The sequence below is a fragment of the Rhopalosiphum padi genome, chromosome 3, assembly GCF_020882245.1.
Source record: "Rhopalosiphum padi isolate XX-2018 chromosome 3, ASM2088224v1, whole genome shotgun sequence".
NCBI lineage: Eukaryota > Metazoa > Arthropoda > Insecta > Hemiptera > Aphididae > Rhopalosiphum > Rhopalosiphum padi.
In genome coordinates, this window is record NC_083599.1 from 34,491,711 (window position 1) to 34,780,068 (window position 288,358).

The following is a 288,358-nucleotide window of genomic DNA, read 5'->3' on the forward strand; positions in this document are numbered from 1 at the left end:
CTAAATAGTTATAAAAATTCTTAAAATCAGTATTTTAAGCGGTAAGTTTTCAAACAGAAACTAGTGTGAAAACTGAAAATGTAATTGTTTTAAATCTATTGTATAACTTAGGTAATCGGTGATTATGATACAACTGTGCAAAAATAAATTACATTATATTTTAATCCTAGAACCATGATTTATTGTAGAGTATTAAAAAAATTACGCTCGTAGAATCATACATTAAAACATTATAACATGTACCAGCTATTACTACATCTATTTTAAATAAAACACTTTAAGTAAAATAGAAAAAGGTAATATTTAAAAAAAAAATGGATCTCTGTTTTTGTTTTTATGTTGTAGGTACTTAAGTATTTGTTTTTCATTGTTAAATACAATAAATATCTATTTATTTATTTGTATACATTTGTAAGTAGTTATAACTATTTTTAAGCAACATTTTGGAAACGTATAATTAATAATTATCTCCAAAATAATTTGTTTTCCTCTAAAACCCCTATGGAATGGTTAATCACTGTACACTCTACAGTCTATAATCTATATATATGTTTTGTATTTAAAATTTAGAATTACACTTTGTAATGGATAATTAATATTACACAATTATTGAGATTGTTCGTAACATAAAAACTACGTGAAATAAAAAATGTATTGTTTTATTGGTTAGATTATGTACACGTCGATAGGTGCGTTACCCTGATCCTGAAATTGATACAATGCTTAATCACTAATTCGTAACTTCTATTCATAACCACGTATTTGGAATTCGTAACCTATAACTCGTATATAAATAATAATATTATAATATATAATATATTACCTCCCAAAAAATTGTTTTTTTTTCCTACGGGATGTGGGTGTCCTGCTAGGTTAGATTACGAATTCAAAATGTGTGATTACGAATTAGTTAAGTACTAAAATAAAGTATCAATTTTGAATAAAAAATTTTGGTTTGTGATGCCAGGATAACACACCTGATATTGATCCTTAAACGGATTAAGTGATTGTTGTATTCAATATTATTATTCAAATAGTGACCCCACGGTGAAATAAATAATCAGATGTCAACTATATCGATTTCGTATAACATATAAGAAAGTATATATTCATATTATTATTACTATATTTTAATATTTGCATTATCATCATTAATAATAGCCACCATAGAAACATATTATTAGAAAATTGAGCGATAGAAAATATGTGGGAGAAAAACATAAGGAATTAATGGAGAAAGAATAAAAATTAGACAACGAAAATTTAAGAATAGAAAATGAGAATTGAGATATCACGTGCAAGGAGATATTGCAGAAGAAACCACTGCTTTTTGAGATGACGTAATTTCATATTGAACTTGTATCTATATTGTCACCCAGCTACGCACGTGCAGTTCTCTTCCCCGTTAGTTTGGAATTCTATTCCACGTAATAACACCCCGTCGTGAATCTCCAAATAATGAGGGCACAGTTGTAATTCTATATTATACACAATATAAAAAGTATGAGATCGCTTATTATCATGCATCCCACCCTTTAAAATAAATATTTATTAATTCAAATCCTTGAAATTATTATCCTTCCAAAATACTATTATATATTTATATACAAATCGATACGTTCATACACTAATATAAGTGCGTGTTGGTCAAGTGGCATAAATATAATTATTATAATCATTGTATAATAGGTGCATATAATATGTAGCTTGTATAATTATTTGCCAAAGAGGTAACTATGAAAATGAAGAGCTTGAATTATCAATACTTACTTTTTAAATTCCTCTCAAAATAAATGAGATATATACATTATTTTATTATTTTATTTTACTATAGATTAGACATAATACACACTAAATAGTACGTACATATAGTCAAACATTGATTTTATTTAAAATTTAAACTAGACCAGATTATATAAGACTAACGAAAAAATGTTTTTCCTTACTTTCGTACTGTTAATAAAACTATTAGAAATTATTCTTAAATCAACTTCTTCATCTCTGTGAACATAAAGAATTGAAATGAACTGAAATATGTCTTAAGTTTCTAAAGTGCAAAAAATGACCCATCTACAAGAAGATAGGTACTAATATTGTTAGCACAATAAAATTCTAAATAGTTTATTTAACTTTAATAATAATTAATAAGTCACATCACATAATACAATTTTTAAAAACAGTGATGACGCCATAAGTATTGTAAATTAAAGTACCCTTTTTTTGATATAGTATCTAAAAGCATAACTCCATGTAATTTTAATTTTACTTTGTAAAAATAAAATCCATAAATATTAGTTATTTCTATATTTGAATTTTTTCCAATAATATAACTTTCTCAACATAAAAAGTGTTCATGACATTTATTTGGAACCTTTCTCTTAGTTAAAATAAAGTTACATCTAAATTTTCATGGAATAATTTACATAATTTCATTTTTAATATAGTTAGAAAAGAGTATGTTTCATTACCTTCAGTACTTACAACATTTTGGGATTTTCTTTTCTTGATTATTTTGGTATTTTTAAGTTAAGTTCAATAGATTTTAAACCTGCTTCATAAATATCATCAAAACCTAAATTCCGTTGTTCTTGAATAAAGCCTATAACATTTCGGATCTAGAATTTTGCTTCTTAAAAACTCAATGACACGGTTTGTAGCTATAAAAATGTTTAAATAATTTAAATTCTTACATTAAAACATGTTATCACAATTTTCTGTCCATGTTTTTTTTATCGTCAAATTATGCTACAATGTAATTAATATTTTGTTATCGTTTACCTTTTACCGTTATCCAATTTTTTCAACGGTTTACAAAACGTAGGTAATAATTTATCAATAGATAAGTTATAAGTACCTGTTCTTCTTCATATGTTTGAATAATAACAACAAAAAAAGGGTGAAACGATGAATATATGCATTAGTTTTATAATAATGTTTATTTTTTTATGATTACATTTTTCTGTAAACACTCCTTCGGTTAAAAAAAATGTTTGTAACATTTGATATAGCACCTTTAAGGGGAGGAAATAACCAACAGTCCGGATAACGTACTCAGTTTTAGATTTTTTTTTTGTTTTTCCTAAGTCTGGGAAATAACATTATTATCATCGAAAAAGTGTCAACAAGCCATCAATGTATTATGTTGGTACCTTCCACCTACTAGTTTCACATCATAAAAAACTTCACGAATACGATGATTTATACATTATACATTTTTTAACGTTCTATCACAATTCACGATACATCATTATTTTGCGTTGAAGTGATAGAAACGAATGACGGCTCATGATGAACTAAGTTCCAAACAATTTAACTGTAGTATTCTTGCTAGGTTTAAATTTAGAGGTGTTTTAAATAATGTCGATAACTGCAGATAGATAGGACCTGTATTGTCATTCATCGGTATCTATTACAGTCTAAATAGTTTTGTAAATGTATAAAATTGGCTAATTAATGCATTGTTTACATTAATTTACATTTTATTATTTAATTGTCAAAACATTTTCTGAATCTTCTAATATATCTACATTTTTTAATTATATAAACATCTTGAATTAATATATTTAAATATATATATTAAATATTTATATAATATATGTTTAATATATTTAATTCAAATTTTAGTAAATTTCATTATTTTATCAAATTTACCTACTATTCATTAGACACTTCTTTAAACTTTATAAGCCCGTATTTTATTATATAGATACTTATTAAAAACCCAGAGAGGTAATTTGAATAACATTTTACTATACTCAAATAGTATAAGGTTCAGGTATGCAAATAATATAAATCATTGAATCATCTAAAATAAAGAAAAAATGCAGTACATTTATGATATTTTTTTAACTGTTGTATAATAATTTGATGTATTGTAAAAATTATCGCATCACCCAATTTATTATATTATTTCACGAATTATGATTACATGCTTATCATCACATTATTTTTTCAAACAAGTTTTAGTATCTTTTTTAATAAAATGTTGATATTATTTTATGATATTGGTAAATACGATTTGTATCTAAGCCATAAAATGTGATTTAAGACTTGAGTAGAAAAAAATTAGACTACTTTTTTGATTTTGGTGAATAAATTATTTTGCTGTTCCCTATAGTTTTTACCCAATTATGCAACTAATATGAGTAATTTTGGGTATCTAGTCATCGTAAATGAACGACAAAAAACCCAGTAGATTATTAGTGTTTCTGTTTATTAAAAAGAGTTAACACAATATCTAGGAATTTACTGAACTTAAAATTGTCTCTTATCGGTGATTTTGTATCCTACTCATAATTATTTTTATAAAAGTGTTTCTATGATTATAGTTATTTTGATTAACATAATTTACTTAATATATACGTATAAATAGAGAACTTTGCATCTAAATATATTTTAATATTATTACATTATAATACACCGTTGATCGATACAAATTGTATCATACAATACTAGTACTAACGTATTATGTATACCTATTAATATCAGAATTTGTAGTTTTAATAGTAGATACCTAAATATTACATAATAAATTCGTACTCAAAAAATAATTAGCAAAACAAATTGATTAAAATCTGTTAGCATAAAAACGTTTTCACGCATAATTATTTGGTATTAATTATTTTGACTTTAAGTATATACTTTTTAGTTGTTTTATAAGCTTAATATTTTCCTTTTGTTAAAATAACAAATTAAGTGAAATATATTCACCAATTTTGTTAAGTAAATGTCGACATTCACCATGTCAGTTGTTCTTAACCTTTTTCGAATGACGGAGCACTTAACATTTTATAGTTTTCGCGGAATACAGCCGTAAAATAAAACAGTAATTATAAATATTTTTAATATATTAAACAATGCATGTATAACATAAAACAGTTTGCACAATGAAGTCAGACAATGAAACTAAAAATTTTTTCTTACTGATTTTAAAATGTCGGTGGAACTCTTATAGCAAGTCCACGAAACAACTGTTTCCGCGGAACTCCGATTAAGAACCACTGCACTAGGTATAGTGAAAACAGTATAAATTTAATCAATAAATGTCACCAATGATTTTAGTATACGACGAAATTTACCGAGTGTTGTTAGCATTTACCAATATGTATTTATATAACTTAATTTACGTTAATTTTAACCCAGAGTTTATCGTTAAAATTTAAATTTAAGCGGAAATGTGGTAAACTATTGTACATATAATTTGCAAAATCAACAATTCGAACATCAATAAAAGTTAGTAAAAGCATAGATTAAATATACTAGTATATTTAATCTATGGTAAAAGTGGTTTCGACTACTGATTTATCAAATAAAAAAAAAAAATTATTATAGGTAAATCTATCAAAAATTATTATGATATAAAATGTTAATCATACACGCATAAACTTCCATGATATAATATTTATTTATTATTATTATAAGGTTTTTATCAACATGAATATTAAGCTATAGTTTTAAAAATAATAATAACTGTTACCTATACCAAAATACTTCTTTTAAATTCAAAGTTTGAATAGAATATTCAATATACCATCTTTAAGAACACAATATATACTAGGTATAGGAAAACATAAAAGTTCTTATAAAATTTAATATGCATTCATTTATATTATGTTTGTAATTTTGTATACTGTTGGTAATAATAAAATCACAATTTGAATAAAATCATGATTAAATGATAAAATGGCCGAATGGGGGTGAACATGTTAGGCAAGTCACTTTGTAAAATAAAGTACTCATTACGAAATCACGATAAAAAAAAGGTTATGTTGGGGGACTAAACCCCACGACGCGCGACGCCCACTTTAGGTATAATATAGATACGTCTTGCAGGACAGGTGATGACAGGATATTAATTCACCCGGCCAGGCAAGTGCGATTACCTATTATATATGTGCATGGAATCGAGCCAGTGATACATCATGAATCATGATTTACGATTTATTTATAATATAATAAATATAAACACAAATATGAATGTATCATACAGTTTTAGTATGGCGTTTGATAATCGGTGGGCGAGTTAGTAGTATAGGATAGTTATTGTATCGTATAGTTCGTATCTTTTCGTTTGAACTTTCAGCTTATTAGTTTTTATAACGTATGTATAGTACTGTGTACTATATTATATAGCAAGAGGTCCATACCCACCCTATTCACACAGGCTTTCAAAAGTGCCCGTCTCGCAATGTTGGAAACTAATGGAAAGTACTTGAGTAAAAAAAATACAAATACTTTTTAAATAAATACTTAAATAATTTCGAAAAAAAAATATTTGATCAATGTCTTAAATACTCTCACAAAAAAATTGTATTTAAAATCAAATACTGATTTTTTAAATACTATTTTTATTAGTTCATATATTTTATTTAAAATTTAATTACATCAAATAATTAAAAAAAGGTGGGCAAGTGGGTATTGCTCTGCTGTAAATCGTTTTAGGATATATTGTTATTTTGCACGATTTCGTAAAAAATTAAATTTTATACGCTCATAAAATTTTTTTTATATTGACGCTGGAGTTTTTTTTTACAGTTATTTGAAGGAAATGTTATGGAAAACCTTGTATTGGGTATAAACCACAAAAATTCAGTTTTGTAAAAGATTAAATATAGTATATGATAATAAAAATAAAAAAAATGGAGATATTTTAAAATTTTAAATACTGAATACTAATACAATAAGTGATAAGTAGTAACATAACATAACAATTATTAATGTATAAGCTAGGTATACAAAATAAAACAAAAAAGGTTATTTGAAACGGAGTTATGTATATATTAAGTGATAGTGATCAGTACTTATATAGTCTTTTCCTTTGTCATAAACAATTGCCATGATATCTGGTTGAAAATTGGTATTGATCTGCTATAGTTAATGTCAATTGAAACTACTAATATTTTATATTTTTTTTAAAAATCGAAACGCAACCAAATTTTTATTACAAAAATATAAAATATAAATAGGAAAAGTATTTTTCATTTTTAAGAATCAAAAATAAACCAAAACCTAAATTTAAAAACCAAAAAGGAACTAACCGAAACACTGGAATCATAAAAATCATTAAGGTTCCGGACCTAGCCTTATGAAGTTATCGATATAAACATTTTTAATACTATTTTTCTACTATACTAAATGTCGTATCTATTCGTGTCATTAAACTTAATATTTTTAGAACGATTGCTATTAGGATGCATAAAAATAAAATAATGCGTAGCCTAAACTGATAACTGCAACATAATGGCATAACTAAAAAATAATAATAAATAATACTCATCTTTTATAAGAACAGTCAAGATAAATTTTGTTTTATTTATGGTCATTTTTCTTCTATAAAATATATTATATAGAATAAATTTTAGTGACTTAAATAATTAAAAGCCAATTATTTTTAAGAGACATACCCAATACTCTGTTGTAAGTCATCTAGATCACACTTCAATTTTTTTAGTTCAGTTTTATATACGTCGTTATCAGAGCCACACGACTGCTTGGCATATTTTTGGATAATAGCTCTTGTGTTGTTAGATAAACCACATGCAAATTTCATGTCTGTCATGGAATTTGATAGTTTACAACAAGAATTTTCGCATTTTTTTGTTGGACAACAAGGGTTAGTTTCACATTTCTTTGTTGGACAACAAGGATTAGTTTCGCATTTATTTGTTGGACAACAAGGATCAGTTTCGCATTTCTTTTTTGGGCAACAACAAGGGTTAATTCCACATTTCTTTGTTGGACAACAAGGATCAGTTACGCATTTCTTTTTTGGGCAACAACAAGGGTTAGTTCCACATTTCTTTGTTGGACAACAAGGATCAGTTTCACATTTCTTTTTTGGGCAACAACAAGGATTGGTTCCGCATTTTTTGGGACAACAACAAGCTTCGACATTGCATTTAATTTGCTCAATTTTTTCTGATAATAAACACATTTGCTTTAGTTGGCATTCTCTTTCGTAAAGTTTATTTTTCAATGCACTTATTTCCAGACATTTACATTCATTTTCTTGCTGCAATTGCATAATTTTTTCCTTCAAACAACATACATCCTTGTTCTTTGCACAAATTTCTTCTTGTAATTTCTGAATCCGGTTTTTCATTTCTAAGTAATTTTTTACAGTCGCTTTGTTCACTTCTATTAATTTTAAAGCAAACTTTTTGGATTTACATTTTTCTTCGTTTAATTTACACATTGCTTCATCATATCGTATCTCTAAGTCGTTAAATTTTTTGCAGCTTATTTTCAACTCGTTTGATAAATGTTCCCGTTCTTGCCTGAACCTTTCCTCTATACGAGTAGCAGACAATCTTGTGTCATACAGACTTTTTTTTGTGCATTGCAAGTCTATAGTCAACATCTTGTTTGTCTCATTTAATTTATTGCATTCATTTTTGCACTCTTCAAGTTCTATGCGGACTTTACAGAGTTCCTTTTCATTACATTTTAAATTTGTCTTTAATTTATTAACCATGTGATTTTTTTCTTCCAATTCTGACTAAAAATGTAAATATAAGTATGTGAATTTACTTAGTTTAGATAGAAAAATATGGAAGCTTGGTTGTGAGACGGGATGGTCCTAAGGGCCCCATAAACCCACGAAGAAGAATAAGAAAAATGCCTTACCAATAACATAATATTATAAAATATAAAATTATAGTATTTCATATGTGAAATGTGACTTATAAGTCCGAGTGATTTGTTGCACGTACACAAAAAAAACAAAATTCAATGGGTTCATACTTATAAGTTATCATAATAAATTATTATGTGACTTCCTTAATCTAATGGCTAATCTAATATAAGGCAGTAATAGGTGACCAGTGAACCAGCCAAATGCCATCTTAAAAATTATTGTTTGGGCATACTCATACACGATGATCATTACAATTAAATATTCAAATGAAGTACACAGCAATACTAAATTTAGCAATATTAAATTAAATTAAATTAACCATGAAAACAAGGAAGGCAAATCACTCAGAACATTTAGTATTTACAACAAAATTAACCTACATACTGAAAAATGTTACTACCATCTGTAGATTAAAATTCATTATTCCTGCAAGAATAAATAGCTAAATAAGATATATGAGTATTTTTTATTATTAATTAGTATAATATATAATACTTTTTATAAATTTAGATTTATGTTAGTTAAAATGCTGTATTTAAATTATTTATTTTTATTGTATTTTATGCCAATTTTTATAATAATCGTATCATTTTATCATTAAGAAAAAATGTATTTACTTTGACTATACATAATTCCTTCTGGGTACATTTTAAAGTTGTATCGGTTTCTGTTAGCTGTGATTGAAGATTATTTTCATTACATTTAGCAGTTTTCAATTGACGATTTAAACAGTTATAAGCTTCTTCCAATTCCCCATATTTGCATTCCCATTTGTATTCCATATCTGCATTTTTTTTAAGCTTTTCTGATTGACTATCACACATAGCTAACAGTTCATTCAACGCTTTCTTATGGCCATTATAATTGTCTTCTTTACTTTGTTCAAATAGTTTGCATAATTTTTTTAAATCATCTCTTTCTGAAATAACTGCATCGAACTCTTCTAATTTTTTATTTAACTTGCATATTTGTTTGTTTTGATTAGATATAATTTCAGTTAAATCTTGTGTCGTGTCATTAGAACACATCTAAATAAATAAATATTTGATAAGTACCTATTTTATGTAAATTGTATCGTACATAATACTGTGAATAACTTACTTCGTATTTATATATTATTTGTAAGTATTTAGATAAAAAATTTAAAAGTAACAAAATGTGTTTTTTATTTATTGTATTTTGTATATTTATTTATAATCAAACAAAAGTTCTGTTGCTATACTTGTATATATACTGATGTATTTACATTATTGAAATTATATAGCCCATATAATAATATTAAATACACACTTTTCATTGAGTATTGCAATAATTTTCTACTTAAATTTTACACTTGATTTCATTTATATTAAAATCTAAACTCTTGATGTTCATAAAAAATTGAATATCTATTAATAAATATTTAAATTAAATTAAGTACATTATTACTGAAAATTCTAATGATTTTAGATATGAATAATATATAATAGAAATACATGAAATACATAAATTACAGTTTAGTTATTAATATTTTAGTTAGACATTTCATATTTCAGTACTTACTTTACATGTAAACTGTAAACCCATAGGTAAATAAGTTTATGGGAACTTTAAACTTTAACCACTTTAAAACAAAGATTTATAATACCTAAAATATTTTCTTAAACTACGACTAAATTTACCAACTTATCATAGGTATGGGACTCCGTATAATATCTTAAATATTCCTATACAAAAATACAATTTTTAATAAATTATCGAGTTAATTTGTTGTTAAGATTTTTTTCTTAAAATTAATTTACCCATATATTTTTATATATATTTTATAAAATACGGCTGACGATTACACGCAATAATAAAGTAAATATATAATGGCCAGAAGGATATACAATATACATTATGTACAAAGCCACAATGTTTGTATATTATATGGTATACGAGTATTTTTATAAATATTTTTATAAGTTATATAGTATATTTTATTAGTTAAAGAAATCATTTTATTAACAATACCCGACTAATACAACGTTCAACTTAGGCGTAAATAGTGTTTGAAATTTAGGGGGCTGTTGAACAGGTATACATATACTGAATATTTTTATAATGCTTTTAAATTATCACAAAACACCATTACGTTTAGGGAGGCTATAGAAATTCTAGTGGACTAAACCACCCTGCCCTCCTTTATTTGCCCCTATGATGATTGATGGTCAATAAAATACCTAATAGTTTATAATAATTATTATTTGAATAAACATTTAACATAATTAATTAGATACTAAAAAAAAAAAATTAAGATTAAAAATATTATTTAGATTATTTTTTAATTTTTTAATAAAAGCAACTAATAATAGCAAAAGCAAAAACATCTATACAATTAACTTTTTATTTTTTTTAAATTGAAGCTTTTATTTTAATTACTAGAGAATGCATTTTTACATGTTTTAATGAATTAACTATTTTATTTTATGTTAATTTTTTTTAAATGATAACTTTTTTTACCTAATACCTATACTTCTATCATTAAATTTTTGCAAAATTAAAAATGGAATTATCTAATATTTATCTAGATAAAATTCTAAAAAGTATTAATTTTTTATCTTTATCTACATAACATTTTGAATAACTATCATTATCTTTATCTATATAAAATTTAGTACAACCATCTTTATCTTTATCTAGATAAATTATTAGTTATATATCCCTTATATATTATATGGCTTATAGTTTTCCCTATACTTCCCTATTATAAACGTAGATAATTGAAACTTGCGAATGTTTTACTGTGATTTTAAACTGTTTGCATTTAAAGAGTGGACTTTTTGATTAAATATATTGTAAATTTATGATCTAACATATTTTATGATGTCTTATTTTATAGGATACTATAAAATTCGCCATAAATAACAATAATAATAGCGGTGGACTTAATAGATGCTAACATTATACCGTCTTAGTTTGCGGGCATACCAACAGTACGTCAGTACCCTATAACCAGCACGTGACGTCATAACAACTTTATTAATTCGTACATAACAAATCATATTTGATGTAAAAATAATAAAAAATGTATAAAAAAATTAATTTTAAGAAATTAAGTATTAACTTACCTCATCATTTTAATTTGTCTATATTTTATCTTGAGATAGTCTTATATATTATGTTATAGTAAATACATATCATACTAAATAAACTAGTACCTAGTCATAAGATGTGGTGATGAGAGGAAACCAAGACGCTCTCAACAGGTAGTTGGTAATTCATCACTGATTATCGTCAACACATTTTAGATTTTAGGCGCATTTATATATTTAATACAATATTTTAAACAATTAACTATAGAAAAATTTTTTGCTACATATTTATCAGATTCTCCTTTCAAACGAATCGATCTTTTTTCTATAACTAGGTATTAAATAAATGACATTTTTGAAAATATTAATATATCTAAATCAAAATTGGAACCTTTGGTTTTTGAGTTATGTTTTAAAATTAGTTTTGTATACTACATAATATAATAGGTACAATGGTACATAATGATAATAGATTCGGAAAATTTGGGTCATGCAGCCATGTGGGTTATGATAATTTACAAATTTGGATTTGGTATGTTTCCTCACGAAACAACAGGTAAACGGTTATATATTATGTAAGTCCCTACAAGAAAAAAAATCGCTGTACTGACTGACGACTGTACAGAATTTTCTACACAAGTAGGCATAATTATTAAACCAAACTATAAAATTAAAAAAAGTACTTTATATTTTATTATATTACAAACAAACGTAAACACTACTTATTAAATACTGTAGCTATATTATAGGTTTATAAATAATTTATGATACCTAGGTAAATCTATATGGAATATACATATACCTATAATAGTTTATGGTAAAAAAAGGAGAAAGCCGCTTTGCCCAGACTAATTTAGATCAATTTAAAATTAAGTTTGCAATGGTTCAGTTAAATATTGTTCTCCAAAGAGTTATATACCCTACATCGCGAGTTCGTAACGATATTCTAATAAATAATAAAAATAATTGTAATAATAATTAAAAATATATTTAATTGTTAATTTGTTAATGTATAATATACTATGTACTAAAAAATGTACCTATTTATTTTGTAAATAATATATTTGTACTATAAATTGTTAATTTTTGTAGGGAGTGCGACCGCACCATCGCACATATGCACGAACCGCCACTGATTGTCACCCTATCGTCAGTAGCGCATTATTTCGGAATTAAATCATCAACAAAACAGTCTTCTTTTTATAAACGATACCCTATCTTAATTACCTTTTCGGAATCAAAAACTTGTTTAGTTGTCTGTAAAGCGCATCACATCTATCAAATGATGTTGAAATATTATAAAAATAAGGTACCTACAACAATATTTGATTGAATCATTTCCAACAACTTAATTTTAAATTGTTCTAAACTATAGTCTAGACGAAACAAGAATCATATAATTTTAAAATTTTCGTGAAACGGGCTACGCCCGTAAAAAATTTATTATCTAATTTTCATTTACTATTTTTTAAGTATAATAATATCATATTTAATTATATATATTACAATTTTTTAGAAAATTAAAAATATAAGATAAAATTAAATTAAGTATACAAAATATTAATAGAAAATTATGTAAAACAGACTTATTAAATTATAAAAACAATATAAAATTTAAAAAACAATTTTTCAGTTTAAAGTTTCAACTTTTAATTACCATATTATTGGGGTAGGGTGAAAATATGTTTGCTCTCCTCCAGTATGTCTTAAAAAGGAGAAAAACTTCACCCACTGCCCCCCTTGTTATACTGTGTATAAGTAATACTTACGTATACTATACTTTTTCTATACTTGAGAACAAAATAAATAGATACCTAATATTTTCATTTAAACAAATAAATATGTAGGTAAATGTAAATACTTAATAAAAAGATAAATCGAAAAAGTCGTTCTGGGTCTTAAATGTTTTAATATAATATGTTCTTACAATAAGTTTGATAAATGTAAACATCATATATACTATATACATTATACTCATATAAATATTTATTGAGTTATTGTTATTATTTATTAGTTTATTACGCATAATGTTAGCATTCTGTGTTGATTTTATATATTGTGTATAACAATAGGTAGATATAAGAGTTTATAAATATAAAATAACAAAAATGAATAGGCTTTGTGTGCATATTTATTTTTGAGTATTTACCTAACAAAACAAAAAAAAATCAATCTATATAATCGAAAAATGGTATTGCGTAAATATACGGGTTTCTTTACTTTTTTTAGATTTTTCTGATTATATTAAAAAGAAAGGTTTATTTTTTTTCTTTATAGGGATATAGAGATATAGAGAGTACTGATTTTTGTCGGGTCATAGCATGTGTTCTCAAGTATAGATCCAATTGTCTACCAGGTATAATACTACATTTCAATTATGAATATTAAAGCCAAATAGTTAAAAGTACTTAATGTCAAAAGTGATTTAGAATGACTAAAATAAATAAGGAAGTTTGACCAGTGCGTTCCAAATCACCTTTTTTTAATCTTTAGAGTACGTTTGAAATAAGGTATCATCCGGGTGCGTTCCAACAAAAAGGTCATATTTTTGACATTGCCCTTCAAAAAATTGAATTATATAATAACAACCAAATTAATAGGTATAATTTTATAAAAAGTTTGGCTTCATTTAATAATATATTTAAATTTATTTTAACTTACATTATAATGGTATTACATTTATTTTATAACCTATACATTTTATACCGGTAACAACGATTTTTGTTATAATATGCCATAATTATTATTATTTTTATTAGATAATTAGTTGCCTGTATTATTAATATTATTCATATTATTTTTATTTAACTTTGATAAAATTTATTGTATTTTGTATTTAAACAATAAAAAAATTATGTGCGGAGTTACAGTGTTAAAAACAAAACCTTGTATGCGGAGTTTAGGTTGGTATATTACAAAATGGCCACGATGCATGCGCAGTTACGGTGCATCGCCTTATACGTCCCCGTTCGTTTAAACTAAATTTTAGAGGTACTCAATTATTATCGTAGTTAAAATGAAATGTAATTTCCCCGCCATTTCCAGTGCTTCACAATTATAGGCCATAGCTGTAAAAATTAAGCACCTATAAATTATTATAGTTTTAGATTTAAATAGGCATTGACCAATTGCGCCTTAACAAAGTTTCAACATAAACGATGTAAACACTATAATGCTTGAAAATTAAAAACTTATTTATTGATCAATTGATTAGATACTGATTAAATTTACTGGTTATAATATATTTTATAACAGTATTGGAAATTTTATGAAACGTTATTATTATTAAGTAAAGTAACTTGTTGAATTTAAAGAAAAAATTTTTTTTTTTATTTATTTATATTATATTCAATATAATTTATTGATATGACTGCGAACGCACTCGATAGGTATATCCCCAAAATAAATACATATAACATGTTATAAGAAGGATAAACGATAAAAAAAATTTAATTAAAAAAAAACTTTATTAATTTACTTAAGTTAATACTTCCGCATAATTTTGATTGTTTAGTGTTTACAATGTTTACATAATAATATTAATATTATCCATTTATAATATATTACATAATATAAATATACTTACAAAAAATATTTATTAACGTTTTATGTGACTAATTCAGTGGCGTCATTTTAGTTTTTGTTTGACTAGGGCAACTATATATACTCACTGATTTGCCGACTCAAAATTATTTCTACGCAGACTCGCATAAGATAGTGCCATAGTATTTGGTGGGGGGGTAAATTTTCAGATATATGAACGTCACACACAGGATTTTGAAGTATTATATATAAACAATTTTGTCAAATATTTATTAGCATTAGAAAGTCAAATAGAATAATTGAGTAATACGTAAATAAATAATAAATAAGTAATAGGTATCTTTGAATACTGATTTACAAGAAGTTGGCAGTACTTATAGTCACATAATGTAAATACTAAACATCTTGATTAATAATATAATACACTACAACTACTTTAAAATATAAGAAAAAAATTAACAATAAATCTTTATTTATCAATGTTCAATATTATGATTTATGACAATGGCCTTAGTAGTTAAAAATAATACTTCTTTTATAATTTTTAAATGTGCCGACTTAAGGTTGATGTAAATGTTGAACTAGGGCAAATGCCCAAGTTGCCCCCCACCCCCAAAATGACACCACTGGACTAATTATGCGGCAGTCTATTCATTTTATTTGAATAACAAATGGGTGTTTAAAATAAATTATGTTTTCAAAATATAGTACTTTTAGAGAATATAAGCAATAATCATTATTGGTTTATATTAGTTTCATTAGTTATGGAACTTAAAAAAAAAAATTACTTCATATTTTAAGCTAGGTTTACAACAACTCCCTTCGTTCGTGTAATCGTGTCGTGTTCCTTGTATCGTATTAACCGTTTTCATAATAATATCATTCACTTACCATAGTCCATAATCTATACGGTGAATTGGGCCGAGCACCAATTTTGTAAACAACAAGAAAGACGATGTAGCTGTGGTCTGTGGACTCGGCTTTAGGCAATAATAAATTAAAACGTCTGTTACAGTGTTACGTGGTATACGGTAACAATTAAAACGTTGTGATATCTGGCATGGTGTCTAATCAATAACTACAGATTAATACAAATGGAGAAACATGAGAGGATTTTGATGTTAATTATATTTGACGAAACACTTACTAATTCCGAGTACAAAACTAAATTCGACTTTAATCAACTTTAAAGTAAATATTTTAGAGTTCTACATATTGTACGTCGGTAAAAACTGTAAAGTAAAAAAATTTAAGAGGAGAATTTTGTCCAGCTCAATTGTATATATCTTTTTTAAATTGTTAAATATTTCATATTGAATTTTATGTTGTTTTTTTTTACTTTTTATTGTTCTAATTATCTGAATAATTAATAAAAAAATCGAAAATCGGACTTTATACGACTTTAAATAAAACTGTCTTTCTACAGTTTTCATAATAGGTGTTTTTCAGAAAAAAAAAGCCTTCAGTAAGCCGTATTATTGGAAGTACAAAGGCGTATTTTTACGGCATATTTTTCTGGAGTGACACATCCTCTTAATATATTTTAGTGTACGGTTGACCCGGTAGCAGTAGGCACACGCGTACCAAGCTATGCAACGAGACGCATTCGGAGCAGGCCAAAATATTATTATTCTACATATTGTTGTGAACAAAAAATAGTTTTGCCTTAAATGTGGCGTGGCTCGGTGATAATATAAAATAATGTAAGATAAACGATAATCGTCAAGGATTATAACGATAATATTTATATTATTATTATAAAATATAAATATTAAAATAGTGTGATACACCGTTACATGTCTTCATAAAAATATTATTTATTTACTAAATAATTAAAATATGATTTTTTTTTGCGTCGGGATAAGTTGGTGGTTGAAAAAATGTTTCTTTTATCAACTTTAGATGATTTGCATAGTAAATTGGATTTTATTTTTGTACTTTTAATAGGTAATATATTATATACACTGTTAATAGAAATACTTTCAGATACTATTTTTTATTATGATTAGATTAGGACATGAGTACATATGACGTATGTGTCTCTAAAACGCCCGGGAAATAGCAACGGAGCCGCTCGCTTAGCATCAATGCTGTTAAGCAACTAGTCCACTTCGCCGCATCATGCCCCGACAACAATTATTGGTATACGAGCGACGTGGAAACGTTAATTCAAGCTTAACATATTAAATTATATAAGTATTATAAATAATTAATTAATTAAATTGAATTATTATTTATTATTTTCATTAAAAACAAATTATAATATAATATATATGTACCAGGAACGTATGCAGCGCAATGACCGTTGAACAGCCGCTTTCGATATAACTGGCAATAAACCGCGGAAACTGAAGAACGAAAAACCACAACGCCATGCGCCCCTGGTACTCGGGACTCAATTTCGTCGGGAAATTTATATAAATAATAGGTTATATAATAATAATATTAAATAATATTAAAATAAATATTAAATTAAATTATAATTATAATAAAAAATAAACATTGCTATCATTATTATTTTTTTAATAGGTATGATATAAAAATTTAGTTTAAAAAAATATAATATACTAAACAATAACAATTTAAGAAAAATTAAAATAAAACTGTTTATGTGATTTTTGAGGTAAAAAAAATCAATGTATATTGTCTATATTTGTCTAAGGGATGAGAGTACTTACGGCATATTTTTTTTTTGTCTGGATTTATTTTCCCGCCAAAAAATGTATAATCGCCGAATTATGAGATAAATGAATTGGCTAATGCGTAAAAGTTAAAATGTATTATGAAAACTATAATGCGTATAATATAAATATATAATACATAATAATATGGAGTATTGGAGTTAATGTATGTTATAGATATAATATATTATATACTTATAGATATTGTATATTAACAGTAGGTATGTATTGTAATATTTTAAATTCGTTAAAGTATTAAATAAATAAAGCATCAACCATCAACTCCATACACGCGTTAATCGGGTGTGATAGATAAAATATATGCAATATGCATTTACCGTTTACTATAAAAAATACAAATTAACCTGAAGATGAAAAATTTTGATTTAAGAGAACGCTATACCTGCATGTATTGTCTCTGTCTTATACACGCGTAACATAGTTAAAAACTGTTTAGCGAGGGACAACTTTACTCCCTCAATATTTATATTAAAATTACCAAAATTTTAAATCGCATTGAGAAGACTTTACCTGTGTTGTAGCGTTTTAATTTTTTTGATAGTGGTAACCAAAACTTTTTAATAATTAAATGAAAAAAACCTAAAGTTCTCAAACCGATAACTTTAATTGCATTCATGTTATCAAAAAAATTAAAACGCTACGACACAAGTTCTTCGCAATGGGATTTATAATCTTATAAAATTATACACTATATCTGTTTACACCTGAATAGTGTAATGATATATAAATTATTATATATCATTATTTAAATTTTCTTAAAATATCAGTACAGCTGCACAAACATGTCAAGCAAATACATATTATTGTGAACTAAATTAATCAACTATAAGATAAAATTACAATTAATTCAATTACCCTTAGACTTAGTAATAATCACAATCATTGCAGCTGTACAAATATGGGCTATTTAGTAAATAAGATACTGATGATGAGCAACGCCGCAATCTCCAAATTCTATCACAAAGGCGGCATATCATGTCTATAAAAGGGCAAAGAACAACCGATTCCGCGCTCAGTCGCTTACACAACACTGTATCGATAAATGTATGATCTTTTTCTGTGTCAAATTCTTATAAGTTTAAATAAATTTAATTCACTTTAATATCTTTCGAGTTGTTGAATATAATATTCTTGCACACCTCTCTCCACCGACCACCACGGTCATCCAGCATTCATTACATCAAGTCGCATCAAATATCGTAACCTCACATCTCGAGTCATCCGAAAGGTAAGTGAAAATTCATATAATAGATATTTTAAATATATTAGTTTATTCAAAAGGAAAAACTCTCTTACCCAACCCCGTAATTTATCTTACAAAGTGATGAGTTAAAGACAAACATTAAAAATAAATAACATTTAAAATATTATCTCTTAATAATAATTATATACCATATTTTTAACTCATTACAATAGACTTAATATGCTTGATAAATTATGGTACGCCGATCGCTAACATTATATTGTGTTTTTATAAATACATTGAAATCTGACTTAACGGACAAAATGACCCGGTTCCAACAAAAAGGTATATATTCCAATGTATTTCGGCCTGTCTATAACGGACTCTTTGTATTACGGACACGGGCACTAAAATTTTACCCCGGTGATTTCATATCGGACAAAAATTCTAGCTCAAATCCAAATGTAATATATGTATGTATGCATGTATGTATGTATGTATACAAACTACAAAACAGCATCAATACCGAACGCAATTATTAGGTACTTACACGTAAAACACCGATTACGACTGAATATATTATCGCCGATTACGATAGCATTAATTGCGAGTACTTATCGAATTTATGAAGTTGAGATATAATTTAACAAATAAATTGCTACCTATCAATTTTTAAGAAAAATTAAAATTAAATTTATAATATATAATATATACCTATATATAATATAATAATATAATAATAATGATTAAAATTATAATACGTACAACATTTTCATTTTTCATTAAACAGATATATTTCTAATTTTACTTTTAAAACATTGAAATCTGTCTACAACGAAACCTGTTTATAAATTTATAACGGATAATTATTTTGGTCCTGTAACTGTCCATTAAATACAGGATTCACTGTACATATTTACTTACAATATAAAACATACATAAAATATATAAAGTGACTTTATTATCAAACAATACTCACTATATCAACATTTTTTCAGAATATAGAATTAAAAATGTATATGTTGTCATTCAAAAAAGTAAAAAACTTAAAAAATATATTATTTTTTTTAATTTAATTTTATTTCGACTACAATTGTATAAAAAAATATTTTTAATACTGTTTATACATTTTAAAATTGTTAGTGTTTTAATAAAATAATCACTCTGTATATATCTATACCTATATATACAAATATGCATACAGAAAATCACAACTAATATTTGTAGATAAGCCTGACACCCCAAATTAATTTTTTTAATTGGTTATCAGTTCTTAATAGGACAACACACCACAAAATTAGAATTTGTAACCAAAGTCTTAACCATCAAAAAATAAGTGTTTTCTTGTAAAGAGTTTTCAGCTAGCACTCAAATGTCAAAATGTCAACTTCAGACCAAACTAAAAAATATAGTATGTATATAATTCATAATTTATTTTTTTACTTACTGTCAAATTTTAATTTGAATTCTTGAATCAATAATTTTCTTGGTATAAAAAATAGTCAACATTTATCATTTACTCAATTAGAAGATACTTACTTTACTACTTTAGGTTATTTTAAATTTAAATTTTGTTTTATAACTTATTATTATCTTAGGTAACAAATTTAAAACCAACTTTCTCATGATTAACATACACTCATATTTTATAAATTACTGTGGTTATTTTTACATTCTTACATCTATGTGTCTTCTATAATATAATTAATAGATAAATAGACATTTATTAGCCAATTTGTAAGTATAAATATGTATGTTACTGTATTTGCTATTTTTTTTGTGTACTGTAACAATCTCAACAATTTAATAAATGAAATATTACAGGTTTTTATGTGCATAATTGCATCAATTTGCATCTTCTATTAATCTTTTAAAGAACATCCAAGTATGGAAATGTTAATTTGTAATAGTATTTAACCTCTATAAATTAACAAATGTTTTTTTTCTCAATGGAAATAATGTTTTTAACAGGTTAAAAAACTAATTAATAATAATATTATACACTTATTGATTTTGTTATTATTTTTAGGGCCATTTTATCAATCTCCAGTTAAAAACATTTAATCTTCAGTTAACAGTTAAACTAAAAATGTGATTTTATCATCACTCGATTAATATTTTAACCGCACTTTAATCGCAAATTAATTAATCTGAGATATTTGACCAGTTAAAGAGTTTAACTAGAGATCAGGTACAATATTATCAGATTATATCATTGACTCGTAGAAATCTTTATAATTGATATTATTTCAATGTAAGCACCATTTCATTTAAAAAATACCTAACTTGTCTTATTCCAGTACTTTAAGTACTTACCTACCTATTTGATATTGTCTTGTTACTTGTGGTCTATTAATATTTAATATGCTATATCTAGGTAATATTATTTTCTCTCCTTCTCTCCTTCTCTTTTTACTTCTCAATCTCATTAGTCTTGAGTGTTTTGTGTGTATATATTACCTATGTAAGATATTTATATTAATTATTTATAATTAATGAAAATAAAAAATAATTTTATTATTTCCTATACATATTATATTTTTTATATATAAATTAATTATACTTTGCTACTAAAGGTATTATCAATATACATTCAACTATATTTTAATTTAGATAATAATATAATATAAATTATATATGTTACTGATATTTATACTAAAGTTAAATTTATTTTTCTATAGATATGGGCACACAACTACTCCATGCCCGATGTAAGTTGCATTAATTAAAACCCGTGTGATTTTATCCAATTATCTATTTTATTTCACAATTAACATTTATATACACCTTAAAACCATTATAACAATCGCCACACTATTGTATAAAATAAACTGAAGAATAAAATGTATTATAAACTTGTATTTATTGATAAAAAATAATACTATAACATATATCAATAATAATTAAAGTTTAGTACAGTTTATTACATACTAATAATAGTATAGTTGGGCAGTCAAAATACAAAATAATAAACAAATTAAATCCGACAGATTTATTATTATTATTATCAATTAGAACAGAATGTTTCACATTTAAAAGAAAATTATAACTAGAAATATTAAAATTATCAATACACATTTAAATTTATGCCACAAATGTAACCATATATTATGTACGTCAATTTTAACAACTTAAATATATTAAATGTACTTTATAACAAACAAATAATATGTAATATTATACACAAATTCACAGACAGAAAAAATTGACATATACAGACATGATATTTCGCTAAGAATAGTACAGAGAACGATTTATCAAGCATGCTAAGTAATTACACCCCTTTTTATTCATAAGAAAATATTGTGCCTATATTTTTGATAATTTATTTTAAATTTATAAATGAAAAACTCATGATGAGTCAATTACTATGAAATACCCAAAAACAAAAAATTATCATATTATATACATTTTTATTTGATATAATATATATAATATACTATGTATATTGAAGATTATTCCCAATAATTTTGGTAGTGCTGCTAATTTTAATTATTTAGCACAGAAAGTACCAACTAGATACAAGTTTTAACCAAAAACCACTCTCAAAGTTGAAAATCAAATTATCAATATAAAATCAATAGAACAGTAAAAATAACACACATATTGATAAATCAATTTATTCACCAACTAAAAGAAGAAGAAAAAAGTGAACATGCTTGATAAATCATCTTATATAAGATTGAAGTTCAAATTATCATTTTTATTATAAATCAATAAAAATATAGTATTGTATAAAACCATGAATTTTAAATTATTTTTCTAAAATAAAACTTAAAATTATTGAATGAACAGGTTAACACTCAATGTATATAAAAAATATTTAACTTAATAATTCAAAAAAAAAAAATTACAAAAGAAACAAAAAATTATCTGTAGTAGCTTAAAGATACTCTTGAGCGAACTAAAATTTTTATCAATTAATAATTTTATTTTGTACTCATATTATGCAATTTTTTTAACATATCAAAAATTGTAAGAATTATATTTTAATAACATAACAATTTAACAATTTAACAATTCATATTATTTAGTATTGAAAACTAAGTTTTAATTCATAATGAAAAACATAATATGAATACTGGGTATTTCTTTTATCAAACCACTAATTATTTCAAATTCTATGAAGATTTTTGAAAATATTTATTTTACATAATTCTCAGTCGAAATAACACAACATTTTTTAAAAATATAAAATTTTAGGTATTTTTTATTGTTTTAATTTTCAGTTTTTAGTTTTTTGAATGACAACATACATTTTTGATTTACTATTCTGAAGTAATATTTTGTAATATTTTGCAAGATATCTCCGCACTACTCCATTCCACTCACTTGTATTTTAAATAATTATAATTCATAAATTATCCCGAATTTCAAATTTAGATTCTGAGCGGAGCGAGGATAATATATTTTGATTTTACAATGATGAGTCCTTTTTTTGTGTCTGAGGATTCCTTTCGATTTTCATCTTCAGTAATTTTTCTGGTAAAAAAGTTAATCTAATTGGTACTTTGAGGAATCATAAGTAAAAAATGTACAGTATTATTTTTAACAATCGGAATGAACAAACAAAAGATAAAAGGGAATTTTCGAAAAAATCGATTTTGTTTTAGATTTAATTCTAAAAATAATAACCAAAGATTCATAACATTTCACCGAATGTTTAAATTTACATTATCTATAAACGGTAAAAATTTAAAAATATTTTGATTTGTTTTGTACTACCTATTTATAGGCATAAGAAAATTATTGTCATTTAAAAAAGTAAAACACTTAAAAATTATAACAGTAAATAATATTGAAATATATTTTTTCTAATAAAAATGTTGTTTTATTTCAACTGTAAACTTTATAAGGAAAAGTATTTTCAAAACCCTTAATAGATTTAAATAATAAGTGATGAAAAGAATCACCCTGTATATACTAAGTGGAAAATATCAAATAATAATATAGGTAAGTATATAAATTAGAAAAACAGTTTTATTACATTGTGGTTAAATCCAAAAAAATATTTTTCCTGTTTACCACATAGACTTCCAATAATTTACAAACAAACATTGCATTATATTATAATTTACAATAATAATAATAATTTAAAATATTTTAATTCACAAGACAAACATAAAAACATGATTTTATTATTTACAAATAATTAACTAAATAGGTACGACATCACTTCTACTTTTAAACGATTTATTATCATTAATAAAATATTTAACTAGAAATTTATAATTAATTCAATTTATTTAAAATACATCTCCCAGAGAAAATTTTAGATGTTTAATCTCAGAAAAAAAACATGAATAACTAGAGCAAAAGATTCAATAGCTAATATTGTTTGGGAAAAAATAGGAAATATATATTTATATTTATATATATATATTTATATTGTGGGGTATGCTAACAATAATTTTTTACGAGTTCTGTAATACTATTTTATGTGATGAATGATGAGCAATGTTGATATGAAATAAAAATAAAACAGTATAAATACTTTTTTCAAGATATACAATAATTGTTATTTTAAATATTATTGTATTTATTTTTAAATTTATAACTAAAATTGATAGCATATTACTGAAACTCACTATGATAACGCATGTGGAAGTCCACTAAGTCCAGGGTTGTATACAATCCATAAAATACTTAAATATATTTAATTATTTATTATAATAACAATTATAGATGAAATCAATAATAATAAATTTCAAATTGTATTTAATTAACTGTTATAATATAAACATATTGTTATTTAACAACATATTTTTAATAGTCAATATATTTAAAATTTAGTTTTTATTAAATTTTTAAATAAATCTTCTGTTATCCGCAAAACCAAAAATTAATTATATTTAATTTATAATTGTTCAAATATTATTATCTTGCGTATATTTTAGATATATGATATATCATATTTGAGTAGTGTGTTTTATTTTATTTTATTTTATTAATCTAGAATACACTTTATTTTTAAGTTAAACATCCTTACTTAATAAAAAATTGTTAAAATCTTGCCATTAATATTAAAATAAATGAAATACTACAGTGAAGTAACATTGCATGACATTAATAAATAACAAATATTAAAATACATACTAAATTAATATTATTTAAAAAAATCTTAAACATTATTAGGAAGCATACAAAATACTTGTATGATTTTATAAAAATCATAAGAGTGAAATAGTTATGTTATTTGAATTGGTGTTAGCGGAGTCTAAACTGTTAATTATTAAATTATGAATATATATTAAATCTACCATACTTAATATAATGCAATGCACTATTCAGTAAAATTTATTTTTATATTTGAATAAAAGACATTTTTATTGATCCAATTAATGTAAGTTATAGATTTAATACCTGTAAATTATGCAGTGTAATGAATTCACATCAAATTTTCGTGTTCTATTATAATGGTCTAATTTGGTCAATTTGTCTGGTTATTTGTTGATGTTTGATTTTTCTAGAATAGTAATAATATTGTATTTAATAAAATTATTGTAAAATGGCATAGTAGCAATAACTGCTACTATATAATGTAATTTAATAAATATATTTCATAAACATTACTTTCTATTAAAATCATTACCTTTCTGATGTCAGTTGTAATCTTTACATCATTATTGAGATTATTAATAAGCTCATGAGGATTGTATAAATTGATTCCATTCACATTTTGTAGTTTTCTAACTGAAACCTTTTCTACACATTTTAATTGAAATGATTGTGTTACTTGTGTTCCAGTTGTGATTTTAAAAACATCCATTGAAGGTGAAAGATGCTTATCATTGTAACATATTTTCATAGAGTATTTTAAATGCTCAATTTTTGGTAATACATTTACCACGTTTGGCCCATATATGAATGTAGTACATCTGAGTATGTTACGAGCATTAAATATATTAAACTGCAGTTCATAATCAATTCTTGGTTGTACATATAATGACATGATATTACGAGGTATACAAGAAACTAGCATAAAATCGGTTGGTATCGATGATATTGCTGTAATAGTTCTCGGAAATTCATAATAAAGAAGATTTTGTGTAGTCTGTACATCAATCATAGAATATGCCACTGATGATAAAATTCCAGTAACTGGAGTTGAAATTGATAGCATATCTGATATTTTTTCATGAACTGGATTACCATTTACAGAAACTTTAAATGTTGAACTAGTTAATGATTTATCTGTCTTTGTAGTTGTTGAACATTCTTTGGATGAAACCACTTCCTGGTCTAAAATAATGTCTTTTGGTTCGGTATGAATTTTTAATACAGCATTATCTTGGTCTATCATATTCATACATAGAATTCCTAAAATATTAAACATAATTAATTTCTACTGTCTATAGTCTACACTAACTAAAATTAAAATATAAAAAAATATGTTATTTAAAATGACCTAAATGAGTAATCAATCACATGCAGTTATAATTAATATAATGTTAACATTAATTCAAAATTTCAAAAACTAATAATTTAAGGTATATTATTAAATAGTTAGGAATTAACTCAATGCATTTTTTTATTATATGGAATTCAAATATAATAAAACTACTAAAAATCTTATTTTTTTCTACATGAAAACATTTTTCTTTGAATAAAATTTAACATAAACATTAGACAACTACCACAATATAAATATTTGCTGTATTATACACAATTATATGATATGCCTTAAATAGATATTTTTGAAAAATCAATATTATATTAATATAATATATAATTTATATATTATTACGTACATTCTATTTAATATTAGGTATATATTATACTACTTATTACAAAGCAAATAAAATATATAACATAATCTTCTGAAAATTTATTTATCATACTAATGTTATAAAACTTCAAAAATAAATCCCAAAACAATTTACAACATTTATAAACCAATATACTTATATTAATTATAGTAATTGATTGTAAATATAATTTTTAATCTTTAATTATTTCATTATACATATCTTCTACAGGTCTAACTAACATTTAATATTGTTTTTTATAAACTTACCTGAATTCATACTTGGAATAGTTGATGAATTTACTGTTGTGATTTTATGACCCTAAAAAATTAATATATTTAAAAAATCATATTATTTATAAGACAATTATTAAGTAAAAAATTAAAAGCTATAATTCATAACATAACACAATGAATATTTAAACATGAAATCTATTACAGAAAGGAATTAATCATATTCGGATAAATATGTTGCTTTTTGCACCGCTGTAACATGTTTCCACACAGTTCTTTTGTAAAGATATCCCATCATTTGGACTTCTTAACAATCACAACAAATTTGTAATATGTATTATTTTATTTTATTATTTTTTTTTTGGAATGGATAAAAACTGTTATGGAGATATAATAGTGTGAGTGTCAATTATAATGTTTCACTACCCATAAATTATGATAAGGATATTGCTACATTTTACAGGTTTGATGTATTGTCTTTACAGTTTCAGTTTCCTAGGTGTGTGATTTTGACTAAGGCACTCAAGACACGGAGCTATTCATTAGAAACTAATTACTGATGCAAATCACTAACTATGTTGTTCAATGGAACACAACAGACAACGCTACTAGTTACTAATTATTTACTAAGGCGTGAATGATCAGTTACAAGTGATTTGACTGTCGAGTCACTTCCAAGTTGCGTCACGTCAATTTTTGTGATTTTATTAGTGTCTTATTTTTTCTTATTTAATTTTCCTTAATAAATTAAAAAATAAACAAACAAAAACTTAACATCAAGTTTGTAGAAGATTAGAGAATTGGGATTTTGGACTGGAGAGGGAAAATTAATATTTAATAACCCACTATCAAGAGAGTATTCAGTATTTTCGGTATAAAAACAGAATTAAAATACATGTAATCATTCAAAAAAGCAAAAAATTTAAAAATATATAATCCATTAAAAATAGTTTTAAAAAAGTGATTATGTGGGTACCGCTCTGCTTTACAGTAAATAATAAGTGGGTTACTGTAATGGTATTAAATTTGAATTTAATGATCTAATATCATTGTATACGAAAAACAATTCTGAACAAGGACGGTTTGTCACTTTGCAGTCTACCTTATTTAATGCTAATGAAAAAAAAATCGTGCGTATCTTTAATATTTTTTTTCAATGTCTTCGATTTGTCTGCATAGCAAATATATAAAAATTTAATGGAAGTAAGGTAATAATCTAATGAATTAAATCGTTTTTTTCCACAATAATAGTCATTTATAAACAGTTATTTTCTATTAGCAATGTCCTCTGCTATTACCTGTCCCGTGGAGAGTACTCAAGGCCCTCTTCTCAAGGTCAATTTTTATATTTAAGTAAAAATTAGGTAATATATAGAATCTGGTTACTTTGATTAGTCCTGGTCGCTCTTTTTCTCAAAAGGTATCCCCAGATATCCAAAAAAAGAATAACACACATCATTGTAAAATCAATACATTAAAAAAACGTTTAAATTAAATTTCAATACATTAAAAATAACTTAAAAACACTTTCAAAAATGTTAATAATTTATTTAATGAGTATCTTAAGTTAAATGGGTCAACCAATACACAATAAAAAAAATTATGAATGCATCCTGCATAATAGTAAGCAAAATGTATATTGTATTCATCATGATATTAAATAACGTTTAAAATTAAATTAAAGTATTAAAATATAAGTCCTCTCTGGTTGTCTACCTGAACTACTATTACAATATTTAGTGTTTTAATAAAAATTACCCAGCTTACTTGTTTATACTTTTATCTTAATTAAATAAAGATTAGTAAAATAATCAACTTGAATTAAGAATAGTTATCTATTATAATTAAAAATAGTTTAAATAAAAAATATTGTTAATTTTTACTTAGTTTACAAAAATCTGTTTTTATGAAAAAGTAATTGTAATTCACTCATAAAAGAATTTGAAGAACATTAAGTACTAGCAAGTTTTATGTATTTATTATAAATAGTTTATAGTAACAAATTTATATTTAGTAATTTTATTATTAAATCTGTATTTATGTAATACATTATTTTACAATAATAGTGAATAATAAATTAATATAAAATGGTTAAACCTATTTTAAAAATCTACTTATTATTTTTGTTAATCCTTATAAGTTATAACCTTCACATTATAGATTGAATATGCTGTTTTCAATCTTGTAAAGTATTCGAATACAAATATCTAAACATTTACATTTAAATACTTTTTGAAGTATTTTTATGGTTTTCTAAAAACAATGTTTTTAAGTACTTTAAATAGTTTTTAAAAGTATTTTTAACAAAATTTAAATACCATAAAGTTTGTTTTATTAATTATTTTCCACAAAAATTTGACGAAAATGTTTAAAATGAAAAAAAATGCCACATCCTATTTTATAAAGGGACCTAATTGGAATTTTTTAAGAAAAATGAAAATCTAATAATTTTATCAATATTAGTTGAAATATATTTGATTAAAATATGCAAACAAGTATTTACCTCTAAATAGTCAGACATCTTAAAGTATTTGAGAAAATTTTAAAATCTAAAGTAAGTAGTAACATAATAAGTACCTATCCTGATATACTATATATACATATATAGGTACCTGTATACTGGTACCTGGTGGCTCATACTAGTATTTGAAGTACTAACAAGTAACACACAATGGTTTCACAATATTATACTATTAGTTCTATACTCTCATACCTATTACTATACCTCATACCATAGTGAGGACACCTCACTATACCTACTTCTTCTTAACTGCTCAACACATTAAAAAAAAAATGTACTCAAATAGTAAGTTAATAGCTCAAGACAGGAGCGGCTATTGCTTATATATCTAATTTAATACATCAAAAATATACTTAAAAAAACTAGCAATACCAGTAAGTCACTATTAAAACTATAATAATTTTACAATCTTACTATACTCTGTATAGCAAGAAAACACACAAATCCTGTGTATCATCAATAAACACCCTGCCATTAAGACCAGTTCCACTATAAGTCACATGGAGATTCACAGAATAATCAATTTTTCAGGCATCAGTGTGCTCCCTTGCTAGACAGAGTGTAAATACAAATAAAAGATACCTTACCTGCTGCAATTTTTCATCACCTAAAACCAAATTAATATTATTATTAGAAATATACACTAATACTATATAACAATAATACTATATTACAAAACTTAACAAAACTATAATTCATTTGATGTTAAGTATATGTTAAGTGTAATTATTTATTAATGAGAACTTAATTAATTTTGAAATGTTTTATTAGTTATTTCTTCTTACTAAGTATAGAACTATTATTAATAACAGTCTATGTAAAGAATTAAATATCCTGCATGTGTCGACTGGGTCAATTTAGTATCATTATACTAGATTAATAATAGTTGAGGTTCTTTTTAGGCGAAAATAGTTTTAATGAAAGAATATCTATTTTTATCGGATAAATAATTATATACTTAAAATGTATTTGAATAATTATTTGTATATAAATTTAAATATTTTTTTTTCACATTGCTTTGTCCTCGTTGGCCATATTATTTTTTTATTTTATCACCACAGTTTTAAATAGTATTAAATATTTAATTTTTTTAACTTTCTAATATTTCTTTGTCAGAAATATTTTTTACTGTTAATGCAGACTTCCATTGATTTATCCAGGAATATCCAAAGCGTATTGACTGATTATTTATTGTAATTTTTCAAATATTTATTAACATAGAGAATTGAAATACATTTAAAACCTTTACTGTAATGAACATTAAATAAAATAAAATTATATGACAATTCTATAACTAATTCCATAGATCATTCATTCCAAGAACTCTCGTGTAAGTAATTTAGAGTGACTCGTGGTGTTTATAATACATTGATTATTGATTTAGTACCATTTTATAAATTACGAATCTCGTGCAAATAAAATAAAATAATCTACGAACTAATAATAATAATTTAGTTAAACCTTGTTACAGTTCACGCTGTTACTGTGTAGTTTGATAATCTTGTTTACTGAAATTATAAATTTACTGTTAATTTTGTATATATTTTTTTTCGTATACTGTTACTGTTAAGACTTATTATTAAATTTGTATCTAAATAAATGAAATATGAAGTATCAACTTTTATTATATTATAATTAGTATTTTTATAGATATATAAATAGTTAGAAAATGTATTTTCCTGCGAACATAGCAAGTGGCTTTGTAAAAATTATTTTATTAACTTCTTATCGTGTATAATGGGATATATAAAAAACAAATTATGTGGTAGACAAATAAACAAAGAATTTAATTTTTATACTATTTTACTATCAACTAAGATTTAGTTAAATGTAACTATATTTTCTTATTAGTTATTTATTGCTATTCTATATAAAAAAAAAAAAAAAAAACTATGCATTATTTATTATTATGAAAAACATGTAGGTATATAAAATATATTTAATTTTATGTCTTTTGATACTATTGTTTTAAAACATAAATTATAAATAAATATAGGTAATTAGTAATAAACTAATTTTTGTTAATTTTTAGTTATTATTTGTTGCTACATGTTATTGTTTGGTGGCATTTGCTGGAACATTTAACATTTTTTTTAAAACAAAAACGCTGACCGGTCTACCTATAGTAATTACCAATACTTATTTATATTTTTAAATAATACATAGTTTTTTTTTATATAGAATAGCAAAAAATAATTAATAAGAAAATATAATTCAATTTTTAAAATAATACATATTGTTCATTTTTATTATTTCACTGACTTAAAACATAAATTTAACTTAATGTCTAGGCCGATAGTAAAATTGTATAAAAATTAAATTCTTTGATTATTTGTCTAGGCATTTAGTAAAATGCCTGATTTGATCGTATTCCCACGATATATACATATGTATTAGATGTATTAAAATTAAACAAAAATATTAAATAAGTACTAAAAACAAAATATTGGTAATTAAATTTACTATACGTTAATGAATTTATAAATATTATTATCCAATCTATTAATTGTTATTTAGGCATCACCTCTAAACATAATTTTAGATTTCGATGTACATGGGATGATTCAATAAGTATGCTCATTTTTTTATTTAATGATGAATTTATTCAAATTATGAACTTTGAAATATTTAAATATACTTAAAGACAATATTTTCCAATTATTGAGATTTTTATACTACTAAGTGTCTCGTGGTGATATTAAATTCTTAATTAAAATATTATTCCCCCTTATTTATAATAAAAATTATTTAGTGGATAATTGTTTTGAAAATATTTTGTGAATCACTGTGAAACATGTTGTTCAAAATAAAATCTTAATAAATATTGCATTTATGTTTTTGTTGATCCGTAGAAGGTTTAATCATATTTTTGATTTTAAATAAATACATTATGTTGTACCTTTTAGCTTCTTAAAATAATGAAGCTATAATATGAATTTTAATTATTTTAATTTTGACAATTTTTATGAATTTTATAGCTTAATAAATGGAAAATACCTTTAAATATAAAAAATGGAATTGTTCCTTTAATAATTACTCTAAAATACTGAAAAAAAATAATAATTGCAAATTTACTAGTACATATTTGATATCAGATAAGATAGATTCATGTAATATTGTAAGGAGACAATGCTGTAATTGAAGCTTTATGAGAACGTTCAGTTAATAATGATAATTAGTTGTACCTACATTTTGGTAGTTTTCACAATAGGTAATGAAAATGAGGAAAAAAACAGGGTACATATTTAAAAAAAAGTAATTTACTTATGTATAAGCTTATATTGATTATCCCTATATCATTAATATTAACTATTAATGTACATTTATAACAGTTTTGATTTGTATTTAGAACCTACAATTAAGAAAATTACTATATAACAAAAACCAATATATTATTTTTACTAGTTACTATCTAGCTATACAGTACAAATGTACAATGAAACTTTTCTATTACTGTTACCAAATGAACTAAAGAATATTACCCACACATAAACATGACTATGAACCAAAGTTAACTGTAATAACTAATTACACATAATAACTAATAAAACAAGTAATAACAGTAATGTTCAATATTTGTTCATAATGAGTAATGACCAATACCTAACATATTCTGATGACTAATATAGGTAATGGGTAACACAATGTCATCTGTCAACAAAAATGTATTAGTCTGCCTGGAACATAAGGATAATGTATTGTATTATAATAATTAATAAATAAATGTTGTATTAAAACTACTGCGGCTACTAGGAATTGCACTAAACCAGTAATCCTAATTTTAAACATGTGCTTCTCACACCAAAAACAGCGTATTACACACATTATAGTCTCTGTTGACGAATAGTTGTACGTAGCATTTAATACTAACATATGTGATCGAATAACAATTATTAACGCACAATCTTGACTTACGCAGCGCAACCGATGTCGATGAAATTTGAATTTATTTATTTATTTATTTTATTAATAAAAAGCTGCGAGTTGATAGAATATAATATCATTTTGTTCCAGACAGACCTTTACAGAAGTCACAGATTTTTACCCAATGGGTACTAGATATTGTTCATAACAATACAATATGTTAAGTATTTTATTTCGTTTAAATAGGTAGGTACTGTAGCACTTACTCATTGCAACAGCACTTATTGACTCGCCTTAGCAATTGGAGTTGCAAACGGTGCGTACGACCAGCGAGTGGATACTGTGGAAAAAATGTATCTAACTAAGCACTAAACGGATACCACAAAGACTTAACAGCGAACAGGTGAACACTAAGCGACGGGTATGTAACAAGCGGGTGTTTTTATTGAATATCGAAGTTAGTATGACACTTCTGGGCTCTGGCAATCCGGCCGGCCGATGGTCCGCTAGGAGCTAACCGAGCGCTGGTGCCTGGTAAGTCACAAAATAATTACCATCAAAAACGTGACTGGCGCCGTTTGATTTTTTTTTTTGTTTATGGTAGAAAAGATAAATCTATCCAACCAAATAGCATGCCCTTACCCGATATAATATTATTATTCCGTCTGGTGTCAATTCGGATTCCGAGCCTCGGCCCACCGACTGCCAAGATCTTATGACTTTCCAATCATAGATGATAATAATATTATTAAAAAAACTGTATATTATTATATTGCACCATAGACCAATATGTTACTGTTTTTTAGCCTCCGAAGTTGGTTGGATCCTTATCACGATTAAAGATAATATCTTTAACTGACAGACAAGGTGGATATATATCCACCTTGCTGACAGACTATAACCGTATTCGTTATCAACGTTTTCCCGCCATTGAGCTATCTTGGTAGTACCCGTACAACAATAACACACGACGTAGATTTAAAAATTCAATCAATGTATCCGACAATTTAATGAGCTCGCCACAGTACTTTGGCGACATATATTTATAATAACACAAAAACTAACTACACACTTTTTAGTTCATGTAGGTATTAAACAGATTTAAACCCCCCCCCCACCCGAGAATTGATCCTGGATACGTGCTTGCTACCATATATTTTAAAGTAGGTGGCAAGAGGCAACAGGTGGAATATATCGATTAGAGGTGTAGGTAACAGTTGGGTATTGCCGAGTTGGTATAATTTGTATAATTATTATATTAATATATTATAATATGAATATTAAGAGAGAAATACTTTAAATTTAAATGTCACATATTGTATTTATTATTTATAAATAAAAACATAACAATAATTATATAATACATTTGCTTAAACTAAGAACTTTCTTGAAACTATAAACAATTACAATTCAAAATAAATATCTAATGATACTAGATTCTTATGTTAGAGGGTGTTGAAAGTGAAGGGAATCGCCAACTAAAAAGAGATATATAATATAAATATATTTTCTTAGTTCATGACATTAATGCATTAAAGTGAAAAGTATCTGTTTATTATAATATTATAGAAATTAATAAAAAAAACCTAACCTGTCCTAGGTAGGCAATAGATACTAGGTACTATTCTGCTGTATATTAGGTATTTAGGTGCCACCAGTGTCAAGCGTAGGTCAATTTTTACTTTCGACGTCTTAAAAATACCAACTAGATCCAACTTTCTATCAAACACCACCTTCAAATATGAAAACCAAATTATTTTTTTTACTTCTTATCGTGTATTAGACTATAAAAAAATTCTGAGAAACAGGAACCCTATATGTATACCTGTAAATTTTTTATACCTACTGAAATTAGTGAGATTAAATAAAATTGTCATTAGACGAACGTTGACCCCTTGGCTATTAAAAAAAATAATGTCATTATTACGTTGATATTTTATAATAAAACTTATACCGATTCTCTGCGATGGGCCAAAAGATGGGGTTTGAGAGTTCTACCCAACCTCAAACTGTGTTAGTTATAAAAATGATAATATGAACATTATTATTGACGTAAAATTTAGACTATGAATAATATCTTTTTGTGTATCAAAAATAATAAATATATTGTTTTCTTAAAACAAATTACAATAATTACATACTTATTACTGTAAAATATGGACGTATTTTATTTGTTAATATGATAATAGTTTTATTTTGTAAGTATTAACCATTATTATTATTTACTTACAAACACATATAATTAATATAATTGCATATATAGATTGCAAATTTCCTAAATACTTGTGTTGGGCATATTAATAAGTTATTAGATAGTATCTTATATTTTTAATAAAACATATTTTTTTTTATTTATGAGAAATATGGAAATACTAAAAAAAAATTATTTACCAATTGTTATTATTTATAATTATAACAAACCTGATTTTTAAAATGAAATAAAAAATTACGTTAGACATTAATATATTGCATGTACTGTATGCAACAATAACAAAATACATTTAAAACATTATTTAAATATTAGGCTTACAATATAATGTTTAAAATGTTTACAGCAAGTACCTAAATAATAAATATTTTTTATTCTTACGTCTACAAAATATTATTTTCAACGTTTAAATCCTAATATTTTATTACTAATGTTTTATGATTTCAATTATAATATTTTCAAGTCTGATGTTAATAGTATAACTTATAACTATAATGTAATGTGCGATGATGAATTATATTATAAATTATAAGTGTATACTATATCTAATTTTCAGAATTTTTCCATCAAATATTAACTATAATATACAGCGTGAGTCTTTTATCATTATATAGTCATTATTTCGTCAAGTATTGATTTTGTTTCATTTTGTTTTCAAAATATTTTGTTACATGCTTTTCTCAAACTGTAAAAGATTTTTATTTTTTTCACCCTTTTAGATAATAGTGAAACCACTGCCAACTTTTTATTTTAAAATGGCAACCTACATAATGTACTGAATTAATAGGACTATTTTTTAATGAATTTTAACTTCAAATTATTATTTTTCGTTCATTTTTTAGCGAGTTATAGCTTTTCAATGTTGGGTGGTTTTTGGTTTTTATAATACTTCTTGTTTCTGAAGACCAGTAGTCACATGGGTAATAGCTAGATAATAAGAGGTACCAGGTACATATTAAATATTTTTATAAGTAATAAACTCGTTATCAACTATCGACGCAGTGATGAACTTTGTAGTTTGTACTTGTAATTATGTAATTATACCAACGCCTCACAGCCGTAATAACCTGTAGGACGAACACCTAAAAACCTTAAACCATCCCACTTTAAGCAGCTATAACTCACTAACGGTTAAATTAAAAATAATTATTTTAACGTTAAAATTCATAAAAAAAAATAACCCTACTATTTTATGTAATTTTAAATATAGGTTACTATTTGAAAATCAAAAGTTGCAGATTATGGTTTTACTATAAAAGGGTGAAAAAAATAAAAATTGTAATTAAAAATATAATATTCAGCATTTTTTAAATTAGATTTTCATTTTTCAACATAATATGATAGAAATGAGAAAATGTAGGTACCTTTGAAATATTATGTTTAGATTTTTAAAACAGTTTTACAGGAGAACAACATTCAAACCGAAAATGTTTATTATCAAACTATCAAAGCAAAATTTATAATGTTATATAATATTTTCTATATTTACATATATTCATGTATAATTTAAAAAAATGTATATCAATTTATATCCCTCCCTCGTGTGCTAATTTAATCAGTAGATAATAGATATATAACAATTAACAAGTTAGTTAATTAATTTTTGATTTACCTATATTATAAAATCTATATTTATAATTAAAGACCGGATTCCCGTGCAATTTTCATCTTTTTATTGCGTGTTCTTAATTCTATAGAAACAAGCTACAAATCCAAATCAAGAGATATAGATTAATTTAAAGAAAGATTTATGTTGCACAAAATTGCACGTTTTGGGGTTTTGCACAGAATTGCACGTTTTGGATTTTTTTTTATAAAAATGTACTTTTGTATGCAAATATTTTTTGTATTATTTTTATTTTTGATATATTATGTTGTGATATGAAGTATTGGACTTTTATATCTAATATCGAATATCGATATAATACGATGTACTCGTAATTAAGATAATAACTACTACGGTAGTCAATAGATTATCGATTACATACACTCATACAGTACTATCCGCAGCAGCCGTAGTCAACTCATATTTGATTATTTGATTATGATGCCCAATCTGTTAAAAAAGTAAAATCCATTTTAAATAGTACATTTATTTTATCTGATTTATCATTTATTCGATCACATTTGTCCCAGTTGCCAAATTCAATTACAAAACTTGAATAACAAAATTCTACTTTAAATTATCAAATAGATGTAGTAGAGATGGACTTAAGACAATTGAGTATGAAAAGGGAGAAATAATCTATGAAAAATTTAAATCAGTATTTGATAAAAATTCCAGATACAATATTTTAAAACTATACAACGATTCAATAAATGGAAATGACGTAGATTTAAAAGAAAAATCATAAGCTGCTACAAACAATGCCCGATAACAAGTGTCGACGTAAAACGTGCGTTTTCACAGTTAAAACATATATTAAGTGACAAAAGACATAATTTTACCGAAAAAAACTTAGAAATGTACATGATTATAAATTTTAATCAAATATTGTAAAGTCAGTTTATATATATATTGTCATTTGTCAGTTTATTATTATTTTATTTAAATAATTTTTTTTTTTTTAATTTTTATATTTTTATATGATAGTTAATGCTAATACTAATAAATAATAATATTATAAAAAAAAAAGTAAAAAATAAAATTTGAAGTACTCAAGTACCTATAATAAAATTTTGTTTTTGCACGATTTTGCACATTTTAACATTTTTATTGCACGTTTTTTAGATGTTAGCTGCACAAAAATTCGGTCTTTATTTATAATATTTATGTAAGTAATTTATTTTCAATCTAAAAGTAATTGTATTAAGTTCATTATACAATAACTAATTATGATTTATGACTGTACTAATATAGCTGTATAATGAAAATTGGTAAAACAAACAAAAATAGTAAAATAGAAAATTACAAAATACTTTAGATAGTGTACAGTGTACCTACTGTACCTACCTAATATATTTATTTCACACAGTTTTTGGAAATTCTTGACATTTTTCAAAATTAACTTAAAATTACACGCATTGCCTATTGTGCGCAATCTATTGATTTTTTATAATGTTTATGATTTTGCAAGTTTAAAACCATGGGTAAAATTTTCTAGGCAAGTCCCTGAGTGGTTTAATATATACATCATATATTGTCTACAATATAAGTTTGAAAGTTTCCGTTGTTGATGTATATTATACGTACATGAATATGAACCCAGTTATAATATTTTTATTTCAGCAGTGTGTAACTATACGTCTATACCCGTCTCAAAACTACATAACATAATATAATAATACCCTTTCTATTTACCCTTATTTAGTTTTGAAAGTTCAAAACATATGTTATGATGTATATGAATACATATACCGTGGATGTTTAATCAAAAAGCAAAAGTGACATTTTTCTGAAAGAGAAAATATTAACATATGTCAAATGTTCTGTTTACAGCAGAATAATTTATACAACTACATATTATACACGTTTATTTAATGAAAATAGTTATCTTCAAAGGAAGTGAAAGGACTCAGTATCTAATATAGTTCTATGAAAAGGTTCAGCGAAATTAAATTTCGTTTTTGCTTTCTCGTTGAGTTTCGAAAACTAAACTTTCGATGCCGTTTAAATCATTGCATATTAAAATACTCTCCAACTCCGATATAAAATATTTTTTTTATTTTTTTTATGTATAAAAATTGAACAGCGAATATATTATAATAAGTATTTATAAACATAGAAAATCACAAGGAGCTATTTTTCTTCAGAGTGGGAAATAAAATAGATAAATTAAAAACCATTCATTTATTGATAAAATAACCACCTTTTATATGCATATACCGCATTATAATATGCATATAAATCATCACGAACGTGTTAAGAAGGCGGTGGTTAGTATTGAATATATTTTTGAAATAAAAATTATATAATAAATATACCCACTCAACGACTATATTACAATAACATAAAATGTTTCTATATGTAAATACATGGTTCCCAATGTTCCCATGATTAATGGGGTTTTATTGTTGAAGTGTTGAATTAACATTCACAATAGGTACTATGAAAAAAAAACTACATCGATGAAATAATAATATGTGTTGATAGTGTTTTTACTATTGCAGTATACAGAGTTCAGATTGAAAAGACCACTCTTAGCACAGCTAGGGATGAGTGGTCATAAATATAACAATAACAAAATTATAATCATATGTCAATATAGGTAAGCACCTTTCTTCTATAATATTATTAAATAAATATATATATATCGATTTTATGGGGTGATGAGAATATTCTATATAATAACTATAATAGAGTATGTTTATGAACGGTGTTTCAATACTCAAGACACCAAATATAGATACCAACTACTAAGGTACCCTCACGAAAAAAGAACATGAATTATACGTGGACATTGGACTAGAATTTATAGTACTTTATTCATAGTACTTACCTACCTATTGTGATAATATAGGTACGTTAAATAAATATAAATTAATATTTATAACAAAATAGCTAACAATGTAGGACTACATTGTAGGAACAATTACTGATTTTTCAATGTGTATATTTTATTTTATTTTAATATTTATACTACCTACTGCAGGCTACTATTGATTGATATTTTCAATATTTTGCGATTCTACAAATCTCGAGGACTGCTGTATTATAATGTTTACGTGTATTATACATACATTTATTATTGACAAATTATTTGAGGGGAATAAATTATTATATCATCTCTACTTTAATAGATACAAAAAAAAATAGTAATAGTTATAGAAAGTAGTAGGCAGTAGCATGCTACTAGAACTAGATAATATTTTTCCTATGCAAAGGAAATTGAAAAACCGTAGATATGTTTTTGGATATAAACACTATAAACTGTATGAATTTTTATCCACCAGTATATTTTTAAACAATGTTTAAACTTTAAATCACCGACAAGAATAATGGATATTCTGACACTAAAGTAACAAATTTAAATAAATAGCGTTACGCAAAAACGGTTACGGTCAGAAAAAAATATACCCATCTTATAAAATATAAATCATATCCATGTTAAAAATATTAATTAGGTATATGTTTAACTCTCTACCTTTGCCTTCTCCCTACACACATACATAAAAGATTCCAAATTGCACTTCCGAGTATTAATTATAATATTGACCAATAAAACTAAACATTATATAGTTAGAATAATTAGATTAATTAATACAAACCATCGGACAATCCTCAATGTTTATAACTACTATTATATACATTTTTATACCTTCCTTCATACACATAAAAAACACACACACACACACTTTGTAAAATCAGTACATTCATCAGCTCCACTAAGAATCCAAGTAGGTATATGTTGTAGTAAATTAAATTCGCAAGTAAAATTTGAAGAAGAAAAAAACAATAATTTTTTTCAATAATAATGTTATGCAAATTTTTAATAACTTAAAATTGTGTAAGAAGAAAGAATAATATTTTATAAGATACAATGAGAACTGTTAAAATAATCACCATCATGTATACTACATGACAATATAATAATATAATATATAATATTATTTTATTTTTAACAATTCGTTTATTTCAGCTGTGATTCGGATAATGTGTCGCCCTTCGTTGGCGGCTACATGATTTTGCCTTGTGCAATTCTTCTACGCAGTATAAATAAGAAATAACGTTTCAATCGATAGAAGAATCTCGAGATTAATAGATCTATTAATACGTGTGCAGGTACTTTTATCTGAAATGTGTGTACGCGCGAGCGCTTGTTTTGTTTACACACTCGTCACTCTCCAAATATTTCCAATCCAATTTACGTCATTCAATTCTATGCCCTATATACACATATGTATTACTTCTAAATTCTTAATTCCCTATATACATATGTACATAAGTATACCTATAATATAGAATTACCCTAAAGTTTATACGCAAAAACCTGATGACTAAAAGCGTTGGTTGTCAGATCCTATACTTGGCATAGGTACTTACTCATAATAATATTATTATATTGTTGCTTGCAAAATCGGAAAATGAATTGGAACATTGCGTGGACGAAGTGACTGATAGCATTGATTAAATAAATAACTAATAGTAGATATATTTAATCAATGCTGATAGTTTGATATTTTTAGTTTTTTTAGTTTGATTAAACAATATCGCCAATAACTCCCACCAAACGTTTTCTAATTTTCATGTCTACGATTATTGATAGAATTAAAAGTAAATTTATGCACACGACCGAATCGCAATTATATTAATTACTGTTACCTAATTGTTTAATAATTTGAATTATATTACTTATAAAACTGAAAAACTGTATACCCAAAACCATAACAAAAAATTCATTTACGTATTAGCCATTACCTACACAAGAACACAACTGGTTCCGCCAAATCTATTGAAATAACCACAGATATATATAAATATATTATATATAACGCATGTTGAATATTTGATTGACAATTAAATCAAAATCAATTAAAAAATTTAAATAGATCAGAACAGAGAAGTAATATGTACTTAAGTGACTCTAAATTGTATTAATTGACGCAATTTTAATACAATATATTATACATTTCTATGAATATCCATTTTAAATTTTGAGCGAAGCGATAAATGTATTGATTTTACAAAGATGTATTTTCTTGTGTATGTATAAGTACACTATACACGATAAATAATTGAAAAATACTTTGATTTTCCACTAAGAAGGTGGTTTTTGGATAGAAAATTGGATCTAGTTTGTACTTCAAAAAGATCTAAGTTAAAAAAATACTTGTATATTGTATAATAAATAAACAAAAATTAAGAAAAACCGTGAGTTTTCTCAAAACTAATTTTTGATATATTTTTTTTTTAAAGTAATTTTTAGTGGAATTAGAATTGACTTACCTACACAAAGGGCAATTGTTATTATATTGTGCTACAGTCCAAAATTGAATTTATCAGTTTGGCCAAATAGTGTAGGTATGTCCGGACAAATGTAATATGTTACATAATGTAAAATAAGCACCAATGTTAATATATCTATTTAAAATAATTTAAGTAACTTTTGTGCATTCAAAAATATGATCAGCTCATAAAATACTAAAATTCCAAATATTATTACGTAAAAATAACGCGATTTTAATAATTTTGGACTTGATATTTGGCAGAATTATAAAGAGCATATAGTTTTCTTGGTTGGACATATAAAACCAATTTTTGAAAAAGTGGACATTATACTTGGCCTTTTAGCCATTGAATGTAGTACTTTATAATAATTATTCTAAATATCTATAAAATGTCATTGTGCTTATAAAATATTAAAATTATAGTAATCACAATTGTGCAGTTTTAACTTTTGAGTTCTTATTGTCATTAATATTTTTTGATTAAGGCAGATGCAATAAATTTTCTTTAGATATATCAGATTTCATAAAATTTGAAATTCAAATGTATATAACAACAATTCTGCATATTATTATGTATTAATATTCTATTTATAAACTTCCAAATATCAAACTTCAATTTAATGAAATTTTCTGTTTAATTATTTTTGAGAACCACGACCTTCATTGTTAATCATGCGTAAATTTATCTCCGTAAAAAGAATAAACTATTTGATAACAAACCCGTTTTTGTAAATGGAATCGAAAAATGTACGAAAAAAGTATAATTATAAAAATATTAAACCAATGAAACTCACTAGTTATTTTTCAATAATAAATTATATAGATGAATATGTAATAAGTTAATAAGATTTATCATTTATGTATTTGGTGTTAATTTTTAAATATAATTTTTTTTTTATGTATACAATTTAGAATTGGTATGAAATATGTAATTATGTAAAAAAAAAGAAATATGTAATTCTATTTAAGAATTCCTCTGTATTACGAATGTTTTTGTTCCTTATACAACTTCGTTGTATGGAAGTTTCACTGTATAATAATAACCTACATTACATAATATTATATCAGTTTTTAAAGGTGTAAAATAAGCTCCATATTCAGCCTCTAAAATATCAAATTGTAATGTTTTTTACTGTAGCAAGTCTAAATGCATTTGTAAGTAAGTTGGAAAAATTTTATTTTCCCCAAGTACAAGCTTGATTAATGATTTGTATACTTACTTAAATTATTTTACTCTTCCAAGGGCGAACTCAATCTCTACGGACTCTAGTGTGACACACAATATTTTATTTTTTCTAAACACAATTTAAATTGCTATATATTTCCATGTTCAGACTCATTTATTAATTTTAGTATATTTTTTCATCATACAATTATGGGAACTCAATTTTTTTGTACTGATGGATTCTTACCGCTCATTAAAATAACAGTTATTTTACTATATATCATTGGATAATGATGTAGAATTTCAATCAAAATTAGAAAAAAAATATGTCAGAATAAATATTCTACTTAAAATAATTAATTTCAACTCCAATTTATTCTATATTTATAAACTAAAATAATATAAGTACTAAAGATATATTTTGGTTATTAAATTAATTGTTGTATAATTTTTTTAGCATAATCTAAAAAGTTAAAAGGTACATAGAAATTTAAGACTAATAAGGTATATTTTAGAAACACATATGAATTATATATAAATTAATGAAAAAAAAAGTTATAATTAAAATGTATGGGAATAAAAAGACAATTATTTTAATATGTGTAACATATATCTTATGAAAACAAGATTCATAATCTATTGTTGAAAAAGTAATCCTTATTTATTTAAATTACAATAAATATCCTTCTTGGGTTCTAAAATGTTATCTTAAATTATAAAATTTATTCGACAGTTATAAAAATGATGTGCATCAAAACAATTACAATGAGTCTATAATTATTATGAGTTCAGTAAAAATAATATGGAGGTAATTTTAGTTATATTAATACAGATATATATCTTAATCACAAAATCAACTTAAATAAGGTTTTTTTTAATATAAATATGTATAATTCAACTATTTATTTCAAAGAAAAAATAAATTAAAGTTTATAATTAATTTATAAGTTATGTATTATAATTATTATGATGAAGGCAATTCGTCCTTATCTTTTTTGTCATCATTCTCAACACATGAAGTTGAAGGTCCAAGATCCAAAAGGCCTAGTTTCTCCTATAACAAATATTTAAAACAGAATTTTTGTGAATCACAGTGCTTCTGTAACCTTATACTTTAAAAATATTATTTATATTTTCTACTACATAGAGTTGCTAGTAAATTTATTGTTCCCTAATAATCAGGATAAAAAAAATAAACATAATTTATAACTTTATATGTAGGTCAGGTGACTGTTTAAAAGGGTAAAGTTACATTTTAGTACTAACTTATGTCACTTTGATTTGGTGCAACTATAATTATTATACTCGAGTATATTATATTGTTACACTTTTTTTCTTTAATAATAATAATCTTTGTATTATATAAATCAAAATAAATTATCATTATAATTTTAATATTATGACACCAAAATACGATCTAAAAAAACAACAATGATAAAAAAATTAATTATTTAAATAATTAATTTTTGTTTTTACTAAAGGTTTATAAGATTAATATTTTGTTCAGTTTGATCTAATATATTCTATATAATTTATAACAGTAATTAATTTCATTGTATTAAGATTTATATTTTTTAATATAATAATTAATAAGTATGAGTTTTAAAACAAATTATTGATTTAAATTATTTATGTATATAACATGTCAAAAATAAAAATATTAGGGTAAAAATGTACTCCATACACAGAGTATAAAATCTAACTACTTTAACTTTATAATCTAAAAAATTTTAAATTATATTAAACTTGACTAAATGTTAAGTTAAAGAAACTGAACTTTTAAAAATATATTAATGTATATATTTAATACTAGGATTAAATCTTACCAATTCTGCAAATTCACGGTAATTTCTAAATCTGGCTTCAGGGTTTTCGGCATAATTAGCTCTCGCCAATTCATCGCAAACCTTCATTATATTTAATGCATCTTTAGTTGTAAGCATGTTATTCTTTTCCAAGTCATGATATTTTGAACAAATATGTTTCATATAAGAAGTCAGACCCATTTGTAATATTTCCCTACATAAATTTAACAAATTAAGTCAATTATTTTGTATAATATTGCAAATTATGATATTAATATATACGTTCTAATAGCACCACGTCCTCCATAATAGTCATGAGATACTATAGAACAAATATCACATGAATCAATGCATTCCATTTTTCCATCTCCAAAATAATCAGATATTAATCTGTGTCTACACCTGTTTTGATAGAAAAAATATTAAAATAAATGAAATTATGTACAATTTTAGGTACCAATTATTTATCATACTTTAAGCCTTCACAATAATCTTTCATATAACGAGAATGAAGAAACACAAGGAAACTTTTTGCTGTTTTTTGTATTGATTCAAGAGTATCGGCTGGAATCATTGCGTCAGCCAACATAGCTTCATTTTCTGGATTGTAATATAATGTTGATTGCTTTGTTAAGTAAACTCGACACCGTGCTGGATGGCCATCTTTTCCAGCTTGACCTGATTCATGATAATATGCCGAAATACTAGACGGCATGCCCCAATGTATGACCAATCTTATATTTGGTTTATTAATTTCCATTCCAGAAGTACTAGTTACGGCAAGAATTTGATAATATCCATTCATAAAAGAGTCTTTAACAGCATTACGATCAGTTTCCTCTAGTCCTATTTAAAATAAAAACTGTGTTGAATATTTAATTTAAATTTAATATATTTAATATATTTACCAGCATGATAAGCAGCAATCAAAATACCATAAGATTTCAGTTCTTTAACTAATTGTTCAGTAACCTGTCGCGTCTTACAAAATATTAATCCAGAAGGTTTACCTGAGTTTGGCTAAAAGATAACATGTTAATATAAATACATGTATTTTTTATAATGAATAAAATACTCACAGCACGGTATACATCTTTTCCATTTAAATATCTGTCAAGAAATTTTGTTAAATGAGGAACTGAAATTCCAATGATATCATCCAAAGCTACGTCATAAAAAATATTCCGTCTGTAGGATGGTATTGAAAACCTGAAGCTACTCGTAGGATCATCTTTAATATATAAAACCCTCCTCAAGAAATCAATAACCTAGTTATGATATAATTTATATTATTTAAAAAAATTTTAACAGGTTCCATTAATAATTAATATTTTATTATCTACGTCAACACCAGCTGTAGCTGTAACCACAATCCATGGAATGTCCATGCATTCTTTTCTAAGTTTGCCAAGTGCATAATACTCATTATTTTTTTGACCATAAATCCATTGGTTTTCACAATGTGTTTCGTCGACTACAATATATGATAGTTTCTTAAATCGTATCAAATAAGACAAAAATAGCTGAAAAAAGAATTCAATCAATAACATAAATGATTCAATATGATATTATAATGACCGACTTTGAAGTCCAACGTAGATACTTGATCAGGTGTTACATAAAGAAAGTTACAATGTATGGCGTTTACAGATTGTAATTCCACATAAATACGTGTTTTTTCATTGGGAGTAGTTAACGTAGAAATAACTTCAGCTTGAATCTTTAAACGCCTTAACTTGTTAACGTGATCCTAAGAAAAAATAAAATGTATTACCTACTTGTATACATATATTATTATAACACGGATCATTTTCAAATAATCGACACTCACCATAATCCTGGTAACGTGAGGAATTATCACTACAGTCATTTTATTCCAATAAATTAGAGATGGTAGTTGGTAGCACATTGTCCTACCATAACCACTCGGAAACGACACGAAAACATCAGCGTTCCCTTTGAAACACAACACGCGAACGTGAAAATACCACAGTGCCACATTCGCGAATAAATACAAAAAAGCAAATCGTAAAATTCATTCGGGCGTAAGTAGGTTGGAGGTAGGTACTCACTTCTCAATATTGTCAGGATAGCGTTCTTCTGCGTATCGTTCTTAAAGTCGGAGTGATCGAAATAATGACGCAAGAATTTTAACAGCGCATTGTTGTCCATGTCAACGGAGTTCCAAAGCTCGGGCGATGCGCAACGATCTGTCGGTCTTTATAATTATAATAATATATCGACGACGTCGGTGTGTATCGCACTGTCGACCGTAAAAGCTCTACAGGACCGCGTCAACAGTAAGCACTATTGCGTCAAAGGTCGGCAATAAAACGATCGATATCAAGATGGAACACACTCGCGGCCGATACCCGGGCAATGCTTTTAACTGTTGATCGAAGCGCTCGCGCGGCGATGGCAAAGGGGTGTGTGGGAGTGTGGGACGACGAGTGGTGATAACGCGGAACCCGGGCAAACGCGGCTATAGCAAGCTGCGGAGTCGTCAGCCAATGGCGTGGACGGCGAGGTCTGTAGGGCGCGAGCCGGGCCCGGGCAGAATATCATCGTGTCACAATAATAGTAATAATAATAATATGTCATGGTAACGCATTGACGTCACGGGCCACCACTCGTGTCTCACGACAGCATGTCGATTTGGCATCCGGCGCGCGCGCACCACGTCGGCCTCGAACTACGGGGACATTGTCCATCTGTGCACGGAACGCTCGTCGACGTCCGCCGCCACTAGATGGCACCGCAAGTAACGTCACCGGTCACCCTAACGCGGTCCCGGTGGCCTCGCAGAATATTATTCATCGAAACCACTATCGAATATTGTCCGTCGTCCATGATATATAACAATAATATTAACGCAATTTATTATATCACGGAATGTTTACGCACATTATCGTGTCGTACTCTTTTAGTCTCATAATGAGTAAAAGAATCGCACTAGACATCCATACTGGCCGCGGGACAGGCTTCGCTGTCGTCACCATGGTCACCGCCTCCTATTATCCACGCGAATTCGGCGACAATAATATTGCAATTTATTGTGATCGTAATTTTAGGATTTTGAATATTAAGTTTTCACGTTTAACTCTATCCAATCGTTTATTACTGTTAACCCGATTGTTCCGCACATTCACTATTGTAAATACGGTCACACACGCATTATTACGCATATTATACGTTTACTCGACGCGCGCACGAAATCACTTATAAAATTGCCTATATTGAACACCTTAAAAACGGTCGGTACGATTCAATTTTTAATATAGCCGGATTCTGGACGTATCGGAAATATCGAACGGCCGGATTACTGAGATTCTACTGTATATATTTTTTTTTATCTGATAATTTTTCGATCGACTTCAATGAACCGATGTTCCCTGAGATTATTTTATACGTATATAATATTATTTATCACGGGGTAACCTTTAATATTGTCGTTGACTTGTTTTCTTAGTAGGTTTAAATATTAATTTCTGTTTGAGTTTATATTACAAATGTTTACTTTCTCTAGGATTGGAATTTGTCAGTTACTTATATTTAAATTGTATAGGTATTGGATTCTGAGTGGTGAATGAGATGATTTTATAATATTATAATATATTATTTATATTTTTTCTTGTCTTGGTTTTCTTTTGTCTATCGTAATTTTTTGAAGCAATATAAATTATTTGATTTTAAACTTTTATATCATTTTTATCATTTTCTATACATGATAATATTTTCAAAATAGTTTAACTGTTTTTAAGCCATTTAAAGGCATTTTAATTTTTCTGTTTTTAATCATTTTTTTCCGTAAATGTTAAAAAATGTTCGTTATCAAAAGCTTGAAAATTTATTACAAGCTTTCTCATTAATTTTTGTATATCAATTATAAAATATACAAATTACATGGTCGTAATATCTTTTTATAAGCGTTTAAATTTAGAATTTTTACAAAATAACGAATATTTGCAAATTATTTTATCATAACAATTTTATTTTTATATTTTAATTAATACAATATACCCCATAAAGTTTTTCCACCTAAAATAAAAATAATTTAACGGAAAGTCACATTTTTACGAGAGTTTCAAAGTAAACCAAAGTGAACCAAAGTAAACCATTATCTGAGGTTTTTAAAATGTATATTGTGTGCAAATAATGTCCACTATATTATATACATATTCACACCCTCCTACGCCTATTAAATACTAAGTAAGCCATAATTATACCACTATCTTCGTGATAGTAAAGTATTAATATATATTATTATTATTATTTGTTTATTTATATGATATTGGATTGGAGAGCTCTGAGTTTTAATGATAGATACATTGATAAAGATAAGTAGTGTGTTAAAATAATTTTTAAACAGCACCTTTTACGAGATTGTGTGAAGTGAAAAACGGAGAGAGTATATTATGCGCTTTCAGTTTCATATACGTATATGTGTATCGTTCGAGTATTGATTTTTTCTCCCTTTTAGAAAACAAAAACGAGTCATCTAATTTATTATTTCAGATGCACAACAGGATACAATAAAATTTACACCGTATTGCTTGAAATTATATTGGTTTTCGTTAGACATAATAATAATATGTTACACTACATTATTATAGAGGTTCGTGTATTTATAAATAACATGAAACTTTTAAAGCGGTATTTAGAGTGCAGACTATTCGCTAACAGGTGGAAGAGGTTCTATCCCAGATTTTATTATCAAACATTTTAATAATCATTAATCACTATAGTTCAAATATTATTATTGTATTATCTTTATTTTAGCTAAATGTTCGAATATATAAAATAAAAATATTTTTTTTTCAGGTAGGTTACAATAATTTAGAGTGAGAGGGTATAAGAAAAGAGAGAATGAGAAAGAAATCAGATATAGGGGAGATATTCGTATTCTTTCATGCCCAGACTGACTATACTGACGCCCTCGCCAGTGTATAATTTGTCATATTCATTTATTACGTTTTGACGTTTTGGTACAACAATAACACACAATGGTCACTATGTACATACGGTAGGTATACCTACTTGAAATGAAAGAACATAATACAAACATACAATGCAGCTGATACACGTGTATAATCTAACTTATAAGTAAGTACTAACTGCATGTGTTCAAACTTAATATTATACAGGTAGTATAATAATTAATATTTACAATGTATTTATTGTTATGATAATCGTTCGGTTATACATAGATCATGAATATTGTGATCTACGTATCAATGCATCATTGAGGCGAAACGCAGACACATAGTACTAGCAGTACTATAAGTAATAATAATTGGACAGTGAGTAATGTTGCACTATGTCTATACACTATATGTATGTATACGGGCTCAGAAATCTTCGTGATTTCATGTGTCAGATATCGCATCAATTGTTATACGAGAATTATTTCGGAGTGAAGAAAAAAAATGAATATAAAAACTTAAATCGTCATATTATTCGAATAATTTATTAATTTTTTTGGAGTATTATACATTTTTGTAAACATGCTAATAGTAGTAAGTAAATAGGCACTGGTCATATTGGAATTTTTAATAATTGTGATATCGAAGACTACAATTTTATTTTTTATGATAAATATTAATAATTACTTCTAATATTTATTTGTATATTAACAATTAATTATTAAATATTATTTATCAATAGATACTAGTGTTTTGCTATTATATATATATATATATATATATTTATATGTATATGTATCAGCTGATGTCTGACAATATATCTTGTTAATTTAATAAAAAAATATTGTTCGCTGAGTAGCAATATAATTATTATCAAGCTGACATAGTACCCATTTTATTTTTCTGTGTGCGTTTTATGTACCTATTTACTAGTTATCCATTAAAATATTAACTTGAATACTTAGTTTATTTAAGTTAACGTTCATAACTTCTATACGTCGAGTTATTACTTAATAATTATTTTTAAATGATTAACCTTTTACTACAATACATCAAATTATTCTTTTTTATTACGTCATACAGTATAATAGTATAGGCGATAATAAATTTATAATTGATAAAATACAACAATTCCAAGTTTTTTCAATAAAAATTGAACATTTTGTAAATTTTTAAATACAAAATAATTTACAAATTATCATTATTTTAAACTATAATTAATGTTATACAAAATAAATAAAATCTTTGATATTTTTAAATAACTAGGTATATAATAACAACAAGGTAGATACTTTATTTTATTATAATAATATACAATTTTTAATTTTTTTGACCGATTAAAAAAATTAAAAATGTATATTATAATTATCTGAAAAAGAGTCAAGATATTTTAAAAATCATAATTTATTATTATGTATGGACAATTCAAAATGCTTATAATATTATAATATTTTATAAAAATTCTGTATTACAATTTATAACAATGCAAAAAAAAAAAATCGATTTTGACGAAAACTAGTTTTTTTTGTTTTTCCCGATTATTTAGTAAAGTGATTGGTATTTTTAAATTTAAACTTCCAAAAATACCAACTAAATTCACTTTCCTATTAAAACTTTTTTGAACTTAACATGTATGTAGAATAATTTTTGATTTTTTCAAATTAACCGGAAAAATCTAAACAAAAATTAAATGATACATTTTTTGTATTTATTTTTTTATGTGTGTACAATATACTATACTTACCTATAAAATACCTAAGTGGCTATGTACAGCATAAATAAATATATTACAAATGCAATTTTATTTAGTTAGGTTTTATTAGTTATACCTATAGATAGGTACACTGTCACCGCGTCACTGTATTCTTTAAATTATTTTCTAAAACAAAAAAATGGTTTTTGTTTATTTTTTATTTCGAATGATTTGGAATATATTTTGATCACTGCAGCTGTTTTTTGTCAAAGTAAACATAAAGTTATGAGTCATTAAGTTCAACCATTTAAATAATTATTTTTTATATATTTTTCTGAGATACAATAAACGATCCCTTAGCCGGCAAACGCATTGTATACTCGATTATCATAGTAATTATTTTAATCGATGTAATATAAACAATTATCAGTGATCGTTTGCATTTTTCTGTTAAAGTCAATCATAAATTTTTAAAATAAATAATATTGATCATTAATTTTTTTAATTAGGTATGTATTTTGTCTGTCATGGACGAAATTGCCGAACTCACAATTTCAAATGTCGAGTTCATAATTCACATTATATATTGTATTACAAGATATTAATAGCTATCATAATAATATATCCATCACATATAGACTATAATATTATAGTGGTATTTTGGTACATCAAGAATTCGCATTGTTCTTTCCGTATCAATATATACCATAATTTATTATTATAATGTTATAATATTTTGTTCGTCTATATAGTCTATACTATATAAATAACATATAATATAAAGATATAATATTTCAAGTGTGTTTAAACGTTAAACTTTCGACAAGGACAACCATCACATCATTTTTACATGTAATTGCATGCATTGTTTTAGATCTCAAACTAACCGAACCTTGTTCGTCTGCACTAATAAGTTAATACATTATGCCTTTGTAGCACATAGACAAATTAAACATCGTCTATAAGTTAAATAAATTACAAAAATACAAAATAATTATCGAAAAACGAACGTAAATCGAAAATTCTTGTGTGTTATATTTTGATTATTTCCTTTTATTATTATTTTTATTTTTTATCCACTAAATAAGAATCTTGAAGACGGAGTCCTTGTCATACGGACAGACTTAACAGTCATTACATGTTTTAATATCTAAAAACTCAAGAAACTACATCACATTATCAAAATCTATATAGAATTTACTATATATATGGATCTTGGGTCGACATACTTTATCCATTAGCTACATAGATACGACATAATGGTAAACAACTATGGACGAGTTTGTAATATCCAGCCTACCGAACAATATATTATACATTTTTACACTTTTACAATAATGTAATATGATCATATGATATGACTACTTTTTAGGATAATGCACTAGTTGACGTCATTTAAAAAACAACAAAGTTCCAAATAACAAAAGGTATACATACTACATTGCCCGTATCTTATTAAAATCTACAACAACTACAACTCTAGTTTACCTATACGTATGTATAATATGTAAATATCAAATATGGAAATTAAATTGCCTGAGTGATATAATATGAAAGTCAACGACTTTTCCGTAAGCGCTATTATTGAGTTGTACGTTTTTTAAAACTTATAAGAACTGGTAAATATATTTGGATGAGCTGTGTAAAACATAGAATTAAAATGTAAATGAAACGACACGAAGGAATTTGCGGTTCTCATTATCGATGTATTAAATTCTGACCAAATTATAGGTGAAAACCTTGATTGTTCATTGTTCATTAACATAATTAATAATATTATCAAAAACATAACCCGTGAATTTTCAAATTCAATCGTCGTTCGGTTAAATACTCATTAAATATTCGTTGAAACAATCGCCCACCTCTTCTGGGTGTATAAATGGTAATAAACCGGATATTTACTAATTTTAGAGTCACTTTTATATACATTTGTTAATCCTAAATTTTAAACTTTTCATCACTAGCGTAGTGCTAAATAAAATGCACATCCTTTTTTTCGATAATCATTGGGCACTGACATATTTCATAGAGGAAAATACTGAAAAAAAAAACAGTAATAATAGTTAATAGCGGATCATGAGAATCTAGAAAAATGACAAGTCCGTCAATATTAACATTTTTAATATTTTTTGTTTGTATTGTATACGAGTATTTACTTTATAATTCTGGACCCAACTAGTGTACTAGCAGTGTAGTACATACAAAAAAACGGGATTCAACTAGAGTAGTATCTACGTTTAGATCCTAATATTTAGGACCCAACTCGGATGTGCCGAAATTTACAACAAAGTTTCCAACAATATTGTGAAAAATACAATATTACCTATGAAGAATAACAAACAATAATACCTACTTTACGATAACCGTATTGATATCATTATCTTATATACGATATAGTATATACCTAACCTATCTAAGAAATTGACGCGCAGTGTCAGTGGCGTGCTTAGCTTTTTTGAAAGGAGGGATATTCATTTTTGACTTGTCACAGACCCTAATTTTTTTTTATATAGATAATAAATCATTTCAAAAAACTCAAAAGGGAGATATGACACTCTGATCCTCCCCTGTGAGCACACCACTGCGCGGTGGAGGTATGCATATTTTATACAAAAGGTATCATTAACTTTATTATAATAATAAATATAGGTGTATCACACTATACTAATATTTAATCGATCTCTATAAAGCCGCATCCAAGCCAAAGAAACATATTATGTTTTCGACAATAATTAATGTTTTTGTGGTTTAGACCTGGCTTAATAAATAAATAAAACTTTTTATTTCTTTTGAAGACATCAAAATTCCTACATACTTTTACATACATTTCATCGGTCATCGTCGATTTAATATGTTACGATAATTATTTTGTCATTAGCCTTATCGTATCGCCGTCTGGTTTTCATATATATAGGCTATTATTATCGTTTGTATACTGCGTTTTATAAATGTTTTATAAAAGTAAAAGTAAAATATATTATTTATTATGTCGTTTTCTCAAATTAATAATTTTAATATATTTTCAATAGTACAATCATATAACCGATTATATTAAATTATTAAAGCCCTTATAAGCCCAGCGTATTAACTTTTGTGCAAAAAGTTAAATATCTAACTATCTATCTAATATCAGGAACTCGAAAATAAAAACATTGAAGTTTGAAGATGTAGGCAGTGGCGCAATTAAGATTTGTTCAAGGAAGGTGTTGCTATAATGACACATATTATGTACTGTACGTAGTAGTTGGAGCCGTCGGGGTTGTCCTAATTTATTTGCACTGTTTATTGACTAAAATTTGAAATTTCCATAAATTCGGTTCAAGACTCAAGAAATGTGTCTATACTCCATACACTCATAAAACACCTCTCCCTTCGGTCTAACACAATATGTCTATAATTATATTATTATAACATATAACGCCTGTAAAAAAAAAAGTCCGAATAAGTGAATAATTCTTAAATACTTTTGTCTACCAAAAACACTATAAAATATTATTAAGATATGATTAGGTGGAATATAAACTATGAAGATTCACTATATTATTAGCATTATGTTTTTAAATTACTAATAATCATTTTTAGTATATTTTATTGAACAAATTTATGTTAAAACTAAACTATAATTAATTTAAATAAAATTAATTAAGTACTATTAAGATTAAAATAGTACATTCCATTCTTTGTTCTGAACTAAATTTATAACCTTATACCTAGTTTTTTACAAATTACAGTATTAAAACAATAACATTTAACAATTTTATAAATTTTAAAATAACAGTTACATTTTTAACATTTTTTCGACCTTTTGTGATATTAGTTTCATAAAAATACAAATATTTTACTAATATTATTATAGACTTATTAACACGAAAAAACAAAATGTCAATCTTTAAGTTAATTAATCTACGAATATTCAGCTCCAAAGTTGAAAAATAGTTCTAGACTCTAGAGCATTCGATTTTACATTTATACGATATTCTTATACCATATTAAATTCTATATAATATATACCTACCTAATATAATATTTATATATATGTCTAAAATTAGTACAATTATTTATACTTTATACCTATTTAAAATCGATAATAATTATTTTTATATATTTAATTTTTCTTGTAAACAATGCCTGGTATTTAAAGTTAAGTAGGAATGTACATTATTATAAGTTATTTTATAGTTATTACTTATTACAGTTCTTATAGTAATGATTTATAATCTAAAATAATACATTTTTTTTTATTCAGGTACTATAAATATATTTATTCCTACAAAAAAACTTGCAATTATTATTAAACGTTGTAAGACTTAATGGTAGACGGTAGTTCTAGTTCTAGTTCTAGTTTCTAGAACTATGATGTCACAGCCCACAGGTCACGATAATAATTTTAAAAAATCTTAATTTATTGTAAAAGTGCAATAAAATAATATGTCATCCTCTACGTCTCTGTTATTTGTCATTATATTTATAATTTTCTTAGATTATTGTATAGTTCTAAGCCCTCACATTGATCACGCTATATCTCTACAAATAGACAATTATCACTGTAATAATAATTATTGTTAATATTATAATATTCTACAGGAACATAATCATATCTATTTCAACAATCATTGTTATAAAGATTTATTATAAAATATTAAATTAGCCATTAGGTATTATATATATTATATTGTATACCCATCAATTGGAATTAAGCACCTAAACATGGCAGAGAAAAATATTTTCATAAGTTTAAACTAATTCAATTGTGTATCTTTTTATGGGTTAGTTTTTCAGTATTAACTCTTTGGTATTATAGGATCTACCTATTATTTACAAGTTTAGCCCACTAAATTACATATCAGCTCAATAGTCAGCAATCTTATAAAATGATAATGATGACTAGACGTATTAGAAACCAACCCATCCGTTAAATTAGTTCATAAAGAATTTGTTAAGATATGGCCGTGTAGGTAATAAACAATTTACCTAAATGAGTATCAATTCATATAAATCTAACATTTTAAATTCAATATTATGTGTGTTGTATGTGTAGTGTAATGCGTACATCATTATATAAAATTACTTTTTTTTATTTTTATTTTATTAGATAAACCAAAAAATTCAAAATAAAAAATAAATGAATCTATTTAAAACATTTTTAAAATTATTTAGTATTCAATCATTTAAATTTGATCCAGTTATCGATTATTCTACGATAAACTATAATATGGATTATTCCGGATCGAACATTTCTTAATGTTTGCCAGTGCCAAATGTCAAATAATTAACAATAAAAATGATTTAGTATATTTTATATAATAGACCTCTATAATATTCAGTATAGGTACTTACTGGATTTTAAAAATTCAGTACAACTATATCTGTGTATATAATATAATAAGTACATAATGTTGTATATCATAAAGCCCTTGATATTATAACGAATTACGAAAAAAAAAAAATAATAAGGTATCCTTTTTGTGAAGATAAGTGCCACATGATTCCACGCCCATTACATTTCACACCCTTTAAATAATAATAATAATAATAATGTCAATATTTTATTGTATACAGCTGCAGGCTGTCGCCAGTAGATCCCTACTGCCTCAGTGACGGTCGCCCATAGGAACCACCGCCGCCGATTTTCACGCACGCGTAGTCAACCCACAAACACACGTAGTATTATATAGTTGGCCAACCCTCGGTCGTCCGTGTCCCATACAACGACGCAATAGAATGTTATTGTTAAACGATGGTAGATAATGTTTTATCGTTGTGTGGTATGTTCCTTTTCATCCATTATAAACGAGTCCTGTGTCCCACTGCGGGCAGAGTCATGAGGGAGGAAACAAAGTAAACGCCAAAACGAAAACCGTAACGTATATATTATAGTGTATAGATGCTAACAAGTGTCACGTTTTCAATAGGCATAAACATGGGTACAACACGATTCCGTTTGCTATTAAAGGCCGTACATTTTAAGGCACACAACTCCATACATGTTTTACTTAAGATGATTTTCGTACAATATTGCCAGATTTACGTATTTGACTTAATATTATAGCATTTAACATTGCATAAATCATCGTATATCTTAAAGTTAGACAAAAATTGTACACATTGTTTTGTCAAATATATTATGTATGAGATTAAGATATTGATTTGAGTTTCAATTTTAGTGTCCTTTATACAGTATATAGTACACTTAACTTATTACTCGGTTCGCATCGCTACGTATTACCTATAGGCTATAATAGCTAATAGTAACATTTATATAACATTCAACGGTGATTCAATTATTATATATAAGATAAGTATTTAGTATATTATACTAAGTATATCATATGAGTATCAATATGATATTTAATTATCGTTGTTAGGCTAGAAACGTATAATGCTCAGTTCCATTTGTTGGCCTATTTATTTAGTTATATCAGTTCTGAAGAACTATTTAGAAAAATCAAAAAGATTAATAAATGATAAAGTATATTATTATTAAAATGGCAAAATTGTACAGGAAATCGTACACAATTGTGTTGTTTTTATGGTCATTTTGACTACCCATTGTTTGTGTGTTCCCTAAAAGGTAAAACGTACAGAATCGTGTCTTACCGGTGAACATTCCTGCCTGCTTATGTACCTTATACTTTATTTGTGCAATTTTGCCCGGTGTTAATATTTGGTGATCAAAAAACACTTCTCGAGAATTTTTGAAATACGGTATAAATATAATAAAACAGTAATACAATAATACTACCAACAGGCAACAAAATTATATGTTTAAAATAAATATTTATTTTTTTATCTATATTGTTATAATAAGTAAAAATATTTTCAGTTAAATTTCTGTTTTTTAGATTATTGAAAATTTGTAATTTTCTACTTGTTATAGGAACTTCCCTTAATTTATATAAAATTAACTTAATGAACTCTATAATAGTTATTAATAACTATTATACTATTCTACAACATAGAACTATTTTAATCAAATTAGAAAATTATATATTTTAATGGAATTGTATTTAATATCAACAACTTTTTTATTATTCAATATCAACAAGAATAGTATTTAATAAAAATTGTATGCAAGATCTACAAATTCTAGAATATTATGGTAAAGAGTAAACGGTGTTATAAGTTATAACACATTGTCATATTCATAATCAATCGTCACTGATAAGCAATAAAAATAAAATATAATTAACAAAAATAATTTTTTTCTCCAAAATTGTTCGTCAAAATAATATTATTGTTATTAAATTGATTACTTATGTACGGTTGTGCAGCATGAGAAAAGGGAAAATATAAATTAAGTACACTTATTTAAACTACGACTAGAAATTTTTGTTAAATTCGTCGATAACTAAAACAAGTATTTGTCATTATTCTTATTTTTATCAAAATCATATTTGGTAATAAAAGATAAATTTATTTATCACTATTTAGAAAAAAAATTATATTTCACTAAATTTCCGCAGGGGTTATAAATATTTGCACCTGCTATCTGTTAAATAAATATAATTATTGAAGATGTAAAATGCACCCTTATAATATATCCCCGTAATTACACCAATAAATGATATAAAATGATTATATATATATATATATATGTGTGTGCACCAATGTCCAACTGAAATATATAAGTATACACAATATATTTTAATGTCGGGGAAGTAAAACGATTAAAATTAAATAATTTTATAACAGAACGCCATGGGTTGAGCATAAAAATGTAATAATTAATACGCGCGGCTACCAGACATAGGTAATACATTTCATATGGCAAATTTTGCGGAATCGTGTTGATTTTAATAGCCACTGATATACATACACGATTCCGCATAATTTTAAATGCAACGTTATTGCCATACAAATATACAATTAATTACTCTTGTTATATAAATTGTAATTTTTTTTAGCAATCAACATACTCAAAAAAGTTGTAAAAATAAAAGTTATAATAATATATAAAATATATGATGTATGTAAATAAAAATTTTAATATGTAAGTTAAAAATAATAATTTTAAAAATATATGTAATGTGAATTATAATGATTTACCTTGATAAGTGTGGCCAGTTAGTGATAAATAGTATAATAAATGATCTTGGGATTTACAAGATTTATACTTATCATATGCCCTAATAATAGTTTCAATGCTTTCTGTTTCTCTAAGAGTCATTTACTTTTTTCATTATTAGAAATAATTGAATATATTTTTATATCTGTTTCGGACTGTGTTTCTAATAAGACTGTTAGCACTGAATAAAATGGATGGATGTGAGTAGTAAAATTGGCCATTGTATGTTCGATGAAAACTTTCGGCTGCATTTGTTGTTTTGTGATAACATTATAACAATATTATAAAAATTATAAAAAAATTATACAGTTTAAATAATAATTATAGAACCTACCTTGGATTTTTTTATGGTTCTTCAGCCCAAATTAGTGGTGGAAAAGGACAGTCTTTGTCAATATAACTGTTTAAAACATAATCAGAAAATATAAAACCAGACTCATCAGGACATGTACTCATTAAATCTGCAAATGCATCTTCAACATCATTGCTTGATAGAAATGGTAAACCAAAAAAATGTTTTAACCACTTTCCAAGGTATCACCCGAGTACCACGCGTCATTTTAACGCGCGTACCGGGTGCCACCGTCGTATGCGTATACCGCGCGCCAAAATCACTCAAATGTGGCTCGGCCCTTACAATAATATAGATTTTGTTTTCGGAATGGCAACGTTGCATTTAAAATTATACGGAATCGTGTATATTTATATTAAATTTGCGGAGTCGTGTATATCAGTGGCTATTAAAATCAACACGATTCCGAAAAATTTGAGGAATCGTTCTCCACCGTTTCATATAATAATGGAATTACTGCAGAGTGAAATTTAACAAAAATAACTAGCATAGATTTAAGTATGATGCTATAACGATTAAAAACGTTAATAAAATAATTAGGTATTTTAAATTCACAAAACACAATTAGAATAATCATACATTCATATCACACATATAACACTATAATGACTACTAAATAATAAATAATATTGATAGATAATTATTTGTTACATATGATTAATACAGGAAAAATATTTTTTGATTATAGACATTTAAATATTCAATGATGATTTGATAACTAATCATAATAATATTATAAAAATATAGATATAGATGAATTATTAATTTATTATTTACTTATAAGAAAAAATAATTATTTGTTTAGTTTAATTTGGCGAGTTATCTACATACATTAAAAAATATATAAATGCTAAATAGCGGCTATATAGTAAGGCTAGTAAAATTAATTCTCAAATGAATATTAATATAATAAGTACTTCATATGGAATCGTTTTATAGATCAATAATATTTGCATAATTATATTTTAAAAGTAATGAAGTTTTTTTATTCTTACAAGTAAATTATGGTAATTTTTTATGTACAAATGTATAATTTGCTTTTGAGTTATGACAAAATTTTAACAATGCTTATGATGCAGAAATGTTAAGTGTGCTAAATCAACCCACAATAAAGCATTTACCTATGCTTAGATTCATATAAGTTCATAAATAAATTTGTAAAAATAAGAATTTAATATTTAGATTATTTAAACCATATAAAGAATTATTAAATAAGTATCGATAATAGTGATAATACTGAGATACGAATTACAATATTCTTATAACGTGCTCAGCGGTAACACGATGATGAAAATGTTTGAGTCTTACCAAATACACAATAAAGGTTAGCTACGGTACTGTTCCCAGTATACTGATTTTGTTTGAAGCACACCCGTGTATCTATATAATATGTTTAAGTATTATATCGTAAAGAAACACGATGACCAAGGGTTTGACCCTCTTTTTGTAACAAAAGGAAGGCACAATAGCCCAGTAACAAAATGTGTTACCAGGAAGCACATGGAATGTTTTCAATAGATACTTTTACTTATAAAAATAAATAAATCTAACTTAACCTACTAAATAATATTCTATGTATTTAATAAATAATAATGTAATTAGCGAGATATTATTTTTATATATAAGTAATAATAATCTAATAAGGGAGAGCCTTAACTTCCTCCCAAAGTATTCTTAGTATCGTTTATGTATGGGTTTGACTGTAAGTTACGTAGTTGTGGCGTCCCATTTTCATTTTTTGTCGTTAACTACGTATACATCCCATTATTATTTGTATGGAAGAATGAGAAGTAGTAATAAGATACACACAGTGTTGAATCCATGTATACTTCAAGAGAGTAGGGAAAATGCCCCCCTCCGAAATTGCAATCACCCCCTTTGAATTATAATATAACGTTCGAACAATGTATTTAATAAATGTACAATACTCGTCACGATTACCTAGAACTTATTTAGTCGTGTTAAATGAAATATAATTAATTTGTATCAATGTATTAAATGTTTTAATTACATAATAGGTACCTATTTAGTATTTACTGACATTACCACCAAAAGTTATTGAAGTTATAAGATAACGAAAATAATAATATAATTCATAATACCTTTCCCCTCCTAAAAAATATCTAAATTCAACACTGGTTACGCCCCAAGTATTTTTGTCAATAAAATATAATTAAAAAAATGTATGTCACAATTTAATATACGTAAAGAATAAAGCCGTAACTAAAATCATAATGGTATGGGCTGTGCTGTAGTATATACCTCGTAGTATGAATATATATTATATAATTTATAGTTTTGCGTACATAGTCTATATTAGTCTATACCACAATTTATATGTTAAGTTGGTTCTACGCGATTTAATTATGTAACTCTTGTCGGATAACTCAGTTAATCGTGTAAAACTTAATAACGTCTGATTAACAAATGTCGAAATAGTGCTCCTGCAAAACCATTATCAGAAACTTTCAACTTTGATGTGGTGCTGTTGAGAAATTGGCACCTCGTGAATTTAACTAGGTAGGTGCCTTTTTTTTCTACGTAAATCACTACATGGGAGCCGAACTGTTTTCATATTGCTTAGCCCCAAAGTAGGTACATACCTAACTCGTGTGTACCAAGTTCTCACTACCTAAATGGTTATACGCTTATACCTGTTAGAGACATTTAATATTTCAACTTCAAAGTAATATGATATGGTATTATGCTATGAGTGTAGTGCCAACTTCACGTACGCGGAGACAACACGTTCGGGGAAATTCGAACGAAGACGAGTGTTAATGAAATACCGGTTACACAGTTGCCCCTACTCTACTAATACTATACCGCTGGACGGCACAGTGGAGTGGGAAGACGATTGCCGTCAGCCATCATACCGCGATACTGCATTGGCTACACGGCACACAGTGATTCACGTACACACCCGGCCGATAGTCGTAACTCGTGATCCAGAGACTAAACCGTTACCGTTGTGTACGCTATAGGCACAATATATTATCATAATATATTGAAATTCACATATCCGCTGTTATCATCGTTATCGTTTGGTATTTGAATTTCAGTACGTTACACATACTATACGTTATCACCTATTAAAAACCGTTGTTTCATTGATCGTTTTTACAAATCGCGAATTTCTACTGTGTTTGGTATAATACATTTTGATTTTAAGATGGGAGATATTCTACAATTTTTCGACAATATCCCAATTGGTAGCCCGGAAGAGTCTGTGCTCAACTCCATGATGTACGAATTTTTTCGCTACAGGTGTTTCAAGAACACAATGCAGAGAGAAGCGATAATCGAAATTATGAAGAGTAAGTGCAACATATATCGTTAGATTTGGGTTGTATTTTTTAGTTTTAGGCATGTCGATTAATTCCCTTATGTTAATATTATTATGAACTATAGTTCTCTGCGATGACTTCATACACGAACAATAATAAATTAGTCTCCGAGACTATTTTCTATGTCATAAATACCAGTATATTATACATTTATATTACTAGGTACCTATTACAAAATATACTTAGATAATATTATTGTATATTTGTACCTTTATTTTGTCATTTTTCTTTAATATTACATTAAAGAAATTTAAATTAAGTTATCATTATCACTATGTGTTACTAATAAACAGTGTCTAAGCAGAGGTGTATTTTTTAATAGGTAATAATTTATAAATGATGAGTCTTACTCGTTATTTAATCTGAACCATGCATAGTCATGAAACCAATTTGGGTATTTGGTAGCTAAAAAAGTCGTTTGTACCTAGTATAAAACAAGGTGTTAAAAAATATCTCAATATATCTACCATTCAGGGTATATTATGTAAAAACTGTAACAAAATACCCAAAGTTGCAAATTGTAATTAATCAATTACTTAATTATGATAATTAAAAAGGGCCACTACTAATGGAAAGATTCATACTAAGTTTCATACTCAATAATTAATTAAATTTAAATGTAATAACAACAACAAAAAATGTTCAAAATGTATAAAAAGGAAAAAAAATTAACCCGGTAGCTACCAATATTATTATTAGTATCGTGGTTTTTCGCGAACAATCTTCTATGTTTACCGTTACCCACGATAACTGATAAGTACATAATTGTGTGTAATGTTAATGTATATATAATTTAAAACAACGTTATGTTTTAAAGGAGATTCCGACGTGATTGTGTCATTGCCGAAGGGATATGGAAGAACGATGTGTTTTCAACTCCCTGTAATTGTCTCCATACAGAAGGTATCCATCGTTTTTGTTGCCCTCACATCACGGATTAAAGTAATGCATTTTTTCTATTAAAAATAAATTTTACAAATATTTAATAAAATTGTATTCCCGTAGGTGCAAATCCAACGGTTGAAAAACAAAAATAATTATGTAGAAGTTTTGAGTTCGAAAACCACGGCAGATCAATGGTCACGTATATTTAATAATATACACAAATTTTGTAATATGTTAAGTTCAAAAAATACAGTGCTTTATATGACACTAGAATTGGCATCAAGCTTTTTTTTAATGGTTAGTCAATTTTATTGAATCATCCATGGTTTCTTCTAACATTTAATAATGAATTTATAAATGATTTTTTTACAGCATTTAATGCAGTATCTTGTTTTAAATAATGAATTGGGATTCATAGTGGTAGATGAGGCATATCATGAAAATTATTGGTCATTAGGTCAATCCAAGGAATATAATGGATTAAGAAAACTTAGAAAAACATTTCAAAGCGTTCCCTGGATTGTTACTACAGCAGACGGCAGTACTGAAGTAAATATTGAAGAATTTATATAGGTTTTAAGAATTTTAAATATTTGATGTTGTTTATTGATTAGGTTATTAATCGCATCAAGACCACATTGTGCCTTCATACTCATAGACCTGAATTGCCTAAAGATTCAATATCATGCTATGGCTTCTTTAAAGATGATGTATGCCTCGACCGTTGATCAACCATACATAAAATGTTAATTGAAATTGATAAAAAGTAATAATTAATAATCTTTACCACATATAAAGCTATTTCAATTTTTAAGTCAATATTTTTAATTTTTGTGGAGAAAACTTAATTAAATATATGGTTATATATTGTTTTTTAACATCTAAATAAAATCCATACATTTTAATCAAAATATCTTACATAAATATAACAAATGTACCATTTATTTGTATTATATTTACATTTATATTTTTTTTTATTTTGTGAATTTGTGTAAAATAATTTAAAGATTATTGTATTTGTAAATAGGCTGGTCTGTTTTATACCCAACAAAACTAAATATTATTGTATTTTTTTATTTAAGTGCTTATTACTTTTAAATGGAATAACAATTATTAATAAAATAAATACTGTTCAATTAAACCGTTTTTGGGTTTTATATAGAATCCAATCACACTTAAAATTGAATATTCTATTTGCTAATCTAATACTACATATAGAACTGCAATTAATGTATTATTATTAATTAATTTATTGATTACACATATAATAATACACTATGTATTATATTATGCACAATCAATGATAACTTATAAAATATAACACTTCTAATAGTATAGTACAGTGTATTTAATGTATATTATATAATATATTAATCAAAATTGTGTAATGATTTGTGCTTTATATTATTTAGTTTTGCTCCTTATGGATTATTAAAGTTTTTAGTTTACTTTATGATTAGCCTAGTCCACAGTTCTTCACAGTCAACAAAATTAAAACAAAAAAATATAACTAAGAAAATTTAACAAGCCGATCTATTTTACTGTTTTAAAATAATTTAGTTAAAGTACATGATAAAATATTAATTTCACTCATAAAATAGTATAAAGCACAATAATAATGTTTAATTATAAGTTATTTGAAATCCTGAATTTTAATAAATTATCAATAAAATAAAATACTCAGTTTATATTATAGTTATTTTACCTTTTTTTCATATAGAGATAAAAATACACTAGATATTAAATATTTTTACAGGGCAAATCATAATATTTTTCGCATTGCTCATGTAATAATGTAATAATGTATTATAATACAAGGAAACACTGTAGCCTGTATGATCAAATTATAAAGTACCTACAATATTTTATTATTTTTATTATTATAAATATACATTTATATATGCGTATGTATATTTATTTTTTCTACCCATTCTTCTACTTTTTATTTTCAATTAAGTTGCCTCTATTAGTTCATTACTATTTACATGGGTTATGTAAAAACCAAAACAAAAAGAAATTCTAATTTCATTACAGATATACATTATAACAAGTATAGGACTATGGTTAATACTCAGAATATATTAATAATTTAATCTATTTTAATGCTTACCTAACTTATGTACTTACATTAATTATTTCTATAATAATAATAAATTAAATAAACTAGCAATTATACTAGTATACTCGTTTCAATTCTAAAACGAAATTATGACAGCTGCCCGGTACCTATACTGATTTCATTTTGAATAGAGAAGTATTATAGCTACGTAGCTAATAACAGTAATAACTATCCTAAATAATATCACAATACTGATATTATTACAACTGAATAAACATTTTCACCGATAGACAGCGGTAAGTGTATCCATAGTGCGGGTGCTGCCGGAGATGATCCTGAGCGCGCCACTCTACGGTAATTGCAGATACAAGATATATAGATTGCGTAATGTCCTATTCAGAAACGTCAGCGACACTGCAACCATGGTTACCAAAATATTTACAAAATCCTACGGCGTAGATAACGTGTATTGATTTTTAGTTTCTAAAAAAGTTAAAGTAAAAGTTACACAATAATTGCTCTGGCGAGTCGGTCTCGGATTGGCATACCATACTGGTATCTACTTGGAAGTCTGTGACATAAAATATATGGTGAATATTATCTTATAAAAACTGATTATAGATTTTACGTGTATTTTGTCATATTATACAATCATGAATAGAAGTCTTTATTATCTTATCAATTATAAGCAAACTTTTGAAAAAATGTTTTTCATCTGAATATCTGATTGATATAATAATAATATGTATTTCACAAATCTATTCTCTATCAAAACTGTTTTTCATATTGTATTTCCAAAGTTCTGTACAATATTTTAATACGTTTATATAAGTTAATTAATAATATTATTCTGCAAATTGATGATTAACGGCTGTATGTAAGTATGTCAAAGTGGAGATAGGATTTTTTTTCAATGTCTGTTGATGGATGGATTCATTGCATTTTATGCAGTACCTGAGTAGGCCTATTGTCTTTATCTTGTAGTCATGGAACAAAATCATTTTGTTTGTAATTAGATTCTTAATTTTCTTCAGTTTTGGAGTTGGTAAGTTTTTTTAATTTGTTTATAATAAAAGTTAAATTTTCAAGATTAATTTAAATTTTAACATTCATAATTACATTAATCACTTTATTCTAAATTATATTTATTTATTCTGGGTTTCAAAAAATGATTTCGTATATAAGAGATTCATTTCATTTTATTGTTACATATTATTTACTTATTTTTAACGATTGCTAATTTAATAAATCTTTAACATTAATGCTTACATATCATTACTCATAAGAGCACTAATTAATCATAAACGGTTTTAAAAACTGTTTTGTCCGAAAAATAATCACTCAAGCTGAAATCATGGTTCAAAACCAAATTTATACATAATACACAAGAGTATTTTATGTTATATAGCGTTTATAATTTATTAATACTAAAAAAAATGTTTAAGTTAAGTTTATTGTTTTTAAATCCATAATTTTTATGTTTTTCTAACATAAATAACTTGTTTTGTGTGTAATGATATGAAAAAATTAAAACGCTAAGTATTGAAAATTTTATCTTCTGTATCCTATATAAATTTGGTTTCTAAACTATGAATATAGCAATACAATCAGTATACAGAGTGTCCCGTAAGAATTTAATAATTAGGAAATAAATTCTGAAATAAAGGAGATATCGTAATTTTGTTTTTTTTTTTTATGACACTCGTATTATGAATATAAGTGCCAGTGTTATCAAACATGTGGCACACAGGTTCGTGTCCTTATAATAATACAAAAATATTCTTAAAATTTAATAAAAATATTAAAAATTACATTGCTAACAGTGCCATATTTATACAAAACTAACAAAATATCAAATTAATTGTATTCTTTTTGATGATACTTTGAGAAAATAAAAAATAGATATAGATTTTACTTGGATATTTTGGTAGGTAATAAAGTATAATGGACTTTTTGAAAATGGCGGACTTTAAGCCGAAATCAAATTTGACTTAAACATTTAGTTTGATAAATAAGTGTAATAACTAATAATAAAAATACTAAATTTTATTGAAAAAAAATTTTGCTATATAATTTGTATACTTACTTGAATAAATATTAAACATTAATTAGACACATTTAAAGTGTAAAATGTTCTTGTATATTAAACAATCATATTTTTGACAATAAATGTTGTTCTATGATCTAACTACTCATTTATAAGCAGCTAATTTGACACATAACCACTTATAAGTTACTTTGAATTAGTATTTAAATATATGATACAATATTAATTATTTTTAATTTTTTTTTTTTTTCAATATTTCATTGACATTTTGTATAATAAACTCCTTAAAGAGAAGTGTATGTGGCGTTCATAAAGAATATTTTAAAACTATAATATTGAAAATTAAAAAACTATGACCATAAGTCTTCAAATTGTATATTATGATTTTATGGACTAAAACCTAGGTATTTAAATTCATCAAACATTTTAGTTTTATAATTTATAATATAAACTTTTTTCTTTCATTTTTACACCATGAATATATTTTAGGTTTATTATTTTATGTATTTTTAATAGTTTGTTAACTATTTGTATTATTTCATTATAAAAAAAAATAAACATATATAAATTATTTATTTACTCTATGCAGCAAACTGACTTGCCAATTATGTGCATCCTTACACAACACCCTATAATAGTGAAACCAGTATCGATGGCTTGGCGCTAGGGCAATAGGTGCTATATAAGGGAGTGCAGAAGAAACAATTTTTGTTGGACTGTTGTCCGTAATATTGTTGAAAAGAGTATTCACATTTACTTATTAACTTATAATTAGGGCCCAAATTTCAATGCAAAGTGCATTTATCTTGGTTAATCTTAAACAATGCTTTTTTTATGTACATAATTTGTTGTATTAACAGGTGCTTCAAAGCTAAAACTATTTTTCATATCTTTTTGCATTTTTTAGCATAATTGGGTCATTTTATTGGTTTTAATGCATATTTGTTCAATATACTATACAAATTTAGCCTATTCAAAATATTAGTTAGAAGTTATAACTATAGATCCTTGTTAAAAAATAAATTATAAAGCTACCAACATTTTTAGTATTAATATTATAATTTTAAACTAATAATAAAAGTTTAATATAATATATCTAAATATTTCTATGTCCAGGGATACTTAAAAATTATTAAATTTATTTCTAAAATTAATTATTATGTAAATATTTTATAGTTTTTTTTTAACTGTATTAAATCTTTATTATACTTTTAAAGTATTTCTCCAGGTATAAATTATTGACTATGTACATCCAGTTTATTTTAAAAAAAGTATTGAATGGTGCATTTTAAAATAAATTTCAACATATTAATCTAACATTAAACAACCAAATCAATAAGAATTTATTTAGAGCTATAATTTATGTTTGTTTTTTTAACTAACTAAAACATTTATCTTTCTTTCAGTATAAAAAATATCGTTCAATAATTTAATTAAAAATGAATATTATTTTTTTTTTATAATTTTATTGAGGAGAAATAAAGGTTTTATCAAATTGTTTACATATATAAATATTAGAATATGAGGATTTTATATAAAAAGTTATTCAAATAAAAATAAATATATATTTTTTTATTTTTTTAAAAGCTTATTTAACTTATTTTTTCATGACAATATATATTTGTATTTTTATAGTTTTGATATTTTATGTATACTAATTATAATCTTTTAACTAATATACATATTTTGGAATCTTGAGTGTACAAGCATGTGTATATATTATAGCTTTTTAGCATATTAATTTTTAGCCCTAGTTATATTTCAACTTTGATGATGCTTTGTTATATTCCATTAATATACAATGTATTTTAGTTAAATATTCACTAGTTTTATTATGAATAGTATTATTGTTACTGAAAATTTGGTTATATATGATAAGATTTTATTTTTCATAGAGTTGTAATAGTTTTCTGATTAAGCAGAAAAAAATGAATTATTTCTGCATTCAAATATTGGAAATCTTAGTATACATTCTTCATATTTTTATGCATATAATAATTAATAATACCTTGTTACCAACAATTGTTGTTTGATTCATAACATAAATATTAAACCCTATTTGCTATAGATTTTGTCAAAATTGTGAAGTTTATTAGAAAGACTAAAACTAAATAGGTACTTTTAATTAAATATTTGTTTGAAATACTCTTATGACTGGTATATATATATTTTTTTTATTGTATTACTGTAATACTTGTATTAAATTAACTTGAATTATAATTGTAATGTAATATTTCTAGGTTTACATAGTACTTCTGAATAATATCCATGTTTCAAGTATTATTATTATTTAGTTTTAGAAGAAACAAATTAATCAAAGCGTGTCAAGAGGAAGTCATATTAATATAGTATGGCTTATAATATTTGTATTTTCTATGTAGAATGTGACAATTTCATATACAGAGGGGGTTATACTGTTTTGTTTTTATAGTATAACTCCAATGTGTATGCATTTGCCATTTCTATAAAAGCTCAACTCTACAGACAGAACAACAAATCTGAGTTTTGATGAAGTATTTGATTAGTCCTATCAGATCCTATGTATCCTGTAGAAACATATTTATTTAATGTTTTATTTATCTACTGTAATTAATTTTAACTTTATAACACAATTTATTTACGCAAAATAGATAATTTATCTAAATATTTCCCATCAATCATATTTTTGCTGATAAAAATAAAAACCCCAAAAAAATATTATTGCTAAAAATTTATACAGTAGAACCTTGATTATCCAAACTAATTGAGACCACACCTAGTTCAAATATGCAAACATTTAGATATTGGAAATTAAAAAAAAAATTTTGAACAGTTAAATATTTTATAATATTATGTAGATACTTTAATATTATTATTAATATTTTAGTAGGATAACATATATTACATTATTAGAAATACATTATATACATAAGAACATATAATGTTTATTATATTTTTTTGACAAAATTATCGAAGTTAAGCACGAGGACGTCGTTTAGATAAGCCCATTGCATTTTGATAATCTACTAATGATTCACACACTTACATTCATATAAATATATAATATGTATGAACTAATAATAAACCAAAAGCGAGAGTTATGATAAATTCGATAAACCTGCCGCGGATATGAGTTATAACGTTCGGATAAACGAGGTTCTACTATATTGATAAAATTCTTATGACATTTTTTTTTCTGTGTTGCTATCTCTATTCAATTTAATTTGGGTCTGATAAGGTTAAAAGTTAAAACATTTTATTATAATGACAGTGTAAATTTAAATTATATTTTGTATTATGTGTAGGTATGCTCAAGTCAAAACATAATGCAACAATAAAAAAATTAATTTAGGTATTTAGATATATAGCATTGTTCTACATCTGAATTAATATAATAAACTAAAATTCAATAAATATTAAGCAAATGTAATAATAATTTTAACTGTAATTGTTGTTTAAAAAAATTTGTATTATATTAATTCCTTTTACTCTGTTTTAATAAAACATAAAAATATCCCATTAACATTTAACCTGCATGATGCAAATTTAGGTAATAGGTTTACTTATACAGTCTAATACTTTTAATATTTATTTATAATATTTTACTTGTCTATTTAATTATTTGTTTATATTCAGTGCCAACATCTAATTTCTTAGTTTTTGCAATAATTATACTTAGAAAGTTAGAATTAAATTATAAAAAATTTTTTAAAGTTAAACATTAAACTTTAAACATTAGATGTCAGATGATGCAATGTTTAAAATTTTGTATTAAAAATAATAAAGCTAAATGTTTGTTTGCAATACTTTTTATGGCTGTTATGTAATATTATTTATTTTTATTGTAATAATTATAATATTTATATTTTTACATAGTGCTTCTAAATAATGTTCATGTATAATTTGAAAATGGTTACTAGAAATGTTTTTATGTTATGTTTTATTATTATATATAATATATAAATATATATAGTTTAATAATAAAATAATGTATGAAAGTATGTCAAAAGGATATCATATTAATATAATATGGTTTATAATCTTGCTATTTAAAACATAACAAATTCATGTACACGGATGTCATACTTTTTTTTATATATAATATTAAGTATGATTTCCTTGTGTGTGCATTTGCGTGTTTTTTAAAAAAAAAAAAGCTTAGCTGCTCAACTCTACTGATGAAACAAGACAGACAATAACAACAAATCTTGTAATATTATATATTTCTATTGAGATTGTTAATAAAAAGTTAAAACACAATAGATCAGTTGTGAAAGTGTGTCAAAAGAATGTAAATCAATATAATATGGTTCATAATCGTGCTAATTAGAACATGACAAATACATGTGTATGGAAGCTATACTTTTTCTTATATATAATAAGTATGACCTCCTTGTATGTGTATTTGCATGTTTTATAAGAAAAGCTCAACTCTTCAACTCCGCTGACGAAGCAAGACAGACATACAGTCTGAGACAGTAATAACAATGATTGTAGTATTATAAATAAATCATATACAACAGGTTAGTGATAATATAAGTCTTGTAGTTTTTTTTTTTTTTATTGCTATTTTAATTTTATTAAAACTAATTAGTTATTTTACTATTTAACCATTTTGTTTTAAAAACACAGGATGGATATAATTAACATGTATTATTATTATTTGTATGTTTAAGATGCTTAATTTAAAGAATGTTGTAAAAATATTTTATCCTACATTCTTGTTAATATTGTTCTTAATCTAAATTCTAAACAAAAATCAAAATGCTGAATTATACAAATGTAATAATAATTAAGTTCTAATTACCTAAGACCTTACTTTACTAACCACTTACAAATTTTATGATTTATCACGTAGGTATTTTATAATTAAATACAAACTGCATAAAATTAATTATATTAAAGAATATATTATATTTATTGTTTAATAAAGCATCATCACTATTCATTTCATCATTAATACTTATTACTTATTAGTAAAGTAGTATGATGTTAATTTAGATTTACTTATATAGTTATATAACTAGTATTATCCTAATTCAGATTCAGTTCTAACTAAAGGGGACAATAATAAACTATTAAATTTATGTAATTAGCATTAAATAAAGGAAATAATAAATTTCAAATTTTTTAAATTCCCTATATTGGCTATATAATACATGTAGTTGTTAACAATTTTTTTTCTATATAAATATTTATTTATATTTATATTGTACATATTTTTAAATTTAAATTTACTTTTTATCATAACTTTTAAAAATATATTATTATTATATTATAATAATATTAGAAAACTTATTATTTTTACTTGTTATTATACTATATTTTTTAACATAGTAATAATTTACATTGTATATACTTACTACATATGTATATAACTTATATTTACAATATATACTAAATGTATATAATAGTACAGTGTCCTCGTTAAACACAATACATACAAAATATCATTTTTTAAATACAATATCATTAATGATGTTTAATTTTCTTGAGTCTGGCTTGTTCTATATATATTTTTTTTATTCTTGTAAACTTGGAAAGAGCTCTTTCGGTCGAACAATTGGCCACTGGGATAGTAAAATATAATCTAAGAGCAATTAAAATATTTGGGAATACTTCCTGCAATGATTTTTCATAAAATAATTTTATTATTATTTATGGATACCTACCTCATGCTAATAGATCAAGAATAGGTACCTAATATCAATAATTACTACTACGTACCTATACGCTATCAACTATTAGAATATCAATTTAATATTTATAATCGTTTAATAACTTTTCGTGATATAAAATTATGCTATTCCGATAAGGAAAAATGTTGCATTGCGAAAATTAGTTGTGTCGTACTGTCGTGTGAGCGAATATTTTTACCGAGTCTGCCAAGCAAGGACCGGGTAAAAATTTAGTATTACGAATTTACGACGGGTACCGGGTAGGAGCCGAGTCTTAAATATGATATCGAGTATTCGGCCATCGAGTAATTGCCGGGTACGTTTAATAACATTATGGCATATAGGTACATACATATTGTCATAATGTTATTAAACGTTTACCAATTATTTTTATGAGGAATTTTTTAATAAGAGAGATCATGAACACGCTCCAGATGCAGCCGGATTATAATCAAAAAAACTAATAAATCGAATAAAAAAAGGTAGAGATTACTGGTTCTACTCATACATCAAGAAATATTATTATCGAGGCATTTTTTCAGTCATCTATACCAATTGCAGCTAGGTTAATGATGTCAGTATCTAAATAAGTTAAAATACATTATTATATGTGTATCATTTGTAGTATTTTAGATAAAGTTTTTATTACTATTTTATTGTTTCCGCTTCGATGTCACCTATACTATATTAATAACTTTATATATTGTTAATATTCTGCCCAAGTTCTGATGAGTAAAAACTTGGATTTTTTCGGCAAAATGGGATTTTTATCAACCCATATATAACTGTTTTTTTTTTGTCGGCGAAATGGGACGAAAGGAATTATTTTGCCTTTTTTGGCACATTTAATGGTGGGTCCATACTGTCGCCTTCATTCTATGAGTGACCTTTCTCAAACAAATCTATGAATGATGGTAACTTTGTATATTAAAGCAGCATATTCCCATATAGAATATATATATCTATTCCTATTTTGTCCGCAACAGTTAGATATCAGAGTAGAAACTAGAAAGTTCAATAAATGTTAACAAGCATGTGTTCCTATTTCATTTGATCTTCTATTTTCTATTACATTCAGTTTTTGTCCACATGTAACAATAACCTTGCTTATTACCAATATTATAAATTGTGAAATTTTAAGTGGCATATTTTCTTTTGTAGTAAAAAAATACTTACTTCACTCTGTGGAGTGACTTCACCTTTTGTAGGTCAAAGACAACAACACAATATTTAGGATCGTTTAGTGCCCTTTCTTTATCAACATTTTTTTTTAGTCTTGTAATTATTTTATTAAACAATTGTTTATCATATGAAACTTGTAGTTTATTTTTTGCTTCTAAGCTATCAGATTAATATGCCTCACATACACTGCAAATATCTTTTTATGGTTTAAAAAAATGAAAAATTGGATTCATTATTGAATATGTCAGTGTACTGTCTAAGTGTTACATTTATAAATTTATCATAATTGATATTGATATAAAAGGTTTTTCTTTATTCCACTCGAAAGACAGTTTATGCATTTTAGAAATGAAGAGACCATTAAATCAACAATAGGAAAACTTTCAATGTGTTGTCATATGTAATTTTTATCATTGTCTTTAATAGTTTAATGGATAGTGGACGATTAGTATATTTGCCTCTTTGGTCTGCAAGTAAAACTGGTGAATTATTTAATTTTTGAAAATGTTTCTTATTACTTTATCTGAAATCGAAAATGTTTGTAAAACCAGTTTTTGGTACACATGAATTTTCTATTTTTGTAAAGGTATAAAATATTTTCTGGATATATTTCTATGTCCTATGTGACTGAGATGGTTAGGTTAGATTTTATAGCATTTGGCTTTCGTTTTTTTTAGGTATGCTATTTCCCTATTCAAAACCATAAAACAATTATGTAATTACTATGATTAAAATAAAAATATGTATATACCTATTGTATAACTTACAGTAAATGGTAAAATATTTGCTAAATTATCATGAGCTGGTGATAGAGAGTCATTAATTACATTTTCTAAGGGCTTATATACTCTGGATCTTTTTTGCTATCATAGTACTCTTCAGGATCATCTTCACTATTAGTATTTTCATATTTTTATAATAAGAACAAATAAAATACTATGTAAATTTGTGTGTTACTCTTATTACTAAATATACTATATTTTAATCTATTACAAAACTAAAATTAATCGTAAAAAACCTTTTAAAAAAGTAATGGTTCCAGTAAGGTTCAGGTTTTTAATTTAATTTAAATTAGGGTTTCGGTGAGGTTCCAATTCCCAATATTCATTGGGTTCTGGTTCCAAAACCGGTTCTTTTCCGTACGGTTCCAGCCCCAAACTGCCGCAGTTAGCTATCTACTGTTTTTATATATTATCTGTGGAATAAAAAAAAAATGATAAAAAGTGAGTTTACTTCTTTCTTCGTTTGAAACGTCGATATTTATTAAACAAATAATATGCTGTTAAAAAAAATTTAATGAGAAATCTGCACAGTCCATTCAATATAATGATTTAAAATACATTAAGGAGTATTTCGAAATTTCATCCAGGATGCAATATTTGGTTGCTATAGCACTGATTATATTGTGTAGTAATAATAATCTGTGTCTAAATTATCATAATAACCATAAAACATAATATTCATGATGTAATGCAGTCGAGGTAGTACCTGACCTGTAGAGGGGTTTTAAGGGTTCAACCTCCCACTCACCCAAAAAAAGTGTTCTAAGTACAGCCTCAATTACAGTTTTTGACAAACCAAATAAATGTTATAGGACACTCTTTTAATCCACATCAATACTCTTTAAATATTTTTTTGATTTTTTAACATTTTTTCCTCGAACATTTTTATAAATAAATCAAAACAAAACAAAAAGAGAGAACAGCGGCAAAATTATTAAGTCAGAGAATACCTAAAGCTTCTAAAAATAAAAGATGGAAAACACTTCAACAGGTAAATTAATGGATAAGAAGTCGTGGAAAGCATAACAGAAGCAATAATCAATCTACTATATAAGACCTGGAATAAGCTAAATAAATAAATATATTAGTATAATCCATAGATAATAAATAATGGATAAGCCATTTGTGCTTATCATACGGAAATGAATAAGAAAATATTTTGAGGTTTAATGGTCTTAACACCATAGATATAATAATAATCACAACATATAATTTATGATAAGACCGCAGTTAGAATGAGAGGCATTGATAAAATTTGTCTTTCTCTCTTCCCCATTCGGGCACACGCGCACACGTCCTTCTATTTGGTTAATATAGCAATGGTCTATCCATTCTTTATTATCTATGGTATAATTTAAGAAATTAAACAGATCATTTATCATTAAAAAAATAATATGCCATTGAAAAAAGTATAATAAGAAATCTGCACAGTGTATTCAATATACAATTTTTGGTTTTTATTTTAATGATAATCATAAATATTAAAAATTTAGAATTATGTGCTGATGAATGTATAACATCAACATAATGATTTTTTATTATCACTAATGACTAAATCTAATTCTTTATATGTTTAAACCTAAAAATGACCTACAACATGTTATATTATTACTTTCCGCCATTGTTGTTAATGTGTTTTTCAAATAAGTTGTGCACACTGTAACACGGCCAACTCATCGAACAATATCAAAACGCCTCCGCTTTGCTCTACTACACACAGTCCCATTACATCCTGCGACCTGGATCCACGCTTTTACTCGTATTACAGTAATATTGTGGTGAGCGTTTTTTCCATTTTTGTTTGTAAATATAATTCATAATTATTATTCTTATGAATAATCGAACACCTTATTAAGATTTATTAATTTAGTTGACTTATATTAACGCTATATTCTTTTTACTTTTACTGTTTTTGTTTGTATTACGAGATTTCTTATCAAACATGGGTGCTAAGGCTAACGTAAGTAAAGTTTACTAAATTGTTTTCAAAACAAAATAATTTACTCATACATATTTATATTTGTGCATAAAACATTAAATTTAAATCATTAATACAAATGATTTATACGGCAAACATAACCAAAGAATTTTTTACGATAGTGCGATGAACAAAACAGACAACTATTCATTGGTGGTTTAAACTTCCAGACAACAAATAAATCACTTAGAGACTTTTTTGAGCAATGGGGTGAAGTTGAAGCGGCTTTTGTCAAGAGAAACCTTCAAACAAAACAGTAACCAATCGTTTTTATTTTGCTAAATACCTATTTCAATAGGTAATACTTTATTTTCAAACTGTTATCATTTTTTAATGTTTTAATATCTAGATCTCGGGGTTTTGGATTTGTTTTTTATTCTCAATCCTATATGGTTCATCAAGCCATGTCACATACACCTCATACAATAGATGGTCGTGAAGTTGTAACCAAGCTTGCTATACCTCTTTCAGTATGAAATTCACAAATGATTTTTTTATTTTAATTGTTTATAATTTATTCATTTAATGAAAAATGTAACATTATATTTAAAGTTAATCTGTTAAGCATTGAAGTAAAATTAATTATCATAAGACTATTTATACATGATTTATTCTTTAATTAAATTAATTTTTTTTATCAATAGAAAAACCAAAACAATAAATTATTTGTTTGTGACTTAAACTTCGAGACAACAAATAAATCACTTAGAGACTTTTTTGAGCAATGGGGTGAAGTTGAAGAAGCTGTTGTCAAGAAATACCCTCAAACCAACCAGTAACCAAACGTTTTTATTATGTTAAATATTTCAATTAATATGATTTTTTTTTTAATGTTTTAATATCTAGATCTCGGGGATATGGATTTGTTACTTATTCTCAGTCATATATGGTTGATCAGGCAATGTCAAATACGCCTCATAGAATAGATGGTCGTGAAGTTGAAACCAAGATTGCTTTACCTCGTTCCGTATGAAATTTACATATTTTTCTTTGAAATATTTTAATTAAGTTAACAAAAAATTGATAAAAATAAAATAAAAACACAAATACAATAAAGTAGAATTTTAAAGATTGACATTTCAATGAAGTATGATTATTAGATATTAATAATACAATGTATGTTCATTTGTATTAATATACAATTGTCTTTATTTTAACACATCAAAGTAAAACTAAATAGGTTTGATTATTCTTAATATTTAAATTCTTTTTCATTTTCTCAGGTAATTAATGAACCAAATAATACAATTGATGTAAAAAAAGTGTTTGTTTCTGGCATAAGCGAGCAATCAGAACATGATATTTATGAATATTTTAGACAATTTGGTAATATCACTTTTTTAAAAATAGTGTATGATAGTTATAATGGTATAATTAAAGGATTTGGATTTATTAAGTATGATGTCAAAGCTTCAGCTGACCAAGTTCTTTGTAAGTAACATAAATACACATTCATAATTATTATAAATTAAATGGTAAATATATGTTGGTTTAATTAAAGCGATCAGACATCATCTAGTTGCTGGAGGAAAATTGAACGTAAAAAAGGCTTTTAGTCGTAGAACCCAAGGCAGTTATGGTTATGTTGGAGGATGCCACTATTTCGGTTATAGCAATAACTTATGTGTACCATGGGGAGGATATTATAACAACATCAATATATTTTATTAATTTTCTAACCCTCTTCAATTTAAGTTAATGGTTCAATGTTTCTTCATTTATTGTAAAAAATAATCATGTGTCAACAAATAAATATTATATTTAATTCTTAATGATTGCATTAATAAATTAAATTAAATTAATTTTCTTAATCATAAAGAATAAATTTAGCACTTTTCGTTATGCCCACAACTTAGGAATGTAACTAAAATGAATTATTTTTATTGTCACAAAAAAAACTGTACAAATTATATTTAAGCATGTAAATATATATATATCTAATATTGTAAAGTGTATAATTGTATTTATATTGGCTCTTTGTATACATAATTTAATCAATATTAATCATAACGAATTAAAAATAAATGTTTCTTTTTACTAAATACATAACATGTTACTTTTACTCTAAATATAACGACCAACTATACAAGACAAAATTTACCATGAAAAATAGTTACTAATTAATATTATTTTTCTAATATGTCTTAAATGCACTATTTCTGTATTTAAATCGGGATCACTGATCACTGATCAAAATATTTTAAATAGACATGACTTAATATAATATATAAATATTAAATATCTACAGAAATGAACAATCTGGTCTGTGTAAGCAAATATCCAAAGACTATTAGATAACTCAAATTTAATGTTAAAAATGTAAATGGACGTTGGTACTGTGATTTTTTAATAAATATCATATTAATATGTAATAATTTTACTATATATTTTTGTTAGTATATATAATGTATATTATAGAAACTTTTAATAAGTTTACTTATTAAGCTTTCAAAGCTTTGGATTGGAATGTAAATAAATGATTAAAAAAAAAATTCAAATTACATTTTTTCTATTCAACTTGTTACTCCTCTTATTATTACTATTACTACTCTTATTCTCCCAGCTTTGCCTATTTTAAGTATAAAAGGTATAATTGTAAATATATACAAATTTTTCATATCATTAAAAAAGTTAATTCTTTTAAATGTAGGAAAATAAATGTAATTTATCCAATCACTTTTTTTTTTAATCAAAATACTTAATAATGCTTTTATACATAACATAATCAGTTATAAGTAGCAACACTAATTTATATTTTTATACCCTATATAAAGAAAAAATACGATATTCATATTAACCAAAATCTGTTAATGTGCGTTATAATTTGTCAAAAAATTAATGGGTTAATCATAATGTTGACATTTATTTTCAAAGGATAATAAATAATTTCAATTAATTGCCATGCCAACAATTAATACTAAGAAAACCCATCTTTAATATTTCAATTTTAACTTTAGCAATAGATAAATGATACTAAGAACACAAAGAACTAAAATATACTAATTAGGAAGAAAATTCGTATAGATATTATTGAATAAAATTACATTTAAAATAATTTGGTATATAATAATTTAGTATAGTTATTTTTTTCTATAATTAATAGATAAATACTTAATTTTAGAGCCATTTTTTTATACTTTTAGATGTTAACTAACTTTATTATTAAAAAGATTAAATAAATTTTATCTTGGTTAGATGACACCAAATTATATTAATTAATTGTTTTATTGATTTAAGTTCAGTTTATAAAATACTTTAGAAAATATGTATACTTATAAGAGAACAGTAGTCCATACTCCATCTATTCCCCATTTTTCGTTTTTAATAATTTTAAATTGAAAAATATATGTTATGTTTTTATGGAAATACAATCTTGATTGATAATCTATTCAGTCCGTCCTGTTTAAATTCATTTGTATTAATTTATTAACTATGCTAACAATTAATTTTTAGAAAACTCATGTTTAATATTTCAATTTAATCTTTAGTAATATAAAAATGATGACTAAGAAACATTAATTAGAAAGAAAATTCTTATAGATTTATTTTATTGCATAAAATTACCTTTATCTGATCTTTATAGTTTAATAACAATTTATAGAAGATACAAATAGTTAATACCTCAGCCAATCCATGTTTTTTGTTTTTAATAATGTTAAATTAAAAAATATAATATGTTATGTATGAAGGGTTTGATTTAATATTCAAAAAGTCAAAAATATTTAAATATTTCAGTCCATCCTGTTTAAATACATTTTTAAACAAGGATTTTAATTTGTTTACTTAATTTATTGTATTTCAAACGGATTTAGAATTATCAATTTTATAACTTGATCATTATACAAACTTAACAATACAATTAGGACTGAGGATAAGAGAATTCAGTCTAAACTTCTCAAGCACAATTATAAGTAAAAACACTAAAAACTTAATCTTAATATCTGTCTATACTTTATAACCGTGGTCTCAACTCTCAAGCATGAATTGATATAATTTTTATATATATACCACGATTAAAGATAATATAATATAGTAAAATATAAAGATTTATTTATATCTTAAACCGAGATATAAACTATATATCCATGACAAAATAATGTCTTATATATCTTAGACCCATAGTCTCAAGTTTTTTATACTAACGAGTATCAAATTATGTCATTGAAGGTGGATATATATATCTCCTTGAACACAACATATAGTAGTGATAACAGTTAATTAACACATTGATTATTTTAATATACAAAATGATATAATTGTTCTTAAATTCAATACAATAATATTGTTATTTTAAGTGAATAATTATTATTTTTATTAATTAAACAACATTTTTATTGTTGCCTACTTTATGATAATAATTAAGATAAAAAAAAATAATATAATAGACACAATAAAATGTTAGATAGTCAAATCAATATCAAAATTATTATAAGAGTATACTTCAAAAGTTCAAAAACTAAATTATTATATTTAATTGAATAATAAAAATTATACTAATATTAATAAAACTTTAAACATTACATTAACCTAGAGTCTAGGTTTCTCAACTTCTTTTACTCGCGGAACCTTTGTAGGAGCTTGAACCTTTTGTGGAACCCCCATATAATTTTTGGAGCTATTCTATGTTAGAATTATAATTCAAATCGAAAATATTATTAATTAATTTATATTTTCCCAAATTTCTCACGAAACCCTTGGCACCGACTGACGGAATCCTTAGGTTCTGTGGAACACTAGTTAGGAAACACTGACCTAGACAACAAATATTGCTTTAAATAGTTATCAAGGCTAGACTGAGAGCTAACTTAAACCATTAGTGCTCAATACTCAGTTTCTGTATTAAAAATTAAAATTTTACATATCAATTTATTTATTAGTATTTTGTGTACATTTGTTATACAGTTGTTTGAGAGGCTCAGATATATTCACAGTTGTTCCAGAATTTCTAACATGTTTAATAGCAGTATTAGGCATCCTAACTAAGGTTTTTAGGTAATCATTAATATTATTAGTATATTTAGTTAATTTTTGGAATTTTTTTAACCAGAAACGTTGTAAATCTTTAACAACTGATGTATCGTTGTTCTTTTTACATATTGAGATTTAAAGCGAAAAATTTCTGTACCTTTCTTTATAGCTCTATCTTTTAAATCAAGTTGAGAAAGTTTAGTCAATCGTCTGGATTTTATCTAAAATCAAACATGTAAACAAATCAATTATACATTTATACATTCTCAACAAATGTTTTTTTATAAAATAAATTCTGACCAGTTACCAATAACACTAATGGCAATTGTTTGTTGTCTTTTGGTAGCTCCTTGTGCAATACTTTCTTGATGACGTTGCTGCTTTTTTATGTAAAATGTCATTGCCTTCAGAAAGAGATTTAACATTAATGATCTTACAAGTCGTATATGAGTTTACTTTCTAAGACGTCAAAACAATTTTGTAACTGTTGTTGTCAAGTTTGGTATACTTTATGTCATTTTGATCCTTCTCGACATTGTCCTTGATGATACAGCTCTGAGTGTCTCAATCGTCAATCACAATCTTATCATTGTCATTTTTGGTTTGAGTAAACACATTATAATTTTTCTTCTCATGTTTTTTCTTGAATTTTTTTACAGGACTTTTAAACATGCCCAGGTGATCCATAACAAAAATTGTATTTTAAGATTAGAAATTGAACAGAAATCATTCAACAATGAATGTAATTATACCATAATAATTAAGAATTTCATGATAAATATTATATTCACAAACTATTATGTAGTGTTTCTTACTACAAAATCGTGTTTATAATATTAATTATTAAATTACCATTTTTTTTTTGGTGAACCTCGCTTCCGCTGTGTAGAAGCCGCCTTCGAGGTTAAAATTGTTTCACCTGAAATTCGGTACGGAATGGTGATCGGGTGTCTGAAAATTTCTAAACCTTAAGGGGTTTGAATTAGAGATGTCGTTCGCGAACAAACTGTTTCAATTGAACTAGGTTCTAAAATGAACGATTCGGTCAATTCGGAACAATCGAAACTGAATCACTATAAAATTGATTGTAGTTCAACACTGAGTCTGTATGACCCACAGATATATAAAATACTACATTTTTATATACCTGTAGTATGACCATTTGTTGAATTTTTTTCATAAAATATTATCAAACACATATCATTAGGCTTATCAAAAGGCTTATGGACTATGGCATAGGTAAAAGACGAGCGGATCACTGGCGTCCAGTCTTATCAATACGATACGAATCACTGAATCAGTGAACGACTGAACGAAATTACGAGAACGAGTAGACAATTCGACTTATGACTCATTTTACCAAATGATTCACTGTCTCACTGAACTAATTCATTTAATCGAACGATAAATCAATGAATCAGTGAACTACCTACACATCCAACCATGAGAAATTGGTTACTAAAAATGTGATAGTCGATTACCGTATTTGTGGGTTATCAGTTATTCTATTATTTATCAGTTATCATTAGGTGTAAAAGTTTGTCAAATGCATTCTGGTTTTTTTTAATTTAAAAATAATAAAAACATGTCAAAAATTGTAATTGAAATTGAATGTCTAGCTATCAGTCATCAATCGGTGTAATACCGTGTCCCGTCGCGTGCTCGGTTTTATTTTTAATGAATAAAAAAATATATAAATATGAAAAATGGTAATTGGGGGTCTAGCTATCGGTCCTCAGCCGGTGCAAATCGATACCTGTGCTGAATCTATTGTAACCTTGTTATATCTCCTAACGTCAAAAGTCTAATGGTGTTTTATAGGAGAAAAAGAGAAAATCGAATTACGTGTTAAAACTTAAATTAAGATGTCAGATATCATCGGAGAAAATAAATTTAAGTAAAACTTAACCTCCCAGGTAGGCAACGGATTGTCGCAATCCGATCATGTCGGATCACGGACGATGTACGCGTTGCAAGGGAAATCAAAATTTGTATAAACTCGAACTTCGAATAGTATAAAGTTTTTATTCAAACGCCTGTTAGAGTATATGACATATCGTACATATCATAATATAATGATTAATGATATTTGATAGTGGAATTAATATGCATTTAGGTACAGTGATAATTTTTAATAATATAAAAAAAATTGAAAAAAATGTTTATTATTACATAATATGACCAATATAATATTATATACTATTTGAATGTATCAAATTCAAGTCCTGTTATCTTTGTCTTTTGCCGTCACCTGTGCTTGCCAGTTGCCGGTCACGAACCAGCTGCGGTTTTATTTACCTACTCGTTGTAGTGCCGTTTTTTTACGCCAACATGTATTGTTGTGGTCGACCTCTGCCAAACTATCGTTGTATAGAGTAGTTTTATTTGATGTTTGTATTTATCGCGTCAACGTCCGTCGTACAGCGTATGCGTGATCTGTCTCCGCATTATCACTCGCCACGGTCGTGTGATCCAATCGTTCTAAATCTGGACAAGTGGTTTTGTCGTCGGTAATTTACATTTTGTATTATTATATCCGCGTTTTATTATTGTAGCGAGTGTGTTGTACTCAGTGTGCGTCCTCGTGATTCGTGAAATCACCGACGGACGCGTCATGTATAATCCGCGTTGTTGCATTGCGCCCGTGAACGCCGCACGTCCAGTCGCCGTCGAAGCGAATGGTACTCGTATACGTATGTGTGTGTATATGTCGTAGCCACTTGATGAAATTGATCTTTTCATGAAAAGATGACCATTTCATGAAATGGAAACGGATTTTTTACACTTCGTGAAGTTCAAAAATATTTTACAATATGGTCACTTTTTCATGAAATGGTCACACTAATTTAACATCGTGTAATTTTTTTCACAATGTGGTCGTTCACTTTGTGTACTGAAAATTGAAATACAATATTTATTACACACGTAAATGTACAAGCTTTAATAAACATAAATGTAAGTTATTTTTATCTAAAGTTAACTGAAGTTATTATATAGGTATATATGTATTACATAATATATTTATATCTATTTTTATCATATTAATTATATAATATTTTTATTTATTAGAGCAGGAAAATGAATTGTGACAACGACTGTTACATTTTAAACCACCTTTAAAACATACATCTTTTGGTTTGACAAACACTTTTACATGAACAACTTAAGAACCCCTGACCTCCAGATACAACTTGGACGGTTTCACGCAATGTTAATTCTTTTTGTTTGTCAACCTGTTCAGGTAAAATGAAATTTGCAGTTGCAATTTTTGGTAAAACTCAGTTTTTTCACTAAAGTTATCCATTTTTAATATACTACGTAGAGATAGAATACAGTAGATAATTGTAATAGAATACGATCGAATGATCCACACAGAAATTACTAAAAACTTGAGCATCAAAGTATAACTAAAATACTGGTATGACATTATCCTATTATGACTTTTATCAAAACCAATAAAATATTATCTACACATTTCGGATAGTCCGGTAATTGCAGTATAATAGTCGTATAGAATATAGATAGTATTTGTTTTATTTTATATGGACACGTGTCACGTACCTACCTAGTTAACGGATATAATCAAACTTTACGTGTTCTTTAGATAAAAATAACTTACATTTATGTTTATTAAAGCTTGTACATTTACGTGTGTAATAAATATTGTATTTCAATTTTCAGTACACAAAGTGAACGACCACATTGTGAAAAAAATTACACGATGTTAAATTAGTGTGACCATTTCATGAAAAAGTGACCATATTGTAAAATATTTTTGAACTTCACAAAGTGTAAAAAATCCGTTTCCATTTTATGAAATGGTCATCTTTTCATGAAAAGATCAATTTCATCAAGTGGCTACGACATATATATATATATATCCAACCGACTCGAGTTCGCCGCCGTCGCTAGATTAAGCGATTGCCAATTGGGCCCAGTGATTTCCAGCTGTTACGAGCCAAAATATCGTTACGATTTTGTCGTGAGACCGTTTTCGCAGTTCCATTGAAGACATTGAAGACTTAAAGCAGATACGTCTCGCTGCAGCGTTGCTGACAGGTTATCTTTTTTATTATTCCAATTATAATATAATATCATTATAATTTGTATTATTTATTGAGTATTTGCCTTTGTATTTTATTATATTATTATCTTGGGCTTTACGAATTTGCTTATATATATATATATATATACAGGGGTGTGATTAGGGGGGAGGTGGTTGATCACCATTCTACGTCCTAGGCACGTCCCTACAATCTGTATATATAGTATTAGGTAAGCCGGGTATCCCTTACTTCCCCAATACCACATTATATTTTCGACTATTGACAAGCGAGTAGAATTAAAATACTCAATCAAATCGCTAGCTTCTTGTAGCATGATTGATTTTAAATAAACTAATCCTCTTAGGGCCGGTATTTCATATTCGACTTAAGCTATAACTTAACCATAAGCTAAGCTTAAATTAACGTTAGCTATATAGTTTTTGGCCGTATTAATATATCCTTCATCCAACCGTTATGTTTGTTTCTGTCTTGGTTTTATGTATTGCATTATAGGTATCCCATTATATTCGACCCAAATTTTGTCCATTTCTATACAATCCCCTATCTTAAATTTTAATGGTTTTTTTTTTCAAAATCAATAATTGATTGCGTATAAATTCTACCGATTGCGACTTTTTAGACCTTTTTTATTTAAATTCTACCGGTAATTTTTACTACCTGAAAAAAATGTAAATTCCGCCGGTACTGCATTTTTATTAATATTCGGGATTTGCCCTGTTACTTTTGAGATAAATTAATTAGTATTGCAGTATAGATATGATGTAAAATTATCAAACACACAATAACAATAAAACAAGTAAGCAATAAAAACAATAAGTTACAATAGGTAATAGGTACATAATTTATGTACAGATTTCTAATTTATACATTATACATATTATACTTAGATATTTTTATACATTTTACACAAATTTAAAAAATATATATAATAATTAATAATCATCACTAGTTGTAGTTAAAAAAAAATTAAAATAAAACACACACAGCTATTTGACAGTTGATGTGCTATACTAAAAATAGTTTTTATTTATGGATTTTACCATCGACGGAGTTAACATGTTTTCAGGTCAAAAATAGGAACCGGTGAATTTTTCATGTTTTAAATTTTACCCAAAAATCGATTACCTATAAATCGGTGGAATTTACAATCACCCCAATAATTATATCATATTTTAAACAGAAATTGTTAATCAATAGAAATTGACATGTTAAATCTTTAATTACGTAAGCGTTTATTTCATATTGGTGTCGTATTCGTACTAACGTTAAATGGATACTTTAAACAAACTCAAACAAATTGTAACTTAAAATATATATCTTTATTAAAAACACATATAAATTCGTCCTCTGATACTAAGTACTTCAAGTACCGCGACTTTTGGAAGGTCCCTTGTTGAACATTCCATATACATTTGTTCTCTCAATTAATTTGCTTCATTGATTTAAATTCTATGATTATTGTTTAGCATTTAAGTTGTTTATTGTTTACCCTAATATGTTTCCTATTGGCACACACGACACTCCATTACATTATTTTAAAATATGCCATCATATTTTTTTATTTTCTATAATTTAAAATTTAGTTTTTGAATAAAAGGATAATGTATGTTGTATGTACATGTTTTTTTATGTATATATGATTTATTTAGTAGTCACATTATCGTATTACATATCTTTTTGTTCTTGTGATCCAAATGATACATTTTATTCAATACGTTTAACAAGGTTTGTTTTTAATAATCATAGACCAGTCGTGATAATATATTAATATGTTTATGATGGTCTACAGGGTGTAACAAATAGACTTGACCAAAAAAAAAAAAAAAATTATACTACTTAAACGTATGACAAAAATTATAATATTATATGATAAGTAAATAATTTAAGAAATATACTCATGTCAGCAAATTCTCAAAAATCATATTTTTAAAAAAGTTATTACGTTCCAAATTAATTTAATAAAAAAATATCGATATTTTAAAAAAATTCTGAAAAATAAACTACTTGACTTAGATCAATCTTTTTACCATAAAAACTGTTCTTATAATTAGATCCACAAATTGGTTAATTTAATTTTTTTTATTTTCAGTAAGTACTAAAAAAATAAACATAGTCTCTTGATCAATAAAAAAAAAATTGAAAATATTAATTAGAACAAGTTATTTCAAAAGCCAGTTCAATCTATTACACCCCGTTTATTGGTTTTCTATATAGAAACTGTTTATTTATTTTTCATTTGTTTATTTTTTTTTATTATTTACATGATATGTGTAGGAAAAGAAATAAGATTAATGATAGGTTTTTTATATATATTTATATTTACATAAATATATATATGAGCGAGTAATACTATAATAGTATTACTCGCTCATAATAGTATTACTATTATTATATACATACATAAAAACGTATTCACAATATTATATACAAACTTAATTCTGATCCTAAATTATTAATTCGAATTTTTTTAAATTTTTCTATAATTCTTTTAAGTAAGTATTATCATGTAATGAAATCGCATGTAAAACTGTGTTTTTTAATCCTTTTAAAATATATGTGCAATAATCATCTTCATTTATATTTTTATTTAATTTTTTACATACATTTTCTATTTCTGTTACTAAACTCATTATAGATTATAATAACTATTATAATTATATCTGTATCTCTTTGTCCCCTTTTTTCTAATTTAGTTTTCAAAGTTGTATTGTAATCACTAATCGATTGGTTGAAACTCGTCAAAAATTTCTTATTGAATGTTTGTCCATATCCAATTGTTTTGTTCTCTAGATTTTCCAAAAATGTACTCGCTGTACCCTTTATAAAATACCAATAAAAATCTTACTTTATCTTCTTCGTTCCCCCATTCACCTCTACGAGCTACGGCTTTCCAAAATTCTTTAAAAATTTCATTATGTTCTCATTGCCTGATAAATGGTCTGGTTTAATCATTAGAATTTTTAATTCCTTTTTTTGTTCGTTTATTTAATGCAATTAAGTGTAGTACTAAATTTGGGTTATTTTTTATTTGATTACTGATTATTCCTATTATGTTATAGTCGTTGAATATTGTTTTTTCACTTGCGTTATTAGGCCTATTAAATTTAGTAAAATTATTAAGATTTATTAATATATTTTCATTGATTTCCGTATTTTCTGTTTAATTATTTATTATTTCTATTGTATCAATGAAAATTAATTTTTCTATATGTTATTATCAGTATCAATAGTTTTAACATTTATTAATATATTTTCATAGATATCCGAATATTTTGGTAGGTTATATTTAATTTTATTCTATCGAGTTTGTACTTGCATTCAGGTTATCTTATAATTTTAAGTTATTTTTTTAAATTTCTGAAAAACTATTTTTTGTTAATTTATCATTTATATGTGTCGAGACTTGAAATGATTGAATTGAATATTCCTGCGTCTTTTTCTAATTTATTAAGATTTAATCAGATTAAATTACGTTCTTCTTTGCTTAAGTCATCAATGTCGCTTAATGTTATAGTGCCTTTTAAATATCTACCAAATCTAGCTCTTAAATCACTAGTATTAACTGTTGCTTTTAAATTTTTATTAATACAATATTGTATTGTTTTTTTTTTTACATATCTGTATTAATTTTTATTGAAAAATCGAAGTTTAGATTTTTAAATCACTCATTCAAAAAAAATATTTAATAATTAATATTTAGTTTAAAAGTAAAAAAAAAATTTAATCGAGTAACTAAAAAACTAGTTAGTACTATCTAAAATATCTCCGTCCTTTTCCTGTCTGTTCTATCTTAATATTTATTCTTTTAATACTAGTTGAATTTCTTTTTTACTGGACCCAGACACTAATTCTTGATTCTTCTTCTTCTTCTTCTTCTTCTTCGGTTTCTTAAAGGCCATTAAGTCACATTGTCACAACACACACCTACTACCTGCACATCTATATCTATCCTATGCTACTGCATCTCCATCCTGAATTCCAATTCCCACTAGGTTCTTTTAAACTTTGTCTATCCACTTTTGTTTTGGTCTGCCTAGTGGTCTTTTTCATTTTCCTCTTTAGTATCGCTTTTTTCAGACTATTAGAACGCCATACATAACCCGCCCATATGCGATCCTTCTTTATCTGCTTCTATGTCATGCTCATTGTATAGTTGTCGTAATTCTGTATTGCTTCTTATCTCATATTATCTCATATTTTTGCTTCATCTCATTTAGTAGTTGGCCTAGTCTTGCACGTATATAGAATAACTGGTCTAATAACAAGCTTGTATTGTGTGGTTTTTTTATTTGAGTGACACTTTTTTGATTTGAAGATATTTGGGTTTTAATATTTTTGACCTGCACGGTCCCCCAGTTAAGAAATGGTCTACGATGATGAATTCAGACGTACACAAAAATAACGAACAAATATTAATTTAAAGACTTAATTAAAAGACCGCGTTCCGTAATGTCCGTGTCACACGATCATCACCTCTGATCCCATATTTTTTTTTACATGAACCTTAAATGATTTGATTTTAACTTAGTCATCGTTATTTGTAAAATCGTACCAAGTACTTACTGACTATAGGTAAATTTATACTAATTGTTATTATATTGTTATTATATTGCGTAAATGTTATCTTAACTTAACTTTGGACAAATCTAGCATTTTTATGTTGTTACTTAACTTAGTTATACAATAATATATTCATGTTTGTTTAATTATTACATAATTGTTTTCTTACTGTAGTTATTAAGTAATATTATTTTGTGTTGCTAATTTATTTTATCTATATATAATTTAAAGTTTAATACAACGGTATGTGCGTATGTGCATTGTGCGTGTAGCTACGGTATGGAAGGTACATTAGGAGATCCGGCGTATGGAAAACGAGCAGCGTTCCAATAAATGGGTGGATCTCGTAACGTTTTCTTCATATATTGATATTATAAGTGTCCTTGAACTATTTGAATTTCTAACGAAAAATAGCCGGATCTCACATACATTTTTATAAATGTTGTGTGTTTCTTATTATGTTGATTTGTATTTTGATGTAATTCTATGATAAATAATAACAAAAATATATATACAGAGTGACAAATTTATCATAAAACACTCATTATTTTAAAATATGTTGATTTTTATCAATTTTGTTTTTTAATTTTTAGTTTTATGCTTTTCTAAAACTATACAACATTTTTGTTTTGTTTAAACTTATATTTAATAGTAAAATCACTATCAACTTTTAATTTTAAAATGGCAACCCATATTTAAAATGTCATAATAAAGTAGGGATTTTTTAAAATAAATTTTAACGTTTAAATTATTATTATTCATTAAACCGTTAGTGAGTTATAGCTGTTCAAAGTTGGGTGGTTTGAGGTTTTTATGTATTCGTCCAACAGGTTATTACTGTGAGGAGTTTGTAACTACAGATAAAACTTCGTTATAGCGTTCAGTGGCGCAACTCCCAGGGGGTTGGGTGTGTCAAACACCGGGCCTCCACTGCCATAGACCCCAGCAAAACTAATAATATTCTATTTTGGAATTTGATAATAAATGTCAAAATCACATTATTTTAAATTTTAATATATGGATCAAATTTAACAAAATTCGGACTACTAACTACTAAGTATTAATACATTATAAATGTATAAAATACCTTAATATACATATATACATTAATATATTATGTTATTATTATAGTAACAATAAAATTTAATATAATAATTATTGAGCAATTATAATGTAATAAAATAAAATATATTGTATATTATTATCTAGGGATCAAAATTTCTGAAAAAAACTGGATTTTTTTCGGTTATATATGTATATTACCTCATTTTTTCTAATCAACAATTTTTCGACTACCCCAAATTTGTTCACAACTATAAGCGTAAGAAATTTAAATTAGGGCCGTTTCACTAAAAGTGATACTTGGGCCCTGGTTGACCTAGTTGCGCAACTGATTGCGTTGATAGATAATAACGAGTTTATTACATAATATTATTATATGAAATAAGAAGTATTATAAAAACTGAAAACCACCAAACTATGAAAAGCTATCTCACTAAAAAATTTACAAAAAATAATAATTTGAATGTTAAAATTCATATAAGAAAATAGCCTTATTAATTTTATATATTTTAAATGTAGGTTGCTATTTGAAAATCAAAAGTTGATAGCGACTTCACTATTAAATAAAAGGGTGAAAAAATATAAAAATTTCATACAGTATGAGATCAGCATGAAACAAAATATTTTGAAAAAAAAAATAAATAAAGTCAATACTTGACGAAATAATAAGACGTGTTTATTGATAAAAAAATCACCCTATATAAACTGTAGGTTCTTCGTACTTGTATTTACTTATATAAATTATAAATAGTATTATATTATACTTATAATTTTTATCTACATTTATATTTAAAAAAATTATTTGTTTCAATAGAATTAACAAACATTTACATAATTATAAAGAAAAAAACATTAATTATATTTAATTTATAAAATAATCAGTTTTGAGTTTTTTAAATAAATCAAAGAGTATTTTGAAATTTCAACTAGAGTGCAATATTTGGTTGCTACAGCAATGATTATGTTGTGTAGTAATAATAATCTGTGTCTAAATTATCTTATCATAATAACCATAAAACATAATATTCATGATGTATAAAGTGTAATACAGCCAAGGCAGTACCTATAGAGAGGTTTTAGGGGTTCAACCCCCCTCTCGCCCCAAAATAGTATTCCCAGTACAGCCTCAATTACAGTTTTTGACAAATCAAATAAATGTTATAGGACACTCTTTTAATCCACTTCAATACTCTTTAAATATTTTTTTGATTTTTAACATTTTTTCCTCGGACATTTTTATAAATAAATCAAAACAAAACAAAAAGTAAGAACAGCGGCAAAATTATTAAGTCAGAGAATACTTGAAGCTTTTAAAAATAAAAGATGGAGAACACTTCAACAGGTAAATTAATGGATAAGAAGTCGTGGAAAGCATAGCAGAAGCGATAATCAATCTACTAAATAATACTTGGAATAAGCTAAATAAATAAATATATTAGTATAATCTGAGAAGTTCAACAGATCATTTATCATTAAAAAAATAATATGCCGTTGAAAAAAATATGATAAGAAATCTGCACAGTGTATTCAATATACAATTTTTGGTTTTTATTTTAATGATAATCATAAATATCAAAAATTTAGAATTATGTGCTGATGAATGTATAACATCAACATAATGATTTTTTATTATCATTAATGATTAAATCTAATTCTTTATATGTTTAAACCTAAAAATGACCTACAAAATGTTATATTATTACTTTCCGCCATTGTTGTTAGTGCGTTTTTCAAATAAGTTGTGCACACTGTAACACGGCCAACTCATCGAACAATATCAAAACGCCTCCGCTTTGCTCTACTACACACAGTCCGGTCAGTCCCAGTACGTCCTGAAACCACGTTTTTACTTGTTTTACAGTAATCACTGTGGTGAGCATTTTTTCCATTTTTGTTTGTAAATTTAATTCATAATTATTATTCTTATAAATAATCGAACACTTTATTAAGATTTATTAATTTAGTTGACTTATATTAACGTTATATTCTTTTTACTTTTACTGTTTTTGTTTTTGTTTGTATTACGAGTTTCCTTATCAAACATGGGTACTAACGTAAGTAAAATGACTAAATTGTTTTTTTTTTTAATAGTTTATTCATACATACTAATATTTTGTGCATAAGACATTAAATTCAAATCATTTACCTACACGAATGATTTTTACGTGAAACATAACCAAAGAATTTTTTTACGATAGAGCGATGAACTTAAAAGACAATTATTCATTGGTGGCTTAAGCTTCAAGACAACAGATGAATCACTTGGAGACTTTTTTGGGCAATGGGGTGAAGTTGAAGCGGCTGTTGTCAAGAAATACCCTCATACCGATCTGTAACTATTCGATTTTATTTTGTTAAATATTTCAATTAATATTATTTATTAATGTTTAGATCTCGGGGATTTGGATTTGTTACTTATTCCCAATCCTATATGGTTGATCTGGCCATGTCAAATACACCTCATATAATAGATGCTCGTGAAGTTGAAGCCAAGCCTGCTTTACCTCATTCCGTATGAAAGTTACAAGTTCTCTTTTTATTTTAATTGTTTATAATTTATTTAATTAATTAATGAAAAAAAATGTAGCAATATATTTAAAGTTAATCTGTTAAGAGGACGCCAGACCCGCATGTGTTATCTCTGTCTTACTAACGTACATCATAACAAATTTTCGTTCAGCAGAATACATTTTGTGACGTTAATTTTAATATTAGAGTAAATTTACCTATTATCAAATTTAAAGGTAAGAATATTATCTAGACAATGACGATTTTATTGATACTATCATTTTAAAATGAGCTATGAACATTTTAAAGTTGTTACATTTTACATAGCTTTAACTCACTTCAAAATAATAATATCATTAAAAGCATATGTCACTTTTTAGATAATATTCTTACCTTTAAATTTGATAATAGGTAAATTTACTCTAATATTAAAGTTAACATCTCAAATTGTATTCTACTAAACGAAAATCCTCTTAAGCATTGGAGTAAATTAATTATCACGAGACAACTTATATATGATATATTCTTTAATTAAATTAATTTTTTGATAGAGAAAACATGTCAGACAATTATTCATTGGTAATTTACACTCGAAGACAACACATGGATCACTTAAAGAAGTTTTTGAGCAATGGGGTGAAGTTGAAGCAGCTGTTGTCAAGAGATGCTATCAATCCAATCGGTAACCAAACGTTTTTATTATGTTAAATATTTCAATTAATATGATTTTTTTTTTTTAATGTTTTAATATCTAGATCTCGGGGATATGGATTTGTTACTTATTCTCAGTCGTATATGGTTGATCAGGCAATGTCAAATACGCCTCATACAGTAGATGGTCATGAAGTTGAAACCAAGCTTGCGATACCTCATTCCGTATGAAATTTACATATTTTTCTTTGAAATATTTTAATTAAATAAACAAAAAATTTAATAAAAATAAATACAATCAAGTAGAATTTTAAAGATTGACATTTCAATGAAGTACAAGTATTAGATAACTATTAATCAATTTTCTTTATTTAAACACGTCAATAAAACTAAATAGGTTTGATTATTCTTAATATTTAAATTATTTTTTATTTTCTCAGGTAAATGAATTAAATATCAAAGTTGATGAAAATAAAGTGTTTGTTTCTGGCATAAACAAGCAATCAGAACATGATCTTTATTTATATTTCAGACGATTTGGCAATATCACTTCCATAAAAATAGTGAGAGATAAATATACTGGTAATATGAAAGGATTTGGGTTTATTAAGTATGATGACCAAACTTCAGTTGACAAAGCTCTTTGTAAGTAACATAAATAGTAAATACACATTCATATTAATTATAAATTAAATGGTAAATATATATTGGTTTAAATAAAGCGATCGAAAGTCATCTAGTAGCCGGAGGAAGATTGCGCATAATGAAAGCTCTATGTCGTAGAATTTATGCCCATGACATCTAAAGGAGTCATGGTTATGTCGGAGGGTTCAACCATTACAGTAATAGCAATAACTTGTGTTTTCCAAGCGGAGGATTTTATGACAACATCAATATATTTTATTAATTTTCCAACCCTCTTCAATTTAAATTTATGGTTCAATGTCTCTTCATTTATTGTAAAAAATAATCATGTGTCAACAAATAAATATTTTACTTAATTCTTAATGATTACATTAATAAATTAAACTTAAATTAATTTTCTTAATCATAAAGAATAAATTTAGCACTTTTCGTTATGCCCACAACTTAGGAATGTAACTAAAATGAATTATTTTAATTGTTACAAAAAAAAACTGTATAAATTATATTTAAGCATGTAAATATATATATCTAATATTGTAAAGTGTATAATTGTATTTATGTTGGCTCTTTGTATACATAATTTAATCAATATTAATCATAACGAATTAAAAATAAAAGTTTTATTTTACTAAATATATAACATGTTACTTTTATTCTAAATGTTATGTCCAATAACTTTACAAGAAAAAATGTACCATGAAAAATAGTTACTAATTAGTATTATTTTTCTAATATGTCTTAAATGCACTATTTCTGTATTTAAATCGTGATCACTGATCACTGATCAAAATATTATAAATATACATGACTTTATATAATATATAAATATTAAATATCTACAGAAATGAACAATCTGGTCTGTGTAAGCAAATATCCAAAGACTATTAGATAACTCAAATTTAATGTTAAAAGTGTAAATAGACGTTGGTACTGTGATTTTTTAATAAATTTACTTACCTAAAATTAACCTAAAAAATTAAGAACTGATGTTGGTAGAATGGTGTCTATATATATTAATTAATATTATATTAACAACATATTATATTAATTAACTATTACATAATTATATTAATATGTAATAATTTTACTATTTATTTTTGTTAGTATGTATAATGTATATTATAGAAACTTTTAATAACTTATTAAGCTTTGGATTTGAATGTAAATAAATGATTAAAAAAAAAAATTCAAATAACATTTTTTCTATTCAACTTGTTACTCCTCTTATTATTACTATTACTACTCTTATTCTCCCAGCTTTGCCTATTTTAAGTATAAAAGGTATAATTGTAAATATATACAAATTTTTCATATCATTAAAAAAGTTAATTCTTTTAAATGTAGGAAAATAAATGTAATTTATCCAATCACTTTTTTTTTTAATCAAAATACTTAATAATGCTTTTATACATAACATAATCAGTTATAAGTAGCAACACTAATTTATATTTTCATAACCTATACAAAGAAAAAATACGATATTCATATTAACCAGAATCTGTTAATGAGCGTTATAATTTGTCAAAAAATTAATGGGTTAATCATAATGTTGACATTTATTTTCAAAGGATAATAAATAATTTCAATTAATTACCATGCCAACAATTAATACTAAGAAAACTCATCTTTAATGATTTGATGAGTAATCTCATAATGATACTCTAAGTCTCTAATGAGTAATCAAATCGTGGGATGTGATATGTGAATGATTAACTAATTTAGAAAATCTGTGATTTCCGTCTTCTGTTTGGTTACAACTATGATTGTAGTTATTGTTCAACTTCTTGTTATTACCAACATTCCATACAAAAAAGTTCAGGAAGGATATTTCTAATCATGTTTTATATTTTATTATTTATTAGAATTCTTAATTTACTCCTTATATGTAAGTGGAATCAAAATAATTTATTCACTAGCTTCTTGTGACATAATTGTCTTAAAATAATATAACCCTCTTAGCGGATTCGGTAAATATTAGTAAAAATGTCAACACTTATGATCTAATAATTTTTATCATTTATATGTGCTTGATAATAAAAATAATAAAATTATGTTAGGTAGTAGTAATAATCTGCATCTAGATTATCTTATCATAGTAACCATATAATGTAATATTCATAATGTATAGGGTGTATTACAGACTACAGCCAAGGCAGTACCTGGGAAGAAGTTTTAGGGTTTCAACCCTCATTCTTCCAAAAAGTTAGTTTTGAGTATGAGCATGTACCGTTTCCGCCAAAATTTATTTTTGTGAAAAGACTTTTCCGCCAATTACTATTTGGGAACCATGTACAATTTTTACATATTCGTATCATTACAAATTGTAATACAAGTAGATAATAATATTGTATTAGTCAAATATAGGCACAATTATATTAGTTTTAAAAATATTACATAATTGCATATTATAATATGTCCATTCTATTTAACTATTTCAAAATATAAAACAAGTAATTTTTAAAATATTATATTATCAAAAATAAATAAAAATAATTATCATTCACTAAAAAAAATTCTTCACCATTATTCGTCAAAGTATTAACTGAACTTACAGCACTGTGAATATCAGCTATACATTTTGGATTCGTTAGGAAAAGCTGACGACGAGCACGGTATACACATTTTCGTAATGCAGAGATATCATTTGTTGTCATTATTGAGGAAACTCCAAAATCATTAATTTCTCCTGAAAAACAGTTATTTTAATAACATTTGGACTAATGTTATTTAAGTTTAATAATTGAATCTCACCTAGTATTATTTTTCTAGGTCTTTGACAAATATCTTCGACAGCTTTCCGCTTACATGTCGTTGCTAATTTTTACGATCTATATTTTTGACGGAACAATTGTCTCCATGATCACCTATAATAAAGAATAAATTAATTTAATTTTTCATAAATAAATAAATAATTAAATAAATATATTTATTATACTCGTAGATAAAAAAACGTACCTTTCGTTTCAAGTATTACTTTTTCTTTTTCAAAAATATTGGACCGACAATTTTTCATGAAACATCTCCACCGAGTTACATTTGTTTGTGACGTATAACCAAAAACATATTTAAAACCATCAAAAATCAACATCGTCTTACCTCTTTTGCTTACAACAAGTTCCATTTTAAAAAATGAGATTCCTTTTAAAACTTTAGTCTAGTGACAAACAGAACAAATACTGAATCGAAATATAAGAATTTAACATTTTTCAGATAATTATTGTGTGCGAATTATAAATAAACAATGATACAAGTGTATGCTTTTATTAACAATTATCGAAGATTATCGGTGTATAGTATATACATTACAAATATCGTCGTCTTTTATATATACTAAAAAATATATTCAATATTGCTTAAAAATTAAAACTAATGGTTTCCAAACTTTTTTTGACAGAAATGGCTTTTGGCGGAAACGGGAATCGTACCTTTTTCATTTTTGACGGAAAAGGGCTATGGTGAAAACGGCCAATATTATTTTGGCGGAAACGGGTAATTCCCTTGAGTTTAGCCTTGAATGCCCTTGATTACAGTGTTTGACAAACTAAATTAATTTATATAATTTAAGAAAATATATAATCATTAAACAAATTATATGCCACTAAAGAAGGTGGATTAAAGCTCTACGGCTTTGGATTCAAACAAAATCTTAACAAAATTAAAAATTAGCATGTAATTAATTATTTGTGTTGTACATTTATAAATTTAATAATAATAATATTTTATTGTAACCAACATAAATATATTGAAGTTGAACATATTCTTTTACATTTAAGGTTACTGCTAATGCTTGTTATGGGGTTTAGAATATTATTTATTTATTTAATTTATAGAATGTAAGATTTGCTACATAACAATTATAATAATTGTATTATAATCAGTAACTTGAATTGAATTGTTTAAGAAATTATATATTATAAAAAATAAACAGATAATAACTAACGTAAAAAACTCAGAGCTGTATCAATACAAGTAGGTATATAAATTAATAGAATTTAAAACTAAAATATGATTCATATAATCATATTATATTCATAATATTAATTTATTAATAAAGATTTTAAAAAATATAAAATTTTGGAAACTCAGTAAATTTATATTAAATTGAATGAATACATCAATCAATTCCAGCATATAATGGATTTATTTTACCAAAATTGGAGTTATTTATACTTGGTTAAATTAACATTTTTTTTTATATCTTATAAGATAGTCATGATTTGCTGGTATAAGACATAAGTAAATGTTTATATTAAAAAATTAATAATAATACTCTCTTTTTATAATTTTAATCTAAGTTTTGGATTTTCAAGATGTTATGGATGTTACTATAATTATTATTAGTTGATGGGTTGTTTAGTCTATATTTAATTAGTCTAGTAGTTATTCTTTTTAAATTGCTTATATGGCTAGAATAGGTAGTGCCAGATTTCAATACCAAAATTAAAAATTGATTGTACTAATGATAGATATATAATACTGTTAGTTTAGGTTGGGTACTCGTATATTTATATGGTGTACTACATAGGTACATATCTTATATCTTATAGAATATATAAGAATTTTCTAATAGTTTTTGTTAAAAAGCTTATATGAGTACACCATAACAATTTATTATCGTAATGTAACCCAGGATATTTAATGTTATCTACTTCTGCTAATAATAAACAGTTAATTTCATAGTTGGAGTATTTACAAGAAGATGAATAAACATCTATTAACATTTTTGTTATTAGTATTAATAATATTATTTTTGTATGACTTTTTTTTGCCAGTAATACCATTAATTAGGTACCCTGTTTCTTTAGGATTATTTAAATAAAAAAAAATTATCTGCATAGTATAATTCTTTGGCTGTTTCTATAAGTAATAATATTATTTTTTAAGTTATAGTTGAAAGGTTGGTTTTAAAGAAGCTTTGATAATTTTTCTTTCTTGTTTATTGCAATAATTATACAACTAGATATCCAATTTTTTAGTTTCTTATATTTATTTGAATTTTTCATATATTATTTTATGCAGTAGCAAAAAAAAAATACACATATATTAAACCCTTTCTTCTACTAAACTTCAAATAATCTATAGTCTAGAGTCTAGACTCATAGATAATAAAAGAATAGATAGGCCGGATAGTAGGCCATTTCTATAGTAACAACATAGGGGTTTGCGGGCCGGATTGTGGATGAGAGACAGACTGCTTTTAAATAGTGCTCTCATTCTAGTAAGGGGTTTTATAATTTATTTTATTATACATTTTGAAAATTGATAAACCCCTTGTAACCTCAAAGTAAAATAATATTCATGCCCGTGCGATAAGGCCTGATAGCCTATCCATTCTTTCATTATCTATGTCTAGAAAATATGGTCTAGATCCCAATGCTACAATCAATTAATTTAAATATATCAAAATATTCAATAACTACTACGTATGATAAGAAATCTGCACAGTCTATCCAATATACATATTTAAGATTATCATAAAAATTAAAAATCTAGAATTATGTGCTGATACATTAAAAAAAAAAATGATTTTTTAATATAATTATGACTAAATCTAATTCTTTATATGATAGACCTAAAAATTACCTTAAAACATTTTATTAGGTACTTAACTATAATATTTTTCATCATTGTTAAAGATACATGTTATTGCGTTATTTGTACACACTGTAACACGGCCAACTCATCAAACAATATCAACACGCCTCCGTTTTCCTCTACTACACACAGTCCCGTCAGTCCCATTACGTTCTGAAACCACGTTTTTACTCGTTTTACAGTAATCACTGTGGTGAGCATTTTTTCCATTTTTGTTTGTAAATTTAATTCATAATTATTATTCTTATAAATAATCGAACACTTTATTAAGATTTATTAATTTAGTTGACTTATATTAACGTTATATTCGCTTTACTTTTACTGTTTTTGTTTGTATTACGTGTTTCCTCATCAAACATGGGTGCTAACGTAAGTAAAGTTGACTTAATTGTTTTCAAAAGAAATTAGTTTATTCATATATAATTGTAATTTGTGCATAATACATTAAATTCAAATCATTTACCTACACGAATGATTTATACGTGAAACATAACCAAAGAATTTTTTTACGATAGAGCGATGATCTTAAAAGACAATTATTCATTGGTGGCTTAAGCTTTAAGACAACAAATAAATCACTTGGAGACTATTTTGGGCAATGGGGTGAAGTTGAAGCGGCTATTGTCAAGAGAAACCCTCAAACAAAACGGTAACTAATCTTTTTTATTTTGCTAAATACCTATTTCAATAATACATCATTTTCATATTTTTATCATTTTTTAATATTTTAATATTTAGATCTCGGAGATTTGGATTTGTTACTTATTCCCAATCCTATATGGTTGATCAGGCCATGTCAAATACGCCTCATAAAATAGATGGTCATGATGTGGAAATCAAACATTGCATAACTCGTAAAGTATGAAATCTAAATATTATATTTTTATCTTAATTGTTTATGATTTATTTAATTAATGAAAAAAAAATTCTTGCATTACCTACATTTAATGTGAGTTTTTTAAGCATGGACTGTTATCAAAGATTACTGATATGACATTTTCTTTAATTTAATATATCAAATAAGAATATAACAGTCAGAATAATATAATAGTCTTAATATTTAAATTATTTTTATATTATCTTAGGTAATTAATAAACCTGCTAAAGGAAAAAGTATTTTTATTTCTGGTATAAATGACCAATCAGAAAAAGACCTTCTTCTACATTTTGGACAATTTGGCAATATCAATTATGTCAAAATAATAAAAAATTCAGGTCAAAGCAAAGCTTATGGATTTGTTAATTATTATGAAACAGATTCAGTTTACATAGCTCTTAGTAAGTAACTCCAATACACATTTTTTCTTTAAATTAAACTACAAATACTTGTTTGTTTAAATTCAGAGAACAGAACACACCTTGTTGCTGGAAAGAAATTGAAAGTGAATGAAGCTTTTAATCGTAATTATGGTGCTGGTGGCTATCAAAGTGATAGTAATGGAAATATGCAGAGAGGAATTCCACAAAACAAAACAATGGAAAGATACTATGATAGTAATTATAAATCTATATAAATAAATAGTATATTTAATTACAATTTTATTATACATTTATTTTTTTAACTATATTATAATGTTTAAAGATTTATAATAACTAAAAATAACTAGTTGACATGAGGTCCATTCGTTTACAAACAAAATTTTTTAACTCTGGTTTATTTTAATAAATAGTATGATAACATGGTTTTTTTAAACACGTTTTTAGGCATCGATTGGTGTACTTGGTTTTAAAAACTGACTACTAGATGGCAATATTAGTGGTATTGATTGAAGGCATATTTTTATATGGATCCTGATGCATTAATTGATTTATATTTACATTGTTATCATTAATATATATAATCTATTTATACATATTTATTTACCTCTAAATAACTGACACACACAGTTGCTGATATTTTGTTTGCTATTCATAGGTGTCAGCTAACAAAGGGATCAGTTTGTAGAAATTTGTATTTTTTTTTCCAAAAAAACATCTGCTATTCATAAGTGTCCGATATTTAGAAGTAATTGTTAGGGACGATTTGACTGTATTTATGCTATGATTTATTTCATGATTGATAAACTATGAATGATATTTGGTTTTTTTAATGTCCATCTGTTTGGAAAAACTCATGTCAACTATAGTTGACATAACTTCAAAAACTTAAAAATGCACAATATGTAACATTAAACATTGCAAAAAAAATTGGTAACTAAAGAATTCACGTGAATGTGTTAATTATTATAATAATACATTTTAAAAATTAGTTAAATATTCTAGGTTTACTTTTATTTATTTTTGAGATGAAGAAGGAAACAGTTCTCTGTTAACACTATAATGATATTTTTTGCTAAAACTTCAATAAATATGAAATTGGGTTTTAATAAAATATTAAATAGATTATATGATAAATTGATAACTAATTTATATAAAATATAAGCAAAAAATATTTAAATACAACTTAGTTATTTTCTTTTTTTTTTATTATGCTTATTTTTTTCATTTTTAATATATATTTATATTACTATATTAGGGTGTAAATCGTCTATTTGACATTATTGCATTTTCACTATTATTGAATTTGTCAAATAGATGAGTTACACTCTGTATATTATATGCAATTTATAATATGTTTTTCTGTCAACTAGGATCAACTGGTGTCGATTTTAAAAATTATAGCTATGGTAAGTATGGAAGTAATTCAGATGCCTTAAAATATTATGGAACTCCTCAAACTTGGAGTAGCAATTATCCAGAATATGTCAACCAAGGAGGTGGATGTTATAGTTGGCACACTTTTCAACAACCTAGTAATTTATTAAATTTTTTTTAAATTAATGTATTTTTTAACATTCATTTTTGTCTAATTTCATTGAATGTTATAGATTACAACAATTACAGTTATAGCGGATATGGACAGAATAAATTATATTATACTTCTAACAATCGTGATGCATTTTACAGCAACTCAGGTAGTTTTAATTATTATATTTTTTAGCTATTACATATTTAATTACTAACATTAATTTGGCTAATTTACTTTATTTAGGTACTAGAAATAAAAATATTGGCTATTCTCTCCTGTATAATACTGGTCAACAATTTATTGATAAATATAATTCAAACTTTATCAACAAGCAAAAATTTAACCCAAATTAGCATATAATATTTTACAATTTTAATATATTTTTAGGATTCTAATTCAAAATATATTTTTTTTTAATTATTAGGTAAGATCCGAAGAGGTATCTAATCAGTACAGGTAAAAATAAGAAACTCATCTCAAACCAACCATGAATAAATAATTATGATACATGTAACAGTAATTTATAATAAGTTTTCATTTGTGTATACTTTACATTCAGATTATCAAATATTTAACTAATATGTACAGCAATGATGTATTTTTATTTTTTCCAAATATACTAACAAATATATTTTTTTTATTTTTTTGTTAAAGATAACCTAAGTGTTTGAGTTATTTTTATCAATTTTGTACAAGGGGAAATGGTATATCGAATTTTTTTTATAGTACAGTAAATTATTATAAAAGTTAATATTATTAATTAATTTAGAACTAATCTAGTTACATACATAGAATATTCTGAATAATTTTTTTTACTAAGAACTTTTTCTGAATTGTTTTTGTAATAACCAGATTTACAATAAAAACATAGAATTTAACCTCTTTAAAAATGATTTATTAATTAGACAAAAAACGACTAATTCACACTTCAAATAATATTAAAATTGTCAATAATTCAACAGTGAAATAACCATGATAAATCTTTAAATCCTGTTATGTTTGATATTACGGTTATATACTGTAATAAGTAATATCTGTGAATAAAAAGATATAAAAATTTTTTCAATATTAATAATATGTTTGTATTATTACTATAAATTATTTATTTAGATTAGATATTTATTACAATACTTTTAAAAGTATATTAAATGTTTTATGTAAAAATTATTAATCTATATAAATATTGTCATAATTCAACCAATTAGATGCTAATAGTAAGTCCTTACTCTTTAGTAGCAAAATATTAGAATGAGTGGGATATGTGTATATACAGAATGATTTTTTTAACTTAAGAAATATTAATCCTACATACAGATAATATAACACTAGCATGGCAGCCAATAGAAATCAGTGGGTAGGAATAAGAGGAGTGCAAAAGATCTCAAAGGTCTGTTTTATTAGATGATAGAGGAACTGAAGAACCTTTGTGCAATATATCAAATTATTCAGACACTGTTAGTCAAATAAAATAATTAGCTCTTTTTACTCTTCAAAAAGGTAACGTAGAGGGTTTTAATTTATTAAAATAGCAGAAATTAATTATGAAAAAATGTATTCATATAAGTAAATAACTTCAATGTTGTATTATATGTTATAAATACATTTTTTTTAGTATGTGTATATTATTGTGTAGTACGTTTTTTTTATGCACTCTATATAGTTAGTGATCATCTGGAAGTATTGCACATCTATTAACGGTCACCTCTATAGGACCTCTAAATAGCATTATTTCCGATCCTTTCGGTGACTGTAACATGGAAGTTTTACTGTACTTGATATTTAAAATATTTTTGTTTTTAAAATTTTGACAGATGAAAGTGGAACAAAATTAATGTTGATATTTTTTATACATTTGAGACACTTATTGTATTGAGAAAGATAGTTGTTGTGCAGGCAAAATAATTTAGTTTAGTCAATAGTGAATATTTTTTAAATATATATTTTATTAAAAATTTTAATTCGTATTAAACATATATGAATCATAATTATACATTTTCAGATTTTCTAATATGTAATTGACAATTGTATTTAAAAAATTACATTTAAATTAGGCAACAATAAAAAATGTTGGTTAATTAATAAAAATATTAATAATTATTTATTGTAAATAACATTATTGTATTGAATTTAATTACAATTATATATTTTTATATATTAAAATAATCAATGAGTTAATTACCTTTAACTGTTATCACTACCTACTATATTATGTTGTGTTTAAGGAGATATATATCCACCTTCAATAACATAATTTGATACTCGTTGATAGTATAAAAAACTTAAGACCACGGAACTATTTTGTCATGGATATATTATGTATGTATTTATCTTGGTTTAAGATATAAATATATCTTTATATTATACTCATAGACCTTATAAGGTCTATGATTATACTATCTTTAATCATGGTTTATATATATATAATTATTTCAGTCCATGCTTTGAGATTTAAGACCACGGGTTTAAAGTATAAACAGATATTAAGATTAAGTTTTTAGTATTTTTACTTTATATCTATGCTTAAGAAGTTTAGACTTTGAATTCTCTTATCTTAATTACCATTTGGTATCTACATGTGTTTCATGTATAAGTAAAACGTTTATAAGATGTTAGTTTAAACTTTAAAGCGTATATCATCTGAGACTTAACTTTCTACATGAATAATAAAAAAAAAGGTATAGCTATGAGTAAATTATATTATAAAAATTATCTACCAACTAAATTAGGATTTTTAATTAAAAATTAATATATAATTCATTATGCTTGTTCTTATACCATAGACTTAATATAATTATTAATACACACTAATTTAATCCATGCTAACAATTATTTTGGATCATATAATTCTGAATGCAAATTATTGGATATTTATGTTAATTTGCATTGTATTAATTTTTATTTATTTTACATTAAACGTAGACTGTGTTTAATAAACAATAAAAAATTACAATAACAGTTTTTTAATATTGATGATTTACCCGACATTCAGTTGTCACTTAGAAAAGTAGCTAGGCTGTTTTTCAACATAGGAAGACGAAGCTATAACGCCTATAACCACTACATTATGGTCAAAAAAGCGAAACAAGCAGATGCATGTGAAAAGCTGTTAGAATTATATGCATTTCCAAATGCAATAATGGCAATACATGTCAAAATAAATAAAAATTTTCCTATGTTAATCAAATAAGTGTAAAATAAAACAAGTATTACATTTAAACCTAATATTTTTATTATTATTAATTTTTTCCACTTGGCATAATTAGTCTGGCCATTGTATTCAATGTCTAGTCTATATAATTATTCACATGGCTTGAAAAACTCAGGCAATGTATATAATTTCTGGTCATTATTTACAATGATTTCAATATCCTCTTTAAAGAATTGTTTTTATGTGTAAATAATACATTGTACAAAAAAATACTTAGTTAACAAATAAAATGTATAATTGTGTTTAATATAAACAAATAAGGAGAGCACAATCTTATTGAATATCTACTTTAATATCTAAAATTATAATTTAAAGAATAATAATAATCATTATAGTTCATGTATTGATAATTATAAATATAAAAATTAAAGTAAATCAGTCAATCTTATAATTAAATACTTAAAAAATAATAAATAAATTAAAACACAACATGATTAGTAAATTAATTTCACAATAAAATTACATTATTAATTATACATCACATTATAGCTGTCTCTACTTACCACTGTTTTTAAATTAAAAATACAAACATAAATCTACCAGATAAAGAATTGAAATGGAATATGAAACTTCAGTCTTCAGAACTAAAAATATGATAATATTTATTTTTCTTTATTTAAAAGAACAGATAATCAGTTTTCATCTATAATATGACTTAATATTTAATGTATCATATTAATATGATCATAGGCATAACTAGGGGGCATGGGTAGGCTTCAGCTTCCCAAAATGTCTTAGTCCTTCCAGAATTTTTGGGTAAATGTATGTACATATAAACATATTAGTATTACCTTTATTATTGTATTATTATTAAAACCAAAAGAATTGCAAATAAAAAAAGATAGTGTTTTTTTTTAATTAGAATAGTTTATGAAATATAAATGATATTAATGAATATTTTACTATGTTATATTACTATAATTTCAAAAGTAATAAGGGGTGTTTACAGTAGACATGGCAGAAATATAATTAAATTTAATATTGTTTCATTTTTTTCAAAGAAATTTGAAGAAAAATATACATTATTAAGATTTTAAAACTTTTAAATAATGCAATTATAATATAAAATTGAATAATATCTAAGAAAATATTAAGTAATTATAAGCTAAAAATGAATTTAAAAAGAAAAATACAAAATACATCAAAACTGCATTTTAATTATAAAATTAAAATTAAACTTTGTACATGGTATTAATTATTTTTAACCAAAAATATATATTTAAATTTTTTATGACTAATTTTTACATAGTATAATACTATTTATGAATCAAAAATCAATTGCTCATTAAAAAAAGTATCTTCTTCTTTGTAGAGGTAGTGAATTTCTTTTAAAGGAATTTTCCAGACAGACTTAGTGGCGGATATTACTTCATCAACCAGAATAGATCTATATTTTGTTTTCTAAATACAAAAATTCATTAATAGTAACTTTAATAATCATGAAAAATCAGTTTACCTTCATGTCAGCTAAATTATTTTCATCACAACTGTCTTTACATTTTCTATTTTCAAAAACACGATCAATAAGACATTGAATTGTTTCCTGTTAAGAACAATATTTAAAATTTAATTTAATTTATAAATCAGTTGTAATAATTAGTATCTAAAGTATTTGTAATTGAAAACTTTACTTTAGCTAAAAACATAAGGATATCTTTAACTTGACTATTGAAAGTAATATCCCATGGGATAGCTTTCAGTACGTGAAACAATAACTTGTCTCCTAATCGACCATGAAAACTTTTTCTTCTACATATTTCAAAACCTTCATATGCTCTAACATCAATAAATATATTATATTAAAAAAATATTATACATCAAACAGTATAAACTATAATCATACCTTGCAGTTAGTAAAATTGATATATCATTAGCTCTCATCAGGCGTGATTCATTAGATTTTTTTATATCTTCTTCAGTTATATTAATTTTTAATTTCAATTCCACAATTGTGTTCCTAAGCTTATGAAAAATAGATTTAAAATATATTCTTTCAGGTGATACATCTTTTTTAGTAAAATCAATAGCGGCCAAGGCAGCAGCTGGGTCTAAAAATTATTTTATCAATTATCAGATAACAGAAATACAAATTTAAAAACCCTATTATGAAATATAAATCAAACAATACCTATTTGTAATGATTCGTCTTCTACATTTGTAATATTTTCAACCGTATCATCTTTATAAAAACCTAGAAGTTCTAGTTTTTTATTTCTTTTTCTTTTCTCTGATTTTTCAGTATTACCTAATTTATTGAGTTTTTTGATAGTATCTTTTAAATCTATAAAAATAACATAATATATATTAGAAAATTAGCAATACAACTCAAATAATTTTTGTACAACTTTGGTTTATTTATCAATAAATTTTTTTTTAGGTATATTTATAATATATTTATATTTGTACTTATAATTATTAATTCTTACAATAGTATGATAGAATTCGAATAAGTGTGACCTTATGATCTTTCAAAACATATAGTACATGTTTGACTGATATATACTGGTTATTATGTAAAATTGCAGCTTTTTGAAGTTGGTTAATTAACAATATCATTTGTTTTAATAATACAGACTGAATTAATTGGACTGTATCCTTGCGTGGTAATCTTTCACCCAAGCCATGAATAATCTCACAAAGTTCTAGAAAAAATTAAACTTTTATAACACATTGGCTTATGCAAGAAAATTAATTTCATACCTGTCATGCAATCATCCATTTTTATATTCCTAAAAAACAAACAAATAACTTTGAGTATATACGCAAAAATAATTTTTAAATAAATTAAGTAAAAAATAACACAAACAATGTAAGCACTTCAATAAATTAGATTTACAATAGGAAAAAATATAATACAGCTCAATCACATAAAACAAAAGATAAGCAGCATATTTAAGACTATTACATGTATGGTTTAATATTATTATAAAAATATATTGTCCAAACAAATAAAAAGCACTCAAAAACACAATTTATTGTTTTTAATGTTTGTAGTATGTTTCAAGTAATATTCAAATCGCTTGGTGAACCTTAACGGGCTTCATCTATATATATATATAAATTATTGTATTGCTACATGCTCTGATATCCTATAATAATAATAATATAATAAATAATAGGTATACTGCGATATAGGTATAAATATTAAGATAATGATCATTGATATATATATGTTAAGGTGGATGACCGCAGTAGGCGAATGTTGACAGTCACTGGTGTATGTCGACATTTACCAAAAATTGTAGTGAATGTTGACAAATGATCTTAACGCGTTCTTACACCGGTGATTGTTCAAATTTATAATTAATGTTGGCAAATGTTGACCAGTGACCACACATGAAGCACGATGTAAATCACTATACTAAAAGGTATTTTCTTATTATTTTATAGAATTAAGACGTTATTGTCCAGTCACAATATGCGTTGGAGACGTTTTAACGTTAGTATAATGTTATGGCATGATTGGCATGAGATAATTCGAATGATATTAAAGATAAGCTAATCGTCCCGTTGAAACTAAAACTATTCATTATGTAAAGAACGAAGAACTACTCAAAGTTCATATAAAAACATATGATCAACAAATTGCGGAACCAATTCAAAAATATATTGTGAAAAAATATAATACAAAAAAATGTAACTGTTTTAGAATGGGGGAATACTTTGTAACAGTAAATGCCACGATAGTTAACCGTGTTGTAATAAATATAACTTAAAAAATTAATACTACTTAATCGATAAGTTAAAAAATTAATTTGTTAAACTACGAGTATATTTATTTATTACCTATATATTTGATTATATATGTTGTCAGGCATGTCAATATTTAGTAAATAACTATTGCATTTATCAACAAACTCTGGTAAAAGTCTACATTCTAAGATATTTGTAAAAATTGATAACATTCACTAAAATGATCGGTAAATGTCAACATACACCGGTGACTGTCAACATTCACTGCCATGCGGTCATACACCTTAACATATATATATATATTATAATATAACACACAATAGGGAAATTACGATTTAGAAATAAACATTTGAATATATAATGGAAAGAAGATATCCACTGCACTGGGTCAGACGCTGGTAGTAATAAAACAATTAAACTAAAACCATTAATTCTTAAAGGGGTAATCATAACACCGCGGATGACGCTGGTAGTCATAAAAATAATAAACAATAGTAGCTAAGGAGTCATAACACCTGAACTGGGAAAGCAACCAGTATTACCCACATACATTGCAAGCCTATAATATTGGTAACGACAATAGTAAAGTATTCTAATGACTACTAATGACTCATGGAACTTTAGTAGCTTTAGTTTTCAATCAGTAAACAATATATAATGTTAATATAAAGATGTGCAAATTAAATATAATAATTGATATCAAGTTTTCGATTGTGTTCATTTAATATATATATGTATTTTACTGAAATTTAGCAATAACGAAGCATTGCTGGATTAGCCAATAAATAAATATATTATAAATTTACCTGTAGAATAGATCACGACAATGAAAATAAGTAATTTCTATGCAATGTCTTATGAAAATTAATAAACGTAAGCCAAAAATCTGATTTCAGTAATTCAGATATAGATGGAAATCAAACCATTGACGACGAGAAACTTGTAGACACGGTTCAATTTAACTCAAAATTAATTAAAATACCATAGATCTGTACTAAAAAGTAAAGGCATTATTAGGGTGTATTAACCATATTATTTATTTTTATTGTTTAATTCCAATATTATTACAGATATCGTCACTAACGCGGGATTATATTATATTCGGCCGATAGAAACGTTTTGCATACGTCCCGGAACGCTGAATAGAATGGTTCACTGATGAACCACAATTATGGAGGTATACCATCTATACCAGGGTGGCTCGTTAATCGCACCTCCATTAATTGTTTTGTTTAAGACGCTAAAATAAATTTTCAGGTGACACTACTGAGGGTCTTCCTATTCGAATATTTTATAATGTTATATAAACTTTGTCATCATACTTACTGATTATTGTAAAATAGATTGTAAATATATTTTTCTTAATAAAAAAAAAAAAAAAAAAAAAAAAAAAAATAAATTTACTGACTCGGAAAGTCAGAACTTATTTTGCGATGTTTGTTTGGTTTTATCCACAATGATAGATATATGTTAATGACTAAATTACATTATAAATAGTCATTACGTATTCATTACATAGGAACTCATTTAGACATAATTTTGTGATTAAATAAATTGTAGTATATTATAATATCAGTAATAGGAAGGTATATTGTGTTTGTGTACGGTGTACCTACTGTAGCTAAGCTACACAATATATACCTACAGGCTACATATTATTATATCTTTGTTTAAAATACGTTCAAAATGAACTTGAAGAATTTAAGGCGCACGGAGTTCAATTTATCGTTAGATAGTTTTCTTCTATCTCACCGACAACATTACGAAATAAAGATATAATTTAAGTAGAATAACTACTCAAATACTTTCATACATTGCACTCAATTGACCATGGACTTAGTGTTAAACTATTATGATAACTTTATCTATAGACCATTGGGCGTCTATAACAAGTATAACATATTTATGTACTTATTTCAAGTTTCAACCAACATTGAGAGATAGCCGATAGGTACCGAACCCAGACATTTCGCCGCCGGACTATTCGCCGCGAAGAGAATCTCCCCACGATATATCGTTGAAGATTGATAATATACAACAACGCTAAGAACTTTAGCGTTGGTAGTTGATACATATAAAAAAATAATCCAAGACATCCTACCTATATGTGGACAGATGGCAACAACCTCTCAACTAAATTCGAGAAAGAGTTTCCTCAGTTGCTAGTGTCTTAAAAAATAATCCCTCTCAGAATAGTATAATTTTTTTCAATATTTTATTTTTAAGTTAGATATGAGCATTTTCAATTTACAAATTTACAATATTATCAGTGGCGTCATTTTAGTTTTTGTTTGACTAGGGCAACTACTAACTGATTTGCTGACACGCAGTGTACATAGAATAGTGTCATAGGGCATAGTTGATGAAGAAGCTACATTTTCAGGTATATGAACGTCACACACACACAGGATTTTGAAATATTAAATACAAACAATTTTGTCAAATATTTATTAAAATTAGAAAGTCAAATATAGAATAATTGAGTAATGTGTAAATAAATAAGAAATAAGTAATAGGTACCTTTTAATACTAGCAATACTGCAGATTTTCAAGTAGTTAGCTTCCCAATGTACTAATATAACTAATAAAGGAAAGTTTGAGCTTAACATGATTGGTAATATATTTTAATTATTTGTATTTCATTCATTTCATTTTTAGTTTGTAAAAAATTAATTGATATGCAAATTCATTTAATTCACAGCTCTAATTATAACATTTATTTGAATATAAATTCTTAAATTATGTATGTTTAAATTTAATATCATAAAATTAAATAAATAAATAAGTTGAGAAATTATTAAAATATTACTATGTTAAATTGCAATGTAATGTCATTAAAGTTAATTAAGTTTACCTTTACACCTAAGTGCAATTTAATTTGTGGATAAAGCCAGTGGCACCGAGGTTCATTAAATTATACATTTTTATATAGACACCAGCTACCTAAATTTGTTTTATAAGCCCACATATACAACATCTTTTTATATTTACTAATTATAGCTAGGTGGACAGACTAAAGCTGTTAACCTTGGATTGCATGGTATTGCTTTAGATTTTAGAAAATTAAGCCATTTATATAAGTGTAATGTATTCATGTATTTATGATAGCTTGAATCCAACAAATACTGTATTTGTATACTGGGTATTATCTTTAATTAGTCCAACATTAAAAAAAGCTATGGGAATCATCACCCATCCAAAGCATGTGTTGCGGTTGTGACACTTGGACAGAGTTTGACGCCACTAGATAAAAAAATGAATACTCCAGCACATAGTTTACAATATTATCCCTAGTTAACCAACCTTTTGATTAATAATAATTCAAAAAATACAAAGGCCGGTGCTTAAGCAAGTAAGTCTAATGTAGTATTGAGTTTTGTAATATTTTCCATTTCTCATTTTAATTACACAAATTTTAAATGCACTACTAAGATTTAATAATTTGTATGTATCCATTAACAAAAAAATTACATACATTTGTATGTACATACTGTACATACTGTATGGTACATACTTGTATTATATTATTAGTTTACTGTTAAAATAATATTAATAAAAATATATCTTTATAATTTGAAGTTTAACAATATTATTAATAGTTATAAGCCTGATCAAGTCACCAAAAAGCTATCTTATTCATCCAATCATCCCTTTTCAAATCGTCTCTTGTAATTATTATTAGAATTAATCAAAAATAAATGCACATTTGTTAGTCACCAACAATGATTATTACTAATGCTCATCTCATTTAATCAAATTATCTAGAATGTTGGAAGTCATTATTACTAGACTCAGAGTCAAACAAAAAAAAACGAATAATTTTCTAATGACCAAAGAGAACATCAATATATATTGTATGCAGGATCTGTATTGATATCAAATTTATTTTTACCGAATGCCAACTATACAAACAGCAAACATAAGAATAAAAACTTCCAAAATGACTAGCTGCAACACTCAACCAGACCGCAATTCTATCGCCACCACAATCAAATTCATCACCATTACCAATCTAATCATCTCATCAAGATTTCCGTAATTAAGCAGCCTATACTAATGATTGTGTATTTTTGTACTTTATAATTTATATAACTACCATATGTAATTTAACTATATTATTAATACCCAATAGTCACTATCGTAGTATTGTCGAGAGTTTATCTTAATAAAAAAAAATAGTTGTAATTTGTAAACTACCTAAATGTAAAAGTATAGTTAAAATAGTTAATTAATACTTAATTAAAACAATACAAATAGTTATTATCAATATAAAATATAGGTACTCAAAATTATAAACCCTAAATGTATATATTCTGTAAAATAAAAATGTTAAAAGTGTACTATGTTTACCTGCAAATAATTTAGTATCATCAAGAATACACTAGCAAAACTATACTATAGAATTGTGTTAATTAATTTTTATATGATTTTAATTAAATGTATAAATTATTATAACATTAGGTACTAGGTAGGTATTTGACATTCCACTTTAAAATGTATTTAGTTTAAGATAAATATGATTGATTGATTCAAATATTGAATATTACATTTGGACTTGGAGTAGATAAGCTAAAATATTTAGAAACTACTTGTTTAAATTTTGATTTCAATACATTATATTTTAAAAAAAATATAGGTTTAATTAGTATAATTAGTATAAAAATAGTGATGTTTAGACGTTGTTATTTAAGAAATAAACGTTTCAATAGCTACAGGGGCAAATTATATACCATCCATACAAACCATAACGTACTTGAAAATATAATGTTGCAGAATACATAAAAGTTCCAAAAAATATAATAATAATATAATTCATAATTTGAGTTTTAAGAGGACGTAGTACCTACCCGCTGTATTGTCTCCTTCTTACATACATACGACATAGTAAATTTTTGTTCACCAGTTTCAATAGTGTGCTGATAGTTATGATATTAGAGATAATTTACCTATTATACAATTTAATGGTAAGATTGGTAAGTTTATTATCTAGGGCCCTACGTAGCCTTTAATGATATTATTATTTTTAAGTACCTAAGTTAAGATATTTTTGAAACTGCACATTTTAAAATGAAGGTGAACGAAAATTTGCTTTGTCGTACGTGTGTAAAACGTAGACAACACATACGGGGTCCTACGTTCTCTTAATAAGGATTTAAGATGAGACAACCAAAAATTATAAATTATTACAAATTACAATCAATTATCGTCTACCAAGTATCCATGTTAATAAAAATTAAAAATCATTTTGTAATTCACCTTATCACGGAGCACGTGTGCCGAACACACGCACGGCATTCTTTATCACGTATTCACGTTATCTGTCATTAAATTGTAGCATAGGCGTGGAAACCTCGATAGTAATAAATATCAAATAATCAACTATGTCCGTTCGCGAACCTTCTAGATCGTTTACTGGACACTTACTCTTCTATGGATCAGTACGATTCTGCTCCTTTTTCTTCAGCCATGTATGAATCGAATCCAATATTCCTATAATACGCCTATAAACATATGCCTGCAGTTGGTATCTTACTATCTTCGCTGTCTTTACATGCAATTTGCATTGTACAATCGTAAAACCATCCTAATCGTAAAACCACTATCCTGCTTGATGCAAATTCGGCCAAGTCTGATCCGTTTTCAATATTTTTTACTATTTGGCGATCTGATCAATCTCGTTTGACTGTGATTTGTTACCATGGTGGACTCGGTGCCTGCTATGTTTGGCTTGTTGGTTAGCGGTAGACTGGTGAGTAGTCTGGTTGTGTAATCTAACAGTTGTATACAATTTGTGGCCTACTTGACTGTGCCATTTAAGATTGTTATACAAAAACTATAATTTATATGTTGAATCAAGTTTTTTAGAGAGATGGTAAACTGTGACAAAATTACATTTTTTCTAAATGTTGATATATGAACTGCAGTAAAAAAAAAATTAACATTTTAAAATAAATTGCCGCAGTTTGTTTAATGTATTTTATCAGTTTGATCATAGATTATAAAATGTTAATTTTTTTTTGCCGCAGTTTACATATCAACTTTTAGAAAAGATGTAATTTTGTTGTGGTTTACATACATTTGTTTTCTATATCCATTTTTCATATTTTTTTATGAAAATAATGTTTATATTTAGGTACGGACAGATTTTGAACGTTTGGAAGAAACAAAATTTATGATAACTATCAACTCTGCTGAGTCTGTGAATTACATTTGTGTATTTTTGACCGGACTTGTGCCATTTCCTGAGGGAACAGCTGGTTCAGGTAACAATATGCCATAACTTATAAAAGTATAAATAGTATTAATTTAAAAATTATAATTTCATAGTTAAAAACTGAAATATAATGCAAAACATCTAAAAATGATGTAATATGATTATTTCAAAGAGTTTATATTTAAAATATTTGACATTTATAGTTAAACTCTATGTGAACAAATTTCATTTTACCTCTTCAATTGTTTAAACTTTATCAAAATCTATATTATTGGATAATTTTTATAAAAAGCTATGTTTGCAAATTTTGTCAATGAGTTTTAATAATTTAAAATTGACAATCAGTGTTTGCAATCCACCTAGTTTTTAAATAAATATCAAGTAAGTGTAAAAAAATACTTATCATATGAAATTGTAATAAATTGTTATATAGCACTCTACTTTATTGGGACATATTAGTTACATGTTATTTTGTTTCAATAATTTTAAATACAGTGGAACCTCGATAAGTCGAAAAAAATTCCGTCCCCTTGCGAAAACCTCGATTACTCGAAAAAAAAGACTATAGATAACTCGAACATTCTGTGCTCCGAATATGACGGATAATGACAGATAATTTTATAAACATTTGTCTAATCGGCTTGTCCGTTTTATTATAATAATTTTTATCTGGTCCGCAAACTGTTTTTAATTTGTGAATGTGGCCTGAGAGTTCATAAAGATTACCAACCATGCATTAATGATGAAATTGCTAAGAATAAAATAAAGTCGTTTAGTACATCTTAGATCTTGGACGTAGCAAAAAATGTTTAATGATTTTACAATTATGTAGTTTATTTTCTGTTTGTCATGAATTGTTGTAGCAAATATGATCTTTTTGGTACTTTGGGTGGTAAATAGTAAAATAAAACAAAACATTTCAGATCTTGCCATAATATCGGAAAAACAAAAAAACTGAAATAACGCTTATCCTTTGATAATTTCAACCCGGAGGATGATCATTTTTTTACATTGTATATACATACTACGTACATAATAATTAAAAACTTTAATACATACATTTTTAAAACTCTTTAAGTCAAATTTTTTTTTCTAAAATCTTGGTAACTCGAAAACCTTAATAAGTCGAAAACCTTGATAAGACGAAAAAATTACATTTCCCTTTAATTTCGACTTATCGAGGTTCCACTGTAATAAAATGACACAAAAAAATTTGTTGGTGATTAGTTACTGGTTTATTAGGTACTTATAAGGTAGTCTATGATAATAGGAAAGTTTGCAAATTGTGGTGCTTAAATAATGGAGTTAATCTTGGGTGGTAGTTGCAATATTAGCCGTAGTCTCATATAACAGGAAAGTACCATTTATTCATACACATATAGAAGAATGTTTTTATAACATAATAAATACATACATAATTTAAGTATAAAATAATTAGTTATTTAGTACTTAGTTTATTATTTTATATTAAGTACACTAATAGTCTAATTATTTAATTCTATAATTAATATTCTTGGATTATAAATTATAAGATTTATATAATATATTCAATAAAAATGTTTCGACTATCTTCTTTGAGTCCCAAATAAGTGGTACATATTTATACTATAATCATAAATTCATGAGTTTTTTTTGTAATTAAAGAACTGTCCCAATAAGCTGTTGTCTTAATAAATTGGTGTATATTAAACAAAGTATACTGTATAAAGCCACAGACTTCTATATAATACTAGATAAGGTACTCCATAATTTGATAACCATTGTAAACTAAATTGCCAACTAATTGAATGGACGTCATGTTTTCATTTAACAATACATTATATTCATTATATATAATGTATTAGGAATAACAGTTTTAAGTGATAAAATAAAATAATGATTACAGACAAATGTATGAAAAATAATTTGTATTATTTAAAAAGTTACAATATTAAACATCAAAATAATAGGTAAATTAATAGGTAACCTAATAAACTTACATATAATATATTTTTTATAAAGTGTACCTACATACAGATTATACTTTTTGGTGATTCTTAAGTCTTAATTTATAAATTATTAATGACAATAAAAGTTTCTACCATAAGTATTTAAAATACAATAAATACATAAAAACCTACTTTAGTATAGGTATATTATATTGTGACCTAAATTAAAACGATAGTAATATAATATATTGATTATTAAATAAAATTAACTTGGTTAACAAATGGTCTTCTACTTTTTTGTAATATTATATTCTATATTTACTGTATAGCTCATAATATATATAGCATTGTAATAATATTTTGCTAACTCAAAACATAGCAGCACCTGATGCAATGCTTCAACTGATGACAAAAATTTACTATTTAATATTATATAGAAGTTTGTGTATTATTATTATTTAATTTGTTTATTTATATTTTATTTTTTTATTTAAAAGAGTTTTTGTACATGTTTGTATCACTAATATCAAAAATATCTTATAGTTATGTAATGATTTTTAATTTATTCCTACTTATAATAAAATTGAATAATTATGATTACAAACTATTCATAGTATTATTTTTCAAATTATAGCACATATAAAGTATTTTTTGAAATCCATTTTTATAACTATTAAAATTAGTAGGTGAAAACCATGCTAAATGTTTGATTATTTTTTATAAACATTCAATAATGTATTCAACAACTTTATTCATTACTGTTGGTATTATATATTGCTACAGTTGATTTTTAAATGGATCAATTATATAATAAATGTATCATAATTGGTGTTAATTGATTGATTATTGAAATCAATGTAAGCACATAATTTGTAATTGTTTATATGTGTATTATTTTATAAAAATATTGATAAAGTGGCCCACACAAAGGATGGTGGAAGAATGTTTCCGCTTTCCCAATATACTAATATACACTTGATTATGTTGAACTTATCATTTTTTTAATTCTATAACTTACTTTAATGAATTTAATTTACTAAATTATGTTCAATAATATCAAGTTATTGAGTTTAAAAATTGATTTAAAATAAGGAGTGTCCCAAATCTATTTAGATTAAATATAGTATTAAAATAACAATAATAATTAATAAGTAATAGTTTAGTATGTAAAAAATTGCTTTATTATTGGTAACACTTCAACTGTATTTATTTATTTATTATGTTTTATTGTAGTGTATTTCAGTTGGCCAGATGAAAATGCAAAACCAAATTGGCAACTATTAGGTATTCTGTCTAATAACAAGCCATCCGCTATTTTTAAGCTTTCAAATCTTAAACAGCATTTTGATATAACAAACCAACCAATAAATGCATTTAGTCAATTCCCATCAATTTCTATAAATGCTCAAATTGGTATTTCCATTGAACCTTTATTAAATGCTGAAATGCAAACAACCAGCATAGAACCAACACAAAATTTATCAACATTTGTCGAGTTCACACAAAAAATGGTACAAAATTTATACAATTATGTATCTAGTTATGCAGTTGACGGTGGTCCACAGCAGACATCCATGGTACCGCTCTTATCAGTTCAAAAATGGTATGAAAACTTTGAGAGGAAATTAAATTTAAACCCAAATTTTTGGAAATCCTAGTATCCAATTTTTAATATATATCTAATTCTTCTTTATACTTAGTGTAATATGATTTATTTGATACTAAAATGATAAATTGGCATTATATAATATGTTATACAACTATTTGATAAGTAATATACAGAGACTGTCTAAATTGTTGTTAAGGATAGTCTTTAAGTTTAAGCTATGTGCCTTAAATTAATAATAAGACTTATATAAAATAATTTAAAATATGTATAATGTATATACTTTTAGATACTTAAATTGTGTTTAATGAAGGATTTATTTTCATTTTTTGCTTTTCCTCAAGTTACTATAATTTTAGTACCTGTTAAGAAACAAAAGACCTTTTTCCATAAAAAAAAGTGTTCATTATTAAAAATAAAATTATAATTCTCATTTTGTACAACTTGCTCTTGTTTATTTTTTAATTATTTGTGACAAATGTTTGTAATAATTTTAGTTTACTAAAAAGCATAAAAGTTTCATGACCTATTTAAAAACAAAAATGTATATTTTTGCAGAGATTAGGACCATTTGTTTTTAGTCACTTTTAAAATATATTGTAATATTTTATTTTATATTTAAATATTTTTTTTATCCATGGCTTCATTTATCAAAAACTTACCTATGTTTTAATAATATTATACAGTTAACAGAACATTTTTTGTTTGAGTGCTATGTGTTTTATACTAAATTTTTGCTTTGTACAAATGATACCTATAATTACATAATTTTTACTGTCATGTTAAAATTATTAAATTGGTTTTTATTCATTATTATAGTTATTTACATCATATATGTTTTTTGTAAAGTTTATATTGATTCTGATCAGTTTAAAAAAATATTATTTAATTTATTTGTCACAATAAAACATAACATCTAAAATGTCCATCCCAACCCCCTCCCCATAGGTAGCACATCAGTAACTGCATGGTTGGAACTGTAATTATTTAGCAAGCAAATTTCTTTAATATTTAAAAATAATGCGCTGTATGTATGGCAATTTTTGGTAGAAAGCAAAAATTAATAATAAATAATTTTGATTTTTAAAATCATGAATAGTAAAATAACTGCAGAAAATATTTAGTTCAATAACGAGTTAAATATACTGTATAATAATATTTTTTCGTTAGAATAAAGAATTTTTAAATTTCCTATACAATAAAATATTACCTATAGGTAATAATATAGGTGAGAATCTTAATCATTTGATAAAACAAATTTAGTAATTTGTTTTAATATCCATTAAATTTATCGTATTACCTACTTACTTTCATTTTCAGTAAATTATTTACTTTCTAGCAATCCAATGTATTTAGTAAATCTAATCATCGTGATTGTGCATCCAAACTGCATTTTTTCTATTATTTCGTCCTTGGTATATTATTTGTATAATTTTTACTTTTACACTTATTAATAATACAACGCCAATTTTGTAAGCCATTTTTTGTAGTATAATTTAATTTTTTTTTTTATTAAATCACTGTTACAAGCATTTTCTTATTTGACTGTACATGAATTCTATTGCGATTATTGGTTAAAAAAATTTTGTTACCGCCTGAAATGTAGGTATGACTATATAGTATATATGAGTGTTGACTTTACTGCACAACTCGGTGACACACTCAAAGCTTAACAGACCAAACTCAACTACTCAAGCAATATTTGACTAAACAATATAGATTATAGGTACTTACTTAACGCTTAACAGAGTTTACATTTAGTCATTGTAATTTTTTGATCCGGTCATTTTATTAATATTTTCACAAACATACTTTTTATAGATTTATACAAAATTCTTAGAACTTAAGTATTATTTTTCACATTATAAGGAATACTTCAACATCATAATATTGTAATTAGAAATAAAAAAAAAATATTTACCTATTCTATTTTATTAAGTTAGTTTATGCTAGTTAATGATTTGAAACACAAACACTGCGGGTTTAACATAGTACAAATAGTAATTATAGGTAAATAGATAGGTGCATGTTCAAGTCAGAATTATTTATGCTAGACAACAACAAAAAAAAAAAAACAGAAATAAATGATTATTGAAATTTAATATTATCCACCTCCTTATATTCATTTTATTATAAAAGATGTACATTGATTTGATGGTAAATATAACTTTTTCTTAAATTAAATTTTAATAGCTGTCATTTCTTCTAAAAATGTAGGTAACTCGAATCAGTAACTTTAAATTAATTTTTCGCCAAAAAAAAATGTATGTAATAGGCTTAACTACTCACAAGTCACAAGCGTTATGTGACAACGTGTGCTTTTTCAAACCTGTGCATTTGTTATTAAGCTCAAAAAACCAAATATGAAGCAAATAGTCAAAATCATTTGAAATCGCCTTGATTATAGGTAAGTACTTTACCGATTATTAAAACACAAAAAAAAATATTTTTAACGGTACCTACTTCATGATAAATAATATTTGTGTTATAACTTATAATTCTAAAAATTACCATCAGGGGTGGCGGACCTTTTTGTAGTTAAGTGCCAAATTTTCCAATCAAGGTTTTGAAAATTTTTCACGTGCCCAAAGGAAATTATATTTTTTAAGGATAAAATAAAGTTACAGATTTATTATATATTATTTTATTAAGTAGGCACACCTCTTTTTTATTATTATAATAATTTTTAAAATGTATTTAATTTGTTTTTTGAATTTCTTCTCAGTTATAACTAAAACTCTATAAATAGCAACATTTTTAATAATTTCAATTTTTTCACGTATCATTGGAATTTAATCAACAAACTTTTATTTTAAGCTAATAAAACGTCGTGAGTAGCTTTTGGTTATCGCGACTACGTATATTTATTATATCGATCTAGGACAAATGGACGTAGCCGTTTGGACGTAGGGCCAATTGGACGTCGAAAAAAAAATATAAATCAGTAAATAAAATTAATAAGCCATTTATATTTATTAACATACGTCAAAAATGAATATAAAATATTTAAATATACACATTTTTTATTAAGTATATAAAATATTAAAATTAAAAATATATCTAAAACAAATGTTTTTTTTATAATAGGCAGGTACGCCAAAAATTAAAATACAATATCAAAAAAAGTTATTTATAATAAATATATTTATTTTAGTAAGTACGTAAAAATGTATTTAAAATATCTAAAAAAAATGTATGAATGTCAAACATAGTTGGGTTATTTATATTAATTATATTACTTATGTTATGTAATAATATTAAAAAATGATCAACATTTTATTTTAATGCAGAGAAATATTTTGAGCGATTCCGCATAAAAATGATATTTTAGTTCTAATGTCTTACATAGTTACATTTGAGCAATTTTTAGGTTGGATTAATATATTTTGATGATGATCTATTATAACATTATTTATTTTCTTTATATAGTTTTTTTTACGTTCAATTGTCCCCTACGTCCAAACGGCTACGTCCATTTGTCCCTATTCGTTATTATTTATACGTTATTATGTAGGTCTTTCCGTAGAAATGGAATGTAACAAAAATAGAAATTCCATTTATACGGAAGTTGGAAAGAGCCACATAATAAAATATTCTATTATCACAATATACTTCACTGCCAAGTGCCAAATGTGTAAGTGTAGGGAATGTCAAAGAGTGTCAAAAATAAGACTGCATTTACACTATTACTTTATTTATATTGATTAATGATTATTATATTTTAATATTAGATATATTCTACTTTTATAAAAACGTAAATCTATGATTTACCAACAAATGAGTGTGTAGTTCGTCACGAAGTAAAACTATTTTAGAAAACAAATTTTTTGGAAATTTAATATTAAATTCTGCAAAAAAAGGTTAACTTTCATGTTAAGAATTGGTTTTTTGGCAGTCGTCATAAGCGCAATTTGAGAGAGGCTAAGCAACCCAAAATGGTTTGTATATATCCCCTTTCACCTATATCTCGAGGAGTATACCTACACACAGTACATAGGTACATGATACATGCAAATTATAATACCCCCCCCCAAAAAAAAAAAAAAAATTAAAACTCAAATTGCGCCGATGGCAGTCAGTCGTATTTCCTTTGTGTGTGCGTTGATACTGCAGTAGATTTCGATAGCTATTTGGTTGAGTTTATGTGGCATCAAGATCTTCAAATAGATGATCCTTTTGTCGAAATACTAATCAAAATATCGCAACATTTTCCACCTCGTGTAAATTATTAATTTTATCAGTTATAAAATTTTAATTTATTTTTAATTTAAACTAATATTTTATTATATTTTAACTATTATTGATAGGCACGATTTGTGATAACTAAAAAGTACCACGACTCTTTGCTTCTTTTCTGTTTTCTCTATTATTCAGTTTAATTAGTTTAAAATAAATATATACATACCTGTTGACGAATCGTTTGCTTAAAATTTCATAGACGTTCGGCCTTCGCAGTAGGTACCTAGATATTTTTTTGCACATCACCAACGATATCTTTGCCAGATTTATTTGTTTATTTTATTTTATTTTTTTTTTTTTTTGGCGTAGATACTGTAAACGTATTAAATTAAGACATTAGCGAAATAGTTGTCATCTCATACCATATAGAATAAATAAAAATCCTTGTTGAAAAAGTTTGAACTTTTAATAATTCATTTATGCATGAAAATATTAATTTATGATTGGACAAGTCGATTTAAATCAGATTAGGTTTGAATTTTTAACTAATAATTTACTTAAGTTGAATGACTCAGTTAATCAGTGAATATAATTTAACTTTTGACTTTCATTACTTAAGAAATCATTATTTTTGACTTTTTAACGTTAAATTAACTACCTAGTTCATTAACTCTACCAAAACGACTCAAATTAATCATTTTAATCATCAAGGTAATTTTTGCAGTCTGAGAATAAATATATTTTATTTTTTTTAATGATTACCCGTGTATAATTATAGTGAAATAAATTATATAACTTTTCTAAGTTAATTTTGTACGCACAGTAGTCAATGACCAAGTGGCATATTTACGATTTTTTTTTTTTTATGTGGTAGAGGTGTCGTTATAAGGAATAATTTAACTGTAATTATTTGATGTGTATATATTATTCACACATTTTAATTTATAGGTAAAATACATTAACATAGTACAAAAGTTATATCTAAATTGTTATTAACTCATACCCATTACACTTCATATAAAAAAATACATTTTTTACCATATATATAGATAATAATCTATAGATTTCAATATTTTTTTAGTCCTGTATTTCTGTCTAAGTTTGAAAAATAAATAAATAGGAATATATTAAATTCTCTGCAGGGGTGGATCTTTTAATTCCCAACTATCACTGTAGTAACTAACAATATACCATTATTGCTAATTCACATAGTATCAAAATATAAACCTTGTACCTTATATATGATGGTATCTGATCTGATAGTTTGAGATGTACCTTGCGGTATACATCAGGCGAGTTAGCCAGTTACCTATAAAATGTGGCATTACAAAATATGATGGATTATAAGAATAAGATGCGAAAGTTACAGTCAGATGATTTGGGAATATAAGTTCTAACAAGCATAATTTGCATGCCTGCGGGTAGACTAGGCACCTATAGTGACTAATTAGTAACTATATATATCAGTAATTTTCATGAAATATAAACGTAAGACTTTATATCAATAAATAAATCTAATCATATATTACTCTAAATCCGTGAACTAATTTTTTTTAATATTAGAAAAGGAAAATCCATGGAGAAGGTTTAAAGTTAACTGATATCTACTTTATAAATCATAAATTTTGAACTGAAACCTAATGGTAAGGGCTAACTAGTAATTCGTATACCTACTGTAGGATGGAAAATATCACCTAGAGTGGTAGAGTAATAAATTATTATAGGATAGATAGGTAGTAGATATTATTAGCATGGAAATAAAGGAATAAAAACATACATATTATACCTATTATACCTTATGTCCAATCAAATCAAAACAACGCGCGCGTGAAAAATAAGATATCATATGTGTTGTAAACGTAAACCAGCGAATAATGATGAAAATAATATAATAATAATTATATACTTGACAAGTACAATAACACATTTTTTTATTTATGTTAACCGCTTATATTTGAAAAAAAAATTAGTTGAAAATAAATAAATAAGTAAATGATAATAATGACAAACATAATATATCATAATATTATACACTTATATACGTGAAAAAGCAAACGACGCCTAATAAAACACAAACGAAACTAAAACTATTTGAATTTGAACAAAAGCGATAAATTAATATTGATTAATATAATTAATATAAAGATTATAAGATTACATTCGACAGAAATGTTAAGAAAAAATAATTTATAGAATATTATTCAAACAAAATATGAAATAATAATCGTAATAATATGTAAATATATATATATATATATATATACATAGATGTATGTGAGGTAGTAAAGATAAACACAACAGTAAATAATAAACATATTACTGCAATGATATTTTAACCCATTACAAAGAAATTTAAAAAAAAGGTTAAATCAAATCAAATCATATCTAATAATAATAATAATAATAATAATAATAATAATATTGCATTATCTAATAATAATATATATAAATATTGGTTAACTACACAATTTAAGAAAAAAAAAAAACACGTTTACATTAATATCAATGTAACAATAAAACATTTGAGATTTTATTATGACTTTGATCTTACGCGGTGACAAGAGATGGGGAACGGGAAGGGGTTATAAATAATGATGTCACGTTTTTTTTCATAAAGTTTGAACGTTTAGGGTACATATTATGTATATTAATAAATTATATATTACTTAAAATGATAGGTACATCTATAAACATTATATTATATGTAACAGAGAAGTAAATAAAATGGCGTTTAAAACGACAAATATATATTAATATATATTTATGTACAAAATAAGTATATTATTACGTACCGCTTGTTGTACGTTTTTATATAATATAATTAATTACTGTTAAAGAAAAAGTATCTACGGAAGAAGTATAATAATAATAATTTATAATAATAATAATAATAATAATAATAATAAGTAGATAGTTTAATATTACATATATATAATAATAATATGTAGATGTATGCATGTACATGTTCGTGTAAATAATATATATATATTTATGTATAAAAGCGTATAATAATAATAATAATAATAATATCAAATTAGGTATTTAAATTTTACATTTTATGCAAATCGTTCGATTTGTTCAGCGGATAATCGCGTTTAGAATTGTTCTCCTGCTACCGCTATTACCATTTATTTATTTATTTATTATTATCATCATTATCATCATTATCATCGTTATTTCATTATATAATACATTGTTATTAAAAATTATTTCAATATTATCACAGAGTTTTAGTCATTTAGAAAATGTGTATGTGTGCGCACTCCCCCACACGGGGATATTATGTTAAGTACATATATTATTATGATATTTTAATTTTATATCAACAGCTTCAGTATTCGGTAAATGATTTATTCGAAACAAAAATGTTATTTTTTAACTACAACATATTTTGGGTAACATTTATTTCTTCACTACACGAGGACGGATTTTACTGAATATAATATTCCATTGACAAGACAATCGCACATTATTATAATATATAATACCTATTTGCACAAAGTACAGTGCACACAACATCTATATAGTATACCTAATACCTAGCTTACCTATATTGTATTATTGCTGTCACGGTATACCCACCTACCTACTTATATATTATAATATAATATATAAACAATTTTATACAGAATATATATAGATTATACCAATTACCAGTTATATTGCAGTCAATACCTACTTTTTCAGTCACGGCATACCATGGTATTAAAAATGTCGTTGCCTTGACGAATGGTGTACGCACGATTATAATGTGCCGATGAAAGCGACAACTATTTCTATACTATACACTACACAACATGATATATTATTGTAATTAAGCGAACGAAAAACGAAATAAAAATTCTAAACATTAATTACGACTGATTAATATTGAATAGAATATTATATGATAAGTTGCGGGCTTGCGACGTGTGGATTTATATACTCCGACCAGTCCGACCGAGATTCCTGAAAAAAATTGGACAATCGACGAACCGAAGTCACGTCAGTCACAGCGAAAGAGGAAAAGGAATAGAATGATAGCGTGTTTTTTACGCTTATTATACGAGAAAACAATTTGTCATTACTTTTTGTTCCATTCAACAAACTTTGGATGGTATGTGTTTATATATATTACTTTTTGGCTTCTCACTGCACCCCACGACACCCATATTGAGCCGTTATATCACCGCTGGAAGGACGGTCCCCACGGATCCACAAACGTAAAATATATTGTTCAATGGATCTCATAAATACTAAACATACTGTACGTATACGCTCAGATCAAAATACCATACCGTCTAATAAACACACACACACACACATATATATATATATATAGTATATACAGGCTCTAAATCGATATCGCGAGCCCTCCCAAAACTTAACTTGACATGTAAATACCCGGCAAAATATTTATGGTATCGCTAGTCTGCGAACGAGTGTATAGCGTAACGCGAGTGCAGTGTCTGTACACGTATAATACATGTCAATATGTCATCTGTGTCATTTCCTACTACAGAACCAATAAGGACTTGGAATGACTGGAAGATACGAATAGCATAATATAGGTATATACTTAACCATGGTGTAACATACTAACACCAATCGATACACGGGTAGTGCCGAATCTCGATTATGGTAAGAACCTATACCTATATCATACCACGTAAATTGATGTAAGAGTAAAAAAATTGCAAACAGCCGGCAGCCGGATCAAAAATACAAAAATGTTTTTTTTTTTTTTATATATATTGTTTTCGTATAATTAAAAACGATTCGTTGACACGGGATAATGTAACACAATTAACAATTTTTTTTTTTCATAATATTATAATCACTTGAGCACTCATTTTGTGCACTGGTAAAATATTATATCTATATGTACGGGTTATTTTTTAAATATAAACTTATTACTACTAGACACGCAAGACAGGAGTAACGTAAAAACAGCTGACCCGCATTTATATATAATAACTAAATAAGGGATAATCAAAAAAAAAGAAATAAAATAAAATTAGTCGAAAAAACACAAACTCATTTATACTCTCGTAAGGTGCTAAATTAATAGTAATAATTAAAAAAAAAAAAAATGAAGAAAAATTCAAACATTAATTTCAGTTTATAATAAATTAATAAATATTAATTATCTAAGATGCACTAGTGTTTCAAAAAAAAATGTATACAGTACACGGAGTTTTATTTTTTCTAAGTATTAATATACTTCAATATTAAATACTGTTTTAATTTAACTTCAATCATTGGTTCACAAACAATTGGATATTAATTAAAATGAAGTCTTATATAAGTGTGAAGCATTAGATTTATATTAATTTCATATATTATAGATACAATATTTACGAGCATATCCGTAATTCGTGTATTATATTATTGTTTTTGAAACACTTAAATTATAATAAATTAAAATTTAAAAAAAATCACACACACATACACAGACATTAATTAATGATGATATTTTACCAAATAGAATCGAAAACATAAATTTAATAAAAATGAATTAAATTATTATTGTTAATTTGTAATTATTATAATGAGAATGATAATAATAATAATCATAATAATTGTATTTGTAATAATATTATATAGTAATAATAATCATAATAATTATAACAATAATAATAATAATAATAATTATTACTATTTAAACACACGCAATTTAAATCAAAGCTATAATGTTAATAATGTATATAATACATTTGGTAGACCTAAGTAAATATTTTGAAACAATTTTATAACATTTAATCATATTGTAACTGTTATACAAAGTGATTCGATGGAAAGTTGACAACCCATATGCAAATTTTACTAGGTACAAAATTAAGTAGATACACAGAACGAAATGAGATTGGAAGACAAAGGAGTTCATCTTATTGTGTAAAAAATAGTTGCCATAAAATGAAAATCATATTAATTTTTTTTAAAGAATATTAATTGTGTTGTACAGCTTATTTTGTTATAGCACTTAAAAATCATATTAATTGTTAGGATATTTTTGTTATAAAAAGTATTACCTTTTTTTTATTGGCCATTATTTTAGTCAGAAGTACGTCCACATAACAAATTCAAAAAGAAATCTGTTATTAGAGTACAATTAGTATAAGTTATTACAAAAATTAGATTCTTTACTCCTGCAGTACATACATACTCCTTATGCAATATCATCAAATTTAAATTCATCTTATTGAATTGGCGAGAGACACTAACTACTAATATTCTTTACGAATAATTATTTATTTGCATGAATAAGATGAACCAATTAAAGTTTTAACGACTACGGGGAGAGAAGAGCAACGATAATATCGTCTTTAATAATTTTATTGAACACGAATAACGTTTACAGGTTATCATAAATCTCGAATTCATAAAAATTTTCAAGACTAGAATCAGATATGGAACAGTAAAGAGAAAAAAAAATGATGAATTATATTTTTGGAACAAAATGAAGTTTGCGAAAAAGTATCCACATGGATAGGTAGGTAAATGAAGATAATAATTTACTGGCAATGGTCGTGCAATGCCATCATAACAAAGGTAAAAGAAGTCAGTAGAAACTCATGAGATCACAATGACATGGTCGTAGCGACATTATGGCGCGTATGCTTTTTCAAAACAACCCGGTTGGGCGTAAAAGTACAAATACCCTATTGAGCTTTCACAAAATATACAAAAACTCAACGAGCCAAATGCTCAAAGTAATAGTGTTTCAATACATATGTTCTATTACTCACGTGAGTGCAGAGTCATTTTCTTCTGATCACTCAAAGCCAAAACACTCGTCTACATACGTATATATAGAATTAAATTCTCATCCGTACATATATATATATATATACAATATACATATATATACATACACATATTAACAGCCTAATTGTTCAAAAACATAGTTATTACTTTTCAGTTTTCATCAACGCTACAAATCTCACTTGAAAAATTTAAAAATATTTTTGGTAAATGCAAAAACTTAACCTAACCTGCGAGGGATCACAAATTTGAATTGTTTATCGCGAGTTTTTAATCCCCCTTAGATTGTATGTGTTCATGAATACTCGATTTTCTTTTTATTAAAACCGATAAACATGAATTATGATACAAATGAACACCGAAACTATTTCAAAACCAAGAGCTAGACGTTTTGAATCTGCATTACCTACATTTTTACTATAGGTACAGGTAATTTATAAAAGAGCATGTAGTTCATATAATGGTTTAGGCCATTGGACTTTCAAGTAGTTAGTTAGTTGTTAAATGTTCAATTTACTTTAACTAATTAGTGCAACTCGTACAGAGAAACGAGATAAACATAGCAAATAAAATTACCAAGTAAGCCATTCTTAGTTTTCATTTTTGTATTGCTTCAAGTCGGCTACATTGCATGATTTTTGCATTTTAATTATTTATTGTTCTAGAATTTTTATAAGTATATAATAATAGGTTAGGTCCTATTCTTAATCTTAATCATATATGTAATGATTATTGTTCTTTATTCGAGATTTTGATGGACAGTGAAAGAAAATTTGTGAATTTGTCATAATAAAGACGTTTTATTACATAGAAACAATCAATCTGGCATATTAGTATTTATTTTTACTTAAGTTCTTGCAAATGTATTAGATTTAACTACCGCAATATTTAAAAACATTTCCTACAAACATTGTTGACTATACTGGCGAATAACAAAACAAGCCATTTAAATAATAAGCACTATAAATAGTAAGTTAGGTTTGATAAATATATGTCACCATATATAATACACGATATTATTAAATAAGAATAAAACTAATTTAAGAACTTTTTGATACCTTTTGCTACCAAATTCGAATCATTAAACATACAAATTGTATAGCGAGAGAAATAAATCATTTCGTGGTTTGTCATAGATCATTTCGAAAACTATAATTGAATATTATATAGGTTCCCTATATGCTTAAAGAATTCACAGACACCTGATGTTAAACCGTAACTATTTAGGTTGATATTATAGCGGCGACTGCGATAAGATAGATTTCTGCGACCATCCTGAATAAAAAAAAAAGGTCTGGAGTGTAGAATTCAAAGGAAGAGTTTAGTCAAATCGAATGGTATTATAAATGACCATATAACAATGGTTATGTGCTTCTCTTATTTTGCTTTTTATTAGATTTTTAAATGTATATATAATGCTTTGATCGGTTTCATGACTGTATACACATCTAATAAAATAAATGTTGAAAATCGACAATCAAATCACTGTTTTTAATTGAATGTGAAAAACGTAGGCGTCGTCAACAAACGCACAATGTTATGTAGAACAAAATATAGTAACGACAAATTTAAGACGATCCCGCACCGATTTGTTGGGCATTTAAATTTCATGTTTCGCATTGACGGTTGTCATAATAATAATTCTGTTCATTGAATATTTGAACACGAAAAAAATATTATTTTAAATTTTTAATACAATACATAAACGTATTTTTGAATTTTATACAAGATCGTTATATTATATCAGAACTATATTTATATACAAAGTTATAAATATACACTGAAATTTGATCAATATATAATATTATAATACAGAAATGTGTTGGGGACTGATTTACATCAAAATATCGGTACAAGAATGTGTTACCTAGTTATATATTAATAAGCACCAAAGTCGTCGGTATTGCGCACATGCATAACCAACCACATACATTGTCGACCGCGGTATATCGCCTAACGAAATATTTATATTATTTTTTTCATAATTCATCATCAACATATTAAGAATATTAGCTGTTTATTACGTCAATTTATTGTATATTTTGTGAATATAGTGGCACGTGAATGAAATGACGATTTATTAATATTATGCGTTTGTTCCAAAATTTTACTCGGCGCTATCAAACACAGAACATCGAAGATCACATAAGCATTACGAGTAATACTAACTATAATATTATGGCCGATAATACAACAGAACCACGCAGTTATTAGTATAGGTATATATTTTGGTTCAAATGATGTCAATGATTTTTGTAATTTAAATAAATTGCAATTCACAAGTAAATTATAAATTATAATCAATTATTAATTTAGCAGTTCTCAGATGTGATTGCCGAACGAAAAAAATCATATTAACATTGTTTAACGGTTTGAATTAGGGTTTACAAATACATCATACATTCCGATACCTTTTATCGTTCTTTCTCAAACTGAATGCAACATAGAATAAAAAAACATATACAATATTGGTTTCATGGATAACAAACCTTTTTACGTATAAAAATGCAAGACGTTGATTATTAAATCACATACTCAGATTTAGAATACATGCGGACTAAACCGATCCTTCTACTCCCACCCAGATACTTTAAAGAACAATGTCCCGTCACTGACATTATAGCGGGTTTCAGTAAAGAAACCATTTTTTTCGTATATCATGAAATTTAATGCAAATTTTCAACCCTATAGTAAAAAATCTAAAACCCTGCTTAAAATCTGATAATTGGAAAGACTGCATTTTAGTATTCGAAGTGGTTAACAGAAAACCCACGTTTTATTATTACTTTATAATATTTATATTGGTTATGTAAAAAAATACGTAACTTTATTATTATTATTATTATTTTGTTGCTTATTTTATGTACGATGTTCCAGAAATGTTTTCTATTATTTCATGTTTAAAAATATATTACGAATTCCAAAATAAATGTAGGTATTATATGTAATATATAAAGTAATAGATTCTGTAAATTCCAATAGGTATACCGACATATAAAATATGAATTTCTTATACAAACCATGTTTTAAGTATTCGAATTTTTTTTCGTTTTTTATTTTTAAAAGAAGTTGTCTAAATAATTTACTTGATTAAATAATGACTTCATAAGAATCTAAATAAAATTGATTAAATTATTTACTAAAGAAAATTATCTAAAGACCAATAAGAATATTTAAGTATATATATCGAAAAGCTAATAAATCGAAAATACTACAAAACACGCCAGACATTTCTATCACGGAATTTTATTAAAACAAATATAAAATATTAAAAGTTCCAAATAAAAACCTCAAATACAAATAATTAGTATTAATGTGCGTTATTTAAACTAGTATTAATTTTTACAATATGTTAAGTTTAATTTACTTAGCAATTTTTGTTATTATCTTATCTTCATAATAAATTGCAATTTTTTTTTTGTTCTTGATTTCAAATAAATAATATTTAACTTCTATCAACGTATTATCAAATAATTTAATGTGTTCTATATTCCACTTATAACATTAAGCATTAATAATAAGAAGTATTATTTTTGAGTAATTTCTGAGTGATGTTCAAGTACAAATACATTATATTTTTTTAGGTATTCTATAGGTCAATGGTGGCGTCAGTAGGAAAACTGGATATTTTTAATACTTTGGTTGATTAAACACTTAATTTATTTTATAGTTATTATTATTATTATTATTCATTATCTTTTGACATTCTTAAACGGGAATTTTATAATGAGCCAAATTGTTATTTTTATTATTCATAAATATTGACTACTCTCACTCAGTTTAATATCCGAATACTTACCAATAGATTCTAATAACATAATATTTTATTAAAGAGTAAATTATAAATGCCAATATGTAAATAGTATGTAGTAAATTTATTAAAACTTAACCTGATCTATTGCACGCCTAACATATTATGGTAACGAACTACCTATAATGACTATGACTGTAAACAATTAAATTGTCTAATTAATCTATTATTTTACATATCTAAAACTTTTGTTTTACTTCTTTTGAAGTACAATAAAATACTCGGCGTGTATTTATAATCCATAAATATTATACTACCAACTAAAATCACGCTAAAAAATCAAGTGGCCTTTTTTTCCCGACCAAAATAAAACTAAATCAATAAAAGAAAAAAATGTACGATATAGGTATTTGAATAATTTAGCACCGAAAACAAAAAAATAAATACACATATGACTAGAGCATATTAAGCAAAATTGCTTTTTTAATATTTATGATATTTTGAAACTGATAAATTAGTAAATTGCACGCTCATTGTACCATGAATATAGAAATGTCGTTTATTGACTTCTACATTTGAGTATAAATGTATTAACTGTTAAGATACATATTTATGTGATTTAATAATTGAAGCAAGTCCAATAACGAATGGAAACCATTAGCATCTATCCATTTATAAAGTTAAGTAAATGGCTTAATGAAATATGTTTAAAGCCTACGGGAAATGTTAATTAATTATGAGTGATTTATTTAAAGTGAAATTCTTACAAATACAAACTTTGATGTTCATGCATTGCACATTATAAATTCAAGAAAAAACAATTACATCGATGTTATTCATATACATAATCAACAGCCAGAGAATATTCAACCGAACGGATTGAGCGTCGAATATAAAAAAAATAGATTCGGCAATTCGGCAATCATGTTTAAAAAAATGTTCAGGAAAGAATTTAATTTGAGCACTAAACTTTTTTAATTTTATTCGACAGTAAACAATTAATAATCAATCTTATTCCAATATTTGTAAACTTAATTACACACAGACGAATTTTCGATGAAATATCTATATTGTAATAGACAATTTTATCTGTTCTAATATGAATACATTTAATTTTATTTTTATTTTTTAAGCTAGGGTTAGTTATGCTTATCTATTGACTAGAATCTTTTAAAAACATTGTTAAGTACGTGAAAAAATTATATCTAAAAAATGTATAAATATTATTACCTATATGTATAGGTGAATCAAACATTATTTTATATTTTATCAAAGGCATTTTTACTGTGACATACAATTGGAAAACATTTTTCTTGAAAATATAAATAATAAATTAATACCTAACGGAATATATTATTGCAATATAGACAACATTTGATAATTTTAATGAATATTTGAATAGCTACCTATTTATTTTTATGTGCAGAAATTAATAAATATAAAGAGGTTCATTTTTTTTTTAAACCTAACCAACAATTATGAAGTTGTTAATTAAAATATGTGTATAATTTTTTAATTTATTAATAAATACACCTCTTATATTTTTATTATCATAACTAGATAATTTGATTGATAGGGCATTATGTACACAATACACTAAACTAGAGCGGTAGGTAAAGTTAATGATACATGAATACTTGCAGATTATAATAGAGATAGTTTTTTTTATTTAGGGAACCAGAAACTCTTCAATAAATAATATCATGGTTAATATTAATATTAATATTACGATCTATATTTTTAACATTTTAACGTAATTTTCCTAACTTGTATACTGATAACTAATTTCAGTCTCTTTCTCGTTATATTATTTATATTTAAGTCTTTGCTTATTCCATACGTTTTTATTATAGCTGATAAAATAAAAAACTTATGAACTTTTATTTTCGTTATCCGTGTATATTATATTTTCACTATCAAACACCGTGCTGGAATGTTAAATTATGAAGGAACAATCAATTAGACCAAAAATTTGATCTAAAAATTAAGTTACAGCTGGTGTAATCAGGTACTGGTGTTTTAAATTATAACTACACGGAAGATGATACTAAAAAGACCTTAAATGAATTAAATACAGTTAAGAAGCAGAAATTAAAATGTAGACTGAAGAAACTTGGTGGACTTACAGAAGATTTTGGAGATAATAATAACAATTTTAAAAGCGTTTTCTAACGCAATTCACTGATCCGTGAGTAAATTAAGTGTGATGTTAGTAATTTTTTTTTCATTAAATGTATTTTATAAATAATTTAATTTGAATATTTTAAAATTGTAATTGATGGAACTGTAAAATGTATAACTCAAACTTAATAATAAAAGATGCAATGTTTTTTTTTAAATAATGTATTCTCATTTTAATAGTGAATTATGTATAAATATTATTTATGGTTAGAATTATTGTAATCCAGGATTTGTATTAAATAAATATAGCATTAAAAATATCCAGTTTTTAATGATGGAATTTTGTTTTTGTATTAAACTTGCCTTCATAAAATTACCCTGTGGTTATTTAATTAAGTAATTAACTTTTGTTAAATAATCTCCAATAAGTCCACCCGTTATAACATTATGTACTACGATCAGTACTAATTAGATTTATATGTTATTGTTTTTAAACAGTGTTGAATACTGTTCATTGAGATCAATAATCACACCGGTTAATGTGCAAGTAAAAATAAATCAAATAATTTGGTTATATACTTGCACAACTGCATACAAGCAACAAAAAAACAAACAAATATGTTCTTAATATTACATAGGTACGTTATAGAAATTGACTGGATTCTTTCAGAATTATTAATAAATGCATAATGAACAAGTTTTCTATGAATAATAGTTCTTGCAATAGTTCTTAATCATTACATTGTTATATACTCAACTGTTGGTAACAACTTTCACTCAAAAATATTTAACAATAAAATAAGTTGAAAAAATATGAAATTGTATCAGAAATTGTCTTTTATTGTGGGTGGAGGGGGGAAGATAAGATTATTTATTATTAAGTACATAAAATGTATTGTTTTTTCTTGTACCTAACGGCATTATAAGAATGAGTAAAAAAGTAAAAATATTACATTGACTTACAAATAGCTTCTCATGGACATTTTATGTAAATTGGTAAATATGATATTTACCTAAATATATAGTAAATACGAATGAATTTATATTTAATATAAACACACTTACATTGTTATGTACACACATAATACACGCACACATATAAATGGAATAATAGCAACAAAAGAAAAAGAAAATATTATAAATTATTTACGAATTTAAATTTAAAATATAAAATATTAGGAATATCTTAGACTAGCAACGTTAAATAGAACAGAACACTATCAGTCAATATGCTTGCGCAATTATTATTTAAATCTGTTCCAAAAGTATAGTAAAGGAAAAATGGGAATTTTTTATATAAGATGGGTACCAATAATTATATTGCACAAACATTAACAAAATGTTTTAGGAAATATTAACATTTTTTTTTTTTCAGGAAAAAAAAAATTATAATTTGTATATTATTTATAATATGCCTTGAAAAGTGTTTATTTTGATAACGTTATTATGGTGCACGCGATTTAATTTAAATGTATCTAATTAAAAATATAATTAATAAATAAACATAATTTACCTTCTTTAGACATGATAAATATCAGCGAATTTGCAATTCAGTTAAAGATGTATTAGAAGGGAGAATGAATTATGTAAACATTTGAAAATATTCGAAGAAGATTGATGAAATTATTAACAGTCAGTTAATGAATCAGCAAGAGACATTAACAAACTGGATGCATCTCCTTTGCCTAAAAATTATAACATGTAAATTATTATAATAACATTGTGTATTCATTTATTAAACAAAACTGTTTTTTTACACTTGACTTAACCATCGGTACACTAACAATTCATTTTCATTTATTTTAAATTTTTTTTCGAAATAAATATTCTAAATCACTAATATCATTTTTACCTTTATTGGTTTTGAAAGATACTTGAAGTACGCGGTTGCCTAACGTATATCCATTAAGAGATTGAATGGCAACAACTGCTTCATCATAATTAGTCATAGTGACAAATCCAAATCCTTTGCATTTGTTTGTTTGTAAATCTCTAATAACTTTTACACTTTGTACAGCACCAAATGGACCAAATAGTTGCCACAATACATTTTCCTCTGTTTCTGGCGCCAAGTTGTACACAAATATGCACCAGCCAGATCCATTCATTGAATTACCAGGTAACATAGAGTTTGCTAACAGATCACCCGCTAATGGTGAATATCTAAAATGAAATCATTATATTTAATTAAACAGTCAAATCACTTCACGTTTTGAATAAAAACTTTTAAACTCAATTAAATTGATATAATGAGAAGAATTTTTTGATAAAAAATGATTTTTATAAATATTATTAAATATCAAAAATCTTAATTTAAAAATACAATGTGAATTGAAAACAATAATTTAAGTAATAGTTAAATATATCAAGTTTATATGATTAAGAGAATGTTCACCTGCATGTACTATCTCTGTTTTACTAATACTCACATTGGAAAATTCTATGCTACAAAGAATCAGTCTTACTTTGTTATTTTTAATATTAGAGTAAGTGTATTAACCTATGTATGATACCAAAATAATAGTCTTACCTTTAATCCTTAACTACATGCGCTGGTATATTTTATAAGCCAAATTTTGTACTTGTTCTATTTTAGTTCATAATTGTTAAATAATTTTCCTAGTCTAACCTTTCCTTATATATGTTTGTAGCAGCATAAAAGAGCTACGAATTAAATTATTTTTGTGTTGGTGGACAAAATATGCCCTGAGAGTAATACTTTTATCAATTATAATGTAGAAATTACAACTATTTTTTTTTAAATATATTATTATTATTAAACTTGACAAAAATTTAAGGTCTTCTATAAGTAAATAAAGGCAATTATGTATACAATAACATATTGATTTTTGTATAAACCAAATTGGTGCATATAAAAATACTGCACTAGTTATTATTGACAAAAAAAAGTGTGTAGTTAAGAGTTATGTTTAATAATAATTCACTCTAAAATTAAAAATAACATAGTAAAATGAATTTTTCTGAGCATAAAGTTATGCGTTAAGAAGACAGAAACAACCCACATGGGTAAAACATCCTCTTATAATTTTTTTAATAATATTACATATTAAAATTAAATATTTTATAAATGTTTACAAAAGTTTATAAATTTGATAGTTTTGTCAAAATTTAAAGATCAATTGCTTATAAAAGTAAACGTGGATTAATTATCAATATGTTCTTTAACTTTGGTAAGGATAATTTATGAGGAATTTAAAATTACATTTTTAAGCTTTTTGACAAATCATGACTTAAAATCATGACAAATCATTATTTAAAAAAAAATTGAATGTTTATAAATTGCTCAAAAGTAACCATAATATTTAGAAATTTATACTATTTTTAAAAAATTCTAAAATAAATATTTATATAAATTTTATATTATAATTTTAATATAAATTTCAAGTTTTTATGTATTGTTATTTTAGATTCTGAACTCATAAATGTATTGATTTTACAATGATGTGTGTTTTTTTTTTTGTATCTGTCATCACGTTTTAGAATAGTAATAATGCTTTGATTTTTGACTTCAGCCCCTCTTTGAAAAGGAAAATTCATATAGTTAATACTTTGGGGAGTCAAAAGTAAAAAATGTTTTTGAAATGACTATAAAAAAAAATTGGCTATCCAAAAAATCATTAAAATTTAATACAAGGTTTATTATAAGTTGTACTTATCGTAGTAAAAGAAATCAAAAATTAATAGTCACAATTTTTATTTATAAGCATTTTAAGTTCAAATGTTTACAAAATATGTCAAAATCGCAAAAATTTGGAAGGAATTTTGAAGTTGAAAATTCATAAAATTTTTGTGAATTATACCTAAGGTTAAAATCCCAAAAACCCAATACAAGGTTATTCATAAGTTTTCCTTCAAGTTACTGCAAAAAAAAATTCCAGCGTCAATATAGAAAAAATTTTATGAGTGTATGAAATTTAATTTTTTACGAAATCGCGTAAAATAATGATATATTACAATTAAAATATTGGTAATAATATAATATATCCTACTAATTATCATTGACTGACAAATCACCTCCGTTCAGAATCGTTTTTCGTATACAATGATACCTGTCATTGCATTTAAATCTAACACATCCATTATAGTGACCAGTGACCTACTCTCCATCTCTAATTTACAGCAGAGCGATACCCACTTGACCGCCCTATTTTAAATTATAACTAAATCGGTTTTGTAAAAATTACATATTGCATGAATATTTTTGTTTTTAATCTTTATTTTTTTAATATCCAATTAGGTAAAGTTAAAAAATAAAGCATTTTTACTCCTCTGAAAGTTTATGAAATTAAAAAAAGATTATTTATATAATTCATCAATTAATTATTGTTAAACCAATACATTACTCAGAAGAAAATCTAAAAATTTTGAAAGATCACAATCAAAGTATCTTAAGATAATTTGTTAAAAAATCTTCACAAATATGGTTTTAATAACTAATCTAATAATATGATTCTTGTTATACTACTTTCTAATGTATTTAAATACTATTCATTTATTTTAAATGTATAGACCTACATTTACCATTTTCCATATTTAATAATATTAATCTAAGTTTAGAAGTCTTATTTAACAAACTATACTGACCTCTGTAAGCCTTTGTTTATGGCTAGCATGGTCTTTCCAGTGCTAAAACAAAATAAAAATAAAATAAATAAATATATGTATATGTATATATTTATAAAACAATAAAATCTAGATAAAATAAATTGTACAACGAGCGGCAGCTTTAATAAATATTAAGTTACAAGAAAAAATTAATTGTAAATCGTTAACTAAACAGTTATTTGATGCAACAAAAAAACCTTCTTGATAGCATATTGTTAAAATGTTATTTATCCATGAAAAATAATACAAAGTAATATATTCTTAAAAATCGATTAATAAACTATTATACTTGATTAAATAATCTTATTTCATGTAATTTAATACATATTTAAGATTATTATTATTGATTAAAAATAATTTCTATAAATGAAGTAAACAATATGTTTACAAAACTTCATTTATATCAATTTTAACAGTATATAAATCAAACACTATCTTTCATATGTTTGATAAATAAAGTAATAATAATTTATAATACAAATTATTTATTCAAATATAAATAAACAGCAACTTAAAAATTCTATTTTAAGATAAAAATAAAAATGTCTTTTTCTTTAGAAGCCAATAATTACATGCATATCAATGGCCAATACTATATACCCCCTCTTTCGGATATGAAACATAAGCTTGTTTCACATGTTATATGTGAACAACAAAAGTAATTGTGTCATATTTAAATAATTTCTGCCTACCAGCAATTGTGTGCTTACTAGCACTTAATACAAATAATTGGAAATATATTACCTATGCCATCTCGTGATACATCAATCCATTGGTTATTAATTACACTTTGCTACAGATCCAGGAATGGTATGAACAATTTCTCCTCTCCATTGATTGGGTTATTGAGTTTTAAATCAAGTTTTAATTTATTATGAATATTATTTTTAAAATCATTAACAAATAATGTCAATAATGAATTTAAGTATAATATTTTGACCATCATCCGCATAGGAATTTTTGGAGTAAGAGTAAACAACAACTAGTTATTTTATTAAAAATATATTATGAATGTTTATTTAAATAAACAATTTATTTTATGCTTGAAAAAATGATAAATTTAATAGAATTAAGTTATATTCCACTTCATAAATTTTCAAATGATACACATCATTTCAATGCTAAATAGGTTAATTTAAGAAGAAATATTTATTTAACTATCACACAACTGGAACTGAATCCTCCTAGCCCTAATACTTTGCTGTAATGTTCTTTAAGTTTGTAGACTTAAAAGTATTAAAGATAAAGTAAATAACACATAACATAAAAATAAGCAAATGTAGTTAAATACTTCTTGTTTGATAAACAAGAATGTTTTAAAAATATTTATTTATTCAATTTAAATTGTATATTTATATAAAATTAAAGAACATTACAACATTACTTATCAATTATTGAGTTACTAAAAATGAATTTTATGATATGTACATTAATATATTGGTAGATGTAGAATAATATAATGTGCAATCAAATAAAATAAAATTGTAAAACAACACTATTTATAAGCTGCCACACTTTGTAATATAAAAAATATAAAATCAAAACAAAAGACAAAATAAAAGTATATACTAAAACTTGAATGATATTAAAGAATAACAAATTTAAAAAATACTGTAATCACTAATTAATAAAAATTTAAATAATCAGGAAAATGTTGGTTCTTTAATAATAATATAATTACGTAAATAATATTAAGTTAAAATAAATGAAGGGTGGGTGATTTATATATTAATTTAAAATGTAAAATGTATTAATTATTATAAAATATGTGAATCATTTTACAGGAATACATTATTTTACTTTTGTTAAATAAGCAGTTAAAAGACATAAGTCATAACAATATGAATTAACATATAATTAGAGCCTAGAGGTTCAGTATACAGTCACAGTTAGCAGTTCAAAACATAATGTTAGTATTTCTGGCATAAGTTAAAATAATATATTATATTGTAAGTAAAATTTAGTATATTATTAAAACATACCGATGTTTCATTTTAGAATCTAAAATTTATATATGATATTACCTAATATATTATTTATTCTATTTTTAAAATGATCAAATAAATGCATAAAATATTAATATAATTAATATTTAATAAAAACAAAGATGCAATATTATTTTATCGGGTTAAATAATTAAAATATATAAAGAAATCATTTTTTTTCCTTTTTTATGAAAAAACAAGAAAGAATATTATTTTACTTTTAACTAACCATCTATAATTTTGAAGAAATAATTGAAGAACATTTTAAAATAAAGATTTAAATTCATCAATTATAGATGGAACTGTGGATACCTCGTGATACCGTGTATCTTTATGTATTATGTCTTTTATAACATTAAAATACTAAATTGGTTTATTATAATAATTAGTTATGAATTTATGATGAATAGTTCAATAAAATCGTAATAAGATACAAATTTAATTTTTAAAACATTGAAACACTATTATTAAGAATACATATCAGTATATATGTAATTATGATTGATTTTAAATTTATTATTCAGTATTAATAAAAAACTATAATACGCTTATTTAATTTAACATACCAAAATTAAAATGTGAAAATATTTGAAAACTTATTTTTTTTAGATTTTTAAAGATATTAATATAATAAGAAATATCATACATTTTAAGTATTAAATAAAAAAAATTCTACTTAGTATCATTATTTAGGCATGCGCCTGTGAAGGAATATAAATAAACATAATAAATAAAAAGTATTTAAAATATATTACTAAGTAAATTTGTTAAGTGAACAAACAGTACTTTAGAGACCATTAAAAGAAAGTATAATTAACCAATTTATGATGTGCATATTAAACATTTAAAAAAAACACTTCCTAACAGTTAAATCTTTAACTAAAATGTTTAAATTAATATTAAATAATCAATTGTTATTTAAAAAACTTAACATTTTATCTGTTAGGTTTTATTAATTAATTTACCCATAGTCCAAAAATACAATTTTAAAAATTACATTTTTAATTGGTAAACTTTTACTTTATTATATCATCAAGATTTATTTTTTTGATCAAGCTATAATTGAAGTGTTTTATATATTTGGTATATTATTGTAGTAAATGTATATTTAACGTAATATATTTTTCCTTTTTATCTAACCAAATTATTATTTAAATTTCTTTAATAGTAATTTTATTTAAAAATGGTACATTTAAAATGAATTGTTAATGAATTGATTCTAATAATATCACTGTAAAACAAATGAAGAGAAGAAATGGTCATACCTGGATAAAGGGGAGAGTGGAATATACCTGAAGCGCCCAGTAGGGTGATGAATAGGGCCAGCAGCAAATCTTCGAGCTCCTTGAGGAGTTAAATAAGCTGCCAATGCAGGTACTGCTTTATTGCTACTAGGATTGTTGGCAAACTTCACAGTAATTGATTCTGTTGAACCTTTGGGAACAGTTCCATTTAATTCTTGAATTGCTCGTTCGGCTTCAATTCTTTGATCAAATCTTATAAAACCAACACCTTTTGAAATTGCTAAAAAGAAATTGTAGTAAATAAAATGTATAACACATTTGACCACTTATACATTAAGTTGTCATACAAAATAATAATTTAATAAATTACAGTTTAGTATAAGTTATGTGATTTGAAATTTAAATAAATAATTTTATATATATATATATATTAAGTAAATACATAAACTAGAATTATAAAAAATACAACATTTAAATGTGTATATTAACTACCAATTAGAATTATAAAAATGTAGATGCATTTTAGCACATTATCTAAAATAATATCTTAAAAATAATTTACATTGATATTTTAATAAATATTTGTCAAATAATAAGTTCATAATTTGTTTAATAACAATAAATACAAATTTAAAAACCTTTTATTAATATTTAACTTTAAAGATACAACAATTTCATCAAGAATATCAAATCATATTTATTTTAGATTCACTTCTTTAATTTAAATCTGATTATGAATTTTTAAATTCTGTTTAGTTAGTTAAATTATTTATGAATAAGTATTTGTCACAGACTACAGTATAACATTTTTTTTTATTATTAAAATCAATAACTTACACGGCGAATGATCTCCTCCTGTATTTCCCACAAATTGTCGAACTGTGAACATATCAGTAATATTTCTTCCATTAGAATATTTCAAGACTAACAATAAAATAATAAAAATATAAAACTAAACTCACCAGTCATATTATCACATAAAATTCTTGATGTTATTATCCGACCATATGGACTAAATAAATTTTCAAGGTCTTGTTGAGTCATATGTTTTGGAAGACCACTGACATATAAATTAGCCCCTTTAATTGCTTCACTACTAGGTCTTGCAAAAGATACCTTAAATTGTTTTTATTACAATTAATTACTAGGATATTGATCAACTAATATTTTAGATATGTATAAAATTAAATATACCTTAATTGTTTTATTTTGTAGTCTTAGTCCATTTAATGTATTAATTGCTTTTTCTGCATCTTCTGGTCGATGATAGTTAACAAAACCATAACCCAAACTTTGACCTATAAAACCAAAAATAATAGAATAATTAAAGCATGCACATTAATCACTAATAGTGAACATATTATAGCCCAATATGATAAATATAAATAAAATGGTTAGGCAATCAAATATCAAATTAATGTATTGAGTAATTAACTATATAAGTATGTATGCATCTATATGTATGTATGTATGTCACATGCTTTCATGTTATATAGTTGGTATTATACACCAATATAAAATATAAAATAAAGTGTTGGATATAAAAAATAAATCAAAAGAAGTTTTATTGTTGTATTGACGTACAGTTTTCTCATTGATTTTTATTCCAATAGGTGTCACTTACTTTCAACGAACTATTATAAATACTTAATTTAAATTGATTATAAATTTAATACTAATAAAAAAGTGAGCTAATATAGCTGATTTAATAAAAATTTCAAATTTTAAATATTCATTTAAGTTGTCAATATTTTTTATAACATATAATATTAAATCAAATATATAACAATATATTAAAACGGTATGCTGTAATTTTACTTAACAGAAATTAATTAATTTTTTTTAAAAAAGCTTTAGACAAATTTCAAAATGTCCTCTCTAAAGTACCATTTGTATCCAATTTCTAATCTATAGAGAGGCTATATGAAACTTTTGTTGTATCTACTAATTAATCCTCATCGCCCACAAAAAAAAAATAATTATAATAATAATTAAATATACAGATTTACTAAAAAACATATAATAGAAAAAATAGAACCTTGCTCAGACAGTAAAAAAAAATTATAAAACAAATTTGACAGTGAACTTATATAGGGAAGGAAATATATTATGTATCATTTATGTAAATAATATTCTTGATTTATATTTCTGGTCTCAAATACTTTACAGTAAAACTATATTATCCAGTTAAGTATATATTGTGTTTGATAACTAAGTGGTATTTTCATTACAAGCTATTTTGGGCATAAGTACACATAAATAATACATTTTTTAATAAAATAAAATTATACATCCTAGTTTTAAATTAAAAATTGCCATATTAAGAACTAACAAGGCTTTAAATTACAGTACCTGATGGAAGAGATCCTGTTGTGAAAAAGCATGAAAAAATAAAAATAAAAACATGTTATGAGTACCTATATTTTTAAAATGCCATTACATAAAAAATTGTCTTTCTATAAATGAAATATTTTTAAATGTTATCTATATAAAATAAATAAAAATTATAAAATCATAAATATAAATTTTTATATAACCATATTCCTCTTATAAACAATAAATTATTTTGTTTATTTAGTTTTTAGATATGTATAAATTTGATTTAATTAAAAGTTAAAATATGATTTTAAGTGTACCAAATAATAAATATCAATAATTATAATCACTTTCATAATACATTCAATGGTCAAAATTAAATTAAAAAAATCCTTTTGGAATTTGTTAATAGATTTTTATTTTATAATTTTATACTAATGAGACTAGTTACAATTATTGTATTATATTATAAAACAAATAGGTAGTTGTTTATCATTTTAATTGATAAAAGTTTTATGTATGTTTTAGATTTGATTATTTTCATAAAAGGTAATACATATTTAAAATTAAATAGTTATTAATCAGGGAATATATTAATTTAAAATATAAATAATTCACACATAGGTACATCATAGGGTACATCTTTAAAACTAACAATAATTTTTATACAATTCAATATTATGAAAGTTTGAATGAACAAACTTCAAAAACCAAAAAAAATTAAATAAGTCTCCATCAGGTACAGTATGACAAAAAAATGATTAAGGAACATTGTTGTAGGGATTGATTCTAAATAAAAAAAGTATTATAATCTACATCTTATTCCAAAATTTTTTAATAATAATTTAGATTTGAGGGAGGATGAGGCAAAAATCTAACTCTTAAAAACAAATAATTAATTTAATCTATGCCTATAATTATTATAGTTTCCGTAACAAAAACAATAATAACTGGAAAATACCTACATATAGTGACATTTTATAATATACAAAGAAATATATTAATATCAAGATTATTTATTTTAAAAATAATATTTTATTATAATATTTATATACAACATTTTTGTTAAAATTAAACATGGTATTTTGATAGGTATATTCAATTTAAAAGAAATTATACTTTAACATCACATTACATACATATTACATACCTACATATAAGCATACATACATTTTTTTAAATAATTTTTATTGAATATTGGCTGTTCTTCTGTTTAGTTTAATGAATCTTAATACATTTTTTTTATGAATTTGAAATGTATATTATACAAATTATTATTTTACATTTTTGATATAAACTTAGGTATTAATATTAAATTTTATAATTAAAAACTGTTTTTCTGTATACCTATGTGGAATAGATATTCTTAAAATATTTGTTTGTAATACATAAATAAACTTTTTTTGTTTATATGTTCTACATTTTACATATTATAATATTATTATTTTACAATTATTAAAATAACAATGGTATACCTATTACCTACATTATATTTTTATACTTGTCAATCACGATTCAAAAATGATCTGTGCCCATATACATACATATTTTTAAAAGATTGATTTTACAAAAAAATCTACATTTAACACAAGACAATAAACTAATAAAAAATTAATGTTTTAGATAACTTTACTTTAAAACTTTTAAAAGAATTAGTTTTCAGTTATCAATATTTTTGATATAATTTGAATAAAGTAAGAGGAGTGTTGTTTAACATATAAACATAGATTAATACTACCTAAGAATTTATTTAATAATAAAATTAAGACCATCTACTTTTGCTTTATTAAATTTCCTACTAATAAATATTAAAATTATTTCATTTATACAATTGTTTTCTACACTTTCTATAGCATTTTATGTTACACTAAGTAACTTATCCTTTATGTACGTATTCATAGTAGTTATCATAAACATAATAATATTATAAATATTTCACACTACTATAAATTATAATTTGAAAAAATAAAAACATAAATATAATAGCTTACCTGTGACTTTATCTCTAATAAGTTTACAGCTTTCAACTTCACCAATTGAAGAAAATAATGATCTAATTTCTTCTTGAGTCATTGTTTGAGGTAAGTAATTTACAATAAGGTTGGTTTTACTTTCTTCATTCAAAGAATTTCCTTGTGATGCATGAGAATTTGTACTTGAGGTATGTATTGAACCATTATGTGGTAGTGAATCCATTCCGTTTTGCATCATATTGATAATTATTATTCTTTATAGATTTGTTGACTAGTTGTTTTTTGTTTTCAGTAAACAAATAAAATAAATGAAAACTAAAACAATAAATTCTGAAATGGAATCAAAATTAGAAAGTTAGTTGCGTAATTTTAATATTAACATCAAGTCATTATTAATTTATTGTTGATATTGAAATATAAGTAGGTATATAGAAATGTTTTGAAAAACAATGGGCAAGTTTACATATTTGATCTAAGAAATCTGCTACTGATTTCATTGAATAAACCCTTTTATTTTACAGGACTGATGGGTAACAACAATGACAATTGACAATGATAGTTTCAAAATACTTAGAATATGGACTGTATGTAATTACTTAAATAATTAATCACTGAATATTTTTTAATAGATCTATGCCAGGTTACATGAAAAATTATATTAATTAAATGTTTAATAGACTTTAATGGGTTAAGTGGACCACTAAATCATATTTAAGAAACCAATAGGTCATTATTGATTTAATAAATGTTTAGTGATTGTCCATGTAACTTAGGTATACATTTATAATTAGTAGTATTGATTGGTTTTTAAACCCTGCAATAGAAATTAAAAATTATTTTCATCTATATATACGTAATAAAATCAAATCTAAAATTTAGTTCTTATAAGAATATTCATAATAATCAGATAGATGATAGCTATACTATAAAAAAGTGTAATATAATGTTAAATACTACCTACACATAAAAAATAAATAATCAACACTATATTATAAGTACCGATAACCTATAAGTATTAAGTAGTAAATAATTAACCAGGATACTTGTTCAATTTTTATTTAACAAGTCATAAAATAAAATAAAAATATCCTAGCCTACCTAGCTAGTACCTTGAATGAAAAATAAATCTTTATTATTAATCGTGCTTCTGTAATAAATCGTTAAAATTACTTTTAAAACAACATTTGTTAGACCTACTTGCAGTCTTTATTTAGATAAAATAAAAATAGTAATAACTGTTCCAATCCTAGAAAATATTTTTTTTATTAGAAGCTAGAATGCTCATTGATTTAATACATAAAATTAACATTTTATACGAGATGTTTATAAAGGTACACAAAAATAGAACTGTTAAATATAATATATAATAAATTCGGGGGATGGGTATTGCCGAACATCGCGGTCGATCTCGTTGGAGTGAGGAGTTAATATAGTTCGGAATTTCGCGGTTATCGAGCGAGGATAGAAAAAAAAACAATAGCAATCGTTACCTACCACGTAAAAATATATTGTTAAGTACAGCCAAAACAGCTGACAAACTAAAATAATATTATGAATTATGATTGTTGACTCGCAACTCGCAGTCCGTCGAGAACCGCCCAAGTTCAGTGGCATTTTCCAAACGCACAAGTACCGGCACGGCGAACTACAGGATCAACTGTCGGCAAACGCATTTTCGATCGACTATAAAACGAAAAAAAAACGGAAAATACGAAACGAAGAAAAACAAATAGAAAAAAAGAGACAGTGACAGGGCAAGTAGAGTAAGACGTGTGTGCGGGAGAGACGACGAAGACGTCCGGGCGTCCGAGAGCGAGCGAGCGACGGCGAGAGTGCGGGAAAAGTGAGACGCGTCTGACTCGACGTGTGCGGCGGCGGCGGCGGCGTCGTCGTCGTCGTCGTCCTCGTCCTCGTCGACGTACAATATAATACGCGCTTACGTGAGATGTATTCGAATGTCGTCTAATTGCCTAAACTTCGATTTAACCGTTAAACGAACAGTAAAGTATTAAAATATAATAATAAATAACTATCCGCGTAAACATGCAACTGCTCTATTATACTAGATAGGTATACAGATCGCGAAACGACGACTTTACATGTTCGAGTATAGATGTCGTTAAACGCGGTTAAATTTATGTAAATAATATACACATGATTATTATGATTATGATTATGGTTTGATGATTGTGATCGTGATTACATTATTATTATGCTAATAACATCGGTACGCGATACGCACACGCATATGGACCGGCGCACGCGCACCGAGACACGCACGCGCAGACACGCACCATCGGCCCGGTGAGTCAAACACATGACGACGATAACAACTTTACTGTATATCGTACAATAATAGTGTAATTAATTTTATGATTTTTTTTTTTATATAATTTTTAGAGTAAAACAACACCGGTGCAGAGCTTGTAGTTTTTACGGACTATGGTGCGTGAAGAAAAAATGTATTCATTCGTAATAATATTATATTAATATTGATGATGATAATGATAAAAGTGGAACAACTGTCGAGTTGCGACGGATCATGCGATGATCGGACGTCGTTGAGCCGGGGGCGCGTGCGCGCGAACGAGCTTCGAGATCCCGCCGCTGGTGGAAAGCTTACAAAATTCCTTTTAATGCAACTGCTTATCGGCGGCGGTCTCGTCTCCGCCCCTCCCCCCTCAACCCATCTATCGTAACACTACCGACCTGCAGACCGAGTAGCTCGAGCGATCGACGGCCCGGCCGCCTGCCGCGTTGACGATTGCGCGAGCTCAAGTAGAACCGTCCGTCATCGCCATCGCGTATTTAATAAAATGGCATTATATTATTTTATTCTTTGTTCCTACACTCCAGTCTCCCGAAACAATAGTATTGATTATTGGAATATGCTATATGCCACCAGTCAAATAGCGCTCGCAAACACACCCTGTTCACTTTTGCATTATAGTCAAAAACTTTAGGGCGGAGAAAAGTTATTAACACTTTTTAGGAAATTTAAATGCGTTTAAGGTTACACTATTCGTATTACTAAAATAATTTTAAATTAGGTAAGTGGGTAACGCTCTATTGTAGGTACATTAGATGTCCAGTGAAAGTTGGTATTGAGTAAATCTCTATAAATATGGATTTTGACGATTTTGTTAAATTTGAATTCAATTATAACTCATTGTATACGATGAAAAATGATTCTGTGTAAAAACTGTAAACATTTAGCCTTTAGATAACCATGGTTACAAAACAATTATTTTAATAATAATATTGGATTTGCGTAAAAATTTCAATTTTTGCTAATTATAAAAAATAGGTAGGTACAGTGAATTTTTAAATTTTTACCTCTCTAAAGTATAATAGTATAAACTTTAATCAATTCACATCCAACACCTTCCTCAAAGTGAAAATTTGAAGCATTTTTATTGTCTACGCAGTTACCAAAAAATCACACTTTGCAAAATCAATACATGCACTGTTCCACTCAGAATCTAAAATATTGAATATTAGCATTGATGATATATATAATAGTATTTTATAATTTATAAATCTGCAATGATAGGTATTAGTCGACAAATCGACAAAATTGATATTGAATATTGATTCTTATAGGAACATATCAACAATTATTTATTTTCGTTGTCGATTCAGTGGGTGCCTATAGTATTACCTTTTATTCTTAGTTTTTAATTTTATATTCTATAATTACTTACTAATGACTTGTATTCATTTAAACATCAACGTTTAGGTACCTATAGGTACGAATGTGTTAACGTGTGTTATTCATCGTTTTCATTTTCAGTTAATTTTTTTGTTTTTATATCTATTTAAATAGTTTATAGAAGTAAGTTATTGAAATTTATTTTTAAAACTCAAAATATCTTAAGTTAAGTGTTCGAAATTACAACTGTATATACTATATAATTTTTTATGATATTTTTGACGATTACTGTATAAACGCTTCCTATATTTCTCATTAAATATTATAAATAAGTATATCGTATACCTATAGTTTTAAAAACTAGGTAATTCGATCTGCTGTGTATAAAATCAATATAATATCTTCATTATTCAATTTTCAAAAGTTCAAACGCTAATACAAAAAAAGATGGCTATATATTTTAAATATTCTTGAATCACTTTATACGAGAAAAATATATGAAAAACCTTGCATTCAATTTTCACGCTTTAGGTATTAAAATTAACGATTTTATGAATTTTCACTAAGTCAGTTAAATCAGAACTCGATCAGAAAACAGCTCAAAAAAAAAAAAATTAAGAAAAAATACAAAATTTTGTTGATGAATCTAAAAAAAATGGACGTTTTTATCAGTGAACACCATGTTAATCGACTTTAATAAAGTGACTTACTGTCAATATGAATTCAATACACACAGTGAACATAATTGTATGTACAAGTCGTCTGCAAACGTGTGCAGGTTACTCCTTTAAAATGTATGAAATATTCAAATATGAATAAACTTAAGTATATTATTAAAAAAAGTTCGAAATAATTTAACAGTATGAAAATAATAACCACCTCTGTAATTACTATTAATAGTTATTATAGTTATTACCTTCTATTAATAAATACGCAGTAGCCTATTTATTTTTAATTTTTTGTAGCGTTTTAAGCCTGCTGAACATTTATTTTTTAATAAGTACTAAATTTAGTTATGCAGCCATGAGAAGCGATTTATAATTATTTTAATTAATTGACAGATGCCGATGATTAATAGGTATGTTCTTCTATTTAATCACAATGTATAAATCTAAGGAAATAAAATATATAGTTTGGGAATAATTAAATATTTTTTTTAATGGTACCTATATGTTGTATTTATATTACCATACAAGATCTGGCTGAATTATTTTTTCGACAATCAACTAATTACATGGTTTATAGTGTTTATTATACACAATGTTATAAGGTTATAACTTATAACATTTGAGTGGAAAAGAATGCAACATGTAAAAAGGCGGAACAGATTAGTCTATAGTGTAGAATATAGGATTCGTTTTTTTTCTGCATATATAAAATATATTTATTACAATAATTAAGGTCAAGCTATAAAAATGTAGATTTTAGACTTTTGATATGGGTTTATACTGGTAAAACACTAAAACGCCAATAAAATAAATGATGAAATAATGATTTTGAACTATAGTTTAAATTTATTTATTGAGATTGAGAATAACGTGATGCTTAATGAAAATTAATTAGGGTTAAGATATTATTATAATAGTATCTTACTCAGCATAAATCATAACCTAACAACATTTAAAGCATTACCTAGGTATGTATTTATATATACTTAACATCATAGGTATATGATAAAAAGTATAAAGTATAAATTTCCATCGTATATTACTCGTATATACACATTTTAGATATTCATACACGTCTATATCTAGTAGATCCAATTGGCAATTATAATAAATTGCAATGCCTTAATGGCCAATATTTTGTTTATTAATTATTATAATATAATTATTATCATTATAAGTAATATAATAATTTATTTTTAGTTTATTTGTTTATGTGAATTAGATACATTATATCACACATATATGTAATACTACTAATACTACATTTTTGTACATAGAAACATTAGGAATACTTTATTTAACATAGCTAACATTTTTTTTTTTAAGAAATTGGTTATTTTAGTCTGATTTGATCATTAATAAAAAATAATTCATCGGAAACATAATATACATATATTTATTGCTTGAAAAGGTTCGCTATTAGTTCTTGATACTGTCATAGTGTCATAATTATTTTTGTGTAAAAAAAAAAAAAATACTAATGTTATGGGTTATAACTTATAACTTATTACTAATAGGTAAGTAATAATTAACAACATTATCCTCTTTTTTAAATGTACGAGAAAAATACCATGACGGTAGTTTCGAAATTGTTAATTAAGGATGTTTTATAATCGATACACAATATAGGTATTTACATTTACTAGTAGAAATAGGGTTTTGACGAAACCGATGAACCAAATAAAATAATTTAATTCATAAAATATATAGCTATAAAAATAAAGATTGGATTATAGGTTATTAAAAATTAAAATGTACTATATATGATGCCAATATTCTATGAAACTATTTAATAATATTTAAAAATAAGTATAAATTACATTAAAACATTTAAAACTAATAACTTTTTGTGTGAAACAATTATAATTTCTGAAATTTCTCCATATTATATATTATGCCATCCTTGTTTACGCATCAATTTAAATGTTTTTATACACACTCATATACTCAATGGACGTTCTGCATTCGGTAAATATAAATGTAAGTTTTAGGTAAAGTAGATAAGAACTAAGAATATCAAATTAAACCTACCTTATCTATACATTCTTAACTAATCGATTATAAAGTAATATTATAATATTATTACATCATGGTCCATTGCAACACAAGTTTAATCATAACGAAATTATTTATTTTATTTGTTATTTGTTGATCCGTTGATTTATACACAAAAATTGATAGGTATGACTTGCAGAGTTACAATTATTATTTTTCGACTAGAACAAGAACTTTCAAAAACATTCTAGTATGATTCGAAATAAATTATGTATTCATAATTCATTAACGTCAAAATATTATTTTACATGCAAAATACACTTTTATCATTTAATCTCATATTCCTTCGGGTCATAAATTATACACATTTCCTACTCTTATTCAAAAACTTCAATTCTAATGAAGTATAATATGTAATAACCACCATAAAAAAACCGACCTAAGTTATGTATTATGCGTACGATCAATATACAGATCCACCTAAACCACGGATAAAAAAGAACCCATACGAAACTGTTGGAAATATCCATATATTTAGGTATATATATATTATTAATCATATAATAGCATAAAACGCCTAGTATATGCATATGCACTAATAATGTCTATGCGAGTACTACGTATATAATACGATATTGATATGATGGATACGCACTCTGCAGACTCGCGGAGGAAATAATATAATGTACCGCGAGCCGCGGACTGCGAGGGGCACCTTGCGTCTGGCATAACGCCTATATAGTGTATGTCACGCACCGTACAGCCCGGGCGTTATTGATTTTTTAAATGCGAAACTGCTTTCCGCAGATTTCCAACGCTCCCGGGTCCCGGACCACCACGACAGAGCGCAACGACCTGCTCCCGGTGAACAACTGAGGTGGTTGTATACAGTGTATTCGCGCCGGTTCAATAAATAGCTGCAGCTAGGGGCGTATTTATACAACGTATACATTATAATTTACAATACACCGCACACACGTTATATATTATACGACGGGCGTGCGCAAGTGGTTTAGAATTTTCGAGAATAGCAGTGTTTTCGTTTTCTTTTGTCTATGTCAGGGGTGGCGAACCTTTTTGGGGTCAAATGCCAAATTTTCCCAATCAAAGTTTTGAAAATTTTTCACGTGCCCAAAAGAAATTAAATTTTCTAAGTTTAAAAATAAAATTACTGATGTATTTATATATATTATTTTATTAAGTAAGCACACCTTTTTTTGTTATTATAATTTTTTAAATGTATATAATTTGTTTCTTTAAATTTCTTATAACAGTTATAATCAAAACATAATAAATAATATAATTTTTAATAGTTTAAATTTTTTCACGTGCCATTGAAATTTGGTCAGCGTACCGTAGGTTCGCCACCCCTGATCTATTATATAGGATTAACTGAGATTTAACCCCCTGCCAAAATAATAAGGGGCAATATGGCCACATTGATATTTGTTAAATGGGTTTTAAAAATTGTATACAAACATTATATTATTAATAAGGCATTTTGAGCTTGGTAGAAATAATTTGACATTATTAAAAAAATATAATATTACAATATGATTACGAACTTGGAACCTACATAAAAAAAACTGATTATTACCTATATTGGCTAAATCGATTTATGTTTTGTGTTGATTATTTCATAATACCTAATCAAAAAATCAATAATTGTCTGGTCTACAATATTATAATGAAAATCAGAAAATTAACATTGATTTAGACTGACACACAATAACTTACGAGTATTACGGTCAACGAATTAATAATATTGTATCAGCAATTAGTACAAGAATAAAGAACAATTTCTTGTTCTAAGAAAGTTCTTACTACATAAAATGTTTATTTAATTTAAAAATGAATATTATCTTTCGCGTATCAGATACCTACTTAAAATTTATTAGATATTATTATTAATGGTAAAACAAAATTTGATAAAAATACCTAAATACTTATAATGCTCTTCAAAATTATTAAATATCAAAAATAACTTTAAAAGTTTATATAACACTTATCACAAAAATATGGATGCAAATTATATAAAAGTAAATAATATAATTCAAATTCTTTATTAAAATGTGTTTGAAAAAATTTCTAAAAATTTTGAAGATCATAAAACAATTTTTTTTGAACAAAATTAAAAAGAAAGTTATTGCGATAGATTAAAAATTTATAACTGCACTTACATGGATGAAAAAAAAACTAAGCAGGTATTGGTAAAAAAAAAAACTATAAAATATTCCTAATTTATAAATTGGAAAGATTTCTAAAATTAGTTTCATTGTTTCGATTAAATTAGTTATCAAGTCAATACAGAACGGAGATAAAGAGAATAAGGACTTTAATTTATTAGCATATACCTTTAAATACGTATATGTATATTTTTCAATTTGAATAAGTTAAACTATAAAGGTTATGCAAATTACACGTTGTAACTTATAAATATAAGTAAAGCTGTTTAATCATTCATTTAAAAATGTTATTTGAAAGTATGCATTTATTTTATTAATTACATACAATTTTAACCAAAAATATATTTTACCATTTATTAAATGTACCGAACTACCGAATATTTGTTATAACTTATTTAGTAATTTTAAAATGGTTTGCGTGTATTATACCATTTATACTTAATGTATTTATTCTATAAGATCAAAATCGAAACCGTGTAAAAGAAAATTTAATTGATCTTAAATTAATTGGCTCATAAGTCATAATATAATGTTTTGTTATCAATACAACAATAAAAAGGTGTCTAAATGCATTTTAATTTTTGGAACTATTGTCTGCTATGACATTCAATGTCTACCTATGTATCAGAATTTTCATATAAAATACGTTTTTGAGACGACGGTGTTATATGTTAATAATATATTATTAAAGAAATTCGTGTTGTGCAATTCCGTTATATTGAAACAAATTCAATAGGAAAAATATGTATAAGAGCTATTACTTTTTACATTTACGTTTAAACCCAAGTGCTATGGCGTTCAGAAAACATATTCGATTATTAAATGTTAAATGGCATTTTCGAAACCGTCGTAAAAAAAAGTCCGCAGATAACGAGCAAATAGAAACGCCAACGACCTCTCACGTTCCGCCGTCGCACCTTTGTTTTGTATAGGTGCATGCAACGGTCGATATTAAGACCGCTATGGGTACTTTTATATGTATTTATGAAGAAAAAAACGTAGCGACGAGGAAATTGCGTTTTGAGTATTATATATTATAACTAGCGAAACAAAATAACTCGGTGTTTTTATATTGTAATAGATGAAACGTAAAAGTTAATATCTCAAAGTCTGTATATATTGTTTAATTTTCCATTACATGATAAAGAAAAAAATTCTGCCATCACGTTCATTATATCATGATGAAATCTCCAAAAAGGATCCAATGAAAATTATTTATGAACTGGAAAGATTAAAAGCAGAAAATGTCAAATTGACAGCGTAAAAATGTTTAAAACTATATATTATAAATTTATAACAACTAACTACCTATTATAATTGTAAAAATGAAATAATGGTTTAACATAATAATAAGACAAAATAATTCAACGGAGTTTAAATAATATTATCGTATTAGAAATACTACTAATGGTAACACTATTTGGGAAAGTATTCAATTTATCTTTTTCCAGAAGTCAACTTTCCGCATTCAAATTGTCATTTATTTGATAAAAGTCTGTTTTGTAGTCTCAAAGGAACGAAAGGATGAACGATTATTGATTGATAACTTTATGTCTATAAATAATATATATAATATTATTTAATGTGTTGGAGGAAACTCAAGAGTCCTGGGAAATAGTTAGATGCGTCGTGAAAATGCAGTTGCTTACCATTTATTAATCTAGAAGTTAGTAAAAATATAATTTGCTATACCCTGGTGATAGAATGTGAAATAGCATTAAAAAATCAATATTTAGTTAAAGATTATTCATTAGGATATTATTAGGGTTTTGTCATAAGTTATTTCCTTTTAAATTCAAAACGTACATTGCATATATCTTCCCATTCCCGTACAAAATTTTTTTTATAAGAAAATCGATATTACATTAAAAAAATGAATAATAAAAGTAATTGAACCTGTCGCGTGCTGTTTTCGAATCATATAATCATGTGTATAATATACGCATAGATTATATACTATAATATAATTAGATACATATAAATATATAATATGATTTTTTAGAGAACAGTTAACACCAAACGTGATGTATACCTAAGCGTGTAGGTACCTAATAATCAATTTACTTTATATTACATACTTATTATGTCCTGTTTGTATATTTATACAATAAAATGTATATTTTGCATTTTTGCTTTATAATAAGTAAATATATATGTGTACATAAATATTTCATAGAAACCTATTATTCCGATAATAATGTAAATAAAGTACAATCCACTACAGAATATTATGATGAGTGTAGAATGTAGATGATGGAAATTAGTTTATTTTATTATATTCCATAGAGTTTGAAATTATATAGGAGATTATAATTTATAAGCATATTAAATTGAAAACAATTTATAGTACTAACTAGAGTCTAGACTACGACTACCTTTAGACAAAAAACAAAAGATAAATGTTGAAGATATCGGTTAAGTTCGGTTTTAACTGAGTTCCGTTTAGATCGTATTTGAATACATTAATTATTCATCATTGATTTATTTTGATTTTAAATGTGTATCTAGGTAACTATAATAAACCTCTCAAGCTCAGGTTAGGAATTTAAATACACTATACAGGCTTACAATTGGACTCCCCACATTTTTTTCCCAATTAATTCTCCAATATGATTTTAAATGTCGAATATTTCTTTAGCAAATATATTTTTACTGACGCACGATCTCAAAATTCTGTCAGAATTGTTTAAAGGCTTGTCAAAGACAAATATTTTTTTTATTTACCTAATTATAATATCAAATTTGTGTGTAAATACTAAATTATTACACATTTATAAATAAAATATGACATTTAGTTTAAATATCCAAATTATTACGAATCGTGATAAATATGTAGATTGTAGGTATATCAATAAATTAATTTAAGTTTATAAAGATTTATTTCAAAATGATAACAGAATTATTGTACTATTTAATTTTGCAATAGTATCTTTCGTTATTATACCCGAATTTATAAACATAAATCAAGTTTAATTTATTTTAAAATAATAAAAATCAATAAGTATTAATAGTACTATATCTACTACAAATTCTATGTCTTAAATAGCTACTTACTTACACAATTAGCTAGTATTTTGTGTATACAAAATTTAACATTTCACTTAACGAGTACCTAATGTAGCAATAGAATCACATATTAGAACCACGTACAATACTACAATATGTCAATATTCATACAATATGATTTGAATTACGAACTTAAAAAGATTTTAAATATATTCCATAACGTAAATATTATTTATTATACACATTTAATAGAATATTACTATCTCTATTAAGATATATTATACCTATTATTAGGATTTAAAAAAACTATTTTTAATCTTATCTACGCCAATTAAAATATCATAAAACTATTAAGATTATATTTACATGTAATTAAAACATAGAATTTTTGATTTCAAAGTTTATAAAAGTTTTTTAAGGTAAAAATTTACCTGATATTAAAAATTACAATGTATTATATTACTTTCATATTTTAAATATTAATTTTATTCCTATAGTATTTTAGTTTGTTTAATTTATTTAACTTGCTTCTATGACAAAACACTAAAAATGCTTTCTATACAGACTACAATCTATATTACATTCTGTTTACATTTTTAAATCTTTAAAACTTTGAAAACAGTTGCCTACCTGATGCAATATGAAAATTTGTATAAGATTATTTAGTAAGTAGGTATGTTTTAAACAATATTTTGTGAAAGGGTTTTAACTTTTTAATATTATACTATAACACTTTAATAAAAAGGTATTGAAATAATATATAATATGTATTATACAAACAAGCACTTCATTGACTCATTGTTTAAAAACTATTCTTATTAGTTATGGTTATGTAATTTATAAAAGGAAATGGTATAGGTGTGGTCCCAAACTCCCAGTAATAAATAGGTTCGTAGAATTAAGGTAGGTTTGCCGAAAAAGGTACTAAAAATAGAATATAAAAATGTAGAGTACCTAGATCAAAATGAATGTATTCGTAACAATTATTGATTACTGTTTAGTATAAATAAATTATATGAAAATATCTATTTTATAGTTGAAAATTTAATAGTGAAAGTCAAAATAAATTGTAGTTTTCTTATACTAGTTTAGTATTTTTTAATATATATACATATTATTTTAATGAGATTTTAACAAGGATATTACAATATTTCGACAATGATCTTTTAATATAAGATACCTAAAATAATAATTATAATAATAAATAAATGCAACCGTGGATACAAAGAATACCTACATGTATGTAAGTCAGCAGAGTTAAGATGTTAGCATAGATAAAAATATAAAATAAAACGAAAGACAAGACAAAAGTTCGAAAATCATTTATTTGATAATTCATGAATTATAACATCACGTGGCGCTTTGCTTACACGCAAAATATAATAATATTAATTTTGTGGTTAACATATTGTTAAAGTTATTGCTTGCCATAAAAATGTGATAGATTAATTCATCTAAACAATTATAGTTAAATTATAGAATATTTGAACAATTTACATTTATTACAAATGATTCACTGACTAAAATATTTATTTTTGCAAGAATACTGTTATAATAAATAATATAAGTGACCAAAAGAGTGACAATTATACTAAATTACGTAGTTGGAAAATTAGGAATATTTTTGAATTGAGGAAATATAAATCTATGTGGTAAAATATCAATTTAAATATGTAATAAAATCTTTTTATAGAAATAATAGCTAACAGAATTTTTGTTCCCTCAGAATTGTTTTTCGCATACAATTATTTATCATTAAATTCAAATTTAACATATCCATCACACTGACTTACTCAATTATGAGGTACACTTGTCACATATATATTATATACTATATAGCATAGCGACTTCCTTTATTGTTTTTACTAACAATCCATCCATTATCGAATGAAAATTATTATTATAATTGTATATGTGTTAAAATAAACAGTTTATAATAAAAAAATAAATATAAACACTTAAATATACTTAAACTTAAATCATTTTTAAAATAAATGTATATCTAAATCTAATAGATAGTAAATATAAATACATTTAAAATGTACTTATATTATTATACTTAGAAAATATCATATAAAACTTATAATCTCTAAAAATAAAATTGTATATTGACGAAAGAACAAGAGACGAATTATTAAACTATAGAAATTTTGAAGTATAGATAGGATAAAAGTAAAGAAATATAATACGGCATATATATAATTACTATATGCATATAGAGAATATTGAATAATATTTATAGTAGATAGGTGGACGGTTATTAGGGTATATATATTAGCATTTAGTATGCCTATGGGTTTAGTAATAATTTGTAACATAAATATATAGATATATAGTACGTATATAAATATATAATTGAATCAATTCGATTGATTGGAAACGAGTTAAAATATATTTTAAAGGTTAAGAACATATTATATTAATACTCTAACTAGTTTAACTTATCATAACCATTAACCAATATACCTATTCATTACCTATTCATTCATGATATTGTATGATAAATAAATGGAATAATAAAGTAAAACAAATATAAATATAAATACGTAATTAAATTAATTGAGTAGATAATATATATTATATATCAAAGATCGTGTTTATGAAATGTATTTGTATCGGAGAAAATCAAAGAAAACGAATTATAAAACAATTAAATATAAAGCAAAATTTAAAAATTCAATTATGTGTATTATACTATTGTATAATAGTTTATAATAAGAATTATATAAGACTAAACGATGATACCTATCTATAAAAAATGATAGAAACTGTAATATATAGTAAGTATAGCCGTATAGATTAGCGCAATTTCGTTTTATTTTATAATGCATACTATGTTTTAAGAAAAAAAGATCAAAGAACATTGAATAAAATATAGTTTTGTACTACTTTTATTTATACAATAGTATACAATTATCATTTAATGTAATTAAGTCACGCTAATGGTAATTGGTTGGTATACAATATATATCATATAAGTAATATATATATAAGTAGAATTCTATTCAGACATAAAGCTTGATTAATGGTCATTTTAAGAGTTAGAAACTATAAATTCAAAAATAAAAATGTAATTTTTAAAATGTTAAAATAATTTAATGTTGTTATACTACTGTTTTAGAAACTATAGATATTTTCAAATTTTTATAGTGGTTATTTACAATTTGAACATAAGAAAGCACTACACAGTGATGTTTTAAATAGCTAAATTATAATTTAGGTTTCGATCTATTTGTCTTACAAAATGAACAGTTTTAACATACGACTAAATAGACTGACAACCTGTAATATATATAAGTATAAATAATATAATATAATCAGTAACCATGTCTATTTTGTTTTAAAGATACTTAGGTACTAGGTAGTATGATATAGATTCGGTATAGAAACTATCGAATTCGAAACTAAAATAAAAATGTAAACAAAATATTTTCTTGAATCTCAATATGATACCAACATAATATGCATAGATATGTATAAATGTATAGCTTAAAGGAGCAGGTACCTAATTATATATACATATAAACATTATGTATTATTCTAAAAAAACGTCGTATGTCGTATGTCTACAGTGCAATAATAATCAAATAATAACGAAGTGTTTCAATATAACAATAAAATAATAATAATAATACAAGACAAATATACGAATAACGTATACTTGCAACATTAAATAGTATAGTAAATAAATAAAATAAAATAATACGTACCTATATATATTTGGAACTTAACGTGTACACATACAGATATGTGTGTATGTGTGTTTGTATAATGTATATATTATAAATAAATATATATACATACAATATACGTATAATATATATTAAATTATTGGTGGACAGAGAGAAAAAAAAATACACGAATAAAAATTAAATCAACAAAAGCGGCCAAAAAAAAAAAAAAAAAAATTATAAAATAAAAAATCCGTGCTTAAAACTAAGTATGTTCTAAAACAAAACACAAGTTGCAGTCAGAAAGTATGGGAACTAAATGGCAATAGTGCTCAGCGGCTATGGTTCACGGCATATCGATTGCCGCCGGACCGTATATACTCACCACCACCGCTACCGCCTACACATACGCCACCACCACCACCACCACCACCCCCTCCGCCAACCACGCCATCGAAACGAACACCCCCACCCAAATCACCGCCACCGCCACCCCCGAAAGCACACGGTGCTGCTCCTCTTCGGACGATCGGCAGAGGGTGCCGCCGGTACTCGCTCAAATGCTGTATACCTATATACGATTATATGCGGATTGAATGAAAGTTTTCAGCTTTTAATGGATACGTCCGATTATTCGATCATACCTGTCACGTCGTAGTGTGTATGATATTGTCCTCGTTATTCATGTCCGCTATAAGTCCACAGGAAAGTGATCGGACGGCGTTTTCAAAGGCGGACGACCGCGGTCCCGCGAAATGCCGCGGCGTACGAATACAGTAATCAATTCAGTGCCATCTCAAACGGGGCTGTGCTGTTCTAACGCGAATGAGTGGCACAATGCAAATATGCTTCCCGAATCGCTTTGAATTTCGTAGAAATATGTATTATGTACAAGCACCTCTATACCACCCTGATATTATGCTATACCCGCCGCCGTAGAGTTGTTTCGTCGTATAGCTTTTATAATAGGTACCTATAACATAATAAAAGATATAATATCCGTTATTCCTATTATGCTCATCTAATAAAATAATATAATAATATAGGTAGTGTATTACAACAATAATGATGATCGTGTTAACAATATAGTATAAATACTGCTTCCGAATATGTATGACGAACACCGGCCGTATTATACTGTGTGTAGGTATATCTGTGTAAAAACATTGATGCATACTTTTCCTGAAATGGGTATACTGGCCATTTATTCACACATCATAAAGAAATTTATTGGGTGTGATTATATTATGTTTGAGTGGCATGTTATTTAATAAATAACGACCTGCATTCTGCAATTGACTGTAATTAAGAAGATGCATAGATGAAAGTGTGATACGTTAACACGCGCAAGTCGCATGTTAACATCGAGTTTAAAATTAATTATGTGTAAAACGCGATGTATTGCAGAAGCAAAACGCTTACACACATTAATATCTTTTACTGACAAACACATGTAATAATTGAAAAATCTTAGTATAGGAATATTTACTTTCCTCTTACGTTCCTATACTTTGAATTATATAGGTAAAATGTATACAAAAACATAATATTATTCATTTATATTATTGTGTATATAGTGTAATATAAAGCAGGTGAATTCATCGATGTATTAAATAATAACCTAATGGTTAATATATGCAGTAGATATGGAAATTAAATTAATATAGTATTTTATAATTTATCATCTTTTCATTTTTCAGTCAGCTGAGTAAACATGGTGTAAAACCACTCCTAGCCACCTAGGTAAGTACCCTTGAATATATTAATAGAGGATTATTAAAAAAAAAATGGTTTAAGTATATAATACATTATTGATTTGTAAGACATTATAACTGTTGCATTTCCTTGTTGATACTGCTTTCCGTTTACACTATACCAATATTTACGTTACTTCTTTGATTTTGCCTACAAAGGTATTTCAGATAAGTTTATAAGTAAAGACCAGATTTTTGTGCAGCTAACACCTGAAAAACGTGCAATAAAAATGCTTAAATGTACAATAAAAATTCATGCAAAATTATGCAAAACAAATTTTTGTTAGGAATTATATAACACATTTTTCATTATTAGTACATTTATTTTTATTTTTATTTATTTTAAATAATATTATTATTTATTAGCTGGGATTAAATATTAAGGGTTTTATAAAAATACAAAAATGTTTAACTGATTCACAGTATTTGATTAAAATGTATTATCATGTACATATCTAAGTTTTTTCTGTAAAATGATGTCTTCTCTTCTGTTACTTAATATGTGTTTAAATTGTGAAGACATACGTAGTTCTAACATGACACTTGTTATTAGGCATTGTTCATAGCAGCTTATAATAGCTGGATTTATTCATTTTAATCTACGTTATTTCCATTTATTACATTGTTGTATAGTTTTAAAATATTGTATTCGGGGTCTTTATCAAATGTCGATTTTAATTTTTCTTAGAATATTTGTCCCTTTTCGTTCTCAATTTTCTTAAGTTTAAACTCTAAAACTTGATAATATCATTAATTGTAAATACTATATTTTATAATCAATGGTAATATAAAACTTTCTTTAAATATTAATCTATACATTTCTTGATGTGGATCTGTAGCTTGTTTTTATATAGTGTTTAAAACACGCCATAAGATGCAATTGCACTTGCACAAAAATCCGGTCTTTATTTGATTGTCTTATGATTTGTATCGTTTACATTGTACATTTTACAATAAATTATGAGGCAAAATTGTTAAAAAAGTAATCTTAATTCTTATCATGTTATTAATAAAGTTGGCAGGTTTGTCTATCGTTTTGAGTGTTTATTCTATTAGTTAAAACTAAATCAAAATGTATTTTGAACTGTTCCAAAGAGTTTAGTTTATGCTAAATGTTTCTGGTAAAACTTTTAAAATTTTTAATTACACAATTGGACGAATTGGGGTGTTAACAAAGTGCAAAAGCTTCTAATTAACCCGTTAATTAAAACGTAGACACGTAGTCACGTAAGTATATGTCTGATATCAATATGTTATTATTCATTTCCATATAGGGTGTACTAAAATCGATGTTGTAAAGGTATAGTGGCTGCAAGTTTAAACAAAAAATAGTATTTCAACATTCACACATTGGCCAGTAGACAGGATAAGTCACTTAACTATTTTAACATTCTATTATTTAAATAGGTACCTATTTCTAAAATGTATGAGAACCTATAATTATATATTGTTTGTCTTGGCATACGCGTAGGTATACCTATGTGACATAATATGGTATAAATGTTGGTATAAAATCTTAAACAATATTTCAAGATAAATAAGTAAAAGTAATCAAAAAGAAAAAGAAAATTTTAGGCGAAGTATTGAATTTGATTAATTAACTCTAGTTAAACTAAAAAAATGAAAAATAATAAGTATAAAAACTATTTATCATAAGTTATGATTTTATATAAAATTAATATAAAATTACTAGTAAATACTATTAAAATCATTAATAAATTCAATACTTCACCTATACATTTTTTTTTTTATTACTTGCAATTATTTATCTTGAATCATTATTTAAGATTTTATACTAACATTTTTCCTAGCGGAAAAAAGCCATATTAATGACTCTCATAAGTCTTGAGAATTAACACTTTAATAAATATTAAAATAGGTAATTTTTTTCTGCTATAGATTTTTAAGTTTCCAATATGAAGTACATAGTATGTACCTAACATAAAAATAATAACAATTAGTGTCATATTAAAAGCAAATTTAGTATTTATAATAAGTAAATGATACTATTCATCACTGTAATAATTAAATAAGCATTAAAAACAAGAAAATGTAAATAACAAGTTGGATATACTGTAATTAATTATTATCAATAATTTAAAATATAAAATATATTGTGTATATTGTTTACTAATATAGAAGTACTAGCTGTCCCCGGTCCCTACGCACCTCGTTACCACAAAATTCAATCGTGTTAAATTTGGTTTCCTAATGTTAAAATTTTTAATAACGCATGTGGATAAACAATAATGTTGACTTGTGTATATATGATATTTCCTACATATCAACTTTAGTTAATATATAATCTCACTTAAATTCTAATTTTAATAATAATTTATAACTGTTTTTTTACATCTGTGTTACCAAGGTAACATAAAGTCAACAAAAAAAATTATATTTTTCATAAACTCAATTACCAGAGATTTCCTGTGAAAAAATCATGAATGCGACTTCTTTTGGATGTAACTCAGTATAACAAAATGAAAGCAAAATAGTTTTTAACTTAAATATCGAGAGAAACTTCAAGCCATGTGTCAAACGCGACGTTAAATGGGTGCAGACTTTGACCAAATATAAATCATGGATCCAATTATAAAAAATATTTTATTTTTGGTAACCAATGGTTACCCTTAAAAATCAAATAATAATCGTTTTTCATGAGTCAATAAATCCTTGTAAGCCCGTCTTTAAAATGCAGATCTTGCAAAATCCTTTCTTAGTTGACGTCCCTAGCTATAAATTACCTACCTACCAAATTTCAGTTACATTGGTCAAATAATTTTCGAGATTTCGCGTTTAGTCAGTGAGTAAATGACTGTTCGTTTATATATAGATATATACTCGTAGATAACAGTATTAAACAGTATTTGATATTATCAACAATACCGGCTTTAAAATGATAATATATTATAGGTATGATGTATGATATTATTGATATGTTTATTTTTAACAAAAGAAGAATAGGGAGAAGAGTTCGAGATTTTTTTGGCGTCTCGTCTGACTGTCTGAGGTGATTTTGATTTTGTGAAAGTAGCTATGGAAATAAAAGTAGATAGAAGAGAAGAGAGGGGGAGGGAATACCGAAGTAGATATAGATAGACAGAAAAGAGAATGATATAAAAATAATTGATTTAAGTCAAGGCGAAATAAGGAAAAGAGTCCTAGGAGGTATATAAAAGGGGTGGTGGATCCTGTTGTAAGCGAAGGGTGAAAACAAAGAAGATGAAGATCCTTATCATTCACAACAGTGGACACTACTATAAACGTGTTTCTGAAATCTGAATCTATAATTGAATTCAAATAATACATTTAAAAAAAAAGCTTTTATTCTACTTGTGTTACCTAAGATATGTGTATATCTTTAACCTCAATACAATAAATGTATACAAATTAAAATAAAAAAAGGTTGGTAGGTAGGTATAGTGTGTATTATATATATAATATAATAAGTTGTATAAATTAAAACTACAAAAAAAGCCAGACATATGACATACGAGACCGGGTGTTATTATGATCTCGTCTCGCTTCGCTTACCACAGTGAATAATATAATGATCTACTCGTTTTTTATTTTTATTAACATTAATGAAATAATTACATTTGAAAAAGCTATACCGAATGAGATTTTAGTATTTCTTAGATTTAGTAATAAAAATAATAAATTATTGAATACATTTAAAATATACTGAATAAAGTAAAATATATAGCTTATACTGTAAATACATATTTACATTTAATCTTATATTAAAATTTTAAATAAAATTGATGATATATTCAAAGTATCAAAGTTATATTTTTATACAATTTGTAAATTGTATTAACATTTATTTAATAGAATAACACAGGTAGCCAACAAGTAAAAAATTCTCTAAAATTCTACCACAACACTTACTAAAAATGTAATGATTTTCAACTTTGAATAATGGTTATTTGTAATTAGTAAAAAAAAAATGGTAAAAATTATAAAAAACAGAATAAAATAAAAATACATCGTGGTTTTCCTTAGAATCTAAAAATATAATTAATTTTATAAAAAATTCTCGTGTATATTAATAATGTACATAATATATCAACAGAAATCTGTAATGTCGTATCATAATGTGTCTTGTACTCTTGTGATAATCAAAAACTACAATTCTATATAATCACGTCAATATAAGTTCCAATTATACAACAATATTTGCATAAAATATTAATAGATACAAATATGTGGGCCGCTGACCACCCACCCTTGCAAACGCTGAATTGATTAAAACAATAAAACCATATGATACATATTATACATATTAATTATCATACTTATTATTGTTATTACTAATTATATAATACATAATAAATAATAATATTATGTATTTATTAGTATTTATACGAATATAGCTGCAGACTGCAATCAGACTTAAAAATGAATTATATATATATATTTTTTTATATAGAACCAATATAATTAGGATAATAATTAAAAGTATTGTTACAAGTATTATTGTTTAAAAAAGTTATAAATGATTGAAAGTGTTGAAGATTCGTAGAATTAATAAAAATCATTATCTCATAACAGTAATTTAATATAGGTAATTTTGATAAAATCAATTAAAATCGAAAAGATGGGTTGACCGTTGGGTATTCAATATTATTACATATAGTATATACTGCATACAGTTCTGGGTTAAAAATAAACCGTTTGAAGGCAGATTTTAAAATTCTGCCCTTTATATAATCCTTGTACCCATCATTAAAAATTAATCAAATAAAAAATAACACCGTTAAAATTATTATGATGTTAGATAGAAAAAAATGAAAGACATTGGATAGAATAAAAGTTATTGCATAGTATGTTAAAAAATGTTGATACAAACTTTTTATGAAATAAACAATAAAGGAAAAATGTTTGAAATCGTAGTTACGATTATAAATTAGGTTTTTAAACTAATTTTAAAAGCTTAGTATAAAATATTATGTATGTATCGCGACTTTGTATTTTTCATTATTTTTTAAATAATACAATGGATTTAATTATTTTTAATCATTCACTATTACCAATTTATATACAGTCGACTTGCGATAACTTGAAGTTGAAGAGGGAAATGAATTTGGTTCGAGATATGTATTATTCGAGTTACTTAACTCAAATTTATCAAAATTAAGTCAAAACATCAAGTTATGTAATGAAATATAATTTTAGAATTTTACGATAAAATGTTATGATAAATATATATGTTCATAAATATTATAAAAAAATTAAATTAAATACAAAAATACAATGGTATTATGTTAAGTATATAAAAATTATGTATATGTATTATTTTCTATTTACCTACAGTAGAAAAATAATATTAATTTTGGGTTTTCGGCCGTTTATTAACACAAACTTCTAATTTGACTATGATTTAAAATATAAAAGTATCCACGCTTTCGAAGGATTCAACAAATTGCTCAACAGTTTGTATTTGCTTGAAAATTAAATTCATTCGCGATGTCTTATTTTTTCCTGTTAGGTACCTTTCTCTGCCAATTGTATCACAATATGAACTTTGTTAGCTATAATTAAATGATTTAATTATCGTTTTTGAGACATATTTAAGAAGTAAGAACATACAAAAATACGCACGATAGACATATTATACAATAACCAGTAGAGCCTATAATAGGTAATCACACACTATATAACCAATAACTAGGTATAGGTATACAATTTACATACTTAAGTTACTATAATACTGTGCATATAATATATGTGCTAATAATCAGTTTCTATCTACTCGTTTATGTGTATTTATCTTTATTATACAGTCGAGTAAATAAAACAATACGTTTACAAAAATATCCGGATATAAAAGATAATATAACATAATATACTTCGGCTAAGCTATTTATCACAATTTTATACTCGAGTAAACAAAACTTATAATACATTGAGTGTTAATAGAATTTCTAAGGAATAAAAAAAAATTCAAATTGTCAAGTTTTTCGAGTTATCGCGATAGACTCAACTGTAATGTTATTATTTTGTTTTAATTATAATTGTATTATTATTTTACGTTAGTTTTTACTTTTTTGTAGAAACTTTGAATTTTAGATGTCTTAGAAATAATTAATTTTTTTTCCTCGTCTCTTTTACGAAACTCAGCAACACTTAACTGTATGCTTTCCACTCACATAGATTGAAAAAGAAACGCTATAAGTAAATATTAAACCCTTTTAATTTTTAGTCAATCGGATTTGACGAGAGTAAAAATAATAAATATCAGATGATAGTGTAATAAAAACGATTGCTTGGTACTTGTTAGTGTACAATGTACAAATAAAACATTTGAAACTATATTAACATACAATTTATAATCCGATGATTATAATACAGCCATCCAGGGAATACAACTAACACAATTATATGCCAGTGTGTATACAATAGTGTAAACATATTGACATACGTATTGACGTATTATATACAATTTATACTCGAATATAGAAGTGTGTCGGTCCGAACTCCGAATGCTATAAGCTATAATAATAATATGGTCTTTCCAATAGGCAATAATACGCTGACACTCACTGACATAATAACTCTGCGGTAGACGGTATAATTATAATATAATATATTTCTAAATTATTATTATTAGGTTTGTACATTTGCCAATAGTTAATAATTCTTCTCAAAAATTATGATACATTAAAAAACCTCAAAACTTTTGTTTTTGACATCAAAAAAGTTCGCCATTCCTAAAAAATTAACGCCCGTTGCAGCTGTCTCTTTTAACCTTGCTTTAACCCGGTACTGATATAGTAGATAGGTAAGTAAAATGTGCCTAATATTTGGGAGCAAATATGTAGGTGAATCTGTTATTACTTATAATTTACTGTATTTCTTTTTTCATAAAGTAGAATTTATAAAACAAAAATATTTAGAAAATCTAAGCCAAAAATAATTAGTTTTAATAATATTAATAGAGGTATTTATTTTAAATTCTAAACAGTATTTGTAACTTTTATTTTGAGCATTATCTATACCTAATATAAAATCATATTCTAATTATGTTAGGTATATCGTCTATACCATGGGTCACCAGATGGGCGGCCTGCAGGCCGCATACGGCCCGCGAACACGTTTTATCCGGCCCGCAGACAAATCATAAATAACACATATCAGTCATATCACGACAACATTATATGTGTTATTATTGTAAATTATTATTTTTGATAAATATTATTGGTTTTTAAATAATGTAAATATGTACTTAGAATTTTGATGGCCCATGAAAAATTTTCAGATCACTAATGTGGCCCTTCAAAAATATTAATTGGGGACCCCTGGTCTATACAATAGATAATAAGAAATTGTAACCTACATACTATTAAGTATTTAGTGTTATTACTATAATTATTTTCATTAGATACCTACTCAATTATAAATTATAATTTATAGATAAATATTTTGTTTATATCAATAATGGCTAGGTATAAAGTATTTAAAATAGCATCACATATTGGCTACTTAGTTATTTTTTTCAAAAAACATAAAAATTAAAATGTTTATTAGTTTTGTAGCAAAGAATGACTTTTATAATATTATGATTTATCATTTATAAAATATCATTGATTTTACTTTTATAAAATACTAAAATATCTACCTATATAATTATATAACGCCATCTCGCGACAAGTGAATGTAAAATACGTACAAAATGCTGCACGATCAGAACATTTTACAGAGAAAACTAGAAAAGCATAAACTATTTATTCATTTTATATTTTGTACAATTTGCATAAACAAATAATATTATAATATTTATTTACCAATAAAGTAAATACATAGGTAGATTAGATCATTTATTCGAATACAATTTTATTAAGGTAATAAATAATGTATTTTAATAAATTATTATTTGAGTACATTTTAGAGAAATGTTTTTTGATTATTTGAAGTTTTATACACCAATAAATTATGGTTGCTATACTATAAAATATCATTTTTGATAACTTCATAAAAAAAAATAGATTCAAATCCAAAATAATAAAAAGTATAATTTTTTCAAATATATAAAACTTTTCCAGTGGGTTTTTGTTTGTTATCTCATAATCTGAGTTTGTAATAATGAATCTGTGGTATAAATATTTTTCAATTATAAAAATTACCTCCAAATCAGTACTTAAAGGAAATATATTTTTGGTTTCCTAGAAATAGAGTACAAAAAAACGTCGTAAAAAACTCAAATATAGTTTTTTTTTATAAATTAAGATTTTGAATTATCATAACATACCTACCTATACAAATCATTAAACCAATCCTTTTACAATATTTTCCAACTTTTTTCAATATTTCTGTATATATATATATATGTTACGGTAAATGATGTAACACATGAAAATTACGTAATTAACCGGGAATTATCGTAAACATATATACAAAATGGAGATTTTAGATATTTACCGGTTAATTGCGATATTCACCAAACAAATTGGTAAATGTTGTATATAATACTAAAATTTGACTATAACACAACTTTTATGTTTTTCTGCTGCACGGTTTTACATTAGGTAGATTTCTAGTATCTACTATCTATAAAATATATGTTTTTGCGCAAATCTATCAAAGAAAAACAGCTAACTCTTCGAGAGGCAGCTGGTTTGAGCAGTATTTCAGGCACTCAAGGGTACCAACGATGTCACTGCAAAACTAAATGTAAAAATAATAAATGTGCTTGTCGTTCTTCAGGTAAACTTTGTAATTCAAAATGTCATGGATCATTAATATGTGAAAATAAATAATTAATAATATAATATGATATAAATACAACAATAACTATTTGTATAATTTTTTATCGTAAATTCCCGGTAATTGACATAAAAATCTACTCATATAAATTAAAAATGGATATTAACGATATTTACCGGTAAATTACGTAAATTATTATTTTTCGTCATTTATCGTAACACATATAATAGTATATATAAAGTAAATAATATGTAAATTAATTATTTGTGTAGTTTGTTGAAATATGCTATAAATTATAAAAAAAAAATATTGTTAGGCGTTTTCCATAATAGATTTGGATCGTGACATATTTATATTATGTATATATCCTTAAAAAATTGAAAACTATTATTTTAAAATATGTAAATACGTATTCGTATATGGTTTTATTTATTTGTGTAGTATATATTAAGTGCATTCGTGCAGATATATACACTATATAACATATCACCATGCACCCTCATATAATAATCTCTCTTTGGCAGTACCTACACACGCGGTATAATTATAGCTTATAGGTAACAGCTAGTGTATAATATAGCAATGTAGAATATTTTCTGCTAAATAGATTTCAGATAAAATTCTATTTGCAGATTTTTAGAGCGACTTTAATGTTTAATATAGTCCGATAATCACAAAAAATTATTCAATAACCTACAGTGGAAAACTTATTAAAAATATTATTTATTTATTTCGAAGTATATATGCTATATTAAATTATTAAATATTAATACATAGTATTGATAAAAATGATAAAAATATGTATAATATAATACAATTGATGTAATAAGTAGTAAAAATAAAATATGTAGGTATACTAATTAATGTATACATAGGTATACATTAAATGCAAAACTTTGAAGATAATCTTCGAACTCTCGATTTGGATAATCTCCAACTACTTTTTTTTTTACTTTTTCAGAGTTCAGTCTTACTGAGTAGTGAGTCTTTTGTTCTTTTTATTTCTCGGCGTATTTCTATAATCTATACTTTGGCTTATTTTAATTTCAGTTAGGTTTAATTGACGTCTCAAACGACTCAAACTATTTATAAATTAATAGATTGAAGTATGTTGAGCAAAAAGTAAATGAGCAAATACATTGTTCAATGTAATTAATGTAATTAATCCTTCACATTAGTTGACGTGCATTACGCTATCCTCCCCCCTACATACACACACAAAAATAGATTTTTCTCGTTGAACGAGTAGCGTACAAATTCCGTAAATGATCATACAAATTCATATTAATTACGTACTAATTATAATTAGTAAATATCAAGTCCTTTAAGAAGTGGGGGGCGGCATAATGCATGTAATTTGTTGTTTGTTTTATCCCAGTCACTTTATATTGCATCTTCTACATTTCATCACAGTAATATATTTAATATCGACTTACATTAATTAGTAGGTAGGTATATACATATTTTATTTTTACTACTATCAATTTTATTACATTAATACATTATACACATTTTTATCAATACTACTATAAATTAATATAACATTATTATATGTCTTGAAATAAATAAAATTATCTATTTGAGTTTTATACATAATATGTATTTTAATTTTTAATTAAATTGTTACTTCTATTCTTTTTATACTAGTGATATTTATCAATTTGTACAATATTGATTGAACACTTTAGTCTCTAATAGTCTAATTTAATGAATTATATTAATGTAAAAAAATATAAAATAATTACCTAATTAATAAAATATATATTATATAGTTTATTTATTTCTAGGTATTATTTTAGATTCTGGAAAGACCGATGAAAGTATTGATTTTACAATGATAATGATGTGGTTTTTTTTCCCTGGCATCAAGTAAAAATTTCCAGTAAATTTTTCTATATAAGCCAAGTAAAACAAAAATTAAGGAAAAATTGAAATTTTTATGCAAATCCAATTTTCAACAAAATCAGTTTTTTTTTTGGCTAACACGACTTTTTATACAATGTTTTTTTTATATTATGAGCTTAAAGTTAGAATTTTCGTTAAAATCTCAAAAATGTAAAAATTATTTTGTAGGTATAGTTAGAAATTCATAAAAAGTTTTGTTTTTAATTTTTATACATTATAGTCGTTATACCTAAGATTTGAAAATTTAATATAAGATTGTCGAGGTTCTTTTTAAGTTTTTCGATCTATTTAAAAACATAAATATGATTGGGAGACCAAATTAATTTTTTATGAGCATTTGAAGTTCAAATTTTATCGACATTGCATGGATTGAATAGTGAATACCCATAAAATAATTATTTATCCTCAAACAATTTTTGATATTTTGTTGTATTTTAAAAAAAAAAAAAATAACAGATTATTAAAATGTTCATCGAAATATGTTTAAATTATTATTTTCATATACGATAAAATTTTTAAATAATTTGACACTTTTGAGCTATTTATAGGCTTGACAAATTTTAATTTTTTTCCTATGTACTCATCATAATATTTAAATGTTTGAAAATTAAATACAAGATTCTTTATAAATCATACTGGAACCATAAAAAATATATAATAGGTAACATGTATTTTTTATAGACATTTTATTTTCAAATTTGTACGAAATTACTTATATTTAAACAATAAATATCAATGTTAATAATTTTGGTGTAATTTAAAAACATACTTTTCGTGAGAACTTAAAATTTTTACAGATTGTTTCCGCTCAGAATCGTTTTTCGTATACAATGATAAAAATCATTGAATTCAAATTTAACACACCTATAATAGTGATATTCTTGATACATAGGTATACCCACTTATTACCTAACTACCTAAGTACCTACTTTTTTTCTTAACTTATAAATAAACATGTTATTTCAATAATTAAGTGTTTAATTGTAAAATAAATATGTAAGTATATAACTTTATAAATATATGCATATAAGTATAATACTCTAATTATTGTATGATTTACGATAAAAAAACACCATTTTTTCAAATAAATTATTATTTTTCTTTTTTGTTAATGGTAATTTTGAATTGGTAATATTAATTAATACTTAAATACTAAGAAACTAAATACAAATTTAAAATATTAATAAGGAAATACATTGGTATATTGTATAATAGTATAATACATTAATACCTATTATAATTTATAATGAATAATGATTAATGAGTATAATACTATAATGGTGTCCAATAATTAATCTATAAGAAGTACCTATTAGGCATTAGCTATCGATTTAATATTCCAACTCCCAGCTAACAGCCAAATATTTGATACTTTAATAGGGAATAGGAATTTAAATATAATAATACATCATAGTCCATCGACCTTATTACCTTATACCAGGGGTGGCCAACCAGTCGATCGCGAGATGAATTTGAGTCGATTGCGACACCTTTTCCCATTTTCATAAAATTTTGAATTTTTTTCAGAAAACAATTAAAATATTTTTTTATTTTTTTTTTGTAAATTTGTATATTTTTGTATATCCCAGGAATACAAAAATTATATTTAGAAAAAAGCAATAAATAACTATGAAAAACGAGATTATACACAGATATCGAATAAAAGAACTGTAACACACATTGACAACCTTTTTTTTTTTTTGGTCGATCACGACAACCTAGAAAATCTCGGAGGTCGATCGCAAGTCTATTAAAGTTGGTCACCCCTGCCTTTATTATAGTAATAGTATAGCTACTTATACTAGGTAATAGGTATACTTAGGATAAAGTCTATGTAATACATCGATTTAAGATTCGTTATCATTTTATCGTAATAATATTATCAGTGATCAAATTCACCGGTGGTTAGGTGGTTTTATAAATTTATAAAGTTATGAGACCAATGACCATGTTTATGACATTTCGTCTAGATAATTGTTATCAGTTATCAGTTTATCACTAATAAATTCTCTTCATTGTATATTTTTTAATTTTGATCATTTAATTATTTTAATTTTCTCTAGTTAACTATATTGTTAGGTATAGTAGTTTTATAATTTTATTTATTTTAATAAAAAATATTATGATATTTTGTTCCATAAGAGCGTAAATAAAGATATAACACTAAAATATGACAAGTTTAATTGAAATTAAATGAGTGGTCTTATATTCTTCTATAGTCGTTATGAATAAAAGTTGCTAAAAGGAAGAATAAAATAAAAATAAAACTATATCTGATGAAAAAGTTTAATGAGTAACACAGTTTAAAAAAAAATGAATGCATTTTGTAAAATATAGGGCCAGTGCTTAAGTATATGTATGTATTTATTTTCAACAAAATTTTAAATAATTTCTCAAAATATAATATATAAGTACATGTATATTGTATGTATACTTTAAATTAGTTAAAAACATTAAATTCTTAATAATTGTATAGACATAGAGACTACGTAATTCATTTTTATTATTATAATAATAGATATTAATACTTTTTTAAAAGTGTATTTATTTGAAGGATGAAACATCAACTTCCAGGGCCATTGATACATAATTTGTGTTTTCTATAATGTAATTAATATTAAACAAATAAGAATAACTGTTAAAATATTTGTATCAAATTAGTTTTTTTTATATTTAGTGATTTAGTATATCCAGTATTGGCAGTATTAATGTATAGCATAAAAATGTGTGCTGCTTGGTTTTAGATGTTTTAGAATTCAGAACATTATACTTTTTTTTTATTCTTACATCTAAGTGAATAAGTTATTGATTTATTGATTCATGTCACGCATATTTTTTGGAAATGTGCACACCTACTGATTAGGTTTCAAAATTAAATTGTGTATGTTATCTTAATTTAATTGTGTATAACAGTGCTTCTCAACCTGTTTATAACGACCACCCCCCTAAGAAGCAAAATATTTTTTAACGCCCCCCCTCACTTCATTAAAATAAAAATAAAAATAATATACATGAAAGTTTAATATTGAATAATTAATAAATATAATATATATATATGTTTACAAATGTGAATATAATGAAAATAAAATGTTTTTAAATGTATTGATCAGTGAGATGGTTGTGCTTGGTGATCCAAAGCCAATTTTTTTACGTTTGGTTCAAAGTTTGTGAGATGAAGGCGTAAGTCTCCTCTTTTTACGATGTCGAGTCGATTTCTCTTTTTAATTATTAGATTCGTTACCGCACTAATGCAGGTAAAGAGTAATAAAGATAATGATTCGTTCGAAAACGATTACAGATAAGCAAACGTTATATTTCATAATCACAAGTTTATTTTAGTAATCGATAAAAACGAAAAAATTTACCAAGATAAATCTTGGTGCGTTGCTTTGAATAGAAAAAAATTTCACCGCCCCCCTATCACCCAAAACGAGCTCACCGCCCAAAACGAACTCACCACCCATCAGTACTCCTTCACCGCCCACCGGAGGGCGATATCGCCCCCGTTGAGAAGCACTGGTGTATAACATATAAAACTATTATTTTTAGTTAACATAAAGCTTGTTATCCAATGACATTTTTAACCTTTGTTTGTATTGCAGGAGAATTTAAAAAATTGTAATTCTTATAGATATAAAGTATGTATAAATATCAATTAAATAATCATTAAAGTATACTGTATTAATTTATTTTTTTTATCATATTACATAAATATTTAAATTTTTGAGATTATTCTAGGTACATGAATTAATATATGTATATATAATATGTGTATATATTATTTTTAAGTTTAATTGAAGACCATTTAAAATGTATAATAATTGAAAATACATAATTTTTTTTTAAATAATTTATTTTTAATAATCTTATATTTTAAAATCTAGTTTTCAATATTTTGTATTTTATTTATTTTTCATTTTCCAGATGAAAGTTAAACTGTATAGTCAATTTGTTATGGTTATAAACTTTATAACGACTGTAACTCTACACATATTATAACCAATTAAAATGAAAAAATTGGGAAAATTGGAAATAAAGTTAAATTAAGAGGACACCATACCCGCATGTGTTGTCTCTGTCTTATTAACATATATCATAACAAATGTTCATTCAGCAGAATACATTTTGTGACGTTAACTTTAATATTAAAGTAAATTTACCTAATATCAAATTTAAAGTTAAGAATATTATCTAGACAATGACATATGCTTTATGTATAAAATATAACAACTTTAAAATGTTCATAACTCACTTTAAAATGATAATATCAATTAAATCATGTCATTGTCTAGATAATATTCTTGCCTTTAAATTTGATAATAGGTAAATTTACTCTAATATTAAAATTAACGTCACAAAATGTATTCTTCTGAACGGAAATTTGTTATGATGTACGTTAGTAAGACAGAGACAACACATGCGGGTATGGCGTCCTCTTAAAGGGTTATACAAATAAAATTAAATAGTATAGTTAGTAATGTTAGTATACAGTATTTATTGGACTATTTAACGGGTAAACATACATCTAAACATTTTTCTTTGTAATTATATAAATATAAGTGCAGATGCTTTTTTGTAAACTAAATTGTATTTAATAATTTTATGTGATAACTATTGTTCAGATCTACTCATAGTTCATAAAATTGTACATACAGTATTTAATATTAAACAAATAGCCGTCAATATATTAACAGTTCATATGTACTACTGTTCTAGTAATAGGTAAATTTCTATTGCTTTTAACGCAATATTAAAATTTACAACCACAAATAAAGAATAAATGTATATAAAAAAAATGGTACTTAAGTATTATTTTTAATATATTGTTTGCACTTTTGCAGATCCAATAGCAAATCCATAAAGTACTTTAAGATCAAAACCCATGGTTGATTTTACATGTTAAACCAGTTGTGTAAAATCTAATGTTTGCTTGCAGCTTCAATAAATCAATTGCCACTATTTTATTCTTTACTTAAATTAATTTATAAGTATTATAATTTATAGCTAATGAACACAGTAGAATTTCTTGAAATGTTTAGATAGTATTATGAACCTATATTTTATTATGTTAAAAAAGTTTGAATTCATTAATATATTTTCATTTCATTATAATATATAATTATATAACTATAAGATGATATATATGTATGGTTTTGGTGATTACGTGTGTCTTCATCATGATATCAATAGATCTACAATAATAATTCATTGATTTATACTTGTTTACACTTGGGATCAAAATTAATAATTGAGCAATATTACACCAAATATATCAACAACTAAACATATTACAATGTTTTCCAATACTACGTTAGTAAAATCAGAAAAATAATTAGACTTGAAACATTGCTTGTATTAGAACTGTATGCATTGTTTTTAAAATTACAGTACTATATTGCATTGTAAATATGAAAAATATATTTCTATATTTGTAAATATTTTAAGTTTTGATCGAATAATAATTAATCCTAATGCAATTTTTAGTTTACGTTTGTATTACTTGTGTAATACTTATTATAAATTATACTACATATTATTTATTTAATTAGTCATAGAAATTTGTAAAATGGACACAATATAATTTATTAATCAATCTAAAGCTATGAAAAATTATTTTATTTTATATGAATCAAAATAATTATTACAAAATAAAAATAAATATTTAATGATTATCTGAAGTTATTATCTTGTATTATTTAAATTAAATGTGTTATGTGTATAAATGTATTTCTCTTTGATTCATTTCCATTTATAACATTTTTCAGTAGAAATTTTATGAAACAAAAATTACAGTTATCATATTCTATATTACTATGTTTTTAATTTATTTATATTTTATTTACTACCTTTTATTATATTATTATTTTTTTTCATCTATCTGTTATTAATAATGTCATTTAATTATAATTTATTTAAATTAACAAATAAAATTAACATATCAATTTTCAAAAATAATTTTGTTTAGCTATGCAATACAGCTAGACTTTTAATAATTATTTTGTTGTCAGTATTATTTGTAAAAATTCTTTACACATTTGTGTCTTCTTGTAATTATTTAATTTCATTAATTTGTACTTCATTTCTTGAGTATAATATTCAACAATTTATCTTATGTTGATGATATTTATATTATAATTTTAGGGATTAATTAATACATTTTATTTTTAAATATTTATTTATTGTTTTTCAATATTTCAATAAATAATAATATTTATTAGAATTGTTTTATTTGTATATAAAAGTAATAATTTTAGCTAATTGTTTTATTTGTATATAAAAGTAATAATTTTAGTTAATTGTAATTATATTTACATGGATCCATTTATTTAAATTAACTTGATCAGTATTGAAGCAACTTAAACTGTCTAAAATTGTATTGTTGTATAATGCTTCTACTTAAATAATTTACAAATTGTATACAAGTTGTCAAACAAACTTATCACACTTTTTATCAATGTACCACAATTCCTGATTTAATTTTAACAGGGTTTTCAAATAATATAATTATAATATGTATTTTGTACTACCTAGTTATATCTAATGAAGATATTAAATGTGAATTAACTTAGCAGTTTTAGGTAAACTAGATTTACATTAAATTGAATTAATATTTGTTTACATACATTTATTTACAAGAATAAACTAATTCAAATTAAGGTAATTGGTGTAGGTACATTAAACATGATGAAAAAGTACCTAGCTAGTGATATAAAATTAAATTAATATATAATAAATAGGTGACATAATTTACATGAATAATATGGTAAAATAAAATATATTTGGTATCATAATCTCAAGTACAATAAATCGTTGTAATCTAGTCAAATTTATTGTATTTTAGAGTTAATTATAATCTATAGTAATTACTAATTAGTAACAGTTAGTATTTATTTTTATTAAAATGTATTACATAGGTTTATGTTTTTATGTTCAATTTTCAATAAACCAAGACCACTTAATAGTGTGGACTTAGATAATAGGTATATTTTGAAATTACATTAAAATCTAAGGCAATATAAGTTATAACAATGATTGTATTATATAATTCATTTTTAATATTTTTTTTACACATTTAAGATTCTGAGCTATGAGTGTATCGATTTTATAATATATTTGCATGAATAATATATATATTATATATGTATATTGTATGTGTTTGTCGTTTGTGTATTATTATTATAACTTATAAGATAAGAAAAAAATGCTTGAATTTTTAATTATAATGGTGGTTTCTACTGGTAAATTGGTTCTACTGGTTCTAGTTGGTATATTGAGAGGTAATACTAATTACGTAATCATGTATTATTGCCTCGAGTAACCATGGTGATAGTAACTAATAGCTACTAATTATGGATGTATGAATGTATACAATTATGGAAGAAGACTGTTTGTATTGAGATAAAAATGTAATTGTAAATTTGTAAGTGAGCAGTTTTTTTTTATTATTATGGACTGGTCAAAACTTTTGCCCCACCCTCTCAAAAACTGAAATGACGCCACTGAATCAGGGCCGATCGTGTTGTCAAATACTGCAATAAGAACCTAAGTAATTATTATAAGTTAGGTATTATTTTACTGAGCAGCACTTGCAGTTTATAATCAAGTATTTAATCAAATCGTCATCTTTTTTCATAGGTCATGATAAATTGTACGTTGTCAACCTTCCAACGGAATATTAACATGTGGCATGGATATGGTGTTTAATGTTAATATTTATAGTTTCAGAGATTGTAACTCTAATACGATCATTAATAATTTATTTCTTCAAGTCGTGTAAAAGACGAAGACCACCTTTATAGTTTATTTGATATTCTTTTTGTGCTTTTTATGGAAACACTTCACGTATTTGACTTAGTTTTACTTATGTATGTTGTGCTACCAAATTTAAATGTCGTAAAAGGCTTGAAGTTAAACTATTGTTTTTATTTGGTCCCAGCTTTGCTCAATAATTTTACCTAGGGACCAACTATTTTTTATACTAATTTATAGAACAATCAATAAAAAGTTTATTTTAACAGATTTGTTATCAAAGACAACGAAAGATTGTAAAACGAAATAGGAAATGTTTATAATCGACCGTGTTTATAATGTTTGCCAAAGTCGTAATGGATGTAATTGCCGTAGTGTCACAAGCCACTGGTTTATTTTTATGACCTTTGTTACACCCGGAAAAGCAGATAAATAAACTTACAATCCCAATTTCAATATTTTGTATTTCTTGAGGTTATTGAAAATTATACTACCTACCAAAAAAACATTTGGTATAGGCTATACTTGAAATTACGAGGATGTCTATGAAATATTTTCAAAATTATAACAAATTTGTTTTTGAACTTTTTGAATTTATGAAGTTTGCATTTTATATTAAAGACCATATATTCTATACCCTATTAAAGGCATTAGAAAAAATAATTGTAGTACCTATTCCGTAGCCTAACACATACTTTACGCCTATTATATTAATAAATAATAATACGTATTAGTGTGCCTTTAATGAATCTTTTACGTTCGATTTAGAAATAATGTCAGTTGTAAATTATAATACCTGTTTATGTCTTTTATATCCTCATTTGAATGTAGTGTGACTAATGACTGCTAGTTGGCTATTTATAAGTAGGTAATAAGTTATAGTATCTATCTTCATATAATTTCAAATGAATACAAAAGTGAATTATAAATTTGCATCTATAATGTGTGATTTATCTGTAGTGATTGATTGTATTATGTACAATGTACTTACCTATATATAGTTAATATACACATTTTTTCATTTTTTGTGATTATTAAAAGATAATAGTGCCAAGAACTAAGAAGTTACTTTTTCGCAAATAGTTGTTTGAACTGGAATTAGGTTATAAAAGTACATATAGACATATAGTATATCGTATATGGTAATTAGTTCACTGGCCGTATAATTTGTCTAACTACAAAATGTTACATTATGTTATGAATTTATCAGTTTTAAAAAAATATATTAATGGTACATTAAATTGAAATCCTATACTCATTAGGTTATAATTATTAATGAATTATTATATATTAGGTAGAAATAAAGAATATCTCTTATTCACACATGTAAACAATGAAATTTTATTTAAACTCAATAATTTATTATAACATAAGGATATTGTAAATAGTAACTTTCAACACAATAAAGGAAACTAACTTAATTTTTACTAGGTACCGTTTCATGAAGGTAAAGTTCAACATCAGAAACGCAAATTCATATCTATGTTTATAGTAAGTAGGTACTGTAGCGGCTATAGGTATCCGGTATCCATATTTTTACTAAATCTTAAAATCTAACTGTTTATCATAAATGTTATCACTTTTTCTGGTAATTTTAACTTTTATTATTATTTATCAATTGCCTGATTTTAAAATGATCTTGATTAGCCGGTACACGATCCGACGATCGTTGGTGAATAAGCACAGCTATTTGTACAATTAAAAAAAATATATATACTGTATAACGTGTAAGTTACCTACTATTTGAAACATTACTATCATAATAATAATTATAATAATAAATGAGTTTTAGTTGAAATATATAATATAGACGTATGGTTCGTATATACATTTTTACAGTTATATTGGCACCTGGCGGGTCAAAATAACTTAACTATTAAAAATTGAAATAGCGAAATTTGAAGTGAAAAATTCATATTTTTATTTTTTAATATCGACGATAAATATTAGTATATTACATTTTATATTTAATACTAATATACTATTGTATAGCACTGTGGCGTGTGCTAGAATACTGCAATATGGCAATATGTATATTATTACGATATACATATATATATGTGTATGTAGGTTTAATATAAGTTTATCTACCTAGTACACTTATTTGATATTTATATCAAAATACTTTATTTATAGATAGTAATTCCTGGAGTATATTAACTTTTTAATATATTACCTACTCTTGTAACGTTATATTAAAAACGTGTTTTTCACAATTGTAGCAATACTTTTTATATTAATATATTTATACAATAATATTTAATAACTACCAATAAAGAGAGAAAAAACATGAATATAATTCGAACAATATCGACTTGCACAAAAGTGTCGTCCATACTCCATATCTATATACATAGCAGCATTATACCATTATAATATATTGTACTCGAATGTTCTCTTCAGGTACCTATTACCTATATAGATAGTAGATACTTAATATATCTACGTCTTGAACAATATGCGCAAGTGTGTAAATGTAAAAGGGAAAAAAATTGTTTCTTGTATAGTCGTATCTTTTGTTGTTATTTTTACCACCGCATCCTGTAAGGCTGTAAATCCTTTATACCCCTTTTTCTGAGAAAAAATGACTCCTGTGTCTGTAAATAACATTTTGATAGTACGATAAAAATAGTTATTTATTTAATATTTTACTTAAAATCTATATATGTCGCATCCCCTTAGTGAAATCAATCTTTTAGTGAACTTGATTTCCACTTTCCAGATAGTGAAATTCATCCATATCGTAAATTTAAACAAAAATACACAATAAGTGCGGATATCTATACTTATTCCATTAAATGGACAATATGTATATTGTACAATGTACACTTTGTGTAATTATTAATATTAAAATACTTACAAATTATCGTGAGTTAAAGTTAAGTTGAGTTAGTTTCTAAATGATTATATAATAGTTTATCATTGAATTGGAATATATTACAGTGATTAGTGACTTCAATGACGAGGAATAGTTAACACTTACCTAAGTTCTACTATAAATCAGAATGGTTACTACTACTCCTCCCCTTTTAGTTGTTGTTAAATAAATGATAATTATAAAACCAACATCCAACTTAAGTATATCTATATTCTGTATAATTAAATTAGGTATTCAATATAATTTATCAGTGTGATTAGGTATAAAAATTCAAGAAATTGATGATTTGAGTGATTGAAACTCGTTATTGAGACAATTGTTAGTTTAACATTATAATTTTAATAGATTTCATTATTTATTAATTTAATTTAATTTAGATAAAAAAAATATATATTTAATAATTCTAGGTATTTGAGTGTTCATCATCTACCTTAGATAGTACCTATCTATGATCCATTACCTTCAAAATTGAATAATTTGACACAGGAAAGTACTGTAAATAATTATTAATAATTAATAAATAACCTATATTATTTTTATAAACTAATTTAATGCTTAAAATATTACCTATAATTTATTGTCTAAATTACAAATTTATTAAAATATGTTTCAATAAAAATATAATAGATTATTATTTATTAGTATTTATATTGCTTAAACTATAGAACTATATAGAAGTGAGTAGAATTAATCAGCCTTATCGAGAGTATAAAGTGTTAAAAATATGCAAAATATATACTATAATATTATATAATATACTATTATATATTATATATATTGTGAAATGTACAAAATAACCTCCTATCATAAATTTTCAAATTTTAGGTAGGAATATTAAAAATTTTAAAATTGTGTGGTTGTCTTGATTTTACTAAGGCCACACGCGAATGTATAGATAATAAATATAAACCACGGGGGGTCAAAGTTAAACATTTTAAATACAGGTAAAGTGGTAAATATATTATTTTTATATGCAAGTAATGATTAAAAAGACAGCATGATACAGTGACCTGCTTTGCCCACTTCGGAACAGTAGATATTGCGGTGTATTCATATATACTATTAACTATTATTTATTACTACTATATAAATTTGAAACTGATGATAAATTATCTCATTCAATAAATGATTTTCTGCAGATCCAATTTTGGTTATATTATATATAATATATATAGCAAGGATATTTATTAGACATTACTGTAATAGCGTTTAAGTCTTATATATAGGATATTTTTAAAATGTAATGTTATTTATAATATAACTAGTAATTAATAGATTTGGACATTAATTGAACATAGAAATAATGGATTTATGAGCTATATGAGTGACCTCGTATTAAAATTTAAAATGTTATAGTTGTTAATGCTAAACAGGATTAATGGGCGTAACTATAGGAACGTAAAGTAGGAGGTACGTTATACTCTGTGCAAGATAGCGATTAGTATTAATTATTGTTATAAGGTTGATAGATATTACTTATTATACTATTTATACTAATAAAAATCAATTCTGAACGAAGCTTATAGTTTAATTGTACACATTGCAGACGTGAGAAATGGGCTATGGTCCTATGGAAACTGAAGCCTTATACCACTGAACTATAGTGTCTTATACTAGTTATACTATTTCAAATTTAACATTATCATTTATAAAAAGGTAGATATACGTAATACTTTAGTTTATATTAATATCCGAGTTTATCAGATACTGAAACACGGATATATATAGTATTTAGTATGCAAGTATATGCTTATGGAATATTAAATTTTAAAGCCACTTATATAGAAAAAATCTGATTCTATAATTACCTATTTCAATTCTATTGGCTTTAACCGCAGAGGGAAATTTTGTTACCTAACTATATTTCTTTTAATATTTAATATTGATAAATAACTAAGACGGTGTTTATTCAGCTCCATACTTATATTAGGCACTTGCCTTTAGCAAGTTTTTTAGACAGCACTTCGGCAAATGTGGATTATACGGGAATTGTAAGAGCATTGAGCAACTTATAACAACTACTTAATTTAATCTTATACCCACACAATAATCTTTTATTCTTGTTGATAAAAACGTCTTAAAAAGTTACGAGAAATAAAGAAATAAGTTTTTCTTACATTTGTTTTTGTTTTGTTTTTTTTTTAGATGGAAAAGAACTGAATTAGAGCTCAGAAGCAATTGCAGTAGCAGGCTTTATGAAGGACCAATATTTCTGCATTTATACTTCCGGCCTTACTGGAAATTCTTAAGTATACAACCTAGTACTAACCACCTGGCACCTATATTCAGTATATTGTATAATACTATAATGTAAGCGGTAAGCTACACTCTATATATCATACTTGATACATTCATATACATATTATAATTTATAATACATAATTAATAACTAATAAGAGAGGAACTATAATCTTAATTATAGGTAATATGCTGCAGGTTGGACAGATTTACAGATAGGCCATTAAGTTACTATGTAAAAAAATATAATAATAAAAGCTTTATTTGTACACGAAATAAGTGTTCAATTTATTATGATAGACTCCACATCGTTTTGGATTCTGTGGAAGTAATCTCTCACAGCCGACGGCTTAATATGTTATTCTTATATTTTATACAAAACTATAAAAAAAATTGTATAATATGTCTAATGTACCTATTAATTAACTTACTTTTAAAATTTAAATAAAACTAATAAATATCAAATAGATAACATATATCTATTATCTGCTACTTCGAATTTTTTTAATTTTCATAATATTTAGAGTTGAAGTGGAAGAAAGGTAGTTTTGAATTACTGAAGAAATTATACAACTTCTACTATAATTTTGATTACTACACTATATTGTATGTAAATACGTAGTATTATATTTAAAATTTAGCCTTTTATAGATTTTAAGAGTTAAAATTGTTTGGGATCATAATATGGTAATGGTATTATACATAAATAGCTTAAAATTAATAAACATATTTTGATAATTCAATTGTTTGTGGTTATAAATAATAATATTTATAGTACGAACAGTTTTTAACTCCCTATGTATAATAATTTTCAAATTATAAAAAAATAACTAAAATTGTTAATTGTTGTTTAAATATCTAATTTTGTCTAACTTTGAATTTGAAATCGCTAAAGAAAAAAAAAATGTTTTAAAACTTTTGAGAATTTTAAGATTTTGTAAAAACGATTTATGGAGAATATTTTATTATAATTTCAAATATTAGCTATTAAAATTGAAAATTCTATTTATACAAAATAATTATTAATTGTTTATGATTTTAAAACAAATTGAGTTTAAAATGCTTATATTATACAATTAATTGCATATAATATATATTTTCAATATTTTTAAATTACTGGCCAACTGCAGTAAAATGTATTTTTTGTTTCGTGTACAATTATAAGATACAAAACTAATACAATTTTAAAATTCAAAATTCTTATAAATACTATTTAGATTATAATTTTATCAGTCTATAAGAATTTTGACAATTTCATTATGTATTCCTAGATAATGATAATTCAAGTAATAACTAGTTGATATTTCAATTTTTTACGATTACCTATTATTTTTTTATAATAAAATTTCAAAAATGTATAAAGGATAAATCGTCATTATAAGTTAGATATATATAACCATATAGGTATTCAATATTCGTATAATATCATAATAATATGAATTTCAATAGCTTATAATAAAACTTTGTGGCTATATGCTAAATTTGTATTCAAACTATTAAAACTGAGAATAAAAATAAAAATAAAACCACGTGTGTAAAGCTTTACCTTAAAATTATATGTCACCATATTATAATCTTTTATTTTATTTTAATTTTCAAACATTACTCGCAACTCACACGAATCAATTGAGTATACTAGTTATAGCCAAATAATTATGGCTTGTATATACTGACTAACGAGTAAAAAAAAATGCATTAATTTCGAATTAGACCATTTTTACTTGGAAAATAAATGTTAATACTCTGGTAATATTATTATACTCGTATTTATGTGGCAATGTTTTTAAAAACTCTATACCCATTATAAGACGTTTCACCTGCAATGTCAAACTATAATTTTTTTCTTAGATTCTGTTTGAATTCGTATTTATTAAACTCTTAGTAGTAATTAATTATTTCATACACAATCAAAACTGTTCTGTGTTCATAGTTCATACACTTTAAATTAAAATAAAATAAATATTGTATTATATTGTAAAAAATAAAGAGTCATAAAGATCAGGGCTGCCAAGATTATAATACTTATGCATTTTCATGATTGACAAAAAAAGTTGTTCAATCATTATTGAATACATTGTATTATCTATAAGGACTATTTAAAGTTTAGGTTTAGTTTTGGAAAAATAGACTTTAACCATAACATTCAATGTTATTTGGACAATAAATAATTAAAGAAGGCAGAAGCTATTTCCATGAAATATCAAGTATATAAATAAATAGTTTTAGCACAATTCTATAAAAAATGACAAAAATACACAATTGATTTATAATGATGAACTAAGTATTTCATTAATATATGTAGAGACTAGAGACAGTAATATTATATGACCTCGAAATGACTCATTCAATTATTGTCATTATTGTGATTTGTGAAACAATACAATGGCATTTGTGGAATTTGAGTGTTCGGCGGTGATGAACGACACACAATGAAAACCGTCAGAACAATACACATAAGTGGGCTTATACTTTATTATTGTATATTCATATTGTAACTTGTAAGATGGTAAGGAAAATAGTCTTGAGGAAAAAAGTTTCAACTCCCGGAAAAAAGTATCTATCCGGAAATAAAGTAAAGGGAAAAAAAGTATCGGGACATTATTTTTAATTTCGCATAAATTCTAAAATTTAATTATTTTATAGACAATAAAAAAATATACAAGCTGATTATAGCTATCCCTGTAATGCTTCTGACATTTTGAAGCAATATCATTACTTTTTCTGGTTTTTCAAAATATAGATACCTTTATAAGAAGACGTCACATCGACATGAGTTGTCTTAGTTTTAGAAACGGACAATAATGAAATTATATAATAATAATATAAATAAATAAATATACAAATTTAGTATGAATAGGTTGAATTACGGCGAATTTAAAAATACTTTCAGTGTTCAGCTGTGAATGTATTACTTGAGTGTAAGACAAAACCATGGTCTAAAAATTAAAATTGTAAATTGTAATTAGTAAGTACCTAACTTGAATATATAGATCGTTGCAAAATTCGAAAATGTACCCACGGCATCATCATTTAGCATAGGTACCAAACTTATTAATTATTCTAGCTAAGACCAGTGTTGTAATAAGATACTTTTAATTTTACCTAGATACAAATACAAGTAACTTAACCTTAAGATACATTTAAATACAAAATACAAACTATTTGCTTTGTAAATTTTAATATTATTAAAGTAAAATAAATAATAAGTACATTATCATTAAAAATAGGTATAGGTACAGTCATTTTTTTATCAGACTTCGAAGTTCAAATATAATATTAAATATGTACAATACAGTCATTGTCAATAAAAAATAAAAAGTAAATAATAAAAGTTATATATTTTATCATAATTTCAGAAATTCAAATAAAAATGTATTATGTTTAATAAGTAAATATAAAATAGTTGAAAAATAGCGAATGAGTATTATTAATCTATTATATACACCTAACCACTAGTCCATAGTTAATAAATTGTAATTAATAATAATAGAAAAAAAATATTCTAATTAGATTTTAGTGTACATTTTTAAATAAGTAAGACTTCAAACCATTTGTCATCAAGTAAATTTCTTTTTGTGGTTGATATTTGTCTACCAATACTAAATACCTAGTAAATAATCGCTCAGGTGGAGCGCTAGAAAAGATAATTGAATTATATTTCACGAATTCTTTATAAATTTATTAAATTCCTTAAAAGATTGTAATTTAACGTTTTACTCATTGATATACTAATACTATACATGTTCTAATTCAGTTAAGTTTTCATTGAGCATAAAGTGCTCAATATTGAAATCATTCTGCAATATAGTACCTAATAATTGTACCTTAAAAAGTATTGTAGTCCGTAGATATAATATTCATATTATAAGATACACAGACACCTGACACACAGTATTTATTCATTTATTTATTATTATTATTAAATGGGTTTTTATTATCTAAGAACATAAGTTACAGTCTTATAGATACAGATACAAATATAAAACATAAAAAAGTAATCTAGGTACACTACAACACTAGTTTAGACACCGGTCTCCTCTTTATAATGAATTTCCAGTCCTTTTTACTCTAAGCAAAATTTTGGCTACTCCACTGAATTTATCTTTTATCAATCTATGTCCTCTCGTTTTTTAAAACGTTTTAATTTTTAAATTTTAATATTATACATAGGTAAAATAGGTATTTATAATTCATAATAACCCACAATAGTTTATTAGTTTATTGTCTTTATTTTTATAATATAGTAAAAATCCAACGAAAGAATAAAGACAATGCTCCTCATCCCTTTAAGTTTTATAAAAGATCAATTTATTTTAATATTAAAAATAACAACACAAAATTGAAACTTTTAAATTCAAATTTGCCTTATTGTATATTACATACATTCGTACGACGTGCGACAGAGACAACATACTACATACCTAGCGTGTAATGCGTGTGTGCCGTGTTACCGTGTTAATTTCATTAATACCCTAATTTTTAATATTTTTTTTTAGTTTCGAGAAAAACACCGAAAGCGTTCGCCAGCCGTATGAATACGCGGGCTACATGTTTGATACAACGATACCACTATCGTATTAAATAATTCACAGTTTTTTTCGAAACAAGAAAAAATATTAAAAATCAGAAGATTAATGAAATTAAAATATTGAAACGCCAATATTTTCAGAAAAATGAACTCTACAAAATGGCTATCTTCAATTTTTTTGAAAATAATTAAATAAAAAAAAAATATTTTTTAATTTTTTCACCAAAATATTAAAATAAACATGTTTCATAAAACATGAAATATTTGTAGTTCTTGTCCCTGTATATCTTATTAAAATATATATATATATATATATATATATATAGATATCGTAATGATGGGTTTTCGCGGGACACACTGTATATATTTTTTAAAGTATTGTTTAAAAATTACAAACAAAAATATATTTGATATACCTATAATTAGATTGTATAATACATTTTATTTATACATTTCAACAAGATTCTAAAAATGTTAAAACGCATTTATTATGATTTTTTTGGGCTTTATATAACTCTTGCCTTAATTATATAGGTAAACTAATTACACTTTAATACAAATATGACGTATACAATGTATACATATAAATATTTTAATATAATAGCTTTTTACTACATTTTCTGCCGTACTATAAGTGCACCATAGGTACTCTATTATTATTATTATTATTATTATAGAGCTGCAATAGTATAGATTTTACCATTTTTAATAGAAAACATTCGTTACACGTAATAATATAGGTTATAGGTATTAATATGTAAATTATTATAACATTGAGTTATTTATATTTATACATTGAAATTTGTTTTAAATATTCGGAATTTAACGTCCAATAGACTTCTTTTTACTTCCGATATTTGTGTACGGTATGGTCGTCGCTTGACGCGGACTATATCGTCGATGCGCCAACACGGCGAACGCGACAGTGCGACGACGATAATAATAATAATAAAAATCATTTATCGTTGTGATCGCCGCCGCTACACCCGACGAGTGGTAGTCGACGGGTATGCGGCGGCCGAAATGATGGGAATCGACGACGAACCGCTCTGCGTCGTCCGCACGTCGGAGGTGAATTCCGTGGGCGGCGCACAGGTGTATCACACAGTGCACTCGCGAGCTACGCACCACCGACGGGCACCGTGGTCGTCGCCACCGCAGCACCACCATCGGCACCGCCCGACCGCCGAACACGACGGTCGACGAGACGTCGTCGCGACGCTCGACAGGGGTGTCCAGACACCGGGAGCCTATCGAAAAAATCTACCGTCGCCCCTTGCCCCTAACGCCGGTCCCTCCGAGGGCCTCTTACAGCGCACAACAAACGTTTCAGTAAAAACGATCTAAGAACGTCTGTCCGACTGACGCCGTTCAGATATCGTTGTAAATCGCGATTACAGATCAATTATCACGATATCGTTTGTCGGGTGCAGCCGCGGCGCAGTGTGTAAATTCCGACGGAATGCCCGCAATTTGGCCAGCACTGGTATGCGGCGCGTAGCGCGGCGCGGCGGTAGCGACGTCGATCCGTTAGCTGGTCGTCGACGGGCAGGTAATGTTTTGGGAGGGGATGGCGGGGAGGAGCGCACCGCCATCACAATACCATACAATAGCGGACCGCGGTACGGAGCGGCAGAAAAGTAGCCGTGTATCTGCGCCCGCGGTCCGCGTTTTCGGACGCATCGTCGTCAATCGCTGTTGCCGGCACCCGTTATTCGTTCTTTTTTTTTTTTTATTCCCGTTTCGTTTTCTCTTCCTAGAATTTTTTTTTCCATACCTCTCCGTTCGACCACGATCAGAACTCCACTACTATTACTACTACTACTACTACTACTACTACTACTACTACTACTCCTACTACCACTACTACAGCACTACTGTACATTATACGGTCGGCGCTCACACACATACACACACACGCACATACACGGTCCGTGACCGTACACGCGTATTATACACACACACACACACACACACACACACACACATATATATATATATATGTATATGTAACGCACTCGTTTAGTACGGGAAGAACCACTCACACTCGCACTCACACGTACGAGACGCGGACTCGCACACACGCGCATGCACGAGCATCACTGCCCGACGTCAGAATGGTTGGACCGTCGTAGCAGCACTGCTATCTTATTGTTATTATTATTATTACTATTATTACTATTATTATTATTATTATATATTGTTCGTGCGGTAGCCCCGATTATAAGCAAAAAAATAATGATATTGTTGTCTCGTTGTCGCGTCGATCATCATCATCGGTGCGTCGTACGTCGGGTGTAGCCGGGTATTTCGTTCTCGTCGCGTTCCGTGTTTTTTAATAAATGATACTGCCGCCGCCGCCGTCGCGCTCGCATCATTACCGACGACAACGATAACGACACACCGTCGCCGCCGCCGCCGCCGACGACAACAACAACAAAAACAACGTCGACGACTGTAGAGACGTACTCTCTGCTAGTCGACCGCACGGACTCGACTACCGAACGTCGTCGCCAGCCAGACCGCACAACGATCGCCGTCGTCCGAAACAATAATAGTTGTGATAATAATAACCATTATATCCGTCGTGCCGCATACTTTGTCGTGTCGACGGGCGTTCGCGTGCGTGTGCTGTGCGCGCCGCCAGTGCTGGACGTCTCCACCGCACCAGGTGCCTGCCGAGCGGCTCGTCTAGCCGATAGTTCGCCGTAATTTTACGGCGATTTGCCGTTGTCGTGTCCGTCTGCCATCGGCCTGCACGCAAATCGGTCACCCCCCGATCGTCCACCCGTGTGTGTCTGGTGTCGCGCGCGCGATCGTGAGATCGTGTCTCCGGTCCCGCTCTCGTCTTCGGGTCGGTGTCTAATGTCGACATCACTACGACCGTTGCTTGCGCGAACGCCGTACGGGAAACGGACATTTTCATCGTTGTTCCAGCAGTGACAGTCGCCCGGAAGCTTACGACCGTCTCGCAGATGTTCGCTGCTGAACCCGTCGCGCTATCCGTCGCCGTTTCGACAATGTGCCGGTTTCTGTCCGTCTGTTGATCAACGCACATCCCGCACACACACACACACTGTCGGCAACGCCACCAGTCAAACGCAAACGAACATGGACTTGCGACACATATTGTTATAGCGAACATAAAAGGTAAATGGTCTTTTGCTTTAATGGTTTGGTTACGTTTTGGTACTGTTTACCACACGTATGGGCAATAGGTAATCACCGATCAGCAATCTAACATGAAAACGTTTGTCTAAAAAAAAAGTAACTGATGTTCTATCTAATACAACATGTCCAGTAGTAGCAATCTCGACACGAGTACCTACTTCCTTAAATCCAAAAATGTGGATTATTTGAATGAGTAACCCATGTTTTTGTATTTGTGTAGGTATTATTAACCATTAAATACCAGTTGAAACCTTACTTGGGTATTATTATTTGTACTAAATAAGCTTTATAACTCGCAGAGTAATTTAATAATACAATTAAATAATAATGTATGTAGACTGTAAATCAACAATATCAGATAAATACAATTAATATAAGAACAATTTTTTTTAAGTTAAGTATTACCTAAGTAAAATATATACTGTACCAAGTTTCATTATTATTTTAGTAATATTTTAATACATGTGATTGACTCTCATCTGGCCACATATTTTATTTGTTATTTTAAGTTAGCTAGTTTTAAACTAGTAAACTATCTACTGTAAAAACTTTTTTGCTACCTTACTTAATGTAGATAATTTTAGTACTTAAGAAATGCTTAATTATATTTATTGTTGTTTTAGTTGTATTTCTAAATAGTTGATAAGTATCTATAATAAAACATTTGTGGGCAACATAATATATACTTTGTAAATAAAATATGCAATTGACTATTGCATTTTAATATCTTGTAAATTTTCATAATATTAAATTAAGTTAAACTGTGTAGGCAGTTGTATAAGATTTAGGGGCCCTTGACATAAAATTTCCTGGGGCCTCTAAATTTTTAAGAATAAACATTTACTCATAGGTAACATAGTCAATTTATCGTGAGATTAATTGGTTCAAAATATAAATATCAAAATGTTTCAAGGAACATTAACATATTTATAAAGAGCAAATAAAAAGTATAACAATAATTAAGTCATTTGACAATTGTTGTGGGGAAAAAATTAAGCCAAAATGTACAAAAATAAAATAGATTACATTGATTTTTTCTTAATTTTGATTGTGCAGACCAATCAATTAATCCATCTAAGTTTATGTTTTGATTAATATACTTTTCAATCAATATTAAAACTAAATCTTAAAGACACTCTTGATTCATGGTACTGTACCTTAATTATTTTCAGTTTTGAAAACAGTTGTTATGCACTTGTGCTGGTTACTAGTAGATGCAATAATAATATTAAAAGTGTGCACATTTCGAGAAAACTTGATGATAATAAGTGGTTTCTTATTGATTAATTTTTTAGAATTTTTCTCATACTACAAATTTCTTAAATTTATGTTTCATTTAGGTATCTCTTTTACAAATTTTGTTGCTTCTTTTGAAAGTTCTAAATAACTTCATTGGTTATAATATTGAAAAAGTTAAAAAAAAAACGTTATTACAACTACTAAAGCATAGTATGGTTATCTAATTATTATGGTACTTATCAAGTGTAAAATAAAATATAGTTGTAGGTACTCCATTCACGTTTAGAAGCGACTCGTGGGCATGGTATTGTTTTGTGTTTATATTACTGGTGGTTTATTTAGTAGGGGGGAAAGTTATGTGTGAGACTTGCGCGTCCAATACAAACTAGTTGTTTTTAAATGTGAATGGAGTATACTTTAAAAGATGTTTTGTATTTATTGTCTTCACTTAGCTATAATATTTTTTAATTTGTTTTTGGTTAAATTCAGGAATCATATTCCAAATTTTTGCTATAATTCTGATTTCTGGCTACACCTATTAATTTATCAAACTGATCTCTATAACTTACTACTTCATTTGAGCAATTTCTTAGCAATCTTGCACCTTGTTCTAGATCTATATTCTAAATAAAGTTCGGATACTATAATAATAAATAATATTAATAGTTTCTAAAATTTTGCATTTAAAAAACTAACATACAAAGTCTAAGTTCTCTGCAAGTTTTTTTTATCCTGATTATTTTTTCATTACTTTCATGTGATTTTGTACTTTTCAATAAAAAGCCAACAATAGCTACAGAAAAATGTAAAAAATGTAAATGTATTGTGTTAACTTCCAGCCTATTTTGTTGAATTATCTCTCTTATAGTCTTATCTTATTTTTAATTTAATTTCAAGAACTAAATACTTAAAATACAATTAGGTAGAGTTGTTTTTAATAAATCATTTTGATATCAAATTATATATCTGAGACTCAACTTTGCTACCTGCTATAACTTTTTTTTGTTATAGTTTAAAATGTATCACCCCATCACTAGATGACTACATCAGCAATATAAAATTTTGATAGCAAATGATTTATATTTCTCTGTATCTTTATATACGTATATGCTACTCTAGTATGTGATCTATTTATGGAAAAATAGCTAATCAAATAAATTGGAAACCGTATTTTTCTATTTTATAATCATGTTAGCTAGACATGTCAGCTTGTCGCTGTATGGTATGGGTAATTGAAAGTACATACCTATCTATGTTATAAACATTTTAAAAATATTGTTAAAAATGTATTTTAATGAGTTATTTTTCTTGCAATATTTAATAATGGCATTCAATTTTTACATCAAACATTATCATTAAAACCGATTTAAACAAATAAAATGTGTGACATTTAAGAATTTTTAAACGAGTATCTTATTTTTATACGTATAATTATGAAATGTTAATAATTACCTTACTATGCTACTAATTATTGTTAACAATTTATTATTATTGTAGTTTATAATTATTTGATAATTTTGTAATGATTTATAAAAATATTAATATTATTGTATAACAGATAGTAACTTGGTGGCAGGGTGATAATCTTATATGGCATAGTTGCAGAGTAATAACAAACAAGTACTGAGAATATTTCTGAATTTTACTAATTTACAAAGATTTTCAGAGATTTCTTAGTTATGTATCTGAAGAAATGATTGTTACTTAGGTATAAAATAAATTTACTTATTTAATAATAAACCAAACAATTTATTCCATTTATAAGATTCGTATTAAAATATATAAATAATACTAAGGTATTTTAAGATATTATTGAATATTTATTAAATTCATGAATATGATAACCTTTTACAATATATAATATATATATATGTATATATATATTGGTATGTTTTATATTTACTTACCTATTATACCTTTGAACAGTATTTTTTGTTTTTACAAACTATAAACTTATAACTAGCTTAAAGGTAGATTACTTTAATCAAATATTTTATTATTAGATAAGTAGGTACAGTAGTAAAAGTTTGTGATAATATGCAAAAACATGTTGTGATTTCATAAATTATGTTCAAATATTTCCATCATGCAGTATAAGAATTACGAATAGATGTTATTTGAATAACTGTGTTGTTTTTTTTTATTATAGATTTATTTTCCAAAGCTTTTATAAAATGTATTTATGTTTTTATATTTAAAAACAGAAGTAGTATTTAGTTATTCAAATATTTATAGTGTTTGGTACAACAATTTCTTCTATGATATTATTATTAGAAAACCATATCTTATAATTGTGAAAAATAAATAACAAATTGATAATTTTATTGTTTTAAGATAAAAAATACATTATTGTTTTTAACATGAGAATTTAAAAATCCTTTTAATATTATATTTTTTAGGTGAAATATACTCATAGATAATATAAGGTATACAGTGTATGCATTCCTACATATTATGCATGAGCTGTTACTGGTAATTTACATATTTTAAACATCTAGAGGTATCTTATACCCTTCATATAATTGTTAATAAAACCTTTTAAAACATTATTGCTATCTGAATATACTTAAAAATTATTTTGTAGTATAAATTAAAAATTTTCTCGAATACCAGTATACAAAAATTATTCTTAATACACTTTGCATTTATGTCTTAGGTATTAAAAGTATGTAATTACTAATTACTTTTAAATATGCAATAGATAGTACCTACCTATTAACTGCTTTAATTGAGTCAGTAAAAACTATTAAATATGATTTTATCACAAAGTTAAAAACAGTTATTTTTTGAATAAATTTATAATAATGAAATCTAGAATAAATTTTTTTGTTATTTTGAAATAAAAATATTTTATCTATAATTTTTATGGACTAAACATCAAAATACCTTATTCTGATCTAACATAGTTTGACTATATTATTTTTTTAAATTTGTAAATAGGTAATCACAATAATTAAACTTTGTTTTAATATAAAAAATATTTCTAGAAATGTTCACTTTTAAGCATGTATTTGTAGGTACATACTTCTTACATTTTTGTTGTTGTTACCTTCTTATATTATTATGTTTTAGAATTTATTTATTTATATTCAGGAATTAAATAAGGATAATAAGCACATCATCATAGTATGAAGTCTGAATATAATAGTACAAACTTATTACTATAATTATATAATAATTTGAAGTGCACTTATGTCATATGAATGGATATATATACCTATTAAAATAGCCTAAAGATATATATTAAAAATATATTAATGGAATATGTCTAGACATGTCCAATGATTTCTTTATCAATTCATAACATTAGGTTAATACCTAATATTAATTTTTATATAATACTATATAATATTCATATTTTATTAATTTAATAGTACTATGGTAGTCTGATATTAACTATAATAATTGGCTGATTTAATTAGAAGAAATAAAAATAAAATTTAAAGCTATTATTTAGTATTTATCCATCTCAAAATAAATTAGGTGATTTAATTTTTTAATTTTCTGCAAAATTACAAAAGTGCATTTCCCCTGAGTTTTTTATATTTCCAATAAATTACCCACAAATATACATAACTGTGATTTTAAATATGTAGCTTATAAAATTATATTAATGAGAGAGGAAATTTGAATGAACCTTTTAAAAAATTAAGTATTTCAGTATTACAAATAGTTATTAAAATTTTCACTACTAAGTTTTATTTTTACTAGAAATTGAAGAATCTTATAATGTTATGATAAATTTAGTCAAGTTACTTTTATATAAGCTAAATAAATTTTCTTTATTTCTCTTAATTTTTAATACAGCTTTAAAATGTTTGTGCCAAAGACAATCTCTGGTTTTATAAAATTAAAACTAGTGGCATCATTATTATCGTCTACTAAAATGTTTATATGATTATTTTATAGATTTAAAATATGTATTTATCATGTTAACATTTAAAATATTCAGTAATATGTATTATACTTAAAATATAAAAATTAAAAATTGATTATTTGTTTCAATATAAGGTGATTTGAGGATAATACTGAATAAATGTTTAAAAAGACACTACTAAAAAGTAAAAGTTATACACAGGTCATAACAATTCTAAAAGTGTGATATCATGTTATAAAAGAATCAATAAATAAATTATTATACATTTAAATTTGTATTAGGTAGTTGTGTAAAAAATGAAAAATGCTTATGTAGATACTTATATAGTTTTATCTACATAGTTATCTTCTTTAACAATGAATAAACCACACTGATTTAGTTTTGAATACAATAATGTATCATTGTAACATATAAGTTGCATAAGTTGTTTCCAACATTATTATGCATAGTAATCATAATATATGTTCATAGAATTAGCTAGTTAGAAAAAAATATTACAGAGACAGCTATTATCCTAGCAGTTATTTACCACTTATCTAGTGTATGTTGTTATATCATTTTAATATACATAAATATAAAAGTTGATAACTAATATTATTAACCCATCATTTCTAGGTAATAGTTTACTAAATGTTTTTTATTTGATGAGTTTATTTCAAATGATTGTTTAACAATCCATTCAGAGAAGTGTTATAAAATACCTGTATCATTCAGTGATACTTTTTTAAAATTTATACAAATATATGTCTTAATACTTACATCATCATTAAATAACTATAATTTAAAATTCAAAACACAATTTATTTCTTTAGTTAATATATTTTTTGGTATAGTTTTTGAAATAAGTATATCACTCATAGTTATTATATTCTATAGTTTTGCAGTTATAGGTAAATACATATATTTCTATATGCTAAAAGCTATACACATTGATCCAAATAGAAGGAATAATTTAAAAAACTAAGACTTACAGTAATTATTCATATTTTTAAATTGTACTAAGTAACAATATCCTTTAAAGTTCAATTATGCATTTTTCTTCTGTTGTTAATACTTAATTCTTCTTAGAAATTGGAATATAAGGTATTTTGTTATATTTACGAGTTCTTACATTTTAGAAGTGTTTACTACATATATGTGTTGAGATGGGTGAAATCAGATGAATATTGTTTAATCAATTCAGAGCATTTTCATCGATTAAAATGTAACCATAGCATTTTAGTATTTAGTAAGATGATATAATAGGCAATACTTAATTTAATTGTTTTTCATTACCTAGTTAAATGAAATCTTTTATTTCAATAAGTTATGACTATGAAATAGATATGAGTGTAATTGATTTAAAATTCTTTTTGTAGTGCTTAAGCCTAAATAATTACCTCAAGAGTCTTTTTTAAATGCATGATATTTTTGTCACTTCTGTTGTTGTGAGTGTTTCGACGTAGTTATTGACTATAGTTATCATTGGTAATTGTATTTTGTATTGTAATCAAAAATAATCTAATTTCATTCAATGCTTCTAAAATGTCTACATGTGAATAGTTAAGTTGTTCATGTTGTAAAGTGGGTCTGCTATTGAGAGGATATTACCTTTATTCTTCTTAACCAGGGAATTTAAAAGTGTCTGCTATTAAATCATGCCAGTGAATAAAGGTTTTGCTGTATTGATACCTTAGAACAGAATAAAAATAAGGTTTGGTTAAGTTGCTAACCATAGTTAAACAATTATATATCTGTTAAAAGAATAAACTAAAAACAATTAAATATGTATTTATTTATAGGTTTTATATCTATTTAGTAAATGCCAGAAAACCATTTATTGTCAAAGTATGAAAACTTTTTTACTTTTCTTATTTTGTCGCTAATCTTAAATTAGATTAACATAATTTATTAGTAACATTAATAAAGACATGTCAATTTAATGTCCTTTTGTGATTTTTCAACAATTTTATTCTAAATATATTTAATTGGGTATAGTTATATTTACAAAATTACAAAATTTCTTGGAGCTGTTGTGCATGTGCGATAACAGAAATATAGTACTCTGTGTACACTGACATTTTCTTAGCTATATGGTCATTATAACATTTTATATTACTAAGTAAAAATATTTTGTAAAAATCATGATTGTAAAATCTGATTGATTTATAATAAATATTAATATAACTATGTTATATTTTAAATTAAATTATGCATTTGTAATAATAATTATAATTTGGAAAATAAAAACAGTAAAATGCTAATAAATAAATTTATAATTTAATTTAATATATTGATTGTTGCTTTCATCATTTAACATTCATTATTTCAAAATCTATTAATATTTTCTTATATAATTTCTTGACTAAAAAATAACATTTAAAAAAAAAATTATGGTTTAGCTTCAGTATGTGAAATTAAAAAATGATATCATTCAGAAAGTAAAAAAGTTAAAAAAATATTTTTATAAATTATAATGTACATAATGAGTGTTTGACAATAAAACAATCAACCTTTATAACTTAGTTTTTAATTTTTGATTAAAAAATCATATTAGTTATAATTCAATTTGATTTTTCTCTATTGTCAAATGTTCATACTTGGGGTAATGATACAACTTGGACCAAAATCATATGTTTTCATTTTTCGCGTCATATAAGGCCATGGTATCAAGTGATAGCGTTATCACACTATTTTGAATATTTTTTTAATGATTTGTATATTATAGGTTTACCAAAAATGTTTACAAAAAAAAAAAATCCAAATAAAATTGTTTTTCAAATTTTATTGAGTATGATCAGTAAATTCTAGTACTGCCAAGTTGTAGGCAACATATTTAATATATAAAATACTTATTTAATATTATTTAATGAATTATAGAAACTATATTAGTCATTTGTGAATCACACATATTGATATAATTTGTATGATATTGCTTAAGAAATACTCTTTAATTATGTTACCCGATAACCTCAATACTACACTTTTTACACATATCTATACAATATATGATTTTTCAATAGGTATTGTAAATGGGTAATTTTTGTTTACTTTTTGATTAACATGATATATTTTATTACAAAATATTGACTTATTTGATGTCGGGCAGTTAATTTTTTTATACTTAATGGTGAAAATTTCTCTCAGTTGTTTTTATATGCTTTATTGTTTTAAATTGCCAAATTCAATTTATTATGTAATGAGTGTTAGTTATTATAACTTTTAAAATTTATATGTTTGAATATTTATCTTATTAATTATGTATAAAATAGAACTATTAAGCCTTATAATATTGTTATTATTATTTGTTGCATTTATAGAATTTCTCTCACTGTGTAAGTTTGGATCACAGTAGACAAATACTGACTCAATTAAAATGTTATATATTAATTATATGGATGCTTAAGGCAGCGTTTCCCAAAGTGTGTTCCGCGGAACCTTAGGGTTTCCATGGGACAATCTCAAGGGTTACATTAGATGTATGTGATAGTTGAGAAAATTATTTTATATTATATTTGGAATATTCTTATTATTAAAAATTATTATTTTAAATTATTTAAAAAAAGGGGGTACTGTGAAACACAAATTATTTCTCAAAGATTGCATGGTCTAAAAGTTTGGGAACCGCTGGCTAAGGTAATAAAACTTATTAAATGTCGAGATGAGAAAATATTTTACCACATGACCAATGATGGGTTAATGAATGTTAAACGTAGAAGTATAATATAAAAAAGGAAAAAATAAAAATTTAAGTTTGAAGATGAATTGTATATAGTTTTTTTTTGTTATAGTTCATAGTAAATATTTTACTGAGAATTTAATATATTATAGTACCTAATTTGAAATGTTGGTAATTTTAAAAAATGAAAATCAATTTAATTAAATTATATTAATATTTTTTTAATATAAATAATAATGTTGGTGATTATCTATTGTTTCTTATTTAAAATAATTTGATTACCGTAAAAATATTTACTAAGTTATTAAAATTCAATGACAATGCTTTATATAATGATTTTTCTTTATTTTTAGTGTCAAAAAGGAGATGGCAAGATTGAGCAGTGCAAATGTAAAACTTGTATTCTTCTTGTTGACTGTTTTATTTCCTGTCACCTTAGCTAAAGGTATTATTTATATTTAATCAATTACTATTATACAATTATGAGATTTATATTTTAACAAATATTTCATTTCAATAATTTAGTTCAATTTATAGATACTTCTCGTTATGATACTGTTTATGCCTGTGAGGGAAAACCTCTTAAATTGGAATGTAAAGATGGTGAAATCATTCATTTGGATAGAGCTATATATGGTAGATATTCTATTACTGTTTGCAATGATCACGGTAATACGGACTGGAGTGTCAATTGCATGTCCACAAATACTTTACCATTACTGCAAGCCAGGTAATTAATATAATATATATTTATATTGTTCTTATTGAACTTTTGATATTAATTTGATATTTTATTTTAGATGTAACGAAAAAAGAAATTGCAGCATACAAGCAAACACAAGTTTATTTTCTGATCCATGTCCCGGTACTATGAAGTATCTTGAGGCACAATATCATTGTGTTCCAGGTAATTCAATGATTAAAAATTTGATTTTTGTTTTTATTGTTTCATTTTCACTATAATATTCATTAAATTCTAGCATCACTATCAACTACAACGCTCAGACCAAATCCTCCTTGGTTAATAACATCTCAACCCAGTGTTTGGAATGCAGATAAATTATTGACTCTGAAGCCTGCTACACCAATCCCACCAATTTTATCATCACCGCAATTAGATGATATTGTTGGGTCTAGTGTAGAAGAAGAGCCTGTATCAGTTTCTGTTACTACCACAAGTACAACTACAGCTGCTGCTACACCAGAAGTTTCTATTGTTGTTAATAATTTTAAAGAAAATAATTCCAAGACTGATAATGAACAACATTTACAATCAAGTAAATATTACTTTTAATTATTATCATTATTTATTTTAACATTATTAGTATTTAAATATAATATATGTATATATATATATAATATAGACAATGTATAGACATGGATATGATGCTTGACATGTTTTTAAATTTAAGGTTTGCCACAGCAATTTTTAGTATTATTTAGAGTAGCATTATTTATTAGAAGTATATTATAATATGATACTATAATTAGCTTAAAAACCATTTTATAAATATTAATATTTTTTGTTTTAAATTATATTAAACTTAATAAAAAAACCTGTGATAAATTATGTTTTTAATTTACCTATAATTTTTACTTAACTTATTATTGTTTACTATTTAAATTACACTTAAAATCTAATTTGTAAACACTTATATGTTTTTATTTGTTAATTTTTATAATATAATTTTTTTGTTATAGCAGGAGCAATAACGACTGAATGGATTGTACCTACCAGTGATTTGCCACCACAGTTAAGCATAATTGATGTTGAAGGAATGGACGATAGATTATCATTCTCATGTCCTCCTGAAACGTCAAGAAGTTTATTTTGGAATTGGACTAAATCAGGAGAAGAAGCTGTACAACCATGTCCTGGCGGTGCTGCTGGTCTCGCTAGGTAAAACTTCATGAGATTATATGACTAGCATTATACTATTATATAGTATATTATATTAACATTTCAATTTAATTTGTATTCAATAGATGGAGATGTCAGACTTATATTAAAGGAGTAACATTTAGATCACCTCCTACACCAGATCTGTCAGAGTGTCGTTCAGTATGGTTATCAAGTTTAGAAGGCAGACTTCATCAAGGAGATTCTATTATTAGTATTGCAAATGATCTATCACAAGTACATACATTTATAACAACTATTCAATGAAAATTTTATTTTTTTTCTTAATCATGATGTTATAAATAAATAACAAATTAATAATTTTTGTTTGAATAAATTAATTTTTTTATTTTCTATTTTACTATAGGTAACTGATAGTAAACCATTATATGGAGGTGATATGATGACAACAACAAAAATGTTACGAGATGTAGCTCAAAAAATGGAAAAAGATATGGTTACTTTTCCTGATAAGCAACAACAGGAAGCTATGGTTACAGATTTATTACAATGTGTAGTTCGGATTGGTAGCAATTTGCTTAATGCTTCTCAATATCCTTCATGGAAAGACTTGACGTTTAGTGAACAAATGCGTGTAGCAACAAGTTTATTAATTGGTCTAGAAGAAAATTCATTTCTACTTGCTGATATAATGATGAAGGAAAAGACAATCACTCATAGTGTTCAAAATATCCGTAAGTTACAAATAATGTTATACCTATTTTAATAAATATTTATTATAAAGTATTATTGAAAAATTAATTTTTTTAGTGTTGAGTGTAAGAGTTATTGCTACACAAAATGTTGACACCGAAGTATTTCCACATTCATATTCATCTAATACTGGTTTTTTCATGAACAATACATGGTTACAATTGCATAGAACAGCATTGCTTGAGAATAGTGAAGCAGGATTTATAAGGCTTGTTTACATAGCATTTGATAGTCTAGAAAATATTTTACAACCTCAATCAGCCAATGGTGTTCGAATAATAAATAGTAAAATTATATCAGCATCCCTTGGTAAAGGAAAACATATTCAATTACACCAACCAGTAAAATTATGTTTTCAACATCTTCAAATTGACAACGTTAGTAATCCTACTTGTGTATTTTGGGACTATACAGAAAAGTGAGTCATATATTTTTTTTTAAATAAAATTTCTAAGTATAAAAATATGTAGAAAAAACATTTGTAATTATATTTTTGTTTTAAATCATGTTATTAATATAATTTTAATTTCCCTACAGTTATTTGCAAATAATACAGATCATAATTTTAAGTATTAATATCTTCAGAAAGTCTTTTATAATTTGATTGTTTTGGATAATTTTACTTAAATTTTACCAGTTGTTCTTGTTAAAAATTACCATATTATAATTCTATAAATTATTCAGATTATTAATGGATTGATTCTTTACATTTAATTATAATTTAAAAATGAATTATTTTTTACCTTCTAATAAGCATGTGATAAATATTGTTAAAAAAAAGGAAGTTCAATTCAATGCCCATTGGACTTTTTAGATTAACTTTAGTATCAATTTACGATAAAAAAATTATTGTAATAACACACAATTGTTAATAAACTTTAAGTACCGCGAATATTAAACAGATTATATAAATCAATTTTTCAATCTATTACTTAGTGATGATTACCTTAGGCAGAACCCTTAAAAAAAACAATAATATGTTATATTTTTTGTATTATTTGTACTTGCTTTTTTTTGTTTATGTTATAGTTGGTTGTTTTACATATATTGAATTTTTTTTATAGCGGGTGGTCAGAAGAAGGATGTTCTGTAATATATTCAAATCAAACTCATACATTATGCAAATGTAATCATTTGACAAATTTTGCTATATTGATGGATCTTAAAAATTCTGGCAGTGAACCTTTAAGCATTGCATCAAATAATATGGTCATGTACATAAGTTGCATATTTTCTGGAATTTGTTTTCTTTTGGCAGCAATTACTCTACAACTGACTGTTAAAGTAAATTAATTTATTATTCTTATAAATAAAAAACATGTTAATAATACGTTATCTTTTTTATTTATAGTCAAATCGAACAGTAATTTTGAAAAATGTATTTTTTTGCCTTTTCTTGGTTGAATGTTTTTTTATGTTTGGAATCACACAAGAAAATATTGTATTTATTTGTACAATTATGGCAGCAATTTTACATATTTTGCTGCTGTGTTCATTTACATGGACACTAATTGAAGGTATGTTATATTTGTTTTAAATAGACAATTTATTTAAATTTTGATATATTATTTGTAATTTTTTAAAATAAATATAGAATAAATCAAATTGTTTTAACATTATTAATAAATTATTCCAATTATTTTATAAATATTGTTTTAATTATTCTAATGAAAACTTAAATACTACCTGTCACCAGTGCTTTATAAGATCAAATAATTAAATTCAATATTTAAGTATTATATTAACCAATTAACTCATTGAAACACTGTTATTTTAGACAATTTAAAAACAACAAATTCTACTAAATGTATTAGTTTAGTCATGATAAGTTTATTTAACTTATAATATTTTTGTAGCCTGTTAGAATTTGGTTGTTTTTATGTTTATAACATACATAAAATATTTATACATGTATATTTTAAATGTAATCCATTATAATACCTTTTTTTATTGTACATATATTTTTTAGAAATCTACTGAAATATTGATTTTTTAAATTTTTATAATAATGGTTATAAATTAAATTATAAAAATAATACTTAGTATAAAATTAATCTAATATTATTAATTTTATGAATTTTATATTATATTATTTAATTATAATAAGAAAACAATAAAAAATTATAGTACCAGAAAATACATTTAAAATTAATCGCTCTGTTAACGATAAATAATTGATAAGTTTTACATTCGATTATAAGAGTTTATGAAAACGAGAGTTATAAAATGTATGATTTGTTTGATATATAATTTTAATAATTTTGAAAACTTCATTGACATCATTGTAATTTTATTATTATTTTTATACTTTTAGGTTTTCATTTATATGCTACATTAATTGAAGCATTTGACTCTGAAAAATTGCAAATGCGTTTATATTATTTAGTTGGTTATGGAGTTCCATTGACAGTTGTTATTGTAGCTTGTTACATGGATAACACTTATATCTATAATACAAATAATTCTTTCTGCCTTCAAGCAAATACTATTATTATTTATAGTATAATGTTTGTAGTTTCAGTAAGTCATGGAGATTTTTAATAATTCATTTAATTTTTACTAAAACATTGTTTGAATAATATTGATGTTATTGTTATTCTTTGTATAGGTAAATCTAGTCTTTCTGTGTCTATCATTATATATTATTAAAAGTAATTCTTCTATGATGTCAGTCAAATGCAAAGAAAATGTTAAAATAACATCTCTGAAGTAAGTTATACATATATAATATAATAATTTCAATAATGATAATTAAAAATTATTTATTTGTTACAAATTTTATATTTTTTTTTAGGATGTGGTTGAAAAGTGCTATTTTATTATTTGTTTTTATAACATCAACGTGGACATTAGCATTTCTATATATAGCATCATATTCAACATTTATGTTGTATTTATTTTCAGCGGTAAATTGTTCACAGGGATTGTTAATAATAATACTTTATTGTATTAAAAATAATTCAGTAAGTTGTATGAATTTAACCTGAAAAAAAATTATAATTTTAATTCATATAATTGTTTATAGGTGTATAAAGTTTTTTCTGAGTTAACAATAATTTCATTTTTACCGTGGCAATGCTGCTTAATAAATTCTACACCGGAATTGAATCTCAATTATAAGAATCAAAGGACTAGTTTATATGGTACGTCAGTTGGCCAAAACAGTCAAGGTAGTATAGCCGAGTCTTCAACACCAAGATCTCTGTCATCTCATAGAATGAATGTAGGTTTATTTATAAAACAAGTCTATTTGTACCATAATTATTTCATAATATTTACTTGATAACATATTATTTGGGTTTTTGATTTATAGACATTCCATCAACCTCATGAGCGACATGCCGTGACTAAAGTTGTTGATATCCAAAATGAAATGGATCTGCCAAATTTGGATAATACAATGTGTAATGAAGATCCAAAATCTGGAATATGTGGTGCGACGTTACCCTACTCCCGTTCTTGCCAAAAAAGTTATTCACGTACCAAATTACCAAAAAATTCTGCTGTATTTACCAGTGGTACTCTTCATAAACAGTCATCTCAAGTAATTAAAAAACAATTTAATGTTTAAACTTTTAAAGTATTTTATTTATAATTATTTATTTATTTATTTTTATTTTTTTTGTAGAGCAAACCAAACATCCAAGATAACTGTTTTACTTTAAACAAACCCACTTATGTACATAGTAGTCGTGGAGCACCTAACCTATGCTCACTTCGATGTAATACTATTGGTGATGGTTTTGTTGACAACAATTGTTCATCAAAAAAATACATTGGAGTAAGTGGTGTACGAGCTACTAGTCCATGGAATCACACATACTCTGAAATTATGGGAGGTATATCTGCATCTGCTGGATTAGATGATCCGGTATATGAAGAGATAGAACGTGAACGGGAGCGAGAACGAGAACAAGCTGCTCTTGTGTCCGATTTGAGTGACGAAGATGGTCGACGAAACAGTGATATGAGTCGTCAGTCATCAAAGAGCTATGGAGACCATAGGCCACTTATTATGGCTCCCACACAAAATCCAGAAACTCATAATTTTCATACGGCTCTCAATGCAGCATTTAGGCAGCAGCTTAAAGAACAAACAGCCAGAACAATTGCTGTATTGGATGGGCAAACTGTTGTGTGTCATTTGCAACCTGAACAAAATGATGTGTTTAACCCCCAGACTATTCAACATTATTCATACGAATGTTGATGGCCTATATTAGAGGGTACCTATTAAAAATGTTCGTTATGTGTAAATTAACTTTACTACTGCTAAACCTTAAACATGACTCCATAAAAGTTACATTAAAAATAAATATGAATATATTTAACTTAAAATTTAATTAAATAATAATGTTGATAGACAAAACTTACTTTGGTTTGATGGTTATTTCTTCTCTAGTTGATATCGATACATGAACAATTTCTATAATTCAAACTTACGATAAAAATGAGATGAAATGCTCATAATCTATTCGAACTTCTTAATATTTTTAATAATACCTATTCAGACTATAATATTAAATAACATGAACAATTGTAGATAGGTCATTCAGATTTTTGGTCTTAAAAAAATGTTTTTTTCTTCGATAACATACCTGTATTAATTTAAATGATATTCTAACATGAATAAGCATCTAAACTATTCCTTAAATATCCAATAATTTTGTTTTAAAAAAACTAATAACATGGTAAAATTCTTAATTGATTATTTAAATTATTTGTGGTACCTATGTTGTTAATATTAGAGAAATAAATTAATAGAATCTGATGTAATATCGTCTAGTCCTAAAAACGAAAGCAATAAATTTAGATCTTATTAAATAACATAATTGATATCAAAACATGCAATAACAAAAACCTGCAATATATTATTAATGTTAATTAATCTTAGTTTTTAATTAGAAAATATTTCATTGACATGCAAATTTAGTATTATTTTTAATTATTTGAATACAAATAATAAATACTTAGGTTTTTTTTAAATTTGTATAATTATTTTCTCAAAAGTAAACGATTCATTTCAATATTATTTTCCTATATATTACCAGTTTTATATAGTTTATACACAACGTTTATATATTCCTGAAAACTATAAAATAACTGTATATATATATAACCAAACACTTGAAATTGTTCCACACATTGAACATTAATTCATAGTAAAACGTTAAATATAGTTGTATTAAACTATTCATAAATAGTTTAATATTTTTATAATTTGGAGGACATGAACTCAAATCATTAATTTCCAATGATCAAAATATTTATTATTATTATTATTATTATTTATTATTAATACATTTTGAATTTTTATTTATTGAAAATATTAGATACAATGGTAAACCCAAATACGAGTAGTTATATAATAATTATTTAATGACAACTAAATTTATGGAGTAAATGAGTTCAATAAATCTTTTTGGAGGATTTCAATCTATTTTCACAATGCTGTTACTAAGTTAAAATTAATTGTATTGGTTACTTAAAATGTCTTTAATTTCTAATAATGGTTTATTTATTTTTTAATTGCTTTCATCCTATAACTATTATCTTTAGTCATTATTTACCTATTATATTTATTTATTTTTTTGATTCTTGATCAATTTTAGTTTTTTACTGATATAAAAAATAAAAATAAAATCTATATTGCATTTTTAGCTTACGATTTAATTTAACCTACTATTTAAAAATATATTTCATAATTTGCTTTAAACGTTCCTAAATAGTTTTATTCTTCTCCGATGCATTGTGAATTTTAATATTTTATTGTCTATATTTTCATTGAGACTGATTGAGAGTTGAGACTGGCTTTTCAGTTTGTATGTTTTATCATCAAATAGCCGTATGAACATTTCCATTTTTAAAATATTGTAAATACAAATCATCATTCAGTTATTATACAGATCTTAACCAATTGTAATATTAACAAATTAATTAATCCAGGATTAAAAAAAATTAAATTCTATATAATTCATTAACACTTAAAATATAATCCTCCATTAATAGTTTAAATTAATTGTATTCAAAACGATTAAAATTATATATTTATAACCTCTCTAGGATTTTTATTATAATTAAATATTAGCTTGAGATCTTCTAGGTATTATATATTAGAAATAAATAATAATAGTAATAATAATTAAAACAAATTATTAGTAATATTATACCTTATGTTTACTTAATATTATTTGTCCAATGATGAGATTTTAACATTTTTGACAGTTTGTATAAAATAGAGATACATCTTGGTATAACAATGCATTCTATTTGTGATACCTGTTCAGTTCTGAGAACTTATAAAAACTGTATATTGAAAATAATTTTCTTTTTCTCATTCAATTTCATCAGGAATCATTTGTACTGTTGACATAATTTTAGTTTAATTTTATTTCCGTGAATATTAAAACAATTTGAATGAAGTATATACTTAATTAAATTAAAAATTGTTGTGTTCTTACAATATTTAATTACTCTCATTTAGTTTAAAATTTAATTGTAAATTTATAACCATTTTCATGGCAGAGTAAGCAATGCAGTTCATGAATATATAAAGGAAAGTTGACAACTTAATACAATACTACCCAGATTTAAACCTTTATACAAATCATAAATTTTTACCTTTAGTATTTGCATAGTAGACAAATTATATTTGAATTGTATTTTTTACACCTTAAATGTTATCAAAAAAAATCATTTATGTTATATATTTATATACATTTTTTTTTACCTATTGCATAAAACGCGTACGCTATATGAATAATATTATTAAAATCAAAACTGAAGTATGTTTATTTGTTAAAATTTTATAGTTTTAAAATGCTTATAATCATGTTAAAATTTTTTAAAGAATTGATTAACATACTCCGCATCCTTACTACTTCATTACTTTAAGATTAACTATAAGAATATATTATAGTTTGTATTTGATTAGATATTATGTACTCTTATAAGTTATATTATTTTTATATACTAAGTAAAGACATGGCCAATAATGTATTTTAAATTTAATATAGCTTGTTATCTATCATATTTATAATTTCATATGAAATTTAAGCATTTGATCCTTAAGAACTAAAGTGCTTTATACACAATGTTTATATAATTATGATTTATATATTGTTTAATAACTGCATTTTTGCGAGTTGATATTTTGAAATTGTTCAAATATTGTAATTTTTATTTTGTTGTGTATCTTATGTGTATCAATTATTATTATTTATTTTATTTTTTATCCACTTTTATACTTGTGTTAAACTCAGTATAAGGTGTTTTTATAATTCATAGTTTCCAACAATCTAATCATTGAAGTAGTTTTACAAAGAAACAAAATGTTATTGGTAAATTGTTATAATTTAGGTATTAAAATCAATGAATTTAATGAAACTTTTTCAAGCTTTTAAATACTCGTTCTGATTAATGAATTATGCGAGTGGTATTACATTTAACGTCTATAAGATATATGCATTATAACAATTACTTTGTAGCTCATGTTGGTTAAATGGTTTATGTAGTTGTACATAGGTTAACTTTGAAAGTAATGAGTAATAGGTATCCTTATTACAATAGGTTTGTCATTATTATACATGATTGACGTATGCTGTGATCATATACATTAGTATTATATTAATATAATTAACGTGTAAAAAATTGTACTATAAATTATATGATTAGTTTTAAAAATAAATCCAATTAATTTTGTATTCAGCCCTCTCATTTTTATACTCGTTCTTTTTATTTTACGCAAACAATACAGTAATGTGTATATAATGTAAATCAAAAATGTATACAGTTATAGAATATAAGGTTCCTTTTTGTTTCTTTTTATTTGTATTATTTGTGTCTTAATATTTCAGATTTAAATACATGAATATGATTCCGATCAGTCGTATATTAATAAAAAAAAAATATATATTCAACATAATACGTGTTTCAATTATTATGTTGTGTAAATAAGTATCTGATATACTGTTGACCACATGTTGAGAAGTTCATACCAATCAGAAATATTATGTACTAGATTAAAATCAAAATTGTTATAAACCAGTCAAAATATATTTTTTTCTTGTAAGGGTTGTAATTTAAAAATATCTATTTAAAATTTAAAATATTATCAGAAACAATAATTTATGCATAAGATTTTGTATATTGTTATCAATATATTAATGACATTAATAAAAGTAGTTATATTAGTTGGACAAATTAGTGAACATAACAAAATAACTTACCTGCTTTTTATGGCTAACAGATTCATCTAAAAAAATAAAAAATGATAAGTTAACATTTTAAATTCCGAGTATTTTGACAAATGTATTGATTTTACTATGTTAATTTTTTTTTCATGTGTCAACACTTATTGTAAGAGTAGTAGACAAAATGTTTCAATCTTTGATTTTAATAACTTTTCTCTTACCAAAGTGCATCTTGTTGGTAATTTGGATTTTGGAGATCAAAAATTAAAAATTCTTAGTACTTTTTCTAATAATTAGTAAAATAAAACAAAAAACCGACAACTACGATTAGGTAGTATATGTGTTAATTGTAATAAACTTAAAAAATACCATGAAGTTGTTTTGATATATTATATATAGTAATAATTATATTAAGCGTTGAGTATGCCTCATCATTAGATAGATCATTGTAATGGATGTGTTAAATTTTAATTCAATGAAAAATAGTTGTATAGGTATTTCTGAATGGTGTCACTTTTTATCAGGTATATATTAATATTTAATGATGAACTAAGTATTATATTTTATATAAATAATAGTAACTTATTTTATTATGATTTATGAGTAATGTGGTAAGTACTAGGTTGTATTAATTTTACCATAAATACCGCATTTTATTATTTTATTAATTATTACAATAGTAGAGTATGTTTATATTATAGGTACCTATATTATTGTAATTCATTTTTCGAGTCAGTATTGATACTTACCATATAATGGCATGAACAAATTCAAGGTATATAAATAGGCAATTGAATAGTTATTAATAACTTCAAATTAACTTAAGTGTTTTACTGTATATACCAATATAATACACCATAATATGTGGATTTTTTACAATAACATATATGATTGAAAATGGCATGGTTGAGAATATTTTTTTTTTTAGTTGTATGATTAAGAACATTGGATATTTTTTTCAATGTTGCAAAATTTTATAATTGTTATTGTTCTTTAAACAAAAAATTTTTACATATTTTTAATATTTGTATACATTTATGACAGTGGCATAGACATGATTTCTGAAAGGGGGGGGGATCAAAAAATAAAATAAAATAGCTAAATGGGAGGGGAAAATTGGAAAATCCCCCAACCTCAAAACTTTGGTAGTAAAATATAGAAACAAATAAAGAACAATGATTATATTTTGAATTGATTCAAAATTCACATTAAACACAATATAGAAAATTATCCACTTCAATATTCTATAAAGTCAAAACTTCTGTATTATAAAATACTACTTAATATTATAATAGTCTAGACAAATAGAATAAGTGGCTCTCCTCTAGTCCTCTCACCCAATTCTTCAATCATCGTCATTTGGTTTATTTGGTGTCTACAACTTAAAAAAAATTATAGGTACTGATAAATAAATTGCGACCCATGAGCACCTGTAAGGCCCAAAATCGTAACAGCCCAGGGGGCGATCGTGATCGCCCACTCTGCGTCAGCCTGGTCCACTCCTGGGCTCGACTAAAAGGGCTTCCACTGTAAATCTGTGTTAAAAATGTTATTGGATGTTATCGTTGTTATTAAATTATGAGAAATGAGATCATTATTGCTACAGCCGCTACAGGTTTAGTTCAGTAGAATTGTTAAAAATGTGCGAAAATGTGTTTATTACACATTGTGTATGATGGTATAATGATATTTGTGCAGTACCTGGGTGGCTGGAGGACCTTTACCTATGATCGTTCAAGTCAATTTTTTACGTCAGTCCATCCCTGGTCGAGCCTACATACATATTATTATAGATTATATAATATTAATATTGTCTCTATAAAATGTATAGATAGTATAAATAATAAGATAAGCAATAACAAAGCATAATCATAGTTGTCATTGCCCATTTCGACCAAATAAATATTACTTTGCTACAAATAAAAACGAAAATAAAATTATAATGGTAGGTATTCAGTATTGACAAAATTGTCAAAATTTAATAGCTCGATAGATCATCATATCAAAAAATATTACATTTTAGTGCATACTGCAAATGCAAGCAAAAACAAAAAATAATAAAAAGCCTATGGGGGATCTGACCCCGTTGTATATGCCATTGATTTATGATTATTATAACCAGGGCTCGGGACTTAAAGCATTTGCTTATTTTTATGGATTGACTTAAAATGTAGCAGAGTGCTATGGAAATGTATGTCATGTTACAACACATTCAATTATGAAATTCGAAAGTGTTTTTTTTTTGCTTTTTTCAACGATTTTTTAAAAAGATGCTTATTTTTAGTTATTTGATTATTTATGCTTTTTTGACCATCTTTTCTAGTTTTTCTAGTTTTTTTTCAGAAAATCCCTCGGAAAATCTATAAACAATAAAGCAAAAGTCTCGAAAGTGAAGTTTGATTTTTTTTATAACATAAAGATTTATTGATTTTTTTTGATTTTTTAGTTAGAAACTTTTGTTTCAATATTTTTTGTAATATTCAATTGTATTATTTTTAGCACAGTTAAAAATTATGTCTAGTATCTATTTTATCATGTAAAATTTTGCAGTTAATACCTACACGAAGCACGTTATTATTAGATACGAAGTGTGAATGATATCGTCAAGCACCTAGATATTTTTATGAAAATAGTATTTATAGAGAAACCTTAACTCTAACGTCTAACATTGTGAATAATAAAATATTAAATATTAAATGGTCTTGAATGAGTTAAATGTTATCATGACTTTTTTATCTGTAAACAGTATAGTAACTATAAAAAAAAATAGTAGGTACAGTACCTACCGCCCGACCTACCAATGATACAAGCACCATGCCAACATTGTATAATCTAATCAAACAACTACAACTACTTCATAATAATATTGTGCATCATATAGGTATAGTTATTCTTTTACCATTACGTTACCATAGCAACAGTTTTGTGTACTTTACATTTATTTTGTTTTCCTGATTTTTTTCAAAAACTTTTTCACTCCGTACATTTTCAATCTTTTTAATTTAATTACTGATTTAAGTTTCTAAGTAATTGTACGGTTCCGGATACCTAATAAAAATGGCATACGACAACCAAGTAATAGCAGACATAATGAAGGACATTGGCTGTGGTGACGGCTTTCATGTACCGGTAGCAAATGAAGAAAATCAATTACTCGAAAAAGAGGTATAGGTACACTATTATTTATAACAAAACTATTATAATTTTTAATTATTTATATAATTATATTTAATAGTATTGTTTTGTGCAAGATTTAATTAATTAATTAATTTTAATATCGACGGGCGGAAGCCTATACTTAAAATAGTATAGTTATATTGGTATTTAAAATTAACAATAATATACAATAATATACATAATATATACGAATACTGAATAAGAATAAAAAACAAATCGTAATGTGATGAAACAACATATTCAAATGGAGTAACTAGTAAATAATAGAACAATTTCATACAGATTGTTATTACTTACGTTCTATAACCTCTAAAGACCTATACAGTGTTATTCATAGTCTTTGTCGAAAACTAAGGTTTAACATAAGTTTAGAAAAACTTGGTTTAATTCTTTGACCTCGGTTAAACTCAGGTTTAACGACGTATTATTCATAGTCAACATAGTAAATGGGCTAGGCTAAGTTTTTAAAAATTGTGGATTATCTTAGTGTTATTATAAACAGTCATAGAGCCTCCCAAATTTCCATATTATTACTAATTGACGCCAATCTAAAAAAAAAAAATTAGGCAAAAATACATTCTATGTTCTACAAACATTACACTTTTTCCAGGTGTTTTTATTTATACCATTATTATTGTTATATTTTATGAATTTTTGTAAAATATATTTAGATTCATATTCTATTTTAGAGTTGTTATAATGGTATTTTATTTACTTAAAATTATAATTTAAATCACGTAATTGTTTTTTGTAATGAAAGAAGAGTTACCTGGGAAAGTGGGGAGAAATTTCTTAAATTCATTATGCGTCTAACAATTTGTACATTAGCAATATCCATTTTTCTTAGGTATAAAGTGCACTAGTTTTCAAAACATTAATAAATGAAATGAAATGATAATAAGATAACAGTGATTTTTATAATAAACCAGCATTAAACCTAGTATTTGCCTAGTTTATAAATCAAAGGTTTATCGTTAAACTCAGTCTATGGTTTAAGTAAAGTTTATCGTATATGAATACCAAAAAAAATAAACTATTGTTGAACTACTATTGCACCATTGTTAAACCAGGTCCAATATGACTATGAATAACACTGATAGTGTTTACTTATATATAAATAATATTCTCAATTTGAAGGAATTTATATGGATTATGGTGTAATCCTTTACGCATGAATAATATACCTAATACCTATTATAATAATATAATATAATACACTTGTATACGCCTATACATTTGGTACATTTTAGTTTTTATATTTGCATTTACTTTTAAAAAGTTAGCAAGTTACTAAACTCATTATTTAATATTATTTATAGATATAAATATAATGAAGTTACTGTACTTGTATTGTACTAAAATACGTATATAATAAAATAATTTTATATAAGATAAAAAAGATAAAAAGTATTCAAGGCGCAAAAATATAGGTATGAATATTAAAATGTTAAGGAATTTTCAACTATACAAAATAATTTGCAAATTTTCGCAATTTAGATGAAATTTCGTCAAAATACTCGACTTGACATTTTAGGTGTTTTTACCGAGCAAACATTTTTATTGGTAATCATTAACATGTTCGCTTATATTTTGGTCAGCGTTATTTACAAAAATTGCTAAACATAATTTTGAAAACCGTTTCTTAAAATAACCATTTGTTTTCTATTTACGTACTTCCCTATTACCTAGTTTTATCATGTTATTTTATTATTATTAGGCACACCCAGCTGATGACGATCCGTAATCGTCATAGCACAATTATTATTTTTGTATGTTAAATATACAAAAATTGTACTTAGTATCTATTGATATCGATTGTGTGCATTTATTCAATAGTGCTAACAACGCCAAATGGCGTCGTTGTAAAATTTATTTTGAAGATTGCGTACGCACCGCAAAAATATATATGGACAATTTTTTATGTCTATAGTCTATTAATAGCTCATTAAGAGTTAACAACTTGAAAATTAAACCAAATACAGTAAATACTAATATTTGGTGAAAGTTTCAAGTATCTAGGACTATTTATTTTTAAGTTACAATAAAATGAGAAAATCAATTTTGTCGAAAACTTTTTTATTTTGAGTAAAAAATTCCATTTTCCTATATTTTTTTTTGTCAATTATTTTAATACAGACATTGAGAATATTTCAATTTTTGCTATGTAATATTTTGATTCATTTTCCTACCAGAAATATATTGAAGTTAGAAAAATACTAAAAAATCATATCATTGTATAAGCAATACATTAACCAATACAAGTTATTTTAATTACAATCAAAATATTTATAATGAAATTACTATAAAGCAATAATAATTTTTTATGAATGTTTGATTGAAGTTCCAATTTCATATTCAAAATGATTATACCGATAATCGATTTATTCTTAAACAATTTTTATTATTTTTGTTTTTATTCAAAAAATATTAACCATTTGTCAATTAGTATTTAGTAATAGTATAATATTTATAGTTATTACCTATATAACATAGGTACATACAATATGTATTACTTATATTTTATCAGTTTTAGGCAAAAAGTAGTTCAACATATCGTATTTTTAATAGAAAAATAAATAAATTAGGCAAGTATAGCAATTAATGTATAATAAAATATCCTCAGAAATATAGGTTAGCAGATCGTATTCAATTAGAATCATTTTTCGTATACAATGATTACTGATCAGGAAATTTGGTGCAATTACAATGATAGTAGGTATATACTTGAAATATTATGAAACTTACTGGAAAACAAAGCAAGTTCCTTGATTTTTTTTTAGATGTACCTATTAGTGCAGTTCTGTATTAGTATCATTGTTTTTTATGTATTCTATTTTATTCTAACAAGTAACAGTATATATTCTTAGCACTTTAACAGTTAACACTGTTAACAGTATAATACCTAATAGTAATTTTAATAACATTTTTATTCTTATGTGATAAAATGTTTAATAGATAAAAGAATTGCTTAAAAAAAAAGCGGAACTGTTGGTTACTGATGAATCATTGGATAATGAATTACGTGATAATAAAAATATATTAACCAATTTATCATCTCACGAGGTTCAAAATCAGGTAAGTCTACTGATATTTTATTTTAATAAGCGTTATTGTAAATTATTTAAAATCAGTTATAATGTTTAGGTACCCAGAAAAATCGAATTACTTTTCAACAATTTTTTTACAATTTTACTAATAATAATGGATTATTAAAAAATATGTGTATTTCGTATTTGTTCTTAATATATTATAATTCATATTTGTATATTCCATTTTTGAATAGAAATTGATCATAGCCAATCGTCAACAATATGAGACAGAACAACATATGCTGATGACAGCTCAAAAAGACAACGATTATTTATCTCGTGAAAATAAAGAATTGAAACAAAATCTCAATGAATTGATTGAAAATCAGAATAAAATGGAAGTATGGGATATTTGGTTAATAATCAAAATATATTATATTTATTATACTTATTACCTATCACTTATCCAAATCGTGAGCTATGAATTATCAATTAATGAAATTCAAAATTATTAAATTATTTCTAACGCAGACACACAGTAGTATTGAAAATTAAATACATTTCGTGTTTTTAGATGGTTATATGTGATTATTTATTTTAATCATAGCTTGGTATTTTATAAAATATGTAATTTAAATTAATCGTAAATTTAATATTTATTTGAATTATAACTTATCAGGCACCTAAGTTTGTATTATATCACCTATTTATAATTACCAGATATTAAGAATAATCAGGACTTGGAAGATATGAAACTAAAAATGTTAATTTTTAGTAATTTACATTTTTTAAATGCACTTAAAAATACCAATATAATATGCTCTTTAAATAGCACTATAATATAGTATATATAGGTAAATCAGTGATCATTTCAATTTTTTTTTTAATACGCATGGCATATAATATAAGGCAGGTCACTTAAGCGTAAGCCATTATCAATTATTCGGGCCAATCAATTTATAAGGTCAAATTACATCAGATACCTACGGGACTGGTCTATTGTCATCTTATTGGAATGAAATATTTAATATAACTAACTAATGAAGTAATGACAATCCTATGACAGACCGCTTTATAAATAATTTAATTGATGACTTTAGATACCTGGGGTACCTATGTAAATTATTAAAATATTTTAAAAAGAAACAAACAAATTGGTTGTTTTGTATCAACACTAGCTTTTTTAATTTATTCAAAGAATGAAAATAAAAATATAAGCCAAAGTTTATTAGTAAATGCTAAAAGTTAATGGAAATTTCGTCGCTCAGTCTATGAATTCAATTATTTGCGTACGACGTTGTTTTTACAACATTGTAGAAACGTTGTAGCAACATTTAGGAGATCATTCAAAATTGAATATGTAACAGGAACGTATGAGGTAACGCCACGGCCGCGGCCGTTGAATGAGTTTCTACAACTACAACAACTGCCGTCGCCACACTGGTATTGGAAACATGACGCGGAAACTGCAAAATGAGTAGTGACTAGGCCATGGGCTCCTGGTACTCTGGACTCCATTTGAGTCCTCGGTTTACTCGTTTAATACGCGACGATAAAAATCGACAGACCACAATGGTTTCATTAGATACCTGCAGTTTTTACCAAAACCACTTATATTTTTAAGGGGTTTAAATGGTAATTTAATAACAATTTGAAAATAATTTAAATTTTAAATATTATGTTATATTTTATAATATTTAATTTTAAAAAGTCGTGCATCGAATGTAAAAGCGGTTTCGACAAAAACTTAGGCTGGATTTAGGACGTCGCACCCGCTGTGTTGTCTCCGTCTTACACGTTGACGACATAGACAAAACACATTTACGCAGTCTAAGTAGAACTCGCTCAATTTTGTTGCTAGAGTAAATAAACCTATTATAAAATTAAAATATGACAATATTTTGGAGTTTAAGACGTTTGAGTTTATTTCCATTATTTCCATTATAACGTTCATTATATTGTTTAGAAATAGCAAAAATTTCTACATTTTTAAATAACCTTTAACTTTTCAAAATTTTAATTTTTAAAAAAAAACTCATTGTCTTGCCCTCAAAAATATTCTCATCTTTTAATTTTATAATAGGTATATTTATTCTAGAACCAATATTGAGCAAGTTCTACTCAGACTGCGTAAACGCGTCTTTCTTAATATTGTCTTAAGTGTGTAAGACGGAGACAACACATGCGGATGCGACGTCCTCTCAAGAGCAAAGACTGACTGTAATTATTAAAAGTAATATATTATAATAAGTTATTATATATTACTATATATCAACAGTCAAAAATTGTGTATATATACATTATTATTTACAAAAAAAACTTAAATTTTACTTTTTATTTTTTTAATTGATACGTTAAATGTTACAATATTTTTATACGTTTTTCTGTAAGTATAACAATATAAGTAGAAGTAAAAATTATAAAAATGAAATTTAGTGTATGTCATCAGGGAAATGTGAAACAAATTGTTATCTTACTTTGTATGATCTGAGACTTACAAAAACAATACGTAAATGCTAGAATTCTCGAGCACTTATATTAATAACTAATAGGTTTAATAAGTTTTTACACTATTGAATCTAACGTTTTATAATTTAATAATTATTAGTATAATAATATACGATGGCAAAACTGTTTATAGATATGTATTATTTATTACCAATATTACCAAATGAATGGTAATATTGTTCAAATTTTTCGTTTAATTATTTTAATTTTTAAGATATTACATCTATAACCAGTAAATTGTGAACTGTATAAGTGTTTAAAACAAATCAAATAAGAGGAGTTTGAATAAATAAATGTGTATTAATTCATAGGTAATAGGTATTGTATAATATATTTTAAACTATATATTTTGTTTTTTTTATAAAAATAATAAGCAAACAATGTTAAACAATTTGTAGTTATATCATTTTTATACTTAAAAATTAAATTATTTTGAAAATAAATCAATGAACACAACACGTAAGTTGTGTATACGTATGATTATAATTATAAATAATTCTACTTAATGTCTGTATTTTTGCATATTTAGAACAATGAAATATAAGTGTATATAAATTATAAATAGATTGAGTGCCTATTGCTTAATTTTCTTATAAATTACATTATTAGAATGAGTTGGTAAAAAACGACGAACAAATAAAAAAATTGAGGGAAACTATCGAGTGGGGCGAAGAAACGCTTTCGGCATGGAACAACGATTTAACTAAGCAATGTACCGATGTAGATATTCTTGAGACATATCATTTAGGGGATAATAACAGGTTTAAGGTAATAACTAAATTAAAGCGTAAATAGTTTTAAAAATATACATTTATTATATATATAATTTAGGAATTAGAATTACAAAGACAGTATCTTCAACGGGATGTGATTGAAAGAGAGTCTATCGTGGAAAAAGAAGTAGGTGAACTCCTTCAAGTAGAAAGAGAACTGGAACAAACTGCTAAGTTAACTAAACAAGCACAACAAGAAAGAAACCATCGGCTTGAGCAATGGGAAAACGCTGCTAATTTTTTGAACTCTAATCGAAAAGATTCACAGAATATCGTTGAAGTCAGTATAATTTTATTGTATTTGAGATGGAAAAATCATTAAAAATATTTATTATCAATTCATAATAATTATAGGAAATAAATAAAATTAGATTAGATGCTCGTATAATGTATGATAACATGAATGAAAATAAACAAATGTATCAAGAATATTTAGAAAAAAATGAAGAATTAGAATATAAAACGGAAGAAGTAAATAAAGTCAATAATGAGCTGAAGTTATTGACCCTTAATAAGCTTTCGGAAACTACAGATTTACAATCAGAGGTTAAGATTTAAAATACATTTATATGTATTATGTATAATGTATATAATATATTATATAGCTGGATGCCTGCTATCGATGTAATTGTTATTTTTTTAAATTTCTATAGGTGTTATCAATTCAAAAAACCCTTAGTGTTATGGGTAATAATTTAGAAAACGAGCGTACAAAACGTAAGCATATGGAAAATGAATTAATAAAATTGAAAACTCAGATACAACAAAAAGAAAAAGGCTTAACCAAAGTAAAGGATGATTTGTCTAAAATCAAAAACAAATCAATGACTACAGAAGAGAGGTTAAATGAACTGAACTTGATCTACAATGTATTAAAGTTTGATTTGTAATTTTAAGAAATATTATTTATTAGTAAAAACGCTTGATAATAATTGTTTTTTTTGTCTTAGCAAAAAAAAGCTGAAGCAGAAAATTTCTTATCAGAAAAAAATAAAATGGTTACTTCCGCGTATAACGTAAGAAATGAAATAAGCCAGGAAAAAATTAACATTGATTTATTGACAAGTCAATTAGAACGAATTTGTAACAAACAAAATATATTGAGTAAAGAAGAATCGAGATTAAAAAAATTAATTTTGGAAAAAAAAGAACTTATATATAACTTGGTAATAGGATTGCAATATCAAGAAAATCAATGCATAAAAATATAACAGCGATTATTTTAGAGCTTTCAACTCGAAACTATACGTATAGAAACTTCTGAAGCCAAAGGAACCACGGATATTGAAGAAATGAAAGTTTTGCAAGAAAAGCTACAAATGTGTAATGAAGAGTTAAGCCAGGCCAACGAACATCAACGTGAGTTAGAAAAGCAGTTGAAATCGATTGAAGTGAGTTACGATAAAATAGACATATTTATATATATATTATTAAAAATAATGAGGATATTATGATGTTTTAGAGCGAGACCCGACGTGTAACCAAACAAATTGAAAAAAATACTGTAGAATTAGAAATGCTCCGGAATCGAGTAGATGAGTTGAACGTCACCAATGAAGGAGGTTCGATACGATTGCCAAGTGTAGCATTGGTGTTATTGGGGGGTAACGTAGTTAACGATATTTCATGTTTTATTTATCGTGTTCAATAAAGGCGTAAAGCAAATTCAAGTCTTAAAAGAAACAAATCATCGGTATCACATGGAGGAAATGATGGTGAAGCTCAAAATAGAACAAATGAAGAAGTTAACGGACAATGAATGCGAAAAAGTGTATTCGTTAGCTCAGCAGCGCGAGGAATTAACAATGGTAGGTGGATGTTTTTCATAACCAATCAAATTGCAGTATAGCTGACAGCTGAGACATATTTATAATATTTATTTAAACTTGACGTGCATATACGATTGTAATATTATATGAGCATCAATGTTTTGCGCGTGAGTAGGGTATAAACAATAGGAAAAGTGAAGTGGCGGAAATGTACAAGCGAATCAGCGAAGAGAAAAAATTGCTATCAGATGAGAAGTCAACGACGAAACGCAAGCTGGATTCGTTGGTACAGTACATTGAACAGCGAAAGATCAAACACCAGATACTTTTGTCTACGATGAGAGGCCCCTCGTCCCCGGCGACAGCGGATGACGGCGATGGCGATTGCGACGACGAAGATGAAGACTTATCGTCATTCAGGATTAGCGAGCACCGGATTCGGGTGGCCCAAGAGAAGCTTGAGCTTCAGGAGACTGGAGACCGACTGGATGAGCGTGTACAGAAGCTGGAGACCGAGATCCGGGCCATGGAGAACACGCTTCATGTACTAAATGCCAACAACAATTGTTATAAGTCCGGCATGTCTTCCGTAAACCCGGCTAGTCAGTTCACTTCGGACCCAGTTATCCGACAGAAGTTGGTAAATCTATGTATTTTTGTTGTAGGTGAAGAGTACAAAGAAAAGGTTGCTTTAGAGGAGACTTACGAAAAACTTAACAGCATGTGGCTGCAGAAAAAGAAAACACTCGAAAATTTGGAGAACGAGATTCAAGTGAGTACCAAGTACCTATAAATTTAAATACGATGTGTGATCGACGAATATGTATTTATTATATGCTTTGTAAATCTAAATACGCATAAAAAAAATCTTTTTAAAGGGAAAAAAATATTCTATTCGTGAATATCAGCAAAAAGATTTTTGTTACACTTATTATATTTTAATATCTCGAAGCCTAATCGATATTTTAATTTTATTTTTTAATACATGTGCTTATATCATAGTTTTATTAATGAGAAGTGAGAACTATTCCCAAGGATCATACATTTTTTTTATGAGTATTTACATAAAAATCCTAAAAATTATTACCTATATTATAAAATAGGCATACTCTCATTATTTGTTCGAGAGTTTAGATAGGCAACCAAATCAACAATTGTATTAATTGTTTCTACATATTAACCTAGCTTTAAAGACTATAGTTGAATCTTCGAAAATGTAAATTTAGTATTTTTGCAGTTTTATTTGATTATATGATTAATAATGAAAGGTTTTTGTTTTTATTGTTGTCCGTGTAAAAAATTTAAAGTATTAAATGTAACTGACAACTGTTAGTACCTATATTTACTTAATGATATTAATATTTATACAATAATGTACCAAATATTATAGTAATATTTTATTTTGGAATAATCATTATATCTAAAGGTAGAATTTAAATTTATTTTTTTATTCCATTAACAATAATTTTACTTGATATTACAGAAAATTCAAATATGATATATATCTATACTCGTATATATTATGATGATATTCAACATATCATTTTAGATTAAAATTGAGAAGTATACAGTAGACGCCTCATGTTCAAAATTGTTAATTTTTAACTTTTTCTCATATATATATATATTATTATATACTCGAGTTACAGATAGTATATTTTCTTAATATAAATTGACCGCTTTTAAGTGTACTTTTAATTTATAACTTATTTTAATATTTTTAATTATTTTTTTAAATATGTATCAATATTATCAAATATTTATATATTACTTAGATAATTAGATGGATATTTAAAATTTGCAAATCGTATAATTTTGATTTTTTTTCTAATTTTTCTTTTTGTTTATTTTATTAGAATATCGGAGATGGCATAGTTTATAATTATTTATAGGTATTATTATTTATTTTATATGTATGGGATTGAACAATTTTTTAAGTTTGGTATATCATGAATTTATGTTCCAAAAAAAAAAAAAAAAAAATCTATAATAATATTAAAATTATTCAATAATAGAATGTTTAAACATTTTATAAATTATTAAATTATATTAAATATTTAAAGAAATAATATTTTATATTTTTGACTTAAAGTTATACTTATAACAGATTAATAAAAGTAGTAAATAGATATTGGTAAATAATAAAATAAATAAATAAAATATTTTTTAATAAACAGTGGTGGCTTGAGTTTTCAAAACACTAGGAGCAAGCTTCATAAGCTACCCACACACCTATTCACTAACTAAATTTGTTAGGATCAATGCAATATTTAAATTTTTTTAAGTTATATTTTTCATGTATTTTTACAATTTATTATAGATAAACTTATTTTAACTTTAATGACTAATCTTCTGTTATGAATGTTATGATTAAACCTGACCAACTTACTAAAATAAATTAATTTAAAGATATTATGGTTATTAGAAGTAAATGACTAGAAAAGTTTATTACAGTAAAATCCGCTTATTTGGGAACCACATAAAGGGGACAACTGCTTAATAGGAACAGATTGCATAGTCCCGAATGAATGTATCGGTAATCGGTTTATTATTTATTCGGTTAATCGGGACAGTCGGATAATGGGGACAAATAGGTCACCGTCCAATGTGTTCCAATTAAGCGGATTCTACTGTATTTGATATTTGACAATACATTATATTATAAATAATACATTTTAGAATCTAGAAGTTCAGTATAAGACAAACAGTGAAGAATTAGAAAGTTTAATCAACATTCGAGACATCAAAGACAGTGAACGTGAACGTGTGCTTAAAGAGTCCAATGAACAAATGATGAAACTAAACCGAGCAAATAACCGAATCGAGTTTGATATGAAAACAATTGACAAATGTTGTAATCCTGATAAACGGAGTGCACTTGAATTAATAAAAGTATGATAAGTACCAATAATACATAATTTTAACCGACGTCAACACTTATTTTTATTCACTTGCAATATAATTTATAAATTATGATATAAATTGTTAAAGTTATCAATTCTGAGTAGAGTTTTGAATGTATTGGTTTTAAAAAAAATATTTTTTTAGTTTTTTTAATTCACTTTTAATTCCAAAATAATACTTCAATATTGAGTGTAGTTTTTGGTAACAAATTTAATATACGTAACTCAGTAACTGTTACTTTTCAAAATAAATAATTGTGAAAATAAAACGATATAATGGAAGTATTTATGTAACTAAAGTCATTATTGTATTCTTTTTTTGCATTTTTCAAAATATTTTAAGCTACTCATAAAAATATCAAAATATATTCAATTTTTAATATATTATTAGTTTTTTTTCAATTTATATAATTTGAATAATATTTGTTTTTTTTTTAAACGATAAAACAGATCAAAAATTTATAATCACTTGTTAAGTGTTTGAAGTTTAAATATTTAAAAATTTTCAAATTATTTTGTAACTTAAAATTTTTAAACATTTTTAATTTAAAACTCATCAAAGCTCAAAAGTATAGTAAAGATGGGGAGTAGGTTTTTTAATGGATGTGTTAAATTTGAATGCAATGACAGGTATCATTGTATACAAAAAACGATTCTGAATGGAGATGATTTGTTAGTTAGGGATAATTAATGGGATATATTATATTTTTACCTATATTTTAAATTGTTATTTTACGCGATTTCGTAAAAAATTAAATTTTTTACGCTCATAAATTTTTTTCTATTTTGACGCTAGAATTTTTTTTTACAGATACTTAATAGAACTTATAAATAACCTTGTATTGGGTTTTTTAACCTTAGGTATAAATAACAATTTTACGAATTTTCAACTTCAAAATTCATTACAAAATTTTAGTCATTTCGTAAAAAAAACTTAGAAAGATCGAAAATTTTAATTGTCTATAAATAGCTTAAAAAAAGTTAAAATATAATTGTAAATAGTAATGCTAATATAAATATTTGGAGAAAATTTCAAGTATTTACAATAATTCGTTTTTGAGTTACAGTAATATAAAAAAATCGATTTTATCGAAAACTGATTATGCATAAAAATTCCCGATTTGCCGTTACTTTTTCAGTGTTTTTCCTAACGCTAACTGCTTTCTAACTTACAAAGTACCAACTAGATGCATTTTTCTTTTCAAAGAAGGGCTGAAGTAAAAAATCAAAGCATTATTTCTACTCCAAAACGTGATGACAGACACAAAAATAAAAAAATTAAAAACATACATCATTGTAAAATCAATACATTCATAACTTCGTTCAGAATCTAATTTTTAATAAGAGATACCTTGTAAGTTATTGTTACTGTAATAATAATAATAATAAAAAAAATAAAACAAAACTTAACGAATGCTACATTCAATTTTTATGAGCGTTTGGAGTTAAAATTTCATATTCAAATGGGTTATAAAATTTTTTCGATTTATTATAATCAAATAAACAATACAATTTATTATTATTATATTATTTACAATTATTATCTTTATATATTTTAAATATTTTTTATTATTGGATGTGATTAAAATGAAAATATAATAGTACCTATATATAGGTACTATGTAAATGTAGATTAGAGTATTTTTAAATTAGTATTAGATTTCGAATACAGGTTCTATAAGAAAGTATTTAAAGTACTTTTTTTAAATATTTAAAGTATAATATATTTGAATACTTTTACTCGAGTATTTTATATTATTGATCATGAGGTATATTTAAATCTTTTATATATTAAATTATCTTTACTTGTTTTAAATCATGATTTTTAATTGTTTTGTTTTATACTTAAATAACTATAATAATTAGCTGTTACCAATCAGATAATGTAAGATCAATTAGATATTGCTGGTAAATTCAACCATAAAACTTGTAAACGTATTTTGTTTGTTAATTGTTACATTTATATAAATACTTATATCTTATAAATTATTTTCAATGATGATATATAAATACTCAAATTATTAAGATTTATTAATTGACTCGAGTTTTTTCAGCGGGATATCATAGTGAGGATGATGAAAAAAGTGAATAAGTGCGTTTTGGAGCAGTTGTCGGAAATGTCTGTTCGACATATTGGAGTTGAACCAACCATCAAGCAATATTTATCAGAAAAGAACTTGGAGCTACCCGCTGTTTCTGGTCTATTTTTGAATCAAGTCAAATCAAGTTGTGGTTCTAGTTCGGTGTCATTGATTAGCAGTAATTCCAGCAGTGTTAAAAGGTAAAAACCCTAATAGCGATTATAATTTTAAATGCAAAAAAATATGTAAATATTAATATGTAATCCAATATTATATGTTGTTCGTACCCTAGGTCTGACGATTAAAAAGTTTACTAGTAATAAGTAATATTTATAATCGATGGTAGTTTGTAAATAACAATTAATAGATAGACATATAAGTAATATTTTAATCTTTTAATCGTTGAATTATAGTACAAAAAATTAGGTATCACTGGTCAAATCAAAACATAAAATAAGATCCATGGCAATAATTTAAAATATTAAGAAAAATAGCAATAATAATTGCTAAGTACTTTGAATAACATATCAGCTGATGATACATTAAATTAATTTGCTAAAAAATACCATAGATTACAATAATTGTAATGAATAAATATAATGCCCTATTGCACAATGTCTTAAATATAATTAGCTTGTAAATCACTGTGCAATAGGCTCTAGATGTAATAGTTATTGTTGTTTATGAGTGGTTTTTGTAAATTAAATTAATTTGTTTATAAAACAAAAATGTATTTGTATTAGATAATATTATATAATATTATTAATAATAATACTTAATAATAAAATATTTTCTTTTAAAATAAATATTTAATAAATTTTTAACTAATAAAATTAAAGCATAATATTAGTTTTTTTTATTTATCAATAATTATATTATTCTCTTTTTAGTATTAGTAATAAATCATAATTTTTTATGGTGATGGATGAAACATATATTTTGATATCAATTTTTGTATCCTTTAATCAATTTGTATTGCTGTGATTGTACGGTATTTAAATAAAAAAAAAAGAAAAAGAAAAAAATGTAATCGATATATGAAGTAATATTATAAGATAAGATAATATGAATGGTGAGGGTGTGGGCTAAGTCCCCCACGGGCCTGCTTGCCTTTAATATAATATCTAGCCTCCCCTCTCAAGTCGAAAGCTGAAATTGCGCCTATGGGTAAGATACTTAATAAGGGAATGATAATTTAAATAAAGAGTAAACATATTAGATAATTTATACGTAATAATCGGACCCGACTGCCAACTAGAAAACGTTATCATTCCTCAAGAACATCGAAATATTGAAATATAAGTATATAATATAACACAAATAAATGCAATAGTTATAGTAGTAATAAGTCTCATTTTTAACAATTCCTAATTGTTAGTATAATCATGTAAAATATAATATTTTATAAAGCTAATAGCTACCTGTTATCGAAGTTATGTTTAATAAAAAAGTAAGTAAATAAAATACTACCTACTATTAAAAATTAACAGTTATACCTAAATTGATAATAGAAAAATACATCTAGGTATTTAAAATTTTATAGTTATGTAGAAAGTAGCACACCACCTATATTAAAATTTAAAACTCATATACGAGTATTATAATATCGTACATCATCGTTTATAATAATTGTATTTTTGGGAAAATCAACATCTTGGGACGGATATTACGGTTTTTGTTTTTAATAATTATACAAAACCTTTTCTTAAGACGTATGCTAATGTACAGGGCTCGGAAGTTCTAGCAAATGCATATTTTTCTTGGTTCGTCCTAGAACATCCAAAGTAAGATACAAATATGTTTCACACTTCTCTGGTGTCATACACAAAATTTTATTTTGCTATTTTTTTGCATATTTACGGTTTTTACTGCTATTTTGCTAATTTAAGGTTTTTAGTGCTATTTTTGGGTATATTTTCATATAAATACATATTATAGGACCTATTTCGCTAATTTGGAGTTATAAATGCTGTTTATGGGCATATTTTTAAAAACTAAATTTATTTAACCTACCAAACAGTTGCCTACGAATATGTGAACGAAGACAAATTGTTATATTTTAAGATGGTGTCAGTCACATCGCACTATCATTAGATTAGTTGTATTATCGTGCTGCAGTCGTATTCCTGTCGATACCTACCAACATATTCTATGAAAAACATTAAAAATCTGTAAAATTAAATATATCTTAAATTGCATGTTTAAAAAAATTTGTTGAACATTTTATTTTGCATATTTTCCAATTTTTAGTGCTATTTATAGCGCTGATATTAATGTTTTTATGTGCATATTTAAGCGCTAAAAATTAATTTTTTTAGTGCTATAACTTCCGAGCCCTGCTAATGTATATTGTATTTATAAAGATTTTGTTCTTATCTCTACTTAACAAACATTTAAATTTAAAAAGTACCCAAACTATTATTTTATTTATATAAAATAAAATAAATTACAAATATGTTAACAACATAAAATATTAAACGACAAATTAAAAAGGTTAAATTTAAATTACAGCTATTCGGATGAAGACAAGCAGTGTTCGTATTCTGTAGTGAACTTACAACCCGCGGCTTTAAGCGGGTCCATTAAATCCGGTAAATATACAGTTATATTAACGAATATCCGGAATATCATGTGAATTCAACACATACATATTAATATAATACTATTTATAATGCGTAAAAACTGTAAACTATTTATAAGATAGTAATATTATCACAGAGTAATATTACACACTATTATTATTGTAAAGGCTAAAATTATCCTATCAGTGGTAATTTATACAGTATTTTTATCGAATAGTATTATGGTAAAAACTAACAATAAATAATAATTTAATTGATCTCATCAATCCATTATCGATAAAAAATCGTAATAGTTGAACGTTATACGGGCTATGAAAAATATATTAAACACAAAAACTCCAATCAAAATACATTTTCAAATGCTATAATTTGTATAATAATTAATAATAAAAATATATCATTCAACTATTGGCTTGCATAGATGCTAGTGTAAGTGAAGCACCCCTTTAAGTTTAATTTTCTACATTAAATATATACATCAGAAAAATTATTATGTTTAGAAATTTCAAAATCCCGCGAAAGTTGGCCATTATTATATTATGTATTTATTTATTTATTTTTCCTAACAGGTACTTCAATCATGACGAAACGAAACAAATAATGAAACGTTGTAATTTTACAGATAAATATATTTTCATTTTGGGTGTATTTGAAACGGCCAAAAGCCCAAAAGTAATGACACTTATTAAGTTCATTGAAATATACAATTTTATATTGTTAATTATGAAAGTGTCAATATCATAAATTGTCCTTTTAGTTTTTAGACTTAAGGTGGTTGGAAGCAAAATATTATTTATTTTATGATTTAGAATATTTAGATAAATTATTATTAGATAAAATTAAAACTACTTAGAATAATCAGATTATTCGCATTCAGTTCTGTAAAAACTTTATTGATTTATTTTTAAAGAAAAATGTTCTCTTTTTCAATATAAATTGTATTAAAACCCTATTATTATTTCTACAGTAGTCTAGAAAAAAGGCCGATAAGGTTAAATGTCTGTATAAAATTAAAATTAATTTATTCTTAATATGTGTGGTTTTGTCAAGTTTTATTAGTTCTTAATTAGTAAAATTAGTTTACATTGTATGAACAATATATATATATATATATATATTTTAAATTCAATATGATATGTCTTCTGAATATGAGGTTGGTGCTCGAGAATCTTACATATAATATGATCATTCACTACAATCTAAATAATTGCCTACTAATTATTCCTTAGAAAAGGAGTGATTTGAATCATCTCAAGTAATATAAATCCACAAGGAACAAGACGTAAGATAATAGACACGTCAACCTAACGTGTTGCTCAATTTATCACATACGTTGACTATTATTTTTTTTAAAGGACCATCCAACTCAAAAAATCAATAATTATTTTATTACCAAAAAATAGAATAAAATCTTACTAAGATAATGATACAACTAAAATTCGTTAATGATTATTCGTTCGCTAGTTACGGTGAATTTTGACATTGCGCGTGACGTCACGGATTCGTTTCCCTCGGCGGCGGCCATACATAATACACGGCAATATTTATCAATTTTTGTTTAACTTAAAATAATTGCTAATTAACTTATTTTTTTTCGAATGAACTAATCAAATGTATTTAAGAGTACCTCATAATTTTTCCATTCGTATAATAATATCACAAAAAATAACATTTAAATAAATTATATTACGAATTTATCATATATTAACTACAGCTAGTAAACGTGTGTAATATTGTTCTGAAGATCGTAACATCGTGTACCTATAGATCTTTTACGTCTAAGCTGGCTACTTAAATATTTAAATTTCACTCATGTTTAGGAGTTTTTAATCGTTTTTAATCGTTTTCAACGCCTCATATCGTAATACCACTCATTTACTTATTGTACCATATATAAATTGTAAATATTTATTAAAATAAATCATTAAAAAAATATATATACATTATATTTATATTAATTGTAATAAAAAAATAAAATGTTTTTGATTTATGTGTATTTATAAATATAGAATATGGATGTATAATATATCAATATGGATTTTTAATTTAAGAAGTATGATAATCACTAATTTTATATTTAATTATTTGCATTTTTTAATGCATATTATATTCAATATTAATGTGTTAAGTTTTTGATATGGAGTATTCCACTTAATAAAATTTATAAATTATTATGTTACTCTTTGTTTTCAGAATTAAGAATGTGTACCAATAGATACTTATAATACAACATTACATTTTTAGTATTTTTAGTATAATATATATATTATATACTTTTGTAAACACAATTTAGCTTTTAAATTTTTAAATATTTTAATTAATTGATATAAAACAAAATAAAATAAATAACTATTTGAGATTCTATTTTGAAACTTGTTACAATAAGTACGTTTAATATTACATACTTATTACTTATTAGGTAATATTTTAATTTATAATTTCAGAATAATAATATTAATAAATATATATTTTATACGAGCAGCGGTCCACCGGGAAATTACCCGGTATCCCGGTCATCCAGTCCGCCACTGAATCAAGTTTTTAAACATAAATTTAATATAAATAATATTATACTATTCTAAAATAGTGTATTTCATCAACATACTCTATAGCGACGGAGTTACTCGTGACCATATCACCAATGTCGCTTGAGTTCACGTCATTTTTAATAATTATTTCAGCGAATAATCAACAAGCTGTGATAAAACGATCACCCCGTGTTTGTACCTAAAATTGAAAATGAGGTGTGCCAGCGACATGAACCTGTGGTAAACGAAAGTATAACTCAACTCTGATAACCCAAAAGTATTTGCGGGACTCAATTCGATGTCAGCCATTCGTTTTACTTTCGTTTACCACAGGTTCATTTCGCTGGCACACGGATGACATCGAATTGAGTCCCGCAAATACTTTTGGGTTATCAGAGTTGAGTTCAACCAATATTGTTAGGTTGTTCGAGTTGAGTCCCTTCAGCCTATTATTGATATAATAATTTTTTTCTTTTTCTAATATATCTTTACATGATATTTTTTACTTTATTTTTGGAATGGAATTAAAAAAAGCATTTAATTTTGTGTGAATTTTACTGTGTAGGTAGTTATGACATTTTATCTATTTACGGACTCAATTCAAAGATATTAAGATAATAAGCTGGACTCAATTCAAACAGATAAAAGTAGCATGGACTCAATTCAATATCACCGAAACGAGTATTTTTGAAGTATCTTACTCTATAATTGGACTTTCAGCAACCTGACGCATAAAACGATAATTTCAATACTTATTATATGTATAGGTATTTTTTAAATATTTAGTTATACATTTATTGTGATTTGTGATCATTAAAAAAATAATATTTGTCTATGGTTTACATTAAGTATAATATAATTACTTTTAAAATAATATTTTAAATACCTATTATATTTTAAATTTTGAGCAGAGCAAAGTGCAAAGAATATATAAATTTTATCAAGGTGTGTTTTTTTTGTGTTTACACAGTAAGTAGTTGAAAAAAGTTTTTATTTTTAATTTAGAGAGTGGTTTTGGATAGAAAATTGTATCAAATATGTATTTTAAAGAGTTCGAATTAAAATTTATCGTAAAAATTAAGGACAAACGGTAATTTTTAACGCACATTTAATACTATTATTAAAAAAAAAAATTTGTGACCATGGTTATCTCCGAACTCATTAAATTCAATCTTTATATTTACTTTAATACGATTCGTAATAGCCAAAGCCCAAAGTTTTCGAAGCATATTATAAGAATAAAAAAAACTATTTTAATATTTATTTAAAAAGTGTGAGGGTGTCAAATTTCTAAAAAATTATTTTTTATATAATAAGTAATCTGCATTTTATTATTTGTTTATAGAACACTAATAATTCTTGATTATTTTAATTAATGATTAATGACTTTAATAACATCATCAAAAAATATATCATTAAATATTCTTAGTGATATAGGTTGATAGATCGTTTCTGCTCAGAATCGTTTTTCGTATACAATATATTTCATTGAATTTTCGTAAAATTTGATATTAGAATTGTAATTAGATTTATTTATATAATAGTAATAGAAAGTGATTTCTTTTTAATGTTTATAATTTATTTAGTTATTATAAGCTATTTAGGGTGAACAATTGCTTTTTAGGATGTATTTTATTGAAGAGTTGATAGGCGCGCACTAACTAAAGAACTTTTTATTGAAAATGTATTATTTTTCTATAATAATAGTATTTTTTCCTCAAGTCTATTAGTATCTTTATTTTAGTTTATTAGGTTCGCGATAAATGAGTCACTTTTTTCAAACGTTATAAATTATAATAATATACTTACATAATAGCTATAAAGTGTAAAATATGTATGTAGCACTATAGCAGTATGAGGTCAAAGAACTCAGACATTCAGCTATAGATTCGGGCAGTGTTGTTTTTTGGCAATAAATTAAAATAATATTAAAATATTTAGGAAAAACTCTCATTAAAAAGGCGATCGTCTGACTCTAAGACTTATTGCGCGTTATACTTACAGCGCCATATGCACCCAAGTATGTATATATGTATTAAAGTTCGCGTTTATTGAGGCGGCGTACAACTATATATAATATCATACCTACGTATCTCGGACTTAAATCGGTTCCGAGCGTGACGGCCGCGATAATGAAATTCTGCCACGCGGCGCAATGGCTACGTCAAGGTCGAGGGGCTATTTAGCAGTGGGTGCGGTAAGGTTTGACATGGGGTTGCAGGCCGACGTGATTCCGACGATTATTATTATTATTATATTGTTATTGTTGTTCACTCGCGTCCGCTCGGGAAATTTACATATTTTTATCCCGCCGATCACCCAACACCGCACGCGGTTGCTACACTATAGGCGTATTATTATATACAACGGTATTGTTATCGATGAAAATAATCGTAAAATATTAATGATTCGACCGCGTTATGTATACATGCATATTATTTCAATATTATAGACATACCCCCTTAGCCCTTACGTATATATAATATAATATAATAACACGTTGGGACTCGGGATGCCGTAAACGGCGTGCGAGCGAGCGAAATAATCATCAACGAGTAAGTTGCGTGTGTATACAGAGCGTCTTTCATCGCTGTTTATATTACTATCAATCGTACGGTAATATATACCTACGCTGCACACGGAACACAATGTCTTTACAGACTACGCTGCAGACACCTCACGCCCTGTTTATATGATGTCAGTAATATTATTCGTACAAATGTGTAATGTACTCACGAAGAATAATTCTCTTGGCTAATTCGCCGCCTCCGTTATCGCTGTGTTCCGTGCGAAACGGCTATTATTACGACGTCGCCGGGTGGGGTTGAACGTGGCAAGTGCAGGACGGTTGCGCACAGCGCGGTGGAACGCGCACCGTACTCGGTCTTTGCCCCGTCGCACGGAGTTTTTCACTTCATTCTTTCTTTCTTTCGTCGTCGTCATCACGCACAGTCCACGGCGGCTGGCGCACTTCCAACGGCTGTTTTACTTACGATAATTCATATTATATTTATCATTATTCATAATATACGCGACTACGTTCGCCGATCGAACACTCGTGCTGCGATTGCGACCCGCGGCGGTTGATATTATTCTATACCTCTACCGGTAACGAATACTGCAGCACCGTCAACTTATACCATGGTACCGTCGAACCCGACACGTTCGTTCGCCGCGGTACGTCGCAACCGGATCCGAGGGCCATCGCTGATGTTGGCGGCCTGCGCGTGCGTCTGTGTCTGCGTCGGTCAGGTGCAGTCGCAGAGAGCCGGCGGCGGTAACCGGGATGCGCCGGTGGTCAACATCCGCAGGCAGGGCGCCATTTCTGGCGTCGAGGTGCCGCTCAACAAGATCGGACATCGGGCTTGGACGTATCTGGGCATACCGTTCGCCAAGCCGCCCGTCGGCAATCTGCGGTTCGCGCCGCCAGAAGTCGATCCGCCGCCCGCGTGGAACGGCGTCCTTGCCGGGTCCGCGCACAAGCCCGCCTGCATCCCGGACCCGCCGGTCCGGCCAAATCCCGTTCACAGACTGTTCACCACCGTCACACCGGGCCCGGTCAAGATTTCCGAGGACTGCTTGTACCTGAACGTCTACAGACCCGAAGGTAACGAGCTCTCGCGTGTACCTACTTATAGCTATCGATACGACATACATAGACCCGCAGACTTATATATGGCAGTATAGACGGTCGAGTTCAGTTCCGGTCACGAATAAAGTCACCATTATGAATATTGTGTACTTGTCAGGGTCTCGGGGTAGTTCCGCGTAACTGTCTCGGTTGTTTTTAAAAATTAATGCATATACTAACGAAATTCCGTTTTTATTGTTATTTTACTCGTTTCGAGAACGATCATTATTTATTTATATCGAACTTCCAGAATATATAGTTGTTAAGTTTCCTTGTAAGCGTTTAATTTTTATACATATCCGTTTGGTCTTTAGTACCTATAATTGATTCGTGTAAGAATATCTACGATTAGCGGAAAAAATGGACCCGCGCTTTATATATTATAAAAAAAGAGACAAAACCGTAGATAATATTGTAATTTACTGATCTCTGAGCTTTCGCTCTGTTTAACACTGTTAAGTTTGGTAATATAAATCGTTTTAATATATTATCCAGTTAATTACGAAAGCTTCTAATCACACTGCATTATACACACACACACATCTCTCACGTGCACTTCATATTTAGTCGTAACTATTATCAGTGTTGATACTTTAAAATGGAACTTATATGGGACTTTTATAAAAATATATAATTTTTTCCGTTTCTACGTTATTATGTTTTAAAACGTTATTTAATTTTTTGTTTTTTTTCAACGTTATTTAACGTTATAATTTATAAATACATAATACTTTTTTTTTCTAAATTATATTGTCATTATTGGTAAAATAATCACACCATAATGTAAGAACTGCAAAACTTATAGAATTTGTTAGTCAGGTTATTAGATTAATTCCAAAATAAATTCGAATAACATTATTAAATTGTTTAAATTACAAATACGTTTTTTGTTTATTGTTAATCATTAATTATGATTAATGATATAATATGTTTAATAGTATTAATTATTTTTGGTTTTTAGTTTACTGATTTTGTTCATTGTTTTTATTTTTTTTTTCGTTATAATATTATAAATAACGTTTTTGAAGCCCTGCTTTGAAACGAATGTTTAATAAAAAAGAAATCTTGTGAGTTATTTTAATATTGAAAAATTATTATTATTATCAAACAATCGAATTCTTTTGTACTGAAATCGTTCTAAATATTAATTAATTGATAATGAAAATTAATGTGGCTGTATGAGATTTACAGACTACAAATGATATTAAAAATACAGTATACCATCTACTATATTTAAAATAAAGAAAAAAATGATCATCACTGATATATAATTTACTTAGCATAAAAATATAACTCGTGGCTAAGCTGATGAAAATCACTAGATCACTCATTAAGTCATAAATACTAATTTTTAAAATAAAAGATTCGCAATTTAACTTTTACGAATAGTTTATGTAATTTAATACCAACTATGTAGTGTACTGGTGTATTCATATTTTATTTTAGGTAATAAGAAATTTAATATTATTTTAACTATAACATAGTTCTATTCCGAATTGGTAACTTAAGGTTTTGATAATTTTTATGATATAGTTGTTAAATTCTGTAAAATTTAATTTGGCTCAGCTACGACTTTCATACATAATAAACGTAACAGAATATGACAGTTTAATTTCACTTTAATTGTTATACAATTGTTTATGTGAAAAATAATTCGAATAGGTACGTTACAAAAAATAATTTCAAAGAGTTTGTTTATAAAAACGTTGTTTAATAATAAATAAAATCTTGTTTGGCTGGGTCAAAAAATGTATTAATATAGGCGTATAATAAATATTCATAACAACATCTTATAATAATGTATTTATATTCATGTATTTATAAAAAGCTGCGTTACTATACATTTTATTTACCTATATTTAGCTTAAAAAAAAAATATATATATAGTCTAAAATGCATGACTGCTAAGTTATTTTAAAATCCCTCGGAGTAATCAAGCATTAAGAAATTGTTTAATTATTTTGCATGTATTTAAGTAACGAACAATTAATTTAGTAACCTGGTAATATTTTTATTTTGAAACACGTCGGTTGTAACGTAACTTTTTATTAAAAGTATCTTACCTAAAACTATATAAATATTGTGTTTTGTCATTAATCAATGTATTTATTAATTAAATATTAGGACGATTCGAGCATCTTTATACCCATAGGTCACAAGTCATGGTACTTTTTTGAATATAAGTAGGTATAAAAATTTTAAGATCAGTTTGGATATTAACAATATATTTTATAAAGCCGCTCATATAATGACAATTTTTTTATAGTTATTATTATTTGATTTCTGTTTCGTGTGTATATAATTCTATTTCTATACCTTCTTATGGGTTGCATTTTAAGTGTCGTAAAATTACGATTTACTTCTATTAATCTTTAAAAAAGTTGATAATCTAGAAATTGAATTGTTTTGGTTTAAATTTACATGCGTTGTTTTTTGAGTACAGTTGAGTACTTAAATAATCAAATTAGTTTTAACAATTTTATGATTTTTGAACTTGGTATAATTTTTTTAGTTATAAAAATTACAATTCAAATTGATGACCTTCCAAGAATATTAGTTATACTGTTACTGGAAATCTCAACTATCGCATGTCAACTTAATTTTTTATACGGGTGCTGCAATTTATTTTATATTTTTATGTAACAATGTAAGCCGCTCGTCCAAAGTGGTATAAACATATTATACTTTGCGTGTAGATTATTCCTTTAATTTTAATTCATAGAAATATTCAAACGGAAAATATAAATGTTGTTGTCCCTTATTTTTTTTTTTTAAATATTTTAAGTGTTAAAGAATGCTATGCAATTATTGCTGTTTTATATTCAAAAAAACTAAATGTCCTGTTTTAAAGTACTTATTTTTTTAACTTTATAATTTAATAATTAATCAGGTTTTTGATATTAAAACATGTAGTGCCTACCAATAAAATGTAAAATATGTTAGAACATTTTAACTCTAAATGTCTATAATATTCTTTATTTATATATTGGTATTATTTGATTAGCAATATTTCTGATGTACCTATATGAATAACTAAAATGTTATAGGTAATAAGTACTATTTGTGTAAGTGCTTGTTGCACTGCATTCTTAGACTCCGTTCATCGATCAGATATCTTGTATTAGGTATAGTGTTGATCTTGATAACATTTTTTAACTTAAATTATCTATATAATCTCTAGAAATCTATAATTTTAATAATTTAAGTAACACGATCGCTGGTTATATATTATTTTTATTAATGAAACTAAGTACGTACAAAATAAAAATAAAAATAAAACTATAGTAGCGTAACTAAATTTATTTTATTTCAAATTTATACATTCTATCTTAGTCACGTGAATATAATTATCAATCGCACATGCGTGTTAATAAACATATTTATATATCTATGTAAGGTATATGCATATTTTTTTTTATATAAATTGTCCTAAATATTAGGTAATTGATTTCAGATATTTATATTGTATTACATCAGATACAAAAAAAGACAATACCTATTGTTTATCGCGTTGTCGTACGCGGAGGAAACTGGAATTAATTTCACTCTAACGAGTGTTGATAATGTCTTATATTATATCATTATCATACACATATATCGTCAATATATTTTGAGGACCCATAGAAAGTTTGGTAAAATTTAAAATTGTCCACCACGGATCAACTAATGAACAACAAAATGTTTTAAATTTAATCTCAGGTCAAATAAGGTTCCTTAGTAGTGATAAAAGTAAAATAGAACCCTACAGTGTTAATTAAGAACTCATAATAATTGTAAACAAAAAGATTACTATAAGTTTTAATAAATTATTTTAAATAAAAATACGAGGAAAATCTTTATTAGTCGAACGCCTATTTAATTAAATTTTTATTTTTATTGCTTTATGACTTTAATGCTGAAATTATTATACTATTAGAATATATTTATTTCACTAATAGACAACAATAATTATTATGTATTAATATAAAATATTTTATTGCTTCTAAAATTTGATACCTAGAATCTACATGTTAAAATGTAAATTGTTTTTAAAATATTGAGTTGTTAGATTCAGACAAAATTATTTTTGATAGGAACTATTTATACTAATATCACATTATGCATTATATATTATAATGTTACTAATAAGTAATAACAAGAAATTAGTATATTATAGAAATAATTATTCGGCTAATAGGAGGAATATAGTGACTAAGTACCTACTGCGGTTTATGATTCATATATTAAATTAAAAACGCTTGTACACCTTTTTTTTTATATGAGGCACTTTCTAATTAATTTTGCAGTAATATTATATTGTTTAAAGCATTAATGAACTCTCAAAGTTTATTTGTCACTAAAAGCACAGATTAAATAAAACGTAAAAAATAATTAATTTTTTAAAATTTAAAATTTTTTTATTAATATAATAATTAATTTAATGTTAATAAATTAATGTTTTATTTAATCTGTGCTAAAAGACACTATTGATTTAATATTATTTAGTATATGTGATACGAAATTGAAATACGTTTCTGAGTAGGTATCTAAAATACCTATACTAATAATAATTAATATTGTGGTGTATAAAATATAAGCTAGGTTTTTTATAGGCACTAGGCAGGTACTGATGTGCCTAATACATTAAACAAAATATTAAAATTAAATGATTTCATACTTTAATATACTTATAAACTACCTAGAGTTTAATGTATATTAGTAGGTAAATGTGAAAATACAATTTCACTATATTATTATTATTGACCACTCAGGTGTTAATAATTTGATTAAAAATTAAATAGATTATATAATATATTTCCTATTAGTAAAAGAAAATTCGTGCTTTTAATAATTATTTTTTTATAAATTTAGTTTTTTGTCGATCTTTTTTGTTTTTTTTTTTAAATGTTTTCTACTGTCGATTAATTCAGAACGGATATCCTGTATGGTTTTTAAGTGATAGCCCATACATTATGTACAAGCAATTTCGACAGTTTTTTTTCAACTAACACGCAACCATTAAACTGTAATAATGCGAATATCGTATGGTAATACATTCTAAATGAGGTACACGTAAAATTAAAAAATGTATTGTTTTATTTTAGGTGAAATTTAGAAAAAATTATTATTTATTATAACATGTTGTAGTGTTGTTAATCATAATATATTTGTTTTTAATAGGTTATAGACGGTTTTCTTTGTTTTAACTCTGTATGACGTGGTGATGACATCCAGGCCAAGAAAATTAATCGGATTAGAAAAGTCGATCCGGATCGAGACATAGGTATTATATTATACTCGTAGGATTGACTTCCTTAACCGATCGCTGTAATCTAGTACGATTACATCATAAATAGGTAGCTATTGTCTTCACGTATAAATATATATATATATATATATATAAATGTGGTTACGGTGTACCTAATCGTGTATGATACATGCTATATACTTACTTATTTAAAACGATTACGTTAGAGTTAACAGAATTACAGAACATAATACTAAATTATAACATTAACAGCTAGGTCCATGACATACTAAAATGTAAATGAATAACAACATAAATCCCACCAAAATACCTAAAGTTTTGAGTTGACTGAAATCTTAAGCATGAAAAATTATACAATAAGATTTGAATTTAGGTTTTTTAGAACATTAGGAATACTCTCTAGTACTCAATATACGAATACAAATATTACTAGTAATTATGATGTACATATAATAGGCATATCTATGTTATAATAGTATATATAATAAAGATCTATGGAGTTTTATATTGATGTTTCTATGAGATTATTATATCAAATATAGTTAAGACATATAGTGATGAGTTAAAAAAATATTGACTATGTATACTTAGGTCACTTAGGAGATTCAAATTGTTACCTATTATAACTTTTATATAAATAACTAATGAGTACGTTTGTAATTAATAATTAGTCAATAAGTTAATTTTTAGATCATCATTCATTATAGTAAATAGCCTAGCTATATCGTATATTAAATCTCCACTGGGGTTTAAATCTTATATAAATTGTATTTATATAACTCATCCTTATATTAGGTTTAAGTACTAGGGAAATGCTCCTAGAGGAGAAAAATCGCTCTACTATATAAGTATGCGTCAAATATATTTTGTTATTGTATAGGTCATAGTAATGACTGTGTTAAATTTTAATTTAAAGATAAATCATTTTATACGAAAAACAATTGTGAGCGAAGATGATCTGTTAACCTTTATTTCTAAAGATATTTTATTATAATATTTAATATTTAATTATATAGCAATACTATTTTGTAATTACAATTTATGACAAATCTTGAATTAAACTGTTAAGCTTTTTTACTCACAAACAAAAATAGATTCCAAAAACTAATAAAATTAAAATGTTAATGAATAACATAAAAAATTACCTTTATATATTTATTAGATTTTATGATTTTAGTATGAACTATTTATAAAGAATCTTGAATTCAATTTTTAAAACTAATATACAAAAAGGAATATTTTTATGAAGATTTAACTACAAAATAGCTTGTAATTTTTTGTGATTTTGACAAAATTCTAATTCCAAATGCATATAAAAAAAATGTGTCTTTATATTTTTATATTATTATACAGCTATAATAATACATTTTGCGGGATCTTGTACGTAATAAATATACAAGAATTTTGATCCAGTGAATAATTTTTGTCGATATTTATAGAAAAAAAGCTAAAAAAATAAAAATATCTTATACCTATAAATAATTTAAAAAAATTAAAACATGTTTAAAATGTGAAATTTCCCGTTTTCTTTAATTTTTTGTTTATTTTTTACGATTAAAAAAATAAGTACTGAGAATTTTCAAGTTCGATCCCTCCCAAATCCTTTTTTTTTTTGAAAAATCGAAAATATTTATCGAAAAGTTATGGCGTACTCGTCCGTCCACAAAAAAAAGAACACATCACAGTAAAATAAAAAATTCATTTTTCCGCTCAGAATTTAAAAGAAAAATATATATATCATTGTAAAATCAATTTATTCATCGAATCCATGTATGTTAGATGCATACATTTCTACACAAATTTAAAAATAAATGTGTTTATATAGCTAGTAGGACATTTTGAAAAAACCAAAAATAAGTTTATGAACGTGAATTAAATGAAGAAAAGTTAAAAAAAACCAAACCACTTTTTTCTTTCGGTTGAAAATTTTTCAATAGTGGTGGTCGAGAAAACAATATTTATAGGTACCAAGATTCAGGACTATAATAATTATACTATACAACAATAAATAATAAAACATAGTATTTTTACATATTTTATTCCCATTTAGTAATGATTTCTCCAGACTCGTCTATTTACGAATAGATTGTATAGTTAGATGATGAGTTATTTAATGATGATAACTTATAACTTATCAATGCAATACAATTAAAATTAAGAGTTGATATTTTAGGATAAGTGTATTATTAAAAATAAAATAAAAACGTCTTCATAAAAAATAATTAAATTATTTTCAATAGATTTATTTTATTTTTGACATTGCTGTACATTGGGTAACTTAACTTAAATATATTAGCTTTTAAAAAATTATCAAAGACAAAAATTTTTTTATAATGGATTAAATTACAAACATAAAAACTAAAATACAATATTTTAAATAAATTTTTTTTTTCACTTTAATTTATTCATTTTTTAGGATACAGCCTATCAGTATATTATTATATAGGTCAGAGAACTAATAACTTTATTACTGATACATTGCTAATTCGATTGTATATAAATTATAAATTATGTTATTGTATAGATGGAACAATCGAAAGTGATAAATTAAGTTTTCATGAAGTGCAGACAGTACTAATTTTATTATTCGTTGTATTAATTAAACTCAACAACATCGCGTGAGAGTACTGATGTACTGTATAGAAAAAGTCACGACAGTTGTTAAAAGTATTTTCCGGGCGTCGCCATTCCTCAGTACAGTTTTTAAAACTCAAGTCGCCTTTCGTCATTTGGGCTAATTAATTTTATCTGATTTAGTATTAAATTTAAATGCTTTCTACAACACCGTCGACTATTCACTATTGTAATTCGAAATTCGAATTATGTACACGAATGAAAAAAATTATATCTATACATTTGTTGCCCATTTATATATACTTATAGTTAGATATTTGTGGAATATTTTAATAACAAAGTTATAATTTGTTGACCTTCTTTTGATTATTCTATTTATATATATTATATAGCGTAAAATATTTCATCATATTGAGAAGTGTTAAATTTTTATTAATTGTTTCACTTGCTTTACTGAATTACAAATAGCTATCCGTAAATGTATGGGATAATCAGATAATAATATAATACAATTACATTATTTTACATATTGACAAATATTGTTATGAAAAAAAATATAATTTATGGAAACATTTTTGATATTGCATTATTGCTAAATAAAAGTGTTATGTAGTACAAAATATTATAAATTCAAAATAAAAATAAAAATAAAATTAATATTAATGAAAATATTTTACATTTTGTTTTATATAATTAATTTCCAAGACAAAACAAAAATAACAATGATATAAATTGAAATGTTTAATGAACATTTAAAACACTATATATACTATATATTGGTATGGTTAGTAACTGTTATAAATTTATATTTTATATTTTATAGTTATAACATCGCACCAGGGGGCTAGTGATTATAGTGTTGGGTAGTAATGTAAGAAAGTAACGTGTTACTGTGTAACGAAGCTATTTTTTTTTAACGTAGTAGATTGTAATTTTTTTATTATTTTTTCCAAGTAATAAGAATATAACAGAAAATAATATGGATAACATAAGAATATATCATTCTACGTGTAGTTATTGTGTTTTATTATTGTCATAACTTGATGTGCTTTCTTTCGTCTGATTAGAATCAAATACATTATTATTTGTGAAATGTATACAATATTAAAACAATAATATTATTATTCAAATATAATGTAGTGCCAGTTAGTCGAATGAATTTTCATAATAGTAAATATAAAAAACAACTGTAATAATTCGCTTACCGGTTGTCGTTTATTTTAATGTATACTGCACGGAACGGTAAAATCGTCTAAGTTGTCAATTCGAATCACGCAAGACAACTAAACGAAGTAAAAAAACATACCTTGTTTATTTTTTTGTGCACGCACAGAGTAATCTATATTGTTGTTTGTTTTAATAAAAAAGAAAAAATCTGAAGGTAGTGAATCAAGTCGATAATATTACTGCATTTATTATAAGTGTAACCCAGGGTCTAAAACGTAGGTAAATATTCAAACTGGCGAAAGTTCAATAAGAAATACGATTAATTTTAATTATACGTAGTTCATGAATTTAAAATTATTTTACGATTGACTTGAAAAAATGTATTTAAATAATATAGGATAAACAACTTCGAATGAAAAATTTCTAGTCAAAATATCTTGGGGGTCGACCATACGAGTATTATATTCTGTTCAATATTTATGGTAGAAGAAATTGTCTTTTACTCGTAAAGCGTATTTCAATTCTCAAGTAAAAAAAATTAACTAATATTTTTGTGTAACTACTATTCTATTTTATAGACTGATGTAATTTTTATTGAATAAAAAAAAATGTTTAAAAATGAACTAAAAGACCTGTTCAAAATATAAATAATAACCAATTAATCTGATAAAATTAATAAACTATATACAGTGAGTTCCACATAATATTATCACATTGGTTCAAATCATTTTGATTCTATTAACTGGTTGATTCCATAAAACATTTTTTTTATTGATGATTTTATATTTATACGTATGTTAAAAATAAAATAAATATATTTAAAATAAAGTAAAGAAACTATCTATTTTCAATTTTACTTGAGAATCTACTAATTTCATTTCGCATTGGTTTTTGATAGTAAGTTTTCATTGTTTTTGTGATTCTTTAGTCAAGCAGCTGTATGAGTGACGTAGTATTTGGTAGTAAAAATTTCAAATCGATGTTTTGTAAATTTAATTTTGGATGTGCACTACACTTATCAAGAAGTAGTAAAGTACTTTTTGGTTTTATTATTTCTTTATCTCATTTTTACCAGCAATTTATCCAAGCATATGAATAATTGATAAATAATGTCACCCCGAAAACAACGTGGATTTTTACTTTTACCTATAATTAAAGGATGTTTTTTTATCCATAGGAACCTATCATGTTTGAAATATCATAAAAACGATAAAAATGTTCACAAAAGTGATTCAATTATCTGGTATTTAGTGATTTTAATAAAAGATCAATTTAACATTAGTAATATAAGATTTGGTTTGGGATTTTCAATTTTGATTTCAATAAATGGTTGATTCTATAAACAAGTGATCACAAGCGAACTCTTATTAATTTTTGAAAGTGACCCGGGAGTCCAAAAAGGTTGCCGACCAGGGGTTGTTGCAATCGTTGAAATCATACGATTAATGGTGAACTTGAAACAAATTATTATTATTTGGAAACTTATAATATTTTTAAGGCTCAGCTATTAAGCATACATATATTGATATTATCTATAAAACCCTAACCACATATTAAAAATATACAAATTACATTCAGAGTTTAAAATTTAAGTTATTTAAACAAATTTTCGATTTAGAACTAAATAAATTATGGTCAAGATGATTTCACTATTTTTCAATTTAGAAGAAATTTAGATTTTTTGAACGGAGTAAAGGTAGCCATTATTTACAACAATATGATATACCCTAATATTAGAACTTTTTTTAAGTTATTGGAAGATTCATGATGAAAATTAGCAAAAAGAAAGAGATATATGAATTATGATAAATTATTACTTATTGTGCGTGCGTTGGTGTTTGATAAATATTATTTTAATGAAATAAATAAGATTTATTTCTTAGATTAGAAAATGTGGTTTAAATAGCAGCAATTTTAATATCCAAATAAGTACCAAAAAAAAAAAAAAAAAAACGTCCAATGTATAATTTATAAATAATTATTATATGTCTCATGTCTGTAATTTCCCAGGAATTATTGGTAGGTACTACGACCTTGAATAAACAAATTGTTATACTAATGTAATCCGCAAAAGTAAGTAATTTATTTCACATGCAATTCCGTCAAACCATGAGTACGTGCGCATTACGTTTTATTTTAAAACGAACATTCAGTCGATTAGAAAAATTTACATCTACATAATAATAATAAATATATTGTTATATAATGTTATGTTGTATTTTCGTGAATAGGCGTATATAATATCATACTATATCAACAATTAGTTAGATATCTACATCGTTTTTAATTTTTTATAAACGTAAACGGTTCATAGGTAGATATAAACACTATAAACCTAAGGGGGGGGGGGTAAGTAGGTAACCTAATCCATACAGTAAATATCCAGCGAAGCTTGTTATTGAGGAGTAAGTCATTGTAATATATGTGTTAAATATGAATTGAATGATAAATATTATTGTGTATATAAGACAGTTCTGAATGAAGACTGTCTGTCTATTTTACTAAGTATATTTTTAATTTTATGATATATTTAAATTGCTATTAAAATAACTTATATTACTTTTAGAATAAGTTTTTTTTTTTTTTTTTTTAATTTTTTTTTAAATTTAATTTAAGTTTTTTTTTTTTGTTCTAAAACATTGCATTTGAAAATGTCATTATTTGTAGGTATGTAATATAATAATTTACATTAAAAGTTTCAAGTATCTACCCCCAAATAATGTTTTTAAATTAAAACAAAATAATTAAAATCGATATTTTTTGTTAAAATGTTTGATTCTGTTCAAATTTGAACTTAAAATATCAAAGAAACTATATTTTAAATATTTTTTGGTTGCAGTATGAGAGAAACCTTGTATTACATTTTTATCAAACATAATTTTTGTTGACAATTATATAAAAAAAAACTAATTAATTGAAAATATCTATAAATAGCACAAATAATAGAGTCAAAATATTTTGAAAAATTATCATTTATGGTCTTTTAGACAATTTTAATATAATAAATTGTTATATAGTTCAAAAGTTTTAATATAAACATTTGGTGAAAATGAAAAGTATCTACGGTTATTTGTTTTGGAGTTAAACGTTAAACCAAACAAACCAAATCGAATTTAGTTGAATTCTGGTTTTATGTATACATTATTCTGTTCTAGAATTTATTTTTGTTTTTTCCGGTTATTTTAAAATATACTGGGAATTTCAACCCTCCACTAGATCCAATTTTCTACCAGAACCACCTTCAAAGTTGAAAATTGAAGCATTTTTTTGCCCTAAAAAGTGATGACAGACACAAACATATAAATAAATTCAAATTATAGCACACACACACACATAGAACACTAAAGTTTATGACAAATTAAATTCAGGATTAATTAGGATTAACATATTATTATAATTGTTGGCGAAAAGCAGTTTTATCGCAATCATTAAGTGACATGTTTTTAAAAGCGTCAAATTGTTGAGGTCGACAGTCGTTTTTCACGGAGAATGCAATGGTTTTACTGGTTTTAGCGATATTATGCACGTTTATTTCTTAATAAAATATTATAAAGGACAGTTTTACTGATTAAATGTTATAATTGGAATTGAATAGAATCTTGAAAATGAGATGGTGGACATTTGAAATAATTACCTATGATGTTTGTCGTTAAAAATAATTTTAATATATAACAAGAAGCATGTGTAAGGTATTAATATAATACATTTATAATAACTGAAAGTAAGCCTAGAATTATATAATTATTTATACGATATGATCACTATAATAATATTATACGATACATAAACGCACGCAATAACGAAATAGGCAACATCATAACACTCAAAGGTGGGCGAACTCTGTATTTATTGTAGGTATAAAGTGTAATATATTATATACTAAAGAGGGTGCTGGGAGTAGGGTTTTGGAAAAATTTATTATTCGAGGTCACCGACCTTGATTTCGCTTTGCATGATAATAGTTTTGTAATTCTTTACGTTTATATAGAATATTATAATATAAATAGATATGTGTACAAATACAATTCATTTGAACTTATCATGAAACGTAACGAAATTATGGCAAATACGATGATGTGTATCGTTTATGTATTGTATATATTTCGTATTAATTGTGATTTATGAGGACAAACCTTATAGTGCGTGGGGCAAATTCTATAAACGAGTGTCTCGTTTTAATGTTGCAAGTGTTGCAAGGCCAACTTTCTAAGTAAATTTATTGAAATAAAAAAATTATTATTGTATGATAAAAGTTCGTCAAAAGTTGCGTAAATTGAAGCATATATTGTGAAATTATATGATTACCAAATGTGCAGTGGCATAATAGCACGCAATCGGTTTGTTTTTTGTCCATGATACAATAATTGGCGTTTATATATTTTGTGCCGCGCGATTTTACCGCATTATTTAAAAAACTGTTCGATATGTATTGAAATGAAGGCTCTGTCAAGTGTCAAGTCTCTATTAATTATAAACGTAGTTGTGAACTTTTAAAAAGTTAATTTGTATAAATTAGTATACAGAGTATGCTGATTTTAATAATACTTATCAAAAATGATTACTTAAATCTTGGTTATTTAATTTATAATAAAGTTTTAAACGTTTTAATTAAAACAATGAAATAAAAAAAAAATTAGTTAAAATGTAAAAGAACAGAACATTATTGTACATTTAATAAAAGTGCATTAAGTTTCGCAGACTATGTATTATTAGGGTCTTGATTTTAACGTGTTTTTCAAAATATTGTTTTGTATTTAAATTTAAGTGTGAATTTAGAAGTATTTAAGTTTTTCAACATTGAAGACAAGTGTTTGGTTTACTTATTATTTTACCAATTGAGAGAATGTGTTGTATGACTTGATGACTATAGGATTTAAAACGATAAAATTCCAAGCATTATTATTAAAAATATGTTATGTTATTTATTTTCATTTGTTTATTGTGTATCTGATGTTTATTAAAGAGCTATATTATGGTCTATGATATAGCATACTTAGTATACTATATTAATATATATATATATATATATAACCGAGAAAAATTGGCAATGTATACAACTATACTATGTTTCAAACTGTTTGTTAATGAATTGTTAATATTTTGATGTTGACAAAACATACAATAGGTACTACTGAAAATCGTCTATAAATTTAGTAGACTACTGTGATATCGAAAATTAAGTGGGCACTATAGGCACCTGGCTTCATTACCTCCCTTATAATATACTAAATATATTTATTTTCAATTTGTTTTCATGTTATGATGCTTGACGGGTAATAACTAATAAGTATTTATATAATGCTAACACACATACCTATCCTCTCAATACTAAGTTTAATGGTATAGTAATTGGTCAAACAAACACAGCTATTATGAAAACATGACGCTATTTCGTGGTGTAAATTTGAAATGGTCCCTGTTGTAGGCCAATTTATATGGTGTATCCGTGGATTAAAATTAATTTTAGTCCGCAAGCACGTTAAATTGTACCAAGTATACAGTGACCATTTTCCAAGGTTAAAATAATGGACTCAACTAATCAAAGTAAATAATTTCAGATGTGTACTATAGATGCCATAATAGTATTTACATGATAAGTCCTGAACTATATCGTTCAACTTGGAATTGGAAGGATTAGCTGGGATGTGTGAAAATACATGATAATAATCACAAGTTAAATATTGGCATGTAAAACAGTTTGGCATAGAGAAAAGTAGAGGAATGTGATTTGAAACTAAAGTGTGAATATAATGATACATTTTTTAATTTTTATCTTTAAAATATATTTCAATAAAACCAAACACGCATTTACGTATAATCTATTTTGGAATTGCCACTGAGATGGTATTTTTTTTCTTCAAAATATTTAATTTAATATTTAGGTATTGCTTTAAATTTGACGACAATCCTTATACTATAATGATAATGTAAATGTATTTACATACATATATGTATATGTATTTACATATATTATACATTTATTTATCAAATACTCTTGATCATTTTTAAGTACCTACTAATAATATGTTAAAAGATTTTTAAATTGTATTAATTATAATGGATATATCATAGACTAATTTTTAAACAGTTAATACTTTTATTATTATTAATGTTAGCTATTAAATACTTAACAACAATTTTTTTGAAAATTTCAATGTGAGGAGTTATTACTTACGTTATAAATTATAATAGTCATTACTCATTACAGTGTTAAGTCTAAAGTCAACTTAGCACCCCTGTCCCCTATAAATTGCATAATATTGTATAAAATGTAATATAATATATATTATTTTGTTTTATTTTGTTCTGTTTAGGTGCAGTACCGGAAGAAAAGTTTCCGGTCATGGTTTGGTTTCATCCTGGCGATTTTCATTGGGGAACGCCGATATATTGGGACGCTTCGGTTTTGGCCGCTAGACACAAAGTACGTTATGTTAACTTAAACAACTATAATATTATTATATACCTGACAAAAACACCTCTGTTAAAAACATATAAACTTACCTTATAATGTTTTACAACTATACGGTCACAAACAAATTACACAATCATAGACCGTAGTCAGCTTAACAGTACTGGGCAAATAGGTATGTTTCATTACCTGTGTAAAATATAACAATAAGATTATACCAATTAAAACGTCGTAAGTTCGTAATCTCGTAAGCTATAAAATGGCTACAAATAATTGCGTTTTTGATAAAACATTTTTAAACCAAGGAAACACGCAAAATTAAGTACATAATATAATCGTATAAGTCAAAACTTTTTTTAAATTTTAAAGCTTTCACATCTCTTATAATTTTAAATAATAATTTTCTTTTATCCTAGTATCTATTTCAATTTTTATTGTACCTATAGATAAACGATTCAAACCAATACATGATAAACTGTACCTAGTATTTTATTCTTAATACGAAATGTTATAAATAGGGCTAGGATTTCTATGCGGTAAAAAATTGTTAAATATGCATTTTATTTACCAAAATATGCAAAAGCCAATTTTTTTTAAGCATTAGTTAATATTATTACAATATGCTATTATTAAATTATGTTTTTTAAATTTTCAAATGTGAACATATGGCTAAAACTGCTTTCCACATCACACGATTTTGTTGGAGCATATTTAAATTATGTGATTTGTCCTGGATTTAAAGTAATATTAACATCTTTTTTTTCCGTTTTATAATCACCGTTTATAATTTTAAATATTTTTAGAAATATTTTGAATCCCTTATTCTTTTTTAGTATTAAGTTCATTTTAGTTAAAATAGGTCGTATATTTACGATAATTCGAGAAAAAACCAATAATTATAGACGTTTATTAGATAAATACCATTTAAAATTAACAAAATTCTCAAAAATTTATATGCAATTATATTAATAATTATATGCATTATGTTCAAAATATGCAAAAATATACAAAAAAAAAAAAATTGCACTATTTAATCAAGAATAAGCCAAATCGTGCACATATCTGACAACCAATTAATATGGACTTAAGGAAAAAAACATGCAAGTGCATAGAAATCCTAGCCCTAGTTATAAACTTTCAAGTTATGATATATTGTTTATTACTTAATGAAACGTATTTAAATTATTATAAAAGATTGTATCAATAATTTTGGCATAAATTTAAATATTATTATAAGAACTATAATACAATAGGTGAAATAATTTATCGGTTATAAGCGTGGTAATTTATTTTCGATTCAGGAAAATATTTACATAAGTGATTAAAGTAAGATATGGCTAACGGTTATGAATATTATTCATTTATTTATAACTTATAAATTATAAGCATTATATAAAATGACGAAGAAGTTTATTTTTAATCATTTTTCTATAAAATGACTCGATTTTAGAAATTCCTTTGGTGTGTTTTTTAGGAAAGTTTAACATATTGGTAAAAAACATAGACCTAATTTTCGAGTACACATCCCGGTCATAGTTTAGTGTTTTATTAGTTACGCTATTGACACTATTTTATGTTTATAAAATGTGTAGTAAGTTTTTTTTGAAATAAATAACAGAAGGCATTTCTACAAAAATTGTTGACATTTTAGAACATCGAGTTCTTTAAATAAATTATTCCGATCGATAAAACGTGCATGTTTTTTCTTAAGCATAGAATCTATACACAGTAGATATTACTCATATTATACTAATATATATAAAACGCGTGTTATCCGGACTTGTGTCGCAGGTGATCGTTGTGACAACGGCGTACCGTTTGAACATATTGGGCTTCTACACGGACAACACTGCGGAGGCGTCGGGCAACTGGGGACTGTTGGACCAGGCGGCCGCGTTGGACTGGGTGCAGCGGAACATCGACAGCTTCGGCGGCTCGCCGCAGAACGTGACCGTGTTCGGACAGGGCTCAGGCGCGGTGAGCGTGGGTCTGCATGTGGTGTCGCCCTGGTCCCGGGACAAGTTCCACCGGGCGATCAGCATGAGCGGGAACGCGCTGCTCAGGACGGCCGTGATGGCCCCGGACGATCCGGACGCCGTGCTGGAGGCGCTGGCCGACAAGTTCAACTGCTTCCGGAACACGTTGACCGGGTGCCTGCGGAACGTGGACGCCGAGACGCTGGTCAAGGGCGGCGGTTCGCTGACCCGCTGGGGCCCGGTGGTCGACGGCCCGGCGCTGGCCAACTTCACCAACGTCCAAGAACCGTTTCTACCTGACACGCCGGCCGCGCTCATGGACGACGGCCGGTTCGCCGCCGTGCCGCACATGATCGGCTACAACCGGATGGAGGACGCGTTCGACGCGTTCGACGGAGTGAACGGCGGCGTCGAGGGCATAACCAGAGATCGGTTCGAGGCGTTGGTCCGGGAAGGCGTCGCCGACGACGACGAGGACGACCGTCGGGCGCGTCAGCTCCGGCGGCTCCAGCAACAGCAGCAACAGCAGCCGGCCACCACGGCCACCACCGGCGAAACGGCGGGCGCGCTCTCGGACGGTGGCGGTGGCGGTGTCGTCGTCGACGACGAGGGTAACTGTACGCTGGACGCCGACTTCGTGGTGGACACGGTCGTGTTGCGGTATGCCAGGAAGACGGACGACCCGGAAACGCTGCGCCGGAACTACGTGATCATGGCCGCCAACAAGGCGTACGGGGCCACCGGTCACCGGGTGGCCGGTTACGTGTCCCGTCTGAACGCCACGTACGTGTACCGGTACGAGTATAAGCTGCGCGCGACCAAAGCGCTGCCGGCCGCCGCCGAGTGGATGGACGCGCCGCACGGCGCCGAGCTGCCCGTCGTGTGGGGCATGCCGTACTGGCCGTCGGCCGCGACCATCGACTGGACGGCCGCCGACCGCCGGATGTCGGACACCGTGATGGCGTTGTGGACGAACTTCGCGCGGCACGCCGACCCGGCCCACCGGTCGGCCGTGGTCAACGTCCGGTGGGACGAGTACGAACCGCGCAACTCCCGGGCCATGGTGCTGGACAAGGTGCCGATCATGTCGCAGCCCGACCAGGAGCCCGAGTTCTGGAACGAGTACTATCCCAAGGTGTTGGACGTCGCGCTGCAGTGCTGCGCCAATCGCACCGTGGAATCGGGTGCCACGGCCGTTTTCGAGGGTCCCGGGCCGGCCGCTCTGATGGCGCTCGTCCTGGTGGCCCTGTCGTGGTCGTCGTTGGTCGCGGGCTCGTCGTCGCTGCTGGCGTGAGCACGAATGCCAACCTAACATTAATATATTTATAGCACGGACGATGATTACTACTGCGTGTAATACGATGCGTTATTACTACTATGAACTGTTCTTCAAAATTATTGTATTATCATCGCTCTCATCGGGTCCGTGGAACGCGTTTTGAATATTATTTTTAAACGATACGACGATGCCGGACGGGCGGAAAAATATCGATTTGTTTCCCAATACGTGGCGTCTAAATGACATTGAAGTCACGTGAAATATATTACACACGAAAACAAACGTTTTAATAATTTTGTAGATATATAGTATAGGCAGTATACGTAAATATTGAAATATCGGAAAACGATAACTTTTCTACTGCACCGCTGCGCGTGTCGTGAAAAGTCGACAATAAGTGCACCTCACACGAACAATGCACGCAATTCAAAGCAAATGTTAAACTAAAGCAAAAATAACAATAATCTTAAAAACAACGAACAATATTATATATATATATATGAAATATAGTACTGTTGTTTGAATTTCTAGAAAACAAACAACAAAAATATTTTTATCTAACGGATAAAATTTATATTTTATCGTTATAATGTATGGTATTTAATTACATAATATTATATAAGCGATTTATCGTTTTGTTATTATTGTTAGTGTTGAAGTCACTGGACTTAATTATATGTCTTGTGTCATAGAACTATATTTTTTTAATTTTTATCCTTTAAATATGTTTCAATACAACTAAATACGCACACATGTATGTCAGAAGTTTAATTAGAATTTTATGTTTCAATATTTTTAATTTACCATTTATTTAGAATATTTCTATACTTTATTGATGTTTGATGAATGATGTACATGTACTCACAAATATAAATTTTATACTTTATTATGCTTTTGTTAAATATTTAAGGTACCGGCTAGTGATTAATTTGAACATTTTCAAATTATATTTAACTGCAATCGACATCATAATGTGTGTTTTTTTAAGCATTGAACACTACTATTATAACTTCATGTGTGTGATAGGCACAATAGTCTATAGATTCTATGGTATCATTTTTTCTGCAATCTAATTTATCATTATGTTATTGGACAAAAATACTATCAACTAAACATTTCTAAACGGAAATCTGTATTGAGTAGCTTATATATACCTATATATTTCTATACACATATTATTATAAATACTATCAAAAATTCACCATTTACGCTAAACGAATATTTTTATTTTTTATTCAAATCATTGCATTGAAAGTCTAGATTAGAAAATATGTGTATCAAAAATCTTGTATGGTGTCCCTTTTAGTAAAACTAAAAATACATATTTGAATAACTATGCTTTTTCTGCACAAAAACTCCGCATTTTATTGTTTAAAATCATTTTTTTCTCCATCAAATGTATTTGCACGTTTAAATACTATATTATCTATAAAATATTGATGTACCTATATACATCAGTTGTGACCATAATAAGCGTAATTTTATATTATCCATTTTTCTCATAATATACATACAAAGTCGTGTAAATATGGTCAATATGTCTTAACATTTCTTTATCTGTAACATAAAGTATATATGTATCGAGTATCGACTATCGATTACCTAATTATTGATCTCAGAAGTGTAAAGACAAATATTTTTTCTAAAAAACTAATTACTATGAGCTTTACAATTATGCACTATAAAGGTTTCGTAAAAATATACTCTCAATCGTAATTGAGATTTGTTCTCTAAGATTTGATCTGCTGTTTAGTTCTATGTCGTTTGACCATTCAATTTCGGGTATACCATTCTTATAGAATATGCACAATAATATAATATTATATTGTTGCAATTTACCTATTTGTTGAAATATTTTATCCTTTTAGCACTTTTTTTCCCATAAAATGTTTAATGTTATATAATACCTTATTGTAAATGCCTAGTATTAATAGTTGAAGATGTATCTTTTACAACCACCACACATATTTTATTATTATTTATGATAAATATAGGTAGGTATTCAATATATAAATAATATTATTTATTTTTTAAATATTATAATATATAGTTATTATATTTATATGTGGTAATTTAAATGTTTATGTACACTATATTGTAACCGAAATGTCACTAATGTGTTATTGCTTATTATAAATAGATGTTAAAATTTATAATTATTTTGTTATTGTTAAAATCCATTTGAGATCAAAACATTCGCACAATTGAAATATTAACTCAATGTCTTATTAGACACATCTCAATAATATAGGTACCATTTTCCATCGCGTGTGCTTTATATGAATACAGAAAAAAAATTTAACTCCATATTTACTGTATATAATGTGTGACTTAATACAATATTATGCCTGAGTATAGCTTTAATAATATTAAAGTACCATATAATGTTATTATTGGCTTAAAAAAAAAATCTCTTATAGGTAATTTAGATATACGATTAAATAATATTGGCTAATATTGTTGTTGCTATTGTGTTGGAATCCACCGTAGTGCTTGCAATTTTTTTCGGTTTCGATTCAGATAACTGAAATTAAATTTTTCGATCCTCATTATGGATGATTTTTAAAATTATAAAAAAAGTTTAATAATATTATACTATACAGGTATTATAATTATCAATTATCATAGATGATATTACTGTGATTCATACCATAATGTATGAAAAAAATGTAATAATTATAGTGTGCTAATTAATATACTTACCCAATATTTGTTTTTAAAATTTAAATAACAAAATTACCTAGTAAAATAATATAATCATTTTTGAATTAATCCTACACAGAATAAAACTCAAATCTATGAAAACCAAAAATCGATATAATACCTGGCCATTAACTTAGAGTTTGGTATAACAAGAAAATTAAATCATAGTTCCGGTTAGACTCCGGTCCTAAGATTTTAATTTTATATGTTACTTACTATATAAATATTTAATAACTATATATATATTTTAAATTTTTAAGATGTTGTTAATTCAAAATTGGAATAAAATAACCGATTTGTATAAAATAGTTTAAAAATAACAGTTTTTGTGAAATTGACATTAAATATATTATGATATTTTTAACATTATATTAATACCATATGCATATTCATAATTATATTATATATTCTAATTACATCTATAATATACAATTAAATATTTAACCTTAAGTTAAATAATTTTATATTATAATAAATATTAGCATTTTTATAGAAATAGAACATTAATAATACCAATAAATAGTAAGTATTATATTATTTTCCCATCGAAAAACTTTACTGAACAAATTATGTTTGCTTATTAATTTTTCCAGCATACTTAAAAATTGATTAGAAATATTTATCCACACACAATAATAAAAAATACTATAACTTTAATATTTAAAATACATTATAGTAAAAATGTTAAAAAAAAAAATTTTAATGAGAATCTAAAGATATTCATTTAATGTAATTATTTTAAATAATATAATTACAATGCGATTATCAAATATCACTATTGTCTATTTACGTGATTTGTAATCATTAGATAGATAAAATATAACCATAATTTAATTTTTGATAAAATTCAGTATATATAGGCATATTATTATTGATAAGGAAACTTAAATAATGTTAATAATTCATAGATTTTTGAAACTCGAAATTGTCTACCAATTGCAATAATTACTATAGTACATTCAATTGAGTAAAGTATAGTATTTATTTATTGTACATATAAAAACAAGATTTTTTTTCTTTCACATTAATTTAATCTAACCATCTAAAAATAGAAAAAAATACAATATAAATCAATATAATTACTGGTAAACGGAACTCTTACATTATGTGGGTACCTAGTTTTTTCTCATATTAAATAAGCAGATAAACTATTTACTTAAACGTCTAAGACATATAATAATATTACAATATATTATTATACTAATTTTATACAACACTTTATTAAATACCGTTGTACAACTGAAATAGTTAAATATTGCTTAAATTTTTAGATTAATTATACTAAGATTAAAATTATAATAATATTTATGTACAAAAGTAAATAAATTATTTAAGATATCTAGATATCTATATGTAATATGTATATTAAAACTACTTAAGTTAATTTTAAAATGCAATAAATAGTTGCTTTATGATAAAAGACTAAAATATCTAATAGTGTACTTCGAAATGCTATGACTAGATAATATTAAGTATTTTATAAATTGTACATAAAAATTGTAATCTAAATTATTCTTTTTTACATTGATTTAAATCAAAATGTATTAATATTTTCAGTCAGTATCATATTATACACTAAAACAAAATATTATATATTAAATATATTACACAAAATATTAATTTCAACTTGCAATTAACAAATAGTTTTTGAAGATGAATAAAGGAACAAATTTACAAGTATATATAATTAAGTGAGATAGTTTTTTGGGTGACATTCAATAAAGACAAATTAACTCGTTTAAAATAACATTGGTTTTTATACAACGTATAATACGACCACGTATGACACATGTATTTTCTTAAGTATTAAAATATTAGATTAGAATAAGTAATACAGTATTATTATTACGGTGTTTTAAAAATGTAATAATTTTATTTAAAAAACTTTAAAGAAGTATATATATGTATATATATATATATATAGTTCTGCGGAAGAGAATAATAATATGCACATATTATAATACAAATTATTCATGGACTAACATGGCGAAAATGTGTCCTATATACGTCTGTATATGTATATGTATATGTATACCTATACACATTATTCTTACATCAGATAATTACGTTTTAGTAATATAATATAATTTCTGTAATTAATTATTTACAAAATACCAAATTCAAAATTTGACACCTATGTAACATTTATAAAATATAAACTCAATTTGATTCTTATGTCTAGTAGTTATCAATGCAGTATGATCATTAATCACAAAGTTTTATATTATTATAAAATGTATAAAAATGACTTTTCTTGTTTTAAAGAAATTTAAATATAACTTTAAATACAACGCTGTTAAAATTGTTTTATTTTACAAGTATTGTTGTCTAACATACAATCATATGTGTAGAAATTGAATTTTGACATGACATTGTAAGGAATATTTTTATACACAATGATAAAAGTGAATTTAATATACTCAATATCAAATCAATATTTGCAAGAAGATTGAAATAACTTAAAAAATACTTCTCATATTATCTTTAAAATATCTTGGAAGATTAATATTACCATGAAATTAATAAAACATTTTGTAGAAGTGTATTAAATGTTTAACACATAGGCTTATTGAAAAACGGATTTTTAGTATGTACCCTAAAAAATGAAACAATGTATTAAATTATTTCGTTTATTTTAATCGTGATAGGCGATTAGTATAAAAATATGAATTTTTTTACTGTGTAATATCAATTTGGTTTTTTTTGTTTTTTTATCAATTTGCATTTCATATAAATTGTTTTAAAGTTGTTTTGGAATGTTTTGCCTAAATAATTTTTAATGAAAACTATCAAAGTTTTCAAATATTTACCATTATTGCACAAATTATAATTTAATTTGCTCAAAATATAAATGAAAAACAAAAATATTTATACATACTTTTATACACATATATAATTCTACCTTAAAATTTTTTGGCCTTAAACCCTATTAATATTATTGCAGTAGGAATATTTTGTAAGTTCTATACATTTAATATAATATTATATATATTATCTTAGTTTCTTAATCTTGTTTTACTAAACATTCTTTATTATATTCATATAGTTTTCCAATATTTATATCAGTTGACTCGTATATTTATGTCATATTAACAAATTCATCGTTTATTCATAGTTAGAAAGTAAGAGATCTGTAATAATTATCTCCATTCTCCAATGATGTACCATGAAATAATAAAACGTATCATTATTAACATTTAAAGGAAATTTGAAAGTTATACACATACATTATCGTTGTGTTGACCGGCCTAGGGTATATAATGTATATTGTATAATGTACAAGATGATAAATAAATAATAATTGGTTATCTGGGTATTTTATTGAATGTCAAAGAAGTAGGGGCGGGGGTCTGTTGTGTTCTATACATTTTATTTTATCTATATAAACTATGGCAACCAAGCCGACATTATATAAGGAAATACCCGTTGTTCGTTATATCGCCATAATATACCCAGCTGAGGCCATTTGGAAAGGGTCTCTATTAATTACTTTGGGCATCTTACGAAAGGTATGGGGCTTCATATCCACGGGGCATGGAGTTCTGAATGTTATTAGTGTTATTAGTGAATAATTTCGTAATAAAATCTTTCCAAACGAACCGATAAAAATATTTTACGCTTTGCAATTTGTGATTGTTGATAGATGGAGTTTTTATTTTAAGTTTATCTTAAGTTAAAATTAAATTAAATTTTTAATTTTATCCTAATTTTTCTGTTGTACGAAAAATTCCTTTTTTAATTCTGATTCTTAAAAAAGGTTTTATCTGAAACCAAATAGAAAACATATGTACCTGGGTCTGTATCAGAAAAATTGAATTTAATATAATACGAAAATAGTTACCACTGTTTGTATATGAATGCGTCTATTTTAATTTGAGTAGGTACACGCTGTGTAGAAACGAAAATTCTGCGAGAGACTTCCAAGATTATAAACGATCATAGTGTGTAAACGAAGGCCACAATGGGAAATTTTCAAGGGGTAAGCGTCGATAGTTTTGTTTTATGACCATGATGTCTAATGGAATGCATAATTGGCCGTTAAGATTTCGACATCGAAATGAGCGTCTAATATGCATTTATCTCCGGAGTTTAGAATTTAGTGAAACAATAATATTATATTGGTACTTAATCAAGGTTAGTATAATCTTATATAAATAATTTATTGTATTACGGATGAAATTAGAGTCCGTGGTTGGTCTTCACACAACACAAACATTATACGTTTTATTTTAATTACCTATGTTTACACACCCTGTACGCGATTTATTGTAATAATTTCGTTGTGCACAAATGAGATAATCGTATTGTGTTTAATATTAATATAATATATATATTATTGAATAAAGTACCTATATATCACATGCGACATGCATGTTTAAACTGTTTTCATGTATCGTGCACAAGCTTAGCAAAATGTGAAACGAGGCGGGAAATAAGGAGTTAAATCACCAACATTTGAAGAAAACATTTTTATTACCATATCACGAGTGTAGAAAATAATAATTTATCGAAGAGATAAAAATTACCGATATATGAAAGGAGTCGAAATATTATTATTGATACATCGCATTTACACGTCGTGTTTTGTCAAATTTCACAGGTTGTGCATGTACATGATAGGAGACATGACCTGTAAGATGCGCCTATAATCTTTTATATTATTATTATCATTACCATACAGGTGTTAAATTGCAGTCTAATATTGTTTATTATATTTATAATAATTTATAATAATATTATAGTGTTGCGACGGGAGTCGTACTATTTATAATAAATTCATTAATTGAACTTATTACCAAAAACTACTGAAGATAATAATAATAAAATTATATGTATATATGTGTGTTAAATTATAGTTTACAGATTGAGTTTCGCGGTAGTCACGTCCGATTTGTAGGGCTGGAACAGTTTGTTTTTGGCGTACTCTTTGTGGTAGACGTGCTTGTGGACGGCCAACGAACATTCGGCCGACTGTATGTCGTCCCTGCCGGTTTCCGGTCCGCCGGAAGTCATGAAAAACAGCTGTGGCGGCAAGCGGTCGACGGCGGCCGGTGGCGTAGACTCGTCCATCGCACCGTTGCTGTTTACCGACTTGCCGGAAGTGGTCAGCACGCAATCGACTATGCCGCACTTGCAGCTCGTGCCGGAAAAATCGGCGGCGTCCGCGGCCGATGACGACGACGACGACGACGTTGCTGCCGCCGCGGTCGTCGTGTTGGTCGTCTTGTTGTTGTCCACCACCACCACCGCGGTGGCCGTCGGCGTTTTGCGATCGGCCGCCGCAGCCTTGTGGCCGTCATAGGCGGCCGCGTGCTGGTTGCCGTTGTTGGACGACGACTCGGCCACGGAGGCGTCGGCGGCCGCGGACATAGCAGCAACGTCCGCCGCCGACGTGAACTGATGGTGATGGTGATGGTGGTGATGGTGGCCGGCGAACGGCCCGAACGGTTTCTTCATCATCTGCTGAAGTGACTGGGTGGGCGGCGCCGGGGGCGGTGGTGGCACCGGGCCGACGTAATGCTGAGGCTGGAACTTACCGTACTCGCCACCGCCGCCACCGCCGGGACCGTGAAAATACGAAGGCCCTGCGGCCGCGGCCGCCGCTGCAGCCGAGTATTGGTAGGCGTTGGCGATGGCCGCTATGTCCGGCAGCGTGCCGTTGGCGTGCGCGCTGGCCGCGGCCGCTTGGAGCACCGTAGCCGCAAACGTCGGGTCCGTGTACACGGCGTACGGCCACGCCATGGCGATCCTTTGCCGTTTGTCCTTCATCCGCCGGTTTTGGAACCACACCTGAAATCATTAACCGGAAATATGCGTTGATTTGTGGTAGTTAAACATCGACGACCAGTCTGGAGTATCAGGTATAATACGTCTATAATGCGGTATATCGAATTATATCAACATTGTGCTGACTGACATCAAGTAAAATATTATAATGTTTAGGAAAACGCACTATACGAATATGCTAATCGTAGAAATAAATTGAGAAACAATGAAAATATACACAGCACGCTGTATTGAATCATTAAAACAGATAATATAATATTTCTATGATAAAGTTTGAATAACAATATTATTAGGAGGAGCTTTTACAAAAAATTGTTACTAATAAAAATTACCATAAGAAAGATGTGTACCAACATCATCAACTTTCACTTAAAACCGAAATTGAATTCCGAGTTCGGTATAAAAGTCATCTTGGCAAACCATGATATTTAAAAATTATCTTATCTGTTATTGAATAGGTTACGTTACGATGTAAGTACTAAGTAAAAAATATAAAAACTTAGAGTAGCGCAGATCATTAGAATAATTACTGGGAATGTATTATGTATACATAAATATATTTTTACATTTATCTATGTTACTCATTGTAGCTATAAAAACTGCCGTAATAAAATTATGTAGTTTAAAATATTCTTGACAAAGTTGGACAAGACTTTAAAATTTTGAAAAGCTCTTAAAAAATAAAAAAAAAAAACAAATACTTTTATATTCACTATTATTATGGAATTATTTTATAATTTATTATATTTATAAAGAATATTAAAAAAAAAAAAAATTGAAATATTGCTTTTATATATCAAACGATTCAGGGGTAGAGAAATAGAAGAATAGAAATTGAAGGGAAAAAAATGAATAATCCTTTTATTAAACATAATATCAAAACAGTTTTGAAATGTAGTATAAACTAATGAATCTACTTACAGTTGTAGACCGAGGTGAAAGATATTTTTAAGTTAAAGGCGAACGCACAATAATTACTAATTATATAATGAAGTTGTAACGTTTCTCAAGTTTGCATCCAAGACAAAATTATACAAATTATTTAAGGTGGATAAAAATAGATGCAAATTTGGTAACTAAAATACAACAAACTTGGTTGGATGTCGATAGGACGACTTTGAACGATGTTGATAAAATATGTTCGCCAGGTCAATATCATTACAATACTCAAATCTAAAATTTGTCTCTACGTCTAAGGGAAAGGGTCACAAATGTCGAAAAATTAGATATTAAGAAAAAAATAAAATTTATTTGATATCGGTAAGATGACGTCTGTAACGAATTTAAATTTAAATTTTCCTTTAAAGTGAAATTGGTTAGTACCTACACATAGGTACTAAAAAAAAGTTTGTCCTTTATGGAAACTATGAAGTATGAGCGTCATTATTTACCAAAAACTGTACTGCCAAGATAAATAACCGATTATTTCTTTTGGTAAAATCTACATAACAATAATAGTAGTCTATTCGAAAATTTGAGTACAGTTTTAATGTAATAATGTTTGTCACATACAAAATGTAAGATGTACGACCAATATTATATATTTTGTAAATAATATTCTGTATAATTATAACAATCTAGTATATTATACGAGTACATTATACTTATCAGCTGAATGCCTATGTCCTGTATATATCTCAGTTAGATCTATAAATACTAATTAAGCCACCAACAATACGTTGGAAATATTAGTATAAAGGTAAATTACATACCTTTATCGTCGATTCGGGAAGATTTAATTCGGTGGCAAGTTCACATCTTCTCGGCCGGGAAACATAATTTTCTTTGTAAAATTCTTTTTCTAATCGAAGCAACTGTTCTCTCGTGAATGCTGTTCTATACCTTCTTATCGTTTGATCTGTAGTACCATCTAATTATTGATTATTATTTATTAGTAAATTTGAATAAATATAATGTATTTTACTATAAACAAGTATTTTGTAATTAGTAGTTATCAGAATTTTTAATTGGCTGATACAGAATGATACTGATATCCTATGTTTATATATAATTCAACAATTGTATCTAATATATTTTACACCTATGGTAAATATTTAAATCGACTAAGGTATTTTAATGAACGCTTATTTTGAAACACATTTTTTTGGCGTTAGTACCACTATACCCATATAATACATATTATTAAGTTTTTTTTATTCTTTTCAATAATGAAATCATTGTCCATTACGTCGGTATTAGCACATTTTGTTAAAATAAACTATTTGCAAAACCTTTTTAGGTTGTTTTGTATTTTTATACAACTCATAACATTTTTTAGTTTAAAAACAAACGATGCTATATTTGCACGCGTACCGTGATCTATGTGGAAATTTCTAAGAAAAATACACGGTGATTTTTATATTCATATTTTATTAGTACAAACCTTTATTATCTCTGTCAGATTTCAAATTTATTTAATGCCTGCACTGGTACATTTTCTAAATTCATAAAATTGTACCAAATCACTCAGATAAATGTTCTACATTTTGATAAATAAGTCTAGGACTTAACCCGCCTTTAGAGGAGGTTTTAAATTTGTTGCTACTAGTGCATTTTATTTGGTACCGATAAATTTGGTTGATTTTTAAAATTTTGATGCCCTAGAAAAATCAAGTAAACGCGTCTGAATTATTTGTCAATTTTTTTTTTTTTAAATGGCCAATGTACTTGTGCAAATATAACTGATGTTACAAATGTAAAATCTCTCTCAAATTGGTCCTAGAAAAATCTGAAAATGCTATGATTATATCGAACAAATTCCTATGAAATATGTGACAACAATTGTCTAACAAAATTAGGCGTACCAATACGAACATTTTCATATATTATTATTGTATTTTATATGCATTACATCGATACCTCGACAATGATAGCACCGAAATGTTTGTCAGTAAATTTTAAAAGTAGAAATCCTAGCAAAATCGATGAAATTGTTGATGATAATTATATAGCTTTAGCATAGAGTGTGCCGGTCTTGATGGACATAATATTATATAAATTCACAATTACACGGCGTTTGAGATAGACTATTTAGCTACATCATATTATTGTAATAATTTTTTCGGTATTTAAAAAGTAAATCATTTGGAAAAAAAACGCGTCGACCTAATTGAACATCACCGTCGTGGGAATCGATTGCAGAGTAATATAGAAATATTTTAAAATCTAATCGATGTTTATATTGTTTTTAGCGTGCCCCAATTAAATCTGATTCTAGATATAAACCAAAGATCTATATTTAAAATGTTTATTTTTTCCTTATTAATTTATATAACTGTGCTTAGCAAATAGTTCATAAATACAATTAATTAAACTCCCGTTGAGATTTTATCATACAACGATTTCAGAGCTGGTTTGATAATACTATCTAAAATTCTAAAATTACCTACATAAAGCAGTTCACAAAATATATTTATGTGCAATTCATAAATATATTAAGTAATATGCATATCATATGAAATTGAAATAAAAAAATAATACACACTCTAATTGATTATCATAAGGCGTATAGCAATTGCATAGAACTTCAAGATATGCACAAATAGTCAATCATAATAAAACCTGATTGTACGGATAACAAATGATAGGTATATATTTAAATTATTGATTCTATGATTTTCAAATTATGCGTGAATTGTATAATTTAAAAATATACTGTACTCATTAAAAACCAGGAGTTAAAAAACTTATTGTATCGTTACCGGTTTTCAAAATTTAAGTTCTTTTAGTTGTATCTGTTATAATATTACATGCACTTACCTTTGTTCTGTTCAGAGTTTGGTCTGGTGTCCAACCTCAAATTATAATTTTGTAAATCATTTTCTAATTTTGGCAATGGAAGTTTGGTAAACATTAAACTGTTTTGACGATCTATGCCTTCCTGATCGGACGACGATTGATTTGAAGGGTTTGATCTTGACAAACAAGCGTACGTTGAGTTGTGCATTTCTCGATCAAAAATTTTGTATTTTGTATAAAAACCATTACAGTCTTAATACGGCCTAAAATTTAAGAAAAAACAACAATGTACTATTTTTATTATTTTTATTAGTGCCATAAAAATCGGGTAAAAGATTTACGAGTAATATTTTACTTCAGATTAATTTCCAGTGTTTATAATTGTAGTTACAAGTGCGTAATTGTTTTAATTTTTAATTTACAATTATTTGAAATGTATTTGAATGTATGTACATTATACTATTATACGATTTATTACAAATATTTATACTTTTAAAAACATAATAATACAGCCACGCAATATTTTCATTTCAAACACCTCTATAATAATTACATAATTGATAAAAACATATTATACATACGATCAATACTATTGTTATATTTGAAATAAATATAATTATATTCGTTTTTATTTTATTTTTAATGATTTAAACAATTAATTATAGTACTTTATAGACTAGTTTTTATTACTATTTTTAAAATGAAAATTTCCAGTTATTTCTCTAATTTTATTGTTCATTTTATTATACTATTCAATATTTATGTACTATTTAGCCGTTTAGGTACTTAATAATTGAAGATGTTTTAACAGATATAATTGAAACCCATTCATATACATAAAGGACTAAGATGTTTCGTTGCATACTGCTCAATTATTACCAAAGTTAAAATGATGTTAATATAAGGGAATAGTATAATGATGTGGAATATATTGTAATTAAAGAGGATAATGATTGGAACATATTACTTTTCTTATAATAATTTAATTGTTCGGTTGCATAAAATAGTATATTAAAAGTTATTATGGATTTATAATATTATTTAAAAAATAATCTTTCACTTATAGTAAATGTCTAGCTAAGTAAAGTTAATATATGAAAATAATAAATAGTTTATAAAAATATACATTGTGCGTATTGCAATTAAATTATATTACTATTATTATTATTATGTGTTGAATTATATTATAAATACTAATATAGTATTAAAATATGCTATTTTTTTATGAAGAAAGTATTACACAAGAATAAAAAGGCCCGTCTTAAAGTTATATTTTACCATAATACCATAAGAAAATATCAAAGAAAATTCTGTAAGTACAGAGTTTGTAATAATACTAACATAATACTTCAGTATAACTCAAATTTGATAATAATTCAATTTTAATATTAAAAATTGCGTCTTATCCGAATTAATGTATTTATCACAAATCGTTGGATAATGACTGAAGTTACAGGATACATAAATAATTTAAATGTTTATCAATCAAAAAAAAATTAACTACTAATTATTTTTCAAAATTATTTGCACGAGGATTGGGAAACAAAATACTTGACTAGTTTTTATAATTAAAATATTAAACTTCTAAGAGGAATGTACTTGTAACGTTTAAATTTATGAAATAAAATAAAAATGGTTTCAAAACGATTTAAAAAAATGTACCGATAATGACAATGACCCGGGATAATTAAACCAGTTAAATCCATTAAAAAAAAATGACATGTATTACAAAGTTTTATTTAAATAAAACTCATAGTAAATACAATTATTTTTTTTACAAAATAAAAGTTATTTTCGGTTATTATTTCATACTATAATTAGCTTTAATTTACTTTATTTATGCATACCTATAAAAAACATAATTTTCTGTTAAATGTTTATATTATAATAGACCAACAGAAATGTAGTTAGTTCATAAGTTTAAAATACTTGATAAAACTTTTTAGTATAATAATTAGAAACATAAATTCCGTTGAAAATATATAACATAGTACACATAATATACATGGCATATTATATTATTAAGTAATAATTATTTATAAATTATAAATATACTGTACTATATTTTAATATATCTATATAGTGTATAAAATAACATGTTATGATTAATAACTCTGTGGTTGTTTTTAGAATTTATATTTTACAAATTATATTATTAACGCGTACTTTATAATGTACTTAATTTTGATAACAAAGTGTGTAATATAATAGAGTTAAATGAACAACAAAGATGTAATAATTAAAAACATGATATATGATTATAATAATATATTATATTAATAATAAAATGATAAAGTTCTAATGACCATTTTCTGAAATTATTTTAATAATGTGTATGGTAAAATCATTAGTCAGAATTAATATTGATATCAATTATATTTTATAAATTTACTTTTATTTCTGGGATCAAACTCTCATTGTGGTAGTATATATTATTAAGTATTGGAAAATAAATTAAAATAAATACATTTTTTTAGTTCAATATTGTCAATAAATAATATTTAGATACTACAAAATAACATATTGCACAAAAATACAATATTTCAATATGACATACCTATATAAGAATAAATATTCAAACATTTCATGATTGTACTGAAAATAACATTATACTTATTTTGCACTTAAATAGTTGTACCGTTAGTTATCCATCGGGTCCTTTTACATTCTCCGCAATAGAAAATCCAACGGTATACGCATTTAAATTCATCAGTATTTATAATAAAAAAAAGCGCTAGCCGAACATTTTTTTGCTGTCTTTGCCACAATCATTGATTAGTATATATCTATAATACAAATTACAATTGTATATATTCCTCAAACCATAATTATTATAATAAAAATCATAATATACTAATTTATTGTAATAGTATTTAATAATATAGTCATTTATTTAATGGTAAGATTCTAAAAGAAAACTTGAGGTTTATTAACAAATAATATTATATATATACTAGTATGTATATATATATATAACATACGTCCAATTCAAATCACGCATTTTAGATACCAATTTAAATACAATTTTGAATCAAGTCAGTACAATGTATGGGTTGGTATGGGCGTGTATTGGGCATAGTATGTACCTACCATTTCTGTTCTCATGCCTACTGTGGGGTTGTTTTAAACTTTTATAAAGAAATATATATAAACCGTGCGTGGTACATTATTTGTTAATATATTTATTAGATAAACTGATCGAGTAACAAAATAGTTTTTCAGACATCAGTTATCTATCAGGCCTAAATATTAGGTTACCTATACAGTTTTTTTCTCTCAACTACATGGGTACGAGTTATATACCTACAGCCATAGTGGATGCAATGATTTATTCATAAAATGATCGAAGAATCCACTGCAAGTCTTGCATATTATATTATTTAATCACATATAGGTAGGAGTATATTATTAGAATCGTCTTTTTAGTACGACCAGCCACTATACCATCACGGCTACACACTTTATGCCATACCTACCGGTAGTTTATTATCTTGAAATTATTATATGAGTATGTTTATATTGTGTTAATGTGTTGTGTAATATAATTTGTATAATACTATATATAAAAATAGGATTAGATTTTAATTATAATTTTTAAATAAACATGTTAATAAAAATTCAAAATTTAAGCATAATATATAGTATTTATTTAAACATTATAACATACAAAATATGATAATTTGTATGACGAATAATGATGATGTAATTTTTTTACTTCCTTAACAATTACATAAAGGTATTAAAAATTAATTGGCAAATACCTTTTTTTTTCTTTTATTCTCGACTATAATCAGTGAGATAGCTATAGGTTATTGAGTTTATAATCTAAAATGACTAATATATACTTTTTTCAGTTAATGATTTTAGATTTATCGCTTTTTAGTGTAATAAAATAAACTAAATTATTTTTATTTTTACCTTAATTAATTAGAAAGTAAGATTACTTAGATTTAAAATGCAGTATGTACAAATATTCATTTTAAAACAATTTTAAAAATAAAATAAAGTACTGTAATAACATCAGTCGTCTGTAATAGAATCTTTATTATTTTTAGATAAGCCACATGGCGTTAACGACTGATTTTAGATAGGTACAGAGCCTGTGGATTATAGCGTTAAAATATAGATATATAAATACATAGAAAATATCATTTATAGATATGTATAAGCAATCATATTTATTAAATAGATACTAAATCACTAAATTGTCAATCAAATTTGTTTAATTTCATTAAATTAAAAAAAAAATTATTATTTAATATAATTATATTGTAATGAAAAATAATTATATAAATAAAACTTTGAAAAATGTTTTGTATGATGTTTTAATTTTATAACAAGAATGACTTATCAGTGATGTGCTCAATATTGAACATAAGAATACATATCATAGGTACCTAGTGTAAAGACCAAAGATGCAAAATTATTCTATAGATACGAAGGCAAGTACTTTTTTTTTATAATTATAAATTTTAAGGTGGTACGAAATATTTTTATGCATATTATACAATATGTATTAGATATTTATTTATCATGCACAAATTAATATATTACATTTTTCAACTAAGATATAATATATTATATTTTATGTTTATTATGTTTTATTTTATTTATTTGTTAAATTGTTTTTATGCTATGTGCAAATTGCAATTAGTACAGTATCAAAAAAAAAAATTACGTAACACAAAAAATGTTCTTGTAATATTATGTTGAGACACTTCCTTAAATTATGTATTTATATCTGTGTACCCAACTAAATGATAAACATTAAATTGACGCTTACTTATTTGAAAATAATAAATTAAAATGCAACTATAATTAGTTATTAGTATAAGAAATAAATATTTAGTTAGATAACACCCCAAAGTCAATTCATTTTCATTTTAGTTACACCGATGTATTATTAATTATTATTTACAATTAGAATTTCGAGAATTAGAAAGAGAATTAGATTATAGAATTTACAAATAACACTAAGGTTTTTATTCAATTATAATAATACAATTAGAAAAATAAATAAGTATTAATTTTTTTTAATATTTATATACATATGATGATAATTGTATATATTTAATTATTAATATAAATCTTTCAATTAGAAAATTGTATTTTGTATAATATTATCGGGCAAAGATATTATTAGTAAGTAGGTAGTTTTTTTATATTAAGTCCTGATGTTTTATTTATTTTTAAAACACTGATATTAACTCTTATAGAAATATAATATACACTTATAAGATATAATATAACTGTGTTGAAACTTGCAAGTTAATTTAAAAAATTATCATTGATACAATATAATCTGCAATAAATTATAATAATTACCTTAATATCAAATAAATATTGTATTGAAAATCCGTGCGCTTCTCAAACGTAAATTTATTTTTATTTTTCGGTTTATTTTATTTTAAAATAAGACTTGAAATTTATCTAATAACTAGATTCTCAAATTCGTTTTTATATTTGTTGGCTTTAAATATTTTATATCTTAATATCTATAATGTAGAAACTAAAACAATTGAAGTTTTATATTATTTCGGTTTTGGTTAAGAGGTTCCCTAAATTTAAATTAATTTGTTCTGATTCTTTGAATGATAGAATAAAGATTCTGTTACTTCTCATAATTTAAATTACAAAATAATTTTTTTTTTCTAATCAATTGTATTCTGATAAATCAATTCAAAATATTTTGCTAATATACTACTTTTATATTTGTAAATTAATTGGTCATATAAAATAATTAAAATAATATATCTACCTGTAAATTTATAATAGGATTATTATTGAAAAGTAAAAAAGTAAAATACCTATATAATATTAAAAACATTACAATCACAATATATCTCACATATATTTAAAAGTAGATAATATATTCGTCATACTAATAATCCAAATGAAATAATGATTAGAGATTGCTGATATTGCACTCACCAATACAATATTTCTATCTGGACAGAATACAGAGATTTCAAATCATTCAAAAATATTCCTAACGATATACTCAATTACAACAGCGCTTGCTAGTATTTTACTAAAACCTGCAAATTTTCTTTCAACATTCAACAATTGCAAGTATGTTTTTATTTTATTATTTAGAAAAGCTTCTGTAAATCAAACATATTATGAAAAAAAAAAATTGCACAGTGTACCTAAACCTAACCTATACTGCTCGGACAGACGCGATTGACGTCTTATCTTAGGTATATAATAATATTATACGACTAAACTCGCACTTATGTCTAAAAATAAATACAACACGTTATTTTGTTCGATCTAGTCGAGATCGACTAAACGTCACTGCTGGTAGACAGGTATATTGTAGTCTATGCGCAAATACCTATGCGGTTAAGACCTGTTCGAAATGTGTTATTATTTTTTTTCCACTCCCGAAAACGCATCATCACGGCGTGCAACGGTTCGACCGCAATCGGATAACCTAAAAAATAGATATGCGCCTTATGTATACCTACTCACCTTATATTCGGCGACGGAACGGTGACGCGACGGCGACGGCGGATCGGTTTTGCGACGGCCAATCGACGGACGACAAAGCAGTGTTGCGGATATCGGCGACCGGCGACGGCGTTTACAAGACTGCAGCTGCTTGTGCGGCGGTCGGTCGCGTCGAGCGTGTCGCGTGTACGTGTGGACTGTCGCGTGTGTGCGAGCGTTTGGGTTCGCGTGGACGACAAAAAGATCGGTCGTGACGCGTGTCGGAGAAACGATCGGCCGCGGAACCGGAGGCGGCGGTAGAGCGGCAGGATATAGGCCGGCGGTAGGCGCGGCGCGCGAAGGGGCGGATGACCGGAGACGACGGGCTTATAGCGAACGCCGCCGCGTCCGTGGGTGGGGGGGGGGGGGGTGGAGGAGAGTATAAATCGGTTTTTAATATTGAACGTCCTTTCCGGTTTGGCTGACGACGATATATCTGGTCCGACTGTCTGTCCCGTCTCGCTCTCACCCACTCTGCAGACTCTCCGCCCCACGCAGCAGTCAATTCCTCCGCCGTCGTCCCTTCGCGCGTGCGCTCGCGCATCTCCGTCCACACATAAAACGCTCCGCCACGTCCCCCGTCGTGCGTATATGTGCGCGTATAAAGCGGCGGCGGCGGCGCGCGAATGCGTTATAATAAGGTATATTATCGCGCTGTGAGACTCATGGGCCCCTCGAGGATACCGTCCCTTCCTCCGCGCCGCCGAGTCGTTGCAGCCGGTGGTGGCTGTGGCGGCGTTCATCCCTCTGGCGATTGGTCCACTCCCATTTTAGCTCCGCGCACACGCCCTCCCCACTTCCGGTCAGCATATACACACGCGCGCGAAATTGATTTCCTCGCCGCCGCGACCGTACGGTAACACGACGCCCGCCCGTCGCCCGTTTTGCGCGTCGCGGCGCTCGGGGGGCGGCGGAGGGAGGCGGATATCGAGGGGGCGGGGCGTGGCCACCGGTGGCCGGGGTGTGTTGCGTGCGCGCGCGCGCCCACCCTCCGCGGCCGACTCGCGTACCGCCGTCCCTCCGCCGCGTGCGTCGCCCCGAGTCGTCGTTATATCCGCGCGGCGGCGGCGGGGCGCAAACTAATAGCAAAGATATTAAGGATTTAACGGCGTGAATAATGGTTGTCGTTCAGATTGTTTTCATGAGTATTTCATTTGCCTTCACCGCCTCGGCATCATCGCGCGCGTTCACCTCGCCCGCGCAACCACCTCCGCGCGCGCCACTTATACCCAATCGTTTCTCCAATAATATCATATATGTACATAATGTACGTATACATTATATGCTCACACACACACGCGCGCGCGCGCGCGCTCGCTCGCGATATATACGCGACCTCCTCCGACGCCCGCAAATCGCGCGCGCTATGAGTATATATTATTATTGCACACATGGGGTACACGCCGCGAGCGTTGGTTGAAATATCGTGCGCGCGCACGCACACGCCCCGCGCGCCTTTAAATAACCGAAAACGTATAGTCGGACATAATAATATCGCATGGCATTATTATAAGTGTATATACTGTATATATAGAAAAAATAAACCTATATAATATTATGATCCGAGGGTAAGTATTATAATATATAGGTACGACATGCGCGTGTGTTCGGGACGCGGGTCGTATGTCGTATATCTGAGGGAGGGGATTACATTTTTCTGTAGTAGAAAACTGTATACTTCATATCGGATTACTATTAAATTATAAATATTGCAAAATATTAGTAAAATAAGGCTCTGGGGGGCTCTATCCCCCTCGCCCCTACACTCCCGGTTGGCTGTGTATTATGGGCTCGATGTTGGTGATCGTTGCGATATTACAAATCAAACGCATTCTAGGCACATAACTTTGTATCCTTAAGAGGACGTCTCACCCGCATGTGTTGACTTGTCTCCCCGTCTTACACACGAACGACATAGTAAATTTTCGTTCACCAGTTTCAATAGTGTGCTTTTAGTTTTAATATTAGAGTGAATATTAGAGTGACCTATTATCAAACTTTTAGGTTAGAACATTATCTGTGTTCTTTCGTCGGTTTTTTAATTTTCAAGTAAATTATGATCATTTTAAAATATTTAATAATATCAATATTCAATTCACTCTAATATTAAAACCAAAAGCACAGTATTGAAGCTGGTGAACGAAAATTTACTATGTCGTTCGTGTGTAAGACGGAGACAAGACATGCGGGTGAGACGTCCTCTTAAAACTGCCAGGTTGATCGTTGTTAATACCGTACATATTGCACATACTGTAGTAAATAAAATTGAAAAATAAAACGTTGGTAAAGGTGTTCATAATCATCTTGACAGTGTTACTTTTGAATGTGCTCGGGTAATTGGTTTATAAAGCTATATCTAACATTATAAAAATATATCAATAATATGTGCAGGGTAAATCATCTGCAAATATGCTAAACTACTATTTTTTCTTCTATAATAGTTAGGTATTCAAAATTTGATTTTTGGAATTTTTTAAACAGAACTTAAGGATTATATTTTAATCATTTTTTTTTTAAATACTGTGCACTATTTAAGGAGAATTCTGCGAGGACAAAACTTTTGTTTTCCAAATGAAAACCCCTGTTTGTAAATATTTAGCAGATAATTTTTCTGAATATTTTTGTAGTATCAAAATAAAAAAATAAACCATTAATTTTTTAGTTATTTAACTTTGTGTACTAAAGATAATAGATAAATGGTAACAGGCTTGGAAAAAATAGAAACTCTGGTGATTTAAAAACTTTAGTAATTACTATAATTCTATCGATATTTATAGTTTGTAAAAGTTGTCCAATAAATATTAGATAAATATTACCTGCAGTGATGTATTAAGGTTTTTTTCCACCTATAATCACTTTCTAATACTCCACTTTTTCTTCCCTATCTGTCCTAAAATTAATATGTATATATATATAACAAATTTGAATACAAACTCTTAATTTGTTATATTATTTTATTCATAAAACAAAAAAGGTACATTATTTATACAAATTTAATGTACGTAATATCTTTTTTCGCAATTTACAAATTAATTTTACTTAAAATCATACATTTATTCTTCTAATTTTTCCTTAGAAAAAACATCAATTAAATCATCACTATTTAAAGTTAATAAAAATCTGCTTCGATATTCAATATTGCCAAAGTATTAGGCGCATTTTTTTTTTAGGTGCATATACTGATTCATATTGCCTATTTATATATGTATAATATTTTATTGGTAACTATTCTATTTTGAGCAAACGGACGTGATCATTTAACATATAATGCTAAATTATATGATTAGTATAAAAGTAATTTTTCATTAAAATAAAAATACTTTTATTAATATTGTAAAAAAAAAAGATAATACAATTTGCCGACCATAAAATGTCACTGCCCTTTACTCCGGTTATATGGTCCCTGTTTAAATATATTTCTAAATACATATATATATATATATATATAATATTTTTGTAAAACCACGTTTAAGTGTTATGGTTCAATTGTTGTTAGTATAAAAATGTTAATAACTGAGAAACTATTTATTCAAATTTTGAGCTAGATAAATCAAAATTTTCAAAAACAATGTCCACTTAACAATTTACAGTTAACAAGAAGGGTTTTAAAGACACTTCTTAAGTAATACAAACAATTTCAAGAATTTGAAAATGTGGTATTTATTTAAAAATTCCGAAAATCAGAGATTGAATAAATTCATTGTTAAAGTAAAATGGGGGTGAGCATGCTCCATGAATATCTATACTCACACATCTTGTCGTATAATATACTTAAAATATATAATTTAAAATTATAATATACAGATTCCAAATTTTTCATCTCTTATTTATTTTCAATCACTTGTAATATATATTAATTATAGAATTAAGAATCAAAGTGAATTTCATTTTCTACAATTTACATATGTATATTATAAGAGGTATTTTCATCATTTTAAGGGGCAAGTAAATTAGTAATGTTTACAATGTGTCTATGTAGAAGGTATCTTCTTTTTAAATAATAATATAATGAAATATTAATATTAAATCTTATGATATCTATAAAACTTTATGTACATAATTTATCATGATACCAAACATCTTATTTTAAAAACTAAATTTACCGGTTCAAATCATCCTCTAAACCTTAAAAATATTTGATATATTTATTACTTATTAAGTTAATGATGAATAATTTATAACGATATTAAAAATAATTATTACAACCGTCATGGTAAAATTTAAAATATTGTTTGTACTAATAAAATATCATATAAATTATATAAATTCATAATTTATTGCATATATTCTAATTTAGTTGACTAAAATTTGTTTTATAATATTATAAAACACTTATAATTTACAATTTTTTAGATTTTTGAGCAGTGACTAGTGAGAGTATTTGATATTGTAACGATTGTTAATTTATATAATTATGTTTCTTTACTTTAAGTTATTTGAAACACAGCATCTATGTACAAATTAAAATAACAAATATTACTTTAACTATTAATTAGTTAGGATAGGTTATATTTTAATAAATAAATGATATCTCCATCGTCCAGTCTGTAATTTTTATGAACGACCTAACCAAGCTGTTTTCATAACTATTACTGCATTTCGTCAGTATAACGTCGTTGATTTTTTCTCGTAGAATCAGTTAAATTATAGTTTAATATTAGGTATAGTCACAAATAGAAGTGCAACAAGAGGTTAATTCCTCAAAAAAATTATATAGGTAGGTATATCACTGAAAAGGCATTTCTCGGGTTTCATAAAATTACCGCGTTTTCTCTCTCTCAAAAAAAAATTCATTTTTTATTGGCTTTTATGTTTCATATAGATTAAATTTCTTATATAAATGATAAAATACATATTTTAATTTTGAACCTACATTATATAAATTGGTTTGTTTAAATTCATTAGGTTTCATAAATGTTGTAATTAATATTTAATAAAACTTATTATTATAACGTTCTTTAAAGTTACTAAACTTGACCTAATAATCAATATTAATGCTCACTCATTAAAAATCATAATCAAATATGATGGATAGAAAACTTTGTTTGAAATAAAACTTTGATACCATAAAATACATTATCAAAAGACTATAATATTCTGAATCGTTTAAGCATTAGTCATGTTGAATTTAATATAATAAATAAATAGATAACTAGTATAAATATAAATAAACCTTATACGTGACTAATGTTTGCATTGTTTGCAATGTACCAATATGTTATCCGTTATATGTTGTATTGCTATTACCGATATTATATTTTTTTAAAGACTCAACTGTAATAGTAGATATTCAGATTATAAAGTGAAAGCCATGGTGGCTAAACCATTTTAGTCTAGTGGTGTATGCTATTAATTTCACAAGCATTTCTTTTCTGTTTGCTGTATAAAATTATTATAAGTAGGTAGTTTGGTAATAAAATTTTTTTAATTCTAAATTCGATTTTAGTTAATATCAATACACTAATTACTATAAAAATTGTGTAATAAACAAAAAAAAAACCAAACAAACAAACACCGCCTATATTTATTTAATATCAGAACAAAACGATAACATAATATATTATTATTATTATTTATTTTAAACCATATAATAATGCGAATAATATTAATGTATAATATAGTACGACGTACGTAAACGCATTAATATGCAACAATTATTATATTGTTATATTGTTATTATATGCGCAGTGTCGATAAAACTGCGTGTTTATCGTATAATTATTAGAGGACCGGTACATGTATATATAAACAAAACAAGTATATTTTATAACAATATAGCGCAACGTCGTCGGACGATGATAATAATAATAATAACAATAATGTTTCATCGCGATATTATTACGGGCTGGGCCGCGGGGGATGAGAAATAAAAATAAAATACCCGGTCTCGTTTATTAGAGTTTTATACGCAGAGGGCCGCGGCGGCGGGATGCTGCAGTACGGCGGCGGCGGCAACAGACGTTAAAATGTATTCCGCTCGGGCTTAATTTCATTTTGTCTATATAAAACTGTGCGATAATTACGACGCCGGAATGTTGTTTTTAATATTTGCATAGCCAATTACGGAGCGGGTTAATGATCCATCATCGGGCGGGAAACATTGTGCGCCCCGGCCCCGGTCGGCGTATAGTATTATAATAGTGTATCGCGCGATGCGCGCGCGGGAACGACGGGTGGGAGGCGCGGCAGAAGATACAAAATACAATTTTAATATTCATAAGGTGTACGCGTGCTGGTGCGGGTGGTGTGTGTGTATATATATATATTATATATATAAACATATTATTACGACGGTGTGATGGGGCGGAATCCCTTCGGGACGCGTCGACGAGAGAGAGAAGAGAGCGCCGCCGCCGCCGCCGCTCAGTTCGATACACAATTCACTCGTGTTCGCAGTTATATTATTATATCCCATACACAGCGGCCTTATGGTACGAGCGTAATAAACACCCCGCTCAGTGTTGTGTGTGTGTGCGTGCGTGGGGCATAGTATTGTAAAAGGGGATCATCAAAAATAATATGATTATAACTATTATATACAGTTATAATACGTGCGAACAGAGGGTGTTAAATTGTATTATATGCTCACCTATTTAAATACGCACAGATCGTTGTATACAACGTATATCATAATATTTAACGGAGTTATGATGTATACGGGATTTCGGGTTACGTTAACGCGGTGAATAATTAATAATTATGTAATCAAATATCGGTGCCAGAAACAATAATATAATCATTCTATATTCGAACGATTATCACTTATCGCGATGTCATCGCGAAATAGAAAACTCGTGTTGATGTTTCGAGAGCAACGGGCGTTAATAGATTTTTTTTTTTTTGATTTATTTATTCCGTTTAATTTTACAATGAGTAGGTTTTTATCGAATATAAACGCGTCCAATGGTCTGTACCAAAATAGTTGTAAATGAAAAAAGTTTCAAAATTGAAAACGTATTAGGTATATATAGATATCTAAACTATAAACCTACAGTTTTATTTCTTTACTCTAACGTTCTTTTAAAAGTATAATATTTTAATTGTTTTTCTTCGTTAAATAATTAAAAACATTCTGATAAAGTTAATTATAAGTTTTGACGATTTAATTATATTATATTAAATAGTTTTTTTTTTTTTTTTTTACCAGATTTATTTGATTCAGCAACAATGAAGGCTATTACTTATTATTAGCGTTAAGGTTTAAGTCTTTTTTTTTAATTTTAATATTTTGTTTATCAAAAGTATTATTTAATTTGTTTATTTAATTCTGATTTTTTTTTTATAATTGTAATACTTTGTTCGACTTTTTTGTTTGGGATCTTAAAATGTTGAAGAGGTATTTTGGCAAGTTGTTTACTTTTCTG

General features: G+C 25.8%; 14 protein-coding genes, 2 long non-coding RNA genes and 1 pseudogene across 25 annotated transcripts; 9 read left to right on the forward strand and 8 right to left on the reverse strand.

Moving 5' to 3' along the window:
* Nucleotides 1-7,390: 7,390 nt before the first annotated feature.
* LOC132925007 (keratin, type I cuticular Ha3-II-like) lies at nt 7,391-9,663 on the reverse strand. The gene is made up of 2 exons (XM_060989441.1): nt 9,253-9,663; nt 7,391-8,497 (listed from the first exon to the last, which is right to left on the reverse strand). Exons 1-2 carry the CDS (start codon nt 9,661-9,663, stop codon nt 7,391-7,393), a joined length of 1,518 nt encoding a protein of 505 aa, XP_060845424.1.
* A 15,658-nt stretch (nt 9,664-25,321) lies between these two features.
* LOC132926454 (uncharacterized) lies at nt 25,322-34,282 on the reverse strand. Its single transcript, XM_060990811.1, has 6 exons — nt 34,125-34,282; nt 33,749-34,013; nt 30,206-30,225; nt 27,134-27,185; nt 25,709-26,436; nt 25,322-25,582 (listed from the first exon to the last, which is right to left on the reverse strand). Exons 2-6 carry the CDS (start codon nt 33,750-33,752, stop codon nt 25,547-25,549), a joined length of 840 nt encoding a protein of 279 aa, XP_060846794.1. The 5' UTR covers nt 33,753-34,013; nt 34,125-34,282; the 3' UTR covers nt 25,322-25,546.
* A 10,346-nt stretch (nt 34,283-44,628) lies between these two features.
* LOC132924483 (ATP-dependent DNA helicase Q5-like) lies at nt 44,629-48,190 on the reverse strand. The gene is made up of 10 exons (XM_060988833.1): nt 47,622-48,190; nt 47,381-47,505; nt 47,132-47,299; nt 46,893-47,072; nt 46,629-46,817; nt 46,458-46,569; nt 46,023-46,395; nt 45,832-45,951; nt 45,571-45,763; nt 44,629-44,798 (listed from the first exon to the last, which is right to left on the reverse strand). Exons 1-10 carry the CDS (start codon nt 47,719-47,721, stop codon nt 44,709-44,711), a joined length of 1,650 nt encoding a protein of 549 aa, XP_060844816.1. The 5' UTR covers nt 47,722-48,190; the 3' UTR covers nt 44,629-44,708.
* Nucleotides 48,191-63,479: 15,289 nt separating this feature from the next.
* On the forward strand, nt 63,480-65,999 carry LOC132926373 (ATP-dependent DNA helicase Q5-like). The gene is made up of 5 exons (XM_060990726.1): nt 63,480-63,898; nt 64,746-64,870; nt 64,934-65,110; nt 65,186-65,362; nt 65,428-65,999. The coding sequence occupies exons 1-5, from the start codon at nt 63,754-63,756 to the stop codon at nt 65,539-65,541; spliced, it is 738 nt and encodes a 245-aa protein (XP_060846709.1). The 5' UTR covers nt 63,480-63,753; the 3' UTR covers nt 65,542-65,999.
* Nucleotides 66,000-78,482: 12,483 nt separating this feature from the next.
* On the forward strand, nt 78,483-80,189 carry LOC132925008 (heterogeneous nuclear ribonucleoprotein A1-like). Its single transcript, XM_060989442.1, has 7 exons — nt 78,483-78,500; nt 78,641-78,774; nt 78,868-78,988; nt 79,208-79,293; nt 79,365-79,485; nt 79,742-79,949; nt 80,020-80,189. The coding sequence occupies exons 1-7, from the start codon at nt 78,483-78,485 to the stop codon at nt 80,187-80,189; spliced, it is 858 nt and encodes a 285-aa protein (XP_060845425.1).
* A 7,009-nt stretch (nt 80,190-87,198) lies between these two features.
* On the forward strand, nt 87,199-97,411 carry LOC132926581 (heterogeneous nuclear ribonucleoprotein A1, A2/B1 homolog). The gene is made up of 7 exons (XM_060990952.1): nt 87,199-87,545; nt 95,374-95,507; nt 95,567-95,687; nt 96,235-96,365; nt 96,439-96,559; nt 96,775-96,979; nt 97,057-97,411. Exons 3-7 carry the CDS (start codon nt 95,607-95,609, stop codon nt 97,137-97,139), a joined length of 621 nt encoding a protein of 206 aa, XP_060846935.1. The 5' UTR covers nt 87,199-87,545; nt 95,374-95,507; nt 95,567-95,606; the 3' UTR covers nt 97,140-97,411.
* A 2,221-nt stretch (nt 97,412-99,632) lies between these two features.
* Nucleotides 99,633-100,100, reverse strand: LOC132924120 (uncharacterized; annotated as a pseudogene).
* A 2,615-nt stretch (nt 100,101-102,715) lies between these two features.
* Nucleotides 102,716-106,002, forward strand: LOC132926949 (heterogeneous nuclear ribonucleoproteins A1 homolog). Its single transcript, XM_060991375.1, has 8 exons — nt 102,716-102,943; nt 103,090-103,223; nt 103,313-103,433; nt 103,660-103,852; nt 103,919-104,068; nt 105,205-105,366; nt 105,442-105,528; nt 105,787-106,002. Exons 1-8 carry the CDS (start codon nt 102,932-102,934, stop codon nt 105,807-105,809), a joined length of 882 nt encoding a protein of 293 aa, XP_060847358.1. The 5' UTR covers nt 102,716-102,931; the 3' UTR covers nt 105,810-106,002.
* A 2,566-nt stretch (nt 106,003-108,568) lies between these two features.
* On the reverse strand, nt 108,569-113,333 carry LOC132927388 (uncharacterized). Its single transcript, XM_060991906.1, has 8 exons — nt 113,070-113,333; nt 111,271-111,299; nt 110,997-111,212; nt 110,699-110,851; nt 110,414-110,618; nt 110,202-110,346; nt 110,027-110,113; nt 108,569-109,971 (listed from the first exon to the last, which is right to left on the reverse strand). Exons 2-8 carry the CDS (start codon nt 111,287-111,289, stop codon nt 109,831-109,833), a joined length of 966 nt encoding a protein of 321 aa, XP_060847889.1. The 5' UTR covers nt 111,290-111,299; nt 113,070-113,333; the 3' UTR covers nt 108,569-109,830.
* Nucleotides 113,334-117,594: 4,261 nt separating this feature from the next.
* LOC132927194 (protein OPI10 homolog) lies at nt 117,595-122,846 on the forward strand. The gene is made up of 3 exons (XM_060991677.1): nt 117,595-118,012; nt 118,397-118,526; nt 121,639-122,846. The coding sequence occupies exons 1-3, from the start codon at nt 117,962-117,964 to the stop codon at nt 122,061-122,063; spliced, it is 606 nt and encodes a 201-aa protein (XP_060847660.1). The 5' UTR covers nt 117,595-117,961; the 3' UTR covers nt 122,064-122,846.
* A 5,649-nt stretch (nt 122,847-128,495) lies between these two features.
* LOC132924439 (ELAV-like protein 3) lies at nt 128,496-166,477 on the reverse strand. Of its 9 annotated transcripts, none has more exons than XM_060988759.1 (10): nt 166,168-166,477; nt 150,969-151,280; nt 149,014-149,028; nt 147,856-147,959; nt 147,624-147,777; nt 147,499-147,540; nt 146,683-146,929; nt 143,412-143,453; nt 140,659-140,969; nt 128,496-140,491 (listed from the first exon to the last, which is right to left on the reverse strand). In XM_060988759.1, exons 2-10 carry the CDS (start codon nt 151,186-151,188, stop codon nt 140,433-140,435), a joined length of 1,194 nt encoding a protein of 397 aa, XP_060844742.1. In that variant the 5' UTR covers nt 151,189-151,280; nt 166,168-166,477; the 3' UTR covers nt 128,496-140,432. The 9 variants fall into 9 exon arrangements, with proteins under 9 accessions (XP_060844742.1, XP_060844740.1, XP_060844739.1 ...); XM_060988757.1 differs by having other exon boundaries at nt 146,683-146,941; nt 166,168-166,476; XM_060988756.1 differs by having other exon boundaries at nt 147,499-147,552; nt 166,168-166,476.
* Nucleotides 166,478-166,600: 123 nt separating this feature from the next.
* On the reverse strand, nt 166,601-180,153 carry LOC132924440 (uncharacterized). The gene is made up of 3 exons (XR_009661328.1): nt 179,925-180,153; nt 166,773-167,101; nt 166,601-166,699 (listed from the first exon to the last, which is right to left on the reverse strand). It is a non-coding gene; the product is annotated as an uncharacterized LOC132924440 (long non-coding RNA).
* A 5,771-nt stretch (nt 180,154-185,924) lies between these two features.
* Nucleotides 185,925-191,430, forward strand: LOC132923931 (uncharacterized). Its single transcript, XR_009661277.1, has 3 exons — nt 185,925-186,039; nt 186,129-186,198; nt 191,266-191,430. It is a non-coding gene; the product is annotated as an uncharacterized LOC132923931 (long non-coding RNA).
* A 6,501-nt stretch (nt 191,431-197,931) lies between these two features.
* On the forward strand, nt 197,932-218,327 carry LOC132924042 (latrophilin Cirl). 2 transcript variants are annotated; one of them, XM_060988106.1, is made up of 17 exons: nt 197,932-199,036; nt 208,185-208,276; nt 208,357-208,561; nt 208,632-208,738; nt 208,812-209,108; nt 209,533-209,731; nt 209,818-209,968; nt 210,099-210,426; nt 210,503-210,863; nt 211,510-211,729; nt 211,797-211,962; nt 212,760-212,965; nt 213,054-213,154; nt 213,240-213,408; nt 213,471-213,668; nt 213,759-213,989; nt 214,074-218,327. In XM_060988106.1, the coding sequence occupies exons 2-17, from the start codon at nt 208,198-208,200 to the stop codon at nt 214,653-214,655; spliced, it is 3,600 nt and encodes a 1,199-aa protein (XP_060844089.1). In that variant the 5' UTR covers nt 197,932-199,036; nt 208,185-208,197; the 3' UTR covers nt 214,656-218,327. The 2 variants fall into 2 exon arrangements, with proteins under 2 accessions (XP_060844089.1, XP_060844090.1); XM_060988107.1 differs by having other exon boundaries at nt 208,369-208,561.
* A 3,286-nt stretch (nt 218,328-221,613) lies between these two features.
* Nucleotides 221,614-239,341, forward strand: LOC132927741 (coiled-coil domain-containing protein 39-like). The gene is made up of 17 exons (XM_060992329.1): nt 221,614-221,802; nt 224,770-224,889; nt 225,098-225,244; nt 227,961-228,119; nt 228,183-228,404; nt 228,479-228,670; nt 228,778-228,993; nt 229,075-229,290; nt 229,351-229,515; nt 229,587-229,686; nt 229,778-229,932; nt 230,069-230,495; nt 230,559-230,665; nt 232,573-232,785; nt 234,851-235,077; nt 237,389-237,468; nt 238,029-239,341. Exons 1-17 carry the CDS (start codon nt 221,695-221,697, stop codon nt 238,058-238,060), a joined length of 2,886 nt encoding a protein of 961 aa, XP_060848312.1. The 5' UTR covers nt 221,614-221,694; the 3' UTR covers nt 238,061-239,341.
* Nucleotides 239,342-242,786: 3,445 nt separating this feature from the next.
* LOC132926705 (cocaine esterase) lies at nt 242,787-263,160 on the forward strand. Its single transcript, XM_060991107.1, has 3 exons — nt 242,787-243,594; nt 258,922-259,031; nt 260,811-263,160. Exons 1-3 carry the CDS (start codon nt 243,129-243,131, stop codon nt 262,287-262,289), a joined length of 2,055 nt encoding a protein of 684 aa, XP_060847090.1. The 5' UTR covers nt 242,787-243,128; the 3' UTR covers nt 262,290-263,160.
* A 4,391-nt stretch (nt 263,161-267,551) lies between these two features.
* LOC132927598 (segmentation protein even-skipped) lies at nt 267,552-281,762 on the reverse strand. Its single transcript, XM_060992154.1, has 4 exons — nt 280,977-281,762; nt 274,524-274,765; nt 272,477-272,634; nt 267,552-270,767 (listed from the first exon to the last, which is right to left on the reverse strand). Exons 2-4 carry the CDS (start codon nt 274,708-274,710, stop codon nt 269,835-269,837), a joined length of 1,278 nt encoding a protein of 425 aa, XP_060848137.1. The 5' UTR covers nt 274,711-274,765; nt 280,977-281,762; the 3' UTR covers nt 267,552-269,834.
* Between the last annotated feature and the right edge of the window lie 6,596 nt (nt 281,763-288,358).

Bases quoted from the DNA above. Each gene is read 5' to 3' on its own strand.
- LOC132925007 (XM_060989441.1), bottom strand. From the start codon at position 9,663: ATGTGTTCTAATGACACGACACAAGATTTAACTGAAATTATATCTAAT. The intron at 8,498-9,252 runs GTAAATACATTT...TTACATTTTTAG, and splicing joins AGGAATTATGTATAGTCAAA to TCAGAATTGGAAGAAAAAAA.
- LOC132926454 (XM_060990811.1), bottom strand. The intron at 27,186-30,205 runs GTAAGGTATCTT...TTAATTTTTTAG, and splicing joins GTGATGAAAAATTGCAGCAG to GGTCATAAAATCACAACAGT. The intron at 26,437-27,133 runs GTAAGTTTATAA...TTAATATTTTAG, and splicing joins TATTCCAAGTATGAATTCAG to GAATTCTATGTATGAATATG.
- LOC132924483 (XM_060988833.1), bottom strand. From the start codon at position 47,721: ATGGACAACAATGCGCTGTTAAAATTCTTGCGTCATTATTTCGATCAC. The intron at 47,506-47,621 runs GTGAGTACCTAC...TGTGTTTCAAAG, and splicing joins TATCCTGACAATATTGAGAA to GGAACGCTGATGTTTTCGTG. The intron at 45,952-46,022 runs GTATGATAAATA...CTATCAAAACAG, and splicing joins GATTATTGTGAAGGCTTAAA to GTGTAGACACAGATTAATAT.
- LOC132926373 (XM_060990726.1), top strand. From the start codon at position 63,754: ATGGGAGATATTCTACAATTTTTCGACAATATCCCAATTGGTAGCCCG. The intron at 63,899-64,745 runs GTAAGTGCAACA...TATGTTTTAAAG, and splicing joins GATAATCGAAATTATGAAGA to GAGATTCCGACGTGATTGTG. The intron at 65,111-65,185 runs GTTAGTCAATTT...ATTTTTTTACAG, and splicing joins CATCAAGCTTTTTTTTAATG to CATTTAATGCAGTATCTTGT.
- LOC132925008 (XM_060989442.1), top strand. The intron at 78,775-78,867 runs GTAACCAATCGT...TTTAATATCTAG, and splicing joins AGAAACCTTCAAACAAAACA to ATCTCGGGGTTTTGGATTTG. The intron at 79,950-80,019 runs GTAAGTAACATA...GTTTAATTAAAG, and splicing joins TTCAGCTGACCAAGTTCTTT to CGATCAGACATCATCTAGTT.
- LOC132926581 (XM_060990952.1), top strand. From the start codon at position 95,607: ATGGTTGATCTGGCCATGTCAAATACACCTCATATAATAGATGCTCGT. The intron at 96,366-96,438 runs GTAACCAAACGT...TTTAATATCTAG, and splicing joins AGATGCTATCAATCCAATCG to ATCTCGGGGATATGGATTTG. The intron at 96,980-97,056 runs GTAAGTAACATA...GTTTAAATAAAG, and splicing joins TTCAGTTGACAAAGCTCTTT to CGATCGAAAGTCATCTAGTA.
- LOC132926949 (XM_060991375.1), top strand. The intron at 103,224-103,312 runs GTAACTAATCTT...TTTAATATTTAG, and splicing joins AGAAACCCTCAAACAAAACG to ATCTCGGAGATTTGGATTTG. The intron at 105,367-105,441 runs GTAATTTATTAA...TGAATGTTATAG, and splicing joins GCACACTTTTCAACAACCTA to ATTACAACAATTACAGTTAT.
- LOC132927388 (XM_060991906.1), bottom strand. The intron at 110,347-110,413 runs GTATGATTATAG...TATTGATGTTAG, and splicing joins TCAATTTTACTAACTGCAAG to AGCATATGAAGGTTTTGAAA. The intron at 110,114-110,201 runs GTAAAGTTTTCA...TGTTCTTAACAG, and splicing joins TCCTTATGTTTTTAGCTAAA to GAAACAATTCAATGTCTTAT.
- LOC132927194 (XM_060991677.1), top strand. From the start codon at position 117,962: ATGGTGGACTCGGTGCCTGCTATGTTTGGCTTGTTGGTTAGCGGTAGA. The intron at 118,013-118,396 runs GTGAGTAGTCTG...GTTTATATTTAG, and splicing joins TGTTGGTTAGCGGTAGACTG to GTACGGACAGATTTTGAACG. The intron at 118,527-121,638 runs GTAACAATATGC...GTTTTATTGTAG, and splicing joins TGAGGGAACAGCTGGTTCAG to TGTATTTCAGTTGGCCAGAT.
- LOC132924439 (XM_060988754.1), bottom strand. From the start codon at position 151,188: ATGATGCAAAACGGAATGGATTCACTACCACATAATGGTTCAATACAT. The intron at 147,553-147,623 runs GTGAGTTTAGTT...GAAATATTACTG, and splicing joins TTTATGTGATAATATGACTG to ATATGTTCACAGTTCGACAA. The intron at 146,942-147,498 runs GTAAGTTATTGA...ATTTCTTTTTAG, and splicing joins AGGAGGAGATCATTCGCCGT to CAATTTCAAAAGGTGTTGGT.
- LOC132924042 (XM_060988106.1), top strand. From the start codon at position 208,198: ATGGCAAGATTGAGCAGTGCAAATGTAAAACTTGTATTCTTCTTGTTG. The intron at 208,562-208,631 runs GTAATTAATATA...ATTTTATTTTAG, and splicing joins TTACCATTACTGCAAGCCAG to ATGTAACGAAAAAAGAAATT. The intron at 213,409-213,470 runs GTAAGTTGTATG...AATTGTTTATAG, and splicing joins ATTGTATTAAAAATAATTCA to GTGTATAAAGTTTTTTCTGA.
- LOC132927741 (XM_060992329.1), top strand. From the start codon at position 221,695: ATGGCATACGACAACCAAGTAATAGCAGACATAATGAAGGACATTGGC. The intron at 228,120-228,182 runs GTAATAACTAAA...TATATAATTTAG, and splicing joins GGGATAATAACAGGTTTAAG to GAATTAGAATTACAAAGACA. The intron at 228,671-228,777 runs GTTAAGATTTAA...AAATTTCTATAG, and splicing joins CTACAGATTTACAATCAGAG to GTGTTATCAATTCAAAAAAC.
- LOC132926705 (XM_060991107.1), top strand. From the start codon at position 243,129: ATGGTACCGTCGAACCCGACACGTTCGTTCGCCGCGGTACGTCGCAAC. The intron at 243,595-258,921 runs GTAACGAGCTCT...TGTTCTGTTTAG, and splicing joins GAACGTCTACAGACCCGAAG to GTGCAGTACCGGAAGAAAAG. The intron at 259,032-260,810 runs GTACGTTATGTT...CTTGTGTCGCAG, and splicing joins TTTTGGCCGCTAGACACAAA to GTGATCGTTGTGACAACGGC.
- LOC132927598 (XM_060992154.1), bottom strand. From the start codon at position 274,710: ATGCACAACTCAACGTACGCTTGTTTGTCAAGATCAAACCCTTCAAAT. The intron at 272,635-274,523 runs GTAAGTGCATGT...ATCAATAATTAG, and splicing joins AAACTCTGAACAGAACAAAG to ATGGTACTACAGATCAAACG. The intron at 270,768-272,476 runs GTATGTAATTTA...TAATGATTTCAG, and splicing joins TTCCCGAATCGACGATAAAG to GTGTGGTTCCAAAACCGGCG.